At 44.2% G+C, this 251,748-nt stretch overlaps 1 protein-coding gene and 1 pseudogene across 2 annotated transcripts; both read left to right on the plus strand.

The window, feature by feature from the left end:
- Positions 1-23,670: 23,670 nt before the first annotated feature.
- On the plus strand, positions 23,671-228,193 carry RASA1 (RAS p21 protein activator 1). 2 transcript variants are annotated; one of them, XM_073624467.1, is made up of 26 exons: positions 23,671-24,161; positions 105,898-106,050; positions 110,706-110,841; positions 118,715-118,785; positions 119,828-119,945; positions 120,978-121,009; positions 126,214-126,266; positions 133,247-133,397; positions 135,219-135,297; positions 137,304-137,424; positions 144,289-144,445; positions 155,557-155,644; positions 174,227-174,304; positions 176,894-177,051; positions 178,589-178,665; positions 178,759-178,931; positions 181,735-181,894; positions 182,737-182,879; positions 184,907-185,022; positions 186,582-186,668; positions 198,363-198,430; positions 199,136-199,224; positions 216,508-216,555; positions 218,067-218,144; positions 226,371-226,505; positions 227,465-228,193. In XM_073624467.1, the coding sequence occupies exons 1-26, from the start codon at positions 23,914-23,916 to the stop codon at positions 227,546-227,548; spliced, it is 2,901 nt and encodes a 966-aa protein (XP_073480568.1). In that variant the 5' UTR covers positions 23,671-23,913; the 3' UTR covers positions 227,549-228,193. The 2 variants fall into 2 exon arrangements, with proteins under 2 accessions (XP_073480568.1, XP_073480569.1); XM_073624468.1 differs by lacking the exon at positions 216,508-216,555 and having other exon boundaries at positions 23,672-24,161.
- LOC141124585 (5S ribosomal RNA) lies at positions 151,759-151,877 on the plus strand (annotated as a pseudogene).
- Positions 228,194-251,748: the final 23,555 nt, after the last annotated feature.

Raw genomic sequence — 251,748 nt, forward strand, 5'->3', positions numbered from 1 at the left:
CAGCTGGGAGTGTATTAGGGTTGTTTATACCTCTCACTGGATCATGTGACCACAGTAGGCTGGTTTACTACAGGTGTGGGTCTTGTTATGGTTAGCGAGTTAGCATGCCCATTCGGGTTCTGGAGTCTGCTCCCACACATGCCATAACCGACATGGAACACCAAGAGGAATTGCTACGCCCAGTAGTCTGTCGGAAGACACCAGAAGACCGGAGAGCTGCCAAGCTTTGGAAGATGCCAGCAATGAACTATCACCTTGTTAAATAGAGTTGTGTTGCAATGAGACCTATTCACACCACAACAAGTGCGTTATTGCATTTAACAATGTTTAATGTACATGGCACTGCAATGCATTACAGCTCATTAGAGCATGCTGCACAAAAATGCCCTACTTTTTTATACCACACACTAACACAGCAGAACTGAGTCATTAGAACATAAAGCAAATTGCCTTGCATTTGCATTGGAACTGTGTTGGGCAATGCAGCCCAAAACCTACTGGAGTAAATAGGCTCCTGAGTATTAGGATAAGAAAAATGTCTACCCTAGTATCCAATTAATCTGCATTGATCTCTAAAATTACCCTACCAAAAATAAAATTCCCATTGATGGTGATGTTTGTAAAATGACAAGCTCTGTGTAGACTTCTGGAAAAAGCAGTGAGCCAGTCTCAAGATAAGAAAATTAAATTTCCTCATGCATTCTCTACTCTACGTGCAGAATACCCCCAGTTGGCATCGTAGACAAGAAGTGACATACATTTTTTGGCAGTTTTAGAAAGTCACAGTTGGCTGCATATTTAAATGGAAAGGGAATTTTAACAACATTAAATTACAAAATGTCTTGTGTAGCAATTAATTATGTTTCATAATTTTTAGAGAAAAAAAACCCTGAGGTTTTTCTTTAAGGACAAATTAAAATGGCTTTTAAAGCAAAATTATGTTTTTTACATACCATCTACAACTCTATGAGGACAGTGTTGTGGGGAAGTGAGTTCCATAGGCGATTTCCATTAAAAAAAAGTGAACAGTGCTGGAGGAAGTGGTTTTGCTAGAGAAGGAAGTAAGAAGCTAGGATCAGGCATGTTAGTGCAAGTAAATTGGACCAGGGGGATAGAAAGGATTGATCAAAGTGGAACTTTGCTCAAAAAATTAAGTCCTGCTAGATCACTTCATGCTGACCTCTTTTGAAGGTATAGCTATGTAAAACATAAAAAAATAAGTGCCTACACTGTTTACAATTCGGTAATACACTGTCTCGCTCTACTCTGCATATGCTCAGTTGCTCTCCCTTTTTGGCATTGTGCCGAAAATCTGAGCCAAAAGAGGCCGAGCTGCCGATAGTTTAAAGATTTACTGCTGCTCATGGTCTCTGAGATTCAGCAAAATGGCAGCCTCCAGCAAGAAGAAACAGGAGCAATGCTTGAAGCTGATTGGAAGGAACACACCACCTTCCACACAGTAAAAGAATTATTTTGTGAATAGACAAGCTCCGTTCTGCTCTCCCACCACACAAATTTATCTCATGTGTCAGGAAAACTTCTCAGAAGTGACTTATGCTGATAAAAGAGGAATGAAGCACCAGAGAGAAAACACACTTAGAGCTTTGGAGAGAGATAAGTAAACGCTACAGATATAGGTGCTTTACTCAAATTCCATGACTCGGGTTACAACCACTTTAAGCTCTAAAGTGTAACTCTAGGAAAAATCTTTTTCGTTTTAAATAGGGTAGGCAAGGGTTAAGTTGGTCATAAAGGGATCAGCAGGGACTAGCCAAATTTCGATCCATGTGTGACCAATGTGGTTGGACAGAAGTTGATCTACCAATCAACTACTGGTCAACTGCCCTGTCAGTATTTTTTGCTTGTTCAGCGCTGCAGGTAATAGATTTCAGTGTTGATCAGTGTATTCTGATGGTGGGGGAGTCTCCCCACTGTCAGAATACAATGACACAGCGGGATTCCCCCATCTCCTTTGAATGTATGGATGGGGGAATTGGGTCAGTTTTTTTTAGTTAAAACGCTGGTTGAATGAAAAAAACTGGATCATGTATGGAAGGCCTGAGAACCACTATTAAGGTTTTAATGCTGTCTCTATTACTACTGGAGAGATTTACCTTCACTTCTTGCCTTGGTGACTTTGACAGGAAGTGAAGTGAGAGTTCCGGGGACAAAGACAGCAAAAAAAAAAAATGTCACTGTCTCTAGCCTTCCAATGTCTACTAATAAGTGTTTTCTGTTGTGCCATTGTAAGGCTACATTCACATGGGTGACTAGCGCCAACGCGAAAGACAATGAAGAAATCTGCTGGTGCTTGCAGCTGTTTCAGCAACCTGTGAGCAGCTATTTGAGGCCGCCGAGCCCTGTACATTTCAATGAAAAGTTGGCAGCGGCTGCAGCTATCCACGCCTGTCCACCTAGCCAGAGATTACCTGCAGTGATCACTGCTGGACACACTTTGTGTGCATCCAGCAGTGATCACTGCAGGTAATAGCTGACTGGGTTGAGAAGCACAGATAGCTCAGGTCACCGCCGACTTGCCAGTGAATTGTAAAGAGCTCGGCAACCGCAGCTAGATGCTCGCAGGTGGCAGAAACAGCTGCAGGAATCAGCAGATTGTTGCCACTGTAGTTTTCACCAATGCTAGTCGCCCATACAAATGTAGCCTTAAGGCCCGTACATACGATCAGAAAATCGTACCAAAAATACCGCTTTCAAAGCGATCATACGAAAATCTGATCGTTAGTATACAGCTTTCGGGAGCTGATCACGAAAATTCATTGCAAAATCATCCGGTGGGACAAGCACAAAAAATGTTCTCATAAGATACCAGATCATTTGATTTTCATTTAAAGCAGTTGTATACCCTGCTTTTGTTATTTTTACCTACAGGTAAGCCTATAATAAGGCTTACCTGTAGGTAAAATGAATATCTCCTAAAACTGCACGGTTTAGGAGATTTTCACCCTTCATGCAGCTGTTAACATCAGCGGCGCATGTGCTCTGAAGGTCCGGCGTATCGTGCTGGAACTTCAGTGCATGCGCGGGAGTGAGGTCATCGTGGCTCTGGCCACTCACAGCGCCGGAGCCCGCTAACCTGGAAGAAACACCAGGGGAACATGTCAGCCCTCTCGGCGGTGACGGGGCTTCGTTCTAAGTTAAGTTTTCTTATAATGTGCTAGTATGTGATGCATACTAGCATATTATGTCATTGTCTTGCAGGTTGTTTTTTTTTTCTACCGCTTTAAAGTGGTTGTACACCCTGTACAACCACTTTTACCTACAGGTAAGCCTATATTAAGGCTTACCTGTAGGTGCTGGAAATATCTCCTAAACCTCCACGGTTTAGGAGATATTTACGAAAAAGACGAGGGCCTATGTCATCGGCGCATGCGCACTTTAGAAAGGGCACATCATGCCGTTTCTAATAGGGGTCATGCTGTGACTGGTGGCTCCCGTGCACATGCACGGAAGTGATGTCACGTGACTCCGGCCAGTCACAGAGCTGGAGTTCGCAGGCCCGTAAGGAAGAGGGGGTGAAGATGGACGCTCCATGCTAGTGGGGATAACGGTGACATCGCAGGCTTTGGTTTCAGGTAAGTGACACAAAATGGGCGACTATGCGATGCATAGTCGCCCATTATGCTTTACCTTTGCAGGGAAATAAAGAGGAAGTAAAACCCATCAGGGTTTACTTCTTCTTTAATCAGTACAGTTATTGTCTGAAACATGACATCACTTCCGAATTTTTATTCTGGGGTACGAGAATTTTCCTAACTTTAGTAACCTCTTTATTTTCGATATGAGACTAGCATGCAAAAAAAACGGACGATCATTCGTCCGATAATCTTATTGTGTGTACCGGGCATTAAGCAGGCCATACATGGGTCAAACTATGAAAAAAAATTCTTACGAAAATTAGAACTAAAAATTTTAGCTCGAATTTCACACCATTAGTGGGCTACAGAAACGGCCTGTTTTCGTGCGGCCATCGAATTTGAGTGATCGGGCATGTTGGAATTTTTTTTTAAAATGAATGAATTTATAGTCAATGATGGGAGAATCGTGCGAGAAATATGATCGAAGAATAAATTTGCGTGAGCTGTGACCTGGAAAGAAAAGTCCCAGCCTCACATTTTCTTTTCTGTAGCAACATGAGGTGAAATTGAAGGCTTGGTTGGTCAAATTTTCAAAATCAATGGTGGCACCATCAGATCACAAATGCATGAAATTTCTGATTTTCCTAAGAAAATTTGTTCGGAATTCGGAAGGGTTTTAGCACTTCCCAAACAAACCCAGAGAAATTCCCAGCTCAACTTACTGACCAGCCTACAAACAACCAAATTATCCTGTCTAACAGTATGTGTTGAAAACAAGGGTTTATTCTGCACACATTTTCAAAGACATTCGTAAGCTAAAGAGCCCCGTCAAGGCACCCCAGTATTTTCTGTAGTCCTCCTAACTCTAAATTTTGAGAGCCTCCACAGTGGAAGCGCTTGCATTATAATTGATAGGCAGAAGGCAGCTAAGCCTGGAGGGAGCCCACCCCTTCTTAAAGGCACAGGGGTGCACTGGACACATAGCACAATGGCAGCAAAGGTGTCCAGTGCGTCCTCTCACCAATATTTCAACAGTACAAACAAATGGCCACTGTGCTCACCTATAATTGGCCTTTGCACCTTCCATGTGCTCCTTGCTGCAAAGAACAGTTATAGGTGAGGGCAGTGGCCATTTGTTTGTACTATTGAAATATTGGTGAAGGGATGAACTGGACACCTTTGCTGCCATTGTGAGATGTACTGGGTGTCCAGTGCGCCCCTGTGCCTTTAAGGAGGGGTGGGCTCCTTCCAGGCTCATCTGCCCTCTGCCTGTCCATTATAATGCATGTACTTCCACTGTGGAGGCTCTCAAAATTTAGAGTTAGACTAGTAACGGCTGGTGCTCCATCGGTGGGGGGGCGGCAGACAGACCAAACTACGGAACCCCCTCCGTCACTCCAGCCCACATCGCACATCATAACCACCCGCCCCCATCACTTAACACTTCAGGGAGAGATCAGTCTGATGATGAGGGGGGGAGAATATCTGGTGTCCATGCACATGGTGTGGACTCACCTCTCCTCTGTGGTAGTCTGCTATCCTCTCCTCTGCTGGTAGCCTGCTGGCTATCCTCTGCCTCCTGCCACTTCCGATCACATCGTCCCCCTGGAGCGCCGCTCATATGAATGCTCTGATGGAGAGGAGGAGGAGGCGGCGGGGCTGAGAGCCGTGTGTTCCCGGAGAGAGCCGACTGCATCGCGGCGGCCGTGCATCTCCTCCCTCCTCCTTGGCCAATGGGATCGCTTCTCCTTTCGGCCAATCGGGAAACGGGTCTCAGGACCCGCTTCCTGATTGGCCGGCAGGAGAATCAGTGTGACAATAGGGAATATTCATTTGCTATTGTCACACAACTGGGTGGGATCAGGACGCAGTGCTCTCGCCCCAGCCCACCCTTTTTTGAAGCCTATTAGAGCCTCTGGCTCTAATCACGTGCTTCAAAATAAAAAAAAAAAAAAAACATTGGAATCCATGCGTTTGGCGCCCTGCATGTAGATTAGGGGGCTGGACGCATGGATGGGGGGACAGCGCCCTTGTGCCCCTAATGGAGTGGCCACCATGGAGTGGCCACCACGGGTTAGGACTACAGAAAATACTGGAGTGCCTTGACGGGGCTCTGTAGCTTATGCATGTATTTGCAAATGTGTGCAGACTAAACCCCTGTTTTTAACGCATACCGTTAGACAGGCTAATTCGGTTGTTTGCAGGCTGGTCGGTGAGTTAAGAAGGGAATTTTTCTGGTTTTGTTATGCATGCTTTTCCCTTCCACGTGCTCCTTGCTGCAAAGGCCAGTTATAGGTAAAGACAGTGGCTATTTGTTTTTTTTTAGCACTTCCCCAATCTAACCATAACCAAAAAAAAAAGTTTTAATAGGGTTATACTTTAATATTATATACAAGGGTTAGTCTACTTCCTCCTGAGATCTGAAACACGTTGGTAACTGTACTATTTTTTTGCTAGTTAAAGTGCTATCTTTGTTCTTCTTCGTCTAGTTCATTTTGAATTTTGCCATATCCAAAAAAACTCTAACTAATGTAGTGTACTGTAAGGTATTTTCCAGGACTTTTAGATTCCTAATTTAGCAGTTAAAGCGGACCTTCAGTCATTTTTTCAACTTTCCATCTATTATATCTTCTGTCCTTGTTGTACCTTCTACAGCCCACTTCCTGTTTGTTGTCTGGTAAAAAGCCTAGGCTTTTGACATCATGCATAGCTCCCAACTGTCCCTGATTTCGAGGGACTGTCCCTGATTTGGAGCAATGTCCCTCTGTCCCACTTTCCTTCTCATTTGTCCTTCATTTTGGTCTGATCTGTATAGTTGTATATAAAATGCACTTTTTATCTTTCAAAAAGTGCTTCCCAGTGCTAAACCTTTCATCCAATTTCTAAATTGCTGCATTTGTACATTTTATAGGGCAATTTAAAGGAATAGTAGTGGTAAAAAAAAAAGCCCTTGTGGATTTAATTAACCTTTTTTTGGGTTAATTCTCCTTTAAGGGGGTGTGGCAGGTTGGCGTGTCCTATGCCTAAATACATTTGTTAGTAGGTGTCCCTCATGAGCGTTTGCCAGGAAGAGAGGGGGATGAGTCATAAGAGGGCCAATGGGAGATGCAGAGCTGGAGGTGTGCCTCTGTGTGTTTGTCTAAATCCAGGAAGTGAACAGGGGGAGCTTCAGCTGCCCTCAGCTAAAATGGCTGCAGCCAGACTCAGTGGGAGGAGATTTCTGCAGCATATTTGGCAAGTACAGAACCACAGTATATATAAAATAATATGCAAAGTGGTTGGAGGGAAGCTTCAGAACGGCAAAGATGTTTTTATTACAAATTATGTGAGCAGACTGCAGTTCATCTTTAAGAAGGTGAACACATTTATGTTGTGCTATACTTTTCTTTTAAAGTGTGAAATTATAATTAATTTTCACATACCAGGCTTTGTGATTACAAGTGTAGTTGAATATGAAGTAGAGTGACCCAGTTAAGCTTTCTCTTGCCTTGGTCCATCATTTATTCCTGATGTTTCACTAGCCAGTTACTGTATCTATCATTCTAATGAGTACAATGCAAAGTAAGTACTTGTAAATTAATTCATAACGCTCAGGGGTTACTTTCACTGAAACAATAGAATTCCTGCCAGATTGGTTAGGTCTTTGAATTATTTACCTCCTCTCCCATGTGAGATACATACCATCTGACTGATCATTTTCTATGCTTCATATTCTGTATAAACAGACAGTCCACTCTGCATTACCAGGTCTAAGAAGACTCAGGGCACTAGACGTCAGCCAGAAGATTGCTGCCATTTAAAGATGCATAAACACTGCTTTTTTTGGATTGTTTTTTTTTTCTTATCGTATGTTTACATACATAATTTAAACCATGAGAAAAAGGGAAAATCTCTGCTGTAATTGTGAATACATAAAAGCAGAAAAGTAACACCAGTCACAGAATAAGGTGAGAAGGGAAGGTAGTTGCACAAGATTCAAACCTATACCCCAAAATAAGTATAAAATAAAGTAACTCTGTTGCCGGAATGAACTTGCTAATTAAAGAAATCCCATGCAAACGAGAAAGTAGATACTCAAATCCTCTGCTGTCCATACTGCACTATAAGGAAAAAATGAAAAAAAAAAGTGATGTTTCTTCAGAAACAGTCATTTCCAGTGCTCTGTAGTGAAGTGGGGGTTGGTGGAAGGAAGCAGTGAGCACTAGGGATGCACCAATACCATTTTTTTTACAACGAGTACGAGTACCGATATTTTTTTTTTTTAGTACTCGCCGATACCAATTACCGATGCGTAACACAACTGTTTTGTTTTCACGTCAGCTGTCAGCAATGGTACAAAGCATTGAAAAATTATTTACAAATTAAATAAATTGATTTTTGTTTTTAACTTTGCGCTTTTTCAATGTGAAATGTGTAAATATATGTTAAAATATATGTGCAAAAATATTCACTAACAAAAAGCAAATAAAAAAAAAGTTTTAATTGTTTATAAAATAGACGTGAAAAAAAAAAGCAGGAAAATAATAATTAAATGGAGGAGAATAGGGAGTTATTTAAGGCTGATTAGAGTAAATTAAGAAAAAAGGAAAAAACTGCGCTAGGACTTATTAAAAATAAAGGCAGCAACTCAAATGTGGGATACACACAAATTAGACAGATTAAAAATAGAGGAGAGTTGCGCCCATAACAACAAGTAAATCATTAATGATAAGAATAGTCCATAAACTCAATTGTTGAATAACACCACAGTGACTCCACACATATGAAAGAGTGCCCGACCACCATATAAATTGCCTGCTTACCAGATAGTAAGCAGAAAGAAGCATTTGGCTATAGCCCAGCCACGGCCTTTGTCCTCCAAGGATGGCTACTAGACACACACAGGAAATGGACCAAGTGATGCAACCCCCTAAGCGGCTCCTTGATTCGTAGCCATACTGGAGATGCACTCGGGATAGGCTCAGAAAAAAGAGAGACTGACCATAGCGTAATACAGTATCACCAATTTATTAAAAGAAGAAAGGGGTAATATTGCACTTACATGTATCAGGATAAAAAATCACATAAAATCAATGCCGGCCGTCAAACACAGGTGCCCGTCCTCCTCTCAACAGCGTGGTGACGTCACCTTCTCATAAGTAAACAGACAGTAATAATTCTACCAAGTCGTTAAATATAGCAACTCTGGTATTGGGCAGTAAAACACTGTCACATGCAAAATATAAACAGTACAATCTCAAACAAATGGACTGACTCAAATGTGACCTATGTGCTCAGGCATTAAGGGAAATCAGGATGACTTGATGCAGTCTATTTCCCTAAAACCCTGAAATCACAGGCCCTGACTGAATACTGTACGTGTGATACAGTATGAAACAATGAGCAATATCAACTCTGTGATGAAAGTTAGAGTTCCTCCTTCCTCCTTAAGCCCCTTTCACACCTTTGCAACTTTTCCTGTGACTTTGGACATCAAAGTCGCATGACAAGTCATACCCCATGATTTCCTATGATAAATATTCAGAAATTGTGCAAAATCGCATCACAATCATGCCAAAATTGTGTCAAAATCGCGGCCCAATCGCACAACTTTAAAATCGCAGCAGTGTGAAAGGGGCAGTGGTGTAGCTAGCACGTCTGGCACCCGGGCTGGTCATTTTTTTGTACCCCCCCCAAGAAAAATGGTAAGTGGCAATATAGCGGCGCTACGCCTAAACCGTGGGTGTGGTGGAGGGGCTTAAAGAGCCATATACTTTAATGACTGTGCCACAAGCAAGTATGTAACAGACAGTACAAACCTCAGTATACTCATTTTAAAATAAAACTGTTCTATTGCATATCCTTTATGCAGCAACAGCATCCCTTTAGGCCCCGTTGAAACTGCCCCAACTTCAAACTTGTGCGACTTTTGCGCGATTATGAAGCCGTCGTCCCAGCACGACTTTGGCATGACTTGCATAAGACTTCTTTAACAGAAATAAATTCAAGTTGTGTCAAAGTCCGACCAAAAGTACCGCAGGTAACTTTTTCTAAGTCGGGGCGACGGAAGTCACTCCTATTACAACAGTTCCATTGCATTTAATGGGCCGCGACTTCTCATGCAACAAGTGCTCTCAAAGTCGAAATTTCGCACTAGTGTGAACCGGGCCACAGAAGTGACTAACTCTTTGGGAGTATTTAACCAAAAATGACATTTTTGTTGCAGTGAATGCCTAAAATCTGACTTATATATAAGTGTATCTTAATAACATTTACAGTGGTTACAATATGACTTGTGTAGCAATTGTATGTGGAATCATTTTTCCCACGAACGTGGAATTGAAATTAGCTACAGTGTCCAGTGTGTTAATTCTAGGTGCAGTCGATATGAAGAGGCTATTTGGCCCTACCGCAGGTCATGAGGCCTAACTCATATGACACTACGCAGCTTTTGATTATCGCCCACACAAGAACTCTTTATAGTTTAGGTTCCTGTCAGATGACAACAAAAATAAATTAAGCATCAGATGGTGAGTCAGCTGTCGCCTTTGTGTGCTTCTTTTTTTGTTTTGGTTCTTCTGGTTTTTAGATGTGACCTCTGTAAAAGTAACCAACATGTTCACATGAGCTGTAATGTCACGCATTATACATTAATCTTACAGCAGAATACACCTCCATAAATAAACTTTTTGCAACCAGCAGCTGTCCTACAAAAAATATAGCGCACTTTTAGTAAATTTTTAAGAATCAGTTAAAATATGTGAATTGTTAACATCCAGGAAATGCTGAATATCAACATGGCATTGGAAAAGCATGAAAAAATGAAAGTTGCCTGACTATTTTACTGGCCTTCTTACATATGGATTTTGAGGTACTGACTTGGAACAAATATGCAAACAAGAATGTCTGTCTTTTCTCTAAAACTCTTAACCACTTGCCGACCAGCCGCCACAGTTGTACTGCGGCAGAATGGCATGGCTGGGCGAAACGACGTTATGTAACATCACTTCGCCCTGTGGCCACTAGGGGGCGCGTGCGCGCCCCAACCAGCCCCCCCCCCCCGAGCCGATGCCAGTGCCCGGCGGTCACGATCACCGCTGGGCTCCCGCGATCACCGCTGGGCTCCCGCGATCGCCGCGTTTCCAGTTCTCTGAGGGGAGAACAGACAGATCATCTGTTCATACAGAGTATGAACAGCGATCTGTCATCTCCCCTGCACAGTCCCCTCCCCCCTTCAGTTAGAACACAAACTAGGGAACACATTAACCCCTTGATCACCTCCTAGTGTTAACCCCTTCACTGCCAGTGTCATTTTTTTTGGGTACAACGTCATATGACCGCGCAATGGCGAATTGCAAAAAGTGCTCTGGTCAGGAAGGGGGTAAAATCATCCGGAGCTGAAGCGGTTAATCTGCGTACTGGTTCTCAGTCTGTGACTAAAGGCCCGTACACACGATCAACAAACATGCAAATTAGCTGTTTTGGAGCAACATCCGACCGTGTGTACGCTCCATCGGACAAACTTTTTCTGTTTCCATCGGACTTTTGTTGGCTGTGCGAACGGACAAACTTTCTGGCAAGAAAAGTCCGATGGAGCAAAGTCCGATCGTGTGTACACAAAAGCATCGGACTTTTGTACAAACTACAGTACGTGGCCGTGAGAATGTTTCCAGCGCGAACCCATCGCGCTGGTTCTCGGCGACAGGGTACTGTACATCTCGCGCTGGCTGCAATAGGAAAAACACATTTTCCTATTGCGGCGAGCACAAGAGGGAATTCCCCTCTGGGGGCATATCAGGCCCTTAGGTCTGGTATGGATTTTAAGGGGAACCTCAAAATCCATACCAAACCCTTATCCGAGCACGCAGCCCGGCCGGTCAGGAAAGGGGGTGGGGACGAGTGAGCGCCCCCCCTCCTGAGCCGTACCAGGTCGCATGGCCTCATCATGGGGGGTGAGTGCTTTGGTGGAGGGGGCGCCCTGCGGCCCCCCACCCCAAAGCACCTTGTCCCCATGTTGATGAGGACAAGGGCATCTTCCTGATAACCCTGGCCGTTGGTTGTCGGGGTCTGCAGGCGGGGGGCTTATCGGAATCCGGGAGCCCCTTTAATAAGGGGGCCCCCAGATCCCCGCCCCCCACCCAATGTGAATGAGTATGGGGTACATGGTACCCCTACCCATTCACCTAGGGAAAAAAAGTGTCAATAAAAAAAACACACTACACAGGTTTTAAAAGTAATTTATTAGGCAGCTCCAGGGGTCTTCTTCCGATTTCGGGGGTCTTCTGCCGACTTCGGGGGTCTCTCAGGCCTCTTCTCCCTCTCTCGTCGTCTCCGCGCTCTCTGGTTCTTCTCCGGTGCCTTCTTCCTTCTGCCGGGCTCCTCCGCTATCTTCTGCTCTTTTGCCGCTCCTTTGCTAGCGGAGGAGCCCGGTCTTTTGAGATGTCTTCTTCCCTCTTCTCTTCCAGAGATGTTGACACGATGCTCTCTCCGGCTGTAATGCTGTCTGTGCGCTCTGCTATGACTAATATAAGCAGTGGGCCCCGCCCCCTATGACATCACAGTCCTGGGGCATGCTGGGACTGTGAGGTCATAAGGGGGCGTGGTCATAGGATGACATTACCATGCCCCCTTATGACCTCACAGTCCCAGCATGCCCCGGGACTGTGATGTCATAGGGGGGCGGGGTCACCGCCTATATAAGTCATAGCAGAGCGCACAGACAGCATTACAGCCTGAGAGCGTTGTGTCAACATCTCTGGAAGAGAAGAGGGAAGAAGACGATCCAGATGTCCAGGCCACCGATAGCAAAAGAGCGGCAGAAGATAGCGGAGGAGCCGGCAGAAGATCCAGACACCGGGAGAAGACACCGGAGAGACCCCCGGAGTCGGAAGAAGACCCCCAGAGCGGCCTAATAAATTACTTTAAAAACCTGTGTACTGTGTTTTTTTCTTGACTTTTTTTTCCCCTAGGTGAATAGGTAGGGGTACGATGTACCCCATACTCATTCACAAAGGGTGGGGGGCCGGGATCTGGGGGCCACCTTATTAAAGGGGGCTCCCGGATTCCGATAAGCCCCTTGCCCGCAGACCCCAACAACCAACGGCCAGGGTTGTCGGGAAGAGGCCCTTGTCCTCATCAACATGGGGACAAGGTGCTTTGGGATGGGGGGGCCGCAGGGTGCCCCCCCTCCCCCAACGCACCCACCCCCCATGTTGAGGGCATGCGGCCTGGTACGGCTCGGGGGGGGGTGCTCGCTTGTCCCCACCCCCTTTCTTGACCGGCCGGGCTGCATGCTCGGATTAGGGTCTGGTATGGATTTTGGGGGGACCCCCACAGTTTTTTCGGCGTAGGGGTGTTCCCCTTAAGATCCATACCAGATCTAAGGGCCTGGTATGCCCCTGGAGGGGAACCCATGCCGGTTTTTTATTTAAAATTTGGTGTGGAGTTCCCCCTCAAGATTCATACCAAACAGTGCCTGGCATTAGCAGGGATCCAACTTGGATCCCCGCACCAGTGTGAACCCGGCTCGCAAGGTGTCAATCTCGCCAATAAAAGTGGCGAGATTGACACAATATCAGACAACAATACAGAAGTTGACCAAAGGGTGGTGGTAAAGAGCAACGTGATTTGGTAAAAGTTGGCAGGAAAAGTCCTGCCGTCTGTATGCAAGACAAACCTCTGGCCAACGCCCTTTGTACAAAAATCCAAGGGAAAGTTTGTAAAAAGTCCTATCGTGTGTATGGGGCTTTAGAAAGTATTGATACTATAAGAACAGCAAAACAGACAAGTAGCATTTTCAAAAGAAGGTCAGCATTGTCAACCCCCATACTTCTCCCATTAAAGGTTTATTCTAAAGCCAGCCATAGACGATTAAAATCTTGCAGGAACCGGCCGATATCCGAACCATGTATGGGTAGGCTGAATGTACCCAAGTAGATCGATAGATCAATTTGGGTACAACCAGCCTGTTGGATTTTACATGCAATTATTTTTAGTGGCTGTTATACCTGCTAGCAATAATCACTGTGTTCTCCCAGTGGGGACAGCTGCCCCCCGGGAGAACACAATGACTCCATGGGAGGGACTCCCTCATCAACACTGCCTGTGTTGATGGGAGAATTGAGCAATTTTCTTTCCTGCAGCCCCTAGTTGCAGAAAAGAAAATCACTCTGTCTATTGCCAGCTTAAGTGCCATTCAAAATTACATTCAGATGCTTGCATATTTAAGCGGTTCTTCGCCCTGCTTGAAATTTTTTTTTAAATCAACAGCTACAAATAATGTGGCTACCAACTTTTAATAAAAAGACACTCACCTGTTCCGGGAGGTCCAGCGCCGTCCTCACCTGAACTGGTTCTTCGATGGTGTGCAGGCCCCCAGCCCTGCCATGTTTACTGTGGGCAGCCGGCTGTGAGGCTTAGCAGCCTCACAGCCGGCTGCCCACTGAGCATGCGCAAGCTACGTTGTGCTTTGTGAATGTCCCAGAAAGTTGCGGGCAGGGAGGGGAGAGGTTAACTTCTGGTGGATTTGCAGCAGCGATCCGACAGGAAGTGGGAGCAGGCCCCCTTTCCGAACTAGGTACCTACCCCCACCACCACCCACCACTACCAAAAAAAGTTTCAAAAATAGAAGAGGAGGGAGAGGAGGGCATAAAGCAGAACGTCCCCTTTAGGGAACAAGAGGGCACTCTAGTCAAAGCAGAAAGTCCAGGACACTGCTGAGGATGGGGAATCAATTCAGGATCATCCCTCAAGTCCCCAGGTCAGCTGTCACCTTCTTGTTTCCCCTGGACACAGTCCAGTGAGTGAGGCAGTCCTTCTGTAGACCAGATCCCTTTGGTGAAGTCCTGCAGTCAGCCACAGATCACTTCCAGGTCCCAGCTCCGCCACCTCTGAAACCCCACAGAAAAGCAACAGGCTTGGAACTCACCTTTCTGGGGAAAGACAAGTCCATGGGTACTTCATGCAGTCATTGCCATTAAAGGATTCTCAACAAAATATTAAAAATGAACATTTTATTCATGATTATTTTGATTTGTCCAATTACATCTGAGCCCCTGAAAATGGTTGCAGTTCCTAAAATTATTACTTGATATTTATGTTCAACCCCTTGAATTAAAGCTGAAAGTCTGCACTTTAAATTCATTTGGATTGTTTCCTTTTTTAATTTTATTCTGGTGGCATACAGAGCCAAAAATATGAAAATTGTGCCTGTGTCCAAATATATATGGACCTAACTGTATATACAGTATATACAGTGGGTATAGAGAAGAACCACCTCCCTTTAACATAATCACATTTTGTTGCATTGCAGCCTAAATTAAAGACAGACACAGTTTTTGTTTTATCCAGCTGTATTTACTCAGTGCAATGTATAACATCCAAGTGAAAGGTATAACAACAACATGTCAGAAAAACTAAAAACAAATCAAAAACGGAATTACTGACTTGGAAAAATGATCACCCCTTGTATCAGTATTTTGTTGAACCACCTTTTGCTTTAAAAGAGAAGTAGAAGGGGGTTTTTTTAACCCATCATACTTACCTAGGTGGATGCAGCATCAGTCCGATGCTTCATCTGTCCCCCGGCGTCTTCTCCTTTAATTACAGCCTTTAGTCTATGTCTCTACTAACTTTATACATCTACACATACTACAATATTTGCCCACTCTTATTTGCAAAACTGCTCAAGTTCAGTCACATATGATGGTGAATGTTTGTGGACTGCAGCCTTCAAGTCATTCCACAGATTTGTTGTAAAGTATTACTAAGCCCACAACAGTAAAATCAGTTTGTATATGCAGTAAAGCATGCTTATGTAGCGCACCCCCTAAGGAGCCACAAGTAGAAAGGGATCCCCCACCCTGCACAGACACACCGCATCTTCACAGCACATTTGAGTCAGAAGAACAATCCAGTGCTTTGTTTTTTGAAGAGGGCCCCTTCCGCACCTGACTAGGGGGCACCTGCAAGAGCCACCGACAGCCTTGTAATGGTCACAAGCCTAACATTCCATCTCCAGCTTCCACCCAAACTCCACTACCCCAGCTGGGCTGACCCAGAGTATTAAGGGGGGCTGCTACCTGCCAACCGATCTGTTGGGGATTGGTCAGGGCCCTCAGAACACTCCAGGCAGCTCCTCCTCTCCTCCACGCCCATTCTTCTAGAATCTTCTGTAGGTTTCTAGAAATAGGGTGAGGTCTCAGAGATGCTGCCTGTGAGTCATCCAGCCCTCCCTGAGTCACTCAATCCCTGACCCAGGAAAACACACAGGCAAGCCTGAATAATTTACCTACTCTAACAACAAAAATTCTAGCACTCTAGCAACACAGCTAGGGGTGCTACACTTATTGTACTCACTATGGAACCTAAGGAGTTAATTTTCCGCATTGTGTAAAAAGGCTGTTTGATCCTGTCTTCTCTGATCCTCCCCTTCTTCCACTGTCCGCAATCCATCTCCTGATAAGACAGAGCCTTTGGAATCACTCTGCACATGCTCAGTTTGGTGTGTATTGATAGAGAGATGTTTTTTTTTCTTGGGAGGGTGCATGTGATCAGCACAGGCCCAATCAGCACTGTCCCGACAGAGGGTCAGGGGTTCTGCATCCTCAGAAGAGAGTCAGAGGAGAAAGAAAACTCCTCCTACAAGCTTTAACCAGACACTGATAGAAGTCACAAGACTGCTGATGAGAAAGGGTATTTAGCAGTTTATATATACGAAAATAATTGCATGTCCATATTCTGTGTACTGTGGGAGACCAGATATAGTGAATGCAGGGTCCTGGGTTTAGTAACACTTTAAGTCTGTGGGGCTATGTCTAGGCCATGGGGGTTTATATCTGGGATTTGTCTAGGCAATGCAAGGACATTCACCTTTTTCTCCTGTTATGCCGCGTACACACGGTCGGACTTTTCGTCTACAAAAGTCCAACGGACGCTGACGGACTAAAGCTGGCTGGTAATCCGATCGTGTGTGGGCTTCTCCGGACTTTCAACTGACTTTTTCAGCCTCAAATCCGACGGACTTTAGATTTGAAACATGCTTCAAATCTTTCCGACGGACTCGAGTCCGGTCGAAAAATCCGCTCGTCTGTATGCTAGTCTGACGGACAAAAACCCACGCTAGGGCAGCTATTGGCTACTGGCTATCAACTTCCTTATTTTAGTCCGGTGTACGTCATCACGTAAGAATTCGACGGACTTTTGTGTGATCGTGTGTAGGCAAGTCTGTTCGTTAGAAAGTCCACCGCAAGTCCGTCGAAAGTCCGTCGGACAGGCTGTCGGACTTTTGTAGCTGAAAAGTCTGACCGTGTGTACGCCCCATTACTTTCAGTGGAATCTGACGAATGGTATGCTGGAAATGTGACTTACCTACAGTACTGGGCAAAGCTATGATGGCTGCATGACAGTAGGCCCACAAAGAGTAAGTGAATCAAGGGCTTGGTGGTTTGCCTGCATGTTGCAGCACGCTAGCACTACAGTCCTCTATTTAGAATGGCATTCAGTATAGGCACACCTAGCATAAGTGATATTCAGCTACACAAGAAGAATGCAAGCATAGAAATTAAATGACAAGATAAAGGACCAGCGGCTTCTCTCAGGAAGTAAGTGGGAGTTACAGTTCCTTACAGAGATAAATATAACATCCCTAGTGTAAAATGTGCAGAGAAGAATTCACTTTTAAATGTAGTATGTAAATGCAGGTAAGGGTGTGGTATGCAAGGAGTTATTAACCTGTGATTATATATCAAGGCACAGACTATTGTGTAAGAATTAAGCTGTAGTAAAACCTATGCACAAAAATGTTTCAAAACCACCTCTTTAAAGAGGAACTGCATGCAATCTGCTCACATAATTTGTAATAAAAACATATTTGCCATTCTGAAGCTTCCCTCCAACCACTTTGCATATTATTTTATATATACTGTGATTCTGTAACTTGCCAAATATGCTGCAGAAATCTCCCTCCATTAAGTCTGGCTGCATCCATTTTAACTGTGGGCAGCTGAAGCTGCTGCCTGTTCACTTCCTGGATTTACACAGACACACCTTCAGCTCTGCAGCTCTCATTGACCCTCTTATGACTCCCCCCCCCCCTTCCTGGCAATCTCTCATGAGAGTGAGAGAGAGAGCTGTGCATGATATCATAAGCCTAGGCTTTTTACCAGACAAGAAACAGAAAGTGGTCTATATAAGGTATTTACTGGCAGAAAAAAAATGTTTTCCTATCCAAAGTTAAAACAACAAGGGCAGAAGATTTAATAGATGGAAAGATGAAAAAATGACTTAAGTTCTGCTTTAATGAGAAGTGAAAGTTCAGGAAACAGTCATTTGTGCAGTCCTGCATGTATGTGGACATTTATACGTTTTGTTTTTTAAGAACATTTTTTAACCACTTTAGCCCCGGAAGGATTTACCCCCTTCCTGACCAAGCCCTTTTTTGCAATATGGCACTGCCTTGCTTTAACTGACAATTGTGCAGTCATGCGACGTTGTACCCAAACAAAAGTTGACGTCCTTTGTTTCCCCACAAATAGAGCATTCTTTTGGTGGTATTTGATCACCTCTGTGGTTTTTATTTTTTGCGCTATAAACAAAAAAAGAGCGAACATTTTGAAAAAAAAGCAATATTTTTTGCTTTTTGCTATAATAAATATCCCCCAAAAATATATAAAAAAAAACATATTTCTTCCTCAGTATACGCCAATATGTATTCTTCTACATATTTTTGGTAAAAAAAAAAATCACAATAAGCGTATATAGATTGGTTTGTGCAAAATCGCGTCTACAAAATAGGGGATAGATTTATGTCATTTTTATTATTAATTTTATTTTTATTAGTAATGGCGGCGATCTGCGTTTTTTATCATGACTGCGACATTATGGCGGACAGATGGGACACTTGACACTATTTTGGGACCATTGGTATTCATACAGCGATCAGTGCTATAAATTACTGATTACTGTGTAAATGTCACTGGCAGGGGAGGGGGTTAAACACTAGGGGGCGATCAAGGGCTTAAGTGTGTTCCCTGGGCATGGGGGAATGGGCTCACTAGAACACTAGCTCACACCTCACTAGAAGGGCTCACTAGAACATGACAGAGATCACTGCTTCCGATCACTGTCATGTTGCAAGGCAGAATTTATATTGGCATCTCCCCGTTCTGCCTCTCTGTGCCCCGATCACAGGCCACCGGCAGACATCAGGTCCGCGGGACCCGCGAGCACGCTCCTGCGTCGCCTCCGGCGCGCACGCGCCCGCTAGCCACTGATGATGCAGCGATGTACGGGCACGTGATATTGCGCACCCATGCCACTTTCCCAACGTATATCGGCGTGAGCCGGTTGGCAAGTGGTTAAAGAGTTAGAGGAGAAAATGATCATTATTTTTCACGCTTTATTACACTGCTAATCTCCCGGTGTTTCTCAGAGTGGGTTTTTGGATGGTGGCCACAGTAGATTGTGTCAGCATTTTGTGTTTTTTAATACAGGCTTTTACAAAGTGGCAGGGGAGAACCTGTCATTCTTGAAATAAAAAATTCTCTTTAACTAGGTATTATTATGCAGTACAATAACCTTTGCAGACAAGTAAAGGAAGATTTTTTTCTATGCTTTAGTCTTTACCCCATTTTCCTTAACAAAGTGTTGTAGTATGAATAGGGCATGTATAAAGAAATGTTTTCTACGTGCCTTTGCATTTAACCTGTGTAGATCTGTGTATATTCACATGGTGTGAACGAGCCCTCCACTTTATTATAAATTCATTAAAGCCTAACTCCAGCTGTTGATTTGATTGCATGGTTACATTGCTCCAGCTTGGCCCAACGTAATGCCTGGTAGACACAGGCAGTTTTTTTTATTAAAAACTGAAGAGCTTGTTGTTCTAACTATGCAATGTTAGTACAGCAATCTCCCCTCTGTGCTATTGTGTTCTGACAGGGGTACTGCCCCTCCCCCTGCTAGAACACACCAGTCAGTGTTCGCAGTCATTGGCTGCCAGCACTGATCGGATGGCGATCGACTGCTGGTTTTCCAGCATGCCTGTTCAACAGAAGCTGGACGTTAGGCTGGCTCCTGTTGGACAGGCTGCTGCACACACTGGCTGAATGTCAAACGGTTTCTTTTGAACAATATTCAGCCAGTGTGTACCAGCTTTAAGTAGGCATGTTCTTTACCTGTGGGATCCCCGTGTAAGTTGTAAATCACTGTAGTAGTTTCTGCTACTACAGTGATTGCTGCTGCCGTCTGGGTCCTGTGCCGAGCAATGAATGCAAGGCATTGTCTGATTTAACAAGGTGGAGTGGTGGGGCAATGATGGCACAATCTCTACCTCACCAAATCAGAGAACATGTGTAGGCAAGACGCCTAAAGTTTGATAATTAACCAGTGGCTGACCCAAGCTGGGGATGGGGTTAATGTTATGTCCTCCATACTTTTTAGGTCCAGCCTATTTACCCTGTATTATAAAAATGCCAGGTTCTGAGAGTCCCACTCTAGGAGAAATGCTGTGATCCCTCCAGCGAGGAGAGGAGGTCTGCTGTGCCTTGCAGTCTGTTCAAAGGCACCAGGAGTGCGGCAATCCACCAGTTCATGAAGAACACCAAGCATGGACTACTACCTTGTGGGGGTATGCCTGGGCAGCCTAATAGAGATTGTTAGGGATGTTCTATTACTAATGTTCATGTTGAACTGTACTGTATAATCAAGATATTTCAAGTAAAAATTGCATCAAGTGTTCTGAGACATTTAAAGATGTGCATGATGGCAGTGCCGGGACGAGGTCATCTAGAGCCCAGGGCGAACATGCCAAAATGCGCCCCCCCTTCAAGATGTATGAGCATTATGTGTCAGCAAAACCCCCCACCCCCACAAAGATTCTGAGCATTAATCTGCATGCTTACCCTTTAAGCATAAATTCACCCTCCTCCCAGTACAAATCTGCCCCCCTGCTGAAATCCGCCTCTCAGCACCAATCTTTGCCCCCCACCTCCCAATTCCTGACGGCTCAAATGCCCCCTCCATAAAAAAAAAACTCACCCTTCCTAGGGCACATCCTCTACTCCTAAAATTGCCCCCCCAGCACACATCCCCCCCCCCCACTTCAAATCCCCCCTCCCAGCACAAAGTCTCCTCTAATGCCCCTTCCTACCACAAATCTTTGCCCCGCCCATCTCCCAAATGCCCCCCCCCAAAAGAATCTAGCACAAGTACTCTACCCCTATAATTTCCCCTCCTAGCACACATCTTTTCCCCCACTTAAAATCCCCCCTCCCAGCACAAAATCTCCCCTAATCCCCCATCCTAGCAGAAATATTTTCTCTCCTAGGACAATACTTACCCCCTGCCACCCCCCAAATTCCCTCTTCACCAATCTCCTTGTGGCACCCCTCCTCACCTCACATGATACCACAGTGCCCAGGACAACCGCCCCTCCTGCCCACCCCTTGTCCCGGCCCTGCATGATGGTTCCTGGCATATGAAAGAACTAGGGTCAGTAAAGCATATACAGGGTATGAAGTAAAGCACCTACTACAAGGTTAACTCGACAGGACAAGTCAAAGGAGGAATGCAGTTGCTATGAGTAACCAAGAACTAGTGCAAGGTACCTTGTGGCCAGTTGTGAAGCGTAGTACCTGGTGTAGGTGACAGGTCCTCTGATAGCGAGGGGGTCAGTGTTCTGGCTCCCTCCCCAGTGGTCGGTTGCCCAAAGCAACCAGAACTGAGCCTGCATTATGGAGACCCATAGCTTGGCCACATGGTATGAGAAGGAAGGAGTTAGCAAGTGCATGCATGGGGTCCCCGCTAAGTGCATGGCAGGACCCCATTCTGTCATTGGGAGTGAGGTGGCAAAGGTACGCTGGACTGGTGGAGAGAGCATGGGCTCAGCAGTGTCCCTACTAATTGCAATATACAGAGGGAAAGTGTGGGTAGTTACATGGGACAGTACTTTACAATGAACTCTATACATTTATTACTGCACACAGCATACGGCTCATCTCTATGCCGGGGCACCACCATAATGTTTGATTTTTCCCATGAACGCTGTCCCTGCCTAGTTCCGGGCATTGATGAGTGCGCACCACGCAAAAGGTACCCCCATGTGCAGGGCGAGTGGCCCTGCCCACATGCAAACTTCAACATTCAAAACATTATGGAATAGAAAATCCAGTTTTTTTAAACATGTTATGATTAATCCAATCTGCGTGACTACATGTGCAGAGCAGTGGGATTTGTTTCTTTGTAACTGCAAATCACAATAAATAAATAGATTCTTACCAAAGCATAACTACGTTGTGATGGTACCGGTGCAAAAAAAGAAAAATGAAGAGTACATCTAAACAGAAACTCAGCTATCCATAACTACAGTTAGATACCTCAATGAATAGAAGAAATAATAGTCATTAAAAGCACACATTTCATAATTGTTATCTGCTTTTACAGAAAGCAAGAGAAATTGGCCTCTCTACCTTCCAGTTGCATAACATGGCTTTGAATTAGAGTTTGTATTGCTGCAATGTAAATGACAGTCTGACAATATTGTGCTTAGGTTTTATTTTAAATAATACTTTGATATGTCAATAGCTGACACTTATTTTAAATATTGCTGTTGTTCACGAAACATTACCTAAGATCTGGCACTTAGCATATTTTCTCATCACTAGAATAAGAAGTGAGACAATCATCTATAAACTGATGATCATAGTTTCATAGCTTGTTATAACATTTTGCAAACAGGTAATTTTTCTCCTTCATTGATATGCACTGATGAGAGGGCACTGGTGGGCACTAATAGGCTGCACTGGTGGGCACTGATTGACTGCACTGCTGGGCACTGATTGGCACAGATAATGCTGCACTGATGGGTACAGATAAGGTGGCACTGATAGGTGTTACTGATAGGCACTGGTAGGTGACACTGATGGGCAGCACTGTTTATGAGGCACTGATTGGTGACACTGGTGGGTGGCACTGTGGGCACTGGTAGGTGGTGCTGGTAGGCGGCACTGTTGTGCACTGGTAGGTGGCACTGGCAGGTGGGCACAGATGAGCTGATGGGAGCTCTCCTTGATCAGGACTAATGTCCTTCTGAGAGCCGCCGGTGAATGGCTTTTTTTCTCTCCTCATGCTATCAGCGCAAGGAGAAAAAATAGCTGATTACCAGCTCTGTTTACATCACATGATCAGCTGTCATTGGCTGACACATGATCAAAGGGGTCGGGATCGACCCCTTACTCCGATCTGTGATCAGCCGAGTCTCATAGACTCGCTGATCACAGGGGGCGCGCAGGCCACTCAGGCATGGGAGGACGTCTACTGACGTACTCCCGGCAAAGTAGGTCTGCGCTGTAGCCGTCATTTGGCTATAGCGCGGATCTGAAGCAGTTAACAGGAACACGGGCAAGCGTCTCTAGAGATGTGACTAAGACAAAGGCAGAGATCATCTGGACTGGACAGCTTAAGTAGGCAGGACTGATGAGCAGGATATCATCAACAGCTGAGTAATTGTGAAGACAGATGGGAGCTGGCAATTAGCCGACAGCTGAACGGCCAGCTCAGAGAAGGAAGGGCTGAGCCCAGCCCTGACATATCCCTACATTCACACTAATGTAAAGATGAATGGTCGCACTACACTCACACTGAACTATCCGTAGATGTGTGCATGCAGAAATGCATCCAGACTGTTTTTCTATGGTGTGAACTGGCCCTGAAACCATTAAATGGATGGGCTTTATGATTTACTGCTGTTCAGGGGCTCTGGGTTTCAGCAAAATGGCCGCCTCCAACAAGAAGTACAGGAGTAATGCTGTAAGCAATTTACAGCACACGCTAATTTTGGTAGCATATTTTTTGATGTGGAATGTAAAGAACATTGTTTTTTATCAAATTATTATGGATAAAGTTCAGCTTTAAGGACTGCTCCGGAACAGATTCACATCTAACAGTCCTGGAAGGAGTTTTCTTCTTTTTTTTAATGATGTAAAACTTTTCCCCTGTATGGAGGGCTTCCATGAGGATAATAAACACTGCTCTGCTGGAAAAGTTTTGCTTTCAATAAAGTTATTGAGGGGGAAAAAAAAAACTCCTTCTCCAGAGCTGTGTGCACGGGCCAAGTCCCGGGCTGGTCTGCGGGTGCGTGCTCGAGCCTGACGCGCGGGGCCTCGAGAAAGAACGTCGCGTGAGGCGCGTGCGGTCCCCGCCCCCTCCCCACAGTGAGCTCGGTGTGTGTGTGGGAGATTGAGAAAGAAGACCCCTGTCAGTCAGCCGACATCGGCCGGCTACCCGCCTGCACACACCCGCTTCTTTCCGCCACTGGACCGTGCCTGTGTGCAGTTCAGGGATGTCGGCGGCTCCCGGCTCTCTCGGGCTGCTGACAGGAGGAGGTGGCGGGGGGGAGGCGGCACTTCTGGCCACCAGCGCCTCACTGCTGTCTCACCAGGCCTCGGACGCCTTCCCTCCGCTGCCACCGCTGCCCTTACCCTTCGACGGCCTGGTGCTGGGCCCAGTGGAAGAAGCCGACTCCCTGGACGGACCGGAGTATGAGGAGGAGGAGGTGGAGATCCCGCTCAGTGCGCCCCCTACTAACCAGTGAGTACCTACCGATCCCTCCCCCCCTACCAACCAGTGAGTACCTACCGATCCCTCCCCCCCTACCAACCAGTGAGTACCTACCGATCCCTCCCCCCCTACCAACCAGTGAGTACCTACCGATCCCTCCCCCCTACCAACCAGTGAGTACCTACCGACCCCCCTACCAACCAGTGAGTACCTACCGATCCCCCTACCAACCAGTGAGTACCTACCGATCCCCCTACCAACCAGTGAGTACCTACCGATCCCCCTACCAACCAGTGAGTACCTACCGATCGCCCTACCAACCAGTGAGTACCTACCGATCCCCCTACCAACCAGTGAGTACCTACCGATCCCCCTACCAACCAGTGATTACCTACCGATCCCCCTACCAACCAGTGATTACCTACCGATCCCCCTACCAACCAGTGAGTACCTACCGATCCCCCTACCAACCAGTGATTACCTACCGATCCCCCTACCAACCAGTGATTACCTACCGATCCCCCTACCAACCAGTGATTACCTACCGATCCCCCTACCAACCAGTGATTACCTACCGATCCCCCTACCAACCAGTGATTACCTACCGATCCCCCTACCAACCAGTGATTACCTACCGATCCCCCTACCAACCAGTGAGTACCTACCGATCCCTCCCCCCCTACCAACCAGTGAGTACCTACCGATCGCTCTACCAACCAGTGATTACCTACCGATCCCCCTACCAACCAGTGAGTACCTACCGATCCCTCCCCCCCTACCAACCAGTGAGTACCTACCGATCCCCCTACCAACCAGTGAGTACCTACCGATCGCCCTACCAACCAGTGAGTACCTACCGATTGCCCTACCAACCAGTGAGTACCTACCGATTGCCCTACCAACCAGTGAGTACCTACCGATTGCCCTACCAACCAGTGAGTACCTACCGATTGCCCTACCAACCAGTGAGTACCTACCGATTGCCCTACCAACCAGTGATTACCTACCGATCCCCCTACCAACCAGTGATTACCTACCGATCCCCCTACCAACCAGTGATTACCTACCGATCCCCCTACCAACCAGTGATTACCTACCGATCCCCCTACCAACCAGTGAGTACCTACCGATCCCTCCCCCCCTACCAACCAGTGAGTACCTACCGATCGCTCTACCAACCAGTGATTACCTACCGATCCCCCTACCAACCAGTGAGTACCTACCGATCCCTCCCCCCCTACCAACCAGTGAGTACCTACCGATCCCCCTACCAACCAGTGAGTACCTACCGATCGCCCTACCAACCAGTGAGTACCTACCGATTGCCCTACCAACCAGTGAGTACCTACCGATTGCCCTACCAACCAGTGAGTACCTACCGATTGCCCTACCAACCAGTGAGTACCTACCGATTGCCCTACCAACCAGTGAGTACCTACCGATTGCCCTACCAACCAGTGAGTACCTACCGATTGCCCTACCAACCAGTGAGTACCTACCGATCGCCCTACCAACCAGTGAGTACCTACCGATCGCCCTACCAACCAGTGAGTACCTACCGATCGCCCTACCAACCAGTGAGTACCTACCGATCCCCCTACCAACCAGTGAGTACCTACTGATCCCCCTACCAACCAGTGAGTACCTACCGATCGCCCTACCAACCAGTGAGTACCTACCGATCGCCCTACCAACCAGTGAGTACCTACCGATCGCCCTACCAACCAGTGAGTACCTACCGATCGCCCTACCAACCAGTGAGTACCTACCGATCGCCCTACCAACCAGTGAGTACCTACCGATCGCCCTACCAACCAGTGAGTACCTACCGATCGCCCTACCAACCAGTGAGTACCTACCGATCGCCCTACCAACCAGTGAGTACCTACCGATCGCCCTACCAACCAGTGAGTACCTACCGATCGCCCTACCAACCAGTGAGTACCTACCGATCGCCCTACCAACCAGTGAGTACCTACCGATCGCCCTACCAACCAGTGAGTACCTACCGATCGCCCTACCAACCAGTGAGTACCTACCGATCGCCCTACCAACCAGTGAGTACCTACCGATCGCCCTACCAACCAGTGAGTACCTACCGATCGCCCTACCAACCAGTGAGTACCTACCGATCGCCCTACCAACCAGTGAGTACCTACCGATCGCCCTACCAACCAGTGAGTACCTACCGATCGCCCTACCAACCAGTGAGTACCTACCGATCGCCCTACCAACCAGTGAGTACCTACCGATCGCCCTACCAACCAGTGAGTACCTACCGATCGCCCTACCAACCAGTGAGTACCTACCGATCCCCCTACCAACCAGTGATTACCTACTGATCCCCCTACCAACCAGTGAGTACCTACCGATCCCTCCCCCCCACCAACCAGTGAGTACCTACCGATCCCTCCCCCCCTACCAACCAGTGAGTACCTACCGATTCCCCCCCCTACCAACCAGTGAGTACCTACCGATTCCCCCCCCTACCAACCAGTGAGTACCTACCGATTCCCCCCCCCTACCAACCAGTGAGTACCTACCGACCCTTCCCCCCCACACCAACCAGTGAGTACCTACCGGCCCCTCCCCACCCACCTACCAACCAGTGAGTACCTACCGGCCCCTCCCCCTCCTACCAACCAGTGAGTACCTACCGGCCCCTCCCCCTCCTACCAACCAGTGAGTACCTACCGATCCCTCCCTCCTACCAACCAGTGAGTACCTACCGATTCCCCCCCTACCAACCAGTGAGTACCTACCGATTTCCCCCGCCCCACCAACCAGTGAGTACCTACCGATTTCCCCCCACCTACCAACCAGTGAGTACCTACCGACCCCTCCCCACCTACCAACCAGTGAGTACATACCGACCCCTCCCCACCTACCAACCAGTGAGTACCTACCGACCCCTCCCCACCTACCAACCAGTGAGTACCTACCGACCCCTCCCCCCCACCAACCAGTGAGTACCTACCGACCCCTCCCCCCCACCAACCAGTGAGTACCTACCGACCCCCTCCCCCCCACCACCCAGTGAGTACCTTCCAACCCCCCCCCCCCCACCACCACCACCACCAACCAGTGAGTACCTACCGACCCCCCCCCACACACACACACACACACACACACACACACACACACCAACCAGTGACTACCTACCGACCCCAACCCATTAGGGAGTACCTACCGACCAGTCGGTACACTCCAGCCTGCCTCCCGCCCCCACACGGACAGCTGTCAGCAGGCAGAGCACCCCCCACCCCCCACATACTACAGGGCTGATCTGCTGGGCCAGGATATGAACAAGTCATTCCCAACTCCAGGCAGGATCACCTCTGAGAATGTCACATAAACATACCTTAGTCCCCTCCCCTGCCCTAAAGACCCCTCCATGTTATGCTGTGTCTCCATCCACACATAGAGCCTCCTACACACTGACATCTCAGGTCGGAGCTGCTGTACTAACAATCCAATGTTAGTACATTGATCTCCCCTGCTGGGGGGGCCATCCCCCTTTCATTGTGTTCTGACAGAGGGGGAAAGCCGCCCCCGCCACCACCAGAACACTCCGGTCAATGCTCTCAGCCATTGGCCAAGAGCACTGATCGGGAGACGGTTGTCAGCCTGTTTTCGGTAATGACCCTTCAACAGAAGCCAGCCCAGCTACCATACACACAGGCTCTGTCAGGCTCTGTTTCTATTAAACCGACTGTCACCTGACCTTCAGCCCGTGTGTGCTAGGCTTAAAGCGTTTGTTACCCCAAGACTTCATATTACTGATATGTGCCTGCTGTACCATGAAAGTATCCTCTTCTCTTTGTATTGCTTGCTTTATGTGAAATCCCTGGTGCCCCCCTGCTTTCCTAATAAAAACTGACCAGTCTAAGCAGGAGAGCACAGCGTGGTCAGTTCTCTAGCTTTGCTGGGTGTGCTGCTTCTCCCCACAGCTCTTAAATTGCATGTACAGTGGGGACGGAAAGTATTCAGACCCCCTTAATCTTTTCACTCTTTGTTATATTGCAGCCATTTGCTAAAATCATTTAAGTTAATTTTTTTCCTCATTAATGTACACACAGCACCCCATATTGACAGGAAAACACAGAATTGTTGACATTTTTGCAGATTTATTAAAAAAGAAAAACTGAAATATCACATGGTCCTAAGTATTCAGACCCTTTGCTCAGTATTTAGTAGAAGCACCCTTTTGATCTAATACAGCTATGAGTCTTTTTGGGAAAGATGCAACAAGTTTTTTACACCTGGATTTGGGGATCCTCTGCCATTCCTCCTTGCAGATCCTCTCCAGTTCTGTCAGGTTGGATGGTAAACGTTGGTGGACAGCCATTTTTAGGACTCTCCAGAGATGCTCAATTGGGTTTAAGTCAGGGCTCTGGCTGGGCCATTCAAGAACAGTCAGAGTTGTCGTGAAGCCACTTCTTCGTTATTTTAGCTGTGTGCTTAGGGTCATTGTCTTGTTGGAAGGTAAACCTTCACCTCAGTCTGAGGTCCTGAGCACTCTGGAGAAGGTTTTCGTCCAGGATATCCCTGTACTTGGCCGCATTCATCTTTCCCTCAATTGCAACCAGTTGTCCTGTCCCTGCAGCTGAAAAACACCCCCACAGCATGATGCTGCCACCACCATGCTTCACTGTTGGGACTGTATTGGACAGGTGATGAGCAGTGCCTGGTTTTCTCCACACATACCGCTTAGAATTAAGGCCAAAAAGTTCTATATTGGTCTCATCAGACCAAAGAATCTTATTTCTCACCATCTTGGAGTCCTTCAGGTGTTTTTTAACAAAATCCATGCGGACTTTCATGTGTCTTGCACTGAGGAGAGGCTTCCGTCAGGCCACTCTGCAGCCATAGTGATCTTTGGGTTCTTCTTTACCTCTCTCACCAAGGCTCTTCTCCCCCAATAGCTCAGTTTGGCCGGACGGCCAGCTCTAGGAAGGGTTCTGGTCATCCCAAACATCTTCCATTTAAGGATTATGGAGGCCACTGTACTCTTAGGGACCTTAAGTGCAGCAGAAATTTTTTGTAACCTTGGCCAGATCTGTGCCTTGCCACAATTCTGGCTCTGAGCTATTTAGGCAGTTCCTTTGACCTCATGATTCTCATTTGCTCTGACATGCACTGTGAGCTGTAAGGTCTTATATAGACAGGTGTGTGGCTTTCCTAATCAAGTCCAATCAGTATAATCAAACACAGCTGGACTCAAATGAAGGTGTAGAACCATCTCAAGCATGATCAGAAGAAATGGACAGCACCTGAGTTAAATATATGAGTGTCACAGCAAAGGGTCTGAATACTTAGGACCATGTGATATTTCAGTTTTTCTTTTTTAATAAATCTGCAAAAATGTCAACAATTCTGTGTTTTTCTGTCAATATGGGGTGCTGTGTGTACATTAATGAAGAAAAAAATGAACTTAAATGATTTTAGCAAATGGCTGCAATATAACAGAGTGAAAAATTTAAGGGGGTCTGAATACTTTCTGTCCCCACTGTAGGTCGCGTGTCCTTGGACACACAAGCTTTTATGGAGTTGAATGTAGGAGCTTTGGCAAAAAAATGCATATTTGTGCACACATATCGCGGGCTCAGCAGCCCTCTCAGTTTTAGTGGTACAATGTGGGAAAAAAAGTCTAAATCAAATGAATGGGCTGCTGTGCCCATGCAAATCATGGCTCTCAGGACCTAGCCTAAAGCAGAACTAAACACTCTTTTCCTTTTCAGCCAAGGAAGCTGCCATCTGTCTGTTTGATCTGCAACTGCCATGATGCTGCACATGTGATTGGCTATGACACCAGCCATTTGATGGTTTGACAGTTTGGTTGACAGCATTAACAAATGTTACAGTTATCAGTAACTGTTTTTTGAAACTGTTAAATCGATGGGTTTAGTTCCGCTTTAAAGCTGAGCTACAGGGTGAATACTTACCTGTCCAACGGTCCCTTGCATCTTCTTCTGATTTCCATTCTTCAGGCCTCTTCATTGGCTGGCAAGGGATGACGACAGTCCCATGTGCAGGAGCCAGTCATCCCACCACTCAGAAACCGGCCTGGCACTTTAATCTGGCCTGCCCAGCTCAGTTTACAGTGCCAGAGAAGTGAGCAGAAGAGACAGAGCAATAAAAGCCTGTCTGCTCACTATCTCTTACAACTTCAGCTCCGCTCTAGAAAAAAAAAAGTTCCTTTTCAATGGGCATTCGTGGGCTGTTAAGAGGACCTAAGAGAAGATGTTGCCACCTCACTGTCTGTTTTAACCCTCAAAATATCTTACCACAGCCACCATGACAGGACTTCCCCTTGTCAGAATATAAAGGCACAGCAGGGGAGATCACCACCCCGACATCGCTTGTGTTGGTACTGCGATCTGTCTGTGTTTGTTTTCTCGTTCAGCCTGCTGGATTGACTGGGAAAAAAAAAAAAACTTGCATTATGTACCAGACTTTAGAATTATACCTCAAAACACATTCCACTACTTCTGAGTTTGGGGATACCACATGTGTGAGACTTTTTCACAGCCTAGCCACATAGTGGCTCAACATCCAAGGAGAACCTTCAGGTTTTCTAGGGACATAAATTACACATCAAATTTTCTGTCTACCTATCATATTTTTTTTTTTTTAGACCCTGGAGCACCAGGACAATGGAAACACCCACAAAATGACCACATTTTTGGAAAGCAAACTCTCTTCCAAAGTATTTTCTAAAAGACATAGAGTCTTTTGGAATTGTCTTTTTTTTTTTTTTTTTCTTGCAAAATGTGAAAAAATAAAAAAATTGTATTTTCAGCAGTCAATAAGATATATTTCTAACCTATAGCATGGACATACTTAGCAGTACACCCCAAAACATGTTCTGCTATTTCTATTGAGTATGGGGATATCGCATATGTAAGACCTTTTCAATGTTAGGACTGATTATGTGCCCTGGATTGTATCTATGATTAAGCAGTGAATATAGCATAGTGTAGCTTCACCTACAGCAGTCCCTATTCCTAAAAGCCAAACAGACCTATTACAAGTGCATCTCAAAAAATTTTAATATCAAAAAGTTTATTTGAGTACTGTAATTCAATTCAAAAAGTGAAACTCCTATATTATATAGATTTATTACACACAGAGCGATATATTTCAGGCTATTCTTTCTTTTAATTTTTAATTATGGCTTACAGCTAGTGAAAACCCAAAATTCAGTATCTAAGAAAATTAGAATATTGTGAAAAAGCTCAATATTGTAGACTCATAGTGTCACACTTTTTTTTTTTTTTTTTTTTCTTTTTAATTTTTTATTTAATCTGAGAAATGAGACCCACAGGGTAAACATAATGAAGATGCAGAAGCAAGATATAATACATGAACATATGTGGTGCTACACCTCATAACAGTTTGTAATATTACAGGAGAGGAGAGATTAATGACGGAGATTAAATCGATTTCCAGAGTTTATAATACATCAAATCGTCTTGATATATAGTTCTACTAGGCATGCTATGCACGCCCTTACCTTATGAGAGCATGTTGTATGCGTGGTGAGAAAATGCAGTGCTATTCCATGAGTCTTGTGCCTTACAGGTTAATGTCTGAATTAATAAGAGTAGAAAGAAATAGCTTTGGACAGTAGGTGGGGAGAAAGTAAATCGGGGGGGGGTTCCACGATCATGGATACAGAATACAGAGGAGTAGCTAAGTTATAGCATGATTCAGCGAGTTTGTTGCAAAGTAGAGATGCGACAGGAGATTTTGTACTATTCTGATATCTGTGTCGTTTCCCTGGAGGGCCACAAATAGATTCCATAGCATTCAAATTTTGCAGTACTGGTCCCCTTTGATGTCTGGCTGTGAGGATAAGGTCCTCCATTTTATTTATGTCCTCAACCTTTCTGAGCCACAGGGTGATGTTCAGTGGATGTGGGGATTTCCAGTGGAGGGGAATACATGCTTTGGCAGCGTCAAGAAGTTGACGGATTATGGACCTCTTATAAGTGTTTTCCGGGGTCATGGAAGCATGGAGAATTAAGAAGGCGAGGTTGTCTGGAATAGGATGTTCCATGAATTTCTGTACGATTTGGCGGACATTTCTCCAAAAGTCTGCAATCTTGGGGCATGACCAGAAGATATGTAGGAGAGTTCCTCTGGCACTGCCAACATAAGTTGGATGTTGAGGGGAAGAATTTATGCAATAGTGATGGGGTTCTGTACCACCTCAACATAATTTTGTAGTTTCTTGAATTTTTGTACAGATGGGGAATTTGTGTGTGAATCTGAGGATATGATGTTATTGGCTGGGGTTGAATTGACGATTTAGATCCCGTTCCCACCCGGTCAGACCCGGAGGTTGGTAGTACGCTGGGCGGGAAATCAACAGGTTGTAGGTGAGAGAAAGTGTGTGTGGTAGAACTGCAGTCTCTGTACAATATTCTTCTAAGGTCGTGAGTGGTTGGCTATGGTCATTGGGAGGTGGTACAGACTGTAAGAAATGGCGGAGCTAAAGCGCTCTTAAAAAATGGTGGAAAGGGCCCGCGGGATCAGAAAGCTCTGTTATGATCTTCCAACGGCTCGGAAATGAGAGGCTTGGAACTAGCCTGAGCTGATGAAATTTTAAAAATCACATCATGAAGTCCCAGCGTGAACAGAGCGTTTCCCAGTATAGGGAATAAGGGTGAGTGAGAAAGTTGGGAGAGACGATGTGCGCAAACTCGCGTAGTAGGGCCAATAAAAGGATGTCGTTTAATATTGGTGAGTAGCGATGCGTAGCAACAGGGTGCCCTATGCAGGGGTATGTCACTTTGGGCTTGCTCCAATTAAGGCCATAGCTTGGCATCACGGTGTCGGCACCAGTCTATTAGCCTACTTAGATGTTTTGCATGGTAGTATGTGCGGATGTCCGGCATCGCCAGGCCGCTGCGTTGTTTAGGTAGGGAAAGTATTTTCCTGCTGAGACATGGTCGTTTGCGGGCCCAGATGAATTCTATGAACGTTGAGTGCGTTTGTTTAAAGTAAATCGCAGGGATGTGGATAGGTAAGGCCTGAAAGAGATACAAAAATTTAGGGAGAATACTCATTTTGAGTATGTTGCAGCGGCCGAGCCACGAGCGGAGGCTAGTGTGCATGTGTTAAGGTTCCTAACTGTTTTCAGAAGAGGGAAGTTTAGATTGAAAAGTTTTGAGAACCTCTGGGGGATGAACGTGCCCAAATATTTCAGAGCAGTTTCCGTACATCTCAATTTAAAATTTGCTTGGAGGTGTAGAAGATGTGGTCGTGGTATACACACCCCCATCGCTTCTGAGTTGGAAAAATAAATTTTTAGGTTGGAGAGTGTGCCATAAGTCTCCAATTCGCGTAGTAGGTTTAGGAGGGAGATGATTGGGTTCGTAAGCAAAAACATCATATCGTACGCTGATACTTTTTGTTGCGAGTGTCCCACTTTAATACCGGTAACATCTGGATTTAGCCGCACAACATGACACAGGTTCCAAGGACAGGGCAAAAAGGAGAGGCGATAGCGGGCATCCCTGTCTAGTCCTGTTAGCAATCGGAAAGGGGTCAGAAAGCACTCCATTGGCTCTGACCCTGGCTGATGGACCAGAGTAAATGGAACAAATCCAATTGAGCATATTGCTCCCCAAGCCCGCTTGTCGCAGGACCGTGAACATAAAAGGCCAGTGCACCCGAGCAAAGGCCTTTTCCGCGTCTGTCCCAATAAACGCACCTGGCGTATTGGTGGTATTGGCTACATGTAGTAGATTGAGGACTTTGGTTGTATTGTCTCTGGCTTCTCTCGATGGTACAAAGCCAATTTGGTCCAGATGGATCAGGTAAGGTAAGTGGTGCTGTAGTCTGGTTGCTATGATTTTTAGTAAATAATTTAATGTCGGTGTTTGATAGGGATATGGGCCAGTAGCTCCTGCACAGGGTGGGGTCTTTGCCTTCCTTTGGGATCACTGAAATTTGGGCTTGAAGGGTAGACCCATGGAATATTTTCCCCTTGCCCAAGTCCTTGAATAGTTTAACCAGGTAGTTTCCGAGAGAGGGGAGCAAGGTTTTGTAGTATTGAATCGTGAAGCTGTCTGGCCCTGGTGCTTTCCCTGGTTTAGTGTTTCCTATGGCTACTTTGAGTTCAGATAATGTAATAGGGTCTTCCAGTAATTTACTCACGTCAGCCAATAGGGAAGGCACCTGAGAAGAAGATATGTAGTCCGATATTCACCCTTGGGAGGGGGTTGTTTCCCGCAAGTTATAAAGCGATTCATAGATTTAAATTCCTGTGTGATATGCTGAGGTAGGGTGGTTTTATGGCCTGCGGGGGATATAATGTGCGGTATATGAGACGCTAGTTTCTGTGCGCGAAGGGACCACATTTATTGCCCGACTTGTATTATTTTTTGCGTGTGCCGCCTTGGCCTTAACCACTTCAATACCAGGCACTTACGCCCTTCCTGCCCAGGACAATTTTCAGCTTTCAGCGCTGTCACGGTTTGAATGACAATTGCGCGGTCATACAATGCTGTAGCCAAACTACATTTTTATCATTTTCTTCCCACAAATAGAGCTTTCTTTTGGTGGTATTTGATCACCACTGGGGTTTTTATTTTTTGCTAAACCAACTAAAAAAGACCAAAATTTTTGAAAAAAAAAAAAAGTTTTTCTTTTCGGTTATAAAATTTTGTTTTCTCCTACACTGATGAGGCGGCACTGATATCTAGAATTGATGGGCACCAATAGGCAGCACTGATATGCAGCACTGATAAGCACTGATGGGCACTTATAGGTGGCTCTGATGGGCACTGACAGGGGGCACTGACAGGGGGCACTGACAGGGGGCACTGGGCAGCACTGATGAGGTTTTCACAGGTGTTACTGTAGGGCACTGATTGGCAGTGTGATGGGCACTATATGGCACTGATCCTAAGGGGGCACTGACTGGGTACATCCGATGGGGCTGTGCTGATAATCAATGTGCTGATTATCAGCACAGACCCCCCTCTGACAGGGAGAGCCTCTGATCGGCTCTCACTGTCAGCGCGAACCAAGGAATGCTGTTTTCCGGCACTTCCTGGCTCACGCGATGATCAGCTGTGATTGGTTGCAGCTTATCACGTAGTAAGAATCCTCTGACAGAGGCTTCTTATCATGATCGGCGATGCGGTGTGTCAGACTAACACGCCGCACTTGCGATTGCTGCGCGCCCTTGCGGACGTGTGCCGGCATGTTATCCTGCTGGACGTCATATGACACCCAGTCAGGATAACAGAACCACTTCCCAGTTGTCAATCTGTTAGTGACCGGGTGGGAAGTGGTTAAAGTATAAGAGGTCAGTGATTTGTTTATGTATGGCATTAAGTTCTCTTTCCAAGGGGCGTGATGGGGCCTGTTTATGATGTGCCTCTATGGCCTGTAAGTTGCTTAAAAGGGAGGTAAATTGTGCTGTATGTTGCTGTTTGATCCAGTCCCATGCTTAATGAGCACCCCACATATCACCGCTTTGTGGGCTTCCCAGACTATGCCCGTGTCGTTGGTGTGGAAGTAATGTCCTACCTCCTTGATGACATTGGCTAGCATGCCTTGGTCTTACAGGAGGCTCTCATTCAGCCACCATGTCCTGTGCTGCGCCGTAAAGCAGTCAGAGCATATTGCAAGATCACAGGAGCATGGTATGGTGTCGCACTCTAATCAGCTAAATCACTCAAAACACCTGTAAAGGTTTCCTGAGCTTTTAAATGGCCTCTGTCTGGTTCGGTAGGTTACTCAATCATGGGGAAGACTGCTGACTTGACAGTTGTCCAGAAGACTGTCATTGACACCCTCCACGGAAGGTAAGTCACAAAGGGTCATTGCTAAAGAAGCTGGCTGTTCAGAGTGTTGTATCCAAGCATATTAATGAACAGTTGAGTGGAAGGAAAAAGTGTGGTAGAAAAAGGTGCACAAGCAACAGGGATAACCGCAGCCTTGAGAGGATTGTGAAGCAAAGGCCATTCAAGAATTTGGGGGAGATTCACAAGGAGTGAACTACGGCTGGTGTCCGTGCTTCAGAAGCCACCACACACAGAAATATCCAGGACATGGGCTACAACTATTGCATTCCTTGTGTCAAGCCACTCCTGAACCAGAGACAACATCAGAAGCTTCCTACCTGGGCTAAGGATAAAAATGACTGGACTGTAGCTCAGTGTTCCAAAGTCCTCTTTTTGGATGAAAGTAAATTTTGCATTTCATTTGGAAATCAAGGTCCCAGAGTCTGGAGGGAGAGTGAAGAGGCACAAAATCCAAGTTGTGTGAGGTTAAGTGTGAAGTTTCTACAGTCAGTGATGATTTGGGAAGCCGTATCATCTGCTGGTGTTGGTCCACTGAGTCCAAAGTCAGCGCAGCCCTCTACCAGGAAATCCTAGAGCAATTCATGCTTCTCTCTGCTGACCAGCTTTATGGAGATGCTGATTTCTTTTTGCAGCATGACTTAGCACCTGCCCACACTGCCAAGAGTACCAATATAGTGGAACCTCGGATTACGAGCATAATCTGTTCAAGGACAATTTGTTTACCTATTATCAGTGTAATAAGAATAAAAAAGATAAAATAAGTGCGCTTGCAATCAAGTGACCAAATATATAAAATTGAATAATAATAAAAATTCATAAATTGCCTTTAAATAAATAGTAAAAAATAAAAATCAATGATGAATTATGTGCACTTACAACCAAGTGACCCAAAAAAATAAATCATGAATAAAGTTCATAAATTGCTTGTGAATAATTTGTGAATAAATAATTAAGTCCATTCATAAAGGCTTTGATGAGAACGAGCAAATCTCGTGGAGGAGAGTCACACATCCACAGTTCATCGGTCCCAGCCCTTGTGAAAGGAAAAAGGGAAGAAGGGAATGTGAGGGAAGTGTCCAAGCAGACGGTGGATCCAGATGGCAGTAAGATTGAGCCCTTACCAGAAGTGGTGGACCTCCTTTATAGCAAGGTCATATGCAGATATGGCCCTCTGCAGGGACAGATGGATTCCAGCGACCAGATCCTCAGGTGTTCATGGCGTTCCAGGGGGAGGCCACTCCAAGGTATCAGCCTAGGGAGAAGCACTCACTTTTTGATGTTCTGAAGAAATGGCTGTTTCTCAGTGTCCATGTGTCCCATTAAAAACTGATCTATATACATTTTATTCATTGCCTTAATGATCAGTAATTTTTTTACAGCTGTTACAGCCGTGTGAATGGGGCCTTAGTCTGCATGCATGCAAACAGACGTTCAGAGGCAGTTGGCTGCTTTTTTTTCAGGTTCGTTTAATGTCATTTTTAGGCAGTTGAGTTTAGAGGCCTTTTTTGGAAAGCAAAAAAATGAGTTCAGATGCTGAGTTTAGAGGCATTTCAAGCGCTTAACTCTTCTAAATGCGGTAACTCGCGTTTAGCAGCGTTTTGTTTACAGGCATTTTTCATTTTTGGCTATTTTGAAAATAAAAATTATTTTTTTTCTCAAATGCTTATAAATGCGAAGGCGGCTAAACGCGGCATGTAAGGGCTCTTTCACATGGGGCAGATCAGTGATGATCCTCCCCGTGAATATCCAATTGCTGGAAAATGACAGGTCCGTCGCTGCACACTGTCACAGTGCCGCTCTCCTCTATGGGGGATCGGGTGATGACGGACCGTAGAGTCCGTCGTCACCCGATCCGATCCCAAAATGGATGGAAAAGTAGGCTTTTCCTCCGTTACACTTTTTCGGATCGGAGCGGGTCGGATGTCATCGGACATGTCACCGCTGACATCCGACGCTCCATAGATGTCTATGGAGGGTCCGTTCAGGTCCGCCTAAAAAAACTGACAGGCGGACCTGAACGGATCGGCCGTGTGAAAGAGGCCTTAACGCGGCAAAACAGACGTTTTAAACATGGGTTAATCTGTCAAGTTAAATCTTCCAGGAGAGGTTGTAAAAACGTCTTGTGTACATTAAGCCTAAATGTGAAACAAATATAAAGACAGGCACCTTAACCACATCCCGACCGCCGCACGACTATGTACGTCCTAAGTTTGAACGGGGATATCGTTGTTATGGCAGCAGCTAGCTGCCATAACCCTGGTATCCCCGTTTTTGTGCGGCGGCCGGCTTTCAGATAAAAGTGGTCCCTGCGGCGGATTAGCCGCGAGATCACTTTTATCAGTGGCGGGAGAGGGCCCCCCCCCCTCCCGCCGCGATCCGGTGCCCTCCGGCGCTTACCGGAGCCGTCGGTAGCGGCGGAGGCGATCGCGTCCTGTGCCGTGGTGTGTCTGGAGACGAGTGAGGCCAAGATGGCGCTCACTCGTCTCCATGACACTGCTGGGCGGAAGCGACGTCAAAACGTCACTTCCGTCCACGCCTCTTAAAGGCATATTTTTTCAAATGTCATTTTTCTAAATGACTTTTTTTTTTTTTTTTTTTTTTTTTTATTGCATTTTAGTGTAAATATGAGATCTGAGGTCTTTTTGACCCCAGATCTCATATTTAAGAGGTCCTGCCATGCTTTTTTCTATTACAAGGGATGTTTACATTCCTTGTAATAGGAATAAAAGTGACACAATTTTTTTTTTTTTTTTTAAACAGTGTAAAAATAAAATTTTGTAAAATAAATAATAAAAATGAAAAAAAAAATTTTTAAAACCCCCCTGTCCCGACGAGCTCGCGCGCAGAAGCGCCCGCATATGAAAACGGTGGTCAAACCACACATGTGAGGTATCGCCGCGACCGGTAGAGCGAGAGCAATTATTCTAGCCCTAGACCTCTTCTGTAGCGCAAAATATGCAACCTGTAGAATTTTTTAAACGTCGCCTATGGAGATTTTTGAGGGTAAAAGTTTGACGCCATTCCACGAGCGGGCGCAATTTTCAAGCATGACATGTTGGGTATCAATTTACTTGGCGTAACATTTATATTTCACAATATAAAAAAAAATTGGGATAACTTTACTGTTTTATTTTTTTATTCAAAAAAGTGAATTTTTTCCAAAAAAAGTGCGCTTATAAGACCTCTGCGCAAATACGGTGCAAAAAAAAGTATTGCAATGACCGCCATTGTATTCTCTAGGGTGTTAGAAGAAAAACCATATATAATGTTTGGGGGTTCTAAGTAATTTTCTAGCAGAAAAACCTGTTTTAAACATGTAAACGCCTAAAATCCAAAACGAGGCTGGTCCTTAAGTGGTTAAAAAACATACTATACTAAATAGTCATTACAGATGTCAACCCCCTACAGTTAGCAAACTATATTATGTTTTCATTAGCGTGGTCCTTTTTAAGTCTTTTTTAAAATGTGCTTTTAGTATGGTTTTTACTCTTTAAAGCGGATATTCGGTAATTTTTTCAACTTTCCATCTTTTAAATCTTCTGCCCTTGTTTTAACTTTGGATAGTGAAACATTTTTTTTTTCTGCCAGTAAATGCCTTATACAGCCCACTTCCTGTTTCTTGTCTGTTAATTAGCCTAGGCTTATGACATCAGGCACCTCTCTCTCTCTCTCTCTCTCTCTCTCTCTCTCTCTCTCTCTCTCTCTCTCTCTCTCTCTCTCTCTCGAGTTTGCCAGGAGGGGGGGAGGGTGAGTCATAGGAGGGCCAATCAGAGCTGCAGGTGTGCCTCTGTGTAAATCCAGAGGTGAAGAGGCAGCAGCTTCAGCTGCCCACAGTTAAAATGGCTTCAGCCAGACTTAGAGGGAGATTTCTGCAGCATATTTGGCAAGTACAGAATCACAGTATACATAAAATAATATGCAAAGTGGTTGGAGGGAAGCTTCAGAATGGCAAAGATGTTTTTATTACAAATTCTATGAGCAGACTGCGGTTTCGCTTTAACCACTTGCCAACCAGCTGCCGTCATTATACGGCGGCAGGTCGGCTCATTCTCTTGAACCGCCGTATTGATACGTCAGCTCCTTTTAAGACCCATAGCAGGTGCGCGCTGCTGCACAGCGGGGAACCTGATGGGCGTGGCCAGCAGCGACTATGTCCGCCGGCCAATTGCAATTGCGGGCGCGAGAGCCAGAACGAGGATCTGTGTATGTAAACACACAAATCTCCATTCTGACGGAAAGAGAGACAGATCTGCTGTTCCTAGTAATTAGGAACAGCAATCTCTCTCCTCCCCCAGTCAATTGCATCCCCCCACAGTTAGAAACACACACAAGGGAACACATTTAACCCCTTGATCGACCCCTAGTGTTAACCCCTTCCCTGCCAGTGACATTTGCACAGTAATCAGTGCATTTTTGTAGCACCGATCGCTATATAAATGTCATAAATCTATTTTGTAGATGCTATAACTTTTGCGCAAACCAATCAATATACTGTACGCTTATTGTTATTTTTGGTAAAAAAAATGTACAAGAATACATATTGGCCTAAACTGATGAAGAAATTTAGTTTTTTTTAACTATTTTTTAGGGGTATTTTTTATAGCAAAAACTAAAAAAAAAATTTTTTTTTTTTTTTAAATTGTGTTTTTTTTTTTTTTTTTTTTTTTTGTTTTATAGCGCAAAAAATAAAAACCACAGAGGTGATCAAATTCCACTAAAATAAGGCTCTATTTGTGGGGAAAAAAGGGATGAATTTCGTTTGGGTACAGCATCGCACGACCACGCAATTGTCAGTTAAAGCGATGCGCCGTATCGCAAAAAATGACCTGTTCATTATTTGTAGCTGCTGACTTTTTTACTTTTTTTTTCCCAGCGTACTCTTTAACCACTTCCCGCCCGCCCTATAGCGGATTGACATCCGGGAAGTGGTTGTGTTATCCTGACTGGACGTCATATGACGTCCAGCAGGATAACATGCCGCAGCGCGCCCCCGGGGGCGCGCATCGCGACGATCGGTGGAGCGGTGTGTCAGTCTGACACACCGCTACACTGATCTTGGTAAAAAGCCTCCGGCGGAGGCTGTTTACCACGTGATCAGCCGTGTCCAATCACGGCTGATCACACTGTCAATAGGAAGAGCCGTTGATCGGCTCTTCCTCACTCGCGTCTGACAGACGCAAGTAGAGGAGAGCCGATCGGCGGCTCTCCTGGCAGGGGGGGGTCTGCGCTGATTGTTTATCAGCGCAGCCCCCCCTCAGATCACCCCACTGCACTACCAAGGATGCCACTAGGACCACCAGGGAAGGGGCAACGTGGATGGCCAGGTATGTACCCCATGGCCATCCACATGTGCCCTATCTGTGCCAATCAGTGCCCACAAATGGGCACTGATTGGCACTATTATGTCCATGATATGCCCAGATCTGCCCAGCAATGCTCTATCTGTGCCACCTGTCATTGCCCATCTGTGCCACCTGTCATTGCCCATCTGTGCCACCTGTCATTGCCCATCTGTGCCACCTGTCATTGCCCATCTGTGCCACCTGTCATTGCCCATCTGTGCCACACATCAGTACCACCCATATATACCCATCAGTGCCGCCTATGTGTGCCCATCGGTGCCACCTATGAGTGCCCATTAGTGCCGCATACCAGTGCCACCTATCAGTGCCCATCAGTGCCACCTATCAGTGCCGCCTATCAGTGCCCATCATCAGTGCCAGTTAGTGCCACCTCATTGGTGCCACCTCATCGGTGCCCATCAGTGCCGCCGTATCAGTGCCCATCTGTGCCGCCGTATCAGTGCCCATTATTGAAGGAGAAAGCGTACTTATTTACAAAAAAATTTAACAGAAACAAAGAAAAACTTGTTTTTTTTCGAAATTTTAGGTCTTTTTTTATTTGTTGCGCAAAAAATAAAAACCGCAGAGGTGATCAAATACCACCAAAAGAAAGCTCTATTTGTGGGAACAAAATGATAAAAAATTTGTTTGGGTACAGTGTAGCATGATCGCGCAATTGTCATTCAAATTGCAACAGCGCTGAAAGGTGAAAATTGGGCTGGGCGGGAAGGTGTCTAAGTGCCTGGTATTGAAGTGGTTAAGTACTGAATCGAATTTGTGGTTAGTCATAATGGAAAACAAGACCATTTACAGGGTCAAAGTGTCAAAATCTGAAATTGTAACTTGCATTAGAGAACAGCAGGAAACAATGTAACTCTGCTTTTCAGGGCTGCTCTGTGTGAAAGCCGTAAAGGTTTTTGCATTCTTGTCATTGTTATGATTTTTGGTTTAGAAGTGTTAAGAATTAAAGTTGTAATATCATGGTAGTGCACCACTGATTTAATTAGCAGTGTTTACCAGTGACTGTAAACTGAGCAGGTACCTACCTGACTGGATGTAAATTAAAGCTAAACTCCAGGGTTGCCAGCACTTTAAAAATATATTTGTTTATAAGTGGTCAAAGAGGAATTCTGCCCCTCCCCCAGCAAAAAAATATGTCAGTGGCTACACATACTGTAGCTGCTGACTTTTATTATTTCGAATCTTACCTGTCCTGGAATCCAGCTATGTCGGCTCTCGGGTGCTGCCGCTGCCATTTGTAGTAAGGGAACCCGGCAATAAAGACCTTCGGCTTCACAGCCGGTTCCCTACTGTGCATGGGCGCTGCGCTTTCTGAATGGCCCGGCGGCAGGGGGAAGGAGGAGGGGGGCCGAAATTCCGAGTGATCTCTGGCGATTGTCAAAAATAACTGTTTGCTTTGCTATTGCAATGCTGATGTTCTAAAATGAAAGTGAATGCCGTGACTATAGATTCCCTTAAAAGAGAAGTATGTTTGTTTTTTTTTTTTTCCTTTTTATACTTAGGTGGATGCAGCATGGGACCTGATTCTGCATCTGTCCCCCGGCATCTCTACACTGAGAACTGAGCCGTTGAATATTGCCGATGGCTCAGTTCTCACAGATCCCTGTGAAGAGAGCTGCTGACTAATAATCAGCAGCGCTCCTCTCTGCTCCTCCACACTCACTGGAGTGCTGAGCTGTGGAGGTGCGGGGGTCATTCGTATCAGTCTCTCAGTGGCTCGCTGAGAGGCTGAGCCAGGCATCAGTCCAGGCACCTGGCGGTTCCAGTCTTTATTGTGGTGAAGGTGTAGTACCTGGACTGATTCCAGCGACGTCAGCAGAGAGCGGACTTCAGATTGGGTCACAGGAGTGTAAAACGAATTCAAGAAGCACAGGTGCATATTGTATTGACTACTAAGGAGCAAAAATAAAATAAAAATAAGCAGAAATAGACCCTGAAAATCCCCAACCAATGCCAAAAAATCAAACAAGATATAGCCGTGCTCAGCATAGGACCCACATCAATAACACATGGACCTGTGAAGAAGCCAAAATGGCAGTCTCCTGGGCGAGTGTGGCAATCAGGAGGTAAGTACTGGTAAAGATAAATTATGTAAGATTCTGAAAAGGACTTGATACAGGTCCACAAAATTAGGGGTACAGTTATAGACCCCCTCAGATGTTTATAATAACATAATACCAAATCATACACACCCAAAAAAAGTTTTTCTTAGCAAAATACAAAGGACGGTCAAGTGGCGGTGGAAAAACATTCCTAAACATCCCTTGTAATAGAAAAAAAGCATGACAGACCTCTTAAATATGAGCTCTGGGGTCAAAAAGACCTCAGATTTCACATTTACACTAAAATGCAATATAAAAAAAAAAAAAGTCTGAAGTGGTTAAGGGCATTATTATAAGGTCACTTGTTTTAAAATACATATTTTACATAATGTTGCAGTCATGATAAAAATCGCTGATAGCCACCATTACTGGTAAAAAAAAAAAAAAAATATGCCATAAAACTATCCCTTATTTTGTAGACGCTATAACTTCAATAAACGCTTTATTGCATTTTTTTACGAAAAATATGTAGAAGAATCCGTATTGGCCTAAACTGAGTTTTTTTTTTTTTTTATATATTTTTGGGGATGTTTATTATAGCAAAAAAGTAAAAAATATTGCCTTTTTTTTCCAAAATTGTCGCTCTTTTCTTTTCTTTATAGCGCAAAAAATAAAAACCGCAGAGGTGATCAAATACCACCAAAAGAAAGCTCTATTTGTGGGAAAAAAAAGGACGTCAATTTTGTTTGGGAGCCACGTCGCACGACCGCGCAATTGTCAGTGAAAGCGACGCAGTGCTGAATCGCAAAAAGTGCTCTAGTCAGGAAGGGGGTAAATTCTTCCGGGGCTGAAGTGGTTAAGGGCGTTATTATAAGGTCACTTGTTTTAAAATATATATTTTACTGTGAATAAAAAGCTTTCACTAACTGCATTAGATAAAGTAGTAAAAAAATAAACCTACCCACTCAACTCTTTAATTTAGAAGATCAGTTGTATCAATAGCATATGGTCTCATAACCTAGATGTTAGCTGCACTGGTCCCTTTCACCATGCAGACACTTTATGAAGGGTCATGCAGTACATATAGAATCAGTTGTACTTTGTCACAATGACAACCCTTGGTAAGTGATTCTTAACAGATTAGAAAAAGTCATATTACGATTCATATGCGTGCATGCAAGTATTCAGATATTCGTCCAATATTTCTTAACCACTTGTATTTTTTGCTAGAAAATTACTTATAACCCCCAAACAATATACATTTTTTTTGGGGGGTCTCTAGAGACCCTAGAGAATAAAATGGAAATAGTTGTGCAATTTTTTTATGTCGCACAGTATTTTCGCAGCGGTTTTGCAAACGCATTTAAAAAAAAAAAAAATAGTTACCCCAGTTTATTTGTGTAATGTGAAAAAACATGTTACACCGAGTAAATAGATAATTGTTTTTAAAATTGCGCACACTCGTGGAATGTCGATGCTTTAAACACCTTTACAGGTTACCTGTTTAGAGTTACAGAGGAGCTCTAGTGCTAGAATTATTGCTCTTGCTCTAAAGTTCACGGCGATACCTCACATGCATGGTTCAGATACCGTTTACATATGAGTTTGCTTCAATGCGAGAGCACGAAGGGATGGGGGTGACTATAAAAAAAAATTGTATTATTTATTTTACTTTTTATTTTTTACACTGTCCCTTTTTAAATTTTTTTTTTGATCACTTTTATTCCTATTACTAGGAATGTAAACATCCATTGTAATAGAAATAAGGATGACAGGTCCTCTCTATGAAGAGATCTGGGGTCAAAAAGACCCCAAATCTCTTCTTTATCTTTTAAAAGCAAAGGATCAACAAAAAAAATTTCCAGCCTGGACTAGAAGTGACGTTGTGACGTCATGACGTTGCTCCTGTCCTCCAAGACCATAGAGTCGATTAGAGTGTTAACTCTTTGATCGCCTATGGGAGCAGCTGGCCATAACGCCGGATCGTTTCTTGGGTGAACCGGTGTAGTGCAGAGAAAGGTCTCCCATCGGATAATGCCCGCTCTGTATTGCGCAGGCGCAGCGCTTGCGCAGTGCGGAGCTCAACTGAGCCGCCGAAAATCTCCGAAAATGAACAGCTGTTTATCAGCTGTACACGGCGCCTGCGCAATCAAGACGACATTGACGCTCCTGATACTTGTGCAACTCTGCAAGGGGCGGATGCATACAGAAGAGGCCGCATGATGGGCAGAGCTCATACGATGGGGGTGCAATTCTCAAAGGGGCGGATGTACTATTGAGAAGCGTGTAAGGGGCGGATGCCTACAGAAGAAGCCCTATTTTACAATGATGGGTAGACACCCGCCCCTTGCCGAGTTCAGTGAATAATACACCCGCCCCTTGCCGAGTTCAATGAATAATACACCCGCTCCTTGCAGAGTTTCACGAGGATCAGGAACGTGTGGCACAATGTAGTCTTAATTGCGCAGGCGCCATGTACAGATGATCAACAGCTGTTTATGTTCGGCGGCTCCTTTGTCCTCCGTATTGCGCAAGCCCTGCGCAGTACAGGGCGGGCATTATCCGACAGGGGACCTTTGTCGTCAGAACACCGGCCTTGCTGTCATGTGACCTGCCTCTACTTTCCTTCCCGATCTAAGAAAGGACAGTGGGAGGGGGCTGAGATTCCCCTATGATGAATGCAAGCTGGCAGAGGGAGGTCACGTGTCTGCACAGCAGGGCTCTGCAAAGAAGGTATTTAGAATTCTCATTTTAGGAAAACACACACACTGTACTGAACAGGGAGCTAAACAGAGGATCAAAGTAATACATGTTTCTTTGCTTTACAAGCACTGGAGCAGCTCTAGGGAATATACTTAAACAGGCATAAGAGGGGAGAGGCGGGAAGGAGATCAGCTCTCACACAGACTACAGAAGAGACGGGGAGTGGGAGAGACGCAAAGCAGATAGCTGGATGACAGAGGCACGTAAACTGACAACGCTATCAAAGATCAGCAGCCATAATAAACATGGTCAGTTTGCAGAGAGGAAGACAAGAACAGGCAGGATCAACCAGGTATTGTACAACATAGAAAGGGACTATCGACACAGCAAAAGCACTGGGCTATATCTCGTACCTTAAAGGGACAGGATAATTAAATTTTTTTATAGGGTTACACCCTATTTAAGTATAGGCATCTGCCTTTTACAGGGTCGTTGGTATAGGATTTAGAAAGGGGGGGTGGCTAGGAGCAGTTTTAAGGTTAATCAGATATGATCCTGAATTTCACTTTAACCACTTCAGCCCTGGACCATTTGGCTGGCCAAAGACTAGAGCACTTTTTGCCATTTGGCACTGCGTCGCTTTAACTGACAATTGCGTGACGTGGCTCCCAAACAAAATTGATGTCCTTTTTTTCCCACAAATAGAGCTTTCTTTTGGTGGTATTTGATCACCTCTGCGGTTTTTATTTTTTGCGCTATAAACAAAAAAGTGACCATTTTGAAAAAAACAAATTTTTTTACTTTTTGCTATAATAAATATCCCCAAAAAATATATAAAAAAGTTATTTTTTTAATATATTTTTTAGGCCGATACGTATTCTTCTACATGTTTTTGGTAAAAAAAATAAGCGCTTGATTTGCGCAAAAGTTATAGTGTTTACAAAATAGGGGATAGTTTTATGGCTTTTTTATTAGTAATGGCGGCGATCAGCGATTTGATTATTTTTTTCCATGACTGCGACATTATGGTGGACAGATCGGACACTTTTGGCGCGATTTTGGGACCATTCACATTTATACAGCGATCAGTGCAATTAAAAATGCATTGATTACTGTGTAAATGTGATTGGCAGTAAAGGGGTTAACCACTAGATGGCGCTGTAGGGGTTAAGTGTGTCCTAGGGAGTGATTCTAACTGTGGGGAGGGGCTGTGTGTGACACGACACTGATCACCGCTCCCGATTACAGGGAGCTGTGATCAGTGACAGTGTCACTAGGCAGAACGTTTGCTTGTTTACATTAGCATTTCCCCGTTCTTCCTCTTCGTGAGACGATCGTGGGTATCCCCGTGGACATCGAGTCTGCGGGTCCCGCGATCACGCTCATGGAGCTCCCGGTGGGCGCGCCTGCAAGCTGCCTCTTAAAGGGCAACATACAGGTACGTGATTCTGCCTGTATGTGCCCTTCTGCCGTAGTATATCTGCGTGAGGCGGTCAGAAAGCGGTTAAGGTTTAACAGCTCAAAATGGACATGTAATGGAATGCGTATCAACCACTTAACCCGTTATACGTCGGTACTTTGAACAGGGATATCGTTGTTATGGCAGCAGCTAGCTGCCATAACCCCGGTATCCGCTAATTCAGTGGGCGGTCCGCTTTCAGATAAAAGTAGCCTCGGCAGCGCATTCGTCGCAAGGTCACTTTTATCGGCGGTGCCCTCCGCCGCTTACCAGAGCCGCCGGCAGCGGAGGAGGCGATCGCGTCTGCTCTCCTCTGTGGTATGGAGCTAAGGAAGATGGCCCCCACCTGGCTCCATACCATTGAAGGGCGGAAGCAACATCAAAACGTCACTTCCACCCATAGCTCTTAAGGAGACTTTTTTTTTATTTTTTTTTTTTTTTTGCATTTTAGTGTAAGTGTCTTTTTGACCCCAGAGCTCATATTTAAGAGGTCTGTCATGCTTTTTTTCTATTACAAGGGATGTTTACATTCCTTGTAATAGGAATAAAAGTGACACAATTTCTTTTTTTTAAAAGTACAGTGCGCTTGTAAGACCACTGCGCAAATACGGTGTGACAAAGTGTTGCGACTGCCATTTTATTCTCTAGGGTGTTAGATAAAAAAATATATATAATGTTCTAAGTACCGTATTTATCGGCGTATAACACGCACCGGCGTATAACACGCACCCCAATTTAGGAGGGAATTTTAAGGAAAAAAAACTTTTAGGAGGGAAGTTGAAGGGAAAAAACTTACATTTAAATGCCCTTCAGTGCAGCCTTGTCAGTGCAGCCTTGTCAGTGCAGCCTTGTCAGTGCAGCCTTGTCAGTGCAGCCTTCCCCAGTGCAGCCTTCCCCAGTGCAGCCTTCCCCAGTGCAGCCTTCCCCAGTGCAGCCTTCCCCAGTGCAGCCTTCCCCAGTGCAGCCTTCCCCAGTGCAGCCTTCCCCAGTGCAGCCTTCCCCAGTGCAGCCTTCCCCAGTGCAGCCTTCCCCAGTGCAGCCTTCCCCAGTGCAGCCTTCCCCAGTGCAGCCTTCCCCAGTGCAGCCTTCCCCAGTGCAGCCTTCCCCGTGCAGCCTTGTCAGTGCAGCCTTCCCCAGTGCAGCCTTGTCAGTGCAGCCTTCCCCAGTGCAGCCTTGTCAGTGCAGCCTTCCCCAGGGCAGCCTTGTCAGTGCAGCCTTCCCCAGTGCAGCCTTGTCAGTGCAGCCTTGTCAGTGCAGCCTTGTCAGTGCAGCCTTGTCAGTGCAGCCTTGTCAGTGCAGCCTTGTCAGTGCAGCCTTCCCCAGTGCAGCCTTGTCAGTGCAGCCTTCCCCAGTGCAGCCTTGTCAGTGCAGCCTTCCCCAGTGCAGCCTTGTCAGTGCAGCCTTCCCCAGTGCAGCCTTGTCAGTGCAGCCTTCCCCAGTGCAGCCTTGTCAGTGCAGCCTTCCCCAGTGCAGCCTTCCCCAGTGCAGCCTTCCCCAGTGCAGCCTTCCCCAGTGCAGCCTTCCCCAGTGCAGCCTTGTCAGTGCAGCCTTCCCCAGTGCAGCCTTGTCAGTGCAGCCTTCCCCCAGTGCAGCCTTGTCAGTGCAGCCTTCCCCCAGTGCAGCCTTGTCAGTGCAGCCTTCCCCCAGTGCAGCCTTGTCAGTGCAGCCTTCCCCCAGTGCAGCCTTGTCAGTGCAGCCTTCCCCCAGTGCAGCCTTGTCAGTGCAGCCTTGCCCCAGTGCAGCCTTGTCAGTGCAGCCTTGCCCCAGTGCAGCCTTGTCAGTGCAGCCTTGCCCCAGTGCAGCCTTGTCAGTGCAGCCTTGCCCCAGTGCAGCCTTGTCAGTGCAGCCTTGCCCCAGTGCAGCCTTGTCAGTGCAGCCTTGTCAGTGCAGCCTTGCCCCAGTGCAGCCTTGTCAGTGCAGCCTTGCCCCAGTGCAGCCTTGTCAGTGCAGCCTTGCCCCAGTGCAGCCTTGTCAGTGCAGCCTTGCCCCAGTGCAGCCTTGCCCCAGTGCAGCCTTGTCAGTGCAGCCTTGTCAGTGCAGCCTTGTCAGTGCAGCCTTGTCAGTGCAGCCTTGTCAGTGCAGCCTTGTCAGTGCAGCCTTGCCCCAGTGCAGCCTTGTCAGTGCAGCCTTGTCAGTGCAGCCTTGCCCCAGTGCAGCCTTGCCCCAGTGCAGCCTTGTCAGTGCAGCCTTGCCCCAGTGCAGCCTTGTCAGTGCAGCCTTGCCCCAGTGCAGCCTTGCCCCAGTGCAGCCTTGCCCCAGTGCAGCCTTGTCAGTGCAGCCTTGCCCCAGTGCAGCCTTGTCAGTGCAGCCTTGCCCCAGTGCAGCCTTGTCAGTGCAGCCTTGTCAGTGCAGCCTTGTCAGTGCAGCCTTGCCCCAGTGCAGCCTTGTCAGTGCAGCCTTGCCCCAGTGCAGCCTTGTCAGTGCAGCCTTGCCCCAGTGCAGCCTTGTCAGTGCAGCCTTGCCCCAGTGCAGCCTTGTCAGTGCAGCCTTGCCCCAGTGCAGCCTTGTCAGTGCAGCCTTGCCCCAGTGCAGCCTTGTCAGTGCAGCCTTGCCCCAGTGCAGCCTTGTCAGTGCAGCCTTGCCCCAGTGCAGCCTTGTCAGTGCAGCCTTGCCCCAGTGCAGCCTTGTCAGTGCAGCCTTGCCCCAGTGCAGCCTTGTCAGTGCAGCCTTCCCCAGTGCAGCCTTCCCCAGTGCAGCCTTTTCAGTGCAGCCTTCCCCAGTGCAGCCTTGTCAGTGCAGCCTTCCCCCAGTGCAGCCTTGTCAGTGCAGCCTTCCCCCAGTGCAGCCTTGTCAGTGCAGCCTTCCCCCAGTGCAGCCTTGTCAGTGCAGCCTTCCCCCAGTGCAGCCTTCCCCCAGTGCAGCCTTGTCAGTGCAGCCTTGCCCCAGTGCAGCCTTGTCAGTGCAGCCTTGCCCCAGTGCAGCCTTGTCAGTGCAGCCTTGCCCCAGTGCAGCCTTGTCAGTGCAGCCTTGCCCCAGTGCAGCCTTGTCAGTGCAGCCTTGCCCCAGTGCAGCCTTGTCAGTGCAGCCTTCCCCAGTGCAGCCTTTTCAGTGCAGCCTTCCCCAGTGCAGCCTTGTCAGTGCAGCCTTCCCCCAGTGCAGCCTTGTCAGTGCAGCCTTCCCCCAGTGCAGCCTTGTCAGTGCAGCCTTGCCCCAGTGCAGCCTTGTCAGTGCAGCCTTGCCCCAGTGCAGCCTTGTCAGTGCAGCCTTGTCAGTGCAGCCTTGCCCCAGTGCAGCCTTGTCAGTGCAGCCTTGTCAGTGCAGCCTTGCCCCAGTGCAGCCTTGCCCCAGTGCAGCCTTGCCCCAGTGCAGCCTTGCCCCAGTGCAGCCTTGTCAGTGCAGCCTTGCCCCAGTGCAGCCTTGTCAGTGCAGCCTTGCCCCAGTGCAGCCTTGTCAGTGCAGCCTTGCCCCAGTGCAGCCTTGTCAGTGCAGCCTTGCCCCAGTGCAGCCTTGTCAGTGCAGCCTTGTCAGTGCAGCCTTGCCCCAGTGCAGCCTTGTCAGTGCAGCCTTGTCAGTGCAGCCTTGTCAGTGCAGCCTTGTCAGTGCAGCCTTGTCAGTGCAGCCTTGTCAGTGCAGCCTTGTCAGTGCAGCCTTGCCCCAGTGCAGCCTTGTCAGTGCAGCCTTGTCAGTGCAGCCTTGCCCCAGTGCAGCCTTGTCAGTGCAGCCTTGCCCCAGTGCAGCCTTGTCAGTGCAGCCTTGCCCCAGTGCAGCCTTGTCAGTGCAGCCTTGCCCCAGTGCAGCCTTGCCCCAGTGCAGCCTTGTCAGTGCAGCCTTGCCCCAGTGCAGCCTTGTCAGTGCAGCCTTGCCCCAGTGCAGCCTTGTCAGTGCAGCCTTGCCCCAGTGCAGCCTTGTCAGTGCAGCCTTGTCAGTGCAGCCTTGCCCCAGTGCAGCCTTGTCAGTGCAGCCTTGCCCCAGTGCAGCCTTGTCAGTGCAGCCTTGCCCCAGTGCAGCCTTGTCAGTGCAGCCTTGCCCCAGTGCAGCCTTGTCAGTGCAGCCTTGCCCCAGTGCAGCCTTGTCAGTGCAGCCTTGCCCCAGTGCAGCCTTGTCAGTGCAGCCTTGCCCCAGTGCAGCCTTGTCAGTGCAGCCTTGCCCCAGTGCAGCCTTGTCAGTGCAGCCTTGCCCCAGTGCAGCCTTGTCAGTGCAGCCTTGCCCCAGTGCAGCCTTGTCAGTGCAGCCTTGCCCCAGTGCAGCCTTGTCAGTGCAGCCTTGCCCCAGTGCAGCCTTGTCAGTGCAGCCTTGCCCCAGTGCAGCCTTGTCAGTGCAGCCTTGCCCCAGTGCAGCCTTGTCAGTGCAGCCTTGCCCCAGTGCAGCCTTGTCAGTGCAGCCTTGCCCCAGTGCAGCCTTGTCAGTGCAGCCTTGCCCCAGTGCAGCCTTGTCAGTGCAGCCTTGCCCCAGTGCAGCCTTGTCAGTGCAGCCTTGCCCCAGTGCAGCCTTGTCAGTGCAGCCTTGCCCCAGTGCAGCCTTGTCAGTGCAGCCTTGCCCCAGTGCAGCCTTGTCAGTGCAGCCTTGCCCCAGTGCAGCCTTGTCAGTGCAGCCTTGCCCCAGTGCAGCCTTGTCAGTGCAGCCTTGCCCCAGTGCAGCCTTGTCAGTGCAGCCTTGCCCCAGTGCAGCCTTGTCAGTGCAGCCTTGCCCCAGTGCAGCCTTGTCAGTGCAGCCTTGCCCCAGTGCAGCCTTGTCAGTGCAGCCTTGCCCCAGTGCAGCCTTGTCAGTGCAGCCTTGCCCCAGTGCAGCCTTGTCAGTGCAGCCTTGCCCCAGTGCAGCCTTGTCAGTGCAGCCTTGCCCCAGTGCAGCCTTGTCAGTGCAGCCTTGCCCCAGTGCAGCCTTGTCAGTGCAGCCTTGCCCCAGTGCAGCCTTGTCAGTGCAGCCTTGCCCCAGTGCAGCCTTGTCAGTGCAGCCTTGCCCCAGTGCAGCCTTGTCAGTGCAGCCTTGCCCCAGTGCAGCCTTGTCAGTGCAGCCTTGCCCCAGTGCAGCCTTGTCCCAGTGCAGCCTTGTCAGTGCAGCCTTGCCCCAGTGCAGCCTTGTCAGTGCAGCCTTGCCCCAGTGCAGCCTTGTCAGTGCAGCCTTGCCCCAGTGCAGCCTTGTCAGTGCAGCCTTGCCCCAGTGCAGCCTTGTCAGTGCAGCCTTGCCCCAGTGCAGCCTTGTCAGTGCAGCCTTGCCCCAGTGCAGCCTTGTCAGTGCAGCCTTGCCCCAGTGCAGCCTTGTCAGTGCAGCCTTGCCCCAGTGCAGCCTTGTCAGTGCAGCCTTGCCCCAGTGCAGCCTTGTCAGTGCAGCCTTGCCCCAGTGCAGCCTTGTCAGTGCAGCCTTGCCCCAGTGCAGCCTTGTCAGTGCAGCCTTGCCCCAGTGCAGCCTTGTCAGTGCAGCCTTGCCCCAGTGCAGCCTTGTCAGTGCAGCCTTGCCCCAGTGCAGCCTTGTCAGTGCAGCCTTGCCCCAGTGCAGCCTTGTCAGTGCAGCCTTGCCCCAGTGCAGCCTTGTCAGTGCAGCCTTGCCCCAGTGCAGCCTTGTCAGTGCAGCCTTGCCCCAGTGCAGCCTTGTCAGTGCAGCCTTGCCCCAGTGCAGCCTTGTCAGTGCAGCCTTGCCCCAGTGCAGCCTTGTCAGTGCAGCCTTGCCCCAGTGCAGCCTTGTCAGTGCAGCCTTGCCCCAGTGCAGCCTTGTCAGTGCAGCCTTGCCCCAGTGCAGCCTTGTCAGTGCAGCCTTGCCCCAGTGCAGCCTTGTCAGTGCAGCCTTGCCCCAGTGCAGCCTTGTCAGTGCAGCCTTGCCCCAGTGCAGCCTTGTCAGTGCAGCCTTGCCCCAGTGCAGCCTTGTCAGTGCAGCCTTGCCCCAGTGCAGCCTTGTCAGTGCAGCCTTGCCCCAGTGCAGCCTTGTCAGTGCAGCCTTGCCCCAGTGCAGCCTTGTCAGTGCAGCCTTGCCCCAGTGCAGCCTTGTCAGTGCAGCCTTGCCCCAGTGCAGCCTTGTCAGTGCAGCCTTGCCCCAGTGCAGCCTTGTCAGTGCAGCCTTGCCCCAGTGCAGCCTTGTCAGTGCAGCCTTGCCCCAGTGCAGCCTTGTCAGTGCAGCCTTGCCCCAGTGCAGCCTTGTCAGTGCAGCCTTGCCCCAGTGCAGCCTTGTCAGTGCAGCCTTGTCAGTGCAGCCTTGTCAGTGCAGCCTTGTCAGTGCAGCCTTGTCAGTGCAGCCTTGTCAGTGCAGCCTTGCCCCAGTGCAGCCTTGTCAGTGCAGCCTTGCCCCAGTGCAGCCTTGTCAGTGCAGCCTTGCCCCAGTGCAGCCTTGTCAGTGCAGCCTTGCCCCAGTGCAGCCTTGTCAGTGCAGCCTTGCCCCAGTGCAGCCTTGTCAGTGCAGCCTTGCCCCAGTGCAGCCTTGTCAGTGCAGCCTTGCCCCAGTGCAGCCTTGTCAGTGCAGCCTTGCCCCAGTGCAGCCTTGCCCCAGTGCAGCCTTGCCCCAGTGCAGCCTTGCCCCAGTGCAGCCTAGGATCCCCTGTCCCTGCTTCCAGGGCTTCAAAATCGCGGTCCGCGATTTGAAAATGGCGCCGCCGGCACCGAAGTACACAGAGCCGGTCCTCGGCTCTTTCCGGCGGCTCTCGTTTACTTTCGGCTCCACTCGTAGTCCCGAGCGGAGCTATCCGAGTAGGTTCGGATAGCTCCGCTCGGGACTACGAGTGGAGCCGAAAGTAAACGAGAGCCGCCGGAAAGAGCCGAGGACCGGCTCTGTGTACTTCGGCTCCGGCGGCGCCATTTTCAATTTGCGGTCCGCGATTTTGAAATTTGGACAGCTTGGGATCGGCGGGGATCGGCGTATAACACGCACCTGCGACTTTCCCCTGATTTTAAGGGGAAAAAAGTGCGTGTTATACGCCGATAAATACGGTAATTTTCTAGCAAAAAAAAATGATTTTAACTTGTAAACAAGTTTGAAAAATAGGCCCGGTCCTTAAGCGGTTAAGACTCCCCTAGTCTGGGTGGTGTACGTGGAGTAGTAAGGGCACCCCAGCCATGGGTACTGTAAGACATTGAGTAGGTGAGTTCAAGCAGCACAATGATATCTACTGTATATTGAAAAAAGTATCTTGCGCACAGTCTAAAAGTAATTTGCACGCATGAAGTGAATAAACGCTTAATCTGATAGTGTGCTAGCACAGCATACTTTATCAGCATATTGATGCCTGCTCATTGTTTCTGAGATACTCTTGGGCAGAGGAGTTTCTTCACTGTGCACAGGGAGGTGGCAAGACTTTCTGCAGATAAAGCTTTTTTTCTCTTGCGTTCTTTGATGGACACAGCTCGTCTATTCTTGACCAAAGGTTATATCGTCACCTACAGGAGTAAGACACTAGGCTGAAAAAGAACACATCGCCACCTATGGCCAGTCCTGACTGGTATAAACTCCCTCTGCTATAGGCAAGCCTGTTATTTCTGCCTAGTGTTTGAGTAAGGATTTAGTTTCCCTGCTGGGACCTGTGGTCCCGTAGCTTTTTTTTTTTTTTTTTCTTTTTTGGAGAGTGGGTGATATTTTTTTCCTGCAGAGATCTTCAATCAACAGCTGGGCCATAAGCTGTATAATCTAGGTCCAGTGGTCACCCCAGTCTGGCCAACAAGCACACGCAGATTTTTATCTCCTCGCTGGGTCGGCTGCGACAAAGCCCATCATAAAACCAGATGCTATTCCTTGTGTTTGCAGTCCAGATCACACTGCACAGATACTACTCTGACAAACTTGCCAAATGTCGCTGAAGAATTCCCAGGAGTCAGTGTGCAAACAACAGAGAGGTGGACACAGTGTAGGATGCAGTGGTGACGGATACCTTCTGCAGCTGATGGGGCATATTTATGACACTTGGTGGGTCTTGTAGGAGCATGGGCATCGCTAGATAGGAAGTGTTCATGCTGCAAATGCCTTCAATGAGAATTCAGAGGCACATTGATGGGAGGGGAAGGGGAGAACGTTAAAAGTGCTGCGTGTTATTGTTTTTTTCTTTCCACTAAGTACCAGAGAGGAAACAGATGGGGCAGAATTTGGTGAGGCCAGAGTTCTGTAAAGGACAACTCAAATTAAATACAGTTGTACTTTTTATTGCTACATGGTCTTTGGCTGGAATAAAGTTAGTGTTAACCCACAACAGTAAAATCTGTCTGTATATGCAGCACAGCATGCTTTTTATCATCACTGTAGAACTTAAGGGGTTAATCCTCTGCATTGTGTAAAAATGCTGTTTTATCCCGTATGCACAGATACTTCCCTTTTGCACTATCAGGGGAAAGACAGCTAACACAGGCAGAGTATCCAACCTGCACATGCTCAGTTGTGTCTTTTATGCTGGAGAGAACATTTACTTGTTCTTAGAGCTAGCCAGGTCACATGATATTGGCATCAGACATGTGGCCGTGTATACAGGCTGAAGTGGAAATCTCCTACCTGAACTCTCAGCACTGGAGAAACTGTGCAGTTTATCACTGACCGTGGTATACAGATGAGCCAAAAAGGTACATAGTGGCAATATTTTAATGTAAAAAAGATTTATAAGCTGTGGCCACTGTGGGGGGCAAATTAACTGTTTTCATATTACTGGGTTTAGTAACATTTTAAAGGTGCACTAGTGAGGGCATGTCCAGTGTATGCCAAAAAAGTGTAAGCTATGAATTTATAATAAGGAAATACGTTTTTTAGCGAGTCTTAATGTCACGATTGTCACCTAAGTGACCAATACAGCCCCTTTGGTAGGGGATTGATGGGTGATTGTAACTGAAGCCCCTGAAGTTGCATTCAAAAATGTAGTAACAGAATAAGACTCGCATCGTATGGAGAATGCTCTAAGGCAGGACTTTTTGGTTGCAGTTTTTTAAAATGGCCAAAGGTTCACTTTACGTTTCATGTGCTGTTAGAGGTATGAAGAAAATTTGATAACACTTGTCCCACGGTGGATTTGATTTAAATCAACTCGATTTAAATCCACAAGTAAAATAGCTGATTTTAAATCATTTTTAAAGAGCAACTTTCATCTGTCCTGCAGCGGCTCCTTCTCTGACCTGCTGTTGACTCACCGACAGTCTCATTCACTTTAATGGGGCGGCTGGTGATGCGGCAGTGACACAACAAGGTGAGGGATGTGGTGGCAGCAGGTGAGTAGATGCCCTCTAACAGGCGCTGCCATGATGGATCTGAAATGACAGGTTCTCTTTAAATGCAAGAATGTATTCTTGCTGGTAGTTAGAATCTTTAATATTTGCGAACAAAATGAAAAAAAAAAAAGTTTAATGCTTTTAAAAGAAAAAAAAAAACAGTTCGCCGAATTGTTTTGCATAATGTGAAGGATGAAGTTAAGCCGAGCAAATAGATACCTAACATGTCACGCTTCAAAATTGCACACGCTTGTGGAATGGCGCCAAACTTCAGTACTTAAAAATCCCCATAGGCGACACTTTACATTTTTTTTTACTGGTTACATGTTTTGAGTTAGAGGAGGTCTAGGGCTAAAATTATTGTTCTTGCACCAACGTTCGCGGTGACACCTCACATGTGTGGTTTGAACACCGCTTTCATATATGGGCAAGACTTGTGTATGTGTTCGCTTCTGCTTTTTTTCTTTTTTTTTTTTTTTTTTTTTTTTTGGTACTTTTTAATTTAAATTTTTGAGTTTGACATTTTTAAAAGAAAAATAATAATTTTGGATCACTTTTATTCCCATGACAAGGAATGTAAACCTCCCTTGTCATAGGAATATGGCATGATCGGTCCTCTTTACAGTGAGATATGGGGTCAATAAGACCCCACATTTCACCTCTAGGCTGGGACAGGTGAAATAAAAAAAAAAAAAAACGATCTCAGCTTCCCAGCCGAGGCCGTTTGAATGCAGAGGTAGGGCGTCATAACATCACGCCCGGCCTCTGAACGATCATAGAGACTCCGGCGACCATCTGGTCCGCCGGAAATGTCTATGGTAAACATCTGGGGCCAACAGATCAGTTCTCTGACTCACCGATGGCAGTGGTGAGTCGGTAGAAGCACTGGAGGGTGGCGGAAGGGGGTACGTCCCTCTCGCCACCTGTAAGAATAATCAAGAGGCTGACCAGCCGCTATGACCATTCTTATTGTGCAGAGAATCGCCGGTTGAAAAAGACAATATCTGAATGTCTGTAGCTGCAGGCATCATTCAGATATACCCGCACAAAGTCAAGGACGTCATATGACGTCCGGCAGGGGGGGTGGGAAGTGGTTAAAATAAATTTGATTTAAAAATAAAAAAAAACAAAAAAACATTTTTTTTTTTTTTCTCCCCTTCATTGATTTATATTCATCCTGACTTGTCCCTTCAGTGAGAACTTTGGGCTGGTTTAGAGGTTTGTGGTTTGTGTGGTTCCAAAAAAAATGCAGGTTACATCAAGTGCAAAGACAGATAATTCAGCTTTTCTCTTCATTGTAATAGTTCTGTGGTTGGCCCTGGGGAACTGCGGTATTGCTGCACTACTTTGTAGTGTAATTCTGAAATAAAATTAGGAGAATGTGTTGGTAAACAAACCTAGTATACAAATTTAGAATTGGTGATTTCAGGACACCTACTTTTATGTTACATGCCCCCATTCACATAGCATAACTGGAAGTGGTTGTAACTCTAAAAAAACAAAACAAAAACATGCTCTTGTTCCTTTAAGGTACAAGATATAAACCAGTGCTTTTGCTATGTCAATTGTCCTGTTCTATGCTGTACAAAACCTGCTTGATCCTGTCTTCCCCTGTTTAAACTGACCACATCTATCGTGGCTGCTGATACGTGATGGGTGTGGTCAGATTACGTGCCTCCACCATCCAGCTCTCTCCTCAGCATCTCCCTGTCATTTCCACAATCTGTGTGTAAGCAGGTCTTCTCTCCTCCTGCCTTCATTGAGTAATACTATTCCTTGGCAGTTGCTCCTCCCCCTCTTCTATGATGCCCGATGAGAAGAAACTGAAACCATTTCTCACAAGGTCAGAGAAAGGAATAATAGCCCCTCCCACTGGAGTCCCTCTACTCGGGAGTGAGAGCAGACTGAACCATGTGACTGTACAGAAGAGCTCCTATTTAAAGCATACTTATAGGAGTGTGGTGGGTTTTTTTTTTGCAAAATCTATCTTACTATTTCCACATAAGAGAATGGATAATGAGTGTGTTTATCAGACTTTACAATCACTTTAAAAAAAGATTTAGACTTTCAAACTTACCTTTTATTTAAGATGCTCTATTCTGGACCCTCTGGCAACGAAAAAGCTAGTTCTCTTTATGAAGAAGCTGGGCAGATGTTTGCCATAATTAACCCTGTCTCTACTGTGCAGGGAGATCTCCCTTAATCAGTTGTAACCATATTTAAACATTATCTTTGATAGCAAAGGGATACTGGTTTAGAGGCTAGGTCGCTTGAGTTGTATGTTAGTGAGGACAGACTCAGTCTGACATTGTTCAAAAAAAACTTTCAGTCAGTAAGAAATATAAAAAACACACACACCATTTCTTGAAAAAGTATTCATACCCCTTTACAATTTCCACATTTTGTCATGTTACAAACTAAAACGTAAATGTATTTTATTGGAATTTTATGTGATAGACCAATACAAAGTGGCACATAATTGTGAAGTAGAAGAAAAATGATAAATGGTTTTCCAAATTTTTTCCAAATAAATATCTAAAAAGTGTGGCGTGCATTTGTATTATGCCCCCTTTACTGTGATACCCCTAACTAAAATCTAGTGGAACCAATTGCCTTTAGAAGTCACCTAATTAGTAAAAAGAGTCCACCTGTGTGTGATTTAATCTCCGTGTAAGTACAGCTGTTATGTGAGTATAGCACAACTGCAAACCTAACAAGACATGGGTGTCCACTTAAACTGACAGGCCGGGCAAGGCGCGCAATAATCAGAGAAGCAGCTAAGAGGCTCATGGTAACTCTGGAGGAGCTGCAGAGATCCACAGCTCAGGTGAGAGAATCTGTCCACAGGACAACTATTAGTAGTGCAAAATCTGGCCTTTATGGAAGAGTGGCAAGAAGAAAGCCATAAGATATCCTGTTTGCAGTTTGCTGTGTCCTCCACATGGCTTCTCGCAAACATGTGGAAGAGGGTGCTCTGGTCAGATGGGACCAAAATTGAACTTTTTGGCCTAAAAGCAAAACGCTATGTGTGGTGGAAAACTAACACTGCACATCATGCTGAACATACCATCCCCACCGTGAAACATGATGACAGCATCATGTTGTGGGGATGCTTTCCTTCAGCAGGGAGAGAGAAGCTGGTCAAAGTTGATGGGAAGATGGATGGCGCCAAATACAGGGCAAACTTAGAAGAAAACCTGTTAGTCTGCAAAAAAAAACTTGAGACTGGTTCACCCTCCAGCAGGACAACGACCCTAAACATACAACCAGAGCTACAATGGCATGGTTTAGATCAAAGCATATTTGTGTTCGAATGGCCAAGTGAAAGTCCAGACCTTAACCCAATTGAGAATCTGTAGTAGAGCTGCACGATTAATCTTTAAGAATCGCGATTTTCCCCACCTTGTGATCTTAACAAAGCATTTTCCCGATTCTATGCAGAGTTCTCGGCTCAAGCCAACAGCTGAGGTTCTCATCCAAGATTTTACAATACATGGTCCCGTCCATTGACCCCTCAATGCGGCAAAGTCAGCCTGTACTTTTTTCAGAGAAACCGACCCAAAGCATCATGTTTCCACCTCCGTGTTTGACTGTAAGGATGGTGTTCTTAGGGTCACAGTCAGCATTTTTCTTCCTCCAAACACGGCGAGTCACGTTATTGCCAAAGAGCCCAATTTTGGTCTCATGTGACCAGGGCACTTTCTCCCAATCCTTCTCTGAATCATTTAGATGTTCATTGGCATGACATCTTTCATATTTTACAAAAAATTGGACTAACTTAACTGTTTAGGTTTTTTTTAGTTTAATTCATTAAAGTGTATTTTTTTCCAAAAAAAAAGAAATATTGCAACAACCACCACCATTTCATTCTCTATGGGGTAGCTTTATTGTTTGGATTTTTTAAAATTCATGAAAGTGTCCCTTTTCCCAAAATTTGCATTTAACCACTTGACCAATTGGGCACTTAAACCCCCTTTATAACCAGACCAATTTTCAGCTTTCGGTGCTCTCACACTTTGAATGACAATTACTCAGTCATGCAACACTGTAGCCAAATGAAATTTTTGTCCTTTTTTTCACACAAATAGAGCTTTCTTTTGGTGGAATTTAATCACCGCTGGGTTCTTTATTTTTTGCGCTATAAAAGAAAAAAGTAAAAAAATGCATTTTTCTTCGTTTCTGTTATAAAATTTTGCAATTTTTTCTTCATATATTTTCGCTACATATCATTGGTAAAAATAACCCAAATCTGTGTATATTATTTGGTCTTTGTGAAATTTATAGAGTCCACAAGCTATGGTGCCAATCTCTGAAAATTGATCACACTTGAATTACTGACTGCCTATCTAATTTCTTGAGACCCTATCATGCCAGAAAAGTACAAATACCCCCCAAATGACCCTTTTTGGAAAGAAGACATTCCAAGGTATTTAGAAAGATGCATGATGAGTTTTTTGAAGTTGTCATTTTTTCCCACAATTCTTTGCAAAATCAATATTTTTTTTTTTTTTTCACAAAATTGTCTTAGCAGGTTATTTCTCACACACAGCATATGCATACCACAAATTACACCCCAAAACACATTCTGCTATTATGGTGATACCACATGTGTGAGACTTTTACACAGCCTGGCCACATACAGAGGCCCAACATGCACGGAACACCTTCAGGTGTTCTGGAGCACCCAGGCCAATTCTGATATGTCTCTCCTACATGTAAAAATCATAATTTATTTGCTAGAAAATTACATAGAACCCCAAAACATTATATATATATATATTTTTTAGCAAAGACCGTACATGATAATGGTGGTTTCTGCGGCGGGTTTGCCGTGAGATCACCGTTATCGGCAGCGGGAGAGGTGCCACCCCCCCCTCCCGCCGCTCTCCCGCACCCTCCGTCGCTTACCGGAGCCGTCGGTGGCGGCGGAGGCGATTGGGTCCTTTCCCTGCTTAGGTATGGAGACGAGTGAGGCCAAGATGGCCCCCACCCGTCTCCATACCATGTGACGGCCGGAGCGACGTCATTACGTCAGCTCCGCCCACTTCTCTTAAAGGCACAATTTTTTTGTGTCATTTTTTTTAAACGACTTTTTTTTTTTTTTTTTGCATTTTAGTCTAAATATGAGATCTGAGGACTTTTTGACCCCAGATCTCATATTTAAGAGGACCTGTCATGCTTTTTTCTATTACAAGGGATGTTTACATTCCTTGTAATAGGAATAAAAGTGATCCAAATTTTTTTTTTTTTTAAAACGGTGAAAAAATAAATAAAATAAAGTAAAATAAATAATTAAAAAAAAAAAAAATTTTTTAAAGCGCCCTGTCCCGACGAGCTCGCGCGCAGAAGCGAACGCATACGTGAGTAGCGCCCGCATATGAAAACAGTGGTCAAACCACACATGTGAGGTATCGCCGCGACCGGTAGAGTGAGAGCAATAATTCTAGCCCTAGACCTCCTCTGTAACGCAAAACATGCAATCTGTAGAATTTTTTAAATGTCGCCTATGGAGATTTTTAAGGGTAAAAGTTTGACGCCATTCCACGAGCGGGCGCAATTTTGAAGCGTGACATGATGGGTATCAATTTACTTGCCGTAACATTATATTTCACAATATAAAAAAAAATTGGGCCAACTTTACTGTTGTCTTATTTTGTTTTTCAAAAAAGTGAATTTTTTCTAAAAAAAGTGCGCTTAGAAGACCGCTGCGCAAATACGGTACAAAAAAAAGTATTGCAATGACCGCTATTTTATTCTCTAGGGTGTTAGAAAAAAAACAATATATAATGTTTGGGGGTTCTAAGTAATTTTCTAGCAAAAAAACCTGTTTTAAACTTGTAAACACCTAAAATCCAAAACGAGGCTGGTCTTAAAGTGGTTAAAAATCCCCATAGGAGACGCTTTAAAATTTTTTGCTGGTTACATGTGGTGCGTTACAGAGGAGGTCTAGGGTCAAAATTATTGCTCTTGCTCTACCGATCGCAGCAATACCTCACATGTGTGCTTTGAACACCATTTTCATATGTGGGCGCAACTTACGTATGCGTTCGCTTCTGCATGCAAGCACACAGGGACACGGGGAAAATTTTTTTTTTTTTTTTATTGTTCATTTTACTTTATTTTAGTTTGAGGCTTTTTTCCAAAAAATTAATTTTTTGATCACTTTTATTTCTATTACAAGGAATGTAAACATCCCCTGTAATAGGAATATGGCATGACAGGTTCTCTTTACAGTGAGATATGGGGTCAATAAGACCCCACATCTCACCTCTAGGCTGGGAAGCCTGAAATAATAAAAAAAAAAAAAAAAAAAAATGATCCTGGCTTTGATCGTAGCAGTGAGTCGGTAGAAGCACCTGAGGGTGGCGAGAGGGGAGGGGCGTCCCCTCTCGCCTCCCGTAAGAACGATCAAGCAGCGGAACAGCCGCTATGATCATTCTCATGGTGTAGGGAATCGCTGGCTGAAAAAGCTGATATCTGAATGATGCCTGTAGCTGCACTCATCATTCAGATATCCCCGCACAAAGTCAAGGACGTCGTATGACGGCCGGCGGGCGGGAAGTGGTTAAAACACATTTTTTTTTAACACAAAGTTGTCCAATTATACAATATTTCTAACACATAGCATGTACATACCAAAAATGACACCCCAAAATAGATTCTTCTACTCCTCCGGAGTACGGCGATACCACATGTGTGAGACTTCCACAGCCTGGCCACATACAGAGGCTGAGTACGGCCGAGTACAGCCGAGCATGGCTGAGCATGGCGGGGTATGGCAGGGCATTGCAGAGTATTGCACAGGGAATTGCAGAGCATGGGGGGGGGGGTGGCTGAGGATGGATGGATGTGACTGCACATGTCACTGAGCAGTGCTGTGGGCGCTACACATCCAGCCCACAGCGCGGCTCCCATCCGATCTCTCCCCCTCTGTACTGATCGGTACAGAGAGGGGAGGGAGGAACCGGCTTCATGACATGACGCCGGTTTGTGTACATGTGATCGCTCCGTCATTTGACGGAGCGATCACATGGTAAACGGCCGCGATCAGCGGCCGTTTACCATGATCCGTGATGCGGACCCGGCGGTCACGGATGTTCCTGTGTGCACGCCCCAGGGGGGCGCGCGGGAGCAGTTTTCTGAAATCACGTCATATGATGTGATCCCAGAGTTATCCAACCGCCCTGCAGCCGTCATTTGGCTATGGGCCGGTTGGCAACTGGTTAAAACACCGCTGCACAAATACCGTGTAATATAAAATATTGCAACAATCTCCATTTCTCCTGCAATTTCCAACCACTGGTGTGGTTTTCCTTTCATCCTGGCTACTTACAGCCTGCCTGGCTCCCTTCATGTGTCTCCACTGCACCTTTCCCAACATGGGATCTCCTTACACGGTGGAGAGCTCCTCCCCTTCATTGTACTGGCCCGCGCCCGTCAGCTGACTTTCTCCTCCAGACAGTATCAGCCGCCTGACATGGCATCTGTCTCTGTTGCTGAGAAGTCAGGTGAGAGGTCTGCTGTGATCATAGGGCAGTCAGAACTAGAAGCGGAGGGCCCCCCCACAGTTGTGGAACGCTGACCACCCGCATACTGGCAACAGTGCGGCCACTTTATGGGGGCGCCAGACCGATTTGCCTTCCGCCCAGTCCGTCCCAAAAGACTGGTGCTACACTAAAAGTGTAGCACATGCCGGGGGGGGGGGGGGGGGACTCTTTGCAGGGGGGCAGCACGAAAAGTGGCCTAGGCCAAGATACAGCATTGCATATGGTGATGATCAGCATTATGGAGTATAGACTGTGTATCGCAGTGTACAGCATTTTAGCTTACCTTTTGTGTAGTCATGAACTATTAAAATATGCAGCATAGAGGATTGCATAAGGCCTCGTTCACATTTGCCATAAAAAAAAAAAAAAAATGCTGTTTATACAGATATTTGGCATTTCAGCCTATAGAAGAAACTCTGTCCATGCACATTTGGGCGTTTTTATAGGCTGAATAAAAAAAACCCACAAGCATGTTTTTAAGAGGAGTTTTTGGGGCAGAAAAACGCTTTAACATAAACGCGGTGTTTAGACGCATTTGACTTTTTTCAAGTTTATTTTTGATTATAGTGAAAAATGAGCAGAGGGGAGTGTTTTGTAACAAAAAACACTAATAAAAGCAAACGCATGTGCAATAGGAGCATTTATGATTGTTTTTCTATCATGTTTGTCATTTAAGTGTGTGAAAATGTTTTGAAAATGCACATATAAAGCTATAGCACATGAACAAACACATCTGAAACCCTTCATGAAGTTTCGAAAACAGAAGTATGAACGTCATTTGTAATGAAGTGCAAACTGTTTTTAACCGCTTGCGGACCAGCCACCGCAGTTTAACTGCAGCAGGTTGGCTCTGCTGCGCGAAATCATGTTATTGTATGTGATCTCACGTGACTTGGCTAGCGAGCGCGTGTCCGCTGCGAGCTCCGTGAGTCCCGCAGACTTGATTTCCGCTGGGATACCCGCGATCGCCACACAGAGAGGAAGAATGGGGAAATGCTGATGTAAACGAGCATTTCCCAATTCTGCCTAGTGACACTCACTGATCACAGCGGTGATCAGTGTAGTGTCACACATAGCCCCCCCCACAGTTAGAATCACTCCCTAGGACAAACTTAACCCATACAGCGCCACCTAGTGGTTAACCCCTTCACTGTTAGTCACATTTACACAGGAGTCAATGCACTTTTAATCGCACTGATCGCTGTAAAATGTGAATGGTCCCAAAATAGCTCCAAAAGTGTCTGACATAATGTAGCAGTCACGATAAAAATCACTGATCACCGCCATTACTAGTAAAATTAAAAAAAAATAATAGGAATGCCTTAAAACTATCCCCTATTTTGTAGACGCTATAACTTTTGCGCAAACCAATCAATACACGCTTATTGTGATTTTTTTTTTTTTTTTTTTTACCAAAAATATGTAGAAGAATACATATCGGCCTAAACTGAGGGGAAAAAATGTTTTTTTATATATATATATTTCTCCAAGCGTCTTCCAGGACAGCCCATGAGACCTTGGGCTCCTCCTACCAGGACAGGAAACACGTCACCCCCACCAGATAAAAGGGCGGTCCTCCAGGCCCATGTCAGTTATTTGTGTTTCCTCCGGACGGGGGGGTAACATGTTCATGGAACCTGCTCCCATAGGCCTTATAAGCAGGGGCTTTGTATGGCTTTTTTCTGGGGCATATCACTTACCTCTTCCTCTGCCAGAAGCAGCACACCGCTGGGGAGGTTGGCTGTGTTGCTGTTCTCTGTCCTCAGTGCCTGGAGAGGGCCAGGACCGGTGTGAGGTCGTGCCCCTAGCGCAGTGCATTGCACTCTAGCTCAGCTGAGCTTCGGTTGTCCTTCCCTGCCGACAGCCTGGCTGATCTGAGCAAGGAATGGAGGAAGCCGCATCGTTCGAGGGGGCGGAGCTATTGCGCTCCAAGCTGGCCCACAGGAAGTGCCTGGAGAGGGTTACTTCCGGGGCATATGACATCATCATCGGGCGCCGGAGACGAGGTTCCAGTCTTCATAAACGGCGCGAACAGAGAACGCTGGCTGCTGGTGTTTCTTGGTGTTAAGCAGCCAGGCTGTGGATGACCAAGAGGGGCAGAATGGATCCTCCTGCAGTACCTGCACAGGCAGCGGATGCAGTTCCCAACACCAGCACCTCACAGGTAAGCCTGGGGTGTTCTGTCACCACCTTACTATCCCTGTGAGTGTTCCCTCCCCCTCCCCCCTCTGTAGTAGTGGGTGTAAGGGGACACATTTCCTCCCTCCTGCACGTGGTGTTACGGAGTGATTGTGTGGCTTTAATTACATTGTGGGTCATTTATTTTGTCTTGCAGACCAAGACTCAGGACAAGGCCCAAGCGCAGCCACTTAAAAGGAAATGTACGGTTTGCGCAAACAAATTGAGCTCCTCATGGAGCAAAGCAGTTTGTCGCACCTGTATAGAAGGCCTAGTAAAGGATGACCCGGTTGCCTCTTGCCAGAAGATGCTTACTTCTGTTAGGGATGAGCTTGCGTCCACCTTCAGTTCCTTTAGAACGCTTATTGACAAGCTCCAGACTCCAGCAGAGAGTCCGTCTTCACTGAAGGCGTCAGTAAGCACTCCGCAGCAGGCAGAGAGTGAAGACTCTGAGGCTGAGGTCAGATCTACCCGTTCTTCTCTGGAAGAATCAGGGTCAGATACAGAGCCCAGAGATAGAGAATCCACTCGAGGCTCAAGATTTAAGTTATCTGTGGAGGATGTAGATGACTTATTAAAGGCTATCTATACTACCCTTGAATTAAAAGAGGAAGAGGTTCAGTTATCCAAACATGATCTTATGTATAAAGGATTACATAAGAGAAAATCAAGAGTGTTTCCAGTTCATAGTTCTTTGGTTGATACTATTAAACTGGAATGGGATAATCCTGAGAGAAAACCATTCTTCTCCAGTAACCTAAAAAGGAGGTTTCCTTTTGATGAGGACACTGCGCAGCCATGGAATAAGAATCCCAAGTTAGACGCACCTCTTTCAAAAGTTTCAAAAAACTCGGACCTGGCGTTTGATGATATGGGTACACTTAAGGATCCGATGGACAAGAGGGGGGATATCCTTCTCCACAGAACCTGGGACTCAGCAGTTGGAAACCTGAAACCAGCTTTGGCTTCCACTTGTGTGGCCAGAAATCTGGAGGTTTGGTTGACTCAGATTCAGTCACATCTGTCAGCAGGTACCTCCAGAGAGCAAATTTTAAAGTCTTTTCCTCTCCTATTTCAGGCAGTGGGTTTTTTGGCAGATTCTTCCGCTGAGTCAGTAAGAATGTCAGCCAGGACTTCGGCTCTAGTGAACTCGGCCAGGAGAAGCCTTTGGCTTAAGACCTGGTCAGGGGACTCGGCCTCCAAGTTGCGCCTTTGTGGCCTTCCTTTAACTGGCGATCATTTATTTGGCCCAGGTCTACAGGAGGCACTGGAACGCACGGCTGATAAGAAAAAGGCGTTTCCAGAGAAAAAGAGAGTTCAGACAGCCAGAAAATTTTTTCGTGGCCAAAACAGGCAACAGAGTCCTAGAGAAAAGGACAGCAGGCCAAAAAAGCATTGGACTGGGCACAAAGGCAGAGGCAAAGGGGGAGTGCTATTTAACCCTCCTCAACAGCCCGCCAACCCGCAGTGACTTGTGTTCCCCGGTGGGAGGGAGATTGAGGGCCTTCATCCCACAGTGGGCAGCAGTCACTCTGAGCCCCTTCGTCCTGGACCTAGTGACCAACGGGTACAGGCTGGAGTTTGTTCACCAACCACCAGAACGTTTGTTGGTCACATTTCCTCCACAAGATCGGGAAAAAGCAAGGGCTCTGGGTCTCCAGATCGGAGACTTATTAGATCAAAAAGTCCTGATTCCTGTTCCTCGATCGGAGCGGGGCAAGGGATTCTATTCCCATGTATTTGTGGTCAGAAAGCCAGCAGGAAAGTTTCGACTTATCCTGAATCTCCGGACCTTAAACAAGTCCATCAGATACAAGCATTTCCGTATGGAGACGGTTTTTACAATCAAAAACCTACTATACCCAAACTGCTTTATGGCCACGTTGGACTTAAGGGATGCTTATCTTCACATCCCTATCCATCCAGCCTTCCAAAAGTTTTTGAGATTGGCAGTGAAGACGGGTATGGGGACCCGACATTTTCAATTTCAGGCCCTCCCCTTCGGTCTTTATGAAGGTGTTGGGGAAGTGCTGGCTCCTCTAAGATTAAAGGCAATAACGGTTATCCCTTACTTAGACGACCTCCTGATAGTGGCAAAATCATACCAAAGGCTGTTGGAAGATCTCCAGGCTGTACAGGACTTCTTACAGTCCCTAGGCTGGCTAATAAACAAAGAAAAATCGTCCTTGATTCCGACCCAGAAAGTAACTTATCTGGGTTACGATTTTTGCTCCGTGAACCAAAAAGTTTTTCTTCCTCAGGAGAAGATTACCAAAGTGTTCCAGACTATGTCTACATTGCAGACCAACCAGTCGGTCTCTCTGAGACAGGTGTCGAGGGCAGTGGGTCTTATGACCTCATGTTTTCCCGCAGTACCATGGGCGAGACTCCGTCAGCGTCCGTTACAAAGGTTTCTTTTAAGAAACTGGGACGGGGACGCAAGGTCCCTGGAGTCAAGGATCTGGCTTCCCGACAGGATAAAAAGAAGCCTGTGGTGGTGGAGAGCTGGTCAGCACCTAGCAGGAGGTCTCCCATGGTCCTTTCCCATTTCCCGAAGGATTACCACGGATGCGAGTTCCTGGGGATGGGGGGCCCACCTCAGCAATGCAGTAGCACAAGGAGAGTGGTCCCCAGAGGAGGCAAGGGTCTCATCCAATCAAAGAGAGCTGCTTGCAGTCCAGAGAGCCCTCCAGTCTTTTCAGATGGAGATCAGGGGTCACAACCTCCAAATCCTGTCAGACAATATAGCGACAGTCGCGTATATCAACAAGCAGGGAGGCACGAGAAGCCGGAGGCTTCAGTCCATTGCCCAGGAGATCCTTTCATGGGCAGAGGGGAATCTAGCCTCCATTTCTGCTGTACACCTGAAGGGGAAAAACAATTGCCTGGCAGATTATCTCAGCCGTCACAGGATAGACCGAGACAACTGGTCCCTTCATCCCGAAGTCTTTGCAGACCTCACCAAGAGATGGGGTTATCCGGTAGCGGATTTGTTCGCAAACCGAAACAACCGCAAGACGGAGATATTCTTTTCCATGAACCCGGTAGACCAAGCCTTGGGGATCGATGCTCTGGCGAACCCCTGGCCTCCAGGCCTATGTTATGCCTTTCCGCCAATCAGGCTGATTCCAGAAGTCCTCCGGAAGTTTCGGCTGGAAGAGACAGATCTGATTCTAATTGCCCCGTTTTGGCCCAAGAGGCCATGGTTTTCCCTGCTACAGTCTCTGGTTTCAGAGCCTCCGTGGAGTCTTCCGAAAAGGGAAGACCTATTATTGCAGGGTCCAGTATCACACCCTCAGGTGGTTTCCTTAAACTTGACGGCCTGGTATCTGAAGAATAGATACTGAGCGCCCAAGGGTTCTCTGACAAAGTAGTCAGGACTCTAGTTAATTGCAGGAAGCCAGTTACTAGAGCCATATATTCCAAGGTTTGGAAAAGGTTTAACTCATGGTTATCTGAAAATGATAGATTAACTCATGATATTCCGTCTATTTTGGAATTTTTCCAAGAGGGTGTCGACAAAGGTCTTTGTTAGTACCCTAAAGGTACAGGCGGCAGCTATTAGTGTGTTCCTCCAGTTTTCTCTCCTGGAAAATCCCACTATAGCCAGATTTTTCAAATCTATCTCTAGGGCCAGACCAGTAGTAGTGAAAAGTTGTCCAACGTGGGATCTGTCCCTAGTACTTCAAACTCTGGTAGAATTTCCGTTTGAACCTCTGGAAAGTATGTCAGTTAAATTACTTACATTAAAAACTGTGTTCCTTATAGCTGTTACCTCAGCTCGTAGGGTAAGTGAGTTGCAGGCCCTATCAGTTAGGGAGCCCTTCCTCACGATTTTTGAGGATCGAGTTGTGTTACGAACCGATCCAGGTTTTTTGCCCAAGGTGGCAAGTACATTCCACCGATCTCAAAACATTGTATTGCCAACCTTTTGTAGTTCGCCACAGGGCGACTTAGAAAGAAAATTTAGTTTTCTAGATGTAAGAAGGATTCTCTTGGTCTATCTTGAGGTCACGAAGACCTTTAGGAAAACTGATGCCTTGTTTGTCCTCTTTTCTGGAGTTCACAAGGGGAATAGTGCATCTAAAGCCACATTGGCTAGATGGATAAAGCAAGCCATCTTGGAAGCTTACAAAATTAGGGAGGTCCCTACACCTTTTGTTACTGCGCACTCAACTAGAGCCTTGTCTACGTCTTGGGCTGAGAGGGCTGGTGTCTCACCGGAACAAATTTGCAGGGCTGCCACTTGGTCCAGTTACTCGACCTTCATTAAACATTATCGCCTGGATCTCCTATCAGCTCAGGAGCAGGCGTTTGGTCGTAAGGTCCTTCAGGCAGTTGTCCCTCCCTAGACTGGTAAGTTCTGGCTCATCGTCTCATGGGCTGTCCTGGAAGACGCTTGGAGAAAAGCTGAGTTAGACTTACCGGTAACTCCTTTTCTGAGAGTCTTCCAGGACAGCCGGATTCCCACCCGGTATTGTCTGAAGTTATGTGTATTATGCATATGTTTTGCAGGGTCCTACGGTTCTTGAGAATACTGACATGGGCCTGGAGGACCGCCCTTTTATCTGGTGGGGGTGACGTGTTTCCTGTCCTGGTAGGAGGAGCCCAAGGTCTCATGGGCTGTCCTGGAAGACTCTCAGAAAAGGAGTTACCGGTAAGTCTAACTCAGCTTTTTTTGGGGATATTTATTATAGCAAAAAAGTAAAAAAATAATGCATTTTTTTCAAAATTGTCTTTTTTGTTTTGTTTATAGCGCAAAAAATAAAAACCGCAGAGGTGATCAAATACCACCAAAAGAAAGCTCTATTTGTGGGAAAAAAGGACATCAATTTTGTTTTGAGAGCCATGTCTCACAACCGCGCAATTGTCGGTTAAAGCGACGCAGTGCCGAATCGCAAAAAGTGCTCTGGTCTTTGGCCAGCCAAATGCTCCGGGGCTGAAGTGGTTAAATTGGAATGTTAGAACCGTTTTCATGTGCGAGTTCTTTTAACACCAAAGTTATCTGATGTATTCTTTATAACACGGCTTCACATTTTGATGCCATTTAATATACTAGTTATGATGGTGTACTTTGCAGGAAATGTGGTTTTCATATTGCTGTTGACAGGATGTGGTTTTATACCACAAATTACCACTGAAAGTCATTTCATGTGCTCTTCTTTTTACTTTGCACCCACAACTAATGGATCAAGCTTTTAGTGTACCAAACTGATCTGGCCTTTTTTCTTTCCCTTGTTCGGTAGGAGGTAATGTAACCTAAGATTCTTTTTTAAGAATTTTGTTCAAAAATAGTGAAAGTTAATACGTTTGAAAAATCCACTGGATTTTTTTAGAGAGACTACATTTGAATATATTAAATGTATAGTGGTATAATACGTATCATCTGACTTATTAGGGCAAAAATGTATTTTTAAAAGTTACAAATATAGTTAGGCACTGGCTGGCAGGATTGTGGGTGGTGTATGCACTGTATGTCAACAAGGTTCCTCAGATGTATGCTGTGATAGTCTCCAGAGTTTGACTTACAGGGAGAAAGACAAACCTTTTCTCAGAATTGTAATCCATTCACGCTACCACTCAGTTGCCCTATAACTAGGTTTTAATGCAGGAGGAGCCACAACTTGGCTATCACAGGATCCCTGTGAATGACTTACAGCGGTCACATGAGTGAGAGCCTGTCCCTCTGGCTCCCTTTAGAAATTACTAAGAGCTGTTGGAGACCACTCTGTCATTAGCGGGGAGCACGTAGTGCACATGCTCTCAGCACAGAACCTTGGCTGCTGCAATGTATATGTGTGCTGGCTGAGCGTTAAAGCCCACTTACACTGCATCTGTGTGACGCAATCGGCAAGAGGCTAATAAGTTCTATTCTAGAGCTTGGAAGATTTGTAGCGCTTTAGATGGATAAAGTCCCCATTTCTAGGTCCACATCTTACCTGGTAGCCAGGCTTCATTATTCTCATCTGTGAACAGGCCTTTATAGATGCTTTACATATGAGCTGACTTATTCTTGGGGTCTCTCTCGTGCTCTTGCCCCCCCCCTTTTTTTTCTTCAGGCAAATATAAAATAAAATAAAATGTAGGCCGCTTAGTTAAATGACTTTTATTGGACAAAACCGTTCACGTTTTAAATCAGTCAAGCATCACTCTCAAGACAGGTGGATGCTATCCTTTATCCCTCTGAATAACCTATAGTGCTTGAAAATCCTTTGTTTTACAAATGAATACACTTCTAATATACAGTGCCTTGAAAAAAAGTATTCATACCCCTTGAAATTTTCCACAATTTGTCATATTAGAACCAAATAAAATGTGTTTTATTGGTATTTTATGTGATAGACCAACACAAAGTGGCACATAATTGTGGAGTGAAAGGAAAATGATAAATGGTTTTACAAATAAATATCTGAAAAGTATGGCGTGCATTTTTATTCAGCCACCTTTACTCTGATATCCCTAACTGAAATCTAGTGAAACCTATTGCCTCCAGAAGTCACCTAATTTAGTAAAGAGTCCACCTGTGTGTAATTTAATCTCAATATAAATACAGCTGTTCTGTGAAGCCCTCAGAGGTTTATTGGAGAACCTTCAAACCACATCATGAAGGCCAAATAACACACCAGACAGGTCAGAGATAAAGTTGTGGAGAATTTTAAATCGGGTTAGGTCTAAAAAAAAATATCTCAAGCTTTGAACATCTCACGGATCACTGTTCAAGCCATCATCTGAAAATGGAAAGCATGGCAGAACTGCAAACCTACCAAGACATGGCTATCCACCTAAACTTACAGGCCTGGAAAGGAGGGCATTAATTGAAGAAGCAGCCAAGAGGCCCATGGTAACTCTGGAGGAGCTGCAGAGGTCAACATCTCAGGTGTGAGAATCTGTCCACAGGATAGCTATTGGTCGTGCACTCCACAAATCTGGCCTTTATGGAAGAGTGGCAAGAAGAAAGCCATTGTTGAAAGAAAGCAATAAGTCCTGTCTGCAGATTGCGAGAAGCTATGTTTGGGGACACAGTAAACATGTGGAAGAAGGTGCTCTGGTCAGATGAGACCAAAATTGAACTTTTTGGTCTAAAAGCAAAACGCTATGTGCGGCAAAAAACTATCTGCACATGACCCTGAACACATCCCCACCGTGAAACATGGTGGTGGCAGCATCATGTTGTGAGGATGCTTTTCTTCAGCAGGACGGGGAAGCTGCTCTGAGTTGACAGGAAAGATGGATGGAGCCAAATACAGGGCAATCTTGGAAGAAAATCTGTTAGAGTCCGCAAAAGACTTGCGATTGGGACGGAGGTTCACCTTCCAGCAGGACAACGACCCTAAACATATAGCCAGAGCTACAATGGAATGGTTTAGATCAAAGCATATTCATGTGTTAAAGTGACCTAGTCAAAATCCAGACCTAAATCCAAATGAGAATCTGTGGCAAGACTTGGGGGTTATGAATACTTTTTCAAGGCACTATAAGACAAAGATTGCTTGTAGTACAACCCCAATTCCAAAAAAAGTTGGGACGTTGTTTAAAATCTACTGTACATAAAAACAGACGGTAATGGTTTACAGATCCTCATAAACCCATAATTTATTCACAATAGAAATGTTTAAACTGAGAAAATGCAGTTTAAAAAAGTCATTTTAAAATTGATGGCAGCCACACATCTCAAAGTTGGGATAGGGCAATGTTTACCATGGTGTAGTATCCCCTCTTTATCAACACACTCTGTAAACGTCTGGTAACTGAGGAGACCAGTTTGAGTTTTGGGAGAGGAATGTTGTTTTATTCTTGCCTTAAATAGGATTCGAACTGCTCAACAGTCCTATGTCGTCTTTGCCATATTTTTTCATTTCAGATGTTTACTGCATGTGTAAGCTGGTCCAAACTAACTATTTACTTCACTAACAGATGCAGCAATTGTGTGTGCTGTATAAACTATTTGTAGCCTCAGCTACATAAAGTATACAGTGCTGTGTTCCAACAGTGGGACAAGAACTTTCTGTCCTGCTCCTGGAACAAAATTGAGTTGGGCTGATTGCTACTCGCCCATTCACAGGGAGCTTTGTATTGTGTGAACTAGAAAATTCATTTCCTGGAGAAAATGAGTGGGAATGCTGAATTGCTAAAGCTAACTGGATGAATAGCTTAAATCCGTAAGAAAAAGTTGAAGAAGTGAGAATAGTTGGAAAAGTAGGAATGGTTTTAAAATAAACATGAATTTAATTGAAAAAGTTTAACACCACTAATGTATGAAAGATGTGGAATATTTAAACGTTTTTTGAAAAGCTTTTTTATAATTAATCCCCACCTAATGAGTGACAGACAGTGTGAGAGAACCCTTCAAACAAGCCTTAATAAATCCACAACAGTACATGCTATCGAAACGTTTGCGACACGTTTTTTAGGCTACAACATTTTTTGTCACATATAACAAACATCTCCCTATCTGCTAGCTGCCTGTCCCCTGAACATACTGTAAAAAACATCTCACTATCTGCTGAACACACTGTCAAAAACATCTCCTCACTATCTGCTAGCTGTCTGTCCCCTGAACACACTGTAAAAAACGTGGTCTGTGTAGACAGCTCAGGCTCCACAAACGCCAACAAAAACAAACTGTGCCAACCTGTGCAATGAACCATAACAAACAGTGTTCCAGCCAATAACCAACAAGAAGGAGCTGGTTGAATATGCATTGTGGAAGTAGCCTACATGCTAACGCTGCTGCAGTGATGGCTCAACCAGCTCCTTCTTGTCGTCCTGGTCACGTTTTTTTTTTACAGTGTGCTCAGGGGACAGGCAGCTAGTGGATAGTGAGGAGATGTTTGCTGTATGTGAGGAAAAATGTGTCAGCCTAAAAAGCACGTCACATCACTTAGAGCACCTTTAATCTACAGTAATACATCATGTACTATAAGATCATCATCTCTATGGTGAGGCATAGAGCAATACATATGCAATTTTACTTTAGAAAACTAACCTCACAGCTTATTTTAATGAGTACTTTTCAGGCTGGACAACATATTAACTTATTCATTATCAAAGTGTCCTTTGTGATTCGTATTTAAAAAAAAAAGTGTGTGTTGTGGGGATGTGTGTGTCTCTCTGTGTCTGTCTTCGTCTGTGGGTGTGTGGTGACTGAGTGTCTGTGTGTGGCTTTTTTCTAGCTGCCTGTCCCCTGAACACACTGTCAAAAACATCTCCTCACTATCTGCTAGCTGCCTGAGTGAGAGACAGTGTGAGAGAATCCTTCAAACAAGCCTTAATAAATCCACAACAGTACATGCTATCGAAACGGCTACTTCACAGTTAGAGACAGTTCACGGCCTTGTGAACGTATCGGTATAAAATTTATGTTGATAAATTTAAAAATGTGGGCATGTCAGCGATTTAAAAAAGAAGTTGGATGTGCGTTTCGCTGGGAAATGTGAAGAATTTTGTACAGGACAGTCAATGGAAGAAAGTGTAGAACTCTTGTCATTTGGAAGCTCAACCAGCCAAAAGGTAAAGGCGTATCACAAAACTGAGCACATTGCCTGAAACTAGACAAAAATACCTAAGTTTTGATGTATAAATTGTGTATGACAAGTAGATCTTGTGGGCGTGAGAGCAATGTATAGAGAAGGAACGAAGATAATTTTTTTAAGGCTCTGTGCGCTAGCTATGACATCATCCACTCTAAGCAGCCCAATACACATTCTGTTTAATCGATAACATTTCCTGAAATGATCACTAAACTTAAACAGCTTTTTCACAAAAACTGTAAAAGCTATCAAACTCAAGTTATAGCCAGATAGCTGAATATTTTGTTAACATTTTAACCACTTCAGCCCCGGAAGGATTTACCCCCTTCCTGACTAGAGCACTTTTTACAATTTGGCACTGCGTCGTTTTAACTGCTAATTGCGCGGTCATGCAATACTGTACCCAAACGAAATTTGCGTCCTTTTCTTCCCACAAATAGAGCTTTTTTTTGATGGTATTTTATCACCTCTGCTGTTTTTATTTTTGCGCTGTAAATGGAAAAAGCCCGAAAATTTTGAAAAAAAAAAGATATTTTCTACTTTTTGTTATACAAAAAAATCCAATAAACTCAATTTTAGTGATACATTTAGGCCAAAATGTATTCGGCCACATGTCTTTGGTAAAAAAAAAGTCAATAAGCCTATATTGGATTGCGCAAAAGTTATAGCGTCTACAAACTAGGGTACATTTTCTGCAATTTACACAGCTTTTAGTTTATGACTGCCTATGTCATTTCTTGAGGTGCTAAAATGGAAGGCAGTACAAACCCCCCCCCCAAATGACCCCATTTTGGAAAGTAGACACCCCAAGGAAATTGCTGAGAGGCATGTTAAGCCCATTGAATATTTTGTTTGTCCCAAGTGATTGAATAATGACAAAAAAAAATTACAAAAAGTTGTCACTAAATGATAAATTGCTCACACAGGCCATGGGCATATGTGGAATTGCACCCCAAAATACATTTAGCTGCTTCTCCTGAGTATGGGGATACCACATGTGTGAGACTTTTTGGGAGCCTAGCCACGTACGGGCCCCGAAAACAAAGCACCGCTTCAGGATTTCTAAGGGCGTAAAGTTTTGATTTCACTCCTCACTACCTATCAGTTTTGAAGGCCATAAAATGCCCAGATGGCACAAAATTCCCCCAAATGACCCCATTTTGGAAAGTTGACACCCCAAGCTATTTGCTGAGAGGCATGGTGAGTATTTTGCAGCTCTCATTTGTTTTTGAAAATGAAGAAAGACAAGAAAAAAAAAATTTTTTTTTCAATTTTCAAAACTTTGTGACAAAAAGTGAGGTCTGCGAAATACTCACTATACCTCTCAGCAAATAGCTTGGGGTGTCTACTTTCCAAAATAGGGTCATTTGGGGGGGGGTTTGTGCCACCTGGGCATTCCATGGCCTCCGAAACTGTGATAGGCAGTGAAGAGTGAAATCAAAAATTTACGCCCTTAGAAACCCTGAAAGCGGTGCTTGGTTTTCGGGGTCCCGTACGTGGCTAGGCTCCCAAAAAGCCTCACACGTGGTATCCCCGTACTCAGGAGAAGCAACAATGTATTTTGGGGTGTAATTTCACATATTCCGATGGCATGTTTGAGCAATATATCATTTAGTGACAACTTTGTGCAAAAAAAAAAAAAAAAGAAAAAATTGTCTTTTTCCCGCAACTTGTGTCACAATATAAAATATTCCATGGACTCGACATGCCTCTCAGCAAATATCTTGGGGTGTCTACTTTCCAAAATGGGGTCATTTGGGGGGGGGGGTTTGAACTGTCCTGGCATTTTATGCACAACATTTAGAAGCTTATGTCACACATCACCCACTCTTCTAACCACTTGAAGACAAAGCCCTTTCTGACCCTTTTTGTTTACATGAAAACATTTTTTGCAAGAAAATTACTTTGAACCCCCAAACATTATATATTTTTTTAAAGCAAATGCCCTACAGATTAAAATGGTGGGTGTTTCATTTTTTTTTTCCACACAGTATTTGCGCAGCAATTTTTCAAACGCATTTTTTGGGGAAAAAACACACTTTTAAATTTTAATGCACTAAAACACACTATATTGCCCAAATGTTTGATGAAATAAAGATGATCTTAGGCTGAGTACATGGATACCAAACATGACATGCTTTAAAATTGCGCACAAACGTGCAGTGGCGACAAACTAAATACATTTTTAAAAGCCTTTACAGGTTACCACTTTAGATTTACAGAGGAGGTCTACTGCTAAAATTACTGCCCTCGATCTGACCTTCATGGTGATACCTCACGCGCATGGTGCAATTGCTGTTTACATTTGACACCAGACCGACGCTTGCGTTCGCCTTTGCGCGAGAGCAGGGGGGACAGGGGTGCTTTCTTTCTTTCTTTTTTTTTGCTTTTTTATCTTATTTTTAAACTGTTCCTTTCATTTTTTTTTTTATTATCTCAGGGAATGTAAATATCCCCTATGATAGCAAAAGGTAGTGACAGGTACTCTTTTTTTTTTTTTTTTTTTGAAAAAATTGGGGTCTATTAGACCCTAGATCTCTCCTCTGCCCTCAAAGCATCTGACCACACCAAGATCGGTGTGATAAAATGCTTTCCCAATTTCCCAATGGCGCTGTTTACATCCGGCGAAATCTAAGTCATGAAATGCTCGTAGCTTCCGGTTTCTTAGGCCATAGAGATGTTTGGAGCCATTCTGGTCTTTGATCAGCTCTATGGTCAGCTGACTGAATCACCGGCTCCATTATCAGGTTCCCTGTTGGGACAGGAGAGCCAGAAAAAAACATGGAAGACGATGGGGGGGGGGGCATTCCCTCCCACTGCTTGTAAAAGCAGTCTAGAGGCTAATTAGCCGCTAGGATTGCTTTTACATGAAAGCCGACCGCTGGCTGAAAAGAATGATACCAAGATGATACCTAAACCTGCAGGCATCATTCTGGTCTAACCACTCAAAGTCCAGCAACATACCAGTACATTGCTGGTCCTTGTTGGGCATATATTGTAAACTTTTTTTTTTCATGCAGCCTGTGGGCTGAACGAAAAAAAGATATTGATCGGTGGGTATGCCCACCATTAGAATACATAATAGAAAAAATGTAGCGCATAGTATGTATATAGATAATCGAAATATAAAGAGGATGACTCAATTGTACTTCAATCCAAAATGGGGTGTTAGTGAACAGTTAACCAAATAACGTATAATAAACGCAAAGTCAATAAACAAATAGGTAAATAGGTGAGGAATATAATGTCCCACTGCATGGAGATATAGATGTAATCCCAAGGGAAGATATTCCAACAATTGGAAGAAGGTTGTATAAGTCCGTGGAGAAAATGCATCAACCAAATGAGGACATCATGGAAAGGATGGTATGCGTAAACTCTTACCAGATCCTATGGACTCCCTTGTTAGCGACAGGGAGTCAGGAGAGCCGTGTGCCACCCAGGGCATTGAAAAGGATATCCCACCAATCGAACCGTTTAAGCTGGACTCTGCGTAGGTCTCCGGGGGTCACCAGGCAAGTCCTCGCAATGGATAACTAAAGTGCGGATTCGGAAGGCAGAATATCTCTCATGGAACTGGAGTAAGCACTTATTCTTATTCAGAGGGTATGTGGAAAGAAAAGATATGCCTCCACATAGTGCAGATAAAAAAGGGATGTTTTTTATTGCTAAAAAAGCTTTACAGTAAAAACGTGATCACAACAAAATAAAAAAGCAATGGGCAACATGGAGGAGGATAAAATGGCCCGACGCGTTTTGACCTAAAGGTCTTCTTCTGGGGCATAAACAATCCACTCCAGGTTGCCAGTATTTTATAAATAAAATAACCAATAAGGACCAATTTCATTGTAAAGAAATCAAACGATTCCATTGGCTCAATGCAGTCAGCTGATCATAGCACAGCACAACGTGGAAGGAGTTGTGTAACCTCATTGGACCTGTGTGTTAAGCTGATCCCACATTAAGTGACAAGGATGAGAGAGAGTATATCACATAAACGATAACGCTAACGGATAGACATGGCGGCCAATGGTAAGACCGGCTAAAAAGTGAAACATTCTAATCAGAAGTCTCCACTGCTGACAGTAGGAAGTGGCCTCTAGCTGAATGGGAGCCAAAGGCCAATCAGAACGCATGTGTTTTATGACAGGGGGATCTGACGGCCAATCGAGAAGCCGGCAATAAGTCCCGCCCCGATGGCCGCCGGTCCACGTTTCGAACGAAGGGAAATGACGTCACGCCTGAAAGCGCGCCAGACGTCCATCCCTGTCACATGACCAGCTACGGAGGCCTCGCAGGGCCATGAAGAACTGAGATCCCGCACAGCAGGAAATACGTCCTCCATGGTCACACTGCGCATGTGGACCTAGAGTAAACACTTCTCCCACGTGATCAAATAAATGTATCATGGAGGAGGGGGGATAAATTAAGGACACTAAAGGACAGAAAAAAACACAATCCTTGGATTTGGGATGAAACAAAAATATAAACATCTTAAATCGGCACTACTTATGTAAAATAAGAGTGCAAAGGAAAAATACAAATAAACTACTAAATGAACACCTGGGACAGAAGTGAAGAGTATGTGGGAACATAAAGTAAAGAATGATGACCCAAGGTGTGTGTAAATGTGTATATATGTCCTCCGACTGTAACAAGCCCATATATATGAGCCAATCAAAGAAGGGGGAAGTAGAAATGGAGTGGAGAATGAATATTCAGGATTGGTTAATGAAAGAGTTGAGGTCCCACTCCACGTTCAACCCGAACGGGAAGTAGGACCTCAACTCATATATTTGAACCAATATATAACTCACCAATTTGAGAAATGTTTTAGAAAAGGAAGAGAAGGACCAAAGAAAAAACAAAAAAAGTATAATAGGGATTACACCGATTATACCACACATTCGGTTTTTAATTGGCAGAGGAAGCTTAACACATCTTCCTCTTCCAATGGTGAACCCACATCTATGGAAATTTCCCTTCCTTCCACGGCTCATCCGGACAGAACCCTGGTTTATCAGCCACAACAGAAACCAGGATCCAAGGACGCCATCCCCAAAAAACGAGGTCCGGGACAGGGGCCCCCCGGCCTCCCTGCGGTCTTCCCCCTCCTCTTATTCCACAGGGAGGTGGGGCCTTGGGATGGAGAGGCCAACCTAGAGGACATCCAGTTGACCCTCATTATAGGAGCAAGACTATTTTCAAGACTATCGTGCGCCACAGCACCAAAACCTTGATTACAATTATCGTACCCCGATTCGTGTTAATAATCGGTTCACTCCACTCCGAGATAGTGTTTCCTATGATGCATACCAGGACTCATATTCTCATTATGAGAGGGAAGACAATTATTATCACAGATCTCCATTCAATTACAATCAAAATTGTTCTGGTCCCAATCAATCTTTGGGTTTTCAGAGAGCCAAGGCGGGACACTCAGGACATTTAGAAAGAAAAGAGTGACCAGAGGGGAGAGGAAGGTCCAAGGCCAAAAGAAAAAAAACGTAAGGGGGACAGGTATTTTTAATTTGAGTTCTGTTACATTGACAGAAGCTGAGAAATCTGTCCTTGACAGAGGACTCAAATTTGTTTCCCCTAAATCCCTCAATAAATTTTCCACATTTATTGATGTCCTTAAATTTACACGCAAGCTCAGTATACAAAGGCATTTTTTAACAAGACCTCCTCAGCCCCCCACCCACATGGCGGTTTTCTCTACAAGAGTTCCCTCCGTACCCTCTACTAACAATATGGTTTCCCACCATACAGATTTAGCTTCATCTGACCAAAATGTTGTCCATTCTGGACTGTCGAATCCCTCTTTATTTAATCCCCCAGGCACTTTAGCACCATCCATTCAGGTCTTCAAAAGTCTTGTTTTGGAAAACTTGGATAAACTAACGGAATGTAAGAAATATGTATATGTTAAACCCGACATTAAAATCGTCCTGAAATCATTGTGTGAAAATAAGAACCTCATAATCCGCCCCGCCGATAAAGGCGGGGGTATTGTGGTTTTAGATAAGGCAGATTACCTCAAAGAAATGAATAGAATTCTCAACGACTCTGGTACATATAGTCCTATCCCCACTGATCCCACTACGGCCTACAAAAAGGCCCTAGTGGAATTGATTGATGAGGGATTTGCATTAGGGATCCTTAACAAAAAAGAAAAACATTTCTTAGTCCCCCCAGGTTCCACGAATTCCCGCAATATATTATCTCCCCAAAGTCCATAAGGACCCCGTCAATCCCCCTGGCAGACCTATTGTCAGCGGAATTGACTTGGTCACAGCTCGCATTGGTAAATATGTGGACTTCTACTTGCAGCCGCTGGTTCGCTCCATTCCCTCTTATTTAAAAGACACTAGGGATACCATCAAGTTATTGGAGCCAGTCCAATTTCTAGAAGGGATGCTTCTAGTTACAGCCGACGTGGCGGCTCTTTATACGTGCATACCACACGGTTTAGGTTTTGATTCTGTGGAGAACCATTTGTCCAGAGATAACAAACTTCCCTCCTTGCAACGGAACTTCATGGAGTTGCTGAAGTTTGCCACTGGGCACAATTGTTTCTGGTTCCAGAACCAGTTTTTCCTACAGAACCGGATTCGGCTTGCAGGGCGGCAGCGCGGTCGGCTGCAAGGTTCTTGTTGGTTTCTCTCTCCCGGTGGTCGCGGTTCTGGTAGGTGTGGGCGGGTGGCATCAACGGAGGATCCACATCGGATGCCACCTGTCCCGCTCAGGTGCCGGCCTGGGCTGGGGGGGGGGCAGCCTGTTTGCAGGGGGCATGTCGGCTCTGGGGTAAGCCTTTGTGTATGTAAAGGGTGAGCATTGAGTGCTTACACATGCGGCAATCCTGAGCATGTTGATGATCAGGATAATACACTGCACCAGGTGTGTTCGGGGGAGGGATGAAGGCGATCAGCTGTCTCCAGGCACACCGCACACACATCGCTTGCCCCCTGCGTGCAGTGTCATGTTAGCGGAGCACTGTTTTGCAAGCATATGCAAGAGCGGCTTCATCAGTACGGCCTGTCTCCTCCCATGTGTTATGATGTATCAGCCTGTGTCTGCTGAGTGACATCATTTCTGGCACATCTCTTTGGGTCACTTCAGGGTGGCAGGTGCTGTAAGGAAATTGAACAGACGCCTGTTCCCCCTGCCTCGTTTCTGGCCCGGCTTACCGGGGGGGCTACGGCGGTCTTTTCGGAGCGTCTCGTGCGCTGCGGGCGCTGGTAAGAGGGAAGTTGTCTTCCCGCCGTTCTCACCAGACTCCTGTGTTTTTAGTGGGTTTCAGTGCTTGCCTGTACCTTGCTGGAACGCATTTTTGATTCATGACTCATGGGTCTCGGATCGTACAAGAAGGATGTTCGGCGGTTTCTCCCTCTCACTCGCAAGCACGGTGCCGTCAGGCTGCAGGGCCGGGGGTCTCTGATGTCAGGGGTGGGGGTCGGAGTTGGCAGAACTAGGGATGGTTATGACTGCATTAGTGTTTTTGGTATTTGGGGCCACCACTGGCTGGTCATGTACCTGTTGGGAGGTGTTCGGGGATGCCTTGGGTAGGTTGCAGCATAGGTATGTATGGGCAGGGTCTCCTCCTGCCTTAGCTCCTCATGGTGGGTCTCCCCTCCTCCTGAGCTCCACGTAGTGGATCCCCCCCTCCCCCCCCCCCCCCGAGCTCCACGTGGTCAATAGCATGGGTCTTCAGGGGTAATTCAGGCTGAAGGCATGACATGACACTTGTCGCCTGTCATCTCATTTATGTTCTTTGGGGGTCCTTGGCAAATTACGGTTCTCATGCAATTCACGTTTACAATTTCTCATGCAATTCACGTTTACAATTTCTCATGCAATTCACGTTTACAATTTCTCATGCAATTTACGTTTACGATTTCTCATGCAATTTACGATTTCTCATGCAATTTATGTTCTCATGCAATGTAAGTTCTCAATTTACGTTTACGATTTTTTCATGCAATTTATGGTTCTCGTGCTTATTCATGTTTTCCCTTGTTTCTCACGTTTCCCTTGTTTGTTACGTCTCCCACGGTGCTCACGTCTCCCACGGTGCTCACGTCTCCCACGGTGCTCACGTCTCCCACGGTGCTCACGTCTCCCACGGTGCTCACGTCTCCCACGGTGCTCACGTCTCCCACGGTGCTCACGTCTCATGTTATTGCATTTCGTTCGCTGCATTTCCATTAGCTAGTGCTTACATCCAAGTTCTGTCACGTCTACAGATCCATACGGGCTGAGGTTTCGTTTTTATTGATTGTCGTTCCACAATCTTCTCGCCTGTAGTCCATACGTCATATGTCCACTTCACCATTACACCTTTACTACTACCCACCACAGTCTGCGGGGACCTTAGCCCTGAGTGTTGGTTTTTAATTTCCTGTCTTGGCGCTGCAGGTTGCTCGGGCTCGCTTACTGCATACAGTAGGGTGGTGTTGTCATTAGGTTCACATTCATGCGCTGTTGGTCTTGTCATTCTGTACCCACATCCTCATACTTGTCAGGTACTAGGGGTGTTGTTAGGTCATGGGCTGGTAGTCTGTAAGGTTCTCTGGTCGCTTTCACGCAGCTGGGTTGTCCATGTTCTTCCACTGCAGGTTACACATCACGTCTATGGGTTCAGCAGATCGAGGTGGTCGTTTTTTTAATTGGCTTGTTCAGTGGCAAGTCTCCTCATCTGTTCTTACGCTGTTTAGATATTTCGTACAAACTCACGTTTCTCATGCAATTTACGTTTCTCATGCAATTTACGTTTCTCATGCAATTTATTGTTTCTATGCCATCTTACGTTTTCATGTTTCTCTTTTTTTCCAGGTTTCTCATGTTACTCTTGTTTCTCATGTTACTCTTGTTTCTCATGTTACTCTTGTTTCTCATGTTACTCTTGTTTCTCATGTTACTCTTGTTTCTCATGTTACTCTTGTTTCTCATGTTACTCTTGTTTCTCATGTTACTCTTGTTTCTCATGTTACTCTTGTTTCTCATGTTACTCTTGTTTCTCATGTTTCGCATGTTGTTCATCAATTCAAGTTCTCGTGCAACCAGCGTTTTTCATGCAGTTGGCGTTTTTTCTTGCAGCCTCGGTTCTCATGCTGCTCATGCTCGCGCTGTGCATGTTTCTCGTTCCTTCACACAAATTACATTCCTGTTACAGGTATTTCAGTAGGCTCACGTTTCTCTCGCAGGTTATGTTGCTGACCCAGTCGTGTGTCATTTCTACTCAGTCCTTGGCTGCTATTTTCATCATTTTGCTGGGTACCCTTCATGTCTTGTCCTCACGGTTGAGTTGGTCGGCATGGGCAGCAGCAATTCTTCTTCTCATCCGGCTTACGTTCTTTATATCTCGGTTTCTGTTTCATATATTTACATCTTTCCATGTACTGCAGCACCCGGACACGTTTTTCAGGTTGCGAATTCCGGTTATGCAGGTCATGTTTCAAGCAGTGGATATTGGGGACTTCGCTTCTCCTCCTCGAGCTGGTGGGGTTGGAGCACGGTTAACCCATCCTCTCTCAGTACCTGGACCGTTCCAAGGCTTCATATTTTCACATAGCCTCTACTCTTTGACCTGATGGCAGTATTCCAACACAGTGGATTGCTTTCCCGGCTTCGGCTCGGAAAGCCCAGCTATTAGGTTACTGTTCCCCTGCGTATTGAGTGTGAGTGCGGAGCAGCTTACCCGGCGAACTGTGGTTTCTTCCCTGTCCCAAATGCTCACTACCTTTTTAATTTCCTAGCCACGTCCGGCCAGGAGTGGCAATAGTACGGATCTGTTGGTAAATCAGATTATTGCAGCTCCAGCAGCTTCTACTGGCTCAGGGGCTTTAGTGGATTCCCGGAACCTTCTCGGTGCCTGCCTAGGCCGGTACCAGTAGGCCCAGGTCTCGGACGCAGATGCTGGCCTCACGCCTTATCTTCGGTTTCCAGCTTTTGTGATGGATTGGGTTTCTATTTGACTGACGCAGAAGCCTTGTTCGTAAATTTATTTTGAATACCAGGAAGGCGCGTGACACTGCTTGGGATGTATTCCAGGCTTTCCGGTCAAGGTTTCCTAGTCTTGACGGTTAACATCCAGTTCCTATTTGCTTGTCTGTTTTTTGCCTCTTCCAACTGATATCAGCCCTCAGCACTATTGGGGCATCTGGCTGAGACTCATTATTTCATGGAAGACCCCGACAGGCCTTTCTTTATTTTTCTGCGCACTCTATTTAAGCCATCCTCAGGGATCCTGAAGTTTAGCCCTCCTTCTGTGCGCAGAAGACTTCCCATCGTGGGTCATATTTTCGTGATGTATCTGTCATGCTCTCAAGGTCTCCTTTTGCGTTGGTTACCAGCTTGGTGCGCAAGGCAGTGCTGTAGCTGGCCTTTTGTGGGTCCTGAGGCCAGGGGAGTTGCTCTTCTGGCCCAGGGTCTCGCTTACTTTGGATCAATCAACTGCTTTTGCACCCTGGCCTTTTCTGTCACACCTGCATGTTTGCAAGACGCTGCTTTCGGGGAGACGGCACTGTCATCAGGTTCTTGGAGCCTGGCAAGGAGTGGTGCCCGGTTTTGGTTAAACTAGCTCATCAGTGCTACATCTGATAAACCCATATATGTTCCTCTGTTGCTTTTCTTAGCGCTTCCCTCTCCGTAGCTCAATGCATACTTCATTGCCGCCCCCTTTTTGGCCAATCAGGGTCTGGACCCTAAAGCATACGTTGGCATTCAATCAAGAGAGGAGCAGCTTCTGTGACTTTGCGCCAGGGGTCCCTGACCCTTATTATTTGGTATTTGGGTAGGTGGAGGTCGTCTTGTTTCTCTGGGTATGTCCCAGAGCCACTTTTGAGATGCCACGAGCGTTGGTGAATCTGGCAGATTGTACGTTAATTCTGTGTGTAATAAATCTGGTTGTTAACCTTTTATCCTACTGGGTTATTTTTGCCCCCTTTTAGGCATACTGACCACGTGACCCAGGCACACTTCAGGTCTATGTTCTCTGTTGCTTTTGTTCCTTTTCTACACTATCCACAGATCGACTCCGAGTACAAGTGTAAGTCTGACCGAAGGTCAGCCTTTATTTGTAGGAGGAGTCAGGCTGCATAAAGCCTGCCCTCCTTTGCCTCCTTTTTCCTTGTGGTTGTTGGCTCTCGTGTCCCACCCACCCATTCCCCTTTTTCTTTTCATTTTCATTTAATTTTATACTTGGGTATGCCCCCTTTTAGGCATACTGACCACGTGACCCAGGCAAACTTCAGGTCTATGTTCTCTGTTGCTTTTGTTCCTTTCCTACACTATCCACAGATTGACTCCGAGTACAAATAAATCCGCTCTGTAGCTGAATGGCCTACCTGAAAACAAAAAATGGTTAACAATAAAACACAGTAAACAGTAAAGTATAAAAAAAATTGCATACATATAAAGCAAACATGATAAAAACATAATAACAATAAAACATTGCAGAATAGAATACAGTAAAAGAGCAGAACAATAGAGAATAGAGGGAACAATAAAACGACAACTCTTTTTTTTTTTTTTTTTGTTTTTTTTATTTTATATTTTTTGTGTTTTTTTTCACTTTTTTTTTTTTTGTAAATTTAACTTTTGTAACTGGTACCAGGTTTGGGTATCTCTCAAATAGCATCTTGGGAGACCCTGTGAAAGTGTGTCCTAGTCTGTGCAGTGCTGTACCCTATGCTAATACTTGACTTGTGTATGGTAGCGTTCAAAACATTCACCAATGCAAAGACCAGGATTGTCAGGACAGGAGGGACAATAATACTTGGTGTCACGCCTATATCTGCACTTGCTGCAGACACATCTTTTTTTAGTATATGGGGGTCCCTGTCGCTATAAAACGCTGACGGCGAACCTATATACTTGCCTCCCTAACTAGCGTCACCTGTGACACTAATACAGGGATCAGAAAAATGAACACTTAGTGACACTGGCGACGGGGGGTGATCAAGGGGTTAAAACTTTATTAGGGGGGTACCGTAGATCTAAAGGGGGCTAACCCTAACTGCCCTACCACTTATAACTGTCACAAACTGACACCAATGCAAAAAAAAAAAAAAAAATACTGCTATTGGTGTCACTTCAACAGGGGGTACAGGGGGGTGATGGGGGTTGAAAAGTGTGCCTGCGTGTGATGTTGATCACACGCAGGCACATTGATGTCTTCTCTCCTTGGCGCCCGAACGAAAAGACTGGCTCGAGGAGAGATGACATCACTTCCTCTGCCGCTGTTTACATTACAGCAGCAGAGGAAGATTTTCATTCGTTGGGAGCGATCGCGAGGGGGTGGCCACAAATGAGTGGCCTCCCCCTCACCTCTGATAGCTCCCCTAACGAAGCTCCCCTAACGAAAAGTATAAATAGTAGAAAAAAGTTGAAGTCCCATCATTAGCTGAAAGAGCTGAACATTTTAAAAGTTGAATGGTTTTAATAGTTGAAAGTATGCAGAAGTTATGCAGAGCCAAAAAACGTACGGAATAAAAATAACATTTAAAAATAAATAAAAACGAATAACAATAGCGGGACTGCTGAAGCATTCCCACTAATGAATGAATAAGGCAGAGAGATGGGCAGATGACATCATGATCTCTGTCTCAGCCAGTCCGACTAAACTTTGTATTCATTCATACAATACCAACCCCCCTGTGAATGGCTGAGCAGTGCTCAGCACAATTCACGTTTGTTTTGAAAGTGGGACATGAGGACATTCTCACCTCACAGGTTTACTCTGAGGCACCCATAGTTGATTTTGGCAGATCCTGTGTCCATTTCCATAGGCTCAGGCAATGATCCTGATGTCTTAAAGTGACATCAGAAGTTTCGGTCAAGCCCGTGGTTGAATGACAAAAAATTATTACTGTATGGTCAGGCTTAGCATTATTGTGGACTTTTTTGGGAAATAAACCTGTTGCATTGTCATAAGATAAATTACCGTATTTATCGGCATATAACACGCACAGACGTATAACACGCACATTCATTTTAAGAGGGAAGTTTCAGGAAAAAATCTTAAACTTTAAATAAGGAACTTTGAAGCAAAATAAGGGTCAGTGCCCATCTGCAGCCTCACCATTGCCTCAATGCAGCCTGATCAATGCCCACCTGCAGCCTCGCCATTGCCATCAATGCAGCAGCCTCGCCATTGCCATCAATGCAGCAGCCTCGCCATTGCCATCAATGCAGCAGCCTCGCCATTGCCATCAATGCAGCAGCCTCGCCATTGCCATCAATGCAGCAGCCTCGCCATTGCCATCAATGCAGCAGCCTCGCCATTGCCATCTATTGACTTCCTATTACAGAGGCCGCCAAGTAAACAGGAGATTCTCACTGTATGTAATCTGACGGCACTCGTGTCCCCCCCCCCCCCCCCCCCCCCGCCCATTGCCTCAGAGGCAGCCGAAATTGAAGTATTGGCGTATAACACGCACACGCTATTTGCACCTTATTTTCGTGGTGAAAAAGTGAGTGTTATACGCCAATAAATACAGTATCTCTGTGTTGCTATATGACTCGTTTGGCTGTACTTGGATCACAGGAGTGCAGTTCGTTTAGCACTCCTGTGACTCGTTTTCAGCAGAGAGCGGGCTGAACTCGGAGCCCGGACCAGGCTCAGGCATCTTCAGGACCATGGAGTCGGTATCTGCCCTCTCAGCACCCCATCTGGTTCAGCCTCTCAGCGCCCCCTCCACAGCTCAGAGCTCCAGTTAGACCCCTTTCATACTGAGGCGCTTTTCAGGCACTTTCACTCAAAAAAAAAAAAAAAAAAAAAAAAGCACCTGAAAAGCTTACGAAAACCTATTTTCATTAAAATCAATTAGACCCCTTTTACACTGAGGCGCTTTTCAGGCGCCTGAAAAAGCGCCTGAAAAAGTCACAACCTATTTCCATTAAAATCAATTGATGCTTTCACACTGGGGCAGTGCGCTAGCAGGGCAGTGAAAAAATGCCCCTCTCCATTGATATGAATGGAAAGCTCTTTAAAAGCGCTCAGTGTTTTAGAGCCCTTGCACACTGGGGCGGTTTGCAGGCGCTATTGCGCTAATAATAGCGCCTGCAAACCGCCCTGAAAGTGCCGCTGCTGTGTATCCAGTGTGCAAGCCCCGAGGGCTTGCACACTGGAGCGATGCGCTGGCAGGACGGTAAAAAAAGTCCTGCCAGCAGCATCTTCGGAGCGGTGAAGGAGCGGTGTGTATACCGCTCCCTTACCGCTCCTGCCCATTGAAATCAATGGGACGGCGCGGCTATACCGCCGGCAAAGCGCCTCTGCAGAGGCGCTTTGCGGTGGTATTTAACCCTTTCTCGGCCGCTAATAATAGCGGCGTTTTACCGCCGACGCCGCCCCAGTGTGCAAGGGCTCTTACTGGCAGTTTAGAAGCGCCTCAGTGTGAAAGGGGCCTTAATGCTTTCACACTGGGGCAGTGCGCTAGAAGGGTGGTGAAAAAATGCCCCCCTCCACTGAAATGATTGAAAAGTGCTTCAAAAGCGCTTCAAAAGCTCTTCAGATTTGCTCAATGTTTTACTGGCAGTTTACAAACGCCTCAGTGTGAAAGGGGCCTTAGCGAGGAGGGGACAGAGCAGAGAGCTGCTGACTCAGTCAGCGACACTCTGCTCGGGGAACTGTGAGAACCGAGCGATTGGCGGTGTTCGATCGCTCAGGTCTCCGTGTTAGAGGCGCCAGGGGACAGATGTAGCATCAGTAAATATAAATAAAAAAAAAAACATCTTCTGAGGTAAAAAAAAAGTCTTGCCACTTTAAATTGGTGAACAAATTTATTTTTTTTCTTTTATTTAACCACTTCAATACCGGGCCAATTCTGACACTGCTCCTACATGTAAAAATCATCATTTTTTTGCTAGAAAATTACATAGAACCCCCCAAACATTATATATGTTTTTTTAGCAAAGACCCTAGAGAATACAATGGTGGTTGTTGCAACTTTTTATCTCACACAGTATTTGTGCAGCAATTTTTCGAACGCGTTTTTTTGGGGAAAAAAACTGTTTTGTGTTTAAAAACAAAACAGTAAAGTTAGCCCAATGTTTTTGCATTTTGTGAAAGATGAAGTTACGCCGAGTAAATAGATACCTAACATGTCATGCTTCAAAATTGCTCACGCTCGTGGAATGGCGCCAATGTTCGGTACTTAAAAATCCCCATAGGCGACGCTTGAAATTTTTTTACTGGTTACATGTTTTGAGTTACAGAGGAGGTCTAGGGCCAAAATTATTGCTCTCGCTCCAACGTTCGCGGTGATACCTCACATGTATGGTCTGAACACCGTTTTCATATGTGGGCGGAACTTACGTATGAGTTCGCTTCTGCGTGCGAGCACACGGGGACATCGGCGCTTTAAAAAATTTTTTTTTTTTATTGTTATATTTTATTTTTTTTATTTGGCACTTTTTTGAAAAAAAAAAAAATTGATCACTTTTATTCCTATTACAAGGAATGTAAACATCCCTTGTAATAGCAATATGACATGTCAGGTGCTCTTAATAGTGAGATATGGGGTCAATAAGACCTCATATCTCACCACTGGGCTGGGAAGCCTGAAATAAAAAAAAAAAAAATAAAACAATCGCCGCTGGCGAAGCGGCGCCGTTTTTTTGAATGGAGAGGCCGGGCGTGACGTCATAACATCGCGCCTGGCCTCCGACGATCATAGAGACTCCGGGGACCATCTGGTCCACCGGAAATCTCTATGATCTACATCCGGCGCGGGCGGATCCACTCTCCGCCTCACCGATCGTAACGGTGAGTCAGAGCAAGCACCAGAGGGCGGCGGGAGGGGGGGGACGTCCCCTCTCGCCTCCCATAGGAACGATCAAGCGGCGGAACGGCCGCTATGATCATTCCTATGGTGTAGAGATTCGCCGGCTGAAACCGGCAATATCTGAATGATGTCTGTAACTACAGGCATCATTCAGATATACCCGCTCAAAGCCCAGGACGTCATATGACGTCCGTGGGCTGGAAGTGGTTAAGGAGTTCCATGGTCACAGCATACACTTTAATTTTATAACACCGGCAGTGTAATACAGCATAGTGAATACATGTCACAGAATTCAATGAAGTAAATATGCGAGGATCTCCATAAAGAAAGTGTATAAAATATCAAGCATTCAGATTAATTTGAGTTTGCTGAAAATGAAATATAATGTGAAAATGAAGTGTTAAAAAAACTAAATAAAATGAAGGGCTTAGACACAGGCACAAACTTTTCGATACTGATTTTTTTTTTTTTTTTTTTGCAAGGAGCTGCTAAAAAAACGTTATTTTTTGTTTTGCTTGTATATAGTGATAAAATGCCATAAGCTGGTTTCTGTCTTAATTTCAACTACTACGTATATCCTGTTTTTTTTGTAAATGTGTACAGTGAGGGGTTTCCTGAGGATATTGAGTTCATGCTTTTCTTTCTTTTAATTGCCAAATGCTGCTCAAATGAACCACTGTCACCAATCAACCAAAGGTCTGTTTAATCTCAGTATTCAACTTGTGCTGCTTCAAAATAATTAGATAATTGAAGCATTGCTGAGGATGTGGCTTCAAAAGTATGTTAGTAAAAAGAAAAGCTTAGTTCCTTATTTTTGAAGTTTGCTTAGTTTGAAAGTTCACATTATGATTACGAATGTTTATGCTGTGCACTACTTATGCTTTCTGCTCAAGAAGTGGTTCACAGGCCTATCCTAAGGCCTCGCAAGTGGTGCTTGTTTATGGGTCTTCAGACAAGACCACAGAGAAATCTGGTTGCTTGTTTAGACATTGGTTGCCCAACTTGTATTCCATGGAGGAATTTCACAAACTTAACCCATGTACTTGGTTGTTGTTAATGCCTAAAGACGTGTTTAGGGATCTTTTCTAAAACGCTCGCCTATAACCTTTTGGTAGGATGTGTGTAATGTAATGTAATTTATTATATATATATATATATATATATATATATATATATATATATAATTTTTTTTTTTTTACGCTGGGTTCATACCACCCCCAGAGGAAAACGCTCTGTACCATTTTTCTCTGCAGGTAGCGTCTGCCCTGGGCAGGTTTTGGTATACAGCAGCTTACATTTTGCAATGCAATGCACTGTTTTTTCCTTTTTTTTTTTTTTTTTAGATTTTGTATAAATACTATAGAAATGTCGCAAATGTCCTTTCATTTTTCATGCACCTTTGATCAGCTGTGGTGCATTAGAACGCAGTGTGTGACGGGGAGCTAATTGGAGTCCTTATCATCCCAACTTAAAGTGATATTGAAATCAAATCGAACATTTTTTTTTGCTTCAAAAGAAATAAGTGATATTACACAGAGCAGTCCCTTACCTCTGCTTCTAGAGTCCCCACCGGCGCTGTTCGCTTCTCCTGTCCTGTGTTTGCCTCCATAGCAAGGCCATGTGCTTTTGGGGGAAGTGCACGTGTGGGTATATTTTCAGCATGCAGAAGCCCTGGAGAATAAAATGGTGGTTGTAGAAATGTTTTCGCTCAGTATTTGTGCCGAGTGCAAAATTTCGGAAAAAAACACACTTAAATGAACACAATATAATACCCATTTTTTGATAAAATATAAGTTTATTAGGCACCGAGTAAATGGATAGGAAACATGGTCAATATTACAAATTTTGCACTTCTGTCAAATGGTGACAAATTACACGAAAATCTCCATGCGTGATGCTTGAAAGCCTTTTCAGGTTACCAGTTTAGAGTTAAATGTGACCTCCTGTTCCTGGAACGATTGCTCTCACTCTTGGGGTTCGCAGCGATACTTGTGCAATCACCATTTGCATATGCATGCGGGACCTACATGCGCGTTTGTATTTGCACGTGATCATAGGAGGATGTAAGCGTTTTACAATTTTTTTTTTAATTTAACTTTATTGCTATCACAAGGGATGGACACAACCCTTGTGAACCCTGTAAAACTGAGTGGTGGCTGTAGAGCCTGCTGGGATCACTGTTACCTGAAAAAATTAATACGCAGATCATGGCTGTAGCTGCCACTCCCAAGGACATATCGATGCATAGTAAAGAGAGACCATTTTTAGTTTTTTCACCTGCCTCCCCTGTACCCTGATCTGCATACATGCAGCTTGGTGTACAGTTTTGTGGGAAAGCGCGGGAGTGACGTCATCTCTGCCTGACCAAATAAAACATCCGAAGATCATTGCTCAGAAGCAGTCCAGCAGAAGAGTCAGCGGCTTGTGGGGCTCCTAAATGGAGGTGAGTATAGTTCTACTTTAATGTTCTACCAATTTACGCAAACCATTTTTTTCCTCCCGTCTTCATCACAATGTAGCATTTAGGCCTCATGCACACTGGGCATTTTTATAGCAGCTGTTTTTGGCTTCAGACGTTTTTTTTCTACAGTCAAACTCCCCATAATGTTATCCTATGTGTCCATGCACACATAAGCTGTTATCAGCAGTTTTTGGCTGGGGAGTTTTTTGGCTTTAAAAAACAAAACTAGTGGGTTCTGAGGAGTTTTTCAGTTGTAAAAACGCTCTAACGTCAAACGTTTTTTGATGTTTTTGATCCATTGGGGAAAAAAATAACATTTTCCAAAAAAACAACAGAAAACTCTAATGCATAAAAATGCTATTGCAAAAATGATGAAAAAAGGTTGAAGAACTCACTGCAAAGCTACTGTTTTTATAACATTATTTTACCGTCCCATGTGCATGAGGCCTTAAAGTTTTCCTAAAGTAAAATGCATATGTTCACTTTCAGCTTTCATTCTGCTACCTTACTTATTAAAAGGAATAATATGATATTATTTTAACCACTTACCAACCGCACTATAGCCAAATGATGGCTACAGCATTGTCCAGTTCTGGTAGCGCATCTATTGACGTCCTCCCAGAACCACGCCCAGTCCTTAGGACACAGCTGATCTCAGATCAAGGTAAATGGCTAATCACAGCAGCCCTTTACCACGTGATAAGCTGTGTCCAGTCACTGCTGATTACAATGTAAACACACTTGCTGGTTATCGCCATTCATTTCCTTTCTTGTGACAGCACGAGGAAATCCGGTAACCGGCTTGTGTAAAAGGGGACAAATCTACGCTGATTATCAGTGCCACCTATCAATGCCCATCAGTGCAGCCTCATCAGCGCACATTAGTGAAGGAGAAAAATTACCTATATGCAAAATTTTATAACAAACTTTATAAAAAAAAAAAAAAACCCCAGTGGTGATTAAATACCACCAGAAGAAAGCTCTTATTTGTGTGAAAAAGATGATAAAAATTTAAGTAGTACAGTGTTGCACGACTGCGTAATTGTCATTCAAAGTACGGCAGCGCTGAAAATTGGCTTGTTCAGGAAGGGGGTAAAAGTGCCCAGTAGGCAAGTGGTTAAACAGCAGATTGAGATCAGACAGACACGGTCCCCATCAGGTATGGAATATGCATATTTACATTGCTCCAAGCTGTACTATTCCCCATTGGCTGAGACAGCAGCAGGAGCCATTGGCTACTGTCAATCACAGCCACTGAGCCAATGAGGAGAAAGCAGGGGGCGGGGCTGAGGTGCGGCTCTGTGTGTCTTATGGATGTATAGAGCATGGCTCAGGAGCGAGCCTGCCCTCACCAATGCCCTCTGAGTGGCTTGCTATTGGGGACACTGGCTGAAAAGGAGGAGCCAGGAGCGCCAGCGGGGGACCTGATAAGAGGAGAATCAGGACTGCTCTGTGCAAAACCACTTTTTTTTTTTTTTTTAAATGAACCTCTACTTTAATGGACATAAAGGAACTTAAGAAATATAAATTGACCAGGGTTAGGGAGGTTCCAAGGCAGTCACTTTTTGGTTGGTGATCATTTGACGGCGGCAGAATGGCTCCCCTGCGCGAATTGGCTTAGCTGTATGACGGCCGCTTTAAGGGGTATAGGGGGCGCGTGCACCGCTGCGGTACTGAGGAGCAGATGCGCGTGCCCGGTAGCCGCGATGTCCCCCGGGCACGTGATCGCTCCTGACAGGCCGCAATGTCCGCCAGGCGCACACAATCGCTCCCGACAGAGCCAGAACGAGGGTCTGTGTGTGTTAACACAAATCCACATTCTGACGGGAGAGGAGACGGATCGCATGTTCCTAGTATATAGGAATACCGGTCAGTCTCCTCCCCCAGGCAGTCCCATCCCCCCACAGTTAGAACACACTGAGGGAACACATTTAACCCCTTGATTGCCCCCCTAGTGTTAACCCCTTCCCTGCCAGTGACATTTATACAGTAATCAGTGGCTAGTTATAGCTCTGATCGCTGTATAAATGTCAGTGGTCCCAAAAAAGTGTCCGATCTGAATGTCGCAGCCCCAATAAAAATCGCAGATTGCTGCCATTACTAGCAAAAAAAATAAATAAAAATGCCATAAATCCCCTATTTTGTAGATGCTATAACTTTTGCGCAAACCAATCAATATACGCTTTTTGCGATATTCCCCCCCCCCCCCCTGTATGTAGCAGATTGTAAAAAAAATATTTAGGAATATTTATTATAGTAAAAAATATTGTGTTTTTTCAAAATTGCGCAGTTGTTAAAGCGACGCAGTGTCGTATCCCAAAAAATGGCCTGGTCAGGAATGGGGTAAATCCTTCCGGAGCTGAAGTGGTTAAAGATGAACCCTGTTGTTTACACAGGGCTGAGGACTGTTTCTATGTGACAGTGGGTGGAAGGAGAGCAAATGGAAAGGCAATTGGATACAGCGGTGAGGGCCAGTGTTAATGTGAACTTCTAGCTTTGCCCTGCATGGACATAGTGGACGTGCACTTTAATGCAGATCTATACAAAATATACAAGACCAATATTTAATAAAAGTATACATCCATTAAAAAAAATGTTTGACATGTATTTTTAACTAGTACCTCAGTCTGTGTTTATATCTGCCACTTTTATAACAGGAGTAGAGGAGGCAGCAATGCAATGCACTGTGTTGTCAATCTTGCTGGTACTTGACCAACCTTTTTGCAGATAAAACCATTTATACATAAGCATTTCATCTGCCTATTTGATTTCCTAAAGCTCTGCTTTTATGATCAATCATTGCTTTTTGGTGTAGTGACATTCTCAGTGCATTGTGTTTGCTTTGGCATTGTTGTTCATTCACATAAAAAAAATAAAAACCAAACTATAAAGTTGTTGCTCTACTGTCATTTTGGACTTGATAAATGGGCAGAAATGTTCAGCTTGTGTGTCATTTCCTTCAGGCACTTCCAGTTTCACTGACACAGGGATTGCAGCCAGCATTAGACATCATCACTAGTTCTACTTACAAGACAGCTAGGTTGCCCATTTACCCCAACAATTAGACGTCAGTTTATTTTCTGCTTCTATTTTTCAGTGGAAATGTATAAACCCTGACATTTTAAAACTTTAGTTTCAGTTAATACAGTTGTTTCAAACTTATTTGCCTTTACAGGGTTGCTTTATGTTTTAAAAGAGAAGTATGGGGTTGCAGTTTTATGCAGAATCTTACTTACCTAGCTGGATGCAGCATCGGTCCCAAGGTGCATCTGTCCCCCCACCGCCTCTACACTGAGAACCGAGCACCGCCGATGGCTCGGTCCTCTCAGCGCCCAGAGCGGAGAGAGCTGCTGTCAATCGGAGGCGGGGAGCGACCGTCTTAGCCGTCTCAGCGAGCCGCTATTAGTCCAGGCACCTGGCGGATCCAGACATCAGCAGAGCGGACTTCAGCCCGCTTTCTGCTGAAAACGTGTCACAGGAGTGCAAAACTGATTGTACTCCTGTGACCCATAGGAGAAGCCCAGCCTAACGAGCTCAGACTGGGCCTCTCATTTTAATTTTTTGTATTTCATATACAGGGCTGTAGATTCTTCTAGTGTCTGTGTATCAGCAGATTTGAATAACATCACAGGGAAGCCTAATGTGGAACATTGGAGAGAGAATAAAAGAGCAGAGCCAGGTGAAACAAAAGCAAAAACTGCCAACATCCCAATTATGGAACAAATACAAAAGGTGCATGCAATATAGCAGTAAAAGAGGAACCCCCCCCCCCGGGACTTTAAGGCAGCTAGGAGGCAAGTAGTAAAGTTAAAAGGCTCGCGACAATTTTATTGTATGATCATAAAATCAAACATAGTCTATAAAACATAGTACATTACATAGTGGAAACTTGTATATACATGTGCAAAGGAAGAGTACCCACAACTATGGGATCAAAATAGCAGCCTGACTGTGATGTATATATATGGGTCCCACGTTGCAACCCGACATGTTTCTGAATTAATCCCTCTATTTTGGATACATAAGAAATGTGAAACATGAGCTTTTTTATTTTTTTGGACCAGAATGCGCATTTTTGTGGCTTTTGTCAGGCGTTAAGTGTGGAGTTGTGGAGTGCTGCTAAAAAAAGAGGCAGAGAGCTGCTGTTTGAGTAGAAAATGTGCAACAAAACACTTGAAAAATTATGCAAAAGAAATCTCATGTTACTCTTTTCAGGCCTTTCCATTGAAGTCTATGGGAACAGAAAATCTGCCTACAAAGTAGCTCAGGTACTTTATTGAGCGACAGACATTTTGCTACAAACGAGAGGATGCTCAGGCGTGAACAAGGGCTATTAAAAACAATAGGTTTTTGCTTGTTGAGCGCCCTTTGAGCTTCAAGCTACAAAACGGTTGTATGAAGTATGAACATGAACTGGATCAGAAGTAGAGGTGAAATCTTCCAATACAAACACAAGTTCAGGTGAAGAAAGCTAAAGGTTTATCTGTGCCACTTTGGGAGACTTTCTTCATACTGTATGTCTGTTGTGTCCTGGGACAGGAAGTGAGGGAACTCTATTCAATGGGACCTAGAAATCCACATAAACATGACAGAAGTTCCAACCCTTCCCTGCGCTGGAAAAACAAGTTTGCTGAAGATCCACTTACATTTTAGGATAAACTACAATTTTCTACTGAATTAACAGGTCCCAGATAACCACTTTAAATTAAGAATGTCACTAAAGAATCAATTTGTAATGTGCATTTATGGCTGCTCTCCTGCAGCAGTGTGTGTATATGTATATATAAACTATGCAGCAGAACTCTACCTAAGCAATCCAATTAAAGTGCCACTAAAGTCAAAACAAAAATGGGAATCCTTCCCAATTCCTTATTATAACATGTCTATGCCCTTTTGTTTTGTTAGCTCTTAACAGCTTGAGTTAGAACTATTTTTCTTGTACAGCCTGCAGCACCAATAGAATGGTGGCAATGATCAGTGGGCTCATAGAGCCGCTGCACCATTGCCCCTGCACTGAACATGCTCCCCTTCTGCTATGTAAGTAAGCCATGTCTAAACAACTCCTTATTCCCTGATTACTGCAACTGAGATAGGGCTGGGGTGAAGCTGGTTTGGGTCACATGCCCTGTGACATCGCTATTTCACTCCCTCCCCGTGGACCGTGCAAAGTAGATTGGAACTGTCTGTCAAGGATCTGATCGGCCCAAAAGCATTGGCAGGCGGATCAGATCATGACAGCTTCACTCTAATTCGCCTGGTCTGAGGAGATGGCCTGAAAAAGCTGAGGCAATGTCACAGGACATGTGACCCAATCCAGCTTTGCCCCATTCCCAGTCTGAGATGAACTGCGGTAAGGACAAAGTCACATGACCTACACTCCACCACTTCCACTGGATAAAAGGGGTATTTAACAATCAATTTAAAATATAACTAAATGCAAAACATTTTGGACAGAGTGGAGAGAGATTAGAAGTTTGTATTGCTGTCCGTGCCCGTTTCACCCCCTCTATTTTTCATGTTTATCTTTCTCATCAAAAGTAGAAGTAAAAGAAAATTCCAAATTTTGGGTTATCCCTAGAACAGTAATAGAGGGGGAATCTTTAAATTGGACCCTAGTTCTGGTGACCTGGGGGTCCCAGGGGATTTCCTGAATTTGCAGGGATTTCCTCTTACTTCCTGTTTTGACTATTGGGGAGCAAGTGAAGGTAAATCTCACCAATGGGTCACAAATGGCAAAAAAGAAACACTGAGGGTTATACCCTCCCTTACTTCATATATACTGTATGTGTGTATGTGTGTGTGTATATGTATGTATGTATGTATATATATGTATGTATGTATATATATGTATGTATGTATGTATATGTATGTATATATATATATATATATATATATATATATATATATATATATATATATATATATATATATATATATATATATATAATCAAGCTGTTATAAAAGGCAGAGGTGGTGTACTGTAGTGTGTTTTTTTTGTTTTTTTTCACGATTCTATATTTGTCTCAGAATTGAGTGATTCCATATTTTTTTTCCTCTGCTTGATCTGCAAAAAACAGTTGCAATTGACTACAGTTTTTTTCCTTTTTATTTTTTTAACTGTTTCTTAAAGCCATAAGGTAGGAATGTTAAAGTGATTGTAAAGTTTTTTGTTTTTTTTAATAACAAACATGTTATACTTGCCTGCTCTGTGCAAGGGTTTTGCACAGAGTGACCCCCGATCCTCCTTTTCTGGGGTTCCCCGGCGACTCTCCTGGCTCCGCCTCTCTGAGGGCCCCCACGGAGAGCCACATTCCATAGGGGCACTCCTGCGGGCGTGCTCTTGAGTCCTGCTGCTGCATCCATTGGCACAGACAGCAAGACCCAGCTCCCGTGTCACTGGATTTGATTGACAGCAAGGGAGTCAATGGCTCCTTCTGCTTTCAATCTATGCAATGAGGACCCAAGACAGTGGCTGGAGCTGCTGGGCTCGTGCTTGTTGCTGGAACGATTCAGGTAAGAAAAAGGGGGGCTCTGGGGGGCAGCTGCAGCACAGAAGGTTTTTCACCTTAAAGTGTTTAAGGCATTTCTATAAGACTATGCCAGCCCCTCTATTAGAGGTTGGCATAGCACACTATAAAGGTTGTTTTGAAAAACAAGTGTTCTAAATACAGAATTTCAGCTGTCTTTAGGCCGGTCACGTGACTCGTGGACGCTTTACATCTCCGATGGATGTCTTCTGCAGGAGGAGCCGTGATCTCTCTCTGATGGGCAGATCATGTGGCTACTTGTCTCCTCAGCAGAATCCATGGGAGCTGTAAAGTGGCCACGAGTCACGAGCGGCCCGAAGACAGCTAAAATTCGGTAATTAGAACATTAGCTTTTCAAAACAACTTACATGGTGTGCTATGCCAGCCTTTAATAGAGGGGCTGGCAGTGACAATTTTAGGTTTTTCTTTTACATTAATCGTGACGGGGGGCAGGGGCTGGAGACAGACAGGGAGATGACTGGAAGGAGGGGGTGAGGGGGGAAAGAGGAGAGCTGAGAGCAGGCAGCGTATGATGGAGGGATGCACTCTGACCGGTGGTCATAGCTCAGCAGCCATTACCGTATATACTCAAGTATAAGTCGATCCGAGTACAAGTCGAGGCCCCTAATTTACCACAAAAAACTGGGAAAAACTTATTGACCCGAGTATAAGACAAGGGTGAGAAATGCAGAGGGGTCAACAATGCCCATCTGCAGCTGCATGCCTCCCTGTGTCCTGTGCAGCATACCTGTATCCTGTAAATGTGTCCTGTACATGTACATGTGTCATGTGTCCTGTACACATACATCAACCCGCTACCATTTTTTTTAGAGCCTATGGTTGGCTTTTTAGTGATAACAACCAAAGCAGCTAAAAGACATGCTGGGTATCTATTTACTCGGCGTAACATCATTTTTCATATTATTAAAAAAAAAAAATGGGCTAACTTTACTGTTGTTTCTAATTCATGAGTGTCAAGTGTCTTTTTTCACACAAAAAATTGCGAAAGACCGCTGCACAAATACCGTGAAGCATAAAGAAAAAAAAGGTTCAAGTGTTGAATCCTCTTCACCCTTATAAACTGTGTACTCCACTGCCACACAGGTGCTCCACCACCAGCTAAAATGCTCGCTAGTCTTGCAAGTGGATCTGTAAATTAATGTAGATTAAACAGGCTTCTATGACAACAATCCTTCTATAGGTATGACGATCATCTGGTCTCATCCACAAAGTATGGCATGTAGTGTAGTATGTTCTAACAATTACATAATATACTCTATACTCTAATGATTCTTCACAGATTTGGGTATGCTCAAATCTATAAATTATTGAATAGCCAAATATTTAGGTTGGTTTATTAAAACTGGAGCGTGCAAAATCTGGTGCAGCTCTGCATAGAAACCAATCAGTTTTCCAGGTTTTATTATCAAAGCTTAATTGAACAAGCTGACGTTAGAGGCTGATTGGCTACAATGCACCAGATTCTGAGTGATCTAGTCTTAGTAGATCTCCCCATTGTGTCATTGATTGTTTTTCTCCCCCAAATCAATCAATTTAATCTAAATTATTCTGATTGGTCTGGACAGAAAATCTGATCCTAGGAAAATAGATTTATATGATCTTTTAAAGTGTCACTAAATCCACATCATTAACCACCTCAATACAGGGCACTTTCACCCCCTTCCTGCCCAGGCCATTTTTCAGCTTTCAGAGCTATCGCACTTTGAATGACAATTGCGCGGTCATGCTACACTGCACTCAAATGAAATTTGTATAATTTTTTCCCCACAAATAGAGCTTTCTTTTGGTGGTATTTGATCACCTCTGCAGTTTTTATTGCACTATAAACAAAAGAAGAGGGACAAGTTTAAAAAACAATATTTTTTACTTTTTGCTATAATAAATATCCATTTTTTTTTTTTTTTTTTTAAACATTTTTTTTCCTCAGTTTAGGCCGATACATATTTTTCTACATTTTTTTGTTAAATAAAAAATCGCAATAAACGTATATTGATTGGTTTGCGCAAAAGTTATAGCGTCTCCAAATAGGGGATACATTTATAGCATTTTTATTAATTTATTTTTTTTTACTAGTAATGGCGGCGATCTGCGATTTTTATTGTGACTGCGATATTGCGGCGTACATATCGGACACTTTTGACACATTTTTGAGACCATTCACATTTATACAGCGATCCGTGCTATAAAAATTCATTGATTACTGTGTAAATGTGACTGGCAGGGAAGGGGTTAACACTAGGGGGTGATCGAGGAGTTAATGTGTGTCCTAGGGAGGTGACGATCGGTGTCCCTATGTACAAGGGACACACATCGGTCTCCTCTCCTCTCCTCTCTGACAGGACGTGGATCTCTGTATTTACATACAGAGATCCACGGTCCTGCTCGGTTGCTGGGCAATCGCGGGTGCCCAGTGGACATTGCGGCCTCTGGGCACACGCATCGGGACCCCAGTGACGCGGCGCGTGTGCCCCCCAGTGGCTCGGGAAGGCGGTCACGTCATATGACGTCCCCCCCAGAACAAGAGCTGCCTCGCCCCGCAGTCATATAACAGTGGGCGGGCAGCTAGTAGTTAAAAAAAAACTATCAATGAATGCAGTACTACATGCTGTTCATACTCAGTCACTATAAGATTGTGTTCTGTATTCTGTAAAAAAAAACCTGGTTGACCCTGCTGTTCTGTCTCCACCTTCTGTCCCCAATTCATTTGCAGCTGTGGTGGCAACTCTGCACATGGTCAGTTTTCGGTGAGTTTCTATGCTGAGCATTTCCACCCTATCACATCTGAGCAGCCCATGTGACTATAGAGCCACAACATGTACGTGTATACAATGTGGTAAATGACAGCCAACTCCCTCCCTCCTCCATGCCCACTAACCAGCTAAACACAATAAGGACAGGATATTACATGAAGATTGATGGAGGATTCACCTCCCTCTTATTCTAAGGGTGGAGGGGAGTGACACAGCCTGTGACTGACAGAAATCTGCCCACACCATGTGATTTCCAAATAAAGATTTGATATCAAGTATATATTTGTATTTTAAAGCTGTTGATAATAAATGGTTATGATATTTATTTTTACTCTGTATTCCAAAGGCTTTTTTTTTTTTTTTTTTTTTTAAATATGTGACCAGCAGCAGAGGACTAGAAGCTCCTCCTGCTTATGTTTCTGTGCAGACAGGCTGGGAAAGATCTGGGTCATGTGACAGCTATATATCGATTAGGAAACCGGTACTGAGTGTATAACTTTGGTATTACTTTCGGTGTGTGTAACACATTGAACAATCTTGTGATTGTAATTTTTCTTTCAGACAATTTTTGTAGGATAATGAAAAGTTTGTGTGGCCTCAACCAGATTGTAAACTTATGCTTACGCATGTTACTGTACCCGTCAATCTCGATCTACCTGTTGACCACCGGCAGCTGGTAGGTAGCTCGCACCCGAGGCCCTGCCGACCCTCAAGTGCTTAAAGCGGAGGTTCACCCACACCGCCAAAAAAAAAAAATATTAAAAGCCAGCAGCTACAAATACTGCAGCTGCTGACTTTTAATACATGCCCACTCACCTGTCCCAGGGTCCAGCGATGTCGGCAGGGGACGCAGAGAACCCGCTCGGTTCTTGGCAGCTGGCGCCGCCATCCTAGGTGAGGGAATCAGGAAGTGAAGCGTTGCGGCTTCACTTCCCGGTTCCCTACTGCGCATGCGCGAGTCGCGCTGCGCGTCCCTAGTGGTCCCCGCTCTCTCCTGGGAGCTGTGTGTTCCCAGCAGACAGCGCGGTCGGGACGGGAAGAGGCATAGACTCCCATGGGAGTCTATGCCGGAAGTGGGTGCAAATACCTGTCTTAGACAGGTATCTGCACCCCCCTCCCCCCTGAAAGGTGCCAAATGTGACACCGGAGGGGGGGAGGGTTCCGAAAAGCGGAAGTTCCATTTTTGTGTGGAACTCTGCTTTAAGGTCTAAGGACTAAGTCGTCCCCCCCCCGGAGTCGCAGAGCACAGAAGCGATGAGCTCAGGCGTTTAACCGCCTGAGCTCTCAAGCTGGGAAGCAGCAAGGAATGCCTCTGCTGCCTAGGATTTACTGTCAGCTTTGACAGTGCTCGGGCAAGTTTGGGCTCTTGTCCCCCCCCAATATGCAGTGTGCTGGTCCCTGTCAGCCCTCTTCCAGTTCATTCAAGGCATGGGTGACATGTGACAACTGACAATAGAAGGGAGGGCTGGTGGGGATCAGTGCACCAGAACAGGTAGACCTGCCACAGCAGCTTCCCTGCTCTGCATCAAGAAACCACTTATGGGCCCTCCTGACCCCTAGGACCGTACCATGCTCTCCTGACCCTCCAGTACTGTACCTTCCAGACTCTCCAGTTCCAAATCCCCTCTAGACCCCCCCGATAGTGTGCCCTCCTGACACCCCCCCCTCCAGACCTGCCTGTACCGTGCTCTACTGTCCCCCGGTACCAGCCCCTCCCTACCTCTCTGTACTGTGCCTTCCTGACCCCCTTTACACTGCCTTGCTTGACCTCTTGTCCTTTGCTTTTCTGACACTTTGTTGTTTGCCCTGTTGATGCCCTGTCATCTGCCCTACTAATCCCTGTACGTTGCTCTACATCCTACTGATCTCTGTACACTGCCCTACCCACTACCGGCCTCTGGGGGCTTGCTAGTTAACTTCTTAAAGAGGGCACGGCACCCTGGTAATCTTTGCAATTTCCATGTTGTCATAGTAGATCTCCACCTCTCAAAGGTTGCCTACCCTGGCAAATGTAACACCCCTGGGCAAGTTAAGCAGGTATTCCTGGTATTTACGGAGTTGTTGGGCGTATTAAATTTTGCCACATGACTTTTGTGAACTACAAGTTATATGTTGTGGGTTTTAGTGTGTATGTGTATGCCTGCTTTGCTGCACAATGTAGTATATTGCCCAGAATCCAGGTCTTGCCTCTTCCCAATTTACTACAACAATATCACCACAGTAGTATTGACGAAGGGGTTGGAGCTAGCAACCATAGTTACAAGTTGTTTTTTTCAGAGCTGCCACGGCCAAGATTACGAGAGGAAACCTGCCATAGGGGTTTCTGGAGGTACCTGATGTTTTGCGTGGGAGTTTGATTTTTCTTTTGAAATAGGTGGGGGGAGTATGCACAAGTTTGCTTTTGTTTTTTTTTGTTTTTTTCTGTTTTAACTTTTCATTGTAAATAACATATCCCCTCTGCTATGTTTCAGGTGGTATCATGGCAAACTGGATAGAATGATTGCAGAGGAGAGACTGTATCAAGCTGGAAGGACTGGAAGCTATCTGATCAGGGAGAGTGATCGTAGGCCGGGATCTTTTGTCCTTTCCTTTCTTAGTAAAACAAATGTTGTCACACATTTTAGGTAAGTCATATATTAATCCTTAATAAATGCTTTTATAATTTTTTTTTTGTGCTGCTTTCTTTTTTCCATATTCAGCTGTGAAATTAATGGATAAAAATAATAAACATGTTATACTTATCTGCTCTGTTGCAGTGGATTGGCACAAAGCAGCCTGGATCCTCCTCTTCTCAGGTCCCTCTCCTGTGATCCTGGCCCCCTCCCTCTTGTTCAGTTCCCCCACAGCAAGCAGCTTGCTATGGGGACACCCGAGCCAAGTCACAGCTCCGTGTGTCCGTTCAGAAACACAGCACCGACCTGGCCCCTCCCCCTCTCTCCCCTAATTGACTAGCTAGAAAAAAGGGAAGCAAAGAATAACTTTGACTAAACCGAGATGGAATGTTGCCTGTTTCAGGCTGTGACCGCTGCAATGTAATTTTATGAAACCGTAATCTCGTACCCTGTAGTAGGTTTTTTGTTTTTCTTTTTTTTGCTTGAAGTATAACTAAAGCCAACATTCTTTTAGATTTGGATAGAGATCGGGGGATAGAGGGGGGATTGATTAGAACATCTGTCAGGTTCTTATTGCTGTCTGTGTCCCCGTAAAGGAGATTCCCCCTCTCTATTTGGCTTGTTTACCATTATCATTGAAAGTGGAAAAAAAAAGAAAATTAAAAATTTTGGGTTGTCCCTAGAAAAGAGGAGAAATCTTCCAATGGGGTCACTAGTTCTGGTGACCTGGGGGGGTCCCCAAGAGATTCCCTTAGTTTGCTGGGATTTCATCTCTTCCTGTTTGGCTATGGGACAGGAAGTGAAGGTAAATCTCCCCAATGGGTCACAGATGGCAAAAATAAAACTTTAAGGGTTATCCTTCCCTAACGCCAAAATCCAAAATGGTGGAAAAATAGGTTTGCCTATAGTTCCACTTAAATGTCGATCTGTAAAATCATTTTTTTTCTGCAGCTGTTAAATATTTATTTAGTACACTAGGTACTTTTTGATTATTTGAGTCAGTGTTCTGATTAACCCATTCCCTTGATGCCTGAATGCAGTTTGCAACTTTGGTGTGTGTTGGGTAAAACTGTATTTCTTTAATCGTACATCACGGGACACAGAGCCATAGTAATTACTATGTGGGTTATAGTCCACCTTCAGGTGCTGGACATTGGCACACCCTAAACAGGAAGTTGCTGCCCTATATAACCCCTCCCATACCGGGAGCATCTCAGTTTTTTCCGCCAGTGTCTAAGGTGTTGGTCAAGAGTGAAGATGTGCAGTGCTGAGCTCCGCTGGAGCAATCCTTGCTGGGGCTAGCAATGCAGCTGGATTCATTCAAAGTGTCTCTTAGGCCAAATTGAATGGTATCCGAAGAAAAAAAGTTTTGCTTGTAAACACTTCTCTGTTTAGAGAGCTGGACCCCGGGATCCAGTACTTTTGGTATTAAGGCCATAAAATTTTACTGGCGGGGTGCTATTACAGGTCCAGGATTGTGGGTTCCCCGAGGGTCCCCAGTTCCTAAAGGTTTGGTAACGGAACCCACCATGAAGGGTGAAGATTGGGTCTGTTGGTTTTCCCACAGAAAACCATGCGGCGGAAAAGGTAAGTGGAGTTTTCTAAGGAATTTTTAAATTTTCTTATGAAATGTCTCCTTTTAAAGTAAATGTTGTCATGCCTAAGTGTCACCACTGGGGGCTGTATGGAGCAGGTACCTTCTCATGCTTTGCTCAGAGATCACTGTGTCTCACAGAAGCAGCAGACTTTTTTTTTCCCTCCGGCTAGCAGGCAGACCTCTGGTAAGTTTGGGGGGTTTTGCTTCCTCCGGACACCCCCACCTGCTGAACTCTTCGCCTCTTCATGAGGCTGAGTATAAGGGAGAACTGAAAATGATCGGCAATGCCATTTTCTTTCTTTCACCGCCCTTACTCGGCGGCTTCCAGGTCTCCTTCACGCCATCCCTCCCTCACTTACAAGCCAATCTCGTCGGATCGGAGGCCCGTGCTTGCTTTTTTTTTTTTTTTTTCTTTTTAAAGAGAAAGGGGGGGGGGCGCAATGCGAGGTGGTGGCGGGGATTAGCGAGCGTTGGCATCCTCCAACGCGGGAGTGTGTTTATAAGAAAAATAAAAAAGAAAACTCCATTTATGCTGGCTGCACGAAAGGAGCATGAAAGAGGTTTGGTGACACAGGCATTTCCTATTTGACACATTTACTATTTGCACCAGGCTGAGCATTAATAGCAGCGGCAGTGGCTGGACTATTGCTCAAGCAGTGGATGCGATTTCTTCTGGTAGTACCTCTGCTTTGTGCATCGGGCTAAGGTCAGAAGGGGGGATTGAAACACCCCCAAAAAAGAGCTAAAAGGGTCTCCCTCAAGCTCTGGAAAGCCTACTCATTTCTACAAATGGCATCCTCCCTTGAGAGAGGGTGGCTGGTCAGAGTGAGCATCGGGGCCATGAAATGTTTGCAACTGTTTTCAACACTGCAGCCCCTGTTTTACTAAAAAAGATCTTTTTTCCTCAGCCATCATAGATTTAAAAAAAAAAAAAAAGTTTAGCGACTTTAATCACATCCCAGTATGGTTCAAAATGCGACAAGGGGCGGGAGAAGACGAATTCCCTCAGGGGACCGTGGTGAGGCCGATGACTCCTCTTCTGAGGTGTCAAATGTGGGCGCATTAGCTGTTTTAATCTTAAGATTGATGGTGTAATTTCTTGCTGAATGGTCCGCTCCACATTTATGTACCCTTAACTGAGTGTTTGGGTTCGCTAAAGCCTCCTCAAGCTGTGCATGCCTTTTCCTGTCCATTCATTGTTGGAAAAGCATTTTTGTATCTGAGAGAATCACCCAGATAAGCATTATTTTCCCTCCTAAAAGGTTTTCACACTTTATCCTATGGTTGAGGAAATTCACTAAGTAGGGTATACCAGCAATTAACGCTGTTATATCCTCTGTGAATAAGAGTTTGACTTGTCCGGCAGACAATGCTCAAATGCTTAGGGATCCAACGGATAAAAAGATGGACTTCCTATTAAATTTAAAAAAAACACTTTTTTCTCTGGCAGATTGTCTCAGCCTGTGCTGACAGTAATTGGTTAATCGTTGAGAGACCAGTTTAAACAGGTGTTCAAGGTTATCCTGCTCAGCAGGCCCAGGATCTGGCAGCTTTATGTTTGCAATAGTTGCTATGAGAGATTCTATCCTTCAGGCAGAAGCTCCTGGCTAGTCTTCCTTTTGTGATGAAACAGCTATTTGGGGATGTTTTGGATAATAGATCCAAAGAAATTCTAGTGGAAAATACCATTTAAGAAAAGGAGTAAATGTATTTTCGTCTTTAAAGCTCCTTCTGTGCCAGGGGCATCAGCCTCCAGGCAGTCATGACGGCTTCCTCCGTCAGGTTCAAAAGGTAATCCTCAGGGTTAACCCCAGGGACAAAAGAGGTCTTGGGGGTAGAAACCTACAAGATACTGAAGCCTCCTTATGAGGAGGCGCCCCCGGTCGCGAAATAGGGGACATTTTTCTGCAGTTCTCAAGGATCTGGCAGGAAGAGTGTCAAGACGAATGGGGAACTTCCTCAATAACTCCAGGGTACAAGCTGGAGTTCCAAGAGTTCCCGTCTCCTCATTTTTCTCAGATCAAACGTTCCTAAGGATCCAGAGAAAAAGAAGTCTTTCTCTCAAGCATTGGATCATCTTTTGGCAAAAAGTGATCATGGTGGCCCCCATGTAAGAAACAGTAAAAATCGCTCCTGCGCTCAGGTGTCCAGTGACTTGGTATGTGGTGTGACCAACTTTATGAAGTAATGCCTGCCGTCTTGCAGCCCTCCTCAGAACAATGGGTATTCATGGACTAAAGGGAAACAAGAAAAGGAGGGCGCACCGACCTAGTGCATTACCACTGGTAAAGCTTTATTGAAGCATAAAAACAGCAAGATTGTATACTCACAAGCGAGCATTCATAAAAGGCTTTGACAAATGAGCAAGTACGCTGTTCTGAAGATCGACACGGCGGGACCTAATGTCGAGAGGATCAAACCGATAAGAACGGCTGATGGCTGACGCGTTTCGGGGGAGTACCCCTTTCCTCAGAGCCTTAGCGAGCAATGGCTGATCTCTCGCAGTCACCTCTATATATGTGTGTCTGCAAGGCCCAATTGGTGGCAATGCCCACCCCAATAGGTAACTCCCACCCACATGAACTTGCCCTCCCTGGCCCCACCTAGTCCATCCTGTAGGATGGACGGGGTGGGGCCATAAATATATAGAGATGACTGCCAGAGATCAGCCATTGCTCGCTTAGGCTCTGAGGAAAGGGGTACTCCCCGAAACACGTCAGCCATTCTTATCAGTTTGATCCTCGCGACATTAGGTCCTGGCGTGTCGATCTTCAGAACAGCGTACTTGCTCCTTTGTCAAAGCCTTTTATGAATGCTTGCTTGTGAGTATACATCTACCGATCTAGGTCCAAAGAAATCTTACTTTTTTCCCCTTTAAAAAAAGAGGTTAAACAGAAGGAAATGATGTAAAAATTGTGCTGCCTGCTTAAAGAATGCATGCAGTTTTTTGTCAGTGGTGGATGTGGTTTGATACTTTAGCATTAGATGCATGGTTATGCCAGATAAGAAAGAGTGTGTTCCCAAATATATTTCATTAAATAGTTTTCATTTACTTTTTTTTTTTTTTTAGGATTATAGCAATGTGTGGTGACTTCTACATTGGAGGCAGACGATTTTCTTCACTTTCAGATCTTATAGGATATTATAGTCATGTATCATGTTTATTGAAAGAGGAGAAGCTCTTGTTTCCTGTGGCACCACCAGAGGTAAGTAATATAAGATGCAGTGTAAAGCCATTTTCCACAAATACTGCTAGCCTCCAGCACAAAACCACTGATTTCCTGAACAAATGTCACAGTATACAGCATTTATAACAATATGCATTGCTAGTGACTGTGGATTTAGAATATATGTATAGTAACATCCTTAACAAAAATGGGTAAGCTGATTCCCATCATCATCCTCACTGCACGGTGCTCATACACCGCTCATCCTATTTATACAAATGCATAACTTTCCAACTCTTAGGGCCCCTTTACACACAAATGGGCAGCTGCTGCACAGTAAACCGGTTTACTATATGACAGCTGTCCCTTCTAGTTTCAGTGAACCAGCTGTAGGGGCAGTGTGGTTGGTGTGTGTGTGTGTGTGTGTGTGTTTCAGCGCATCACACAGCTACCTTTTTGTTTGAAGAAAAAGAAACTTTATTTGAAGTGAACAAAAGACACTTCATGACGATTGTACAGCAGTGCATTGCGATCTTGTCCAGTGCACTAAAATCCAGCATTTTATTGTAGATCATTGCAGTGCACCTCCGGGCTACTTTGCAGTGTGACTAGGATAGACAGAAAACACTCGTCATTGCACTAGTGTAAATTGCCCCTTATTGACATTTACTTTAGTTTGGGAAGTAAGATGGTGGTAAAATTTGGTAACTTGTTTACGGCAGACCTGGAGTACAGATACCTTAACATGAGGGACACTGGAGATCTTTTAACTTTTGGCTTATACTGCCACATACAGGAAGCTTGGATACGGGAAAATAACACATTGAGTGCAGGTTTTCAGCACCTCAGCCTAGTCTTTGGAGTACCGCATCCGGTCCATGCTGGACTGGGAGTTGTGGGGTATACAGGTGATACTCGAAAAATTAGAATATCATACAAAAGTTCATTTATTTCAATAAAGCAACTTAAAGTGGTCTTCCGGGCCGTTTTTTTTTTTAAAGTCAGCAGTTACAAACACTAGCTGCTGACTTTTAATAAGGACACTTACCTGTCCAGCAAGCCCGCGATGTCGTCCCCCCGAGGCCAATCCATCCATCGGATCGGCGGCTGGCGCTGCCACCCTAACTAAGGGAAACAGGCAGTGGAGCCTTGCGGCTTCACTGCCAGTTTCCTACTGCGCATGTGCGAGTCGCGCAGTGCTTTGTGAATGGCCCCGTTGGTTTCTGGGACACACACATGTCCCAGAAGGCAACGGGGCCACTCGCCGAAGAGGAGGAAGCGCCGCGGGATAGGAAGAGGCAGATTAGGAAGACTGCCTAGCAATAGGGGTTTCAGGTAAGTTAAAAATGTGTTTTTTTTTTTTTTTTCCAAATGTTTTTTTTTTTATTTTTTTTTTAAGTATTGATGCACTTTTTTATTTTAGGGTGGCCCTCCACTTTAAAAGGTGAAATTAATATATGAGATAGCTGTCATAGGTGTCATAATTGTGATGCTTTATGGCTTACAGCTCATGAAAAAACCAAATCCACAATCTCAGAAAATTAGAATATTACATGCAATCAATAAAACAAGGATTTTACTTAGAACAATATCGGACCTCTGAAAGGTATAAGCATGCATATGTACTCAGTACTTGGTCGGAGCCCCTTTTTCAGCAATTACTGCCTCAATGGGGCGTGGCATGGAAGCTATCAGCCTGTGGCACTGCTGAGGTGTTATGGAAGACCAGGATGCTTCAATAGCGGCCTTCAGCTCTTCTGCATTGTTCAGTCTCATGTCTCTCATCTTTCTCTTGGCAATGCCCCATAGATTCTCGATGGGGTTCAGGTCAGGCGAGTTTGCTGGTCATTCAAGCACAGTAATCCCATGGTCATTGAACCAGGTTTTGGTGCTTTTGGCAGTGTGGACAGGTGCTAAGTCCTGCTGGAAAATGAAGTCAGCATCCCCATAGAGCTCGCCTGCGGAAGGAAGCATAAAGTGCTCCAAAATCTCCTGGTAGACAGCTGCATTGACCCTGGACTTAATGAAGCACAGTGGACCAACACCAACAGATGACATGGCTCCCCAAATCAACACTGACTGGAAACTTCACACTGGACTTCAAGCATCTTGCAGTGTGTGCCTCTCCATTCTTCCTCCATACTCTAGGTCCTTTGTTTCCAAATGAGATGAAAAATTTGCTCTCATCAGAAAAGAGGACTTTGGACCACTGAGCAACAGACCAGGTCTGTCTTTCTTTAGCCCAGGTAAAGATGCTTCTGACGTTGTTTGTTTGTTCAGGAGTGACTTGACAAGAGGAATACGACATTTGAAGCTCATGTCCAGGATCTGTCTGTGTGTGGTGGCTCTTGATGCACTGACTCCAGCCTCAGCCCACTCCTTGTGAAAGTCCCCAACACTTTTGAATGGCCTTTTCCCACAATCCTCTCCAGGTTGAGGTCATCTGTGCTGCTTGTGCACCTTTTTCCTTAACACTTTTCCCTTCCACATAACTTTCTATTAATGTGCTTTGATACAGCACTTTGGGAACATCCAACTTCTTTTGCAATTACCTTTTGAGGCTTTCCCTCATTATGGAGGGTGTCAATGATGGTTTTCTGCACAACTGTCAGGTCAGCAGTCTTTCCCATGATTGTGATTCCTACTGAACCAGACTGAGAGACCATTTAAAGGCTCAGGAACCCTTTGCAGGTGTTATGGCTTAATTAGCTGATTAGAGCTGATTAGCTCACTTTGAGCCTAGAATATTGCACCTCTTCACAATATTCTAATTTTCTGAGATTGTGGATTTGGGGTTGTAGCTGTAAGCCATAATCGACACAATTATGACAAATCACAGCTTAAACTATCTTGATTTGCATGTAATGAGTCTATCTCATATATTAGTTTCACCTTTTAAGTTGCATTAGTGAAATAAATTAAAAAATTCTAATTTAATTCTAATTTTTCGAGTATCACCTGTACTGGAAGTGACCTTCAGGCATTGGGCTTACAATGAGGGTGCTTTCCAGACTCTGTTCTGGTAAAAGCTGTGCAGTCATTTCCAGGTCCCAAATTGTTGGGAACTTTGAGAAAATCAGTCTGCCCCCAAGCATCAGGTGGTGCTTTTGGTTGTGGACATGGGTCAGTATGGGCACCCTGACCGTTTCTGTGGCTATTGGACATGTCTACTTGCTGCCTAATATATCCCACTGACTTTAAGATGCTATTGTAATGAGATAATCAATGTTATTCACTTTACCCATCTTTGATTCTAATGTTATGGCTGATTGGTGTACATCCACCTCAGTAAACTTGCTGAACACCATAGTATTCTCACTGCACCCCTCGGTATACAGTAAACAAACTGTCCAATGCAGTTATCTCCACAATGCCAGCTATCATCCTCAGAATACCAGATGGACTAAATGTAGGACTCTACCCCTGAATATACCCTGACCCAAAAGGCAGAACTAGCAATCTCAGACTTTTATCAGAATTGTTCTACAGGAGAGGTTATACAGTGCCGTGCAAAAGTATTCACCCCCTTGGCTTTTTACCTATTTTGTTACATTACAGCCTTTAGTTCAATGCTTATTTAATCTGAATTATATGTGATGGATCAGAACACAATAGTCTAAGTTGATGAAGTAAAATTCTGAAAAATAGTTTTATGTATATATTTTTCTAAATAAAAAACTGATAATTGGCATGTGCATATGTAGTCATCCCCTTTGTTATGAAGCCCATAAAAAGCTCTGGTGCAACCAATTACCTTCAGAAGTCACATAATTAGTGAAATGATGGCCACCTGTATGCAATCTAAGTGTCACATGATCTGTCATTATATACACACCTTTTTGAAAGACCCCAGAGGCTGCAACACCTAAGCAAGAGGCACCACTAACCAAACACTGCCACGAAGACCAAGGAACTCTCCAAACAAGTAAGGGACAATGTTGTTGAGAAGTACAAGTCAGGGTTAGGTTATAAAAAAAAAATATCCAAATCTGTGATGATCCCTAGGAGCACCATCAAATCTATCATAACCAAATGGAAAGAACATGGCACAACAGCAAACCTGCCAAGGGACGGCCGCACACCAAAACTCACAGACCGGGTAAGGAGGGAAGAGAGGCAGCACAGAGACCTAAGGTAACCCTGGAGGAGCTGTGGAGTTCCACAGCAGAGACTGGAGTATCTGTACATAGGACGACAATAAGCCGTACGCTCCTTAGAGTTGGGCTTTATGGCACAGTGGCCAGAAGAAAGCCATTACTTTCAGCAGAAAACAAAATGGCACGTTTTGAGTTTGCAAAAAGGCATGTGGGAGACTCCCAATATGTATGGACGAAGATGCTCTGGTCTGATGAGACTAAAATTGAGCTTTTTGGCCATCAAAGAAAACGCTATGTCTGGTGCAAACCCAACACATCACATCACCCAAAGAACACCGTTCCCACAGTGAATCATGGTGGTGGCAGCATCATGTTGTGGGGATGTTTTTCAACAGTCGGGACTGGCAACCTGGTCAGAGTTGCCGGAAAGATGGATGGTGCTAAATACAGGGATATTCTTGAGCAAAACCTGTACCACTCTGTGTATGATTTGAAGCTAGGACGGAGGTTCTCCTTCCAGCAGGACAATGACTCCAAACACACTGCTAAAGCAACACTTGAGTGGTTTAAGGGGAAACATGTAAATGTGTTGGAATGGCCTAAACCCCAGACCTCCATCCAATAGAAAATTTGTGGTCAGACTTAAAGATTGCTATTCACAAGCACAAACCATCCAACTTGAAGGAGCTGGAGCAGTTTTGCAAGGAGGAGTCGGCAAAAACCCCAGTGGTAAGATGTGGCAAGCTCATAGAGACTTATCAAAAGCGACTTGGAGCTGTGATAGTTGCAAAAGGTGACTCTACGAAGTATTGACTTTAGGGGGTGAATAGTTGCACATTGACTTTTTTCTGTTATTTTGTCCTATTTGTTGTTTGCTTCACAATAAAAAGAAAACAAACAAAATAAAATCTTCAAAGTTGTGGGCATTTTCTGTAAATTAAGTGGTGCAAATCCTCAAACAATCAATGTTAATTCCAGGTTGTGAGGCAACGAAAAATGCCAAGGGGGTGAATACTTTTGCAAGGCACTGTAGCATTAAAACCATTCATGTAAGCTTAAATGCTGTACTGAAAACCATAGGGAATGTTCTACAATAAAAAGGAGTAAAATAAATGGCTATGGCAGTGTAAGTATCTACGTACAATCCAGCGCTCATAACAATCATATGGAAAAAAATAAAGCTGCAACTCCTAAGAGGATGATTTTTTTTTTTCCATTTTTGTTTCTGACACTTAGATGAAGGGGGCATTGCTTTTTAAAGATGCATTGAATAGTACTGACACCTTTAGTACCATTTAGGAAAGAAGAACCTTTGACCAAAAAATCTCTCACATAAAAGATAAGGGACTCGGGGCTAGTACCACAATTTCTCAGCTCTGGTTGTGTTTCTGCATTCACATTTTTGGGCACTCTGGTACCCCTACCCCCCCCCCCTTTTTTTTTTTCCGTCTCAATGCAGGACATGTGCGCATTTTTAATGTGCTTTGCCGCATTTCAAATGTGTGCAATACAGAAAAAAATGCAGCATGTTCTACTTTGTTGATTGCACTGGAATGAACTAAGTTTTTGATTCAGACTGCATCTAGTTAGAACCGGCCCCTAATGATCTTAATTTTCAAAATTCTTCTTAGGGCCAGTTCACACCACATGCAATCCAGTGCATCTTTTTTCTGCATCAAAAAAAAATGGAAAGTAGGTTATATGGTTTCCAATGGCATAGTTCACACCAGTACTGTCAGTTCTAGGGTGTTCCAGAAAAAAAAGTAGAACATGCTGCATTTTTCCCGCACTGGACTGTACTGGAACGCAACAAAAACACACTGGACCCCAGTACAGTGAAGGAAAAAAAAAGGGAAAAAAGAAGAAGAAAAAGCATCTGGTGTATTCATACCCCTTTTAAATTTTTCACATTTTGGCTTGTTACAACCGAAAATGTAAATGTGTTTTATTGGAATTTTATGTGATAAACCAACACAAAGTGGCACATAATTGGGAAGTGAATGTAAAATGATAAATGGTTTTCAATTTATTTTACAAATGTGAAAAGTGTGGTGTTCATTTGCATTCAGTCCCTTTTACTGTGATGCCCCTAACTAAAATCTAATGGAACCAATTGGCATAATGAAGTCACCTAATTTAGTAAATAGAGTCCACCTGTGTGTAATTTAATCTTGGTATAAATACAGCTGTTAAGAACCTTAGTGAACAAACACCATCATGAAGACCAATGAACACACCAGAACGGACAGGGATAAAGTTGTGGAGAAGTTTAAAGCAGGGTTAGGTTATAATAAATTATCCCAAGCTTTGAACATCTCACGGAGCACTGCTCAATGCATCATCCGAAAATGGAACGAGTGTGGCACAACTGCAAACCTACCAAGACATGGCCGTCTACTTAAACTGACAGGCCGGGCAAGGGCATTAATCAGAGAAGTAGCCAAGAGGTCCATGGTAAGTCTGGAGGGGCTGCAGAGATCCGCAGCTCAGGTGGGAGAATCTGTCCACAGGACAACTATTAGTCATGCACTCCACAAATCTGGCCTTAATGGAAGAGTGTCAAGAAGAAAGCTATTGCTGAAAGAAACTTTAAGAAGTCCAGATTGCGCAAAGCCATGTGGGAGACACAGCAAACGTGGAAAAAGGTGCTCTGGTCAGATGAGACCAAAATTGAACTTTTTGGCCAAAAAGCAAAATGCTATGTGTGGCGGAAAAGTAACTGCAAATCACCATGAACACATCATCCCCCACTGTGAAAAACAGTGGTGGCAGCCTCATGTTGTGGGGATGCTTTTCTTCAGCAGGGACAGGGAAGCTGGCCAGTTGATGGAAAGATGGATCGAGTCAAATACAGGGCAATCTTAGAAGAAAACCTGTTAGAGTCTGCAAAAAGACTTGAGACTGAGGTGGAGGCTCATCTTCCAGCAGGACAACCACCCTAAACATACAGCCAGAGCTACAATGGAATGGGTTAGATCAAAGCATATTCATGTGTTAGAATGGCCCAGTCTCAAAGTCCAGACATAAATCTAATTGAGAATCTGTGGCAAGACTTTAAAATTGCTGTTCACAGATGCTCTCCATCCAATATGACAGAGCTTATGCTATTTTGCACAAAAGAATGGGCACAAATTTCACTCTAGATGTACAAAGCTGGTAAGAGACATAACCCAAAATACTTGCAGCTGTTATTGCAGCGAAAGGTGGTTCTACAAGGTATTGACTTGGGGGGGCTGAGTTCAAATGCATGCCATATGTTTTCAGATATTTATTTGCAAAAAATGTATAATTTTCCTTCCACTTCACAATTATGTGCTACTTTGTCTATCACATAAAATCCCTATGAAACACATATACATTTTTTGTTGTTGTAACATGACAAAATGTTGAAAATTGCAAGGGTTATGAATACTTTTTCAAGGCACTGTACCTAAAGAAAAGCATTCTGTAGTGCCATTGTTTGGCTCCTGTGGATCACTGGAAAATGTATGAGGTTGGTCAGCACAGCCTGGAAATTTACATTGTCCTGTGCTCAGATTAGCAAGACTGTGTGGTGGTTGTCACTCCTATTCTCTAATAGGTCTATTTCAATAAAGATGTGTCCTGTAGATGACTACTTGCAGAGTCTTCCTGGTAGCAGGCGTCTTGATTTTTTTTTTTGTATATTTGTTATACTTTTTCTATTGTGAATCATAAGAAGATAAGATGTGTTATAATGCTAATTTTATTAGCGAACTATTGAGCAAAGGTAGTTAACAAATGTTCACATTATGTATGTACAGAAAATTATTTTGAGCCTTCTACTCTATTTGCAGCCGGTTGAAGACAGACGGCGAGTGCGTGCCATTCTTCCATACACTAAAGTCCCAGACACAGATGAAATAAGGTAAATTATTTAGGAGGGTTACATATTCTAGCTATATTCTCTGGTTTCTCAGATTAAAAAAATGATTTAAACACTTCAGCACTCACACCTGTATATCTGATATGGACCAGTGAAATGTCTACATTTCAGCTATGATCATATTGTTTGGTTACAAACTGTTACTGCTTGTGATACTGAAGTAGTACGTTTGTGGTTTTTTTTTTTCCTCCATTTTGATAGTGTGCTGGGGATCTTCTCCCTGCACCCTCTGTCACAATTAAAAAAAAATAATAATAATAAAGCGACCATGCAAGGCTCCGCCCACCTCGCTGCGTCATTCATTCACTGAGTTCTGTGAATGGGAGAACTACAAGTACCAACAGGCACTTGTCGAATTGTAGTTCTCAATGAACTAGTTCAATGATGCTTCCTGTCATTGTGTAACTTCCTGCCCATGTGATGTTGGAGCAGACGGCTTACACTGAAAATCTGCAGGAGCCCTGCATTGCACCTGTGATCTGCAATGCTTTGCAGTCTCCTAGTTTAAAAAAAAAAAAAAATTTTACTAGAAAAAGATTGCATTTAATATTTTTTTTTACAAAGGTTAAACTTCTCCTTTAAATAAAGAGATGCAAGAAAACAATTTTGTCTAGTTTTATTTTTAAAATGACTGTCGAGAACCTGTGCAAATATCCTTGTGTGCTTTGTCACAGGCTCGTACTTACCTTGTCTAATGGCTTTGACCTTCTGCCTTGCTAGTTTGAATCATTATTTAGTGGGTTGAAATAACTGTATTAAAAGCTTTTCTGGAAAAAAAACAACCAAATCAATAATTCCTAGAACATGACAATTTTCAGAAGCTCATGGCTAAGTTTACACTGGAACGCACAGCTGTCGCAGCGCTTTACTGCTCCGCCAGTTGTCTATTTCTGGGTGTGGTAGGGGGCAGTGTGTGGCGTGATTCAGCACATCATTTTTTTTTTTTGTGTACAAACTCTTTTTGAAGTGTGTGGCATTGGAATATGTATATATTCTAATTGTGTTTTTTTTTTTTTTTTTGCAGTTTCTTGAAAGGTGATATGTTTATTGTCCACAATGAGTTAGAAGATGGATGGATGTGGGTTACCAATCTTCGTACAAATGAACAGGGGCTTATAGTTGAAGATTTGGTGAAAGAAGTGGTTAGTCTGTGTGGTTTCTTCTTGTTACATTTGCTTACAGATTTTAATAGTTCTTGATGTTGAGTCATTTGTGGAGACAAGTCTTGGTTTATGTTAACCCTGGTTGATTTGGCATTGTTTACTTCTGTAATACCTTAAATGTGCCCTGCACTGAATAAATATAATTAAAAAGTAAATTATGCGTAAAACCTGGGTTTGATTAGATTTCTGAATAAATAAATATGTGCTTATTAAACAAACCTAGATAAATACTAGTATGCTCCCATACAATCTCAGCAAAAGAAGAGTTCAATGTGAAAGTAAAAAGTCCACTCTGTTGTGATGTAACATATTGCTGCTTTTTGTTTTCAATCCGTCTTCAAATTTGCAATCACTTTTTGTGCATATGCCAGATACAGCTCACTCACCAGAGCCCAGTGATACCTTTTTCTATTAAGGTCAGAAGCGCTCCATTTTAATGAATCCATTATATTTATACTATTGGTAATTTGTGCCACCTGGTATGAAGCTAGGATTGTGATCTGGTAATGGCTGGGAAATGCTGATTGAGTAGTTGGATCAACCAGTCTGGGCATTTTGAGTTTTTTCAATATGGCAGGGGATGTTGAAGATATCAGTCCAAAAGTTTGAGCATAGGGCAGGACCACCAGACATGTGGATAAGTAGTCGGTAGAACAGGAAAAGGTTGATTGCACTCGCAGGTGTGAAGCAATATTGATAACTTGAAGATAAAGATCCATCAAAGCGAGTTCATATGACATCATGAAACATCAGTGCAGACCTGGCAGAGATTAACGCATTTTACAAATCAAAATTTGCTTAATCATGATTAAGTTCTGTACAGAGCGTCTCCAGATTGCCATATTGCATTTAGCTTTCAGTCTGGAATCAGAGGATCCTGTTGGGGCCTGCTAGGTGGTCGGAGTTCTAGTGGTACTATAAGAGAATCATAAAGCAAAAGAAATGAGTGATGTGTATATTGGAAAATAAAAAGGATTTTGACAAATTTCTATTTTATTTTTATTTTTTAAGGGGAGGGAAGAAGATCCACATGAAGGCAAGCTGTAAGTATAGCACAAGAAAAATGATATCAGTTGCATTATTACTGAAGTTATTTTTTCACATAGTTGTGCCCAAAAGTTTGCATACCCTGGCAGAAGATGTGAAATTTTGGCATTAAAGCTGAGTTCCACCTTGAAATTTTTTTTTTACATAATCACAGACCTTTAATCCTAAAAAGAAACATATGAGGGATTTTTTTTTTTTTTTTTTTTTTTTTTTTATATACTTACCAGAAACGCCCTGTTGCTATGTAGTGCTCCTAATCTGACACTTCCTGGTCCGCGGAGCACTTCGCCACTTCCTCCCTCGCCTGTACTCCTGGGAAATGTGAGTCGTCATTTCCCAGGAGTCTGTGGGCAGTACCGTGAGCAAAAATCGCGCTATTTCCTGACTGAAAATGACGTGATTTAAGGCGGTTGCCAAAACAACGGGGCGGGACCTTTCTCTGTCACCGCCCGTTGTTGTGGCAACTTTCTAATCACTCGGCGCTACGGCCGCCGGAGCATCACGCATGCGCGATATCGAGAGGTGCATGCTGGTTACCCAGCATGCACCTCTCCATCGGTAATCTAGGAAGAGATTGCGATTGGGCTTCACATGCCCACAATCCTCATGGCAACGGCCAGAAGAGGATTTACCAAGTTGTGAGTATAAAATAAATATTTTATCGACATCCACTAGCAAACATATAATATCGTTCTTTGTTAATAATGCATTATGCTCGGGTACCTGGAAAAAAAGAAAAATGCCATAAATCTTTCCCATAGCTTTGTAGACGCTATAACTTTTGCGCAAACCAATCAATATACGCTTATTGCGATATTTTTTCTTACCAAAAATATGTAGAAGAATACATATTGGCCTAAACTTATGAAGAAATTTGTTTTTTAAAAAAAATTTGGGGGATATTTATTGTAGCAAAAAAGTAAAAAATATATATTTTAATTATTGCTCTTTTTTTGTTTATAGCGCAAAAAATAAAAACCGCCGAGGTGATTAAATACCACCATAAGAAAGCTCTATTTGTGGGAAGAAAAGGACGCAAATTTTGTTTGGGTACAGCATTGCATGACCGCGCAATTGTCAGTTAAAGCAACGCAGTGCCAAATTGTAAAAAGTGCTCTGGTCAGGAGGGGGGTAAAATCTTCCGGGGCTGAAGTGGTTAATATTGACAATATGGCTGATCATGCCCAAAAACTGTCTTTTTATTTAAAGGTGAAGTCCAGCCTGAGCTTTTTAAGCTGGGTTTCTCCTATGGGTCACAGGAGTGCTATTCGTTTTGCACTCCTGTACTCGTTTTCAGCAGAGAGCAGTCTGAAGTCCACTCTCCGCTGATGTCACTGCCATGAGTCGAGGCAGCGCGTGATCCCAACTTCCCAAGACTGGATCCGCAGGCTGCCTTGATTGATGGCAGTCTCAGCGAGCCGCCGAGACAGCCTCTCCCTGCCCCTCCCTGCCCCTCCACAGCTCAGTGATCCGGTGAGTGTGGTGGATCAGAGAGGAGAGACGCTGACTAGCAGTCAGCAGCTTTCCTCTCAGGGATCTGTGAGAACTGAGCCATCGGTGATGTTCGGTGGTTTGGTTCTCAATGCAGAGTCGGCGGGGGACAGCTACAGCATCAGTCTAATGCTCCATCCACTGAGGTAAGTATGAATAAAAAAAAAAACAAAAACATACTTCTAAGGATAGCAATCACATGAAGCCATTTATTATCATAGTTTTTTGGATCCTTTTTAAATTATAATAACATAAACCACCCAAATGGCCCTGATAAAAAGTTTACATACCCTGGAATGTTTGGCCTTGGTACAGACACAGAAGGTGGCACACACCGGTTAAAATGGCAATTAAAAGTTAATTTCCCACATTTAAATCACAAATAGCGTCAGTGTATAAATAGTCAATGAGTTTGTTAGCTCTCACATGGATGCACTAAGCAGGCTAGATACTAAGCCATAGGGAGGTAGAAAAGAACAGTCATAAGACCAGAGTAACAAGGTAATGAAACTTTACAAAGATGGAAAAGGATATAAAAAAAGATATCCAAAGCCATGAATATGCCAGTCCAGTACTGTTTAATCACTCATTAAGAAGTGGTAAATCAGGGGCTCTTTTGATCCCAAGCCAAGGTAAGGTAGACCAAGAAAGATTACAGCCACAACTGCCAGAAGAATTGCTCAGGATACAAAAAAAACCCCACAGGTAAACGCAGGAGAAATGCAGGCTGCTTGCCAAACAGACGTGAGTTGTTTTTAAGGAGCACAATTCAACGATACTTGAACAAAAAAGGAGCTGCATGGTTGAGCTGCCAAAAGGAAGTCTTTACTGCGCTAATGCCACAAAAAAGCCAATGAGGCATGTCAAGCTGTTGGGCATATTGTAACCAGGCTTTTTTGTGGAACTTGTACAGTAAAGGCTTCTCTCTGGCAACTTGACCATGCAGCTCTTTTTTGTTCAAGTATCATCAATAACAACCACACCATGTTTTTCCAGAGCAGCCTGTATTTCTCCAGAGGTTACCTGTGGGTTTTTCTTTGTATCCCGAACAGTTCCTGTGGCAGTTGTGGCTGAAATCTTTCTTAATCTACACTGGCTTGGTATCAAGAGATCCCCAAATTTTCATCTTCTTATAAAGGTGTCCTTTTATGAAACTGAGATCAGCTGCGATCCCGAGTCTCCAGACTATGACTCCAGAGATGGAGAATGAGAGTGAGAAGCATGAAGCTGGCTGAGTATTCTGGAGAAAGCAAGAAGTCTTTTGACTTCTTTCTTTCACCAAACAGTCAGAGCACATCTTCCCCACCATCACACACCCCAAAACCAGCAGGATAGGAATTTATAGTGTGTGTGTGTGTGTGTGTGTGTGTGTGTGTGTGTGTGTGTGTGTGTGTATATGTGTATATATATATATATATATATATATAGATATATATAGATATAGATATTTTTTTTTTTTTTAGATGTTCATGTCTCTGGCTGGGTTCACACTTGTGCGATGCGTGAACCAGTGTATTTCCTGTGTGGGTTTCCACATCACACCTACATTGACATCTGCGTACCACTGGAGGTGTCAATGTAAAGTTAATGACGCCCCCAGATCATTTCACAGATTGCAGTGCGAACCATGTAATGGTGCAGGAATCGGATCGCATGGGTGTTCATACCCATGCGATCCGATTCCAGTGCGGACCAAAAAAGGGTCCTGTACCATTTTGGTGCAAATGCAATATGATTTAGGGCCAGTTCCCACTGCTGCGATGTCCGAGATCAGATGTGATTCGCACCGCACTGCAGTGCAAATCACATCCGATCTCTGTGCGATGCAATTTCAGCCATACAGATAGTATGGCTGAATTTGCATTGCATTCGGACCATACTCGTACAGAACCCTTTTTTTTGGTCCACAGCAGAATCGGATCGCATGGGTGTTCACACCCATGCAATCCGATTCCTGTCCGAGTTTGCAGATCGCACTGCAATATGTGAACTGATTTGGGGGTGTCGTTAACTTTTAGGCCCGGTTCACACTTGTGCGATGCCAGACATCGCACAGGCATTGCATGTAATTCGCAGCGAACTGCCGTTCACATTACATGCGATGTCTGTGCGGTGCGATATTAGCAGTACAGATAGTATGGCTGATATCGCACCGGATTCGGTGCAAACACGCACAGGACCCTTTTTTCTGTTCGGACCAGAATCGGATCGCATGTGTGTTCACACATATGTGATCCGATTCATGTCCGAACTGTCAGTTCGCAGTGCGATATGGAAGCTGAACTGGGGGTGTCGTTAACAATGTATTGACACTCCCTAGCGATTCGCATATGGCAATGTGAACTGACATGCGAGTCGGTGCGATGCGGGAACCCGCAGTGGATTCGCAGTGTTCTCGCATCGCACCAGTTTATCAATTTTTATGTTTATCAATTATGAAATATATTTTATTTTAATTTATTAATAAATATTTATACTTGCATACTTTATTAAAATTATTTTTTAATGATTATAAATGTATTTTGCATTTATATGAATGGTGTATAGCTGCATTACATATGTGGATTACATTCATTTACTATACACCATTCACATTTAAATAGGGACATATATGATCTTTAAATATTGATAAAAACAATGTTTTTTTTTAGGTTAATGTATATTGTGTAGGGGGAATTTAACTTTATTTTATTAATATGTTGGGGAATAATGTGTGCTGTGTGTTAAACTTTTGTATTTTTTATGCTTCCTCATACTGTAATCCCGCTACATCACACGAGATTACAGTGAGAGGAGCTGTTCTGAGGAGTTCCCAGTGTTTGTAGATCACTTCTCAACTCAACATGAGAAGCGATCTACACACTTTCATAAACAGGCAAGCGATCTCCTCTGAGAATGCCTGAGAACTGAAAAGCGGTATTTTACCGCAGTTTCATAAAAGGACACCTAAGTTATTGAGCAGTACTGACTGGCATATTCAAGGCTTTGGATATCTTTTTATATCCTTTTACATCTTTGTAAAGTTTCATTACCTTGTTAAGCAGGTCTTTTGACTGTTATTTTCTACCTCCTCATGGCTCAGTGTCTAGCCTCCTTAGTGCATCCATGTGAAAGCTAACAAACTCATTGACTATTTATACACAGACACTAACTGTGATTTAAAAAGCCACAAATGTGGTAAATTAACCTTTTAATTGCCATTTTAACCTGTGTGTGCCACCTTCTGTGTCTGTACCAGGGCCAAACATTCCAGGGTATGTAAACTTTCTATCAGGGCTATTTGGGTGATTTCTGTTGTTATGATTTAAAAAGCATCCAAAAACTATGCGATAATAAATGGCGTCATGTGATTGCTATCCTTAAATAAAAGACAGTTTTTTTGGCACGATCAGTCATATTTTCAATATTAATGCCAAAATTTCACAATTTCTGCCAGGGTACACAAACTTTTGAGCACAACTGTATATGAGAGAAGCAGAGTCTTCACTTCTCTGACTAGTTGCTCAGACAGTCTGTAGTGCACGTTTTCTCCTGATATTCAGCTAAAAAAAAAAATCACATTTATGGATACGATCTTTTACCAAAAGCTGCTATACTTCGTGGTTTAATTTGATATGTAGTATGTATTGAGAAAAAAAATGACACCATGACCATATTGACTTTTTTTTTTTCTCTAATCTTTTTTTTTTCCCCCTTTTAAATTCAAAAGATGGTTCCATGGGAAAATCAACAAACAGGAAGCATATAATCATCTTATGACGGGTATATTATTTATAAAATGTATTTGTGTATTTTAGCATGTTGTTCCGCATTGTTATCCAGTTGTAAATAATGGTCCCTTAATGTGTATTACAGCAAACATGGCTTTGTGAATAAATGCTTTTCCCATGTGGGTTCACTTTATTTAGTCCTGCTCAATGGCATATATTTATCTTTTTACTCCCAGTCTGCTCTATCGGAGTGGAACTTTAGCTAAAAAAATTAATAAATTAAAAAAAATGGGCGGGCAGACAAGATTTTTTTTTTTTTTTTTAATTATTTTATTTTGTTTGTGTACCCAGAATTGTACAATACAAACCAAACAGGAAAGAGCATAAAGGGGTACACAGATAACCAACATCCAGTATAAATTGTGCATAATATGGACTGCTCAGCTATAATAAGCATAATACAGTAAAACAAACAGCAAAACAGATCGCAGCCATCAGAGCTTAGAGATCAAACAAACTTTAAATCGGTTATCAGCCAACAGAACTACTGGCTTAGCTAGAGTCAACAGATAGTGTCTCTAATGTAATAAAATTCTAGGGTCACTTAGGGGGCCGCAGGGCCCATGAAAAGGTGTCTTTAGGGCACTTGGCTCCAAAAGGGGGAAGAGAGGGGGTAAAGAAGGAAAAATGACAAAGGAAGGGTGGAGGGGGAGCAAGGAGGGGGTCAAGAGACGTATGACCAGGGAAGTAAGATAGCAGGGTCGCTCGCCCAAGGTCAAAATCAGGCATAACCCAGGAATTCACCCGGGTTGCAAAATCTCTCGTAAATAGGTGTCCGTGTATACAAAATGTTGCCAAGGTCTCCTCCCGATTGTATAAGGTCGCCGTAAGATCCTCCATGTCCCTAAGCTCATTAATTTTGGAGTACCAAAGAGACCTCGAGGGCGGAATTGCAAATCTCCAGTACAGTGGAATACAAGCCTTTGCAGCATTCAACAAATAGATCGTGAGAGAGGCCTTATATTTTTTGATGGCCCGTGTTGTGAGCTGCAGCAGACACGCCGCTGGTTTCCTACTAGATCAACATTGGTCAGATCTTTAATGGTAGAGGTCACCCACCCCCTGCCAGAATGGTTTGATTTTTGGGCAGTCACAGAAAATGTGTAACATTGTGCCTCGGTCAGCGTTGCATCACCAGCACACGTAATCTTATAGCTGGATTCTTGGACCTTAGTGGCAACCGAAGATTTCTGAGCAAAATGAAGAATTTTCTCCTTTTTGTTGATCAGTGAAATGCATAGTAAGATCTGATTCCCACTTAGAAAGGAAAGCCGGGGTAAAATCTTCTTTTGGTTGGATCAAGGCCACATGGATAGTGGAAAGACAGTGGTGAATCGGCTCCCATCTATGGCAGATGCTCTCTATTTCCATAAGTTGACGGGAAACACCCGGAGAATGAGCACACTGGCGAAGGAAATGCCTGAGCTGAAAGCTACCCCAAAAGTCTAATGGGGGAACCGAGGTGTTCGTAAGGGCAGTGGAGGAAAGCTTGCCATCGGGCCCCAAGAAGTCGCAAAGATTGAGACGACCACTGGACAACAAACTTTGGAACTATGGGTTGTGGAGGCCTGGCTGGAACTACGGATTCCCTAAAATAGGTATCGTGGGTGACGGCAAATGGGAAGGTGAAGGGCTCTGAAAGGTGTCCCTCGTAACTGTCAAAGTGCTACCTAGAGTAGGATGGGTACTGAGGCTATTTGGCAGTTGGGAGCTGATCCAGGGCCAGCTCTTTACCGTGTCACCGGAGTCCTCCAGCTCCATAACCACCCAGTGTTTTGCCTCAGCATGGCAATGCCAGTCTACCAACCTGGTGAGGCGAGTCGCCCTATAGTAAGATAGCACATCCGGGAGGCCAACTCCGCCCTATCGTTTGGGGTGATGGAGAAGTTGTAGACGGGGTTTCCGATGGAACCACACAAATTCCCGGAAGAGACAGTTCACTCACTTGAAGAACACGGGAGGTAATCTGATTAGAAGATAAAGAACCTTTGGCAATAATGTCATCTTGAGGGCATTGCAATGGCCAAACCAGGTCAACATGAGTGAATGCCAGCGAAGTGAGTCAGCTCTCATGCTCAAAAGAAGTGGCTCAAAATTTGCCGAATAAAGAGTAGCAGGGTCTGGTGTGACATGTAACGTACAAAGTTAGTCGCCCAATGAAAGGGAAAAGAGGGACAGAGATGTCTGATTACAGCCTGCTCCACTGTAATGTTGAGAGCAGAGGATTTGGAAGTATGTCGGGGTGCCATACTCACGGAAGGAGTGTAGTAGATTTGGCAAGGACATCAGCGGATCCGTCAGAAAGAAATTGTCTGTGAAGGCGGTAACTTTGAACGCCTGAGGCTTTCCGGAGGTCCACAATGCTGGAATCAAGTCTCACTGTGCATAGAAAGGGTTCCAGAGTAAAAATGAAGTTCAGGGGCGAGAGCGGGCATCCCTGATGAGTACCATTCATGATTGCAAAGAAATCAGACCTTGTTTCATTAACTTTAACTGCAGCCGAGGGACAAAAATATAGGGAGAGGATCCAGCTCAACATAGAGGACCCCGGACCAGTATGTTCCAGGGTGGCTTGCATAAACTTCCAGTTGACTCTATCAAAAGCCTTCTCCGCAGCCGTAGACAGCAGAAGAAGGGGATGATGGGAGGTCCCGGCAGCATGGATCAAATTGAGGACCCTGGGTTCACGGAGAGGCACAAAGCCCGCCTGATCCCTGTGGATGAGAAGTGTGACATGGGGGAGTAATTGGCCAGGATTTTGGCAAAACGTTTCAGGTCTGAATTTAGAAGGGCGATTGGACGGTAATTCTCACGAGAGAGGTCCTTCCCCTCCTTTGGGATCAATGTGATGTAAGCTCGCAGGCTGTCCAGGGACATGTTCTTCCCATCTCTTATGTAGTTGAGCACAGAAGTCAAATGAGGGGACAATACCTCAAAGAAAGCCATGTAATAAGCTGGAGTAAGGCCATCCGGACCTGGGGCTTTCTTGGGTTTGGAGTGAGCCAAAGCCATCCCCAACTCTTCCATTGTGATTGGCTCCTCCAATTCCTCCTGAATCTCGGGAGGCAGCGACGGCATTCCCGAAGACATTATGTAGGACTGTATCTTGGAGGCTTCCACCAAGGAGGAGGCCGATCGGAAAGAGCCGCCAAGGTTATACAAGTCATTATAAAAAGTTTTAAAGGCGGACGCCATCAACTTAGAGGTGGCCAGTTTGTCCAGAGGGGTTCTGAATGTATGGAATAAAGGTTTTGGTGCGCGGACCACGTAAGGCCAGAGCCAGTAACGTACCTGGTTTATTGGAAAATTCATACATAGTGCGATGGGCCCACACTAATTTTTGTTTTTATAGTAAAGAAGAGATCGCAACTCCTCCCTCACTTTAAGAAGATCCTGGTAAGAGTCGCTTTGTGGGAGCATTCCAATCTGCGCTACTCTGCGAGAAGTTCTTTCGTGCGGCGGGTGTGTTCCCGTTTAATGCGACCATCTTTCCTAATTAGTGCATCCTGCCCAACCGGCTTATGTGCCTCCCAAACCACCAGCGGATTATCCACCGACTCGCGGTTAACGGAAAAGTACTCCATCAAGGTTGTCTGCAGTGTAGCATGGTTCTCTAGGAACTGTATTAAAGCCTTATTCAGTCTCCACGAAGGGGGACTGTGTGAGACGGCACCCGGTTGCAGAGTTAAATGGACTGGAGCATGGTCAGAGAGGGAAATAACATCAATGCTTGCAGCCAGAACTCTAGGTAAAGCCTGATGAGATGATCGAGTCGCGAACATGTGTGGTGGATGGAAGAGAAAAAATAATCCCGCTCCTGAGGATTCAAAAAACGCCAAGGGTCCACCAGATGCAAGAGCTGCGGATCTGCCTTGAAACGTTTGAGGCGAGGATAGGAAAGGTGAGAGGAACTCCATGACATGTCCAATAGGGGATGCATAGCGAAATTTAAGATCTCCCCCAAAGACTGAGTACTTCAGAAAATTCTAAAGAAACAGAAAGAAGGTCCTGGAGGAATTGGGGATGGTCCACCTTCAAGAAATAGACATTGGCAAAGGTGATCTAAACATCCTGAACCTTCCCCTTCAGCAGGAGGAAGCGACCTTGGGTGTCTGTCCACACCTCACCCAGAGTCCACGGTACTGACTTAGCGACCAGTATACTGACTCCTTTACATTTAGAAATAGGCTAGGAACTATGGTACGCCTATGGAAAGTCTCTAGTGGTCAATTTGGTGACACTGTCACTTCTAAAGTGCATTTCTTGCAGAAAGGCAACTTGGGTTTTACCCTTCCGGAGATCGGCTCATAACCGGGAGCGTTTTTCCGGGACATTCAGACCTTGTACATTGAGGTTGGAGATCTGAAGAGAGCCCATGACAGGCTGAGAGAAGGCACACGGACAGGGAGGTTAAGGGCGAAAAACCCCACGGGGTAGCCCTGGACGAGCCACAGCGGAGCCCAAGAGAGGGAAGATCAAGGGAGGCAAACCAAATTTAGCAGAGATCTGCATCGGTGACATTTATAGAGAGGACAACTATGAAGTGTGAATGATCCAGAAAGTGTTCTTCAGAAGGAAGAAACCAGGCCAGGCCTTCAGCGATAGAGCCTATTGAAAAGGATGAACTTGAGTCAGTCTTCCGAGGCAGCATGCGGAGGTCTAGGTGTTACTCGGCTGGACGTCTCGCGGCTGGAGGCTCTGGAACAAGGTCACCTGGTTCACTGTGGTCTTGGCAAAGATGAGTAGGAAGCCTCCAGATTCAACAAGAGGTCTAACCAGTTGGGGACCTCGACAATGGGCTTATCCAACAAGTCAAACAGTGCTGGCAACTGCTCAGGGGAGCGTAAAAAAAACTCCACCCCCTGTTTACGGACAATAGATGGAACGGGTGGCCCCATCTGTAGGTTGCCTCTGTCTCCTGGATAACTTCCAACAGGGGATGCAGCATCCCCCTCATTGTTCGGGTTTGCCTGGTGACATCAGGATACACTCTAATTGTGGTACCGTCAAAGTCAATAGAGCCTTTAGACCAGGCTTGACGTAATGTTTCTTCTTCGGTGTAAAAATGGACCCGGCAAAGGATGTCTCTCGGAGGAACTGCAGAGGCCGCTGAAGTTGAAGGTGATGGACGGGGCCTTTGCACTCGATGGACCCGGTCTAGTTCCAGCTTGACAGTAGGTGGTTTGCCCAGCAGCTGGTTGAGGATCGCTGACACTGTAGCATGCAAATCTGTGCTCATAGTGGCCTCCGGAATCCCCCTGAGGCGTAGGTTGTTTCACCTATTGTGGTTCTTGCCATTGTCTAAACGAAGTTGCACATCAATGAGATGGCAGAGGAATGCCTGCTGGTCAGCCTGTAGTGCAGTGAGCCTGCTGTCAGTAGTTTGCAGAGGTCTCTAGATCAGTTACCCGTTCCTCCAATGAATCCATCTGCTGCCAGAGGTCATGCAGTTCATGGGAGAGCGCATTGACTATGGAAGTGACCACTGCCTGTAGGTCTTGCTTAGTGGGGATGTCTGCCAGGAGTTCCCTAATAGTGTTCCCTGCATGAGCATCCAGCTCCTTTGTCTGCCTGGAGTCCACAGGGGAGTCTGCCTGCGGGAGCTCTGGGGACAGTATGGGGGAGAGGAAGGGCGTGGTAGAGCTGCTGCATCCTCCCTCAAAACAGGCACTGAAGGTTGCAGTGTCTTTTTACTGGAAGCGGGGACGCCCCATGTCGGCACCATCTTGGCAGGGGCCGTGGTAGACTGAGAAGGGGCAGTGTGTTGGCGGAGGAAATGGTGAGAGATGTCCGCTCCTCTCGGGTCCCCTGGATACAGCTGTTGTCTTCGGTCACCAGACATGTAAAGGCGGGTGTAAAGAGCGGCTCGTCAGCTGAAAGCAAGTCCCAGTCCGTGCAGAGCTCCAGAACAATCGTCGTCATGCCACCATAGCCAAACCACACCCCCAGACAAGATTTTTAATGCAAAAGAGACACACTTTGTTTCTTCATTAAAGTTATTAATCTGCCTGTCTGCTCTGTATAGTGAACTGTCCACTCGCGTCTCACTAGAAATTTGGCAATGCTGACTACATTCCCCTGCATGCGTGGAAGTGATGTCACGCCTGCCTGGCCAATGAAAGCAGCTGGTGATCAAGACCCAAAATCCGACCGCCCGACGATATCAGCAGCTAACGGGGAACTCCGGAACGCTGGATCCAAGGTGAGTATAGTTCCGCTTTAAGTTGCAGAGAGTTGAAAGGAAAGTTCTGTTAAGCTAAACGTTATTGCAGGCTAGGTTTATGGACATCCCATGTGACAGTGCTGATTGTCCTAGTGCTGTCACATTCTTTTCTATAGACAGAAGTACCCAGTATTTTCTTGGGCTTTCTCCAGTGAATGAAACAGCAGTGGAGAATACCTGCTAGGAATTTGCTTTAAGCTATTCCTGCGGCTACTTGTGCCATACTATACTGGCACCAGAGACCTCCAGGTTCTTGCACTAATTCCTATGAGTACCCTGTTATGCAGATCAGTCAGAGCTTTGGTTGTACCTTGCTTGCCACACACACATCTTGCTGTTGAGACTTCATAATACATTTTGTGGCCAGTATATTAGTATGAATATTCTGGTCCCAAGTTGCTTCATTTTGGCCACACATTACAGTCCAATAGTACAGATTTCTATTAACCGCCAGCTGTGTAGTACAAAGCTGAATTAATTTGCCATGATTGTCTGTAGATGTGAAGGAAATTGAACAGATTCTTGTGTGTAGTTGTCTCAATCCTGAATATCAACCGAACATGAGCCTGGGACTGTTTTTCTTTGCCACTATTTACCATTTTCTTGATATTTTGTCCCTTGGTTTAATCTTCTAATCTGGATAAACATTACCTTATTGGGTTTCTTACTGAAAATAATATGGTAGTTGTATTATCTAGTGTTTTATCAATTTCATTTTTTATCTGATTCCACTTCTCTACTGTTCCTAGTTGGCCAGATCAGCAGTTTCCTGGTGAGGCCTTCTGACAATACTCCTGGTGATTATTCACTATATTTTCGGACCAATGAAAACATTCAGCGGTTTAAGATCTGCCCAACATCAAACAATCAGTTCATGATGGGAGGTCGGTACTATAACAGGTAACACTGGTGCAATTTCACCTGTGGAAATCGTTTGTCATAATGTGTGTTTAATATAGAGGTTATGTTTTTTTTTCTGTTTTTTTTTCTTTACAGTACATTTTGTTTCAGGTAAAGGTATAAATTAATTTGTACTGCTTTAAAGGTGGTATTAAGGACTGAGCTTTCCAACTGATTCATATAAACTGTTATTCAAAATGAATAAACATGATAGCACATTTAGCCACGATATTTAGAAAGAATACAAGTTTACCAGCAGGTGGAGCTGTATCTGAAAAATTGCAGCAATTTGTCCCATAATTGTTTATTGCAAGATTAGCCACTTCAGCTCCGGAAGGTTTTCCCCCTTCATAACCAGGCCATTTTTTGCGATACGCATTGCATTACTTTACCTGACAATTGCGCGGTTGTGCGATGCTGTACCCAAATAAAATTTCTTTTTTTATTCCCACAAATAGAGCTTTCTTTTGGTGGTATTTGATCACCGGTGTGGTTTTTATTTTTTGAACTATAAACAAAAAAAAGCGACAATTTTGAAAAACAAAAAACAATGTTTTACTTTCTGCTATAAAGAATACCCAATAAAAAAATCTAATTTCTTCATCAGTTTAGGCCAAAATGTATTTTGCTACATTTTTTTTGTTAAAAAATAAAAACCCATCCAAGCGTATATTAATTGGTTTGTGCAAAAATTATAGCATGTACAAACTATGGGATAGATTTATGGAATTTTTATTTATTTTTTACTAGTAATGACAGCGATCAGTGACTTAATGGGACTGCGATATTGCGACGGACAAATCGGACACCTAACTGATACTTTTGACACTTTTTTTGGGAACCAGTGACACCAATTCAGTGATCAGTGCACTGTCACTGCACTAATGACATTCGCAGGGAAGGGGTTAACATCTAGGCTGATCAAGGGGTAAAATGTGTGCCTAACATGTTTTACTGTGTGTTCTGATTTTACTAAGCAATGTGCTGTTTTTTACTTACTGCCTTGCAGGAAGAAAAACAGCACATTGCTGCTGTCAGAAGAGAGCCCTGTGTTTACCTACACAGGGCTCTCTTCAGTAATCTCCGGAGCCAATCGTCGGCTGTCGTCAACCAATCAGCGGCCGGCAGCCACTGATTGGTTGATGCTGCAGCACAGCCAGGTCCTCTTTATTTGGGGGGGGGGGGGGGGGGGGGGGTCAGCAATCAGTGTGAATTGGTTGTACACTGTAAGCGGTAACGAGCTGTTACCGCAATCTCCTTCTCAAACACGATCAGTGTGTGAGGAGGAGAACCCGGTAACATCTCGTTACCGCGGTTTGTTGGCATTCTGTGACCGGCTGTGATTGGACACAGCCGGTCACATGGCAAAGAGCCTATTTCATTGGCTGTTTACCACGATCAGGGTTGGGCTGTGTCAGGGTTACAAGCCTCATCCCCGATCGACGCTCTGCGCGCCCCGCACTTGGACAGTGCATGTGGCCGGCTGTGATTTGACACAGCCGGTCACGTGGTAAAGAGCCATTTTTTCATTGGCTCTTTACACGGATCTGGGATGGGCTGTGTCTGAGGGACATACCTCATCCCGATCTCCGAGCTGGGAGCCCGCATGAGCGGCGAGCAGCCGAGGACGTCATATGACGCCCGCCCAGGATGGGAGATCCCATCTGCGGACGTCATATGACTATGGCCCAGTATTGAAGTGGTTAACTATGTAATTTCGTTGTACTGTACTTTTTTCATTCTTCTGAAACAAGCATATTTTCTGTGTAGGGTAATTAGTGAATAAATATAATTTTTTTTTTTTTGTTTGTTTAAAAACAGAATTGATGATATTATAGAACACTATAGGAAAGAGCAAATAGTTGAAGGCTATTACTTGAAAGACCCTGTTCCTGTACAGGTAAGAAAACTTTAATTCTGCTTTAATTCTTGTATGTTAAAGCAGCATTTATTTTATAATCTGCAAGAGATATATGTCACTTTTAAAGGCAAAATGCACCTTTTTCAAAAAATAGTAATTGCAGATATTTTTGCAGACTAAAATGTGCATTGTAAGCTCCTGTAGTCTCTTCCTTCAGCTATGTGTCCATACCAAGGTACGGACTTTCAGCTAGAGAGCTGGAGGAAGCCTCAATGGATTATGGGTGCGCTACTAGCTGCACTTGTGTTTGATTTAGGACTACAAGTCCAACTGTTGTCGCAGACAGTTTTTTTTAATTCACAGATTTCTGTGAATGAATGATGTGGCTGTTCGGGCAGTGCCAGGTGCAGCCACATCATTTTAAATCTGACAGCTTCTGCAGAGGAGAAAACCCCTGCATGCTTTTAGAGGGTGGGGGTGGTAAATGTGGGTATTGCATTGCCTTAAAGTGGAGTTCTGCTAAAAAAAAAAAATAAAGGCAGCAGCTACAAATACTGCAGCTGCTGACTTTTAATAATTGGACACTTACCTGTCCCAGGGTCCAGCGATGCGGGGGAACGAAGCCCCGCTTGTCTCCCCCTCCTCTCTGCGGCGCCGGCATTGTAAGTGTGGGTGCCCGGCTGTGGCTTCACAGCCGGGCCCCCTACTGCGCATGAGTGAGCTGCGCCGCGACTGGCCGGGCAATCATCTGGAACCTGTGACGTGCCCCAGATGATTGCCGTGGGGGGGGGGGGTGATCTCCTCCTGGTGCCACAAGGAAGTGGGAGCTGGGACCCTCACTCTGGTACCGGCTCCCAACCCCCCCCCCAAAAAAAAAAAATGACATGCCAAATGTGACATGTCGGGGTCACCTCCTTTAAAGCGGGAGTTCCATTTTTGGGTGGAACTCCGCTTTAATGGTGGAATTAGCCGTTAAGTGTGGTTGTACTTTCTGTAACATTTAAACTTTCCATGGGGCTGGATAGTATAGTTCTCAACATAGTTTCAGCGCTGCAAAGTTGAAAGATGTGCTGCTTATACAGGGAAGCCACACTGTCATTTGTCTGCCCTTGCCCATTCACAGAACTCTTTGTATTCTGTGAATGGTTCACATAATACAGTGCATTCTGTAAAAGGGCAAAATGAATACTCCTCACTACAACTGTCAGATTACTATAATAATGGCATTAGATTAGACAACAGAGAGCCATTCTAAAGCATAGGGCTTTTGACCAGAGCACTCAGAAGTGGCAAATGTTGTAGTAAATTTGCTGTACAAGCCAAGATTCCATGTATTATAATTGTATAATAATTGCCACTAGATGGAGCAGCAGTCTTTGCTAAAAGGAACTCTTAACTGTATTGGGCGGATCCATTCGAGTATTTTCAAAATCACTTGTTTTGCAAGAAGGCTTGTGTGTGTGTGTGTGTGTGTGTATATATATATATATATATATATATATATATATATATATATATATATATACACACACACTGTGCCCTGCAAAAGTATTCACCTCCCTTGGCTTTTTACCTATTATGTTAAATTACATACATTACAACCTTTAGTTAAAAGTGTTTTTAATCTGAATTAAAAACACTCGGGGCTATGATAACCGCAAAAGGTGGCTCTACAAAGTATTGACTTTAGGGGGTGAATAGTTATGCACATTGACTTTTTTCTGTTATTTGTCCTATTTGTTGTTTGCTTCACAATAAAAAAAAACATCCTCAAAGTTGTGGGCATGTTCTGGTGCAAATCCTCAAACAATCCATGTTAATTCCAGGTTGTGAGGCAACAAAACACGAAAAATGCCAAGGGGGTGAATACATTTGCAAGGCACGATAGATATAGAGATCTATATATATATATATATATATATATATATATATATATATATATATATATATATATATATATATATATATATATATATATAGATAGATATATGTGTGTATATAGTGTGTGTGTATTTCTTTTTTCACATTTTTATATTTTTTTTCAGCATCAAGAGCAAGTGCTGAATGATGTAGTTGATGGCAGAGAAATCTATAATACAATCAAACGCAAAACAAAGGATGCATTTTACAAAAACATTGTGAAGAAAGGACATCTTTTGAAGAAGAGTGAGTAGTCTGTGTACCTAAGCAATTGTATGTCAGATTATTCTGATCCTTTGGCAGCTTACCCAATTCCTGGTGATCCTGCCAGTCTCCCTGTTTTATTTCAAATTGACAACACTATTCATTAGAGCATATTCGTCCCAGTGTGGTCAGTTTTCTGGCTGTGCTGGGAGAAATGCCTGCCTGTCCACCAGTGGCAAAAACACGTGCTGACATGATCACCCTGCATAGCCATTCACAGGGAAGATCCGTACTAAGAAAGTTCTAAGGTAGAGGACATGTCATAAAATCCAAGCTCAAGATCACATTGGCATCATCCCATAAGTAAATATGGTATTTTAAAACAGAAGAGTAGTGGGACTTTATGCCAAATGAGAACAGAACCAAAATAAAAATCTATATTAATTTTATTACACATAAACCATCATAGACACAATATTAAAAACGTAGATATGCATAGAGAAACTTTACAAAAAATACAGAAATATGTAAATCTGATGGATACATGTACTTGTAACTGGTCTACGCGTTACGCGGGATCCCTCGCTTCTTCAGGGCCATACATATATTGCAAGTGTGCTTTTTATACAGAGTTTCTTAATATCACAAAACATCAAAACAGAGGAGAGGACTATATGATCTGTCTTAGATGTTTTGCCTATTGGCCCATAGGATATAGTCCAGACCTATAAAGGTAGAAGTAAAAATAAATATCCAAGAGGGGAAAATAAACGGTGTATAGCAATATGCTCTGTACATATACAGAGTTTCTTACTCAATATCATAAATCATCAAAACAACAGAGGAGAGGCATATAGGATCTGTCTTGGATGTTTTGCCTATTGGACCATAGGATATATGACCTATAAAGGTAGAAGTAAACAAATATCCAAGAGGGGAAAATAAATATCCAGTGTATAGCAATATACTCGGAACAATGTGCATCCCAATATCTATTTAAGACAGAGGGGATAAAATCCAAAATACCAAGAAAACCAGGCATCACTGTGACGATCACATATGCTGTTATTGTGGTAAGTACCACCTCTCCTCTGGCAAAGTGTGTGACTAGCCTATGTGATCGCCACAGAGATGCCTGGTTTTCTTGGTATTTTGGATTTATCCAAAATTGGATTTTATCCCCTCTGTCTTAAATAGATATTGGGATGCACATTGTTCCGAGTATATTGCTATACACCGGATATTTATTTTCCCCTCTTGGATATTTGTTTACTTCTACCTTTATAGGTCATATATCCTATGGGGCAAAACATCTAAGACAGATCCTATATGCCTCTCCTCTGTTTTGATAATTTATGATATTGAGTAAGAAACTCTGTATATAACACACTTGTAATATATGTATGATCCTGAAGAAGCGGGGGATCCCTTGTAACGCGTAGACCAGTTACAAGTACAAGTATATTTTTTGTATTGCATAGTTTCTCTATGCATATTTATGTTTTTTTATAGTGTCTATGATGTTTTATGTGTAATAAAAATGTATAGAGATTTTATTTTGGTTCTGTTCTCATTTGGCATATTTAAAGTCCCAATACTCTTCTGTTTCAAAAAATACGAAGATCATTACTACTGTTTCTCTACCCCCATCTCTCTAAGCCTCTTATGCAGCTGAAAACAGAGGTTATGTGATCACTTATAAAAAAAAAATATTTATAATGTTTTTTTAAATCTATATTCACACGTCTTGTCTTGCATCTCTATTTTAAACTGAATTGATTGTTTTAGTAATAGCTCAGATATACTTTACATACCTTAGATGTTTTTTGCAGTGAACGCATGACTCGTACAGCCCCTGATTTGGCAATTCATTCGTTTTTCGTGAATTTTTCTTGGAAAAGAAAATTTGAAAGAATGTGTCCTATAATTTCCTTTTCTGGGTAATACCAAAGCATTAAAGAGACAATGTTATCTATCCCCAACCACATATAGTCCCCCTTATCTATCCTTCTACTCAGTGAGAGTAGTCTGCTTTTCTTCTAGGTCTCTAGGCCTGAGCACCTTTACATGGCCAGGGGAAATTATGTGAGTGCTCCGTTGGGTTGATATCACAAGCTCATCACTGAGCCAGCTGAAGAAGGGTGTATCGGGGTCCGTTTACAGAGATGCTGTCATCTTGCCTTGTGTGATCAAGGTGACTGTGTCTTTAATCATAGCTAATTTACTTCCTCCTTTAGATCGCCTAGGCGATTGCGTCACTAGGCAATTTGCAAGGGTTCCTGGGATAGCAGAGTCATGTATCCCGTGACTCCCTGCGAATCGCCTACTGCCGAAATCTCACATATGCAGTGAGAGAGAGGAACTGTCAGAATTCATCAGTGATGTCGGGGGTGGGACTGAGCAGCTATCGCGCACCAGCCAATTATTGGGCTTCTTAAGAAAGGGGTCAGAGCAGCATACACGTAGCGGCCCACCCTGACCCCATCCAATTGGCTGGTGTTCGATAGCTGCTCAGTCCCACCCACCCCCGACATCACCGATGTGTGTGACTCTGTCTTATAATGTAACTATGCAGGGAGAGAGAGGAGCTGTCAGAGTTCATTGGTGATGTCGGGGGTGGGTGGGACCGAGCAGCTTTCGAACACCAGCCAATAGGATGGGGTCAGGGTGGGCTGCTACGTGTATATGGCTCCACCCCCTTTCTTAAGAAGCCCTATAATTGGCTGGTATTAGCTGCTAGGTCCCGCCCACCCCCGACATCACCGATGAATTCTGACAGCTCCTCTCTCTCCCTGCATACAGTTACATTACAAGACAAGTAAAAAATAAAAACAGACATGAGTTCAATTTGCTGCTGTTGAGGAGCTCAACAAAATTAGAAAAAAGGGAGGATTACTGATTCATCATGTATTAGACGGGATACCTTCAGAGCAAAAAAGGGACTATTGAGTAATAAAGAAAATGGGGCAAAGAGGTGCCCCAGAAAAGTCTTTGGAGAATCAGCCACGGTATATCCAAAAATGAATAATTAAACTTTATTACTGTGTCAAACTGTATGAAAATTCCAAAAAGCATTTAGAAGGTACAAGTAAGGTACATACCCATCGTTAACGCTGGGTATGATGGGGATGCACCCCTTACTTGTTAGATATCGATAGATAGATAGATAGATATTGATCATATAGAGGCATTACTGAGCATGTGCGAGATTTGGTGGTGCATGATGGGTAGACAGCTGCACAGAAATCCAGGAAATTAACACGAGAGGGCTTCAAATGCCCACAACTAAAATGGAACCTGCCTGCTTCCGAGATCAGTAAGTAACTATTTTTAAAGAAAGTAAAAGCGCAAAAAATGACGTTAAAAATGTTCATTTACAGGTTGAGACCGTTACAGAGCAGTCTTTAAAAAAAAAAATGTTTGGGGCACTGGAACTCCGCTTTAACAATGGCTTTAAAGTGAACCTGTCCTTCAGTTTGACTATATAAAATGAATTTGGGGACTGCTGTTAACTGTCTTATCCAGTTTTTTCAGTTCTTGTTTGGGATTAATTTTGCTCTGGGGCCTCAATATCTAAATCTGAGGTGTAGGCTCTACCCAGTACACTTTAGGCTGCCATCCCCTTTATACCTTTATAGAAACTAGTACATAAAGGGAGAAGTAGATTTTATCCTAAGATTGCCATGTTGGGCCAGGAGACATTGATGTGTAAATATTTAGGGCTGATTTCACTAAAGAATATCTCATGAGATAATTGAATCGCATTTTTTCAAATTATCTCATGAGATGCTAAAAATGTCAATTCACTATCACCTTATGAGTTATTTACAAACCAAAAACATAGGTAAATAACTCATAAAACCATGTTTAAAGTCAATTCACTAAAGGAAATAAATTAATAAAAGCATGAGTTAAATAGTGGTCCAGGCATAGGTATTTAAGGAATGTAAAAATTATAATGGCCCCTTTGGAGTAGTCTTTACCTTTTTTGGATCGGTTTCTCAATAGTAATGCATAGAAACCTAAATATGGAAAAACACAGAATCAGGGCTGAGTTATTTAACCACTTCCCACCCGGCCTATAGCAGTATGACGGCTGGGCAGTGGTTCAGTTATCCTGACTGGGCGTCGTGATGTCCAGCAGGTTAACATGCCCGTGCGCACCCTCACTCTGACACACTGCATCTCCGATCGTAGTAAGGAGCCTCTGATGGAGGCTCCTTACCACGTGAACAGCTGTGACCATCACAGCTGATCAAAGTGTGAACCAGGAAGTGTCCCGGTAAACGTCTTTCCTTGGTCCATGCTGACAGGGACAGCCAATCGGCGGCTCTCCCTGTCAGAGTGGGGGGTATGTGCTGATAATCAGCACATTGATTATCAGCACAACCCCCATCAGATGTACCACCAATCAGTGGCCATCAGCTGCCAATCAGTGCCCCATCAGCAAAACCTGTCAGTACCTCATCAGTGCCACCTATCAGTGCTGCATATCAGTACCCATCAATTCTACATATCAGTGCCGTCAGTGAAGGAGAAAACAAAAATTTTATAAAAAACAAAAATCCGCCCAAAATATATATATTTTTTTTTTTTAGTTTAGCAAAAAATAAAAACCCCAGTGGTCATCAAATACCACCAAAAGAAAACTCTATTTATGGGAAGAAAATGGTAAAAATTTTGTTTGAGTACAGTATTGCATGACCACACAATTGTCATTCAAAGCGCGACAGCTGAAAACCGCCCAGTTCCACTGGGCAACTTGTCGTCATGTTATGATTTCTACATTTACTATTGATGATGTTTGAGCACATGCATTGCTATAGAACTGATTCCTTTGAAAGAAATGTGAAAATCAAGAATGTGCAGATTCCTTTAACTTCCAGCAGAATAATCAGAAGGTTTTCTGTCAAATTTATGCAGCCCATAAAACTAGTGAACCTAAGGCACAGGTATTTCTGTACAATTCAGCAGCCCAGTGCCTTTCACTCTTCTTTTTCGTTTCACCCTGCTGTTGGCACTGAATTTATATATTGATATGCCTAGCAATATATTATCTCACCTGCTTCCTACCCGCCCGTCGTTTCACTATACGGCAGGTGGGAAGCAGTCTCGTTCCGGGAGGATGTCATATGACGTCCTCCCATTCTTGCCCCCTCGGACACAGCGCATTGACTATATTACTATTGACTTAGAGTAGAGCTGCCCGATTAATTGTTAAGAATCGATATCGCAGTCTTTTTCCCTTCCCGATCTTTATATTTTATGTCACACTGTATTTGCGCAGCGGTCTTTCAAATGCAATTTTTTTTTTTTTTAAATACACTTTAATGAATTAAAAATAAAAACGAAACAAGCCCAATTTTTTTTTTGTATAATGTGAAAGATGTTACACCGCAAGAATCATGATCTTTATTCTAAGCAAAAAAATAGTGATTCTCATTTTAGCCAAAATTGTGCAGCTCTATCACAGAGTAAACAGAAAATGCCAGTTATAGGCATTCTTCTCCTCACGCTGACAGTGCACGAAGACAGGAGAGCCGGTGTTCTATCAAGAAATGCCTCCCGTTGAAAAATGCCCACAATGGGTCTGCGCATGCGCAGTAACAAACGTCACTCCAGCTGATACGTTGATCAGCTGGCGTGATGTAAACACAGCGCATACGCAGATTGTCGGAGGCATTTTTCGACGGGAGACAGTATTCGACGGGCAGTATTCAAAGCTATGCAAACAGTGGAGGGAGAACGTACTTGTCAAATTGTGCCTCGCTGTTGCGGGGTGGGTTTTCCATGTGCTGAAGGGTGGGTTTTGTCTGTGTTGCAGGATGGGTTTGGTGTGTTGAATGACGGGTTTTGCCTGTGTCTAAGGGCGGGTTGCAACACAAACAATACCTGCCCTTCAACACACCCACAACCTGCCCCGCACGAAGGCTCAATCTGACAACTACGTTCCCCTACTGTTTGCATAGCGTCGGATAATGCCACCGACGATCTGCGCATTCGCTGTGTTGACGTCACGCCAGCTGATCAACATATTGGCTAGAGTGACGTTTGTTACTGTGCATGCGCTGCTGACCCATCGGGGGCATTTTTCGACGGTAGGCATTTCTGGATAGAACAATGGTAAGCTGCCTTCCTCATCTTGGACAGCTGCACTGAAAATCAGGGCTCTGATTATCAGTGCTGCCTGTCAGTGCCCACCAATAATGTCCATCAGTGCTGCATATTAGTACCTCATCATTATAGCCTCATTAGCGCACATCAGTGAAGGAGAAAAAACACTTATTAACAAAATTTTATAACCGAAACTAAAACTTTTTTTTTTTTTTTTTTTAATTTTTCATATTTTTTTTTCATTTGTTTAGCAAAACACGGCCCTTAGGTGTCCCCTTTTAACCCAACCCCACTCTGTGAACCCTCAGTTTTTTGCTACAGTCCTAAGATGATGAACCTTTTCCCCCCTTACAGATAATCTTGGCTTTACTAGTTTTTTATTTTACTTTTGATTCTTCAATCAGAACAGTTCACTGTCTTATAATACAGCAAAAGAAGCAGCACATCAGATCAGTGCAACTTTCATAAAACCTTGGGAGTGGTAGCCGGAACCTACATTATGGAGGCAGCTTGTAAAGTTGCTTCTGGGACTTGAACCTGTTTGGGTGCTTACCTCGGCACTTGACGCAACTCATGTAGTTAGTTGCAGGGTGCTATACAGGTCCAGGGTCATTGTCCATCCCTATGAAACCCAGACCTAGAAGACTTCTAAGGGGATATTGTCAAATAATATATATTCGTAAATAACCCCAGCTGATCTGTCCGCTGTATTTTAGGTCACTATGGTTGTGATTTTGGTGTATAACAAAGGCTAATGTATTCCTTTTTGTGTGTTTTTTTTTTTCCCAATAGGTAAAGGCAAACGGTGGAAGAACTTGTATTTTATATTAGAGGGTAATGATGCCCAACTTATTTATTTTGAAAGTGAAAAGCGTGCCACAAAGCCCAAAGGATTAATTGATTTAAGTGTATGTTCTGTCTATGTAGTCCATGACAGTCTGTTTGGCAGGTGAGAGGTTCCAAATCCTCTGTTAACCCATTCTGAGAGTTTCACAGTTTTGTCACTACCAATTGTTTTTATTTTTCTTTACTGCACAACTTGGATATGCCTCGGCTGTATCAAAGAGTAAAGGATTTACTTGGCATCGTAATAGCACCCTTTATTGCATAAGTGGAAGATGGGGAATCGGGACTGGAGAATTGCAGCCGTGTCAATTTGCGTACCCCCATAACTACACAAACGTGCACACTATAGCACAAAATTCTTAGTCCAAAGATTTATAATTTGGTTTAGCACTATTATGATCTAGGTAATCATGGCAGAAAGCACCTTTAAACCACATAAAAGTATTAAATGCACTTAAAATAACAGTCGGGTAAAAAGAAATGAAAATTTCCACATCAATCCGGTATGGTTATCTTCCTGCACCACAATGTGTTCACCTCCACCCATAAGTGGAAATCCTACTACACCATTGTTCATAAACCTCCACCACATGTTACAAAGTGCAGGTCATCTAATTCCGTAACCTATAGTGCATCTGGAAAGTATTCACAGCGCTTCACTTTTTCCACATTTCGTTATGTAACAGCCTTATTCCAAAACTCATTATTTTCCTCAAAATTCTACAAACCATACCCCATAATGACAACATGAAGGAAGTGTGTTTGAAATCTTTGCAAATCCTGTTTTCACTGATCATCCTTTTACAACTTGGAGTCCACCTGTGGTAAATTCAGTTGATTGAACATGATTTGGAAAGGCACACACCTGTCTAAATAAGGTCCCACAGTTAACAGTCCATATCAGAGTACAAACCAAACCATGAAGTCCAAGGAATTGCCTGTAGACCTTTGTGACAGGATTGTATTGAGGCACAGATCTGGGGAAGGGTACAGAAAATTTCTGCAGCATTAGAGGTCCCCATGAGCACAGTGACCTCCATCATCCGTAAATGGAAGCAGTTTGGAACCACCAGGGCTCCTAGAGCGGGCCGCCCAGCCAAACTGAGTGATCAGGGAGAAGGGCCTTAGTCAGGGAGGTGACCAAGAACCCGATGGTCATTCTGACAGAGCTCCAGCTCTCTATGGAGAGAGGATAACCTTCCAGAACGACCATCTCTGCAGCACTCCAGTCAGGCCTGTATGGTAGAGTGGCCAGATGAAAGCCACTCCTCTGTAAGAGGTACATGACAGCCCACCTGGAGTTTGCCAAAAGGCACCTGAAGGACTGTGACCATGAGAAACAAAATTCTCTTGTCTAATGAAACAAAGATTGAACTCTTTGGCCTGAATGGAAAGTGTCATGTCTGGAGGAAACCAGGCACTGCTCATCACCTGGCCAATACCATCCCTACAGTGAAGCTTGGTGGTGGCATCGTCATGCTGTGGGGATGTTTTTCAGTGGCAGGAACTAGGAGACTAGTCAGGATCGAGGGAAAGATGAATGCAGCAATGTACAGACACATCCTTGATGAAAACCTGCTCCAGAGCGCTCTAGACCTCAGACCGGGGCGATGGTTTATCTTCTAACAGGACAACAACCCTAAGCACACAGCCAAGATAACAAAGGAGTGGCTATGGGACAACTCTGTGAATGTCCTTAAATGGCCCAGCTAGAGCCTAGACTTGAACCCAATTGAACATCTCTGGAGAGATCTGGAAACGGCTGTGCACCGAAGCTCCCCATCCATCCTGATGGGGCTTGAAAGGTCCTGCAAAGAATGGGAGAAACTGCTCAAAAAATAGGTGTGCCAAGCTTGTAGCATACTTCAAAAAGACTTGAGGCTGTAATTGATGCCAAAAGTGCTTCAACTAAGTATTGAGCAAAGTCTGAATACTTATGTACATAGGATTTTTGTTTTTGTTTAATACATTTGCAAAGATTTCAAAGTTCTTTCACATTGTCATTATGGGGTATTGTTTGTAGAATTTTGAGGAAAATAATTGAATCCATTTTGAATCCAAAATGTGGAAAAACTGAAGCGCTGTAAATACTTTCCAGATGCACTGTATTAGTGTAAATAAGTAAAAAAGTGCTCTGACAACCAATCGTCCAAGATATTTTCCTTGGCACCCTCTTTAGATCACTCTCCTTTCGATTCACAGAAGGGTAAAGTCTCAGGAGGTAAACGGAGGTCCCAAATAAGTCATTAAACACCTAGCAGCCAAACTGGCAAAGCAAAAGAACTAGCACCCAGATGAAATCCTCATGCTGCTTGGTAACCTTGGCCAAAATTTGGCTAGCAGCTTTGGTACTAAGCCTAATTGGCTGAAAGTGCTGACCTCCCTCCGGTGAATTATACTTTTGATTACAGGAGGCTGCTAATATCCGGATAAGATACAGGTTTTAAGCTGGCTTTATGTTACAAAATGTTGAATATTTTTAAATGGACACAATACTGAAATGGTGCATATTGTATGTAGTGTAAGGGGGCATTGAACTTGCAATATAGTTAGATAAAAAATAAAAAACTATCCATAAAGTGTTACATACAAAAGAAAAAATATTTTCTAGCTGCATCTTTTGTGTGTCCATGGTGTTTTCATGTTGTGCACTGGGGTTGCAATTTTTAAGACAACATTAATGGTTTAAGTTTTATCTTTTCCAACACATTATTCAAGATAGAAGATTGTAGATGTGTATTTTATATGTTTTGCATGCTGTTCTTAGAAAATTGTCTAGTGAATTGAAGCCATTAAAGGAGTATCACTAAAAGTTTAACATTCTTCTTGAACCCCCCATTGCACCCAATGCACATTGCACTTGGTCCTGTTTAGATCTGTGCAGGTGGTTGTCAAAGTATATTTCTTATCGTACATCACGGGACACAGAGCCATAGTAGTTACTATGTGAGTTATAAGCCACCTTCAGGTGATGGACACTGGCACACCCTAAGACAGGAAGTCCATTCCCTATATAACCCCTCCCACTACTGGGAGTACCTCCGTTTTATTGCCAGTGTCTAAGGTGTTGATCACGAGTAAAGATGTGCTGAGCTCCACTGGGAGCAAACCTTGCTGGGGCTAGCTATGCAGCCGAATCCATTCAAAGTGTCTTTTAGGCCGAATTGAATGGTACCCGGGCCTCGTGTCTGAGGAAACAAGGTTTTACCTGTAATGCTTCTCTTTTTAGAGAGCTTGACCCCGGGATCCAGTACTTTGGTATTTTAGAGCCATAAAGTTTTACTGGTGGGGTGCTATTACAGGGCCAGAAGTGTGGGGTCCCCGGTTCCTGAAGGTTTAACGGAACCCACCGTGAAGGGTGAAGATTGGGTCTGTTGGTTTTTACCACAGAAAACCCTGCGGCGAGAAAGGTAAGGAGTTTTTCTAAGAAATTTTTAAAATTTTCTTATGAAATGTCGTCTTTAAAAATAAAATGTTGTCATGCCTAAGTGTCACCACTGGGGGCTGTATGGAGCACGTACCCCCTCATGCTTTGCTCAGAGATCACGCTGTGTCACAGAAGCAGCAGGCTTTCTTCCTCCGGCTAGCAGGCAGACCTCCGGTAAGTTCGGGGGGGGGATTTGCTTCACCAGACACCCCCCACCTGGGCTGAACTCTCCACCTTTTCACGAGGCTGAACATTAGGAGAGAGCTAAAGAACGATCGGCGATGCCATTTTTTCTTTCACCGCCCCTAGCACGGGGTGGCTTTCAGGTCTCATCCCATCCCTTTCCCGCTCGTGCACGAAAAATGTTTTTGAAAAGAGAAAGGAGGGGGGTCATGATCAGACGGAGGGGGTGGGGCATAGCACGGCTTTGGCATCCTCCAATGCCGGCGTGGAAGTGTGTTGTAATAACTCCATTTGTGCTGGCTGCAAGTTGTCGGAGGGACACGAGAGCTAAGAGGGGCATGAAAGAGGTTTGGTGACACAGGCATTTTCTATTTGACACATTTACTATTTGCATCAGGCTGAGCATTAATAGAAGCGGCAGTGGCTGAACTATTGCTCAAGCAGTGGATGCGATTTCTTCTGATAGTACCTCTGCTTTTGTGCATCGGGCTAAGGTCAGAATGGGGGTTGAAACACCCCCAAAAAAAGGGCTAAAAGGGTCTCCCTCAAGCTCTGGAAAGCCTACTCGTCTCTAAAATGGCATCCTCCCCTGAGAGGGGGTAGCTGGTCAGAGTGAGCATCGGGGCCATGAAATGTTTGCAACTGTTTTCAACACTGCAGCCCCTGTTTATGTTACTAAAAAGGTCTTTTTTCCTCAGCCATAATAGGATTGAAAAAAAAAAAAAAGGTTAGCGGCTTTAATCGCATCCCAGCGTGGGACAAAATGCGACAGGTTCTCTTCCATTACCCAGGACCCTCAAACTGAGGAACTAGGGGCAGGGGAAGATGAATTCCCTCAGGGGACCATGGTTGGTGAGGCTAATGACTCCTCTTCTGAGGTGTCAAATGCGGGTGGATCAGCTTTCACAATCTGTAAGATTGATGGTGTAATTTCTTGCTGAATGGTCCGCTCAACATTTTATGTACCCTTAACTGAGTGTTTGGGTTCGCTAAAGCCTCCTCAAGCTGTGCATACCTTTCCTATCCATTCATTGCTGGAAAAACTTTTTTGTATCTTAGTGGATCACCCAAATAAGCATTTTTTTCCCACTTTATCCTATGGTGGAGAAAATTCGCTAAAAGTGGGGTATACCAGCAATTAACGCTGCTATATCCTCTGGGAATAAGAGTTTGACTTGTCCGGCAGACAATGCTCAAATGCTTACGGATCCAACGGATAAAAAGTTGGAATTCCTATTATTAAAAAAAAAAAACAAAACAAAAAAAAAAACCCACTTTTTTCTCTGGCAGATTGAGTGTCTCAGACTGCACTGATTGTAATTGGTTAATCGTTGGGAGACCAGTTTATACAGGTGTTCAAGGTTATCCTGCTCAGCAGGCTCAGAATCTGGCAAGCTACTAGCAGCTTTATGTTTGCAATAGTTGCTATGAGAGATTCTATCCTTCAGGCCTTGCGCCCTTCGCTTAGCACCATGCAAGAAGCTCCTGGCTAGTCTTCCTTTTGCGGTAGCTATTTGGGGATTATTTGGGTAATACATCCAAAGAAATTCTAGTGGAAAAAGTACCCCTTTGCCATTTAAGAAAAGAAGTAAATGTATTTTCATTTTAAAAACTCCAGGCAGTCACGATGGCCTTCGCTGTCAAGTTCAAAAGGTAATCCTCAGGGTCGACCCCAGGGACAAAAGAGGTCTTGGGTGAGGAAACCTACAAAATACTGAAGCCTCCTTAGGAGGTGCCCCCGCTCGCACGAATAGGGGGAATTTTTCAGCAGTTCTCAAGGATCGGGGGAAGAATGTCGACAGATGGGGACTTCCTCAGTAGCTCCAAGGTACAAACTGAAGTTCCAAGAGTTCCCGTCTCCTCGTTTTCTCAGATCAAACGTTCCTAAGGATCCAGAGAAAAAGAGGTCTTTCTCTCAAGCATTGGACCATCTTTTGGCAAAAATGATCATGGTGGTCCCTATATAAGAGCAGAGGTTGGTTCAAACCTTTTTTTTCAAAACCGGACATTCTGGATCTCAAAAAATCTAAATTCATAGTTACATAGTAGGTGAGGTTGAAAAAGACACAAGTCCATCAAGTCCAACCTATGTGTGTGATTATGTGTCAGTATTACATTATATATCCCTGTATGTTTCGGTCATTCAGGTGCTTATCTAATAGTTTCTTGAAGCTATCAATGCTCCCTGCTGAGACCACCGCCTGTGGAAGGGAATTCCACATCCTTGCCGCTCTTACAGTAAAGAACCCTCTACGTAGTTTAAGGTTAAACCTCTTTTCTTCTAATTGTAATGAGTGGCCACGAGTCATGTTAAACTCTCTTCTGCGAAAAAGTTTTATCCCTATTGTGGGGTCACCAGTACGGTATTTGTATATTGAAATCATATCCCCTCTCAAGCGTCTCTTCTCCAGAGAGAATAAGTTCAGTGCTCGCAACCTTTCCTCATATCTAAGATCCTCCAGACCCTTTATTAGCTTTGTTGCCCTTCTTTGTACTCGCTCCATTTCCAGTACATCCTTCCTGAGGACTGGTGCCCAGAACTGGACAGCATACTCCAGGTGCGGCCCGGACCAGAGTCTTGTAGAGTGGGAGAATTATCGTTTTATCTCTGAAGTTGATCCCCTTTTTAATGCATGCCAATATTCTGTTTGCTTTGCTAGCAGCAGCTTGGCATTGCATGCCATTGCTGAGCCTATCATCTACTTGGACCCCAAGGTCCTTTTCCATCCTAGATTCCCCCAGAGGTTCTCCCCCAGTGTATAGATTGCATTCTACATTGAACCTCATTTGCCATGTAGTTGCCCACCCTATTAATTTGTTCAGATCTTTTTGCAAGGTTTCCACATCCTGCGGAGAAGTTATTGCCCTGCTTAGCTTAGTATCGTCTGCAAATACAGAGATGGAACTGTTTATCTTATCCTCAAGGTCGTTTATGAACAAATTAAATAGGATTGGTCCCAGCACAGAACCCTGGGGAACCCCACTACCCACCCCTGACCATTCCGAGTACTCCCCATTTATCACCACCCTCTGAACTCGCCCTTATAGCCAGTTTTCAATCCATGTACTTACCCTATGGTCCATGCCAACTGACCTTATTTTGTACAGTAAACGTTTATTCAATTCCTGAATATAACCACTCTTTTTCGCATGGAGTCAATCCAATCAGTTATCTCCATCCTACAAGGAGGAGAACTTCTGGCGTCAATCGACATCAAAGGCACATGGAGGTATGCATCTATTTCCTCGCTCACTAGTAATATCTACTTTTCAAGGTGGAAAATCTTCATTTTCAGTGTGTAGCTCTGCTTTTCAGTCTAGCTACTGCACCATGAGTGTTTACAAAGGTTCTGGCCCCTCTTCTAGCCAGAATAAGGGCCCAAGGTATAACGATTATGGTTTACCTAGACGATCTGTTCTTGATAGACCAGTTGGTAGCCCGCTTAGACCAAAGTAGGGTCACCACATTCAACTACCTAGAATATCTAGGTCGGATTCTCAACCTAGAAGAAATCTTCTTTAAAACCAAGAAGAAGGCTAAAATACTTGGATCTGATCATAGATACACCCAGAAAAGGGTATTCTTGCCCCAGGCAAAGATCAGCGCCATAAAAGGAACTGATTCAGGTGGTCGAAGCAAGATTAATTCTTCTATTCAGCTTTGCATGAGGTTGTTGGGAAAGATGGTGGCTTCATTTGAGGCTGTTCCTTATGCTCAGTTTCATTCGAAACTGCTGCAAAACAGTATCCTATCGGCTTGGAACAAAGGGTTCAAGCTCTAGATTCCGAATGTGTCTGACTCCAAAGCCTACGGCCACATCACCCTGGAAGCGCCCGATCTCTTTGGATCTTGGAGGCTAAGCAGGGTCATGCCTGGTTAGTGCCTGGATGGGAGACCGCCTGGAAATACCAGGTGCTGTAGCCACTGCAGTATAACTACTCTAGTCTCATGTTGCCCTAATTCTGTTGTCTCCCTCCCCTCAGTTGGCATTGCTATGGGACATCCCACATAATAACTACTATTGCTCTGTGTCCTGTGATGTACGATAAGAAAATAGGATTTTTATAACAGCTTACCTGTAAAGTCCTTTTCTTTGAAGTACATCACGGGACACATAGGTCCCGCCCCTCTTTCTAGTATACACGTGTATTGCTTTGCTACAAAACTGAGGTATTCCCAGTAGTGGGTTATATAGGGAGTGGACTTCTTGTATTAGGGTGTGCCAGTGTCCATCACCTGAAGGTGGCCTATAACCCACATATTAACTACTATGGCTCTGTGTCCCGTGATGTACTTCAAAGAAAAGGATTTTACAGGTAAGCTGTTATAAAAATCCTATTTTTTTTCTGTTTTTATACCAGATGTAGTTCCAACCCAGGCTGAAGCCTAACTTTTTGGTGTTCTATGGTGCAACTACAGCCAGCCAGTTGATGCCACTTCCCCCACCGTTCATTCTGCAGCCATCCCACCTAATCTTGCAGCCCTGTGCCTCTTCTGCTGTAACCCTCTGACCTCTTCCTCGCACTGAACAGACCAGCAGTACTAAGCCCAAACTGACCTGCCAGCCACCAGCAATTCAGGGGAGAGAAACTAGAGTACTAGCTAGCAGCTTGTCTTGTTGTGAATGACAGAGCAGAATGAAAAAATACAATTCCTCAACAAGAAACCTGTTACCATTGTAGACTCTCTCCAGAATAGCAGGTGGTTGGGTCTGGGCTCTGTTGCCTGAAAGACTGGAGCAGTTACAAGTGTGTGTTATGCTTTTGTGAATGACGGTGCTTAGGGTGAAGCAAGGCCCTAAGATTAGAGGACTACAGATGTTTGGTTCTGGCATCTTTCAGGGGGGTGTGGGTTGTTCAGACCCTCCTATATGTACTTTCTGCCACGCCCTCTCCTCCTGCGCTGTTGGTCAGAACTGGCAAGTATTTCTCTTCTTTTGAGCATTGTGGTCAGACAGTAGTGGGAGGAGGGGAGATGCGCTGACGATCACGCTAGCTCAACAACCACAGTGCAGATCACACAAGACCAAGTTCTACATGCATAAGGGTTCCCCTGGGGATTCATAAAGAATACAATTTTGCATGTAAAATACATATAGTGTGTGTGTTTGTGTGCGTGTGCATATAAAACTTTTCTCATTGTATTATTTACTACTGTTTCCATTTTCTGTATTTTGGGCTTTATTTTTGGCATGCTTTTGTAAGTTGGGAGAATTGTGAAATGTTTAGTATGACTTCTTTTACAGTAAAAAGAACTGTTGGGCTTTTGGTGTATGCTCCATATTTGGCCTTTGTGGTGGTCTGCATTTTTCCAGTGCGGGAAAAAAACAGGTCTGCATTTTTCCAGTGCGGAAAAAAACAGGTCACTGCACATATTGTGACAGAGCCCTTACTGTACTCTGAATTGAAACCATGATACTAAAGTTTAAGTCCAAGCAAAACCTAACTAACGTTAAACCTGCTTTGTGCCACATTCTAAGCCTAATCTATTTAACTAGGATTGTCCCGATACCGATACTAGTATCGGTATCGGCACCGATACCGAGCATTTGCCCAAGTACTTGTACTCGGGCAAATGCTCCCGATGCTTCCCCCGATACCTGGACTGTCAGAAGTGATCGGCGCGTGGGGGAGTTACAAGATTCTCCCCCAGCGGCTTTCAGCAGCTTTAGTGACATACAGCGGTGATCGGTCACCGCTGACTGTCACTGCATCCTCCTCCGTGCCCCCTCTGTTTCTCTCTCCTCTTCTGTCCCCCTCCTCTGTCCCCTCCGTTCCTCTTTCATTCTCTGTGCCCCTCCGCTGTCCCCTCCGTTCTTCTTTCATTATCTGTGCCTCTCCGCTGTCCCCTCCGTTCCTCTTTCATTATCTGTGCCTCTCCGCTGTCCCCTCCGTTCCTCTTTCATTATCTGTGCCTCTCCGCTGTCCCCTCCGTTCCTCTTTCATTATCTGTGCCTCTCCGCTGTCCCCTCCGTTCCTCTTTCATTATCTGTGCCTCTCCGCTGTCCCCTCCGTTCCTCTTTCATTATCTGTGCCTCTCCGCTGTCCCCTCCGTTCCTCTCTCCTTTTCTGTCCCCCTCCGTTCTGCTGTGCCTCTCCGCTATCCCCTCCGTTGTCCCCTCTGTTCCCCTCTCCTACTCTCTCCCCCTCTGTTCCACCGTCCCCCTCCTCCTTCCTTTGTGAATAGACAGAGTCAGCTGACTCTGTCCATTCACATAACTGAAACATTGTAATCTCTTGTGATTATGATGTGTCAGTTTATGAATGGAGAGGAGCCGCTGTCTTCTCTCCATTCATTCTCAGTGCAGCTGAGGCTGCAGAGAAAGGGACTGGGGAATCTCTATCTTCGGTCTCTTTCTCTGTCTCAAGGGGGAGATATCAGAGGTCTGTTAAGACCCCTGATATCTCACCAAAGCCCCCCAACAGGGCTGATTAAAAAAAAAAAACAAAAAAAACACATATTGCAATAAAGAATAAAAAAAAATGATTGTAAAAATTGTAAAATAAAAAAAAAAACACACACACATACAACGTTCACCCCCCCCCCCCCCAAAAAAAAAAAGCACTGTTAAAAAAAACACTGTCACGTGACATTAAAAAAAAAAGTATCGGTAATCGGTATCGGCGATTACTTGAAAAAAAGTATCGGTACTTGTACTCGGTCCTAAAAAAGAGGTATCGGGACAACCCTATATTTAACCCTGTAAAGCAAAATGCGCTGTACTTGCCTGTTCTGCGTCCGGGCCGGTCTCCAGCGGTGGATTCTGTGTGCAGGAGAGGACTTACAATGGCTGTGAAATGAATAGGAAGTGACGTCACCCATAGACTTACTATGGGGCTTCCATTGTCTGATGCCTCTCCACCCACTTACACAGCGAAGCTGTGATTGACAGCTGATGCTGGGACTGGACCAGCTGAAGGATAGGTAGGTACTTTTTTTTTTTTTTTTTTTTTTTTTTCTTTACCGGGTTCGATAGATAAGGTTTAGAATGTGACGCAGAGCAGGTTTAGCGTTAGTTTGCCTGGACTTCTTCTTTAAAAGAGAAGTGCGCAATGTCAAAAAAACAAACAAACATACATACTTGCCTATGTCAATTGGATCTGATGCAATTGCAAAGTGCCCCCATTCCTAATGCATATCAGAAAAACTTTTTTCAGCTGGTTGGGATTTTGATGGCACACAACAAAAAATAGAATAGAGGTACTTTCCTCTGTGGCTGCAGCATCGGTCCAATGCTGTATCTGTTCATCATCGGCTGTAAGAACGATAACCGAGCAATCACATAACCATTGATCGCTCAGTTCTGTCTTCACTGAGCAAAATTCAGTGACTGTCAATCACTGGCTCTTGGCTTTGGCTGTACTTCTCTTTTAAATGCTAATTCACTACAATTTAATTTGCAAACACATTTACATTACAACAAATGATTTTACAGCTTCCTTATTCTATTATATAGTATAATTTTGTTTAACTGAATTATTGGTTAATAGAAATGTGTTTTGCTATTTGATCAAATTATGACATTTATAAACTAAGAGTCTATTGGTTTTAAATGGGGAAAAAATAACCTACTGTCTGGGTTTGTCCCCTCTTTTTATTTTAGGCCAAACTGTTTCCAGATTGTAGTTCAGCACTTTAGTGAGGAGCATTACATTTTCTATTTTGCCGGTGATACGCCCGAACAAGCGGAGGTAACGAACACCGAACACATGAAATATTTTTTCACCGTAGATTTCTGGAATTGGTTTCTCTACTTTGCAGTGCAGTCCAGTCCAGCATCAGACCAAGCATATGCTGCATACCCAACACATGAAGCCAATTTGGTTGGGTCATGGGGAAATGTATTGTGTTACAGGTTGGGCTGTGGTACAAACCTGGTGGTCTGGCAGGGGCTCATGAAGAGCTGAGCGGCGGAGCCTGCACTGCGCTGATTGTATGTTTAATTTTGAAAGCCTAAAAGTTTAGTGCTGAGCAGGACGGGTGTACCAACATGGCCTCCACCACCTTCCTACTGCTGGCGTCCAGCTTCTTTCAAAATGTAACATCCAAACAGCATCACAGATGTCAATATACTATATTTATATACGCTCACTTTATTGCTAAAATTAAACTGATATTCAAGACGTAGCTGGATGTAGTAAGATGTTCGCTGCCGCCTTCTGACTGCAGGTGTTCTGTCAGATTAGCAAACCTGGTAGCGGTGGAACACATGCGCAGCTGATGGAACATCACTTCCGTTCGCTGATCTGACGGGTATGCTAATCTGCAAGAATGCAGGCACCACATCTAAGAATTGGTGAGTTGCTATTTAATAGGTTTTTTGGGGCTTTAGTACCACTTTTCAACAATTCCATGCTGCAGTTTCTAAAGCAAGAAAAATCATTTCTTGTGTAGGGAGGTATGGACTCCAGAGAGAGAGACATTTTGCCCCTGCGCAAAGCATCAGTAAGACCTCTGAAAACAAGAAGTTTAAGTTTTTGGCACCCGTTTTCAAAAAATTATATTTGGGAACTGGAGAAAGTCAGAAAGGCAACCAAACTGAGAGGCATGGAGAACCTTGGCTATGAGCAAAAATTAGTTGAACTGAATTTAATCTGTCGTTGGAAGAGGTGATTAAGGGATTACTATCACTATGTATAAATACATAAGTGGTCCATATAGTGAAATTGGTGTAAAATGATTAATTTTAAGGTAATCGCAAAGGACAAGGGGGCACTCTTTACATCTGGATGAAAAGAGATTTAAACGCCACATACATAAGGGCTTCTTAACAGTAAGAGCTGTGAAAATGTGGAGTAGACTCCCTCCCACTTGTGGTCATCTCCATAGATTGTTTTTATAAAGAAGGTCTGTTTGCTTTACTCAATATACAAAATATTACTGGTTATTAACATTTATAGGTAATGCACCAAGATTGTTGATTGAGTCACAGTGATGGGTTAATTTCCCCATCTACCTACACATTGTTAAAGTCCTTACATTGCTGAAAAATCACCACTTTCCTTTCCTTCAGCTTGACTTTCTTGTTCCTGGCTGATCTCATGTTCAGGAACGTAATCCTATTGGCACTCCTCAATTGCACCTTGAGAATTTCTCTCAAGGTATACTGGCAGACTCCTTTGAGACTGCCAGTGCCTGGTTGTCTCCATGAAAGGTCACTGGGATGCTCCTCCTCACTATGTGGGGAGGTTAGCTCCATTAAGTAGACCCCATTACATGCTTTCTGTATATGTTGTGGCACTAGCTTTCCTTGCTCACCAAACATCTTCAGTTGTAGGACTGCTATACAGACTTTCGCCCAGAGATCTCCCATCATCTGATGTTCATGAGTTAGACACATTCCAACCGCTTGGTTGGGTGCCCCTCTTCCATGCGGGCATCTTGTTAGGTAGTTCTCCTCAAGTTCGATGATGGGGAACCCCATTACACAATATTTTCCCATTACTCATCCTGCAACCTTTGTACGTTTTCCGGTCTTCGTTCAGACTTGTATATCCTCTTCTCAACACCTTGACTTTTGCAAGTCTTTCTTTTTTTTATCTTTATTTTAATTTTTTACATACAAAATATTCAAATGTTCTGAAAACGAATCGAAAACAGATCAATATATTAACATATATTTATCCCACCCTTAGAACAATCCCACCCCTCCCCCACCCTCTCTTCGCTTATAAGTTATAAATAATAAAGGCAAAGGTTTCTTCCCCTCTGGTTCCTATTCTTCTCCCTCTCACACTTAACTGGTAATCTCCTTAACATATATCCACGTTTTTTTTAAATGCTTGCCACTTCTCCCAGTTATCCTTGCGTTCGCACTCTTCGTCTGGTTCTACACCCCTCTTGTCCAAACTCTGTTATATATGTTATTCACACAGAGAATCCAGTCCAGAATTTTGGAACCTTCCTTTTCTTGCCATTTTTTTGGTATCTGGCTTAGAGCTGCGTTTAACAAGATTGGGGCAATAGATGTTTTATATTGTTTGATTGATTCGGCTGTCCCGTGGAACAGGCATGCCCACGGCTCTTCCGGGATCTCTTTATTAGTAATTTTTTATTAACTGTATAATACCTTTCCTGTATTCCTTCAATATGGGGCAATCCCACCATATGTGTGCCATAGTTCCTGGTACCTTACATCCTCTCCAACAGTCCGCTGACTGATCCGGTTGGAACTTAGCTTATCTGGAGTCGCATACCACCTCGCTAAACATTTATAATTTATCTCAGTCATCCTAGAATCGACTGAGACACAGTGTATCAATTTCCAAATTTTTACTAACATGTGGTTGTTAGTATCCCAATTAGTTTTCCCATTTCTTCATGTAAGGCAGAGCCTCTAGCCCCTCTCTGTGCACCTGTATTTTGTATAGTCGGGAGATATTGTTTTTTGATTTTTCTCTCATACATAATTGTTCCAACGGCCTATAACCTTCTTCGCCTATAACTGGCTTTGGCAGGTTTCCGACAAATTGAGTGAGCTTGGAGGTACCGCCATGCATCTATCGTCATTAAATCTGTGTGTGTTTTGAGATCTTGATAAGTGATTATTTTGCCCTCCTTAATGTCTTTCAATTGTGCATTCCCTTTTTTTTATCCAATTCCCTCCCACCTCACCTCATTTGGAATCGTTATCCTTGGTTTGGTAATGAAGAAAAGCACATCGTCTGCAAACGCCCCTAGCTTGTGCTCTTCAGTCCCAATGTGTATCCCACTAATATCCGGGTTATTTCGGATAAAGGCCAATAGGGGTTCCAGAGTCAATACAAATAAGAGGGGCGACAACAGACACCCCTGTCTAGTTCCATTTTCCATAGTGAATGGTCGAGACGCAATCCCATTTATCTTAGCGGTCGCCGTTGGATGCTTATATAGAACGTTTGCCCATTTGATCCACCGTGGTCCAAATCCAAATTTTTCCAAAGTTTTTATCATGAGTCCCCAGTCTACCCTGTCGAAAGCTTTCTCAGCATCCAACGACAGGAATAGCCATGGGGTCCCTTCAGAGATTATAGATTCCATTAGAAGCAATGCCCTAACTCCGTTATCCCTCCCCTCTCTTCCCGGAACAAACCCCACTTGGTCCGGATGGACCAAAATAGTCATTTTTTCCTTCAGCCTCTTTGCTAAGACCTTGGCATACAACTTAGTGTCTGCATTCAGTAAGGCAATAGGCCTATAGCTGGAGCAGAGCGTTCTGTTCTTACCCTCTTTTAGAACCAGTGTTAATGATGCCGACAATGCTTCACGTCCCATATCCCATTTAATGCCTAGGCCATTCCAATACTGACAAAGTTTCGGAACTAAGAACTCTTTGAATTTTTTAAGGTAATATATACCAAACCCGTCTGGACCCGGACTTTTTCCTAAGGCAGAATCGTTTAGTGCAGAGTAAATTTCCTCTTCAGATATCGGCCTATCCATTTCTTCTCTGTCACTTTCTGTCAGAAAGGGTAGTCCTGCTTTATTCAAGAATTCTTCTATTTTCCCATCCTGTCCTTGACTTTGTTGCACATTGTCTCACTGCGTAAAGGGCTTTATAGTGCTGCCTAAACTCTTCCGCTATTCCCTTGTCTGTATAAATTCCCCCTTTTTGTTTTGGATTTTTTCAATGAAGTTCACTTCTCCTTTTTTTTTTTTTCAACATCCTGGCTAAGAGCTTACTAGACTTATTGCCCCAGAGATACCTATTTCTCGTAGATACGTTAAAAGATCTACTAGTGTCTTGTTCCATACTGTCTTTGAGTTCCTCTCTCTTTACCGTCAGTTGGTGGAAACATTCCTGATCCTCTCCCCTATTTTGTTTGTGTTTTTGTTCGAGTTTATGTATTTCTTTGATGAGCTTTTCCCTTTTTTTTATTCTTTTTTTTTTTTTTTTTTCCTGCACCGATTGACAACAGGACCCCCCTAATGTAGGCCTTATGGGCCTCCCATAGAGTGGCATACGATGTCTCCCCATTGTCATTCATCCTATAAAAAAATTCCAATTCTTCCTGTATTTTTCCAGCTACTACCTCATCTTTTAATAAGTTTTCATTTAGTTTCCATGTGTATGGGTGTTTTTGGACCCCCGGAATCCTCATCCGCATCGAAATAGGGCCGTGATCGGACAGTGTGGTAATTTCTATGTTCGTCTCCCTTACCAGGTCCAGCAAACTGTGGTCCACCATCATGTAGTCGATTCTTGAGTACGTCCCGTGCACAGGGGAGAAGAAAGTATAGTCCTGCGTTTTTACGTGTTGCACTCTCCATACATCCATAATTTGGCATTGGTGCAATTTACAACCAATCGTTTTTAAAAAAAACTCTACTCATCCCCTGTGCCCAGGACGTACTGTCCAAAGCTGGGTTCAGACTGAAATTAAATTCCCCTGCTAATACTACTTCTCCTGTCTTGAACTTCATCAACCTGTTCAACACTTGATTTAAAAAAACAATCTGGTTTTTATTAGGGCAGTATACATTTGCTAGAGGAAGCAAATAACCTCCTATGTTACCCTTTAAAAAAAGAAATCGTCCCTCTGGGTCTGTCATTCTGTCTAACACAGAGAAAGTACATGTCTTCGCAAACCCTATTGCGAGTCCTTTGGCCCTTTTTGAAGGGGAGTCACTGTTTATCCAGGTCGGGAAGTTTCTCGAGTATAATTTAATATTTGACTCTAACGCTAGATGGGTCTCCTGCAAGAAAACTACATCTACGCGGTAACCGTGGAGTTTTTTTAAGATTTTGTGTCTTTTTGTGGGGGAGTTCAGGCCCATAACATTGATAATTTACCTCTGTCATTTTTTGATCTGGTGAAAGACTTCTTTTCCCTACCGTATCCATTCTTCCAAAAGAACTCCACCTTTGCCTTTGCGAGGTTGACCTTCTCCCACCCCTAGCTCAACCCCACTCCCCACCTCCTCAAACCACCCCCCCTCCAATCCCCTACCCTCTATCTTCGGCCGTATTTCGGTCCTAAGTCCGCAGCTTTTGCAAGTCTTGTGCACTTTTTTTTTTAAGAAGTTGCTTCCTTGATGCCTGTTGCAACTCTGTCCCTCTGGGACCTTCCTCAGGTTATGTTACCCATGCAGAGCCCTCCTCTATATTCAAATGGGTCACTCCCTTGGCAGGTCCCCATGTCTTGCTTTGAAGGCTTGTCAAACACTTCACCTTAGAGGTGTGGTCAGGACCATAATCTATGGCTGCCTGCCTTGTCTTCACTTGGGAACTTGCTACTCTTCAGTTTCCTCACAGGACAGTCCCCTTATGGGATTCTTCTCTCTTGCACACCACTGGTTATTTTACCTTTTTCTTTTTTTTTTTAATGGTTTTTCTCCTCAGGGAGTGAGTGCCTATTAACCCACCTGAGCCCATTCTCACAAAGATTATCTGGGTTCTTGGGCTTTTTACAGCACCTAGCATTTTTTTTTTCTCACAAGTTGCATGGCCACCCCCCATTTCCCTCTTTGTTTTCAAAATTGTTTTTGACGGGTGGCTATTTGAACCTCTGCTGATCCATGCTTCGCATACAAGGCGCTTCTGCTCTCAGCTGTCTGTTACTTTGTTGACCCTTCTTGTTTTTTTCCTGTGACTTGTTGCTGATGTTTTGGCTGGTTTGCTGCTTACCCCTTGAATTATTCCTTGTCATGTCCCACAATCTATTTCAATTTGTGTACTGTACAGTTCGGATAATCAGTATTTTGGCTTTCCCTGTAAGTGCTACCTCTTTGTTTAGAGCACAGGTCTCTCCCCTCTTTTCTCTGTGATCTCCTTATTGCATGATTAAAAAAAACTGGGTCCTCATGGTGTGAGCAGGGTTATATGGGTATATTTGGGGCACAGTCCCAGTAAAGCTTTTCCCCAGTGCCTTAATTTCAGCATATAATTCATAGTCTTAAGAATCAATCCCTGCTTCGCTGCAGTGTAATATGCTTTCCCCCAGCCCTGTAACTGCTAAGTTTGCTAGACAACTAGCTTGATCTTCTATAAAGAAATGGAAAAAAACAGATAAAAATAACATACTCATAAGATCAACAAGTAATACAATTATTACCCTCTTAGATGATCATAGAGGAGTCTTTAGATGTACTTTTAAGAGTTCGATTAGTAATAGGTGCCCAAATGGGAAGAATCCAGTGCTTTTTCTTGCTCATTGCTATGCATGACGTTGAGTCCAGATTCAAAACGGGCAACATTAGTCTGTTTGTAAAAGGACAAACATCTGTCACCTCGAGTTTAGCATATATTTTCAGTCATTTTTCAACATCTAAATTGGTTCTTGGTTTTTATGTGATGTTTTCTGTACCATTCCCTGTGTTTTATAAGGTGACAGATATGCAATTGCGACAAAAATTTTACCTGTTAACATTTTATATCAAACTGGTGAAAGCAGTTATTCCTTTGAGAACAGCTTTTTTTCTACATTTGTTGCTTACTTGTTTTAAATGCATTCAGCATCTGCAGCATTTTCCAACTATATTTACAGTGGGGACGGAAAGTTTTCCGACCCCCTTAAATTTTTCACTTTGTTATATTGCAGCCATTTGCTAAAATCATTTAAGTTCATTTTTTTCCTCAGTGTACACACAGCACCCCACATTGACAGAAAAACACAGAATTGTTGACATTTTTGCAGATTTATTAAAAAAGAAAAACTGAAATATCACATGGTCCTAAGTATTCAGACCCTTTGCTCAGTATTTAGTAGAAGCACCCTTTTGGGGGGCGTGGCCTGGACCGGCATGGCGTGAGGAGTGTTGAACGGGAGCTCCGCTTGCCATACACCCGTCTCCGCAAATCCTGGGGTCCTAATCGCCCTTAGATCTACATCTACTAGAGGGGAGAACATACAAGGAGAATGTCTCCGACGAAGAAAACCACAGACGCGGCTTCTAAACTTGCCAAATATCGCCTGCAGGACAAGGCGGCCGCAGAGGAAAATGGCGCCGATCAGCCTACCCCGCTCGATTCAAGTGCAGATGACACTGCACGTGTACTTGAGGCTATTTCAGATTGCAAAAGCACCCTCACATGCAAGATAGAGGAGGTAAAGGTGGATGTCTCCTTGATCCGTCAGGACCTACAGAAGATGAGGGAGCGGGTCACTGAGACGGAGACCCGTATCAGCCAGGTGAAGGACAGCGTGCCGCCATTACAAATCTCAACCGAAAGAATACAACATCAGCTGAATGCGGTGCTCGCGAAACAGGACGATATGGAAAATAGACTGAGGAGGTGCAACCTAAGATTTGTGGGACTGCCTGAAGGTGCGGAGGGTTCTGATCCCTCTACGTTTCTTGAAAATCTGCTTACATCTACTTTCGGGCGAGCTGAATTCTCCACTTCATTTGTGGTGGAGAGAGCACACAGATTGGCATCCAGACCTCCCCCCCAAGGTGCACCTCCTAGAACCTTCATTGCCAAAATGCTCAACTTTCGGGACCGGGACGCTGTCCTCCGCCTCACTAGGCTTAAGGGCAATATCCCATACAAAAATGGAGAAATCAAAGTCTTTCCGGACTTCTCTGCGGAGGTCCAGAAGAAGAGGGCGCACTTCGCAGAAGCCAAGCGACAGCTAAGAATCCGTCACTACTCATACGCAATGCTCTTCCCCGCCAGGCTTCGTGTGGTTGGCAAGGACAGAGCTCACTTCTTCGACACGCCCGAGGCTGTCTTCGCAAGGCTGGAGGATCGAGCGGCACCGGACAGAGCACCTACTTAAAGCACTAGACGGCTGCAGAACTTCTATGGGACACCCCCGATTTCAACACGAAACTCCTCCGATTACACTCACGCCGGATTAACACAGCCTTCATTTCATCAAGGTACTGTACCCCCTAAACCCTAGAAGTTATTCCTTTCATCTTCGGGACACTAGAAGAATAGACAATACAACATCGGCGAATCGCCGTGTCTTCCCTCTTCTTCTCCCCCCCCCTGATGTTCCTCATCTGCCGCTTAATCCTTCCCCCATCAATAAACAGACCCCACGCAACCAGCTTGTGACAATGGCGGGCTGGGACCTGCCACGACTCCCGGGAACCAACCTCAAATCATCCCTCCTTTTTTATTTTTCATACAAATATGCTATTCTGAAGGTTACAACATGGGAGGCACACTACTCATGCTAATGCTCGCTCTTCAGCGAGTTATTGCCCCCATAGATGCAGGTTCCATAACGGACCCTGTCTTTACAAGTTACAACTGTAATGTTCGCCATTCGGCGCAAGTTCTGTTTCCCTGGAATGTCCGGCGACCGTTCCCCTCCCCTGGGTTAGGGGGAGGGGGCTGTGTGTCTGGATGGCCCAGAGTGTTGAAATGCAAAGTGCATAAGTTTTTACGTTGTTGGAATATACATGCTACTAATGATGGAAAGAGTTTTATTCACAGGCGTATATTTGATTTACCACCACATTTATGTTGTCTCATGTCACCTGTTAGAAATCCATGGCTGCAAAGTAAGAGGCTGGAAGGTATACACGTTGGCCTCGTTGCTCCGGGTGTGCGGACGGGATTGCGCACCACCCCAAATTGTGTGGTGGGGCGGGACACCCGCTGGGCCGCCGGGCCAACAGGATTAATATTGGGCAGAGGGAACCGCGCATTCATTTAAGGCTCGCCAGTTCCTTAGTGTCTTGCAGGACAATTTTATGGGTCAGATGGTAGACGCACCAACTAGAAATAAAACATTACTAGATCTACTGATTACCAACAATACAGACCTGATAACAGATGTGGAAATACGGGGCAATTTAGGTAACAGCGATCACAGGTCAATTAGTTTCAGTATAAATCACACAAATAGGAGACATGAAGGGAACACAAAGACAATGAATTTCAAAAGAGCCAACTTCCCTAAACTACAAACCTTGCTAAAAGGCATAAATTGGGATAAAATATTAGGAACAAAGAATACGGAGGAGAGATGGGTTTGCTTTAAGAGCATATTAAATAAGGGCATTAGCCAATGTATCCCATTGGGTAATAAATTTAAAAGAGCGAACAAACATCCTGGATGGCTTAACTCCAATGTAAAAATGCATATAAAAGCAAAGGAGAAGGCCTTCAAAAAATACAAGGTTGAGGGATCATCCACAGCATTCAGAATTTATAAAGAATGCAATAAGAAATGTAAGGGTGCAATTAGGTTGGCTAAGATAGAACATGAAAGACACATAGCGGAGGAGAGCAAAAAAAATCCCAAGAAATTCTTTAAGTATGTAAACAGTAAAAAAGGGAGGACAGACCATATTGGCCCCATAAAGAATGAGGAAGGACATCTGGTTACAAAGGATGGGGAGATGGCAAAGGTATTGAATTTATTCTTCTCCTCAGTCTTCACGAGTGAATCGGGGGGGCTTCAGTAACCAAAACTGCAGTGTTTATCCTTATGACACAACACAGGAAGCACCTACATGGTTAACAGAGGACGGAATTAAAATTAGACTTGAGAAACTTAACATTAATAAATCACCGGGACCAGATGGCTTGCATCCGAGGGTACTTAGGGAACTCAGACAGGTGATTGCCAGACCGTTGTTCCTAATTTTTACAGACAGTCTATTGACTGGAATGGTACCAGCTGATTGGAGAAAAGCCAATGTAGCACCAATATTTAAAAAGGGCCCAAAAAACATCCCTGGGAATTACAGACCAGTTAGCCTAACATCAATAGTATGTAAACTCTTGGAGGGGATGATAAGGGATTATATACAAGATTTTAGTAATAAGAATATCATTAGCAGTAATCAGCATGGATTCATGAAGAATCGTTCTTGCCAAACCAATCTATTAACCTTCTATGAGGAGGTGAGTTGCCATCTAGATAAAGGAAGGCCCGTAGACGTGGTGTATCTGGATTTTGCAAAAGCATTTGACACAGTTCCCCATAAACGTTTACTGTACAAAATAAGGTGCGTTGGCATGGACCATAGGGTGAGTACATGGATTGAAAACTGGCTACAAGGGCGTGTTCAGAGGGTGGTGATAAATGGGGAGTACTCAGAATGGTCAGGGGTGGGTAGTGGGGTTCCCCAGGGTTCTGTGCTGGGACCAATCCTATTTAATTTGTTCATAAACGACCTGGAGGATGGGATAAACAGTTCAATCTCTGTATTTGCAGACGATACTAAGCTAAGCAGGGCAATAACTTCTCCGCAGGATGTGGAAATCTTGCAAAAAGACCTGAACAAATTAATGGGGTGGGCGACTACATGGCAAATGAGGTTCAATGTAGAAAAATGTAAAATAATGCATTTGGGTGGCAAAAATATGAATGCAATCTATACACTGGGGGGAGAACCTCTGGGGGAATCTAGGATGGAAAAGGACCTGGGGGTCCTAGTGGATGATAGGCTCAGCAATGGCATGCAATGCCAAGCTGCTGCTAATAAAGCAAACAGAATATTGGCATGCATTAAAAGGGGGATCAACTGCAGAGATAAAACGATAATTCTCCCGCTCTACAAGACTCTGGTCCGCCCGCACCTGGAGTATGCTGTCCAGTTCTGGGCACCAGTCCTCAGGAGGGACGTACTGGAAATGGAGCGAGTACAAAGAAGGGCAACAAAGCTAATAAAGGGTCTGGAGGATCTTGGTTATGAGGAAAGGTTGCGAGCTCTGAACTTATTCTCTCTGGAGAAGAGACGCTTGAGAGGGGATATGATTTCAATTTACAAATACTGTACTGGTGACCCCACAATAGGGATAAAACTTTTTCGCAGAAGAGAGTTTAATAAGACTCGTGGCCACTCATTACAATTAGAAGAAAAGAGGTTTAACCTTAAACTACGTAGAGGGTTCTTTACTGTAAGAGCGGCAAGGATGTGGAATTCCCTTCCACAGGCGGTGGTCTCAGCGGGGAGCATTGATAGCTTCAAGAAACTATTAGATAATCACCTGAATGACCGCAATATACAGGGATATGTAATGTAATACTGACACATAATCACACACATAGGTTGGACTTGATGGACTTGTGTCTTTTTTCAACCTCACCTACTATGTAACTATGTAACTCGGTTGCTATGTCTAAGTTAAAATGTGTTACATGGAACGTGCGGGGTATTAGAGCTAGGTCGAAAAGAAACGCAGTCCTATCTGTTCTTAAAAATATGCGTGCAGAGATGATGGTCTTGGTAGAGACCCATCTCACAGGGCAACTAATGCTATCACTCAAAAAACCCTGGGTAGGTTGGCTGTACCAAGCTCCTTACACTGCCAACTCCAGGGGAATAGCGATCATTGTAGCTAAAACGGTACAATTCACCCTACTGACACTCCAATCTGACCCTCAGGGCAGATCCCTATTTTTACACGCTATAATAAATGGACTGGAACTCCTGATACTGGCAATTTTATATACCCCCCCCCCGTTCCATTTCGATGTGTTAAATGAGGGTTTAGCATTTATGTCTCAATATCCAAGTATCCCAACGATTTGGTTGGGAGATTTCAATAACGTCATAGATAGGGAGCTCGACAGACTGACAATGCACCCTTCTATTACTACCTCGCCACAACATACAAGGTTTGGCAGATTCTTTGAAGAATTAGCACTGATAGATACATGGCGGCACCACCACCCTCAGGATAAGGTATTTTCTTGTTTCTCAGCGGCGCACAACTCCATGTCCAGAATAGACATGATCTTTATATCCCGTCCACTTCTCCCTATGTTAGAGGAAGAGGGATTCCACCCTCGTACATTATCAGACCATGCCCCATATTGGGTTGTACTTAAATTTGACTCTCCACCCAATACATACACATGGAAACTAAATCCCTTCTGGATGTCGATAGTTCCAGGAATAGATGAGTTGGGGATCGAGTGGGACATATTTTTTCAGAATAATAAGAACTCAGCATCCTTTGATGTTGTGTGGGACTCCTTTAAATCACACGCCCGCATGACACTCACTCACTATATTACTAAATACAAGAGGACTTCCTCTCAAGTGGTCAGACAGGCGGAGCAGGCCCTGGCGGACCTGGAGAGGGAGTTCTCTTCGAATCCAACTCCCCTCACAGCAGATCAGCTAAAACAACAAAACCGGCTAGTCTTGGGTTTGCACTTTGAAAGAGCAGAGCGAAAAATATTTTACGCTAAACAGAGGACATACGAGTGCGGGGAACGGGCGGGTCGCCTCCTGGCATACCTAGCTCATATGGATATGAGACCACCCACAGTTGTGTCCCTTAGAGGTACCAATGGGGAACTGATATCCGAGCCCGACAAAGTGGCAAGCGAGTTTCGTTCCTTCTTCCTGTCCCTGTACACCTCTACGGCCAATACTACCATTGAGGAAACAAAAACCTTACTAAATGACATAGATTTGCCTACACTCTCTCAAACCCACATTGATATGCTGGAGGCCCCCATTTCCACCGACGATATTTTAGAGGCGCTGTCCACACTCAAAACTTCTAAAGCAACTGTAATATCGTAAAAAATACTGCGCTATCCCATAAGTGGAAATGATCCCCACATGTGTGTGATGAAAAGACAAATATCTCAAACCGAAAATTGAAATGTAAAATGCTGCTGCAACCTTAGATGTGAAACAACCTCCACCTTACTAGCTATACAATTTAAAGGCTGCGCTGCTAGTGCAAATACATGATCATATTAACTGAAAATACCATAATTATGAATGAACACAAGTGAATTGTTTCATAACAAAAAAAAAAAAAAAAAAAATGCACATAAATCGCATGCAAAAAAAAAAAGAATCGCATGCAAAAAAAATGAGTGGAACATTCAGTAAACAAAAACGATTAAGTAGAGTCCATTTAGTCATAGATTGAAATGAACTGTAGGTCTTGTGGGTGTAGAAAATGGTTGGATAGAGGGAGAAAGACACCCTTCCTTCAAGTGATATAAAGATTATCTCCGTAGGGAGCGTGATGTTAAAATAGAGAGAAGATCCTCCACCTCAAGTAAGGTAAGCCCCTTACCAGATCCAAAGATCTCCTGTCACAGAGATCATGCACACATGTGGCTGTGTCCCCCAGCCACTGGGTCTCTGTCAGTGCGCAGATCGGAAGCCACCTCTCCAGGAAATCAATCCAAACGTGATTTATCCGCTCACTCTTTCAAGTACTGGGGATGTCCTCAGACTCTGCTGTCTTGCTGTTTGGCATGGAGCGGCTCACAGTCAGTTCAGAGCAACATTCAGTGTGTAGTCACAGCACACCATTCTCCTCAATAGTAGACACTGCAGACTGTGTGATCACATGACCGGTCACATGGTTAGGAAGAGACCAGGAACCAGGAACTTTGCAGTTCCTGGTTCCTGGTCTCTTCCTAACCATGTGACCGGTCATGTGATCACACAGTCTGCAGTGTCTACTATTGAGGAGAATGGTGTGCTGTGACTACACACTGAATGTTGCTCTGAACTGACTGTGAGCCGCTCCATGCCAAACAGCAAGACAGCAGAGTCTGAGGACATCCCCAGTACTTGAAAGAGTGAGCGGATAAATCACGTTTGGATTGATTTCCTGGAGAGGTGGCTTCCGATCTGCGCACTGACAGAGACCCAGTGGCTGGGGGACACAGCCACATGTGTGCATGATCTCTGTGACAGGAGATCTTTGGATCTGGTAAGGGGCTTACCTTACTTGAGGTGGAGGATCTTCTCTCTATTTTAACATCACGCTCCCTACGGAGATAATCTTTATATCACTTGAAGGAAGGGTGTCTTTCTCCCTCTATCCAACCATTTTCTACACCCACAAGACCTACAGTTCATTTCAATCTATGACTAAATGGACTCTACTTAATCGTTTTTGTTTACTGAATGTTCCACTCATTTTTTTTGCATGCGATTCTTTTTTTTTTTGCATGCGATTTATGTGCATTTTTTTTTTTTTTTTTTTTTTTTGTTATGAAACAATTCACTTGTGTTCATTCATAATTATGGTATTTTCAGTTAATATGATCATGTATTTGCACTAGCAGCGCAGCCTTTAAATTGTAAAACTTCTAAAGCACCTGGATCTGACGGGCTCCCCCTTGAATTTTATAAAACATACACAGAACACATCGTCCCTAGGCTTCACGAGTTATTCTCCCACATATTTAAATCCGGTATACTACCTCAATCTATGGCTGAAGCTTATATAGTACTTATACCCAAACCCGGTAAAAATTTAGAATTCCCCGAATCCTATCGCCCAATATCCCTTCTTCAACTTGACATAAAAATTCTGGCCAAGGTCCTGGCGCTACGCTTGAACAAAGTCATCCTAACCCTGATACATCCGGATCAAACCGAATTTATGCCCGCTAAAAACACGGCCTATAACCTTCGTAGATTGCATATGAACCTGCAAGCCGAACATGACCAGATGGGCTCCAGAGTCATAGTATCCCTCGACGCCGCAAAGGCGTTCGACTCTGTAGAGTGGAACTACCTTTGGCAGTGTTTGGCAAAATTTGGCTTCGGCCCAAAATTTATTAGATGGCTCCAACTAATGTATCAGGGCCCTAGAGCCAGGATCTTTGTCAACGGGAGAGTGTCCGACTCCTTCCCACTCTCTAGGGGTACACGTCAGGGGTGCCCGCTATCCCCCATACTCTATGCCCTTGCGGTGGAACCTTTGGCAGTGTTGCTGAGGTCACACCCGGGAATCGCAGGTTTGAGGAGAGGTGGCCTGACGGAAAAACTCAGTCTATACGCTGACGACATGTTGTATTTATCTGACTCTGGCTCCTCTCTGACAACAGCACTAGAAACAATACAAACATTCGGAGCACACTCTGGCTTAAAAATAAATTGGGATAAATCCCAAATCCTCCCCATAGATATAGGCGCGCCCTCCCAGGGTCAGGCCTCCTCTCCTCTCACAATCGTTAGCTCCATAAAATATCTGGGAATTACCATCACTCGAACTCCTGAAGAATACACCAAATTAAACATAGAACCCCTGATTACAAATTTGAAACACAAAACCCAAGTTTGGGCTAAACTTCCCCTGGGAGTCCTGGGTCGGGTGAACCTTATAAAAATGGTACTACTCCCCAAGTTCTTATACGTCTTTTGGCATGCCCCACTTTATTTACCGCTCAGAATCTTCAAGTCAATCAAAAAAATTCTTAACTCATTTGTATGGGGGAAAGCCCGACATAAATTATCATGGCAAGTACTGAAGAATCCCACAGATCTAGGCGGCGCCGCGCTCCCGGATTTTAATTACTACTATCTAGCAGCGCAGCTGTCACATTTTTATTATTTGGACAAATGCGATAAGGAAAGATATATGGCCCTGTTGTGTTCCCAACAGACTCATCTGTACACTCACCCATTCCAAATTATTTTCAGGGACCCCCCAGCCCCTGGAACACTGGGCAACCTCAAAGGCCTAATATATGCTCACTGCAAAATATGGGCAGTGGTGAGACGTAGATTGGCCTTGCCATCCACACATTCACACACACCTCTATGGGATAACCCGGGTCTAAAGGAATTATTGCTTCTACCAGGGCGTCATATGTGGCTCGCTCGAGGAGTGAAGACACTTTCAGATGTGTACCAAGACAACACTCTGAAATCCTTCCAACAGCTCAAAGAGGACTTTGCCCTTCCCAATTCTATGTATTTTAGATACCTCCAGCTCCGCCATGCCTTGCAGACCCAATTTCATGATGGCTCTCCCAATCTTGAACAACTAGATATTCTTCATATTATCGTAGGACAAGACTCCTCCAAACTTATTTCAGTTTTTTATAACTCTCTGCTCCGCCCTGCAGCAGTGACTCTTGCCTATGGGGGGTTGAGGAATCGATGGGCTGGGGATGTGGGGGAGCTGGAGGATGACGAGTGGGAGGACGCGCTGGACAATTGCAAAGCGGTGTCTACTAGACTGGCGGACAGACTTACTCAACTGTATATCTTGCATAGAGCATACCTAACTCCCATAAGATTAGCTAGATTTAAACCTCAACACAACCCTCTCTGCCCCAGATGTGATAGCCCCTCTAGTTCATTTTACCATCTAATATGGGCGTGCCCAGCTATACAAGATTACTGGTCTCACGTGGTACAGTTCATACACGACGAAATGGGATCTCCCCTCAGACTATGCCCCAAACAATGCCTGCTGGGAATCTTCCCAGATCCTGACTCGGATAAATTCCATATCATCTTTCTTAAAGAATCACTCTTTATAGCTAGGCTACTTATAGCAAGAAAATTGATGAGGGTAGAAACGCCTACATTACAGGAATGGATCGCTGCTATTAACAATGTCCTGCCCTATAAAAAAGAAATATACGCCCACAGAGGATGCCCATCCAAATATGAGAAAATATGGAACTCCTGGCTAGGTAACTCAGCTACATGTAGTTCATGAGCGATAGCAATCTAAGAGTCTAACAAGTATGCCTCACAGTATAATCTACTGATACAACGCGCATAACGAAACCCTGAATGTATGATAAAGCTTGATAGAAGACACTCATTTATATCACCTGTAATCAGATTGTGAAAATGTACAAAATGCATTGTTTACCCTGTTAATCATTACATTCTTGTACGTATGTCAATGTAATGTTTGCTAATTATCTGTGTACTCTTTACAAAAATAAACAACGTCTTTTTTGTAAAAAAAAAAGAAGCACCCTTTTGATCTAATACAGCCATGAGTCTTTTTGGGAAAGATGCAACAAGTTTTTCACACCTGGATTTGGGGATCCTCTGCCATGCCTCCTTGCAGATCCTCTCCAGTTCTGTCAGGTTGGATGGTAAACTTTTGTGGACAGCCGTTTTTAGGTCTCTCCAGAGATGCTCAATTGGGTTTAAGTCAGGGCTCTGGCTGGGCCATTCAAGAACAGTCACGGAGTTGTTGTGAAGCCACTCCTTCGTTATTTTAGCTGTGTGCTTAGGGTCATTGTCTTGTTGGAAGGTAAACCTTCGGCCCAGTCTGAAGTCCTGAGCACTCTGGAGAAGGTTTTCGTCCAGGATATCCCTGTACTTGGCCGCATTCATCTTTCCCTCGATTGCAACCAGTCGTCCTGCAGCTGAAAAACACCCCCACAGCATGATGCTGCCACCACCATGCTTCACTGTTGGGACTGTATTGGACAGGTGATGAGCAGTGCCTGGTTTTCTCCACACATACCGCTTAGAATTAAGGCCAAAAAGTTCTATCGTGGTCTCATCAGACCAAATAATCTTATTTCTCACCATCTTGGAGTCCTTCAAGTGTTTTTTTTTTTTTAGCAAACTCCATGCGTGCTTTCATGTGTCTTGCACTGAGGAGAGGCTTCGTTGGGCCACTCTGCCATAAAGCCCCGACTGGTGGAGGGCTGCAGTGATGGTTGACTTTCTACAATTCTTTCCCATCTCCCGACTGCATCTCTGGAGCTCAGCCACAGTGATCTTTGGGTTCCTCTATACCTCTCTCACCAAGGCTCTTCTCCCCCGATAGCTCAGCTTGGCCGGACGGTCAGCTCTAGGAAGGGTTCTGGTCGTCCCAAACGTCTTCCATTTAAGGATTATGGAGGCCACTGTGCTCTTAGGAACCTTAAGAGCAGCACAATTTTTTTTTGTAACCTTGGCCAGATCTGTGCCTTGCCACATTTCTGTCTCTGAGCTCTTCATGCAGTTCCTTTGACCTCATGATTCTCATTTGCTCTGACATGCACTGTGAGCTGTAAGGTCTTATATAGACAGGTGTGTGGCTTACCTAATCAAGTCCAATCAGTATAATCAAACACAGCTGAACTCAAATGAAGGTGTAGAATCATCTCAAGCATGATCAGAAGAAATGGACAGCACCTGAGTTAAATATGAGTGTCACGGCAAAGGGTCTGTGAATACTTAGGACCATGTGATATTTCAGTTTTTCTTTTTTAATAAATCTGAAAAAATGTCAACAATTCTGTGTTTTTCTGTCAATATGGGATTCTGTGTGTATATTAATGAGGGAAAAAAAATGAACTTAAATGATTTTAGCAAATGGCTGCAATATAACAGAGTGAAAAATTTAAGGGGGTCTGAATACTTTCCGTCACCACTGTATAAATACTAAATATTGATTCAGATGGCTCAATATGCCTGGACACACCTAGTCTTTATAACTAGACCCCTTGATTCTGACATTGGGATGGCAAATGTTTTGTATCGTTCTATACATAACCAACACCCTGTTCTCCCTTGATGCATCTCATTTATTCAGTCTGTTAAGATAGGGTTTCTACCTTGGTTTCAAAATGTCAGCTTCATTAAAGAATAGCTATAAATGGCTTTCTTTTAGTCTTGCGCTTTAACTTCTATTTTTCCTATACTAGGATTGGATGAAAAGTCTTCAGGCATTTTGTAGCTTACGGAAGACTACACAAGCCACATCCAATAAGCGTCTTCGACAGGTTTGTATTTAAGTGAATATTGCAAAGCTGTTGTGTGAAAGCAACAAACACTTCATGGCTTATATTCAAAACTGAACTCCAGGCAAACTGTTCAAGTATTTTTTTTTTTATTCGGGTGGAGAGGGATTCAAATACCTGTCAGGTTTTGTTGTCTGTGTCCTCTTTAGAGAGATTCAACCTCTCTATTTGTCCTTTTTACTATTATCAGGGTGTGCAAGTGAAAGAAATTCACAAATTTTGGGTTGTCACCAGAACAGGACCAGAGGGGAAATCTTCCATTGGGGACATTGGTTCTGGTGACAGCCAATAATTGCCTCACTTTGGAGGGATTTTGAGTCATTTCCTGTTTTGGCTATAAGAATGGTAGTGACAGGAAATCTCCCCAGTGGGATACAGATGACAAACAAGAAGACAAGGGTTATAATACGCCCCTACTGTATCCAAATTGAAAAAAAAATTTGCCCTTATTTATATTTTACTATCCAGCTGGAATACCCACGTATAAACTGTCTCATCTGTTGTAGTTCTTTCCAGCCACTTTTGACAGCGCAACCAGGAAAGTGATTCCACTTTTTTTGTTGGGGTGAGTTAAGGAATAGTGATGGGCTCGGGCGTATTTGGGTGGAACCCTCCAGGAAGTCGTCACTGCACACCGCCAATCATAGGCAGTGAGGCATTTCCCAACTGGCAGCTGCACATTCACACGCTGCTGGAATAGTGTTTTCACCTCCCCAACCACTGCTTACTGATTGGATGTGAAGGAGCAGCCAGCACACCAATAGGTCATTAGCTCTGTTTTCTGTGCGCTCTAATGCTACTCATAATATTCATTGTCTGCACATGGACATGAAGCGTGGTTTGATTGACTCCTACTGCCGCTCCTCCCGCTCCCACCTTCAGTCATTTTTTTTCAACTTTCCATCTATTAAATCTTCTGCCCTTGTTGTTTTAACTTTGGATAGTAAAACTTTTTTTTTCTGCCAGTAAATACCTTATACAGCCCACTTCCTGTTTCTTGTCTGGTAAAAATCCTAGGCTTATGACATCATGCACAGCTCTCTCTCACTCTTGTTAGTTTGCCAGCAACAGAGGGGTAATGAAAGCTGCAGAGCTGAAGGTGTATGTCTGTGTAAATCCAGGAAGTGAACAGGCAGCAGCTTCAGCTGCCCACAGTTAAAATAGCTGCAGTCAGCTCAGTGGAGGGAGATTTCTGCAACATATTTGGCAAGTGCAGCATCACAGTATATATAAAATAATATGCAAAGTGCTTGGAGGGAAGCTTCAGAATGGCAAAGATGTTTTTATTACAAATTATGTGAGCAGACAGCAGTTCCTCTTTAAGTATATAAATATTCAATTGGAAGCAGTTGTGCATGTGTGTTATTAAAGCAATAATTTCATTTAAGTATAAAAACCACAAAGGTATCGCCACAAAAGGAGAGTGTAAAAACGTACCACTTTTTTGCTATTTTCACTGTCAAATGCCACTCCCTTGAAGTAAAATCATTCTCTGGACTGAGAAACTGACACTTCCTGGGGGGGGACATCTCTTGTGTCCCAGGCTACACTCAGTAGTTCCTCCCCTTGATCCTTGTCATTATAGGACATACTAGTGACTTGAACATTGATTGGCATTCACAGGACAGAGCTGGGTGAGTTTTGCCCTAGTACAGGATAGCTCTCTGACAGGAAGTGCTGTGATGTCGCAGGTGATTTCATGGCACTTCCTATTTTAAAAAAATGCACCGTATCAGATCAGTATCACAAACAGAGTATTGGTAACTGTAAGCGCAAACACACAAGTCCATATATAACAGGAGATATAAAGGGCTGAGCAACTTAGTCCATAGGGGACAGGCTGGAAGTTTCTTGGGTTAAGTGGTAACCGGTAATGTAATGGTTAAAGTAGGCTGGTAGGCTAGTCGGCTGCTGTCCTCAGCTGGCTCTGTGATGGATGAGAGAGGGGTAGAGAAGGAAGCGCCACCTGAGTGTAGTATTAACAAATGATGTTTAATGACACCAGGTAAAAACACACTTACAGGATAAAAACATAAAAAAGGCTCATCTGTATAGGTATGTGGTCCTCTGTGTTCCCTCAGATCCTGTGGTGATGACGCTGCAGGGATGCTGGGCTGCAGAAGGTGGATTACCAGCCGGGAGCTCCTTCTGTGATCATCAGGAAGAGACTAGGGCCGGCGTGGAGCGTGCATGACGTCATAGGTCGTCCGTCTGCTTCCGGGTTCGGTATCCAGGGGAGGGATCGTCCAGGGAGAAGGGCTAGCAGGGAGGTTGAGAGAAGGCTACGCGCTCGGAGCCACTGCTCCTTCAATAGGCCTTGTGATGTCGCAGGTGATGTCATGGCACTTATTTTAAAAAATGCACTGTATCAGTATCACAAGCCAAGGAGACAGTACTGAGGTAAATGATGGCAAACCAGTGCCATTTAAGAATTGTACCTGGGACTTAAGTGGTTAAGTATTCAAAGCAGAGCCAGTACTAACTCTGCCTAGGTTTTTTAGATTGAAACAGTGTTCTTATTGCGTGAACATTTGTGCTACAGTCAAACAAGCATTTCATTCCTCTTTCCAGGTCAGCAGTCTCCACTTGCACATAGAAGAAGCACACAAGCTCCCAGTCAAACACTTCACTAGTCCGTACTGCAATATTTACCTGAATAGTGTTCAGGTAGCCAAGACACATGCTCGTGAAGGCCAAAATCCTGTTTGGTCAGAAGAGTTTTTCTTTGAGTAAGTTTTTGACCTGATTATTTTGTTTAAAACTCTGTATGTGTTTTTCAATCCTTTTTTATGCTGTTCTTATTTTTTTACCAAGTGTGTCTCATTTTAAAAACTGTCCTTTCCACTTCTATAACTGATATGTATACTTAATAGTAAGACCCCTTTCGCACTGGGGCATTTTTCAGGAGCTTTTGCGCTAAAAATAGTGTCTGTAATAGCATCTGAAAAATGCCTCCCCTGCAGCCCCAGTGAGAGAGCCCAAGTGCTTTCACACTGGGGTGGTGCGCTTGAAGGACGTTAGAAAATGTCCTGCAAGCAGCATCTTTGGGGAAGTGAAGGAGCGGTGTATGCACCGCTCCTCCACCGCCCCTGTCCATTGACATGAAAGGGCACCTCTGCCGGAGCGCCTGCAAAGCGTTTCGGCAGCGGCGCTTTTTGGCCGCTATTAACCCTTTCCTCAGCCACTAGCAGGGGTTAAAAGTGCCCCTCTGATGACTGAATAGCGCCGTTAAAACAGTGGTAAAGCACCGCTAACACTAGTGGCGTTTTACCGTGAACGCCCCGGTGTGAAAGGGGTCTAACGAAAGAGAGTTAAAGCGCAACTATCATTGTCATGCCTTTAGAGCAGGGGTAGGCAACCTGGGACCCTCCAGCTGTTGCAGAACTACAAGTCCCATCATGCCTCTGGGAGTAATTGTAACTGCCAGCCTTGCAGTGCCTCATGGGAAATGTAGTTCCACAACAGCTGGAGGGCTACTGGTTGCCTACCCCTGCTTTAGAGAAAGAAACAGGAGGGCTGTCACTGCTGACCTCCTAAAAATAATTGGCTTTCACTGGCTTTAGTACGCTGAGTCATTATCACAGGATAAGCATACAGAATAGGAAGTCAAAGTAATTTTAGAACTGTTGATATGCATACTTCCCTTTTTAGTGCCTCAGAAAGTATTGAAGTCACTGGATGAGCAAGAGAGCCAGGCAAGTAGCATATTCAGAAAGAGGTCAGCAATAGCAACCTCAATGTTCTGGCAGTACAGGTTTCTTTGAAGGGTGATACAAACATTACTGCTCCTTTTAGCTATTTCTGTTTGGTCTTGTCAGTATTTTACATTCTGTGGCATGCTAGTTCTTCAGAGCAGTGAATCTTCCCAGACTGCCTACTTTGTATGTCAGATAAAGGGAAAAACAAGCTACTGTTTAGATGACCTATACTGCCTTGGAAACACTGCACTGCACTTGGAGAAAATGAGGCAGATCTATTTATTTATTTTTTTCATTGACAGCCTATTCGTTTGAATGGGCAGCAGTACTTCAATACAGATTAATATGCCAGAACATGAAGGTTTGAATGTTTCCTGCTAATCAGCAAGTATAAGTTTTCTGCTATGTTTACTGGGGCCACATGCATGAAAAAAAGGGAACTTTCATTATCCCTTTTTTGAGTAACTTGTATACTTATAATAAATGCGTGGTAATCTGCTAAAACATTCCCTAATGATTTATATGTTTTCATTAAATTATTCAGTGGAAATATGTTTTCTTTTCCTAGTGATTTATCGCCTGACATAAACAGATTTGAGATTAGCCTTAGTAACAAAACAAAGAAAAGCAAAGACCCTGACATTTGTGAGTATGATTTTATATTTTATATATGCCACCATGAAGACGCATTCCTAGAATGTTCTCCTTACCGCTAATTGTCATTCCCTATTGTTGCAGTATTTATGCGTTGCCAGTTACATCGATTGCAAAAAGGACATGCAATAGATGAATGGTTTCAGCTGAGTTCCCACATACCTCTGAAAGGTATTGAACCAGGGTCTTTGCGTGTCCGGGCAAGGTACTCTATGGAGAAAATCATGCCAGAGGAAGAGTACAACGAGTTCAAAGAGGTATTGTTTTGCTATGTCTACCCAAAACATTTTTTGTCCAGAACTCCCTGTCTCTGCACTGCTCTGCGGCCCTTAGGCCATCACAATGCAGCAATAGACTATAGGGATTTGAGAGAAGAAAAATGGAAACAAAATGGAGTATTCAGTCTCGACAGTCTTGTTCACTGTTTAATCTTCCTCGAGAATAAAAAAATTAAACTGACTGGCAACAACTATACTTTAGTTTTTGGTCTTGCAATTTAAAAAATGATTGCTATAAATAGTCCAGCAAAGGGAGTGTGTGTCCCCTTAACCCAAATCCTATGATGATCATTTCTAGAGGTCGACCGATATGGGTTTTTCTCTGGCCGATGCCAAAGCCGATATTTAGAAATCGCGGTGGCCGATGGCCGATATATGATGCCGATTTCTTTTTTTTTTTTTTTTTTTTTCCCTTCATCGCATAAAATCTAACAGTTAGACCCCTTTCACACTGGGGCGTTTTTCAGGCGCTTTTGGGCTAAAAATAGCGCCTGTAAAACGGCTCCCCTGCAGTCTATGTGAAAGCTCGAGTGCTTTCACACTAAGGCGATGCGCTGGCAGGATGTTAAAAAAAAGTCCTGCAAGCAGCATCTTCGGAGCGGTGTATACAGCTCCTCCACCACTCCTGCCCATTGAAATGAATGCGCACCGCTGCCGAAGCGCCTGCAAAGCGTTTCAGCAGCAGCGCTTCAGGGGCGCATTTAACCCCTTCTTCGGCCGCTAGCTGGGTTATAAGCTCCCCGCTAGCTGCCGAATAGCGCCACTAAAATGACGGTAAAGCGCCGCTAAAACTAACAGCGTTTTACCGTCAACGCATGCCCGCTCCAGTGTGAAAGCAGCCTTAAGTAATAAGTGATTCAGAAATTTTTTTATATGTAAACATTTATTAAACAAAACAAACCTCCAATCAGTTCACTTGTATGTATAATTTAGATTTAAAAAAAAATAACTATCTTAAATATTAAATACACAAAAACAGGTAATCAAAACTTTTGGACGAAAAAAAATGGGCTAACTTTACTGCTTTTTTTTTTTTTTTAATTTCATTAGTGTATTTTTTCAAAAAAAATTGCGTTTGAAAGACCGCTGCGCAAATACCGTGTGACATAAAATATTGCAACAACCGCTATTTTATTCCCTAGGGTCTCTGCTAGAAAAAATATATATAATGTTTGGGGGTTCTAAGTGATTTTCTAGCAGAAAATACAGGATTTTTACCTGTAAGCAATAAGTGTCAGAAAAGATTTAGTCTTTAAATGGTTAAACTGAGAACTTCTCCAAGGAGTTCAGTCTATTGATAAAAGAACCTGAAAGAGATACAATGTATCTTCTTATCAGACTTGGCAGCCTGCCCAGAGGAGGAGAGAAGAAAACTTCAGACAACTTGCAATTGACTTCAATCACAGAAGTCATTTACAAGTCCCGAATCGGCTTTTTTTATCGGCACAATCGGTATCGGGATATATCGGTCGACCTCTAATCATTTCTGCCACAGCAAAGGTGAAGAAAAATCAGAAAGCAGCACATGACTTATTTTACCCAAAAACTTACGATTTCAGTGAGCTAGTATAGAGCTTCGTACACACGATCGATTTTTCGGCAGGGAATTGTGTGATGACATACTGTTTGCCTAAAAATCTGACCGTTAGTATGCTCCATCAGACAATTGTTGTTCAACTTTCCACCAACAAATGTTGGATAGCAGGCTATTACATAAGTCCGTCACACAAAAGTCCAAAGTACAAACAAGCATGCTCGGAATCAATGCTCACCAAACACGACATTAGCAGAAGGTGACCAAAGGGTGGTGCTCAAGAGCTGAAATTCCATGTACTAGGTCACTAAGTTCATGTTTGTTGGCCGACAATTGTGTGCCGTTATTATGCAAGACAAAATCCAGGCACACGCCCTTCGGACAAAAGTCTGACTCTGTCTGCCAACAATCGGATCATGTGTACGAGGCTTTACATTATAGTCATTTTTTGTTTTGTGGCAAAATTTTTGTGCTTTAAGATCTTGGCCTTTAATTATTAGGTAATAACATTGTTTTCAGGTGTGAGTGTAGTTTAATGGAGCAAGTTGAGGGCATTCATTTTAAAGTTTTTGGGGGATAGAACTAGGTGTTAAAGCGTTTGTTACCCCAACACTTCATATTCCTAATATGTGGCTGCTGTACCATGTACTTGTATGAGAAAGTATCCAGTTTATTGTATTGCTTGGTGTTCCTGCCAGTCCCTCTGCTTTTCAATTAAAAACTGACCACGCTAAGCAGGAGAGCAAAGCGTGGTCAGATCTTTAGCTATGCTGGGAACTCTGTGTACTCTCCTCCAATGATCAGACTTGTCCTCATGCCCCTGCTGCACAGCCATTTACTGGCAAGCTCAGTGTACTGCTGTTTGTCAGTGTACTGCTGTTTGTCAGTGTACTGCAATGTCCGCCAGGACCCGCCAACAGCGGTCTGCCTATGTAAACAAGGAGCACACTTAAAGGGGTTGCAAACCCTCGTGTTTTTTTTTTTCACCTTAATGCATCCTAAGGTGATTTCATAACGCTGCACAGTTGCATAGGATTTAGAGGGGAATGCCTTTCGTGTACTTTTGTCGCGCTGGAAAGGTCTGTTCTCGCATGGCAAAAGCTCACCAGTTTGAAGGGGCCCTAAGCTAAGGGGCTAGGTTAAATGTCAGGATGAGCAATTTACATTTGATTTCTGCATAGTATTATAGAACCACAGTATAATATGTGTATTTGATTTCTTGATTGATTGCCTTTCTTCTCTTTGTAGCTAATTCTTCAAAAAGAGCTTCATGTAGTCACAGCATTATCACATGTGTGTGGACAAGATCGTACACTACTAGCTAGCATTTTATTACGGATTTTTCTACACGAAAAAGTGGAGTCATTACTTCTACGAACACTAAATGACCGAGAGATTAGTGCGGAAGGTACTTGCTATACAGATCTTTATTACCAAATATCTGCTATTATCTGCTTGGCAGAATACAAGTGTAACAAATATAGCTGTGCTCATAAGTTGGCAGAATGTGTAAGGTTTACACAATTTATCTGAATCGCATAGTCCAGTATAGACCAGGCTATACAAAGTATTTACTTATTCTTAACAAGGGAATAACTAGTAGTGGTACACATTTAGTGGAACCACATCCCGTGTGTATACTGTATACTACTGTGACATATAACAATGCAAACAAATCCATAACAGTAGTAAGACTTTTTAGGTGTCAAACATATTCACAATGACCTACAAAAAATATTTCCATTAAAATCTCAGTTTGATTATAACATAAAAATTGGGTTTTTGATGTTCCTGTTATTTTACAGTACATCACAGGATACCGAGCACCATCATAGCCACGATGATATGGTTTTGCTACCACCTTTAGGTGATTAGACACTGGCAAAAAGGCCCTCCTTGGCATAAAACCCTCCCAGCTTGGCAAGGCTTTAGTTTTTGTAGCAAACCATGAACAACAAGGAAAAAGGGTCATACTGTAGCTTCTGAATTTCAATAAAAGGCCTTACCTGTCCAGGGATCGAGTGCTGTCCTCGCCCGGGCCAGTTCTTCTCTAACCTTCGGGCCCCTAGTGCCAGCATATTTACTAAGGAAATCCACCTGCTGTAACTCCTTGTGAATTCACATTCGGCTACCATTTGGGAATGGTCCCGCAGCCTTTTGGGACCTGGGATCAGTTCTAACCTAGCATTGTTGTAGTTCAGTGTGAGAAATATGTCATCAATGTATGATTTTGCTTCTTTATAATTTTAGATGAAGCTACAACTCTGTTCCGTGCCACAACTTTGGCAAGCACACTCATGGAGCAATACATGAAAGCTACCGCAACTCCATTTGTTCATCATGCTCTCAAAGACACCATTTTAAAAATAATGGAAAGCAAACAGTCTTGTGAGGTAAGTAAATGTGAACCAATGAGAAACAGTTTGGGGTTATGCACAGATAAACGAAGCTTCAGTTGCAGGCTGTGCCACAGCTCAGCAGCTGTCTGCTGTTAAAAGGCGTCTAAAAAATGTCATGACAGTCAAAGAATTAAATAGTCTGTGCCATCTCTCTGCTGACCAGTCCGCAGTGGATTTTTTCCACATGTAAGGCTGGCCTTACATTCTTCCAATCTCAGCTGGTTGAGCAGGAAACAACTGAGATTCAAACCGTTAATGGGCAGGCTGAATGTACCAAGTTGATTGATCAACTTGGGTACAATCAGCCTGCCGGATTCTCTTGCGATTATCGCTAGCTGCTGTTATAGCCGCTAGCGATAATATTGGACGCTATAATTCAAGCAGACTAGATGTGCATTTTAGGCCCCTTTCACACGGGCAGACCGATCTGGTCTGCCTGTCAGGTTTTTTAGGCAGACCTGATCAGGCCATCCATTGCCCTCTATAGAGCGGTGGGTGTCAACGGACATGTGTCTTGTTGACACCCACGACATCTGATATGCTAAAAAACAGACGGAAGAAGAGTTGTTTCCCATGTGTCTATCGCATCAGATGGCTGTCGGGTGTAAACACGTTCTGTTTTACAACCGACTGTCCATAGAGGAGAGCGAGCTGTGTCTGTGTCCACTCTGCATAAGCAGAGTGGACACAAACCAGCCATCTGCCTGCTCAGCAGGAATCAGCGGACGAATTCCCCGCTAAGCAGGCGGACTCCTGGTGGTGTCAGCTCGTTTTAAGGGGCCTTGGTGTAAAGGCTGTAGGGCGATTCTTTCAAAATTACTACTTCATTTCCCCGGAGTTTGTTCACTTTTTTTTGTTTATGAAAAAGCACAGCATTTTCAGGCAGACCTATTAGTATGCTAGCATTACAACAGCTTTTAGAAACCTTTTGATATAGCAGGGAAAAGTATGAAGTTTAGTTTGTATTGCTATCTTTGGCCTTTTTTGAGATTCCCTCTCTACTCCTACTACCTTGGTGTTATAGTTTTAAAATGCTGTCAGGTGGCTGTAAAGGCCTACTGATTGACTTCTGTACAACCGTCCTGTTGGAAAATTTCTGCTCAATCAGCACCACCAGCTATAGCTGGCAGCACTGATCAGCGTGTTCTGACAGCTGCGAAGTCTCCCCGCTGTCAGAATACAATAGCGGGGAGGATTCCTCCATCCACCTCTAATGTGTGGATGGGGCAATCGACTCCTTTTTTTGAACAAAAAGTAATGGCTTATGAGATGGGCAGCTACACTGAAAGAAACAAAATGGTACAAAAGGATTTTACTTTGCCATTATTGGACCAGTTGTTTTTATGTTACTTGGTAATGTACCTCTGTACAATCCTTGCATCAGGGTACATTATGACACCAAATGTTTACACATTTAAGGCCCCCATAGACTTCTTGAATTTCATCTGGTTCATGCTGATTTTGATCTGTGGGTTGCCCTGCAAGCACTACCTTGTTCGACAAAATTGATTAAAAAATGATTAACCTGTGTAGAAAATTATCAGGAACAGCAGCTGTTTGAATATCAGGCTGTTAGCGTTTTTATAAAGGGATCAAGTGATTTCCTCTAATGGGCTGAACGGCCAAAATTCGATCCATGTGTGCATGCCGTAAGTCAAGTCCCTGGATATCTGCAAGTATTTCCTCTTTTTCTATCTGTTTGCTTCAATGCCCTTTATTTCGATGGATTGGTGTCATACCATTGATTTGCCCTTGTAAATATTCCTGGAAAGCGAGTCAATTCAGCCTATGTAATATCAAACCTTAATTCTTACTGGCGACATTTGTTCTTTTGTCCTAGGTTGCTTTACTCCAGTTTATGTACATGAACCCCAGTGATGGCACTGCATAGTTTGTTTACAGTATTAAGCTAGGTGGTGTTACGATTTGCATTAACACTCTGAGAAATAATATATTCTAGCAATATTGATTTTGCAAAGCTTTGTATGGTGTTTATATGGCTATTTTAAAATATTTTACAGTTAAATCCCTCAAAGTTGGAAAAAAATGAAGATGTGCACACTAATTTAGCGCACCTCCTAGGCTTACTTTCTGAATTAGTGGAGAAGATTTTTATGGCAGCCGAAATCCTTCCACCGTAAGTCACCATTATTTGTGTGCATATGTTCGGTTACATATTATTAAACAATTGTACAGCACAGGGCACAAACTGAATATTCATAGACCCTGGATTATAGGATGCTACTTTCAGGTGATTGGACACGTCCTTTTTGGGCATACCCCTATAACTCTAACCCACTTTGTGTGAGACCTTAGTTTTTAAGTGCAATTTGTTAGCTACAGGGCTGTGGTCCATTTCTATGGTGCCCAAATTAAGAAGAATTTCTCAGGCTTAGTTCAGGCCTTAGCCATTATCTAAAGTGGTCTAATGAGGCCAAAAGTGGAAATGGCACTACATCCCTTTTAGAAGAGGTAGACTTGAAAACTTATTAGAAGAGGCTGCAGAAGATTTCTTACCCCAGCCTCCCATACACCCGATGCTATGGCTGCACACAATATGCTTGCCAATGTAGATATGCATGCTTCAACACAAAAGCTTCAGTATGGTCACACTTGATTCTCCCTAGGCTTGCAAAGTCTCCCTGGGCACTTATAAATATGCAAAGTTTAAAAAGACATATCTTAATCATACAGGACAGAGGCAACGTATTCATAGACCCTGGGTTTGGAGCTGAGCACACACTGCAAAATACACTGATCAGATGCTGGTTTTCCAGCATGCCCCTTTGACAAAAGTCGGTCTTTAGACTGGCCTCTATCGGACAGACTGCTGTACACACTGACCAAAAGTCGTCCAGTTCCTGCTGAACCAGCTGATTTTCAGACAGTGTGTACCCAGCGTTCGATTCTTACTTTCAGGTGAACAGACGCTGACAAGCTTTCGAGGATCCCTAAAACCCTATCCCACTCCATGAATCCTAAGTTTTTTGCTAATGTCATAAGGTGATGGATCTTTTCGTTCACACAGAAATCACTCTTTGCTTAAGAGTTCTTTATTATTTTATCTTCAATTTCTTCAACTCCTCACTACCTTCTAATGCCATAAATAGAAGCAGTGCATCTGAATTTGTGTTAATTTTGGGAGCTGCATCTAAATCCCATGCTGGGGGGGGGCCTCTAATGTTGCTTCAGGCACTGAATCATGCGTGGGCACTCAACTTGAAACTTAGTGCAGCATATTGAGTTAGTTGCAGGGTGTTATACAGGTGGAGGGCTGTGGTCCATCCCCGTGGTACCCAGTCCCTAAAGACCCCTTTAAGAAAAACATAGGTTCACTTTTTCCTCTGCTGGTCCCATTATTAGGGCTTTGCCACGTGGGATAGCTGATTAGGAGTGGAAATGGAGAGAATATTATGGTTGTTCATATGTATTGAGCTATTCTGTTCAGTACATTAATATGCTCCCAGACATTAGGGAGCAGCAGGATGTTTGAAGAATGCATGTCAATACTTCATGTCGACGACTATAGTAAGAAACATAAGATTAGATGCTCAGCATCTTTTTAAAAGTTATGGAAGCTGCATTTAAAGAATTATATGTATATGGGACATTTCAATTACAGTTTAGGTACCACTGAATTAAATTTATTTTCTTAGCTATCATTTTCTTCTCTGCTGTGTGCTTTATTTTTTACAGTACTTTGAGGTATATATATGGGTGCTTACAAAGATCTGTTCAACAAAAGTGGACTTCCAACACGACTATGAGAACCAGAGTTGTTAGGTAAGTGACTAAACTATATTATTGAAAATATACTATTGAAGGAAATGGCAATCTTTTTCAGTAGAATAATAATGAAATCCTACATTAAAGTCAAACTGTGGCAAGGCTATGAACATTCAAATATTTACATATACTTAGTCCCTCTCAAGGATAATATGTTGGCCCCCACCCCCCCCCCCCCCCCTCCTCACTGGATTAGTGGTCCCCCACAACCAGATATGATAGCAACAAGGGATAGCACACGGGGGACTTAGGTGAACATATCTTACTTCACCAGGTAAGAAAGATAGAAACTCACTCAGAGTGGGTTAGGGAGGATGAGAGGGAGGGTTTAGAGTTCATATTGTGCCCAGAGTGAGGCTTTAACAAGCAAGAAATAAGCTTTCAAACACTCACTCACTGGCCTCAGTAGCTGCAGGTACTGTGATTCAATCCATCCTCAAAATTCACAAGAGATGCAGTGATGTTCAAATCTGGTCTCCTGCTCTCTCCCCTCCTGTGCACCTGCTCTGTGTATATGATAAAGAAGACTGGCAGGCAGCCGAGTCACTGCTGGTTGAGAGCACAAGCAATTGTGACTGTTTTGAAAGACTGTTAAATTGATTAGCTTAGTTCTACTTTAACCAATTCCCGACCTGCTCACATATATACGACGGTAGGTTGGCTCTCCTGCGTGAATCGCCGTATATGTACGGCGGCTCCTTTAAGAGGCATAGCAGGCTCATGCACGCCGCCAGAGTCGCGTGTGTTCGCTGCATGGTGGGGAAACCGATGCGCGTGACTGGCAGGCGCGATCACAGCCTTCCACCCACTGTTTCTGTCTCTCCTCCCCTGTTCTGACAGGGGAGGAGAGACAGATCGTCTGATCCTACTAAGGAACAGTGATCTGGCTCCTCCTCTAGTCAGACCCACCTCCTCACAGTTAGAAACACACCTAGGAAACGCACTTAACCCCTTGATCGCCCCTAGTGTTAACCCTTTCCCTGCCAGTGACATTTACACAGTAATCAGTGCATTTTTATAGCACTGATCGCTGTATAAATGTTGTGTCCGATCTGTCCCCCGCAAAGACGCAGTCTCGCTAAAAATCACAGATCGCCGCCATTACTAGTAAAAAATAAATAATAAAACTGCCATAAATCTATTCACTATTTTGTAGACACTATAACCAATCAGTATACGCTTATTGCGTTTATTTTTTTTACCAAAAATATGTAGAAGAATACATATTGGCCTAAACTGATGAAGAAATGAAATATTTATAGCAAAAAGTTAAAAAAAAATGTTTTCAAAATTGTCGCTCTTCTTTTTTTTTTTTTTTAATGTTTATAAAGCAAAAAATAAAAACCGCAGAGATGAGCAAATACCACAAAAGAAAGCTTTATTTATGGGAAAAAAAGACATCAATTTTGTTTGAGTACAATGCCGCACGACCGCGCAATTTTCACTTGAAAGCCACGCAGTGCCGTATCGCAAAAAATGGCCTGGTGATCAAGGGGGTAAATCCTTCCGCGGCTGAAGTGGTTAAAAGAGATATATGGCCAGTGTTTTTTTTTTTTTTTTTTTTTTTTAGCCAAGCTTTTCTTGTGGGTTACAGGAGGTACATCTACTTCTGTCAGCTTATAGCATGCTATTTCCAGCTATCGACTGATGGAGACGAGCCATGCCAGGCTCCGAAAGGATATAAAAATATTGGGATCCTCCACTTTACCTAAGTGATAACTGGCTCTAAGAGCCAGAGCGCCTGTCCCTTCAGTGAGGACTGCCAAAGCATAAATTGGTGACTGATGGTCACCATTCTTTAATTGGAGCAGACAGAGAACTGTGCCGTCAGTGGCCATGTGATTGCCCAGTTCTCAGAGTAGGCATGGCACAGCTGCAGCGTGAAGTGGCGTATGGATGTTTTTTTAAGCCCATTCTTCTTTAATAGCAACTCTCATATTGCATAGATAAAGCATTTACAGGTCATGTCAGTAATTATTAGAGCTCTTTAATTGGGGGAAATCATGCTTTTCATTTAAGAATGTTTTAAATATTTTTAATTGATAGTAATTTCCCACAGCCTTTAAAATGACATGACTTTCAGCTAAAATATCACTGGATGTCTCTGTTATTAAATTGTCAGTTCCTACAGCCACCCTCACTAATGTGCTTTTATGCACATTTCAACTTTCTATAGATACTTAACTTCACCAAATGAAGCAAATTCATATTCTGATGTGCACAATGCATTTCTAGTGCTTAGTAGTGTGTGAAATCAAGTACTACCCTATTGTATGTTTGATTTAATCACTTCAGCCCCGGAAGGATTTACCCTCTTAAAGCAGAGTTCCACCCAAAAGTGGAACTTCCACTATAAGCACTCCTTGCCCCCTTACATGCCACATTTGGCATGTCATTTTTTGGGGGGGTACCTAGTTTTGACAGGTACCCAGTTCCCACTTCCACTCTCGCCGCTTAGGCGGTGACTCCTCTCCCCCTCCCTTCCTGCAATCTTCTGGGATATGTTGCAGAAGATTGCCCGGTCACTGAGAAGGCACAGCGCGCACCTGACTGTGAAAACCGCAAGCTGCCACAGCCAGTGCCGCAGAAGAGGAGCGAGGCTTCGGGCGGCCCCACCGCTGGACTGTGGGACAGGTGAGTGTCTGTTTATTAAAAGTTAGCAGCTACTTGCTTTTTGTAGCTGCTGACTTGTAATAAACTTAAAAACGGTGAAACGCCTATTTAACCACTTTCCTACCGGCCTAAAGTTATATGACGTCCGCAGGAGCACTCTGCCATCCTGGGCAGGAGTCATATGACATCCTCTTCTATTCGCCGCTCCTGCGGCGATCGGGGATGAGGCGTATACCTCGGACACAGCCCATCCCAGATCAGTGTAAAGAGCCAATAAAAATTGGCTCTTTACCACGTGCCTGGCTGTGTCCAATCACAGCTGGTCACATGCACTGTCCTCGTGCACTGCGCTCGTGTGTGCCCCTAGAGGCGCGCAGAGCGGCGATCGGGGACGAGGCTTGTCACCCTGACAAAGCCCATCCCTAATCGCTGTAAAGAGCCAACAAAATTGGCTCATTGGACACAGCCAGTCACGTGGTAATCACAGCTGATCACAGAATGTCAACAAACCGCGGTAACGAGCTGTTACCGAGTTCTCCTCCTCACACACTGATCGAAGGAGATTGCGGTAACAGCTTGTTACCGCTTACAGTGTACACCCAATCACACTGATTGTCCCCCCCTAATAAAGAGGACCTGTCACCAGCCCATTCAAGTACCTGTCTGCAGCGCATGCCTTATAGAATATATGTTGGGGTGTTTGCTTTCCAAAATGGAGTCATTTTGTGGGTAATTCTACTGTCCTGGTGCTCCGGGACCTTCAAAGGTTTGATGGGATGGAATGAAATTATATGTGTAATGTATGCTCCTAGAACGCCTGAAAGTACTACTTAAATGTTGGACGTCTGTATGTGGCCAGGCTGTGTAAAAGTCTCACACATGTGGTGTTGCCATGCTCAGGAGGGGTAGCAGAATGTATTTTGGGGTGTCGTTTTTTTCTATGTACAGACTATGTGTTAGAAATATCTTTTATAAATTGACCACTTTGTGTAAAATAAAATAAGTTCAAAAGACTTATAATGCCTCATAGAATATATGTTGGGGTGTTTGCTTTCCAAACACCCCAACATATCATTTTGTGGGTAATTCAATTGTCTTGGTGCTCCAGGACCTTCAAAAGTGTGATCGATTGTTAGAAAATTTTATGTGCAATTTATGCTCCTAGAACGCCTGACGGTGCTCCCTGCATGTTAGACCTCTCTATGTGGCCAGGCTGTGAAAAAGTCTCGCACATGTGTTATCGCCATACTCTGGAGGAGTAGCAGAATGTATTTTGGGGTTTAATTGGAAGTATGCATATGCTGTGTGTGAGAAATAACTTATGACAATTTTGTGAAAAAAAAAAAATCCTTTCTTTTTTTTTTCAAAAGAATTGTGGGAAAAAATTGCAACTTCAAAAAACTCACCATGCTTCTTACTAAATACCTTGGACTGTCTACTTTTCAAAAAGGGGTCATTTGGGAGGGGGTATTTGTACTTTCCTGACATTTCAGTGCCTCAAGGAATGAGCTAGGCTGTCAGTACATCAGGTGTGATCAATTTTCAATGATTTGCACCATAGCTTGTAGACTCTAATGCTGGCCATACACTATACGAAAAATCGGCCGAACACATTTTCGAAAAACGAACGTTCGACCGTGACCGCAAACGATCGTGCCATCATGTAATGACCGATAAATTGTTCAGTGGACATGAATAAATAATTTTTTGTTCGTTTTTTTACATATACCTAGTGCAGACAGTTCGGACGGGAAACACATTAACCTTGCAATTTATCGTACGTTCGGCAGAAATTTTCCAAACTTCCCGTTCGTTTTTTTCCCCACAAAAACGTCACAAACGATTATCGATTTGTGCCCATTAACTTGCCGAAAAACAAACGAAGTGTCTATATGAACGATTTTTCGGCCGATTTTTCGTATAGTGTATGGCCAGCACAACTTTCACACAGACCAGATAATATACATTTATTTGGGTTATTTGTACCAAAGATATGTAGCAGTATACATTTTGGCCCAAATTTATGAACAAAAATTACTTATTTGCAAAATTTTATCATAGAAACTAAAAAAAGTGTGTTTTTTTTTTTTTTTTTTTTTTCCAAAATTTTCGCTCTTTTTCACTTATGTCGTAAAAATAAAAAACCCAGTGGTGATTAAATACCACCAAAAGAAAGCTCTATTTGTATGACAAAAATGATAAAAAATTTGTTTTGGCTACAGTGTTGCGTTATTTTAACTGACAATTGCGCGGTCGTGCGATGCTGCACCCAAACAAAATTGATGTCCTTTTTTTCCCACAAACAGAGCTTTCTTTTGGTGGTGTTTGATCACCTCTGCGGTTTTTATATTTTGTGCTATAAAAAAAAAAGCAACAATTTTGGGGGAAAAAAACATTTTTTACTTTCTGCTATGAAACATATACAATAAAGATATATATTTAAAAAATCAAATTTCATCCTCAATTTAGGCCAATTTGTATTCTGCTACGTTTTTGGTAAAAAAAAAATCCCAATTAGCCTATATTGATTGGTTTGTGCAAAAGTTATCGCGTCTACAAACTATGGGATAGATTTAGAAACTTTTTTTTTTTTTTTACTAGTAATGGCGGCGATCAGCGTTTTTTTTTTTTTTTTTTTTTTTTTGCGGGACTGTGACATTGCGGCGGACAAATTAAACACTAAGTGACACTTTTTGGGGACCAGTGACGCCAATACAGTGATCAGTGCTGAAAAAAAAAATGCGCTGACACTGTATAAGGGATTAAAATCAGGGGCAATCCAAGCATTAAATGTGTTCCCTATGTGTGCTTTCTAACTGTGTGGGGGATGCTGACACTAGACAGAGAGATCAGTGTTCCTGATATCTCTTCCTCTGTGACAGAACGACGGTCTGCCTTGTTTACATAGGCTGACCCCGCCGTTCTGTCATTCCCCCGAACGATTGCAGATGGCCGCTGGACCCCCTGATTGGCTCCCGCTGTGTCCAAGCACAGCGGAAACTGGTCGCCAGCAGCACGTGCACCGCAGACCAGGGAGCACGAACAACGTACAGGAACATTGTTTCACATAGCCGGGCAGTCCAGAAGTAGTTAAAGAAACACTTCTTCCTCACCCATTGAGGGACACAATTCAGATCTTGTTACTGTCGCTTACAGGAGGATTGGACACTGAGCAACTAAAACCCTCCTCTATGCAGCATGCCTCAATTTTTCTAATATCCAGAGAAAATGTAATTCTTTTCCTCAACTCCATTGAGAAAAATATAACCAGTCTTTGCTAGCCTTGTTTCTAAAGTTTTATTTTTTCCTTTGGATTCTTCCATCAACTTCAGTCAAAGTTTCTCACTACATTGTTGCATGAGCTGATCTCTAGTAAGCAGCTATCCGGATTGGTCTTTCCTATTCCTAGCCTAGAATGTGAACGTGGGGCACTAGGATAGGCATTGTGGTGCATTTCAGACCTTTGTGTGCTGCTAAAGGTTAGCCTTGGCATTGCATCAGCACTTGCCCCATCTCTAAAGTCATTTGGGCTGAAGCACAGGGAACCATCCTGCTATTTGCACCCCTGGGCTCCACTTGAATCTCTTGATACTGCTTGTTTTACCAACACTGCAAGTGTTAATGCAGATTGACTGAGTGCTGACATTATCTTCTGGATGGAGTGTTGTTCATCCTCTGTGCTGTTTCCTGCCATTCAGCATAGTGGATGCACCATCTTGCTGCTCCTGCTTTGCAGAGCACCACAGCGAATTTTGATTCCTTGCACCCATCTGCAGTGATCTAGTCACCTCCTGGCCATCTGATCCTCCTCAGCTCACGTCTGCACATAGACAAAGAGGGAGACATTTTTACTGTTGGCAGTAACCCTTAGCCCACACACTTAACCGTTCCAGAGACGCCTACTATCCTCTGAGGGGATCGACGCCTGCAATATAGAATCTTGTGATCCTTTAGTTATAGGTTCTACACCATCAGTGTCTCCTTAGTGGCCAGATTCACCCAAACCTTTGCACTCCAGTTCTCTTCCCTGCAGTCTTACCTTCCTGAGACCATAGAATAGGTCTAGCCATGGGTTATTACCATCCCTGACTCAGATTCAGAAGTCTATTAGTCTACCTCTGAAGAAACTATGTTTGGGCCACCTCTTCTTCCATCACCACAGAATTACAAGGGGTCGCTCCGGACCTTATTGATGCAGTGCATACTTCCCTGCATTTTAAGTATTAACCAGCTCTTAAAGATACAAAAAGACCTTTTGCACCCCAACTGCTTTTCAAAGTTTTTTCTCTGTGCAGATTGGAAGCACCATGGAGGGTCCTGGGCCCCACCTGAGAGTAAATTGGAACTGTCCTTTGGGAGGGAATTTGTTAAGCGATGGTCTTTGCATGCTTACCTTCAACCACCAAGACCAGGCCTATTTCCGACATTTGGTGTTTACAAGTTCAAATGAATATGTTTTGCTAGAAAATTACTTGGAACCCCCCAAACAAAATATATAATATTTTATATATATATATATATATATATATATATAATATTTTATATATATATATATATATATATATATATATATATATATATATATATATATATATATATATATAAAAAGCAGAGACGCTAGAAAATAAAATGGCGTTCGTTGCAATATTTTATATCAAAACAACAAAAAAGTGTGGCGCTGAACAATGTCATATACAACTGTAAACAAGTCAATAGACAGAAGGATCAATTATATCTGCTTAGAGCATGTAGTCCTCATGTGAACATTAAAGATACATAGTCTGTATGGCAATATGTTAAACAGAATATTGAAGAATTATATAGATATCTCGACTAAAAATCCGCTCACTACCACCAAGAGTTGAGGAGGCTTACCAGATGAGGTGGACCCAATGGGGCATACGCCGGATTGGGTCGGACAAAGCTTAGGTGGTGAGTGGCTGTGTATACTCCGAGAAGGATGCGGTCTCGCGGGTTTGTTGTATTCATCCAAATTGGGAGGTGTACGTAATCTCCCGAATGTGGGAGGTCATGTAGATCTTAAGGAAGTGATGGGGTGTTCCGTAAGCAAACCCCTCAAGGCAACATTCCGTGGACCAGAAATTGATGTGGAAGGATAGGAAAAGAAAAAAAGGGCCACATAGTGTAAATCCAAAAAACAAAAAGTATTTATTTATAATAAAATAGATGTACACTCACATGTTAATCCAAAGTTTAAAACAGCGCTGTATGAGAAAAAGTGGCGACAATGGGGTCCTGCCCGACGCTATCACCAGGCTTTGTAATGAGCTGTAGTTAGCAGACCCTTTTGTTGTTTTGGATGCACCATTTGAAAGAAACCATCCTTTGGGCCTGTAGCAGGAAGTGAAGCCTATCTAGGTGTCCTGCTTCTGTGGAGTTTTGGGTAGTACTCCATTCTTCAATATTCTGTTTAACATATTGCCATACAGACTATGTATCTTTAATGTTCACATGAGGACTACATGCTCTAAGCAGATATAATTGATCCTTCTTACTGTCTATTGACTTGTTTACAGTTGTATATGACATTGTTCAGCGCCACACTTTTTTGTTGTTTTGCTATTTTACACTTTGGTCGTGTTGGCTGCTTCTGTGTCCCTCTTTTTAGGGTAGCGCAGAATTATTCTATATATTTAATATTTTATATCGCCCTGTATTTGCTCAGCAATCTTTCAAACGCAATTTTTTTTTGGAAAAAATACACTTCAATGAATTAAACAAAACGAAACAGTAAAGTTAGCCCATTTTTTTTTTTTTTTTTTTAGTATAATATGAAAGCTGATGTTACGCTTTAAAGTTGCGCACACTCGTGGAATGGCGACAAACGACAGTACTTAAAAAAAATCTCCATAGGTAAAAAAATTTTTTACGGTTACCTTAGAGTTACAGAGGAGGTGTTGCGCTAGAATTATTGCTCTTGCTCTAAAGATCGCGGCGATACCTCTTGTGTGATTTGAGCTCTGTGTCTTTGAACACTGTCAAAACGCCAAGATCTGCGTTTTTGAATACTGACGTTTTTTTTAAAACTGCCGCCGTTGGCTGCCGAGTAAACCATAAAGTGACGTTGACCCCCTATAGCAAAGCCGACTGCTATGGGGCACTTGTGTGGGAGCTCTCCCGAGCCGGGCAGTGTGCTTCCATAAAGACACAGTGTGCTTCCATAAAGACACACCGTGCTATTCAGCCCCACTTCCTCCTCACAGGATTTAATTGATCGCAGCGGCAGCCAATGGCTCCCACTGCGGCCTCTGTGTCCTGTAAGAGGGGGGAGAGCAGTGTTGCAGACAGGCACAGTGCTGGATTGAGAAAGGACTCAATGTTTAGGGAGATGGAATGATACAACTACTGAGACATTTTTTACCTTAATGCAGAGAATGAATTAACCCCTTTGCGCTGACTGCCTCCCGGCCCTTTAGGAATTTTAAAAGCCGGGAAGAAGAGGGGGGCATTCGAGTCATGTGACCACTGTGTTTCTGTCAGTGGTCACATGATCGGGAACTTTCCAATCCTCGCCAGCTACTGTGTTGGGAGCATGCTCTCAGCACACTAAGTGGTTTACAAAGGGCATTGTATGTGTGTGTGTGTGTGTGTATATATATGTGTGTATATATATATATATATGTAAATGTGTGTGTGTGTGTGTATAGATAGATATATATATATATATATATAGAGATATCTATCTAGATAGATATCTCTATATATATATATATATATATATATATATATATATATATATATATATATATATATATATATATATTAGGGTTGTCCCGATACTAGTATCGGCACCGATACCGAGCACTTGGGCAAATGCTCCCGATGCTTCCCCCGATACCTGGAAGACAGCTGTGATCGGCGCGTGGGGGAGTTACAAGCTTCTCCCCCAGCGACTTTCAGCAGCTTTAGTGACATACAGCGGTGATCGCTCACCGCTGTATGTCACTGCATCCTCCTCCATGCCCCCTCCTTTCCTCTGTCCCCCTCCGTTCCTCTCTTCTTCCCTGTGCCTCTCCGCTGTCCCCTCCGTTCTGCAGTGCCTCTCCGTTGTCCCCTCCGTTCCCCTCTCCTTCTCTGTCCCTCTCTGTCCTCCCCCTCCGTTCCGCCATCCTCCTCCTCCTTCCTTTGTGTATGGACAGAGTCAGCTGACTGTCCATTCACATAACTGAAACATTGTAATCTCCTGTGATTACAATGTCTCAGTTTATGAATGGAGAGGAGCCACTGTCTTCTCTCCATTCATTCTCAGTGCAGCTGAGGCTGCAGAGAAAGGGACTGGGGAATCTCTATCCTCTGTCTCTTTCTCTGTCTCAAGGGGGAGATTTCAGAGGTCTGTTAAGACCCCTGATATCTCACCAAAGCCCCCCAACAGGGCTGATTTAAAAAAAAAAAAAAAAACACATATTGCAATAAAGAATAAAAAAAATATTATTGTAAAAAATAAAAATTGTAAATAAAAAAAAAAAAACACACACACCGTCCCCCCCCCCCCCCCCCCAAAAAAGAAAACTGTCAAAAAAAACAAAAAAAAAACACTGTCACGTGACATTAAAAAAAAGTATCGGTAATCGGTATCGGCGAGTACTTGAAAAAAAGTATCGGTACTTGTACTCGGTCCTAAAAAAGTGGTATCGGGACAACCCTAATATATATAGATAGATATATCTATCTATATATATTATGGAGATATATATGACCACTCGGCCAGGTCGCCGAGCGGCTGCATATATGCATGCAGCTGGCATCCATGGATTAAAGTAAAGAAAAATTCTTGACTTTGGAACCACTTTAAGGATTTTGCAGCCTGGCAGTTTGAATCCCACCTAAAATCCCAGTTTAACCTGACAGGTTCTGCCCATTGTTCTGTGACCGTAACCTTAATCTGTCAAACCATGGCAGAATGGGTTTCCCACCATCCCCCAGTGTCTTGATTTTACTGTGAGTATTTTTGTTCATTTCAATTGTATGAGACATACAATTGAAGAGTGGTAGAGTAATTTGTCCAAACAACACTATGTTGCTTTCATTAAAGGGTTTGTAAACCCTCATGGATTTTCACCTTAATGCATTCTATGCATTAAGGTGAAAAACCTTCTGAAGTGCTGCAGCCCCCCATTTAACTTACCTGAAAGCTGTCATCTTCCGGGAATGAGCATATCAGATCTAGCTGGTGTCTTGTGTCCTGATTGGAAAGATTGATAGCAGCGCAGCCATTGGCTCCCGCTGCTATCAAATTTAATGAAGCGGCGCCAGGGCAGGGCCGACTCCTGCATTCTTTGTGAATGGACACAGATGCAGACTCGGGAGCGCGGGCCCGCACAGGTGTCCACCGTAGAAAAGCCCTCTCCAACGTGCACACTCAATGGGGGGAGGAGCCACCAGCACCGCTGAGGGACCCCAGAAGAAGTAGATTGGGGCCACTTTGTGCAAAACGAACTGCACAGTGGAGGTAAGTATGACACATTTGTTGTTTAAAAAATAAAAAAGTTTGTAAAATACATTTTTCTTCTTTTAATCCATGTTACACTTTCCTTCTCTGTACAGTAGTATTGCACAGAGCGGACCAAAGCCACCTACTCTGGGGTCCCCTGCCAGTGAGTCTGCCTCCTTCTCTTCTCGGTGTTCCATAGGAGGCTACTTCCTATGGTGTCCCACCTGTGATCTCGATCCTGAGCTGAGCTGTCTGTGTCTAAAGACAGACAGCGTGGCTCGGACCCACTTCCTCATCACAGGATTTGACTGACAGCAGTGGGTGCCAATGGCTCCCACTGTTCTTAGCCGAAGCCTGTGAGACCTGCTACAGATGGGCACAGCCCTGGATTGAGATCAGGCTCACGTAAGTATAAGGGGAGTTGAGGGAGTGATACACATACTGAAATATTTTTTACCTTAATGCAGGAAATGCATTGCGGTGAAAAAAATGTTTTCGACTTTACAAACACTTTAACTGCCGTGGGCGCTGTAAAACAGTGTTTGCCACTGGTTTTTAACATATTTAGTGTGAATGAGTCTTCAGTATATCAGTTTTTTTAATCCTTTCCTGTGTCTATTTTTTAGCGGCTTTGTTTTTCTACGACTAATCTGTCCTGCTATCCTTAATCCAAGGATGTTTAATATCATCTCAGGTAAGAAAAAGAATCCTTAACGTGCTTACTTTAGTGTTGCAAAATAAGTATGATGTAGCTTCTAATGTAAGAATGTGTTGCATTTTTTTCTCATTAATAGGGAGCACTGTTGAGTCATTGATCGTGTTCAGGATGCAAGTCTGGACAGACGTCTGTACAGGCAGGCAGTTACTAGAAAGTAGGAAGATCGGTGAACTACGAGAGCGCTTGCTAGTGCCCTCAGAGTTCAGTGAGAACTACAAGTTGTCTGCGTTGTGGCAGGCAGGAGTTGTAGTTCATTCACAGATCGTTCTGAATAACTGACGTGACCAATTGGGCAGAGCCCTTTGCGGTCAAACTCTTTTTAAATAGTGACAGCGGTGTGAAGATTCTCCGACCTCTGTCACAGCGGGGGTCCAGGGGGCGCATGCAGGTGCTCATTTACACTGTGGCTCTGTGATGTCAGCTGATTTTATCCCACTTTTGGCTGATTCTGAGTCACAGGAAAGCACAAGTGCACTCCTTTGGCCCACGAGAGAAGAATGTCCAAAAAAGCTTTGGCCATACTTCTCTCTTAAAATGTCTGTGCCCACATGCTTTGATGGGAACAGAATGAAATATATAAGCACTTAATTATCTTGTATTTATAAGCGCTTGTATCATAGCTAGTAACTAAAGTGTTCTCAGGATCTAATCTTTACTGTTTTGATATTTATTCTCTGATAGATTCTCCTTCTCCAACTGCTGCAAGGACGTTGACGCTGGTCGCCAAGTCTCTGCAAAATTTAGCAAATTTGGTTGAATTTGGATCCAAAGTAAGTAAATAGAATACATTTAAAACCAATTTGAAGAAATAGTCTATCTAGGCACTAAGCTACTAAATAAAAAAATTGCAAAGGAGCTCGTGTGCCTTGCAGCACTGGTGTCCTTGATTCACATCCCAGCCAGGCCAATATCTGTGTGGAGGTTGCATGTTCTCCCCGTGGTTGCAAGTTTCTACTAGGTACTTCGGTTTTCTCCCAACCTCAAGAGACTTGCTGGGAAGTTAATTGGCTCCTGTTTAAATTGTCCCTAGTTTGTGTGTGTGTGTATGCATGGGAGATAGGGACCTTAGATTGTAAGCTATTTGAGGGCAGGGAATGATGTGAATGGTATCGTATGTAAAGCACTGCCTAAATCGACAGCACTATATAAATACCTGTAAAACAAAATGGGGGGAAAAAACCTATAGCAACCAATTAAATCTTGTTATTCTGGGGTACAGTTTGTAAGCCTGTACAGTACAATTGTGTGAACCCCTAGAGTACACTAGATATGGCATGGGAACAGGTCAATTCATACCTCTTATCACAGTTGTTCAGAACCACAAATCTAGTTTAATTATTGTGTGTTTCTATTAGGTATTTCTATTTGTGTGATATGAAAGTCTTTTAGAAACTTTAGAAATTTTCCTTATCGGGAATCTTAAACTATAGATGCATGTATCTCCATAGACATGTTGCTTAAAAATGTACTTATGCCAAGGATCTTAGTTTGTGTATAAAAACAAAAAACTTGCCGACATGCTGGCTAGATTTTTAACCGCTCCCTGCCCAATCATGTGACCACAGTGAATTGATGTCCTGCCAGCTCCTGATCACCAGGATCTGTCTGACCGCACCCTGGGGTTACCTGTGAATTCGTTATTCTCGGGATTCATTCTGAGCATTTCTTGGTGACATGGTACATCCTCTAATCCTTGGAGAGGGCTTCTGTATCTGTGTTGTCCATGGCTAGGCTGTGAGTCCTTCCTTGTTGGCAAATTAATGTTAAGTTCCATCTCCTGGTTGAATCAATTTGACCAATCCCATACCATGTCTCCTCATATTTAAAAAATAAGTTAAATTGCATTTCTGTTTGGAACAGTGTTGAGCGTACAGGGATAACTCTGTAGTTACTCCGTAACTCTGGATTGGTGTCTCCCTGGTGGTATAGTATTGTACCTAATATAGCATGAGATCTCGAATGTCAACGGGAACACCATACGGTTAATTGCCTTCCCTGTGCTTGTTTTACGGAATGTTGGGAGATTATGCTCCCTATTTATGAATCCAAGTGAGGCATTAATATTTCATTTTAAAATAATTAGGTCTGTAGTAACATAATTATGAAACATGAACTTGTCCATCATGTCTTCAGCATTGTGGACAGTGCAAACATATGCTTCTAAGGCTTCTTGAACATTCGTTTTAAGCAATTATCACTTGAAAACATTGGTATCTTGTAACTTTGTTAACTTTTGTCTAAATGTAACTTTTCTTAAATTTGTATTTTAAGAATATTTGTAAATGGCAAATACTGAGGTAAAGATAATTATGTGCATAAAATTAGCTTCTTCTGAACTTACATTTCTGTTCAGTAGAAGGGTTTTGATAATTAAGTATAAAACCTACTTAAATTACCTAAAAATTTACCAACCCTTCAGTAATAGTAACTTGATACAAGTCAACTATTCCAATACTTATTGTGATGAGCAAATTTAGGTTTTTAGCACATTTTTAAAGTTGAAGCAAAGACCTCTGTAGTGGGGTCCCCCCAACACTTCAAACGTTAAATGCTTGTCTTGTCTAGGGGAAATGGAACAAAGCAATGGCAGTATCTTTGCCTTATCTCTCTTAGTTACATAGTAGGTGAGGTCGAAAAAAGACAAAGTCCATCAAGTCCAACCTATGTGTGTGATTATATGTCAGTATTACATTGTATATCCCTGTATGTTGTGGTCGTTCAGGTGCTTATCTAATAGTTTTTTGAAACTATCGATGCTCCCGATGAGATCGCCGCCTGTGGAAGGGAATTCCACATCCTTGCCGCTCTTATTTAGTAAAGAACCCTCTACGCAGCTTAAGGTTAAACCTATTTTCTTCCAATTTAAGTGAGTGGCCACATGTCTTATTAAACTCCCTTCCGTGAAAAAGTTTTATCCCTATTGTGGGGTCACCAGTATGGCATTTGTAAATTGTAATCCTATCCCCTCTCAAGCGTTTCTTCTCCAGAGAGAATAAGTTCAGTGCTCGCAACCTTTCCTCATAACGAAGATCCTCCAGACCCTTTATTAGCTTTGTTGTCCTTCTTTGTACTTGCTCCATTTCCAGTACATCCTTCCTGAGGACTGGTGCCCAGAACTGGACAGAATACTCCAGGTGTGGTCGGACCAGAGTCTTGTAGATTGGGAGAATTATCGCTTTATCTCTGGAGTTAATCCCCTTTTTAATGCATACCAATGTTCGGTTTGCTTTGTTAGCGACAGCTTAGCATTGCATACCATTGCTGAGCCTATCATCTACTAGGACCCCCGGGTCCTTTTCCATCCACCATCCTGTTGATGCTTGTCTTCTCTGTGTTGTGGCCGAGCCCTCGGCATCCTCACTTACAATCCAAAACCAGCGGTCCTGCATTGTATCAGATGATGTTAGTGCCTACAACCAACTGAGCAGTCAAGGAGCTGCGGGCAGGAGTTTTTAGCTGAGGACGCGGCTTCGGCCTAGTCCGCGAGGCTGGACGCTGCGGACTAGGTCGAAGCCGCGGCCTCGCCTAAAAACTTTGAATCGTGAATCGAGTTTTTATTTTTTTTTTTTTAAGAAAATCGCAGAATTTTTTTTTTTGTGGAAAATCTCCCAGCCCTATGTTCTAGTGAGCCCATCCCCCCCCCCACAGTTAGAACACACTAAGGGAACACAGTTAACCCCTTGATCACCCCCTAGTGTTTAAGCCCTTTCCTGCCAGTGACATTTACACAGTAGTCAGTGCATTTGTATAGCACTGATCGCTGTATAAATGCCAATGGTTTCAAAAGTGTCTGATCTGTCCGTCACAATGACGCAGTCTTGATAAAAATCACAGATCGCTGCCATTACTAATTAAAAAAAAAATATTAATAAAAATGCCATAAATCTATCCCCTGTTTTGTAGACGCAATAACTTTTGTGTAAACCAATCAATATACGCTTATTGCGATTTTTTTTTTTACCAAAAATATGTGGATGAAAACATATTGGCCTAAACTGTGGAATAAATTAGTTTTTATATATTTTTGGAGCTATTTATTATAGCAAAAAGTAAAAAATATATATATTTTTTTTTTTTTCAAAATTGTCACACTTTTTTGTTTATAGCGCAAAAAATAAAAACCGCAGAGGTGATCAAATACCACCAAAAGAAAGCTACATTTGTTTTTAAAAAAAGGACGTCAATTTTGTTTGGGTACAATGTCGCACGGCCACGCAATTGTCAGTTAAACTGACGCAGTGCCGTATCGCAAAAAAAGGGCTTGGTCAGGAAGGGGGCAAATCCTTCCGGGGCTGAAGTGGTTAAAACGTAATGAAGCAACATATTATATCAACATTTACTGGACGATAAGGTACATATATCTTTGCAGTGCCAGGAGAAGGTCACTGAAAGGGTCTTTTTTTCAGCTTTAAAAACTTCTTCACCAAACGAATCCAAATGTTTTTAATGTTCGGCATTTACTTGACTGTAATATCTGCTGTGGAGTATATTTAAAAAGGAGATCTTTCTAAAGCAACTGGACTCCAAGTAATAAGCATATTACAATACTGATTGTGTTTAAATGTTTAAGGTGAAGATTTCAGCTGTGCACAGTAAAAATGCCTGTATGTTCTAAAATTCACCAAATCTGTAACCATTTTGACAATACATGCAATAGCCAAATTCATCCTTATAGTAGTCTATTAGCAGTTTTAAAAGAATGCAAGCACTGAAAAAACAGATGTGTGACTGGGCGCTAGGTTTCAGTGTTTCCTAAATCCCAATTTTAGGTTATATTAAAGAGGTTGTAAACCTCTCTGTGTAAGCTGTACCCATAGGTAAGCCTAGAATTAGGCTTACCTACAGGTACTGTAAATATCTCCTAAACATGCGCTGTTTACGAGCTATTTACTGTATACTGCACTGATTATGTCATCGGCCCATGCTCTCTGAAGGAACAGCCACCCGTGCCATTCCTTCAGGCGCGTGTGGCGTGACCGGCGGCTCCCGCGCGCATGCACAGGAGTGACATCCGCGGCCCTGGAAGGAAGATGGGCGAAGATGGCTGCGGCCTGCAGCGGGGACGACGCGGGCTTCGTTTGCAGGTAAGTTTCACACAATGTGCTAGTATGTGATGCATACTAGCACATTATGCGTTTACTTTGCAGGTAAGAAGAATGGAAGAAAAACCCACCTGGGCTTACTTCCTATTTAAAGCCCAATTGAACTTTCAGATTTAGTGGGCTAAATACATTTTGGGTACATCAAAACAAAGGTGTTTAATGTTAGATTGTATTCTTTAGAAAGCATCCACAGCCAGTCTGTCCCCTGCCAACATGTTCTGGAGAAAAGGACCCTTAAGGATAAATAAAGGACCTGCGTATACCTATAGGCACGTGATTATTATGCAGGCAAATTGATGAATAGATTAAATACTGCACATACAAGAGCTGTATTACCTACCACAGAATTGGTATTGATTCATGAGATTTACTTCTTCCGGAAAGCACCTGGAAACCTGAAACAGCTGGTCAATAAGCAACCTGGGGTTATATTGCTGCCTATTGGAGAAAAAGATACTAGGCACATAGAAAACGAAAGCCTGGTACACACTGAGTTTTTTCTCCTTCAACCCAGCAAGCTGAACGGGGGTTTGGGGGGGCGGGACTGAAGTGCTCAGGAGGAGCCACTGTGCTAACAATCCTATGTCCTCCCCCGCTGAGCTATAGTGTTCTGATAGGGGGGTGCCCCAATACCCCCATAGAACACATCAGTGATCAGCCTGTGTGTATGGCCCTTTAAGGTCATCCCCATAGAGGTTATAACCCCTTCAACACTTCCTGTTCAGTTTTGCTTAGTGTCCCTAGGAGAATGGATGTCTTTCCCTGCTATATTGCTTAAATTGGAAGACATTAACAGCTACTGGTAGATTAAAGCAGAATGTTGGAAATCCCAAAGTCCCTCCAGTCAGCAAACAATCATAGGTTTTCCCAGTTTATTAGGTATACTGGTGTTCTGTCACAGTAGTTTTTCTGTCCCCATGTCTGAAGACTCACTCTTGTGAGTAGCTATATTATGTGTTGAGGATTTTCTTCTGTTTGTATCTGAGGCTATGTGTACGGTATTTGCTGCAGAAGAGGCTGTAGCTGTCAGGCCATTTTATGAAGCGGGTAAGATTTCTTCTTTTACTACTGGGCTTGTCAAATAACCTTTTTGGCCTACAACCTGGAAATATTTTGGGCATGAAGGAGCCCTTCCTTTACAATTTAAAGCTTGGGCCTTACTGTCCTGTTTCTCTCCGGGCTGTTTATGCCAGAGCTACCATTTTATTTTCCCGCCGGTTTCTCTTCTTGGCTGGGACTGGTAAGGAGTAGCGTGTGTACCCGCCTTTTCCTCCTGCCATTTTTTTCAGCGTGGAGCAGTTTTCTGTCCTCAGGACCAAACAGCATTCTGAGCAGAGTGACAGTATTTTCTCAGCCAATAATCTTGTTGATCCCTACCTCTGCCTGCAATGACAAGTATTCACAGCCTCCTGGTGCACCTCTTAATCAATAAGTATTCTTTTGGAAATTTGAGCAATGTTTTTTTCTCTTAAAGAGGTGTTCCTGCCTCGGGGAAAAAAAATAAAGTAATTCAATGATTGTAGCTGCTGACTTTTTTAATATAAGGACACTTGCCTGTCTAGGGAGCCCGCAATGTCGACACCCTAAGCCGATCCGTCCATCGGTTTCGGGTGCAGGCGCCGTCATCTTCACTATGAAAACAGGAAGCTAAGCCTTGCAGCTTCACAGCCTGTTTCCTACTGAGCATGTGCGAGTTCTGCTGCGCTTTCTGAATGGTCCAGTTGTCTTCTGGGACCTGTGTGTCTTCCAGTGGGGGGGAGAAGGAAGGGCCGGAAATACGTAGATCACCGCACAACAAATGTGGCAATCTTACCAGGAAGTGGGAGCGGATAACACCCGGAAGGGCCGGAAATACGTAGATCACCGCACAACAATTGTGGCAATCTTACCAGGAAGTGGGAGCGGATAACACAACACCCTCCCCCCCCACCCCCCCCCGAAAGGTGCCAAATGTGGCAGCTATGGGGGGGGGGAAGCAAACAAGCAAAGCTTCCCCTTTCAGGATGTATTGTGCACTATGTGCAAGGTAAAGCTTGACACAAGGAAAGACTGGGACTTTTTGCTCTTCTTTTAGAACCCAGTTGAATCCGTGTGCTAGCAGTAGTTTCTGACCACCTCTTCCCTTCATCTTTGGTTCTCATTTTTCCTATCTCGCAGCAGATTGTTATATTTCTGTTTGACTCGGGAGCATAAAACAACCCTCACCACTTTCCAAGCAGAACCTAACGTAGAGGTGTCTAAGTTTTCTGATTGTTTTTGGCATCCCTCTAGAGTAACCCCCCTGTGTCTTGCCTTAATAAAGCTTTGACCATTTCCAATAAAGATGCTCCATCCTTAACCACTTCAATACAGGGCATTTTCACCCTCTTCCTGCCCAGACCAATTTTCAGCGTTGTCGTATTTTGAATGACAGTTGCGCGGTCATGCAACACTGCACTCAAATTAAATTTTTTTCTTTTTTTTCCCCCCACAAATAGAGCTTTTTTTGGTGGTATTTGATCACCTCTGCGGTTTTTATTGTTTGCGCTATAATCAAGAGTGACAAGTTTGAAAAAAAAACACAATATTTTTTACTTTTTGCTGTAATAAATATCCCAATTTTTTTTTTTTTAAACAAAGTTTTCCTCAGTTTAGGGCGATATGTATTCTACATGTTCTCGGTAAAAAAAATTTGCAATAAGCATATATTGATTGGTTTGCGCAAAAGTTATAGCATCTACAAAATGAGGGGATAGTTTTATGACATTTTTATTATTACCGTATTTATCGGCGTATAACACGCAGTTTTTTCCCCTTAACACCAGGGGAAAATCGCGGGTGCCTGTTATACGCCGATTCCCCGCTGACTGAGCAGAGCGATCGCCGACCGTGATTTGAAAATGGCACCGAAACACACAGAGCCGGTCCTCGGCTCTTCTCGGCCACTTTCGGCTTCACTCGAGCGCCGCCCGAACCTAGCCGAGTGTACTCGGCTAGGTTCGGCTAGCTCCGATCACAGTCACGCCCATCCCGGGCGGGACTACGAGTGGAGCCGAAAGTGAATGAGAGCCGCCGAGGACCGGCTCTGTGTATTTCGGCGCCAGCGGCGCCATTTTCAAACTGCAGTGACAATGAAAAGTCACTGCAGTTTAACTGCAGCCTGAGCAAGGCTGCAAATGGACACAGAAAGCTGCAGATCAGCACTGACAAAGCTGCAAGGCTGCAAATGGACACTGATAAGGCTGCAAATGACACCAAGGCTGCTGACTGCAAGGCTGCAAATGACACCAAGGCTGCTAACTGCAAGGCTGCAAATGACACCAAGGCTGCAAATGACACCAAGGCTGCAAATGACACCAAGGCTGCAAATGACACCAAGGCTGCAAATGACACCAAGGCTGCTGACTGCAAGGCTGCAAATGACACCAAGGCTGCTAACTGCAAGGCTGCAAATGACACCAAGGCTGCAAATGACACCAAGGCTGCAAATGACACCAACGCTGCAAATGACACCAAGGCTGCTGACTGCAAGGCTGCAAATGACACCAAGGCTGCTAACTGCAAGGCTGCAAATGACACCAAGGCTGCAAATGACACCAAGGCTGCAAATGACACCAAGGCTGCAAATGACACCAAGGCTGCAAATGACACCAAGGCTGCAAATGACACCAAGGCTGCAAATGACACCAAGGCTGCAAATGACACCAAGGCTGCAAATGACACCAAGGCTGCAAATGACACCAAGGCTGCAAATGACACCAAGGCTGCAAATGACACCAAGGCTGCTGACTGCAAGGCTGCAAATGACACCAAGGCTGCTGACTGCAAGGCTGCAAATGACACCAAGGCTGCTGACTGCAAGGCTGCAAATGACACCAAGGCTGCTGACTGCAAGGCTGCAAATGACACCAAGGCTGCTGACTGCAAGGCTGCAAATGACACCAAGGCTGCTGACTGCAAGGCTGCAAATGACACCAAGGCTGCTGACTGCAAGGCTGCAAATGACACCAAGGCTGCTGACTGCAAGGCTGCAAATGACACCAAGGCTGCTGACTGCAAGGCTGCAAATGACACCAAGGCTGCTGACTGCAAGGCTGCAAATGACACCAAGGCTGCTGACTGCAAGGCTGCAAATGACACCAAGGCTGCTGACTGCAAGGCTGCAAATGACACCAAGGCTGCTGACTGCAAGGCTGCAAATGACACCAAGGCTGCTGACTGCAAGGCTGCAAATGTCTCCAAGGCTGCTGACTGCAAGGCTGCAAATGTCTCCAAGGCTGCTGACTGCAAGGCTGCAAATGTCTCCAAGGCTGCTGACTGCAAGGCTGCAAATGTCTCCAAGGCTGCTGACTGCAAGGCTGCAAATGTCTCCAAGGCTGCTGACTGCAAGGCTGCAAATGTCTCCAAGGCTGCTGACTGCAAGGCTGCAAATGTCTCCAAGGCTGCTGACTGCAAGGCTGCAAATGTCTCCAAGGCTGCTGACTGCAAGGCTGCAAATGTCTCCAAGGCTGCTGACTGCAAGGCTGCAAATGTCTCCAAGGCTGCTGACTGCAAGGCTGCAAATGTCTCCAAGGCTGCTGACTGCAAGGCTGCAAATGTCTCCAAGGCTGCTGACTGCAAGGCTGCAAATGTCTCCAAGGCTGCTGACTGCAAGGCTGCAAATGTCTCCAAGGCTGCTGACTGCAAGGCTGCAAATGTCTCCAAGGCTGCTGACTGCAAGGCTGCAAATGTCTCCAAGGCTGCTGACTGCAAGGCTGCAAATGTCTCCAAGGCTGCTGACTGCAAGGCTGCAAATGTCTCCAAGGCTGCTGACTGCAAGGCTGCAAATGTCTCCAAGGCTGCTGACTGCAAGGCTGCAAATGTCTCCAAGGCTGCTGACTGCAAGGCTGCAAATGTCTCCAAGGCTGCTGACTGCAAGGCTGCAAATGTCTCCAAGGCTGCAAATTACTGCAAGGCTGCAAATGTCTCCAAGGCTGCAAATTACTGCAAGGCTGCAAATGTCTCCAAGGCTGCAAATTACTGCAAGGCTGCAAATGTCTCCAAGGCTGCAAATTACTGCAAGGCTGCAAATTACTGCAAGGCTGCAAATTACTGCAAGGCTGCAAATTACTGCAAGGCTGCAAATTACTGCAAGGCTGCAAATTACTGCAAGGCTGCAAATGACACCAAGGCTGCAAATGACACCAAGGCTGCAAATGACACTGGACAAGCATGCAGATGGACGCTGTGCAAGGCTGCATTGATGGGCATTTAAATGTAAGTTTTTTTCCTTTAAAACATTTTTTCCTTATAATTCCCTCCTAAACTTGGGGTGCGTGATATACGCCGGTGCGTGTTATACGCCGATAAGTACGGTATTTATTTTTATTACAAGTAATGGTGATCTGCAATTTATTTATTTTTATTTTATCATGACTCCAACATTGTTACAGACAGATCGGAAACTTTTGTCACAATTTTGGGACCATTCACATTTATACAGCGATCAGTGCTATAAAAATGCACTGATTACTGTATAAATGTCACTGGCAGGGAAGGGATTAACACTAGGGGGTGATCAAGGTGTTAAATTTGTTTCCTGGGGAGTGATTCTAACTGTGGGGAGAGGGGACTCACAAGAGGAGACCGATCAGTGTTCCTCTGTACTGGGAATTCCAGATCGTTCTCCTCTCACCTGACAGGACGTGGATGTGTGTGTGTTTACACACACACATCCATGGTCCTGCTCTGTTAATGGGCAATCGTGGGTGCCCGGCGAACATTGCTGGCACACGCACTGGCTCCCGGGTGACACGGCGGTGCGCGCGTCCCCTAGACGGCTGGGAAGCCCAGGACATCATATGACGCCCGCCCAGGATGGGAGATCCCTCCTGCGGACGTCATATTACTATGGGTGGGTAGGGAAGTGGTTAAGTGGGCAGGAAGTGGTTAACTCGCAAAAAGTATTCAAACAATTTCTCAATCTACTTACTCCTTGATGGGCTCTGCCTTTCAACCCATGCTAGTCTTTGCACTATTGTCCCAGAATTTGCCAGAATGGTCAATAACACTAAGCAGGGACTTGGCAAGTGCGGTTGTTGACATTCAGTCTATTGATTGCATTGACTAGATAATTGTCACATTTTGTATGTGACATGACCCTGGATGCTAGTCAAGTTCTTTCCTGGATGAACCTTTCTTTGACCCTTACATATACCCAATGAAGTAGATGGCCTCAGGTGATGAAAGACAGACCGAGATTAATCAAATCATCCTACATAAGTTGTACCTGTTTATTTTTAGCTCTCTCTCCTCTACATTCTGTTCAAATTGTAGAATTTATAGTTTACCTGATTGTCCAGAAGGCAGAGGGCAGGGAGCTCAAATTATACTCTGCAGCGCTCAGTGAGGAGAGCTCTGAGAGCTGATTGAAAGGAAAATACACACCCCCTCCCCACCCCTTTCACACAGAGTTGAGGCTGTCAATCACAGGTTGTGTACTAGATATCCTTCCCCTGTCAACTTTTTTTCTGTTGGTGTCAGGAAAACTTGTCAGAACTGACTCATGCTGATAGCAGAGGAACGAGGCAGCAGACAGAAATGACACTTGGTGCTCTGGGTTGTGACAAGTATGCACTATAGAGGGATATGCTTTGTTCATATTTCATGTTTGAGATTTACTACCACTTTAAGTGTTGGTTGGCAGAAAAACCGTGTGAGTGTGCCTTGTTACACCTACCCTTTTTGGGAAACTGTCTTTTAGGCTCTTTGCTGAAGCTAGTAATTAACGTTGAGATGGGGTGAGAGTCACTTACCTAGTCCTAGCAAAGCTAAGGATCAACAGAGCAGGTCAGCGTTTTCAAAACAATCCTTTCATTCCTCCAAGTCAGATTCCAGTTCCCAAAACTTTTTCCACCCATCTGGGTTCAGGGGGTTCTAAATGTTTTAGCAAATCAAAGGATCCAGACTTGAGGATAAATACAACACCCACATGAAGGTCCACCCCTGCCAATTCCATCCATGGTGGGCAGACATCTTGGGAATCTCACACAACCAATGCCTGAGTGCACGAGATAGTATTAAAATTGAGTTTTATCTACTGCCTTGACTCTTTACATCTTCAGTTTCTTAGCAACGTTAGATGGGCTTTCATTCAGCCATTTAAGCACTGTTGTCCTAGGAGGTTCTTTTTCCCATTCCCTGACTGAAAGGTTTCAAAATGTTTACTTAAAAGAGAAGTATGGGATTTTTTTTTTTTATCCCATATTAATACTTACCTAGGTGAATGCAGCATCGGACCAATGTTGCATCTGTCCCCGCCGACCTCTTCACTGAGAACCGAGCGATCGAACATCGCCGATGGCTCGGTTCTCTCATCTCCCTGAGCGGAAAACTGCTGCCTGTCAGTCAGCATCTCTCCTGTGGAGGGGCAGGGAGCGGCTGTCTCGGCTCGCTGAGAGGCTGAGACTGTAATCAGCCCAGGCACCTGGCGGATCCAGACTTCTTAAGTCAGGATGACGTGGTGCCTGGACTGATACTGGTGAGGTCAGCAGAGAGCAGACTTAAGCCCGCTCTCTGCTGAAAATGGTTTACAGGAGTGCAAAACAAATTGCACTCCTGTGACCCATAGGAGAAGCCCAGCCGAATGAGCCCAGGCTGGACTTCTCTTTTAACCAGTTGCCGCCCGCCCACCATCAAATGACGGAGGAGCGGCGCGGCTCTTGTTCTGGGATGACTTCATATGATGTCGCCCCAGAACGACCGCTCTCGTGGCGGTGATCGCGGCCGAGCCGTGTTGCTAGGACACGGTGCGACCCCCAATCTCTGTAAAGGGCCGTGGCTCTTTAACCATGTAATGTGTCCAAACACAGCCGGTCACGTAAACACAGAGATGCCGGTAATCGGCGCTCCTTGCCTCACACTGACAGAGTGTGTGGCGAGAAGAGCCGATCAGCGGCATCTCTTCATAGGGGACATCTACACATGTAATCAGGGCACTGATAAGTGCCCTGATTACAATATAGCGCGACCAGTGCTACCAATCAGTGCCATTTGTGATGCCAGTCAGTGCTGCTCATTAGTGCCGCTTATCCATGCCACCTATTAGTGCCCATAAGTGTGGCATATTAGTGCCTCCTCACCAGTGCAGCCTATCAGTGCCGCCTCATCAGGGCACATCAGTGAAGGAGAAAATTTACTTATTTACAAAATTTACTGATAAAAATAAAAACCTTTTTTAAATTTTCGGTTTTTTTGTAAAAAAAATAAAAAATCCAGTAGGGATTAAATACCACCAAAAGAAAGCTATATTTGTGTGAAGAAAATGATAAAAATTTCATGTGGTTACAATGTAGAATGACCGCGCAATTGTCATTCAAAGTGTCAGCGCTGAAAGCTGAAAAATGGCCTGGGCAGGAATGTTCCCGGTATTGAGGTGGTTAAACCTGTTTAGTTTCAAAAGGCAATATTCATACCACCTTGGATTTAAAGGCTCACAATGCCTTTATACCTCTACAAAATATTTGAATGGAGTCTAGTTATTGTCTCATTTACATAAGAAAAACATTTTTACACATTCTCATCTTTTCAGGTCTTTAGTGATTTCTTTGATCTGCTGTGCAAGACTGACAGTTTGTGGATCTTCCCTTTGGCCTAGCCTTAGCCCCAAATGTGTTCACTAAGGTCCTCACATCAGTTCAGAGCCGCCTTTGCCTCAGAGGCATTCTAGTCATATGATACCTGGATGATCTGCTGTGAGAGCAACTCTCCTTGGGTTTGGACTCAAATGTGTCCCTCCATCCAGAGGTTTTTGGGGACAATATGGCTTACATTTGGGAATGTGAATGTGGATTTGCTTGCTTTTTGGTTCAGCAAGAAGCTGAACAAATTTGTCTCCAGGATGTGGGTTTAAATGGCAGATGCAGTAGAAGCCTTGGTGGAACAGTGGGATCGATATCCCGCATCTATGCATTGCACTGGTTTAATGGTCTGGCTGCTGAAACTCAGGTTATAAGTGATTGATAATTTGAGATTTAATTATCCTGATCATAATAAATGCTCACAAATCTACTTCTTGCAAGGTTGATCATTGAACGTGGGAGACTTCTTTTCAGTAGTGCGAGGCTCTAGGGCAGTGGTTCTCAACCCCTCTAGTGCCGTGACCCATTGATAAAATTTCCCAAGTTGTGGGGACCCCTAACAGTAAAATTATTTTCCTAGCGTGGGTTGTCAGCACCCAAGGCAAGACAAATAATTTGTGCCTCTAACCCACAGACATTTAGCGCTCCCTGAGTCCCTTCCACTCGTACAATATTAAAACCCCTTATGGTACATTTTAGGATGGTACCACTCCTTCTCTTTGTTCTCCTTTCTTTCCCTTTTATCTCTCGCTATCCTAATTTCTTGTTTTTTTTACCCCCATCCCTCTCTTTAGCCGTTTTTCTTGTTCCTTCTCTTATGCTTTCTCTCCCTATTTCTTTGTTCCTCCCCCTCTTTTCCTCTCCCTTCCATGTATTCTCTATTTTTTTTTCCTTCTCTTACTCCTTGGTGGGGGGATGGGATGAGTGGCAATGCTGGCAGGGAGTTGGCATGAGTGGCAGTGCTGGGAGGAGTTCTGATCAGCCAACTTAGGTGCTCTTGGTCAAGGTCATCTACTGATCTGAGAACTGTAGTGGGGACTTTTAATGGCAACTATAATCACAGATAGTGTTAGTCACTGTGTCCATGACTTTGTAATGTCTCGTAGCAGTGACACCTATGCCGAAATCAGGAGATAGGGTCTCCTCCAGCCCCTCCCACTTCACATTCCTCACCAGTCAGCTGACCTCTAGTCTCTGCCCCCCCAGCCATGCTGTGAACTGACTGGGCAGCTGCGAAGAGGATGAGTGGGCGACCACAGGCTCCAGGAACAGCCCTGCTGGGCGACCGCAAAAAGACTGGGAGAGCGGTGCAGGCTTCAGTAACAGCCCAGGATTCAGTGACCCCTGGCAAATCATCATTTGACCCCCGAGGGGGTCCCGACCCCCAGGTTGAGAACCACTGCTCTAGGGGTTCTTCCACTTAATTTTTCAAGGCACCTTGTTCTTTCTTTCCTTCAGTTGGGGCTTGAAAAACACTTGTCTCATGACTTAGATGTCTGTCCTGTCAATCCATTCTCTGTCAACGACCTGCCAACCATTCTTTGGTTTGTACTTCTATACAAGACAGACAAACAAACAAAACAGTTTTCTGAGCTGTCAGCATCATCCAGTAAGTAGCCCCATTGATGTTAGATAAATGTAAGGTCCTTTTAAGACCAAGAACCCACATTTTTTCAAAAAGAAAATCTGCTTTTCTCATTAATAAAGATATTGTGTTGTCTTCCCTGTGTCCGGCACTGGTTTACCCCAAGGAGGTTGCTCTCCATTGCCTGGATGTAGTGAGGGCCATCAGGATTTGCCTTTCTGCTACTGCTTCTTTTGGGCAGGCTGATTAGTGGTTTATCATTCTAGAAGGCCCTAAAAGAGGTTCTCCATCTTTCCGAGCCACTATTTCTAAGTTGATTCCACAGATTCCTACACAATAGTAGGATTATGAGTTGCTTGATAACGTGCCTGCTTAGTATTTTTGTACCCACCATAAAATGATTTTCAAGGAGTCCTTTGGGGACAAAGCTCCATCCTCACATATGCTATTTATGTGTCTGTCAATTTCCCCTTTAGGCAACAGTAACACTAGGTTGCTTACTGCCGAACTGTGTCTCTGACTGAGAAAATAATTTTTCAGTGAGTACAAAAATCCTTTCCCTATTCCAGTTAGGTAGTGCAGCTAGGTCTTGTCTCTGCCTTCAGCGTATGATTCGACAGTTAAGAAGCAGAACCTGCAGAAATGTTTTTTTTTCTTTGATCTGCTTGGATTTCAGCTTTTAAAAAATACTGGGCAGAAGGTTTTACTGGCCATTTTATTTACCTTGTCAAAAATGCAGGGTAGCTGTTTATGAACATGGAAGCCTGGGGTGCTTTGTTATGCAAATACTGACTTCCAGAAACCTGAACTTGTCCAAATCGCCAACCTTGTCTCGCTGTTGGTTAGTGAGACTGTTCATGCTAGTTGTGGTAAGAGAGCAGGCAAGTACAAACTCCAGAGAGCTTAGGACTAGCTGTAGATGAGTCACTATCCACACATTCTAGGTGGATGGGGGAATTCTCATCGCTGTGTCTTTGTATTCTGACAACTGGCAGACATTCCCACCATCAGAATACACTGATCAATGCTGCAGTCTGTAGCCCACAGCACTGACTGAGCATCAATTTTCCAATAAGGCGATTAAACAGAAGTCAATCAGCAGGCTGACTTCTGTTTAGTCATAGTGGCCATACTCTGATCGAAATTTGTCTGGTTACTGCTGAACTGGTTGAATATCCATCCATGTATGGCCCAGCTTTAGTTTTGGGGCTCTCAAAGTACAAGTGTCTGCTATTAACCTTTTTATACATTTAAATACGTCACAGGTTTGTTTTAAAGTGAATTTTTTTTCTTTTCTTTTTTTCACATTTTAGATATATGAATGAATGTAGTTATCTTAATGTGCCATTACCAGCAATAACCAATATGATCCTGATTTTTTTTTCTTTAAATATTTACATTTTTGAAACATGTTTTGCAGGGACAGCCTTATGTGCATGTTATTTGCAGGCTCTGCTTCTCTGTACTGGCATGCCAATTTATTCTCCTTTTTGAATGCAAAGAACAATACAATGCTTAGACGGTGTATCCTGTTATAGCAGATGCTTAGTCAAGGGGGCTGATCGGGCTTGTTGGAGAGACTGCCACAAGAGTGAAAATCTACAGAATATGTAAATAAAATACCCCCATAAAAATATGACTCTGAAAAACATGGAAATACACTACAGTTGACCTGCTAGCTGTGGAATGTGATAATACCACATCATTTGTTCTAAAGTGTATGTGAAAGCCAAACTTTTTTTCTTTAGTTTGAAAAGAAAGAATGGGGAAGATTTTATGCCATTCTAAGATTTTGCAGACTTTCCTGCTGGGGAGATTTCTCTTAATTTCCTGTCTTGGAGATGCAACAGTAAATAAGAGAAAATCTCTCCAAAGTGAACAGATTTCCCATCACAAAGAGTTGTTGCAGAATCAGGTGTCCCATTGGAGAATTATCTTTCATCTTCATCTTCTATTGACATCTGTAAACTGGATCTACCCACACTTTTTGCCTTGATGACTAGGGATGTGCTCTGACATCCTAGTCCGAACCCACCTGAGTGAATCAGCCCGGAAACTGTTCTGTACTGCATCAATCATAGGTGGCTTGTATATGTGCCGCTGTGGGGTAGGCAGACCGGCAGGCTTGCTCAAGTTGGTTCAAGCTAGGATCCCAACATGGTTGAGCTCATCCCTTTTGATGACGATGGTCAACTAGAACTAGGGGTGAAACTCTTCTGTGGGGAGCCAGATAACAATAGAACTGTCTAAAGCCTAGTACACACTGAGGTTTTTTTTTTTCATTCAACCCAGCGGGCCCTGCCACAACATGACGATGATCTGATGTCAATCAGCAGACCTTTTTCAGTCATGACCCTTCGACAGAAGCCGAACTGGCTGCTGTACACATGGGCCAAATGTCGGCGGTTTTCCATTGAACTGGCCAATACCGCCTGATATTTGGCCCATGTGTACAGCTCTTATCCCTACTTTATTGAAAACTGAAATGAAAAATGTTTGGCTTAACATACACTTTAAAAGACAGCTTATGGGTAATATGAAAAATCGCACAGATTTCTTTTAAAACTACATGTATAACTTATTGATTAGTATATGCTGATGTGCAATGCAAAGCAGGACACACACCATTCTATTAGACCATACATCCCAATTAAAGTAATATTGACATACAGTGTTTACAGTTAGTTGCAAAGTTGATGCACTCTTAGTATGCACCAAGTACATAATACGATCTAATAACAATTCCTTTTATTCTGGTTGGCACGGGAGGGACATGATGCTGCTGTGCCACAAAGCTGCGTTTTTTCCTCTGGAGCTGTAAGAAAAAAAGCTTTATTTTTTTACCTTTTATTCTTCTAACTGGTAACGCTTCTGCACTTGCCATTGCATGATCTCCATTTCATTGTGAGTGTAGTCCATCTCTCATCTTTTTTTTGCCACTCTCACTGTACTGTAGCCACTAAGTGGAAAAACTTACAAGGATATCTACAGTAAAATATGTTTCTAAAGTTTTCCTTTATCTATCTAGACTTTGGAAATTACAGACAGTGCTTGCTGCAATTGGGCTGTTCTTTTGTACTGCTGTTAACAAGAGCCTTTATAGTGCCTTTGAATCTACTGTGAGAGAGGGTTCAATGTCTGTGTATCCATTGCTTTACTGTTAAATGCCTGCGACAGACATAAGGTATATAGCAGACCACTTCACCATCGTAGAAACCACATTCGTCATTTAGAAGCACATTCCACATACTGCAATTACACAAAAGAGTAAATAATCTCTTGTATTATATAGTGTATCTTGTAGTAAACATAAGAACATAGTCACAAATGTAAAATCACTAATGTGAAATTCATGACAGTGGACCTTTTTTAAACAGTGGAATTTATATTATTTATCTCCAAATTTGTGGTATTTTTCAATATGGAAAAGCTTCATTGGGTTCCTATATTGAGTCTTATTTATCAACTTGCCTCACGGCAAGCAGATTCATATTTATCTTATGCTGAAAGAATGACAACTGGACGATGGTAGTTTGAATCTGATGACTATGGAGCAATGTAGCAAGATCTTATATAATGCACGTTGATAAATAAGGCCCACCTTATCAGACTGGCACCTCTTCTCCCATGTGAAAGCAGATTCATCCCAGACATCTGGTGCAGAGCTTACGGTTTTCAGCCGTTCATTTTCAGTCTTTTTATTGATAATCTGTACAATGGCCTGTAGCAGTTTCTTGTGTGGCTTTTAATGTGAATCGATTTATTTGTATGGTGTAAATGTGTAACTTGTATGTCTAATGATTATCTGTTCTTGCCACACATTTTACACTTTTCTGCCATTTCTTGCATCCTTAAAATTGTTTAAACCTTTTCTTGTTTTGTAATTGAATGGCAAAGCAAACCTTGTTTGTATTTGTAGATTTGAGAATATCTGTGACACATATTTAAGGGACTTTTTCAAGAATTAATCAAAAGATGGACCCTTGCGGGACGGCCCCGTATCCCTGGCTGAGCACTTCATCTTAACTCAAACATTGTTTTTTCCTGCCCATTTACCTGCAGCTAAACTAAGTAATTAATGGCCAACTGCTGACATAAATCTTTGAAAGTAGGCATTACTAATTTTGAATGGTCAGCCTAATTCGTTAGAATTGGCCCCTCCACATTTTTATACTATTTTTGCGGGTGAGGTTTCCAGCAAGGATTAAATGTGTTAATTCTAGAAAATCCCTTTTAAATGTGACAGAAATAGCATGTCTGACATGTAAATACAATATTATTATGACAACATTGTAAACAGAGGATTATTCCAACCTTTTGTATTCCAGGAACCCTACATGGAAGGTGTAAATCCATTCATAAAATGTAACAAGCATCGTATGATCATGTTCTTAGATGAACTTGGGGTGAGTGGAATTTCTCAGAAAACCTTGCCTTTTCTGTACTCTTTGTGCAGCAATTTGGAGAAAAACACAGACCTGGTTGAAAAAAATATTCCCACCTGATTCAAGCTACAGAGTATTAATATAGCAATGTTTTTTATTGTTATTTCTCATTAGTTCATTGACAGACACAGCCTTCATAACGATAAGGTTATATCACCTCCGCAGGAGTAGGACTAGGCAGAAACAAAAAAACAAAACACTTGGCCACTCCCATGGGCCGTCCACAGTCAGAGTATATAACCCCCTCCCTGCTTCGGTATTCAGTTTTTTTCTGCCTAGTCAGGAGTAAGGACTTCCCTGCTGGGATCTCTAGTCCTGGGAATTTGTTTATTTTCTCTTTTTCCTGGATTTTTTTTCTGGTAAGATCTACAATCAACTGCCGGGTTGGGCGACAGACTGGATACATAGATCCAGGGGGTCACCCTAGTCTAGCCAGCGAGCACGTGCAGACCGCAGCTACGCGCTAGGTTGGCCGCGACATAGCCCCACTGGACAGGGGCTGGCCCTGCGAGTTAAGTCTCGCAAGGTCGCATACGACTGGATCTTGGCCTGCGTCGTAGAGTCCCTTATAGCCGACAGCCCCCCCCCCACTTCCTTCCCCGGCGTGGTGTGGGACGCAGGTACTCCCTGGGGTGGTCGGTCCCTCTGGGGTTCTCCTCCACTCCCCCCTTTCCCGGGTGAGGCCCAGGCTTCTGGCCGAGGGACTTTTTGGGACACACTGCCCTTTTTTTCCACCCTCGGGTTTTATATTGGGGGGTAGCTGGTGGTGGGGCCTGGGTGGAGGGTGATCGGGGGTCCTGGGGCTAATTTAGGCCGTGGCTTTGCGGCCTACCAGCATGGATCGGTCTGTCCCCCCCACTCGGTGTGGAAATTTAGGTGGCAGCTTTGCAGCCTACCGTCAATCCAGGGCTCATGGTCGGCCCGGTCCCGCAGCGGGCGTCCGAAAATGTAATCCGTGGCCTACCACGTCGTCGTCGTATGCCCCCCCCCCCTTACGTGCAGGCGGCCAGAAATTTAGGGCGCAGCCAGAAACTTAGGCTGCAGCTTTTGCAGCCTACCGCGGGGCCGTGTGCTCGCGATGGGCGGCCAGAAATTTAGGCTGCGGTCCCCCCGCTCACGGCGGGCGGCCAGAAATGTAGGCCACAGCTTTTGCCTGAGGGATGGCGCTGCGGGGGTCTGTGCCCCCTGTGAGGGGCTCCAGTCTGTGCCCCCTGTGAGGGGCTCCAGTCTGTGCCCCCTGTGAGGGGCTCCAGTCTGTGCCCCCTGTGAGGTTCTCCAGTCTGTGCCCCCTGTGAGGTTCTCCAGTCTGTGCCCCCTGTGAGGTTCTCCAGTCTGTGCCCCCTGTGAGGTTCTCCAGTCTGTGCCCCCTGTGAGGTTCTCCAGTCTGTGCCCCCTGTGAGGTTCTCCAGTCTGTGCCCCCTGTGAGGTTCTCCAGTCTGTGCCCCCTGTGAGGTTCTCCAGTCTGTGCCCCTGGGAGGGGCCACGGTTGGTGCTCCTGTGAGGGGCCACGGTTTGTGGTGGTTCCCCCTTGTGAGGGTTTGTATCCCTGTGAGGGGCCACGGTTTGTGCCCCTGGTGAGGGGCTTATGACTGGGCCCCCTGTGAGGGGCCTTTACCTGGGCTGTTTGTGGAGGCTTGGGTCTGTGTCCTCTGTGCAGGGCCTCAGTTGACACCCTCTATGTGGACCTCGGAGGGGGGGTCCTGGTGGGTGGGATCGCCCCCCCCTGTTTTTTTGGTGTGGCACTTAGGCAGTTAGCCTAGTATAGGGCACTCCTGCCCTCCCCTGTTGAACAACCCTGTCTGACTCTGCCGCACAGAGGTGGCCACCTTGTGGGCTGGTGGCCGCGCTCCCTATACTGTCAGGGAGTGGGGATGATGGCAGAAGGGCTCAAGGGGTCGCTGGTTGTCGCACTTACATCTGTGCGGGAACCTTTCAGGATGGGGGATACAGCGGTGGCTGCAGGGGAGGGCCTGGACCCGCTTGGATAAGCTGTCTTGCGTGGCAAAAGTGTTCCCTTCTCTTTATTTTGACAAATTTGTCCAGGAAGGCTGGGAGTGTCAAAAGTGATTTTTGCGTCTCCAAAAACGCTGGCTGTAAAGTACCCCTTTGGGGAGTCCCCCCTTCAGAATGGGACTGTTACTCTAGGCTGCTAGAGGCCACCATGGCTCTAATAGAGGAATCTCTGGCTTCTAAGGGTCCAGCTGGCATACCTGGAGGGGGAGCAGAAGCCCCCTATCTTGCTGCTTGGGGACCTATTGGGTAGGCGCTGCGGTTTGTCCGCTATGTCTCTTGGCCGCATTTCCCCTGGTTGCTGAGTCTGTTATCTCAGTGGTGCTTAGCCATGTATTTTGGGGGGGTTACTCTGAATGACTTCATGTCACGTCTTGAGTTTGTCTGGTAATAGTTTTCCGGCTGTGTTCCTCCAAAACAGTTTGCTTGTTGCACCAGTAGTCGTCTGTCGCCAGACTGTTTGCTGTCCTCCGTGGGGAGCTGTGCAAGCCCCATTGCTGCAGAGTGTGATTGTCCCGGTTCCCGTGCTGGAAACAGTGTCAGGGGTTTTATTTGAACCTGGGCACAGTCTAAAAGATGGAGGGCAGAGTACAACTAATTCTGGACCTCAAGGCCCTGGCCTGCCTTGTGTGTACAGGAGTTAAGGATGGAGTCCGTCAACACAGCAGTGGCACTCCATCATGGGGTCTTTCTGACTTCTACGACTTTATGAATGCTTAAACATTCTGTTATGTGCTTGACTACTACACTTCCTCTGTCTGCTAGGGGTGCGGAGCATTATCGGCGCGTGGTGTGGTCCTTTGACCACCACTCCTCGGGGGTTCACGAGGTGTTGACCCCAGATCTGGCAGGGTTATGTCAGTGGGGGTTGACGGTCCTGGCCTGCCTGGACCATCTGCTGCGCAGAATTCTTGGTTACCCCAAGGAGCAATGTAGTTTGTGGACAGACTTCTCTGATTTCAGTTGGCGTCTATACTATCGGAAGTCGGCTTTGGTCCAGCCAGAACTTTTGATTTATTTTAGCCTGACCGGGCTTCAGCTCTGGCCAGCGTGTTTCTTCTCCTGGACAGACTCCAGGAGTGGCATGCAGCGTTTGTTTCATTTACTATCCGGCAGGTGGGCTCCTCTGCGAATCCCCATGTGGATGTCAGATCTGATGGTATCTACCCTTTTTTGAGGCAAGGTCATTTGCACAGTTCCATGTAGGCTCCGGCATAATGGGACATATATCCAAGGTCTTTGAACAATCGGATTTGGCTGAGTCAGGAAACCAGAGGTTTCCTAGTCTGGGGGCTTCGTTCTTCGGTTCCTCAGTAGGGAGGATTCTTTCTCCCCTCGTATTGAACAGGGTGTCCATCAATACCAGTCTGTCCAGGTGGGAAGATGTCCTGGGACTGAGCTCAGCTCGGGGGCGTTGGACATCGGTGGAATCCGGACTACCGTGTAATATCCCAGAACTTCAAATGATCAGACTAGGTCTGGATCATGGACGACTCAACTTCGGGGGTTCCCAGTACGGATACAGTCGGACAGGCAACAGCGGTGGCTTATGTCCCTTACCAGAATGTGCCAGAAGGCTGTTGGCGACCCTGGCTGTGGCCAGTATCCTCCGGTGGGCAGAACGTCTAGTTCCGGCCCTTACCGACAGATGCATTTCAGGAGTGGAATGCTGTCAGACGAATACCTCAGTTGGCTAGGGTCTGACCACGAGGGGGGCCTTTCTCTGGGCCGAGTTTCATTCGAATTGTCCTTGTTTCTTTTAGGTGGCCCTGTTTTTTTCCTACCTCCATTTATGGAGGGATGAGCAGGAATAGGCCTTGAGTACCCTAGAGGGCCAGGTGTCGGCCTGGGTGGTCTTCGTCAGCATCTCCTAGTCTCGGACTCCCTGGTGTGTGCCTTTTTTGTGCTAGGGGTTAGATGTCTGTTTTCACCGGGGTGGTTTCTTTCACCGCCGTGGGATCTGATCGTGGTGTTTTTGGTTCTCCAAAGACCTCTCTATCTTTCTCTCAAAATATTCGGGAGGTTCCACTGCTTATTCTGTCACGGAAGGTGACCTCTTGGTGGCTATCACCTCTACTCACAGGGGGTCGTGAATTATGGAGTTGTCTTGTTGTTCACCAGGTGGTGCTGCGTCTTTTTTTTTTTTTTTCATAGTTCCATCTTTGGATTTTCATTTGAATAAGGACATTGGAATTGGCTTCTTGTGTCCCTGGTCAGCACATCCCAAGGAATCGGCTTTATCTGGCCGGGATGTAGTTTGGGGGGATTCAGATATATTTGCCAGCCAAATCTGTTGGTCTGGATGGATCGGACAGATAATGTCTCTGGGCTATCCTGTCAGGGATTGGTTCCTCCTTTCCCAGTTATGGTCCATTCTTCTCGGGCAATTAGTGCTTCTTGGGCCTTCTGTCATCAGGCGGCCGTTGACAAGGCGGCCACTGGTCGTCTGTGCACATTTTCACAAGTTCTACAAAGTAGATGGTTTGGCATCTGCGGGTGCTTAAGTTTTTTTTGCAGGCCACTGGTTAGAGGGTCTATTCCCTCTGGAATGAGCATCAGTCAGGTTGGGTTCCAGCTTGTCCTGGGTGAAGTTCCTGTTACCTGGTTGGCTCTTGTATTAACCTTGGGATTTTTCATTTTTCCCACCCCTCATGTTAGCACTGCTTTGGTACGTCCCTATCGTTACGAAGGCTGTGTCTGACAATGAACAAATGAGAAAATAGGATTTTTTACTTACCGTAAAATCCATTTCTCTGAGTTCATTGACAGACACAGCACCTACCCCTCTATGGAGTTCTTTTGATGCTTCTACTGCTTGCTACTAAACTGAATACCTGGAGCAGGGAGGGGGTTATATACTGACTGTGGACAGCCCATGGGAGTGGCCAAGTGTTTTGTTTTTTTGTTTCTGCCTAGTCCTACTCCTGCGGAGGTGATATAACCCTATCGTTATGAAGGCTGTGTCTGTCAATGAACTCAGAAAAATGGATTTTACGGTAAGTAAAAAATCCTATTTTATCAGAATAGAACTGCACTCTTACTATGGTAGCTGGTCTATAGGCAGTTGTGGTAGGTGATTTTTAACCCCTTAGAGCCGGCGCCTGCTGGCCCTATAACCACTTACCACCCGCCGGCCGTCCTTAACTTTGAGCGGGGATATCTGAATGATTCCTGCAGCTATTCAGATATTGTCTTTTTTAGCCAGCGATTCCATACACCATAAGAATGATCGTAGCTGCTTTTCAGCCGCTTGATCGTTCTTACGGGCGGCGAGCGGGGGCGTCCCTCAGAGACAGAATCCGCCAGCCCCGGATATTTACCATAAAGATTTCTGGCGGACCAGATGGTCGCCGTAGTCTCCATGATCGTTCGGAGGCCGGGCGCAATGTAATGATGTCACGCCCGGCCTCTGCATACAAACAAACTGCGCCACCTTGGCTGGTAAGCCAGGATGGTTTTGTTTTATTGACCCAATATCTCACTGTAAAGAGGACCTGTCATGCCATATTCCTATTTCAAGGGATGTTTACATTCCTTGTAATAGGAATAAAAGTGACCTAAAAAAAAAAAAAAGTGTCAAACTAAAAAAATAACAGTAAAATTAACAATAAAAAAAGCATACGCAAGTCCCGCCCACATATGAAAACGGTGTTTAAAACACACATACACATGTGAGGAATTGCCGCGAACGTTAGGGCGAGAGCAATAATTCTAGCACTATATCTCCTCTAACTCAAAACATGTAACCAGTATGAAAACTGCATGAAACTTTTTTTTTTTTTTTTTTTTTAAAAGACGTTTGCAAAAAATTGCAGCGCAAATACCGTGCTAGATAAAAAGTTGCAACAACCGCCATTGTATTCTCTAGGGCCTCTGCTTAAAAAAAAAAAAAAAATGTAATGTTTGGGGGTTCTATGTAATTTTCTAGCAAAAATATTTTTACATATAGGAGAGAAATGCCAGAATTGGACTGGGTGGCAAGCGGTTAAGGTGTGTGGAATGGCAGGGTTTATGGTAATTTGACCACCGTGATTGGCTGTCACATGATCAGAAAGTTCACGATCGCAAGAAGCGAATGGGAGCTTTTCATTAGCTGTTGGTAACTGTCGGGACCGCGTTCTCAGTGCAGCTCTATCGACGCTATTGCACGATCACATGATTACAATGTGTAAGCAAAGCTGTCATGAATGGCTTCCATTCATGACAGCTTGCTTACTGTTGTAATGCTGTGATTGGCCTACAGCTATCACATGGTACCTGGCTGTAGCCAATCGCCGCATCATAAAATAGGAAGCAAGCTGTCAGGAATGAAAGCCATTCATGACAGTTAAAGCTATTGCTTATAACAGTGATCATCACAGAAATTGTGACAAAATTACAACTTCAAAAAACTCGCCTTGCCTCTTACTAATACCTTGAGGTGTCTACTTTCCAGAAAGGGTTCATTGGGGGGTTTATTTGTACTGTCCTGACATTTTTTGGCCTCAAGAAATGAGATACACCGGCAGTACATCAGGATTGATCAATTTTCAGATATATACCATAGTTTGTATACTTTTACACAGACTAAATAATTTACACAGATTTGGGTTATTTTTACCAAAGAAAGTGGCAGAATACATTTTGGGCTTAATTTATGAAGAAAGATTATTTGTTTGCAAAATTTTATGCCAGAAAGAAAAACATGTTTTTTTTTCCTTTCAAAATTTTGTATTTTTTCATTGATATAGCAAAAAAAAAAAAAAAAAAAAAAAAAAACTGTGGTGATTAAATACCACCAAAAGAAAGATCCATTTGTGTGGAAATAATGATATAAATTTAATTTGTGTACAGTTTTGCATGTCCATGCAATTGCCAGTTAAAGTAGCACAGTTGCTGAATAGCGAAAAATGCCCTGGTCATGCAGGGGGTAAAACTTTCCGGGAGTCAAGTGGTTAATATAGTATGTGAGGCTGTGCTGCAGTAATCATCAAAGACAACAAGGCCTCATGCACACAGGACATTTTGTTGAACCCTCCTAGAAGCCAGCAGCGTTTTTTTTTAGAAAGAATGCCTGAAGCTTGGAAAAGTGTCTAAAAGCTTTTAGGAGCTTTTACAGGCATCATGCTTTTGGGTGTTCATTTCATTGGCCAGAATAAATATTTCTGGTCATTGAAATGAATTAATACCCAAGCACTAACATTTAGGAGCTTTTAGTAGCTTCACGTGTTTTTTTTTCTGCCCAAACTCTGCTGCTCCTGGACGCACTGGCAGTGGTTTTTTTTTTTCCTGCCTCTAAAGCTCCTGCTACTATGCTGCTAAAAGCCTATGTGTGCATAAAAAACACATACCTGACATTTAGGCCTCATGCACACTGGACGTTTTTACAGCTGCTTCTAGGGGTTTCCTGTGGTTTTTTTTTGTTGTTGTGTTTTTTTTTGTTTACATAAGCTAACATGCAGGGGGGGGGGGGGACACTGGAAACCCCTAGAAGCAGCTGTAAAAACATGCAGTGTGCATGAGGCCTAAATGGAGGGATTTGTGTGTTTTGTTAAGGTGAAGGTTCTAGTGCTGTCATCCCTCATCTACCTAGCAAGTCTCTGATCTGAAATGTTTATGCAGGGCAGAAGTTCCTTACTGGTTGCATGCGTGTTCCAAGCGACTCACTAGGCAGTTGAAGTCATAGTGAGAATGACAGTCCGAAAACCTGTACCTTTTAAAATTTGCACCACCACCTCACCTCTCCACCTCATTTAATCAGAGAACTGTTTGCATGCATTGAGTAGATGCGAAGTGATCTCTACATGGCACACATGCCAATCGGCTGACCTCCTCTGTTCACAATGCAGTAGGACAGTTGCTTGGCATGGGACCAGGAAGCTGGTGGAGACCATTGTGCTAGCAGTGTCTACTACTAGTGATTATTAGCTACAAGAGGGATCCCAGAGATACGGTATATGCATAGTTACATTGTTCCAGACTGAACCAATGTAACTGGAAAAATAGCCATACCTGGCATTCTTCTTTAAGATTGCAATATTTGGAGACAGCTCAGGCCTTTTCTTAAAAACTGAGCTGTCTTTGAGATGTGGCTTATCTAATTGAACTTATCACCACGCTACTTTCTTTCAGTTTCTTACACTTTTACATTCTTACAAAAAAGCCTGTGTTATATTATTTTTTTTTTATCTCCACTAGAATGTACCTGAACTCCCTGATACTACTGAACACTGTAGGACTGACCTGTCCCGTAACCTGGCAGCTTTGCACGAAATGTGTGTGGCACATTCTGATGAACTCCGAACGATCAGCAATGAGCGAGGAGCACAACAGGTACTTTTTTTTTTTTTTTTTTTTTTTACAGTTAAACTAGTGCTTTCAGCTCCCTTTAAAGCCTAAGGAATGATCATGTTTACTGCCCACTAATGATAAAGCTGCCTGGATTTTCATCATTGCATATAAATGTGTCCACACAGTGATTGCAAAAAAGCACACAGAATTGAAGGCTAAGTTTACTTTGCAAAAAAAAAAATGTGCAAAAGTGTTTTTTTTTTTTTTCCAAAGAGCATGTAAAGCATCATACCCGCAATCAGCAGATCATGGGTGCCATGCCAGGCTCCTGCAGACTGTCAGTAGAGCGGTCTGCCCATACCTTTCATACAGGAAGGCAGTTACTAAAGTCCAGGAGGATCAATGAACTCTGAAGGTGCTTACCAGTTGTAGTTCACACAGAACTCTGTAAATTAATGATGTGGGTGGAGCCCCGCACGGCTGTGCTGTTTTAGAATTGTGACAGCAGGTGCGGGGGAGCATCCCTCGTTTGCTGTCACAGTGGGGGCGGGGTGGTGGGGGCCGGTGATTTAGTGACATGTTACATGCTACACCCTCAATATGGTAAGGGGAATTTATCCTTTGGGTAGATGACCTCTGAAAAGAAACACTTTCAGTTTGGCGGTTGAACAAAAGCCAATAGGGCTTCAGGGAGTGTTTGTTTTTTTTTTTTTTCTGCATATCATCTATGCAGATTTTATTGATTTAGCTATCAGAAAACCCTCCGCCTGATTGTACAGTGCAGCTCACAGCAGCCTCAGTAGAGGCATTGCATGTATAAAGTATAAGTATATGGAAATAGCTGGGCTTTTATTCACTGAGCCTCAGTAGTTTTGTATTACTTTGCGAATAAATGTATGATTTGTATTCTTCTAGTGAAGTCCATTGTAAAATTATTTATTATTAGTCCCATTTAGTTGTCCCATGCATTGAATAGCTTTATTTATTTTTACTTCCAACAGCATGTTCTCAAAAAACTTCTGGCAATCACAGAGCTTCTCCAGCAGAAACAAAACCAGTATTGTGTATCAAACAATACCAGGTAGCATATACCTGCACCGAGCTTGCATGAGAACACCTGGAAATTTCCCTCACAATATCACTTCCTATTGCTCTTTCCAAAAATAGCACAGAATAGCCACATCTGTCGTGTGGGACTATGCAGTAAGCACTCTTTGCTGACAGAAATGTGTGCTCCAGCAGTATAGAGATAGACGGTCTCTGAAAGAACGGTTCACACTCGGAACTGACATGTACAAACCTCTGAGCCTTTGTCTGTTGATCTTGAGAAGAACTCCAGTTCACCGCATTATGCCAAAGTCTACAATCTGGTGGCTGAAGGTGGACTCAGTCTGCTATTCAGCAGCCATTTGTAACTGGATTACAAGCTATTTTTATACTGGTATTTCTAAATGGTTTCTGATAGTATTGCTTGCGACTGTTCAACCAACCTGACATGTTCTTTGATTCCCAAAACTGACAAAGGAACAAGTGTTATTATTTTTGTGTACTATCTTTCTGGGATCATATTATGAAAGACTTTTTATGTGCCACTGATCTTCTATGGTAGATTTTTTTTTTTTGTCCAAACTATATGTATAATGAAATGCTTTTGTAAAATGTTTACACTATTGATTTCATTAAATTTATTGTTGTATCTGATGTGCATGCATTAAACATTTTGTAAAGTATTTTGTGGTTTATTCTATTAAAGATCACCATTATACACCCAGTTTTTAGTCATACTTCAGCTCCGTGTGATACTGTGTGTAAGGTCCTTTTTCGGGGTTTCCTCTTTCTGTAGCATTTTGTTCAGTGCTGAAGACATGTTTTTCAGAAAGCATTCTACTATTTTCATGTGAACCTGAACTTTGCCCATGGAGGGCAAATCAATCAACCAACTAATGTCTGCCCCAATAGCAGCCTGTATTAATTTCCCTGCTATTCTGTTCAGTATGGAGCTACAGTGTATCTGGAAAATATTCAGAGCTTCACTTTTTCCACATTTTGTTATGTTACAACCTTATTCCAAAATTGATTAAATTCATTATTTTCCTCAAAATGCTACAAACAATACCCCATAATGACAACCTGAAAGAAGTTTGTTTGAAATCTTTGCAAATTTATTAAAAATAAAAAAATGAAAAAAATCCCATATACATAAATATTCACAGCCTTTGCCATGACACTCAAAATTGAGCTCAGGTGCATCCTGTTTCCACTGGTCATCCTTGACATGTTTCTACAACTTGCTTGGAGTCTACTTGAGGTAAATTCAGTTTATTGGACATGATTTGGAAAGGCACACATCTGTCTATATAAGGTTCCACAGTTAATGCATGTCAGAGCACAAACCAAGCCATGAAGTTCAAGGAATTGTTTGCAGACCGCCAAGACAGGATTTTGTCGAGTCACAGATGTAAGGAAGGGTACAGAAACATTTCTGCAGCATTGAAGGTCCTAATGTGCACAGTGGCCTCCATCATTCATAAATGGAAGACGTTTGGAACCACCAGGACTTGTCCTAGTGCAGGCCATCCAGCCAAACTGAGTGAGAGAGAAGGGCCTTAGTCAAGGAGGTGACCAAGAACCCGATGGTCACTCTGACAAAGCTCCAGCATTTTTCTGTGGAGAGAGGAGAACCTTCTAGAAGAACAACCATTTCTGCAGCACTCCACCAATTAGGCTGTGTATGGTAGAGTGGCCAGATGGAAGCCATTCCTCAGTAAAAGGCACATTTTTGCCAAAAGTCACCTGAAGAACTGTGACCATGAGAAACAAAATTGTCTGGTCTGATAAAACAAAGATTGAACTCTTTGGCCTGAATGGGAAGCATCCGGTCTGGAGAACCAGGCACCGCTCATCACCTGGCCAATACCATCCCTACAGTGAAGTAGGATCGTGCTATGGGGAGGTTTTTCAGCAGCAGGAACTGGGAGACTAGTCAGGATCAAGGGAAAAACGAATGCAGCAGTGTACAGAGACATCCTTGATGAAAATCTGCTCCAGAGTGCTCTGGACCTCAGACTGGGGCAAAGGATCATCTTCCAACACGACAACGACCCTAAGAACACAGCCAAGATAACAAAGAACCTGATAACCTGATGGAGCTTGAGTGGTCCTGCAAAGTAAAATGGGAGAAACTGCCCATAAATAGATGTGCCAAGCTTGTAGCATCATACTCAAAAAGACTTGAGACTTTGTTGAAGCACCTTTGGTACCAAAGTATTGAGCAAAGGCTGTGAATACTTACGTATATGTGATTTTTTTTTTTTTTTTTTTTTTTTATAAATTTGCAAAGATTTCAAACAAACTTCTTTCACGTTATCATTATGGGGTATTGTTTGTAGAATTTTTAGGAAAATAATTGAATATATTTTGGAATAATGCTGTAACATAATAAAATGTGGAAAAAGTGAAGCGCTGTGAATACTTTTTGGATGCCCTGTACACCAAAAGCCCACAATCAGCCCTACTAATATCAGGGCAGTCATTCCTTCTCCAAGCTACAGCTCTGTTTTCATCCTCTGGCCAAATGCTGCTCACCATTGGCTGCACCTTGTACATTGAGTCCATAAAGAGGTATACAGCACCTGAATGGCTGAAAAGGTGGCCCAATACAAGTCTGAAGGATCACACAGGATTGTACAGGCCAGATGTGAAAGATTTTTGTTGGACATTTGCAATTTTTTTTTTTGTACACAAAAATTCCCAGCCAGGCATTGCTTTAAGCTGTGTACACACGATCAAATTTTCCGACTGGAAATGTGTGATGACAGGCTGTTGCCGGAAAATCCGACCGTTTGTACGCTCCATTGGACAATTGTCGTAGGATTTTTCGCGGACGAATGTTAGATGGCAGGCTTTCAAATTTTCCACGGACAAATGTTTTCGGATTTTCCGAACGTGTGTACACAAGTCCGTCGGACAAAAGTCCAAAGTACAAACACGTATGGAAGGGAATATCACCGCTCCAGGTAGGTCAACCAAAAATGGGATAAAACCTCTCCTCCAGTTTAGAAGCCACAGGTGCTGGTATTGCATACAGCAATAAAATAGGAAGAAATTCTTGACAGCCGCACTCCAAAAATTGCCTTTTATTCAAAAAACAGGATCAAAAATACATACCACAGCAGAGCGGAGAGAAAATCTGACTCGTTTAACGCTGTAAACAGTGCTTAATCATAGCATAGCAAGGACGAGGCAGAAGCGGCTGGCCTTGTAAACTAGCGTTCGTAATGGAGAATTAACATTTGTGACGTGGTAAATTATGAAATCTCGAAATGCAGCGCACATTCTCTTCTTCTTTAATGGGATAATAATGAAGCTGCTTTGCTGGTGATGCTGATGGAGTTATTGCAAACGAATTTTCAAAGGCTTTTTCCTGGTGCCTCCATGGCAGCATACCTGTGATAAGCTCTGCCCCGGACTCCTCCCATCAGGATAGTGAATAAATTATACCCCCATAGCATTTTCCTTTTTTTACTCATACCTGATGGATAGTGTTGCGTGTCTTTACCTCTGCCATGTGCAGCCTCTGTCTGGGTTCAGGCCTCTCCCAGATGCGATCCCCTTCCTTGGGGTGCTAAAAGCGCTGATAAGAGGGAAGCCCCTTCTCAGGGTCTTTTGGGCAGCAGCAGTTTCCAATCTTGGAACGGTAGTCCTGCATTTTTTCGCTTGGCTGGTATCCTCTGTGTGGACAGGTAAGAGCTTCCTTTCCTATAGCCTTAGCCTTGAATGTGCTGTGTTTTATCTGTTTTTTTTTTTTTCCTTTTTTTTGCCTGTGCACTTGTCCCCCTCTCTCTTTGCCAGGTACTATGGTGTCCCTCGTGCGGCGGGTGCCTAGGCACAAGCACGCCGCTGATTGGTCCCGTTCCTGGGTTCGCTGGGGTCTCCGATTGGTGGTCGGACTCCGAGCGACGTGCTCGGCACATGTACAGGAGGCTGACGCTTTGTGCGCCATTTTGCTTGTGGGAAAGACCCTATGGCTTTTCCCTCACTTCAGAAGAGGGCGTCGGGGGAGGAGGGACCGGCGTGTCCCGCCTCCCCTTGCCCTATTTATGGTTAGGTAGGGTTTAGTCACTCTTATGCTTATCCCCAGCAGGTTCTTCTCACTGAGTGACCCTGTGGCCTCAGTTTGTGCTTGATAAGTAATTTCTTGCTGTTTCAAAGGGGTAGGAAAGTAGAGAGAATTTTTTTTTTGTCAGCACTATAAAAAAAAAAATGCTTTTGTAAAAAAAAAAAAAAATTTTTTTGCTATAATGATTTTTTTTTATTGTGGTATATTTTGGTACAAATAAAAAAAAAAAAAGACACCGGCCATCTAGCCCCAACAGATGGGAAAGCTGTGTTGGGCATGTAGAGCCACCCCTATGGCAGATAAGCTGATCTGCAAAGACTGTCTTCGGGGTTATGCTGAACAAGAAAAAGCTGAAGTTCAGCAGGTGACAGATTTGATAAAAAAAAGTCAAGGACTTACCTTCTTCTCAACAGGTCGTGGCTAGTGGGCAGGATCAAGCTTCGGATTCAGCCTTTCCAGGCCCGTCCACCACGGGTCCTGCAGTGGCCACATTAGGGCCTCTTCTTCCAACCACAGGAGATGAGGAGATTTCTTTAGTCCAACCATTTGTTTCAGCAGTTAAACAAGCAATCGGCTGGGAGGAGACTGAGGAGCCGCCTAAGAAATCCAAATCTTTTTTCTTTTTTTTCATCCCTGAAGAAAATACTTTCCTTTTTCCCCTTTTATGGAGGAGTTAAAGGATCTTATAGAGGGAGAATGGAGGAAAACAGACAAACGTTTTTCCTTAAACCGACTTCAAAAACTGTATCCCTTAGCAGAGTCTGACTCTGCTCTCTTGGACACTCCTCCGGTTGTCGATGCTGCAGTGGTTCGTCTAGCTAAAAACATCACCCCGCCAATGGAAGACTCAGCCTTCTTTAAGGATCCTTTGGCTAGGCGCATCGACTCGGACCTTAAGAAAGCCTACCAATTGGCAGGAGGTGCCTGCAGGCCAGTGCTAGCATTGGCATCAGTCTCTAATGCCATCAGGGTCTGGACTGAGAACATTGAGTGAGCCATTCGGCAAGATGTTCCTAAAGATGATATCATAAAAGCGCTGGAAGAGCTCAAGTTATCTGCGAACTTTGTGGAGGAAGCAGCAATTGATTCAGTTAGGTATTCAGCTAGAGCAATGTTGCATACAATTATGGCCAAACGGGCTCTGTGGCTGAAGCCATGGGCTGCCGATGCAGCATCTAAGCAAATTTGATGCAAGATCCCCTTTGACGGGAAGGCTTTATTTGGGGACAGGCTGGAAAAGGCAATCTCTCGAGTGACTGGTGGAAAATCGGGATTCCCTTATGACAGGAGGGTTAGGCGCTTTCGAGTTTGTTCCTCCTAAATTTTAATCCTCCAGGAACAGGAACTTCTCACAGTTCCGTCAAAACAGAGACCCCAAGAAAAAGAGGAGTCTCCCCAACCCCCAGGAGGGGGCAAAATCTTTTTGACATGAGGCCACTCCATGTTCCTCCGGTTGGGGCCAGGTTGAAGAGGTTTGCCAAGGTCTGGTCCAGCTGGTGCAAGGCTCCCTGGGTGGTATCCACCATCCCTTTTGCGCATTTCTGGACATCCTTAGATCATCCCCCACAAGACTCATTTGTTCTAACAAAACTGCCAGCATCTCCTCAAAAGGCGGAGGCCCTACAGAAATTTCTTCACCTGCTGCAGGTTCAGCAAGCTATAATCCCTGTTCCTCCCTCCCGAGAGATTCACAGGATTCTATTCTCTTTTTCTTATCCCAAAAAGAATGGAGAATGGAGACCAGTGGTGAATTTGAAGCAATTAAATCGTTTCATTCAAGTAGACTCCTTCAAAATGGAGTCCTTACAAACCATCATCCAGATGGTCCAACCGGGGGACTGGATCTACATCAGAAGCTGGTCCTATTACGCCTGGACGACAGGGCAGCAGTGTCGTATATCCAACGACGGGGGAACACACAGCATCCCTTTTACTGAGAGCGGTGGAGCCCATTATGTTGTGGGCAGACAGGAATCTGCTGGATTTAAAGGCAGTCTACCTTCTGGGTCATCTGAATGAGGAGGCAGATCATCTTTCTCTGAATTTTCAAGATAACGAGTGGTCCCTTCATCCCTCGGTATTCAACTGGATCATGAGTCTCCAGAATCCTCCAGAAATTGACCTTTTTCCCTCACCAGTAAATGCCAGAATGCCAAGATTCCTCTTCCGCCTGCCTCACCCTCAGGCGGAGGCAGTAGATGCCCTCTCAAGTCTGTGGCAATGCAAAACAGCCTATGCATTCCCCCCCAAACCCTAATCTCGAAGTTTCTGCTCAGGTTAATGAAGGAGCCAGTCAGAGTGGTGGCAATTCTGCCATACTGGCCGAGGAGGCCTTGGTTCCCTTGGGCAATGTGCCTCAGTCCTTTTCGCCCTCTCAAAATTCCGGTGCTACCTCAACTTCTCTCTCAAGGGAGATTTGTGCATCCAGCTCCTCACAAATTGAACCTGCATGTTTGGATGTTGAAAGGGAGAAATTCCAATCATTCGGATGCTCTCCAAATGTGATTTTAACTCTTTTGAAAGCCAGAAAACCCTCCACGAATTATGGGTACTCATTGGTCTGGAATAAGTTCAAACTGTTTCTGGCTGACAAGTGCTCAGATCCCACAATTCCTTCCACTGCACTCTTGGATTTTCTGCAGGCTGGCCTGGAGCTTGGTCTAAGCTCACTGAGGGTTCAGGTGGCTGCTATTTCGGCAGCTACCCAAAAAAGATGGGCAGACTTGCTCATTATTTAATTCTTCAGGGCAGTCAAAAAGATCCGGCCGCCGGTAAAGCGTTCTTTTCCTGCTTGGGATCTGCCCTTTGTCCTGGACTGTCTGATGTCTCAGCCTTTCACCCCAATAGAATCCTCTTCCGTATGGAACCTGACACTTGAGACTGCCTTTTTAATTGCAGTGACTTCAGGGAAGAGGGCCTCGGAATTACAAGCTTTGGGGGCAGAAGATGAGCACATATCTTTCTTCCCGCATAGGGTGGAGTTACGGACAGTACAGGGTTTTGTCCCTAAAGTTTCTTGTCAATCCACTCTCTGATGCCTGGGCGCTACCTACCTTTACAGATACGCTCTCAGGTTCACTGCAAGAACTGGACATTTCCAGAGTTCTAAGATGTTACCTACAGGCTACAGCCCCCTTTAGAGCATCAAACAAATTGTTCATACTTCCTTGGGGCAGAAACAGAGGGAAGGAAGCAACATCAAGAATTATCGCCTCCTGGATTTGTAAGCTAATCTAAAAAAAGCATATAGGGCTAGAGGGATGGATTCTCCACCGGTGAAAGCCCACTCCCATGAAGGCAGTCTCTTTATCTTGGGCGGCAAGGGCTAATGTCTTTCTAGAGACCATTTGCTAAGCAGCCACTTGGTCATCCCCAAACACGTTCATGCTTCATTACAGGATTGATCCAGGGGCACTCACTTCAGTGGAGTTCAGAAGACGGGCAATTGAGTCAGCTCTCTCGTTTCCGTAATACATTTTTCTTTATAAGCATTACCCACCCAGTTGTTAGCTATTTATTTTATCACAGGTATGCTGCCATGGAGGTACCAGGAAAATGGATTTTTTGCTGTAATTTTCCTTTCCTGGTGCCTATCCATGGCAGCATACATGCCCTCCCTTGGTATTAGATATAATAGGAGAATGCTATGGGGGGAGGGCGGTATGGTTGTCACTTTTATAATTTATTCACTATCCTGAGGGCAGGAGTCTGGGGCTGAACTTATCACAGGTATGCTGCCATGGATAGGCACCAGCAAAGGAAAATTACGGTAAGTATGATACAATTTTCTGTTTTTTTTTTTCCCAGTGATATCAAGAATAATATTAGTATGTTTATTTTTGGGCCAGTTACAACACCACCATTATCCCATAGTGGTTGATATGGATAGGTGACGATGTCAAAGAGGAGGCACCGACATCCCTGAATACTTAGTATGTATATAAGGGGGAAAGTTTGGTGGGACTTTAAGGGTGCCTGGTATGTAGCATGAACTGGTAATACACCAACAGTATAAAAATTATCAAAATTTATTACACAAAAAACAATTATTTAAAAACATCATAAACGTTGGCTTATACAAACATTACACAGATAAGTACACATCTAGTGAACAGATAGAGAGGTCTTTCAGCAATAGTATCCCGACATGTTTCACCCGCTAGGGCTTCTTCAGGGGTTGTTTGTTGAGACACAACTAAAAGTATTACTGCATAAGACAAGATACAATTAATTTCAAGACAGTATGGAAAATACAGAAAAATGTGCCATTGACCATCCAAATTTTAACCACCAACCGGTATTACCTGCGCACTGTTTGAGCCGAATGAGAGATGGACACTGAGCTGCGCACAAAAAAATGGCCAGGAGGAACCCAAGGATAGGCTCGGGACCAAAATCTAACCAGGGAAGAAAAAAGTTAAAGGATCCGCGTAGGCGGAAAAAAAAACAAAAAAAAAAACATTCTCATTTGGCTCAAACATCAGTGCGCAGATAATACACCGGTTGGTGGTTAAAATTTGGATGGTCAATGGCACATTTTTCTGTATTTTCCATACTGTCTTGAAATTAATTGTATTTCTTTCTTATGCAGTAATACACTAGTTTTGTGTCTCAACAAAAATCCCTGAGGAAGCCCTATCGGTCGAAACATGTCGGGCTACTATTGCTGAAAGACCTCTCTTCATCTGTTCACTAGATTTATACCTATCTGCGTAATGTTTGTATAAGCCAACATTTATGATGTTTTTAAATAATTGTTTTTTGTGTAATAAATTTTGATAATTTTTATACTGTTGGTGTATTACCAGTTCATACTACATACCAGGCACCCTTAAAGTCCCACCAAACTTTCCCCCTTATATACATACCATTATCCCATATTTTTTAAGCTCAAAGATACAACTATGTTTGTGTCCCTTGTCAATTTTACATTGTATTTTTTTAAATGTAACTGCCTACTCCCAAACTGTCATTTGACGTAAAACACATAGCCAAGTATTCTACACATTTTTTTTTTATTGTGCATTAAAAAAAAGAAAACAAAATTAGACATGCTATCTGCCAATAGAACTTAACCAAAAAGTGCATTCTATGCATCCAAAAATATAGAAAATATACCAAATCAAATCATTATTCAACCAAATAATAAAATAAAAGCCTCATCCATGTGTCCTGCTTCTTAACCGCTTCAGATCCGGGCCATTGCCAAATGACGGCAACAGCGCGGATCTGAATTGCCGGGACTACGTCTATTGACGTCGTCCCGTGCACAAGCGGCCTGCGCGCCCCCTGCAGGGCGCGCTCGGTGATCAGCGAGTCTATGAGACTCGCCTGATCACAGATCAGAGTAAGGGGTTGGTCCCGACCCCTTACCACATGATCAGCTGTCAGCCAATGACAGCTGATCATGTGATGTAAACAGAGCCGGTAATCGGCTATTTTTCCTGCTCGCGCTGACCGTGAGGAGGAAAAAAATACCCGATCACCGGCGGCTGTGATCGGGACATCAGTCCCGATCACGGCGATCAGATTGTCACAAAGCAATAGGCAGCAGTGCTGCCTACCAGTGCCCGCCAGCGTCACCCATCAGTGCCCACAGTGTCACCCATCAGCGCCCACAGTGTCACCCATCAGCGCAACAGTGCTGCACATCAGTGCCACCTATCGGTGCCCATCAGTGCCGCCCATCAGTGGTGCCCATCAGTCCCACCTATCCGTGCCACCCATCAGTACCGCCTTATCTGTCCCCATCAGTGCTGCCTTAACTGTGCCTATCAGTGCCGCCTTATCTGTGCCCATCAGTGCAGCCTCATCAGCGCATATCAATGAAGGAGAAAAATTACCTGTTTGCAAAATTTTATAACAAACAATTAAACATGATTTTTATTTTTTTCAAAAATGTCCATTTTTTTTGTTTAGCAAAAAATAAAAACCCCAGCTGTGATTAAATACCACCAAAAGAAAGCTCTATTTGTGGGAAAAAAAAATGATAAAAATTTCATTTTGGGTGTTGTATGACCGCACAATTGTCATTCAGTGTGTGACAGCGCTGAAAGCTGAAAATTGGTCTGGGCAGGAGGGGGGTTTAAGTGCCCAGTAAGCAAGTGGTTAATATAGGGGGTAAGCAATGCCAAGAGTTTGTGAAAGCAGGGGTCCGGCATCCGGATTATTCTCCTGGAGCTCTCGCAGCAAAGGCATATGACATAATTGGTCACGATTAATAAAGCAAACAATTTTTGGTCCAAGAAATCCTCCTGTTCCTGGAGTGGACTTGGGTCAAAGCAATAACTCCAAGGCCAATAATAAATATGTTATCTCCTCCGATTCCACAACATGTCTGGTTGATGAGCGGCTGTTCAGAAACGAAACGAAATGAAAAGCGTGAATCAACACTCAAAACGTCTACTAATACGAAATTAGCAGGAGGCTAAAGAGCTGAAAAACCACGTAGTACGTTCGTGTTTGTTGGCCGACAATTCCTTGCCATGTGTATGCAAGACAAAATCCAGGCACACGCCTTCGAACAAAAGTCCAAGGTTTTGTCTGCGGGAAATCCGATCGTATGAGGCTTTAGTGTTTTGCTATGTTTTAGGTGATGACAATTCCTGTGCAGTCTCTGCACAAATATTTTTTAGCTAGTTGTCAAGATTCCATCTAGGATTAGGAGGCTGGCTCCATCCAAATCTGTTGCCCACATAGTTGGTAACGTTGAATAAAGACCACCAGTCCAATCCGTGTGAGTGCTTGTCAATACTACTTCCCATATCCTTGTATATTATGTCCGCTAAGATGCTCATCTAAAAAAAAAATTGCAACTATTGAAAGTCTTAGCAGTGCGTTCCATATCCTTATTGCTCTGACAGTAAAAGATTCTAATGATCGGGACCCCGGAACGTCCGATTCCGGGTCACCTGATCGCTGTGATTGACTATCACAGTAATCAATCAGGCACTGAAGCCTGCTCCTGTGTTTTCTGTAAATGGACGAGAAAGAGACATTGAATCTTTCTCTATCCCTGCAGAAAGAGCGCAAAAAAGTGTGTGCAGAAGAGGAAAAAAAACTACCTACATCAAGGCTTGATCTAGGAGGGTCAGTATTTTTTTGGCAGGATTTTTTTTTAATTAGTATCACTGTTTAAGGATAAAAAAAAACACAAAGCAAAATATTGTTTCTGGGTTGTACTTTGAGTACAAACAAATAACATACACAGGTGTGGTATCACTGCGATCGTCAGGAGAGTTTATTTTGGGTGGTTGGTGGTAGGTTATAGTAGTAGCAAGAATTATATAGCTGCATTTAAAATATATATATAATTTTACTATTTTGGGACAGTTTTCCTTTGATAATAAAAAAACAATCAGGAGCGATCCATTACCATTTATCACCAAATTAAACCCTAATTTGTTCTGGAAAAAACACAAGGTATAATCCACCTGGATGCATAAAATAGTTGTGATGATATGTACGATTTTACTAACATTTCAAAGTTGCTAAAAAATTGGGCTTAGGTATTGAGATTTGTTTAACTTTTAGGCACAAAGGGGTTAAACTGCTTCTCCAATATCATTGAGTGGCCTCATGGCTTCTTAAGCTCCCTGAAACTGAATAGTTTTTTTCCCTATGCTAAAATTGCCATATATTCTCAAGTGTCACTTCTCCAGAGAGGTTTAACCCCTTAGTGACAGAGTAAAACAAATGTTAATGCCTGAACACAATTTTACAACTTTCACATGTGTCAGTAAATCTGTACATATCATCAAAACTACTTTGTGTATCCAGGTGAATTATACCTTGATTTTTTTTTTGACAAATTGGGCTTTTTTTGGTGGTAAATGATAACAGGTATCGCCTTTTTTTTTTTTATTGTCAAAAGGAAAACTGTCCCAAAGCAGTTAAAAAAAAAAATAATAATAATAATTTAGCTGGATATTTCTTGCTATTACCATAATTTACCAGCAAAGACTAGCCCAAACTAAATTCTCCTGATGATCACAACGATAACACATGGTATGTTATTTGTACCCCATAGCAGGGCCCAGAAGCAATGGGGTACATTTTCCTTTTTTTTTTCCCCAATTCTACCTAAAACACACTGACCCAAATTTAACCACTTCATTACAGGGCACTTAGACACCTTCCTGCCCAAGCCAATTTTCAGCTTTCAGTGCTGTCGCAATTTGAATGACAATTGCGCAGTCGTGCTACACTGTACTCAAAAAATTTTTTTTTATCATTTTGTTCCCAGAAATAGAGCTTTATTTTGGTGCTATTTGATCACCTCTGCAATTTTTATTTTTTGTGCAACAAATAAAAAAAGACCGAAAATTTTGCAAAAAAAAAAAAAAATCAACGGCTCTTCCTATTTACATCGTGATCAACCATGATTGGACATGGCTGATGACATGGTAAAGAGCCTCCGCCGGAGGCTCTTTACCGAGATCGGTGTAGCAGTGTGTCAGACTGACACACCACACCACCAATCGCCGCGATGCGCTCCCCCACAGGCACGCGCCGGCATGTTATCCTGCGAGACGTCATATGATGCCCAGTCGGGATAACTGACCCACCGCCCGGCCGTCATTCTGCTATAGGCCGGGCGGGAATTGGTTAAACTATTTTTTTTTTTTTTTTTTTTTAAATCTTGGCAAAAATATACTGACCTTTCACCCCAACTTTTGACCCTAACACAAACCTTACCACTGACCTAGATCTAGCTATTATTTTCTTTACCAGGAGATGAAGATGTAATGCATCTCCCTCTCCATTCAGAAGAGGAAGTAAACACAGGTACTGATCACAGCAATCAGGTGACCTAGTCCCGGGTCACTATCGTTCGTACAAGACCTAGGGCTCTCGGTGAGCGTGCTCCCCCCACAGAGAGGCACGCATATATACAGCCCCATGGGGACAGAAAAAAAAAAAAAAAAGGCCAGTCCAGTGAGGCTGCATATATACGAACTGTTGGTGGGAAGGGGTTAATGTATGTTAGGGTTGTCCCGATACGAGTATTGGGACCGATGCCTGATCCGATACCTGGGAGAGGTGACGCAACCGGAAGTTAGCAAGCGGAACAAAGGAAGTGATGCTCAGTGTCGACGTCAGCTGTCGGACACCCTAACACCCATCTTGGTACACCCTGCCACAGTAAGCCATCAGCGGACATCTTGTTACACCCAGCCCATATAGTTTGGGCTGGGTGTAACAAGATGGCCACTGCTGCTTTTATGCAGCCGAGTGCAAGGAGTACCAAGATGGGCTTCACAGGCACCCCTTCCTTTCATGGCATTTCAGTGCCTGCTCGTCAGTGCCAGCCATCAGTGCTACATATCCATGACACCTAATCTGTATTGTGCTTTGAAAACTGTCACGACATAAAAAAAAAAAAAAAAAAAGTATCAGTACTTGTACTCGGTCTTAACAGGTTCAATACAGGGCATTTTCACCCCCTTCCTTCCCAGGCCAATTTTTAGTTTTCAGCGCTGTCGCACTTTAAATGACAATTGCGCGGTCGTGCGACGTTGTACCCAAAAAAAAATCGACGTCCTTTTTTCCCCACAAATAGAGTTTTCTTTTGGTGGTATCTGATCACCTCTGCGGTTTTTATTGTTTGCGCTATAAACAAAAGAAGAGCGACAATTTTGAAAAAAACACAATATTTTTTACTTTTTGCTATAATAAATATTTATTTATTTATTTATTTTTTTTTTTTTTACTAGTAATAGCGGCGATCACGATTTTTTTTTCGTGACTGCGACATTATGGCGGACACATCGGACACTTTTGACACATTTTTGGGACCATTCACATTTATACAGCTATCAATGCTATAAAATTGAATTGATTACTGTGTAAATGTGACAGGCAGTGAAGGGGTTAACCACTAGGGGGACACAAGGGGTTAAATATGTTTCCTAGGGAATGATTCTAACTGTAGGGGGTGGGGATGTTACAAGGGGAGGAGACCGATCAGTGTTCCTCCGTTCTGGGAACACAGATCGCTCTCCTCTCACAACTGACAGGACGTGGATCTGTGTGTTTACACACACAGATCCATGGTCCAGCCCGGTTAACGGGCAATCGCGGGTGCCCGGCGGACATCGCGACCGCCGGGCACACGCACCGGGTCCCGAGCAACGTGGCGGGCACGCGCCCCCTAGGCGGCCGGGAAGCCAGGCCATCATATGACGTCCACCCAGGATGGGAGATCCCATCTGTGGACGTCATATTACTATGGCCGGGTAGCGAAGTGGTTAAAAAAAAAGTGGTATCGGGACAAACCTAATGAACGTAGTCGTTCCTCTTAACTGAGGTTCTTATTAGCTTTGTTGCCCTTCTCTGGACTCTATCCAGCCCATTCTTCCTGAGAAATGGTGGTAGAATATAGTGGTCTACCAAGAGGAACAGTACCTGAGCCCTGTGGACATGCAGGGACTGCCTATAGCTTTGCTTTTTTGCACTGGACCCTGCACAATGATACAAGCAATAGGGGGAAAAGCAAACTTGGGACTTTAATTGGGACGCAAGGGAAAGTATCAGCACCATCTCTGAATACCATAAAGCAGGGAGTGAGATGCAGCCCCAGCATGGAATGCGCGCTCCCCCTCAGCGTCACGCAGGCACGACACAGTGGAGCAAAACCTAGGCGAACGCCAGAGAAGCTCACCGCATGTCAAACCGTGCTGATATACTGGACGTTTTTGTGTGCGACGCCCAACCAAGGAAGTCACATGCACAGTTCCGGGGCGTGGCGCCGATGCACGGTGGAAAGATCCACCCAGACACCCACCCCCAACCCTGTGGAGGGGAGGTAGGGGGCGGACACCAGCATGCATCGCAGCTCCCAGGAAACAGGACATCTGCCCACCCACTGACAATGAGTCACACAGACCCAATCTGGCCACAGGGAGTAAAAAATGTATAAAGTGGTAAAAGATCAAAGTATGTGAACTGTCAGTGCAATAAACGTTCCATATAAAGCATGCTGAATTACGGCCGGACCCGGTAGGAATCCGCTATAAGAGAGCGATGGGCTAAAATCATGAGCACCTCCATCCCTAATCAATGCAAGCAATGGGGGGAAAAGCGAACTTAGGACTTTTATCACCTCGTTTTTTGTTACTTGTATCATCATAGATACATTTTATATATTTCCTACATTATAGAAGTCCCCTCCACTGCGGGGTATTGGTGTGTGCGGTCCGGTGTTCCTCGTTGAGGTCCCCCTCTCAGCTCCCGGGCCAGGCTCCATGGCTTACCCCTGGCTTTGTTTTGTCGCACAGTCCCGGTTTTGGCTATCATGTGAGTAACCATTTGGCATGGCCCATTATGCCCAAATTTCCCCCTGTTCTGCTGATTTTGTTAGACCCATGAAACTATATTGATTCTCATACATTTTTTATAGAATTTAGATGCATCTGGCTCCTGAAGAGTGGATTGAAGTCCATGAAACGCAGCGTCGGGCCTACCATTGATGCATCAAACACACATTGACCAATTTTCAGATGTTTTTTACTTCACATGACTTTTATCTTGCTTGGGGGATTAAGATGCATAATTGTACCTACCCATGTCCCATGGTTGTATATACATAGATTTATTGTCTATATGCGATTATTTTATGTCTAATGTATGCAATGAGTTTTTATGCCATGTTGATCATTGGTCCTTAATAAACATACATATGTGTGCACCTCTGTGAGTGTGATTGGGCTGCATTATGCGCACCTCATTTAAAGTCCCAACCTCCCCCCCCCCCCCCCTCTTTTTCTGCACAATGATACAGTGCCTGACTAGCAAGGTTTTATACAGGTCCAGGGCAGCGATCCTCGTGTCCGTGAAAAACCTCTTGTGACAACAGCCTGCCATGATGGATGAAGTTTGAACCCCCACCCTGGTCGAGCCCTGTGGAATGCAATACTGTTGCACAGTGCAGGAAAGTACCGTATTTATCGGCGTATAACACTTTTTTTCCCTGAAAATAGGGGGCAATTCAGGGGTGCGTGTTATACGCCGACAGCGTACCTCAAAGGGGGACAAGCGCAGCCAGAATTCACGAGCCGCCATCTTCTCTCCACTCGGCTCTCACGTCACACACACAGTCCCGCCTCCGCCACTGGCATTGGACCAGTGATCTGTCTATCACAGGAGCTGGTCCAATGGCGGAGGCAGGACTGTGTATGTGACTGCCGCCTGAGAGCCAAGTAAACATGAGATGACGGCCCAGTAATTTCCTGCATTGAGAGATGGTGAGGCTTAATCAGGGAACTGTATTGATGGAGGAGATGGGCGCAGATCAGGCTGCAGCTGGGGTTGCATTGATGCTCACTTAAAAAAAAAAAAAGTTTTTTTCCCTGAAACTTCTCTCTTAAATTGGGGTGCATGTTATACACAGATAAATACGGTAGATCACATTTCTTATTTTTTTTAAAAAAGAAAGACTTTACAAACACTTTAAGGTCTAAGCTTGTTGAATGTCAAGAGACAGATCCTGATCACGGTGATACCAAATCTGGCAGATACCTGGAGAATCTTGCCCTCAGTCTTTCAGTGGATTCCTTAAATGACTCCAAAAGTTCTCTTAGCTGGGCATCTTGTAGGTGTACATGGCTTAAGGGTTGGTCAGCACAGCTACCAAAAAAACAAGCTTTTCAGGGGGAACATTTGTTCAGTTCTGCTCTGTATGATTAAAGTCCACCGTACAAAAGCCTGCCATGCCTTTTGCTTAAACCCCCCCAAAAATAAAATAAAATTCCTTTCATCAAACATAAGCATCAGACTCCAAGCCCCAGCCCCAAAAGAGGACATGGACTCCAAAGCTCTATAAGCTGGGTGATATGACCTTGCGATGAAGGTGGGGGGTTGTTTGCAGGCCTTTGCAAAAGTTTGGCAGGGGTATATTGCAGATAGGTGGACCAGCAACATAGTAGCTTGAGGATACATGCTGGAATCCACAAAATCTGCTCCTTTCCAGGCATTCAATCACTCGTTATTTCATGGAGTGATTATTTCAGTTCAACAAAACAGTTTCTATGCAAACCTTTTACAGTTTTGAAACTGAACGGCTATGTCCATACCATTGCGGCTCCATAGTGACTCCACAGCACCATTGAGAGTAGATCTATTGGCATCTCGCTTTGGCAATGTGGATAGGTTTAGGGATCCAAGGTCTTTGCTGTGGACCCTGTGGTAAGAGTTCCAGCTGATATATGTCTTCTCATCAATACAGATTTTTTGCAGGCTCAAGATGGAGGGCCATTCTGGTGCTCTTGGTGGCACTAAACTGGCCCTGAAGGATTTGGTACTCAGACATTCCATGGGCACTTACAGCCTGTCCCCATCTGCTGGCTCAAGGCCCATTCTACTATCCTGCTGCCAAAAACCTAAATCCTGAGAGATTGGGTTCGTTCTGACTCTGTTATTCCTATGCTGTTCATAGCAAGAAAATAGACCTCTCAGAAGGACTGAAATATCAATTGAATTTCTCCTTTCTAAAGTAGATATCCAGGTTTTAATGAACTTTAAATATCTTATCACTCAGCTAACAGATGCAGTGGCTGTATAAATTGTATGTAGCCTCAGCTACATACCATACTGTGTTCCAGAAATGGCATGATGTAAACACTTAGTCATGCACCCAAGACTAAGCTGAGTGGTTGAGTTTTAGCGTGAAGTCTAAAAAGTTTACACGGTAAAGTGACTACATTCCAAAAAGCCCCATTCATACAGTAAGTTATAGGGTGACCTTGTTGTGTCTGTCCATGACATTGGACTATATAAAATATACATGCTTTGTCCATCATGGTGGACATACCCTTGAAGGGTTCTTCTAGGACTGGGGGCCAATAACGATGGACCATGGCTCTGGACCTGTGGAGCACCCAGCGACAAATTCAATACGCTGTGCCAAGGTGAGTTCCCACACAGGTTGCAGTAGTAGAAGTCAGTATTTACATGTGTGTTTGGGCCTGGCTTTGCCATTTAACAGCTCTTTGAGGCTTCTATGCCCAAAGCAGGCCATACATGACTTTTGTTCAGTCAGCACTAGATGTAGATGGGGGAATCCTTCCTACATAGATATTGTATCATGACAGTAGGGAGGCTTCCTCACCATCAGAATACACTCATTAGCACTGATCCAGTGAAAATTTTCCAACAGCCTGCTGGTACAGAAGTTGATCAAGAGATTGAATTTTGTACAACCAGTCTGCCCATAGATGGTTCCAAATTCGAATGGTCCAGTGAAATTCAATCCATCTATGGCCAGCTTAAATCTTTACCTGCCACATAAGTTGGAGTGTTTTAGTGACAGTGCAGTGCTGCAAGGAGAGGGCAGAGTTATCAGTACACTGACACCATAAGTAGAGCTTACAAAAATAAAAAAAACTGAGTACATGTTATGTAAATTTCCCTCTAAAGGAAAAGTTTCCAATCCTTTCCTTCAACCCCAGTGAAGCCATTTTTAAACTCGCCTAATTCCATCATCTATATCTCTATCCACTTTTAGGACAGGCAAGCTGGGTCCAGTGCTGTAATGTGTGCCCACATCTCTCAGCATATTATCACGCTATCCTACAAGTAAAATCCTAGTGTTAGTGACTATGTGCAAAGCAATTATATCATAATTCTTAAGAGTTACACATCTAAAAGGCTTATAATTCAATATTTCATTGAGGCCAGGTTTATCTATGGCTGCCACTCTCTCAACCCACTTTGTCTTTTTTTCTTTTTGAGAACTTTTCCAATCTTTCCTGCAGGGGCCTTCTTAATCCAGTCCAGCAGGGACTGTTGTATCGTTCCCCTTCCAGTGGCTAACGGGCATTGTCAAGAACACAATTGCACAGGAATGGTTTCCATTTTTGGGGCTCATCGATTTCCAATATTGCCCCTCCACTAATTGTGAGCAACTTTAATCCGATTATATTCTTATACAAAAATATATAAGTGTTTCACCAGACCTGCAGAAACACTACTCAGCGCCAGGTCACTATACTGATCCAAAATGTAGATATATATAAAAATATAAAAATATTACTGAACATTCAAAAGTGCATAAATGTGGATAAACATCAATATGCGACTATAAAATCATTCATAAACACATAAATGAAATTAGACTCCACTTTGCCTGTTAAGCAGAGAGAAGACCTGAAAAAAATGCAAAGCAGCTGTCTCAAACCAAATACGTAAAATGTAAAAACTGTGTTATAAAATAATCCAAAATTAGACTAAATCATCGCACTAGACAGCGCTAATATTGAGCAATTGAAACATGTGGCCAACAACACATGCAAAGGAAAATCCTATAAGAGAAAAGTCCCTTAGGAGAAAGTCCCTTATATAGGGTAGTGATGTAAAGTTCAGGGTGTAGTTCAAAAAATAATAATCAGGTGATCATGAAAACAATCCTCCGCATGCACCTTCCACCGATCACTACGAAATCCACCCGGTGCAAAAACACTCTCCCCCTAGGGGGTTAAACTCACCAGAAATGGGGAGCAATAAAGCATTCAGAATAATCACTCTTTGCCAGCAGTTTGTTGTCAACATCACTTCATGCAGGGTCACAGGTTTAGAGGGCTCATATTAAATTGGTTGGCCAGTCCAATACCTTCTTATGACGCAGTTTCTGGCAGTGCCCGGTGCTGAAATTCAGAGTGGGTTCCTGGGGTTCTGAATTTCAGCACCGGGCACTGCCAGAAACTGCATCATAAGAAGGTATTGGACTGGCCAACCAATTTAATATGAGCCCTGTAAACCTGTGACCCTGCCTGAAGTGATGTTGACAACAAACTGCTGGCAAAGAGTGATTATTCTGAATGCTTTATTGCTCCCCATTTCTGGTGAGTTTAACCCCCTAGGGGGAGAGTGTTTTTGCACCGGGTGGATTTCGTAGTGATCGGTGGAAGGTGCATGCGGAGGATTGTTTTCATGATCACCTGATTATTATTTTTTTTTTTTTTTATCTGGCTCTGCCGCCACGGACGTGGCCCACCTTGCGGGGTTGGTGGCCAAACTTCCTGTCCTGTCAGGGAGTGAGGATGATTCCCCCACAACTGCAGTGGTGCATGAAAAGGCGCTGGTTGTCGCACTTCTTACATCTGTGCGGAAACTTTTGCGATGCATCGGTGGCTGCGGCGGAGGGCCGGTTCCCCTTTGGCACTCATAAGCTGTCTTGGGCAGCAAAAGCATTCCCTTCTCCCTTCTATTTTGCCAAATTTATCCATGAAGACTGGGAGTGTCCAAAGGGCACCTTTGTGCTTCCAAAAACGCTTGCTGTGAGGTACCCCTTTGAGAGGTCCCTCCTTCAGTAGTGGACACCCGTTTCTAGGCTGCTCAAGGCAACCATGATTCCAGCTGACATACCTGGAGGGGGAACAGAATCCCCCTGCCTTTTGCTGCAACGGTGGACCTGTTGGTCTTGGTGCTGAAGTTTGTCTGCTATGCCTCTTGGCCGCTGTTCCCCTGGTTGCTCAACTCTGTTTCTGCAGTGGTGCTTAGACATGTATTGAGGGGGGCTACCCTGAATGACATTGCGCTTTTTGGTTTTGTCCGGTTACAAGATTTTTTCCAGCCTTGTTCAGTTTTTTTGCTTCCAATGTGCGTCTGTCGCCGGACCGTTTGTGGTTCTTCTCATTGGAGCTGTGCAAGCCCTGTTGCTTTAGAGTGTGATGTTCCAGTTCCCATGTCGGGAAGTTTCAGGGATTTTATTCAAACCTGTTCACAGTCAAAAAGATGGAGGGCATGGTACGTCCAATTCTGGACCTCAAGGCCCTGACCTGCCTGGTGTGGGTACAGAAGTTCAGGATGGAGTCCGTCCGCACGGCAGTGGCACCCCTTCATCATGGGGAATTTCTGGCTTCTATCGACATCACAAATGCTTACTTACGCATTCCACTATGTGCCCGACCCAGCACTTCCTGAGTTTTGCTGTGGCTGCTGAGTATTATCAGTGCATAGTGTTGCCCTTTGGTCTTGCCATCACCACTCAGGTGTTCACGAGATGTTGGCCTAGGATCTGGCGTGGTTACGTCAGTGGGGGTTTGCGGTCCTGGGCTGCCTGGACAATCTTCTTCTGAGAGTCCTCGACTTCCTCGAGGGGCAACGTAGCTCCTATACAGACCTTGACAGATTTCAGTTGGCTTCTACACTCTGAAGTCTGCTTTGGTCCCTTCCAGAACAGGGCCAAAGCACTCTGGCCAAAGTGTTTCTTCCCCTGGACAAACTCCAGATGTTGCATGCTGCGTTTTCATTTACTGTTGTCCGGCAGGTGGGCCTCCCCTGTGGACCTGCATGTGGGTATTGGGTCTGATGGTATCTACCTTTTGAGGCGATTCCATTGGCACAGTTCCATACAAGCTCCCTTCAGGGAGATCCTGGCATAATGGGACAAGTGCCCAAGGTCTCTGGACAATCGGATTCGGCTAAGCCAGCAAACCAGAGGTTCCCTGGTCTGGTGGCTTCGCTCTCCGGTTCTTTGGTGGGGTAAATCCTTTCTCGCCTTGCAATGAACAGGGTGACCACCAATGTCCGGGTGGGGAGGTGCCCTGGGACTAAGCTCTGCTCAGGGTCATTGGACGTTGGTGGAATCCGGACTACCGAGCAATATCCTGGAACTTCGAGCAATCAGACTATGTCTGGATCATGGACATATCGACTTCGGGGGCTCCAGGTACGGATCCAGTCAGACAATGCAACAGCGGTGGCTTATGTCAATTACCAGGGTGGGCCAAATAGGGTGTTGGCAGCCCTGGCAGTTGCCAGTATCCTCCTGTGGGCAGAACGTCTTATTCCAGGAGTGGAATGCTGACAGGTGGCTAGGGTTGGACCACGAGGTGGGCCCTTCACCGGGCCGTGTTTCATCGAATACGTCTCCGATGGGGCACACCTGAGGTAGATCTGTTTGCATCCTGGCTCAACAGAACGGTATGAAGGCAAGGTCACGGGATCCTCTGGTGGGCACCTCAATCGCTCTGGTGGCCCATGGGGCCGGTAACGTTTGCTCTACACCTTTCCTCCTCTCCAGCTTCTGCTGTGGCATTTGCGCAGGATCAAAGCCGTGGGGATTTTGGTCCTTCTATTGGCTCTGGATGGGTCCCGTCGGTCTGGGTACGCTGACCGGGTGCACCTGGTCACCTACATTTTTTTGGCAACTGCCTCTCAGGGAAGATCTACTGGCCCAAGGGCCATTCTTCCATCCTGCTTTAGAGTCGCTGGTTTTAACAGCCTGGCTGTGAGGAGCCAGGTGCTGCAGTTCCGACACTGCTGATGGCTAGGGAGTGTACCTCCTAGGAGGTTCTACCTCCGGATGTGGAAAGCGCATATATCTTGGTGCGAGTTACCGGGCATTCATCCTCCTTTCTCGGCGATTCCACTGCTTACTCTGTCTCGGAAGGTGGCCTCTTGGTGGCTATCACCTCTGCTCGCAGGGTGTCGGAAATGGTGGCGTTATCTTGTCGTACACCTTACCCAGTGTTATACAAGGTTAAGGTGGTTCTTCGCCCTTTTCCATCGTTCCTTCCTCGGATTTCTCTTTGAAGAAGAACATTGTGTTGCCTTCTGTGTGTCCCTGGTCAACACATCCTAAGGAATTTGCCTTATCTGCCCTGGATGTGGTTTGGGGAATTCGGGTGTGTTTGGCATCCACTGAGTCTTTTTGGAGGTCACTCACTGTGATCACGGACAGGCCAAGAAAGGGGCGGTCTGTTTCTTCTGTGACCATTTCTGGATGAATCAGACAGATGATTACTCTGGCCTATTCTGTCAGGGATCGGGTTCCTCTTTTCCCTGTTACGGCACATTCTTCTCGGGCGCTTAGTGCTCTTGGGCCTTCTGTCATCACGCGTCCGTTGCGCAAGTTTGCAAGGCGGCCACTTGGTCGTCGGTGCACACTTTCACAACGTTCTACAAAGTGGATGTGTTGGCATCTGCGGATGCCTCTTTTGGCCGCAAGGTTTTGCAGGCTGTTCTTTAGAGTGTCTATTCCCTCTTGAAGGGGTATTGTTCAGGTTGGGCTCCAGTTTATTCTGTGTTGAGCTCCTGTTACCTGGTTGGCTCTTGTGTTAGCCTTGGGATTTTTCGTTGTCCCACCTCTCATGTTTGGCACTGCTTTGGGACGTCCGTATGGTTCTGAATAATGGAGCGCTGTGTCTGTCAATGAATGAAAGAGAAAATTGGATTTTTGACTTACCGTAAAATCCATTTCTCCAAGTTCATTGACAGACACAGCACCCACCCCTCTAAGGAGTTTTAATACTTCTGACACTGCTGGTTACTAAACTGAAGGCCTATAGCAGAGAGGGGGGGGGGGGGTGTATACCACCTAGGACTGCCCATAGCCAAGTCTTTTTTTCTGCCTAGTGTCCTACTCCTGTAGGGGGCAGTATAACCCTATGGTTCTGAATAATGGAGCTTTGTGTCTGTCAATTTTACAGTAAGTCAAAAATTCAATTTTTCCAGATGTCCTTCTGTCAATCTGTGTTTTACAGCTGTGCTAAAATGCACTGGTGTGAACTGGTCCTACGTAATTTTCTAGCAAAAAAAAGCTTCAAAGTGGAACGCCACTCATTTATGTGTTTATTAAAAGTCAGCAGCAGCTACAAAAAGTATAGCTGCTGACTCAACACACACACACTCACAGTCCCACAATCCACTGCTGTGACTCCTCAATGGTCGGACAATCTTTTGGGACATGTCCCTTAAGATTGCAGGGAGGGGGAGAGGAGAACTTCCGCTCAGATCGCCTGTCAAAACTAGGTACCCCCCCCCCCCCAACAAAAAAAGAATTACATACCAAATGTGGACTATGAGGGGGAACGAGTGCTTAAAGCGGAACTTCCCCTTTTGGGTAGAGCTCCGCGTTAACATGTATGTGAAAAATGTCAGAATTGGCCCAGACTGGAAGTGGTTAATTGAACGGTATCTGGGATGTTTTTGTTTTTTTATGATTTCTTTTTTTTTTGTTATGTGCACTAAAACTTTGCAGGAGAAATCTCCACCTTTTTTATCCCTTGATGTGAGCGTTTTCTATGGGCACCCTAAAAGTCCATTTAATCCAAATCTTTATACATTATAGTCTGGCTGTGGTGCCTTCATATGTATGTTCCCCAACAACCCCTTGGGTTCATTTTCTCTACACTTGTTGAAGAGATTTAATACACTTTCATGGCA

This window comes from Aquarana catesbeiana, linkage group LG01, assembly GCF_042186555.1.
Source record: "Aquarana catesbeiana isolate 2022-GZ linkage group LG01, ASM4218655v1, whole genome shotgun sequence".
NCBI lineage: Eukaryota > Metazoa > Chordata > Amphibia > Anura > Ranidae > Aquarana > Aquarana catesbeiana.

Excerpts from the sequence above, each read along its gene's own strand:
- RASA1 (XM_073624467.1), top strand. The coding sequence starts at position 23,914 with ATGTCGGCGGCTCCCGGCTCTCTCGGGCTGCTGACAGGAGGAGGTGGC. Across the intron at positions 178,666-178,758 it reads AAGCAAAGACCCTGACATTT|TATTTATGCGTTGCCAGTTA; the intron begins GTGAGTATGATT and ends CTATTGTTGCAG. Across the intron at positions 226,506-227,464 it reads ATGAGCGAGGAGCACAACAG|CATGTTCTCAAAAAACTTCT; the intron begins GTACTTTTTTTT and ends TACTTCCAACAG.